The 288,358-nt window shown below is 37.5% G+C and overlaps 1 protein-coding gene and 1 pseudogene across 17 annotated transcripts; one reads left to right on the top strand and one right to left on the bottom strand.

The window, feature by feature from the left end:
- Positions 1 to 1,037: 1,037 nt before the first annotated feature.
- On the bottom strand, positions 1,038 to 156,320 carry PAM (peptidylglycine alpha-amidating monooxygenase; the record flags this gene model as incomplete). Of its 16 annotated transcripts, none has more annotated exons than XM_079703726.1 (25): positions 156,160 to 156,320; positions 155,088 to 155,208; positions 116,251 to 116,308; positions 104,264 to 104,351; positions 92,033 to 92,118; positions 90,433 to 90,516; positions 64,788 to 64,836; positions 63,365 to 63,432; positions 62,205 to 62,285; positions 61,854 to 61,930; positions 61,408 to 61,511; positions 55,207 to 55,391; positions 54,077 to 54,142; positions 41,325 to 41,645; positions 34,092 to 34,221; positions 23,626 to 23,742; positions 21,875 to 21,947; positions 20,351 to 20,561; positions 19,483 to 19,683; positions 17,407 to 17,522; positions 12,776 to 12,875; positions 10,645 to 10,698; positions 4,795 to 4,998; positions 1,854 to 1,907; positions 1,038 to 1,213 (listed from the first exon to the last, which is right to left on the bottom strand). In XM_079703726.1, exons 1-25 carry the CDS (start codon positions 156,246 to 156,248, stop codon positions 1,038 to 1,040), a joined length of 2,913 nt encoding a protein of 970 aa, XP_079559852.1. In that variant the 5' UTR covers positions 156,249 to 156,320. The 16 variants fall into 16 exon arrangements, with proteins under 16 accessions (XP_079559852.1, XP_079559851.1, XP_079559850.1 ...); XM_079703725.1 differs by having other exon boundaries at positions 1,854 to 1,910; XM_079703724.1 differs by having other exon boundaries at positions 4,795 to 4,986; positions 10,627 to 10,698.
- A 69,274-nt stretch (positions 156,321 to 225,594) lies between these two features.
- Positions 225,595 to 227,306, top strand: LOC307052162 (60 kDa heat shock protein, mitochondrial-like; annotated as a pseudogene). Its single transcript has one exon. The product of its transcript is annotated as a 60 kDa heat shock protein, mitochondrial-like (transcript).
- Positions 227,307 to 288,358: the final 61,052 nt, after the last annotated feature.

Raw genomic sequence — 288,358 nt, forward strand, 5'->3', positions numbered from 1 at the left:
GTAAAATTATTCTTTAAAAAGAAAACCATTAGTAGTAACCTATACTGATGGATTAATTTGCATATGTAATTTGAGACACAGGTTTCCTCTTAGCTATGATCACCTTTTATTAAAGTATTTACCTTCTGATTGACATACAGGCAAAAACCCTCTTTGAATTTTAAAAGAAATCCTGGTTTTACACATGTATATAAACTCTTAGGCTGGTTTTTAATTTATATCAGCTACATAATAAAATACCATCTTAATTTTAATACAATACATTTCTTTTGGTTGAAGACATTGAATAGGTTTCACTATATCTGTGGTTTGTGTAATTATTAAAAAAGTTGTATACAAACCCTGCAAATATGCAAAAATTGCAAAATACACTCTGACAGCTAATGCTCTGAAAACACTTTATTACACAAATTACATTCAGATTCTGAAAATAGTGATCTAACAGTGTAACCATCTAAAAATAAGACATCCCCGAAACACACCAACTGAGGAAGAAAATTTAAAAAAAGAATTTAAATAGAGACTTTTTTTTCTTTCCCTCGTTGCAATATAATGTTAGTGATTTTAAAAAAATAGAAGGAGATTTAGCAGCTTTGTTGTCATGTAGCACAAAGTTTCTCTTTACTGCCACAGGCTGAGAATGCTGAACAGGAAAGGCACCAAAGAAAGACACTGGCAATGGAGGTGCTATTGGGAAAATACTGTGTTCAAGCAGAGAATGGGGTTATTTACAAACTACAGAAAAGTCTCAAAAATGCAGATGAGCAAACCTTCCATCATTAAATTACTAGTGTGATGGAAGAAGAGAACTGTTTATTCTACGTTCATATAAAGACAATGGCACTGTTATGAACTTTTAGGAAACTCCTCAACTAGAACCAGAAGCCAACTAAATCAAAACGAAGTAAATAAAATGTGTACAGTCCCACACAGACTAGTACAGTTTACAATTAAATACACAAAACGCTAAACGTGCTAAAGGGAAAGGAATCTGGCATTCTTGGCAAATTTCATCAACCTAAATCAAAGCCCCGTTTTCAGGAGGAAGGTGCGGGTACAGGCAGAGGTGCTGAATACTCCTCTTCTGACTCACTTCCGTCATCATCTTTCTCCTGGTCACTTCCCTCCGTGCTAAGGCGGTCAAAGCCTTTTCGGCTATAGCCTTTCCGGCTTGCGAAGAAGTTTCCGAGGTTTAAGCCTCCACTTCCCTTTCCTGCAGAAATCGAACAATGACAGAGGATTGAGGTAACATTTGCACAAATGATTCTCAGTTTCCTTGTAAATTCTTATGGGGATGGGAAAGGGTAGATATTAGCGGGGGGAAAAAAGTGACATAGAGAGATACTTATCCTACAGTCAGAAAGATACGATTCCACAGATTCATTAAAATAAATAAGGGAAAAACCCAAAGCTCCCCAGGATTATGTGTTTCTACAGGATTACTTCAGATTCACTTTTCACCTCCTGCCTTTTCCAGGCTCTCTGGAATGGGCATCCCCTTGAGCAGCTCTTCATTTCAACGACTTTAGGAAAAGGTCATCTTCACCAAGACATGCACTGACACACTGACAGAAGTGATAGAAAATATAGTGAAGACAAATGAAGCCAGATACAAAGGCAAGAGAAGAGAATTCGATAATACAGAAGAGCAAGCTGGGAAAATGAAGCTGGAGAACCTGCACCAGAGCCACACACTTCAGTTGGTTCATGGTTTGCATTCTGGGGATGCTGTGCTGCACACAAGGAGTTTAATTTCCAGAGAGAAAATAAAAAATATCTCCCTGCTTTTTAAAAGACACGCACTTGTTGACTTTGAATCACATGTGAAGGATTCTAAAAGGTCACAGACATACCTCTAAGTCTTCCCAGAACTCTTCCCGAACTTCCCTCAAGTTTATGTTCAGAATCTGCTAGAAAAAGATGGCATATTTCAAAATGAGTCCCAGACACCTTCCTCAATCCATGGGCTGAACTTTCAACACAAAATAAGGAATTAATTCATGAATGATTAATAACAAGGTCTGGCTCTTGTCTGTATGTATTCTTAGAATTCTAAGGGAAAATAAAGGCAATATATTATTGTGATGTATACAAAGGCCAGAGCTGGGTTTGACTCCTGCCTGTGTCTCTTACGGGCTGTGCAATCTCAATAAATTACTTCTCTGAGCCTCAGTTTTCTCTTCTGAGAAAAGAGAGATCAATGACAATCTCTACCTCTCTGTAAGGTTTAGATGGGATACTGCATGTGACATGCTTGTAACAGTGCCTGGTACACACACAGTAAATGCTCAGTAAATATTAGTTACCTTTATTAGGACAAAAGTCAGTTACCAGTAATGTGTAAAAATTTGGAAGCTTATTACAGTTTTAGGAATATTGGTCTGAGGTTTTTGTCTTTCTATTAAGAACAGTAACATGTCCTGCTTGAGAAAGCTTTGGATCCATGTACACCATTACCTTTTTATATAAGACGGAAGCCAAAAAACCTGAAACCCTGAGTACTTTCAGCCATACAAGGTGACCCCAATTCCAAAATTTGGGCTCCCCAAATTCCAGCCCATCTCCATGAAGAATTGACTTTCTTTCCTTAGTTGGAGGCAGAACTCCTTATGGACTTCCTTTCTCTGTGTGCTGTGTATCTCCCTGCACTCTTTGCCCTGCTTCCAACACTCCCTTAAGGGCTATGGTCAGGGAAAGAAGGCTCAAAGTCTCTAACCAGGAGAGGGGGCAGCATCGTGGAGAAAGCTCACAGGCAGAGGACAGAGCAAAGGAAGGAGTTGGTGGGGAGAGAAATAGGCCAGAAGGGAAGAAAATCTGATGAGACCGTTAGAAAGCCAACAAATTAGACTGTAAATTCCATAAGGACGCGGGACAGTCCCTAGTCAGTATTGCATCCCCTGTGCCTAGGACAGTGTCTGATGTGGAGCTGACATGCTGTAAGGGTGTGCTGAATAAGTGCAAGGGCTTTCGTGAGGGTTATTAAAAACCCTGAGAGACTGGATAAGATCTATCAGGAACAAATGTTGAAAAAAGGTGAGAGGCTGATCTACTTGTAGAATTAAATGTATTAGACTGAACCATATGAAACTGTAGTTTTCTAAATAAAACATGATTGAACAATGGCAGTTTCATATGGTTCGACCTGGGTCCCTGTCTTCCCAACACATGCCTGTAAACTCAGTATCCCGGTAACAGTGCCACGCATGCGTGCTAACAGCAAACAGGAGACACCAAACCTTCTGGACTCCCCAGCCACTCCTCCTCCATTGTGGGTTGATTACCAACATTCCTGCTACCTGCCCCCAGGCCCCATGTGTTCCTGATACTCTGTATTTATCACTGCACTTACCACCCTCTTTTAATACCTTTATGTGTCATTTCTTTTTTATGTGTCATCTATTCTGTGAGCTCCATTTATTTATTCAGTCATTTTCCCAGTGACTATTTATCAAACCCCTAGTGCCAGGAACTCTTATTTGTGCTGGGGATATATCAGTAAACAAGTAAACATACATGATTCTTGCTCTTTTGAAGCTTCCATCTAACTCCATGAAGATAATGACTACATTTACTTATCTTTGCCTCTGCTTAACACAGTTCCATACCCATAACAAGGGCTCCATAGCAGTCCCTTTTGGGAAGAGTTAGCTGTATTTTTGCAGAGTTTTACTGACTGCAGATGAAAAGCAAAAGAAAGTCCTAGAAAAATTCCCTTTCACAAATTATTAAATTAAATCCTCTGGTTTTGTTTCTGTGTCAGGGCTTTGCCATGGGCACTGAATCCCTGCCATGGTCGCCTTGGCCTGAAATATGATCAGATGCTGTTTCTTGATCAAATGCTTCCTTCCACCCTGGTCCATGGATGCCTTCCCAAGCATAGCTGTAGCCTCCTGCCTTAGGACCTGGGGACCCAGCTAAGGGACTGTTCCTGACAGGTGAGGATCACAAGTTGGATTATTTGTTTATTTATGTGGATACCTTGAAAGGGTCCTATAATATGATAATGATTTGATAAAATACTGACACTAGTATTGGACCCTCCCTTGTTTGGTTAGGGAAGGCTGATGGCCTAAATGATGACTATTTAAAAACTATCAAATGGTTTCTTATATCAAATGGTTTCCTGAGAGCTGAGGTTTAAGACAAGTACCTTTTATGACTTCTTATGATGTTTATTACTTTATTACCAATGATTATTCCTAAAAATTATTGGTGGTATTAATTGAGCACTTACTAAGTGCCAGGTACTGTGATAAATGCTTTATGTACATTATTTCATTTAATCGTTACACAACCTTGTGAGTATTTTATCCCCACTTTATAGATGAAGTGGCTTAGAGAGATTAAGTAACTTGCCCAAGGTCATGTAGCTAGGAGCTAGAGCCAGGACTAGGGAAAAATACAACTTCTAAAAAACTGACCCAGGCATTTTGAGGTCTGGGCCTGTTTCTAACAGAAGGGATCTCCTCCTTCCTGACCCTTCAGATAATTTATACTGACTCTACTTATCTATGCAGTTTCATATGGAGACATTAAATGGGTTTAAGCCAACGCTAAAAGGCAACAATAAAGGTTATATTTTAATCTAACTATCTAAATTTTGAAGCTCCAGATATATTTTCCACTGTGATACTAACTATAGACAATATTTGGAACATAGACAATGTTGAAAAAGGTAGAGAACACAAGAAAAAAAACAACACTGAAAAACATCACAACCAAACTTTGAGGATAACCAGGCCAAACATTCTTTCGAAGGTAAGGTTCCAAGTTCAAGGGGCTCATTTTACTTGCCTCCAAAGGCCCTTGATTTTTTCCACCGAATAAATAAGGCAATGGCCAGCAGGACAACCACCGGAATAACCAGAAGGGTTGTAATGAGAATCACGGGCACTCCCGAGCCTGGCTCTTGGATCAGTTTCTGTTTCTCTTGCATCTTCTGCAATTCTGAGGAGGTGGGTTTGTTCTCCATTTTGGTTTCAACAACTGCCTCGGATTCTTCAGGGAAAGAAGAGTTTACAATATTCAACTAACTCAAAGACTCCAAAACCCTCCCACCCGCCCCTACCCAGTCAAATTAACAGCTGCTCATGAAGAACTTGTTGAGCTCAATGCATGTGGGGTTCATATTTCAATATCTGCATCTACCGAGCTGGCAATTGTGACTAGCAAATTCCCAGTGAATGATTTTTCACCTTTATATTGGGTTTCTTTGGTTCTGCTCTTTGTTCCCTCTTTTAACTATAATTCCACAAAAGATATATCCTACTTTTGCATTTTTTCAAAGTTAAAATGGACAGGCAGCATGGTGTAGGGGACAGAACTGGCATGCACGGTGGAGTCAGATGAATCTGGGCTCAAATCCCAGTTCTCCTACAATAGCCAGCGTGTGTAACTTTGGGCAAGTTACTTAAGTGACTGTGCCTTGGAAACCTCTGTATAACTGTGATGATGATAACAACCTCCTTCATGAAATTATTGAGGATAAATGTTTATCATAAAAAAGGTGCTTAATAAGTATTTGTTTCCTTGTGTCTTCAGTTTATGAACCTCTTTCATGTTCAATGAATTATTGGTACCTCACATGCATAGTTGCACATATTAATTCTAGAATTATGAAATGGAAAAAGGAACTGTGTCTTTTCCAGGTTGTTTTCTACCATTCCCAGCAAGTTGTAAGTGCACACAGATGCACTGTATGTCCATTTGTTGTTGATGAAAATAACTTACACAACTATTCTGTGATATTGGCAGATACTGGGTAGATATCAGGCCTAAAGTACTGCTTGGGAAGTTGATACAATAAAACCATATAAGCAGCTGCAGAAATCTTATTAACTACTGACTTGAAAATGAGGTTGAACCTTGAGGCATTCTTGCCCCCAAGAAGCACATATATGTGTTTGTACAAGAACCCTGTGTGTGAAGGCTGGAAGTCACAACCATGTTTGCCAAAAGGCTCACAGGTTTCTGAACTTCAACTTCTTGGTGTGCCCTCTGCCCTATGATACAGAGTGCATCATATGGCCTCATGGAAATTTTGACAAAATGGCAGGGATAAGTGGTTTAACATGATCAGGAAAATCTTTGGTTAATATTTAATATGTATGGACACAGCTTAGTAGCTTGCTGGACACTTCTCCAAGGAAGCATTTCTTAAATTACTTAAGGCATTGTAAACACAATTTATGATACACACAATTGGGAGGTCCCAGGTTTTTGCCTCAATGTTCTGAGCCAGGCTCCTTCCCGGTCTCAGTTAAATCTATGAAGCACATACTCTGTTTCAGGTATCGTTCTCATTCAATCATCACACCAAGCCTATGAGTGGGCACTATTATTATCACCATTTTACAGATGGCCTCACAGTCTTCATTTCCTTCCCTGTACTGTGATTAAGGGGAGACCAGTATTTCCCTTCCTTTATCCACTGAAGTGGGTCTTGAAACTTCAGTGGGAAAGAAGGAAGGGGATTGGTTCATAGATCTAAATGGTTAATCTTTCTAAGTCTCAGTTTCCAAGAGGAATATGAATGTGATTCTTACTCTTCCTGACCACTAGCTGTTTTGTCTTTTTCTTCACTGTTGTACAAAAGGTATACAAATTGTTCTACATTTAAGCTTGTTCTATATTTAAGCAAAAAATAACAATAAAGAGATGATAGGATTAAAAAATATAGGCCAAAGATATAGATTGGTAGTCAAGAACTTGTTGCCTTGGAAGAAGGGTTTATTTCTATTTGAAAGTGACTATAATCAGAGTAATTACATAGCACTTTCTACCTGTCATTCAGTGGTTTACCTACACCTAAGTCATTGGCTGTACCAGTTCATATCTAGTTTCATCGATAAGGCAGAGCTAGGATCGGGCTCCAATAAAAGGAAAGAAGAACTATGAAGTAGGTGACAGGCTAACAGAATCATTTTACCATTCATAGTAAGTATGCTGAGAATGAGGTAATGAACTTGCTAAGATACGCACACTGCACTTTAGAAATTCTTGATTTCCACATCCCTTCTGTATGCTGAGTGCCATCTACTAAAAATAGTTGAACTTTCTAACTTTTGGAACCAGCTGAAGTATGTTTAGATTTTAAAAGATGCTCTACATTTTAAAGAAAGAGGATAAAAAATTTTAATTTCCCAATATAAAAGAAAAAATTGCTGCTCTTCTTAGAAGCCTTTATAAGTGGAGTAAAAAGCCTAAAAAATCGTTATCATTTAAGAGACTAAGAATTCCATTCAAAGCGTAAAGAGCAATCTAAATTCTGTCACTTTTACTCTTTATCCTAAGTTCTTTAATTAAAACCCCCAGTAATTTAGAGCATCCCTGATGAAGATGGAATGGAGAAGCTCTAAGATTAGCCAGGACCTGGGGCTTCTGGAAGGTGGGGGTACCCCATGTGACATTGTGACATTCTCCTATATAAGAGGCCAGATGTATTCAATCTGCAACAAAATATGTATTCAAACAAGCTTTCTTGGAATCTCTAGAGATACTTGGAAATAAAAAGAATTTTGAAAGCTGATGTATAGGAAGCTTTTTCCTTCTTCTTTAAAGCAATGCATTTAGAAAGGGAGGCTAGGTGCACTCCCATGTGAGCTCACACACACAAGCACGTGCATGTCTCTCCCCCCTTGACAGAAGGGGAGAAGCCCAGAGATCACTTGGAGTAACTGGGACAGGAAAGGAGAGACATTCTTAATACAGCAACATAGCAATTATGACCCAGTCCCTCACAGATGGAACTGAAGGCTGTAGACGGCATACCGGCAAGTAACATGTTAGAAGACATGAAAAGTACATATAGCACCAATGAGATTACAGGCATACTTTGGAGCTATTGCAGGTTCAATCCTGGACCAACTCAATAAAGCAAATATTGCAATTAAGCGAGTCACATAAATTTTTTTGTTTGCCAGTGTATATAAAAGTTATCTTTACGTTATACTGTAGTCTATTAAGGGTGCAACAGCATTATGTCTTAAAAAACAATGTATATACTTTAATTAAAAAATAGTTTCTTGCTAAAAATGCTAACCATGATCTGAGCCTTCAGCGAGTTCATAGTAGTAACATCAAAGATGGTGATCACAGATCACCATAACAAATAATATTGAAAAAGTTTGAAATATTTCAAGAATTTCCAAAATGTGACACAGAGACACGAAGTGAGCAAATGCTGTTGGAAAACGGTGCCGACAGACTTGCTCAATGCAGGGCTGCCATAAACCTTCCATTAGTAAGAAACACAAAGTGCGTATCTGCAAAGTGCAATAAAACGAGTATTCCTGTACTCATTTTTTGGTTTGTTTGTTAAATGCAATGTGCTTCCCCTACAATGTGTTGCTCTCCATAAGGTCTAAGATGCTAACTGCTAAAAACAGAGAATTTATTTTTATTTTCTTAAGTCTGATTTGCCATCATCTTGTACGGTGGGGGTGGGGAAGGGGTGAAGGGCTATGCTTTTGGTGGGATATTGGCATATCTATTTTATCCCTAGTAACTTTATTCGAAAGTTTCAATCCCTTTCCTAAGTTTCTATCATCACAAATTCTCTCATCCCTGAAACTCCCTGAGAACACAACACTGGTTCTGAAACTCTATTACTGATCGGTTGTGTAACCTTTCACAGCGGGGATGAGTGTCATCAAAGGTTACTCGAATTTCAAAATTTACAATTACCATGTATCTACAGGGCTGTTAAATCTGGGATGGTGTTTCTCCCTCTCTTTGTAAGAGGTGGTTTAAATTAAGCTTCCAGATTTTGATAAAAGACAAACTCTTGGAGATCCAGAATGATTTATATTCCTTTTTGTAATAAGAAAATAATCTTTTAAAAAAAAGTTTAATGAGAGTCATACAGAATCAAAGAGGACTAGAACAAGTTCATTTGGGGTTGGCTATTCCTAACTATTAAAATGGAACTGTCATGACAAGGCATTTCAATTAAATTGACTATTTGAGCTGCTGAGAGGTTTCTCGACCAAACAGACTCAGTGGTGTGCAGGAGAGAGGATGTAGCCAATGGGTGAGATCAGTGTGGTTGGGCTGTTCACAGCAGGTCAACCAGTATAGTCTCAGAGTTTTGGGGGGATCTATTTAAATAGATATAGTCTGAGGCCACTTCAAAATCCCAGAGATTTCACAGTAAACTGCAACCATCTGCAACCTGTAGTTCCTAGAAGAATTTATGGTGAATGAATTGGTGGTATTGATCTCTCCTCAGCAGTACAGTAATAGTGGTTAAGAGCATAGCTTTGGTGCCAGACTGGTTTAAATTCTGGCTCTACCATTTAATATCTTAGTAGTAATTCTGATCCTCAATTTTCTCACATATGTAAAATGGGGATAATAGCAATTATCATATGGTTGGTGTAAGGATTAACCTTAATTCTCTGTATAGCCCATTTTTTGTGCTCCATAAATGATAGCTCTTATTAATAACAGTATCTTTTCCAATGTCTTTATTCCAGGGCGAATAGAACTTATCGATAACTCTTTACATAACAATAACAGAAAAACAGCAGATCAGGAACTTCTTCAATATGTGTAGTATGAATGTAGTGTCACCTGGGTAGAATCTCTACAAATGCCAAACACTTGCTATTTATTTATTTTATAATATTATCTTAGCCCTTTCAACCTTGAGCCGGCTATATTTTCTTATCTGCCTATATAAAATCCCTAAACTGCCTCTTGGTTCTGGCTTCTTTTCCTCTCTTTTCCACCTGCTTTCATGAAAAAGGAAAACACGTAAGCCTAGGCATAAGTCTTAATATCTGGGAGAATCATTTGTAAAGCAACTAAGAATTGAATCACTTTGCTACTTAAACATTAGGAACACATCTAGTGAGTTCTTAACTACACGACAATATCAAATCCCTGAAAATAGTAGAAAATGTATAAATATAAACTGATCCTAAGAAAGGGAGAAAATAATTTGACTGGGATTACAAACGAACCCAGTAGTTTTGCCAGTAGCTAAATTCCATCTCCCCATGTCTTACAATACATACCAATGATATAATACTTATTTCTATATATGAATATGCATGTATGTATGTACACATACACACAGAGTCCTTATAGGCTATAAGTCTCTTGAAGTCAGGCAGTTTCATTGCTATAGTGCCTTACACATAGATGGCCCTCAGTAAATGTTGGGGGCTGAATGGTACTAAGATTGGAGCTTAGGGAGCAGCTAATCTTTTCAGGCCCCTATATTATTAACTCTCCAAAGATATTTTTCACTCTAAAGATTAGAGCCCATTGAGGAAGGCCTTTCCCAGCATGCTGGATGTTATTTTTCTATTTGCCTGAGGTTAAAATACTTCCAAAAGTGACTGACTGACTTTTTTTCCTCTCTGAATGCCTCTGACCCACTTGTTGTAGATTTCTTACATCCCCAATCACTTTTCATCACTTGAAATCAGTGAGTTTGAGCTCATTATTACTATTCCATTTTATCAGAAAAAGCAGTGGCAGCATGCAAGTTTAAAGGCTCAAGTACATAGTAGAAGTTATAGATAATTTATCAGATTATATTTTTGGCCTGATAATTTTTAAGTGCAATCAAGAGTCATAAAAGAATTCAACACAAATAGGCTTGGGTTTCATAGTCACAAGAGGAATCTGACCAACCTTTGATTTCCTGGACCTCAATGCCAGCCTTTTTAACTGATCGATGTTCCATTTCTGTAACACAGAACAGCAAGGAGAGAGAAAATCAGAATCCCCAAAAAGAATATTTGAAAACTTAATTTGGTATTAATTTTTCTCAGTAGATAATATTTCTTTAATTCATCAAATACATTATTATATTAGAAAAGAGTTTGATACAAATCACTAATTAGGTGCCAGGTCCATGAATCCTGGATACAATCCTCCTAGGGAAAGCTGAAATAATATTTCTAAGGTCTTCATATCTAAAATGAGATTTTCCATGTGGAGTTTACAATTCTGTATTATTTCTGAAATATCAAGTAGTTCTGTTTTCATGTGGACATCTTAGACTGACTACTAGTTCTGCCATGTTTGACTATCAGTCTTCTAGTTGACAAATTGATTTGACTAGTTAAATACTACAATATAAATACACAAGACACTTGTTTAGTCTTCTATGGCAGTCTTATTGTTCCCAAGGTACTGTTTTTTCCAGATTTATTATTTGGCTGCATTCTAGACTGTGCAGAAGGCTTTTTCTCTTTCATAGCTGAATGCTGTATTGTAGTGCTTCTCAATCAGGGGATATTTCAAAACAACTTGGGAAGTCTTTCCAAAATACCCATATTATAACCCTTCTTCTTTCTATAGATCTTGAATGGGGTCTGGCCATGTGAGCTTTGAAAACCTTCTCCAGGTGACTTGGATATGCATCTCTGTTTAGTACCAGCCGCTAGGGTGGAATAATGAGCCTTAGACGGGAATCTTAACGAGTTCAAGTATCATACTCCTATCTGTAAAATGAAGATACTAGTTAGATTTCCGAAGTTTTTTCCATCTTGAAAGGTATTTATTCATTTTTTATTCTGAAAAGCCTGGGTTCACTCATGCAGTTGGGAATTATCCATCTCTCTTTGCTTTCCTGTCTGCCTATACCTTCTGGTTCTTCTTTGAGGAGGCAGGTGGTAGGAGAGGCACACTTGCAGGGGAACGTGCAGCTACTGCTGGAGGGGAAGAGTCCATGGGCACCTCTGTGCACTCAGCCCTAACTGGGTCCTTATTAAAAAACAGCAAAAATTACTCAAAGGACAATTCTGAAGACAACGGTTACCAAATTTACTTGGGCTCCAAGACCTGTACAGTATATGATTAAAGTTTTTGGACTCATGATTTTACTCTTCTTTGTTATACCTTGTATTTTTTCTTTGTTGTAATTTGCATTTTTCCTTATTATAAGTAGTATTTCTTATCTTCATCAAGTCCACAAGTCTTTATTATTTCTCTATTTAAAACTGCTATTGTAGGTCCTGATACCTCAAATTTATTATCTGTAATTCTTTTCCTTAACCTCATCTTCTCCTACTGTTTGGACCCTGCCATATTTTAAAAGCATCTCTGGACATTGAGGTTTGTGGCTTCCTAAGCATTTGGTACTGTTCAATTTAGAAAACTTAAGTTTTTAGTATGATATCGGTAGCTATGTTAGTATACTTTTTAAGAATTAGAAATAGTGCCCGAATTGCAATTAGAAGTCTCCAAACTATCTGGCCCGATCCTGATAGAGAAACTCTTCTGTCCGCAGACACACTTTTGGAGTTACATGAAAACATAGTTCAGTATTTTGCACAAGCTTTAGTCTAAAGGGAAAATGCAGAGGGCTTCCTGTTTGGGATGATATGTGTCTGACTCAGATGCTGGTCTTCCAAGATGCTCAGCAGCTACTGAGAGCTGAAGAGCCACGTGGGAAGTGATGCCTCAGTCAGGCCCTCTGCTTTGCCAGAGTCATCTCCTCCTTCTGGAACTAAGCTGGAATTAACATTGGCTTTCAATGTAACAGACATTACTTCAGGCATCAAGAATTTCCTGTGGAATATCTGTGGAAACAAGGGGATAACTGCCAGCAGAAAAAAAAAAAAAAAGTATCTTTCCGCTTTTAAAAAAGTTAATCCCTGAAATGACTACCAACAGGTCTTTTAACAACTGTCAGTCGTACCTTGATTTCCTACTCTACTCCTAGCAATAAAAAGAGGTGGACATGCAAATTTTTTGACATGTTTTTAAGCAATAAAACTGAGGGAAAATGTGGACAATAATGCTGTAAAAGTCATACTTTCAGTTGAGGTGAACTTCCACACGGTATTGGTGTGAGCGTCTCCAACATACACGGTCCCGTCTTCAGACGCAGTGATGTCATGAGGCATGTCAAAGTGCTGCCAAAACAAGAAGCACATAGTGTGGTGGTGAGCCTATACTTGAGTTCTTTATGAAAAGGCAGACAAACACAGTATAGCACACAAGAAAACCATAAGCATGTTACTCAAACCAGAGAAACAATGATTCCCATCAAAGCAACTCTAGGCCAAAAAGAGTCATCCCTTCACGCACTGGGCACTGCCTCTGCCAGACATAATTCTGTGTGCTGGGAAACACTGAGGCAGCCTCATCACTAACTTTCAAGTCTTTTAAGAAGTGAACATTTACAAGCAGATTACTTTTTTACACTCTTCATCAGTTGGTGTTCATTATTTACCTAATTATTTATATTTATAAATAATATTTTTTGCCTTCATATTTCTTCTACCTTTAGTCATTGTCAAATGTGCCTGTTTTAATTTATACAACTAAAAAGGACCAGGTCTTAATTTTTGTTATTATTCTCATCAAGCTATCATAAGCTTCCTTAAAAAGTATTTTTATATTACTGATAAGAGGAATCATTTCAAAGATTCAGGACTTTCAGATTATTTCTGAAATGCATACTAGGCGATAAGCAGTAAGGTCGGGTTTTCTACTCTGAAGCCCAGTGTTGACAATATTTTTGGTCAGCAAAGGAAACAAACTGAGTGTGCCCTTCAGTATTTCCCAGTTTTTGTACTTACTTCAGATACACTGGTGTTTTAATATGTCTTTCTTCATGACACATTTCCATACCAAATCATGCCATCTCAATCATGAGGACACAGGAGACAGGGGAGCCCTTTATGTGACTTTATCGGGGTCACCGAGTTAGTTTCTTGGAGAGCAGGCTTAAAATGTGCTGCTTCCATTTCCATCTGTCTACTGCAGATTTCAAGAGTGCCACGTGTTGGCTAGTTGGCAGGATGTGGATGATTTTCTTCATCTTTGAGGCCAGGAGGCCTGCTTGAGTGTACCATTCTCAAAAATATGATCAGTGAGTATGAATAGGAACATTATCCTGACTTATGGGCTTACCAGATAGCATCTGTCCACTTTGGTTTGCTGAGTACAAAGGGAGCTAATGAGGCAAACTCCTCTTCTTAGCCCACTGTAGGAGGGGCAGAATACATGCTTTGGAGAAACTACTGTGCTTTGAAAATCAGCAACAATTTGTCACATTGAAAAGAAAAATGAGACAGCCATGCTGAGGAGGCTCATTCCTTCAAACTATCAAATGAGCTTGACAAATGTGCAGGAGAAGGACAGAGAGCCAGAAATCAAAACACTGCCTTGCTGAAGTCTCCCAAGCCAGTCGTTAAATGTTCATCTTTATTTTGGGTTCAGCTGATAGGTGGCAACAGAATTGCATATCACAGGGAGTTCTTCCTCTATGCCCAAATATGTTTTTAGAAACTGCTTTGCAAAAGATGTGGTTGTAAAGTACTTCATATTTTCTGATGGGAAAAAATATTATAATAGGTGGAGAAACAAAGGTGAGGGGGTAATGTTTGAACTATTCATTGGTAAGGACTTTGCTTTAAATTAATCACAATATGTCATCAGTTCAAGGCTAGAATAACAATCAACCTCTATCTGTGGTTCTCAAACTGAACCAGGGAGACAGGGGTTCAGCTGGAAATATTTTGGGGCCACAGGAGTGGTTCAGGGGGAAGCTTAGTGATGGGACTTTGGGACCTCTATTCCTACTGCAATCACAGGCACTCAACTATAATCTTTTAAATGAATTATTCTACTGCTCTGTGTCATTTGAGACAAAATTATGCTGTAAGATTTAGTGTTAGGTTTTAAGACTTCAGAGTTGGACAGATTTAAAGATCTACTCTAGGCTTTGAAATCTTCTCTTGAGGTGCTTCTCCCTAACAAAATAAAAGTGATCAGAGAAAAGAATGATAACAACTTCCTGGGCATCTGGTGACATAGCCCAGGGCAATTTGCCCTCAAAACCTTATATTCTGTCTTAAAAATTCATAAGGAATTTGTGTTCTCCATATCCTATGTTTGCATTAACACAAAATAATGTTTAAACTTACTTCATATTAAGCAAAATCATTCTCTAAGAAGTTGTACCAAGTTATGTTATGGTTTAATATATCCCGTGGCCTCAATACTAAACACATTTTTGAGTCAAAAAGACCTGAGTTTAAGATCCAGGTGTGCTACTTACTGTGTAGCTTTAGATATGTAATTTCACTTGTGTGAACCTTAGGCTCAGACACTGTCAAATATTGTGATTTTAATCTCCATTGTTAAGGTTGGAGAAATAACACGAATCTGGAGTTACTATTCCCTTCTTTCTATCTTTCTTATTTATTTTATTTTTTGGTATGGAGCAGTGGGGATTATTCCTTTCCTTTTCCACATGAGCATCCGTGCAGAAGAAAGAAGACAAAAAAACGCCTGCCTGAAGGGTGTATGAAAGCCGATGACAGGGACCATAGTCTTTGCTATGATTATGGGAGCAAGAATGTGAGGGGCAACTATGTATCTTTTGCCCTCAGAACTTTTTGACATCATTTGATAGAATCATCTTCTTTATTGTCCTACTGTCTCAGCTTCCCTGCATAGAGATAAAGATGGAGATCATACATTCAGACATAAACATTCCTAAAGAATGTAATAGAAGAGGGAGAACTGAAGTATATGAGGAGATAAGTAGTGGACAGGCACGAACAGCAGCATAGACACATTATGTAAAACTTGACTTTTGACTTGCAGGAAAAATCACTTCTTACATAGGAGTCAATACACCATATTATTCCCTTCACCCAAACTTAATCTTTGTGATGATAATCTAATTAAGTGAAAATTCTGAGAGATTCATAAACCGGTTTCAGTTTACTGAGTCAACACAGAACACATTTCTATGTTTTGGTGTAATATCAAGTCTTGTTTATTGAAAGGAAAAGCAAATTTCATCTTGGAGTTAGACTCTCTTTTCAAGTTTGCTGTATTGACCCATATATTGTGACTTATTCATTGCTGAACGTCTGATGAATACTGATGTTTAGGCACAAGGCTGTCTGAAATTTTCATTCAGGGCTGCTCACATTTTTACGAGAGTACGGCTCATTTAGAATCTAGCCTCTAGCTTAGCACTTAGTGTTGATTTCTAGATGTATATTTGAATTAAAAGTTAATATCCTGATTGACATAGTTCATTATTATTAAAAGAAAAATCAAGCAAACACTGTGTTAATGCAAAGTGAAGACCTGAAAGGAAGTGAAGTATCTCACTTTCTTTATCAATAGATATGAAGAAGCTCAAAGCAGTGAAACAATGAAGATCAGATAATCAGTCAGGATGTGAAACACTACTGAGGTAAAATACCTATTATCAATGTAATGAATTTCTTTCTGAAGGGTTATTATGATTGGATATTTGATTGCTTATTGCTTTTCAGGTGAAATACTTCTACGAAAAGTCCTGTTTGTTATGTATCAATAGAAACTCCAAAAAAAAAAAATTGTACAGGAATCTTTACTTCAGATTCAGTTTGGTTCAACTTGGATCCTGTAAGTTTTGTTCAACTTCAACTGAGGGAAAGGCTGTGCCCTGTTCTGTTCACCATCGTATCCTTAGTATCTAGCATAATACCTGACACAGAGTAGGTACTTAATAAATAGCTCTAGAATGAATTTTAATAAATCCCAGACTGGCTGTCAGTGTTCTAACATTGGCATTGTAAAGTTTTTTTTTTAAGCTAGCAAATTTGGTGTCTTAGAGAATACTATAAGACTTTGAGTATGGAAATATGGTTTATCCAGTGGCTTATGACAGTTGCATTTTGATCCATTTAAGTTTTTAAAAGCTGATAAATCTTTACAAATTTTGAAAAATAACTCTTATTTGCAGCATTTTAGCTAAAATCTATGTACCACAAGCACATTCAGGCAGTGTATATGAGCATTCTGATCATTTTGGCAATCATTTTGCAAAGAAAGCAAACTTAGGAGACAGAGGGCTATGGGCACACTGCACCACAGTCACTGTGTTTGTAAAAAGCACTGTTAGAATAAACAGTGGTATACCATTGTGAGGTCAAAACTAGACTTTAATCTTTTACCTAAACCAAATCTCTAGAACTTGAATACATTCTAAGGAGTGCTATTTTCAAGTCTTGTTGCTCAGTGTAGTCACAGCATAAAAAAAGCAAACACAATTTCTGTTGAATCTAAGAGAACTATAAAATTGTAGTTTAACATATTGTGGTATCTTCTTTACTTGGATGAAACCAGGAAAAGACTTACATTTTAGATAATCTAACTAAAGTGAATTTAAACCTGCTCTTGTGTGCAAATCAACTAAGAGCCTTAGAATTGCGTACAGTGTTAATTTGCATCTGAAGAAATTCACTGAGGAATAGATAAGGACATTTATTCTAAATAAAACATAGTATACAGCACTCCCATCAACCTCGCTAAGAAAGTAATCACATGTCCTTTAAGTTTTTAAAAAATTATTCAAGTATAAATCGAATTCCAAGATTCATATTTTAGTTTTATTCTCATGAAAACTGATACATAGTTAATGTATGTGAATACCTTGCGCACTGGCTTGAAGACGTCTATAATTTCCCCACTGGAAAAGTTCATCACAAATCCTTGTACAGGTTCTTGGTCCTCAAAGTAAGGCTTCCCATTCACCGCAAAGAGCAAACCTGTGACAACATATCCAGTCAACCTTCCTTTAAAATATGGATAAGACTGGCTTTTCAATACATGTGTGTACATCACACAAACAAGAAATGTAGGGTCAACCTGGTTCCTCCAATTGGCAACAAAAGTAGAAAACAAAATACTTAGCAGATGTCTCTTTCTGAATAATAAGATAAGGAGTTAGGAGACTAACTTCCTTGTAATAGAAAAACCAGGAACTGCAAAGCTTGTTCCACTTAGGAAGCCAGTAGAAATCAGGAATACATAGATATGGAGGAGATGACATAGGTAGAGGAATAGATATATAGACATCACAGGTATTCTAAATAGGGATGGGAAGAGTCAGGTTATTTAAGGCAATCATTTTGGGGTATCAGATCTTTTAAAAAATATGTAATATCTACTATAGTTACAAGTAGAATCAAAGAAAAATATGCAAAGAAAGTGAAGTTACACTGTAGATAGAAGAATGATCCGATTTTAAACAACTAACACTTGAAAATGTGAGACGCATATTTCAGATTATCAAAGACATTTTTTCTAATTAAAAAAATTAGACCATCTTTTTATATTAACTCCATGAATACTCTTTGAAGTAAACTTATATTTCTTAGTATAGTAGTGTTTATCCAAAATAATGGAAACTGTGATGTTCTGGTTAAATAAATACTTCAGATCATTAAATATTATGTTTTAAAGAATTAAAACACTAAAATATACATAATACTAAACCAGTGTTGAAGGGTTTTTCATCTTTCTTTAAGGATTTCAGGATAGGGGTCTTTAGCACATTGTATTAAGAAAAAATCAACACTGTCAACATCAATTACTGTTGTGTAACGTTGTAGAGAGAATTCCAATTATAATACACTTTGTCTTTTGCTGAGATTCTCTTTTTAACCAGATTTCCTCTCATCTTTTCTCCTGACGTTTTCCTCCTCATATTTGATTTATTTTTTTTCATTATGAACTGGATCACCCTCTTTGTTAAGTAAATGGTCTTGCCAAATTTATTCTTTAAATATGAGGTAAAAACCAACATGAGAATTTATCTTTCATTGACAGTAATGAGTCCTTTATTACTTTCTTTTATTACTTATTCCTTAGTGAAGCCAAACTTGTTCCTATTTCAGTCACTTGAGTCCCTTTATTCCATATCCTAAATAAATTGGGGGCTGCCTCAGAAGATAGTAGCCATACACAACTTTAATAGCATAAGAAATATAAATATTATAGTGATAACCATGTAGTTAATGCAACTTTAATATAGGTATAGATATATTTACTAAATATATTGCAAAAATTGTATATAAATTCTAGAAATATATTTTCAGTTGTTCAGTATTCATGACATAAAGAAATCTTATGCTAACTTATTTTTTAATATGAATTAAATGAATCTTATTTTGTAAGTTTGGATTATTTTTCTGAGTTTCTTTAAGTCAAGAAATCTATTTTGAAAATGAGAAAAAAATTCCAGATTTCATTGATCATTTCTCCTAACATTTACACATAAGCCTCACTTACGTCACCTATTTATCTTAAAAAAACTGTCTGACACTCTTTAAAAAAATGTGAAGCAGAAGTATTTTGAATACAGGTTTTATCAACATATACCATCTGTTGATGATGTGTGAAGACATAATATTAATCATTTAATAACTAAAGCAAATGACCATAATTAAGGAAAAATAAAAATCAACGTTTGGGAACAATTTTTTAATCCATCACAAACAGTTGTTAAATCTTTTGAGTTCTTCATTATTTCCATATAAAGAACAGTGGCACTTGAGTTGAAAATGATTTACAATGCACTAACAGTTTTAAATATTTTAAGATCTGATATATGTCATCTTTAATCCCTTAATAAAAAAATTACAATAAGAGCATATTAAGGTAAGACAAACACTTTTTAAGAATAGAGTGTAGTATGAAGAAACACAAAAAATAAAGATGAGATACCTGGTATATATGAAATTGCAAATACATTTCTTCCAAATGATGCATGCTTAATCTCTCGCACAAATTCTTTGGTGTCAGTTTTAAAACACTGGATCCGACCGTTTTCCCTGTCTGCCACACATAATTGGCCCAAATGAGGTACTAGGGCCAAGCTGTGAGGAACACTGAACTGGCCTGGTTTAGGATTGCTCTCAGTAGACTCTACAGAACAAAGAAAAACCTCAGATTCACAATTTGTAAAATCACCCAAAGTTTGACTCTAAAGTTTTATAATTTTCAAAATTCATGATAGTAGGGCTTCCCTGGTGGCGCAGTGGTTGAGAGTCCGCCTGCCGATGCAGGGGACATGGGTTCGTGCCCCGGTGTGGGAGGATCCCACATGCCGTGGAGCGGCCAGGCCCGTGGGCCATGGCTGCTGAGCCTGTGAGTCGTCCGGAGCCTGTGCTCCGCAACAGGAGAGGCCACAACAGTGAGAGGCCCGCGTACCACAAAAAAAAAAAAAAAAAAAAAAAAAAAATTCATGATAGTAAACCACTAAGTATCCGGAACCAGGGGAAAAATAAGTTAAAGCAGTTAATATCTCTTACCCACAAACACATTACAGATTTTCTCCCTATTTGGACAAACTTTAAAGTTTTTGGGTAGAAGAATTCTTTTTCCTCTTATAAGACTCTCTGTGTGTGTGTGTGTGTGTGTGTGTGTGTGTGTGTGTGTGTGTGTGAACAGCCAACTGGATGCATAAGGAGGCCCTGTTTTCCTCACTCCAGGGGACAATTACATCCTAAAGAATGTGAGGGGTGGCCAATCTCTTGTTCCTAATGATGTTGGCCAATAATTATAATTAGAGATCAAGAGTCTTACTGAGTACCTTCTCCCCACTGTGTGATGAACTTTCCACTTGGTGAAAACTGCACAATCCGACTGTTGCAGTAACCATCTGATACATAGATGGTTCCTGTGTCTGGATCCACAGCCACATCAGTAGGTTGACAGAAGTGATTCTGGTCACTGCCTGGTTGCATGCTCTTTCCCAGGATTAACAGAGGGGCTTCTTTATTGTTTGCATTCAGTTTGAACACCTTTTAAAAAAAGAACAAAAGCCTTACCCACTTTGCATGGTTATAATTGACACACACCCACCTGACTAAGGCAATCAGAGTGTAAGCTTTCAGAGACTTATTTAAAAGCAGGTACTTTTCAGAACTGGATGGGACTCTAGAAATCATCTGGTCTGATTCCTTCATATGAAAAATGAGGCTTATAGAGATTAAGTGACCTGCACAAGGTCATCTAGGTCATTAGTGGTGAATGGAGACTAGTATGGACGTCCTGTTCCACCCATCCCCACACTTCCTTTTTGTCTTTCCTTAGCTAATAGTAGAATGCTCTCCAGACAATACAAGAGCAATAAATGTTTACTGAGATGATGTTTGAAGACTAGCTATGCCTTCTGAGCTCTAGTTTCTTTTCCTACTTCTTTCCCATCTACTCATTAAACAGGTATTAAACATGAGCTTATCTTTTAAGGGAAAGACATTATGATATATACCCTAATGGAAATATAACTTCCTTTAAGAAGAACAAAGATTTGCTGTTTTACATATAAACGTATATACTAGAGACTTTGGCTCAATTTATAGAAGATTAAGGTAGCTTAAGAAAAATACATAAAACACATAAAGTGATTTAAAAAAAGAACTAAGACCTGGGGACAGAGGAAAGAAAAGCAGATATGGAAAGCTAAGGAGGTTGGGAGAGCCCAAACAGTTGGTAGAGTGAAGCTTCACATCTGGCCCTAAGATTCCTGCCAGCCACACAGAGAAGGGTGACTTGATCATTTACATGTAAGTTTTTCCTAGCACTGAGTTCTAAAAGCACCATTTCAGATATGGCTGTTCCATTCTTCTGTTATAAACATTCTGGGTCACAAAGAAAGACCCAGGGGGTGGTGGTGGTGGAATGAACTGGGAGATTGGGATTGACATATATACACTCATATGTATAAAACAGATAACTAATAAGAACCTGCTGTGTAAAAAAATAAATTAAAAAAAAAAAAAAAAAAGAGACCCAGGGCTTCCCTGGTGGCACAGTGGTTGAGAGTCTGCCTGCAGATGCAGGGGACACGGGTTCGTGCCCCAGTCTGGGAAGATCCCACATGCCGCGGAGCGGCTGGGCCCGTGAGCCATGGCCGCTGAGCCTGTGCGTCCGGAGCCTGTGCTCCCCAACGGGAGAGGCCACAACAGTGAGAGGCCCGCGTACCGCAAAAACAAAAAAAAAAACAAAAAAAACAACAAACAAACAAACAAACAAAAGACCCAGACAACTCCAGAGCATTTGAAAGCATAACTTCATTAACTTCTATTTGAATAACTGCCAAATGGAAGATTACCTGATGAAGAGCCACATCTGTGACCCAATAATTTCCATCTTTATCTATACTTAAGCCATGTGGCAAGTAAAACCTGCAAAATAAAGATAATTGTCTTAGTTATATAATTACTCCCAAAGCATACATGAGAGGAAATTTTTTTGCTAATTAATTTGTAGAGGCAATATAAATTTAAAAACTGATAAATGTATACCTGTATTACTAAAGACCAAAATGAATGGTTAAATGAAAATACCCATTTTAATAGAGACCTCTTTGTGAAAAATCTTAAGTGGTATTTAACCATCTAAAGATCTATAAATGAAGCCTACGTATCAATTACAAATATTATCAAGTATGGTATATTAAATAACACAAATAACTTCAATTTGAAAGCAAGTTCTAAGATCATAAAGAAATGTGTATAAAACAAATTGTCTACAGAATTATAAATGGATTTATACGGTTTGAATAGCTTAAATAGGCTGCAAGGTAATATAATGCTGTACTGATATAAAATATTAAATATATGACTGAAAAGCTTTAAGAGTACCTACTAAAGACAGTAAAACCCAAAGAAAACAACTTCCAACAGACATGGGCTGTGATCATCTGAGCAAAGAGAAGTGGTGTGCTGGATAATCATTAGAGAAGGTTAATCTGTTTAACAAATCAATTGGAACGACCTGGGTAAGAGAACTGTAACGTGGACAGAGACTCACAGGCTTAAGGAACTTGGACAGAGTTAAAAACACATTGACAATGTCTTAATGTGATTGTGGTCAAACCTGACAATCCATAAGCTACGTTTGTCAGCTTCTAGCCTTTGCAAGGTGTTGGCATCACAGATTTTTTTTTCATGAGCCAAGAATGTAACACTCTGATCTTGACTAATAAACTGAACTAGATCTCTCTTTTGGTGACTGAATGTGAGAATGATGATTTGCTTTCAACATAGAAACCCCACTGTTGGCCAAGTTGATTTAGCAGCAGTTGCTCTGCCTTCCTCTTTAATTCCTTTCTGGAATGAGATGCTTCTGATTAATGGGTAGAGCACTGAAGAGACAGGTTCAGACACAATGAGTGGTGGGGCTGGTATATTAGAATTTGGCCCCTGACTCACCATCTTAGAATCCTATAAAAAGCTAACTATTACCATCTCCATAAGCAGCTGCATTCAAAGTGGATGGCTCCCGCCTTTCAAAGGCTTTCCCTGTGCCTAAGCAGATGGAGTAGGGTATAGCTCCTAAAGCTGCCAGGTTATAGCTGTTGTGGACACTCTGTAAGCAGGTGTCCCTTTCTTTCAATGACCATGAATATCAGCCAACTTTTTTTGGCTGCCAAATGCCATCTAGGAATAAGACCAAATAATGAGCAGCTTTCAAAGCCAAATTACCTATGCATGCTATGGAAAGCTGAAAGTGACATTTGTTTAGTCTTCACTTTGAGATGGGAAGAGAGAAGCCTTTTTTCTTAATGGTGATTGGTTGGTGAATTTGGTTATATAACTTTTCTGCTCAAGAATTCTTTTTTTTATCCTTCAGATCTAGCTGAGTAGCAAGTCACTTCATTAGCATATGTATCAATTCTCTCTGAAGCTTGACTACCTACTAGAATCACCTGGGGAGCTTTCAAACTACTATTTTGATACCTGGGCCCCCTCCCAGACTAAATCTGAATCTAATTTTTGGAAGCTTCCCAGGTGATTCTAATATTCAGTCAGGGTTTAGAACCACCTCTTTAGAAAATGAAAGACAGGTAATTTAACTCACAGATTTTTTCCACTGGACTGGAGTACTGCGGCATTATTTGGATCTATGACAAGAATAGTGTCTTCTTCAATTGGCCCGAGACCTCTTTGCTGGTAAATAAACTTACTGTCAAAAGAGCTAAAAAAAAAAAAAGCATTAGAATGGAAAATAAACCAATCAGAAACATCAGTGAACTTGAGAAATGCAGACCATTCACTTGAGATTTTAAATAGAGAAACAAGAGAAGGGCTCAGATGTGCCTGACTTCACTCTTTGCCCTTCACACTTCAGATATACCATTAGCCTGAAGAACTAGTGAATGGTCAGTGGAGCAGCAGCATGGGCAGTGCCTGGAGATGCAAGGTTTCAGACGTACCAAATACGAATTGGCACTTTCACAAGATCCCCAGGTGAGTCATATTCACATGAGACTTTGAGAAACACTACCTAGAACTCTTAAAGAAAACTAATTTTTTTCAAAGGCTCTTCAAAATGTTTTAATTGAATAGTTATTTTCTTTCAAACTACAAAAGAAGGCAAAACAACTTTTTGTGCAATGATAAGGAAAGTGTAAATGATAGCAGGAAGGATAGTGATCAAAACTATGTTTGTTATTTTACTTGCTGTAGGTACAACATGCAAATACATATTATTAGGATGTAGAACGGAATGTTCAAAATATTTTGAAAATATAAAACATAATTGATTCTTGAAACAAAAATGTGTTTAGAGACATAAAACTTTTTCCATATAACAATTTTTCTATAAGTACAAAATGGACATCTATATAATAATTAATGTAAACGCTAAAATGAATATGACAATTTCTGCTTTTTTAACTCTGTACCTTCCAGATTATAAAATATTATGAACATGTATGTTTATATATATTTTCCATTTATATTTCTATCTGAATTGTTAGTAATATCTTTCTTTAAGTTGACAGTTATCACCGACATTGTACTTATTTAAATACCTGTTTTGGAAATTATTTGGGATACATAACAAAGATAAGCTCTTCTAATGTAAGCTTATGTAAAAGAGGAAAATATACAAAGCGCCAAGAGACCAACTTATATTTTCAAAAGCAAAGAATTGATCAGCACATAGTTAAGTCATATGTGTGTGGGTGTTGGGGGGGCATAAAAATATATAATATATATATTTTGCCAGATGAATATTTCTGTAAAATAGAATTTCCCTTATAGAATCAGACAAGTCTGTGAAAAAAAACTATTAATATTTTGTAGTTCAGCTGTATAAGCAAAAGAATCTGAATAATTTTAAATATTTATGGAGAGACATTTGCAAATTTGGAAGGCGAAAGACTGCTCAAAGCTGTCATACCTCTATTGATTAGTTGGTTAGTATTACTTATGCAAAGTCCCAGTAGGAGAACAAAAATTTCAAAATTACATTCTCCTGCCATTAAAAATATACATCACAATTATTTGAGCTTCTTGACTGTCATAGTCTTTTGGGTATATTTTTCCTGAAAGATACTAATAAGTCCCTGAAGCAGTTCTTATTAATGATGCATTCAATTGAATAAAAAATATTGATTCAGCTTTCTCGACCTAAAGCTTAAGTAATATTGCTTACATATGCTATTACGTGTAGTTAAAACCACACACCAGTACCAAGAAAAAAAATACGTAAGTTAACAAAATGGAAGTAACATCACTAACAGAGCAGATTTTATAAGACAGTCATGAGATCATTATTAAATTGAAATATAAAATTTTATTAGTTTGAACCAATGTAAGAATATACAAGGTATTATTAAATCAGGAGACACTGGTAAAGAGCAAACGTGAAGTAACTCTTTCTCAGTACTATGAAACACCAGAGTTTATCCTATATCTGAAACTGTATTTTCAATGTGACTTTCTGTACTAAAAACATCATACCAATTCCCCTAGAAAACAAAGGTACTGGATTCAACCATCAATGATCTATATTTTTAACAACTTGTCTATGATACTGGATAACTTTAGTTCAGTATGTCTAAGACTCATAGTATGCTACAGTTTTATATTCATATGTAATAGGATAAAGTCTCATCATTTATCATTTCTTTTAAGGCCTAAGACATATTTCTCATTATTCAGAAACATTTCATGATTTGTAGTGGCATAATGGTAATTTAAATAATGTGAAAATTATGTTTTCTCTGACTTTAAGGAGTTAAAATTTGTTTTCCCTTTTTTTTTAAAGAAAATTTGAGATAACTGTAGATTTACATGCAGTTGCAAGAAAAAATAATACAGAGAGATTCTGTGTACACTTTACCTAGTTTCCTCCATGGTAGCATTTTGTACAACTACAGTACAATATCATAACCAGGATATTGATATTGATAAAATCCACTGATTAAACTTAGATTTCCCTTTCCATTTTGTATTTCCTAAAATTTTCATTTATTCTTGCAGTTTATTTACTTGGGCATGGAATATACTAGTACATTACTTCTCCACCCCACCCCCACCTAGGAGTTAGTAATAGGGAAAGTTACCAAGTCCTCATAATTCTTACCAAGTGCTATCCACTTGACATGCAGACAGTGTTCTGACCCACTACTGACGGCTAATAACAGTGGCAGTCCAATTACCTATTGCATATCTTGATAAAACTGGAGCCTATCAGACCTCAGCATACCTAATTCCATATCTCTTATTTGCAAAATGACAAACCATACAGGAAGCCTGACATATTTACTTGTTCATGATTTCCCCAAGCAATAGGTTGCAGCAACAGCAATTCTTTGGTCTGTCTTGTCATTCACTTAAATATTCACCATCAGTCTTAAATCTCTGGTCCTACTATTTTAGGAAATAACATTCCTACAACTTATGATGGAGAGAAAGTAGATCTCCCCACCCCCATGTTCAGGAGCATATGTTGACCTCCTCTAATTTAAATCATGTTTTTTATAGCTTCAGCTTATTTCTCCAGACACTTAAATATTTTAAAATGCAAACTCTAGTTTAAATTACTCTCTGGCAGCCATGTAAGCTCAAACTCAAGAACCTGCGATATTGAGCTTGGCTTCCAAGAAAACAAGCTATGTCAAGGAAGAAACATAAATAAACCCCGACTCACAGTCCTAATGCTAGTCAGATCGAATGAAATGTTGTAGCTGATGCGTAGGTAAGTGAAAACATCCTTTATCAATGGTACTGTTCTGCACTGCTCATGAATACAGAAAAAAATGTATCAAGTAGTTGGTATTTTGCTGTCACAAACCTAAATTGTGTGTGGGCATCTATACTCACAATCTAGAAATGTCAGATTTCTAATGGTGGGAAAAATAGCAAAATTAACTAATTTGAGGATCATACTCTTTTATTTTACTAACCATTTTTTGGTGATGTTATAATAAATTGTGAAATAGCAAATGAAAGAGCCAAAAGAAAAATAAGTAACAAAGTAAATAAGCTATAGAGTAAATAAATCAGATTTTTATAATAAAACTTTGGATACACAGAAAATATCAGATCTCTCAACTTATCAAGATTTTTTTCTTAGTATCTCATTACAATGTAACAACTAATAATATGATTTTTTTTAGTGTTTTTTTTTATTATTGTCACAAGTTACTCCCATGTCATTAGCCTGTACAGAGGGCATTTTATGTGATGCTTTAGACTAACGACTTTTCCTATGGTATTTGGCTCTATGATTATCAGTCATAGTATTACTACACTTCCCCTGTATCCATTAAGGATCTCAGTGATTAGGCAAGTTCTTGAATTTACTGATATTAGCATCATTTGGATATACTAATTTACTTCAGTAACATAAATAACAAATAATAACATTCTAGAATTCTTAGAAAGACCATAGCTTTAAGGAATTAACCACAACACAATAGGCCCAACCGTTTCACTGAAAATCTTTTGTGATACCATTTACCAGATGTCTATATGTTTAAACTGGCAGCATCAAGGGACATTCAGTCCCTCAGTGGATTGGTTGATGAGTCCTAATCCTTTCACTTGGGATCACTGGAGCCTCATGCAACTAACAGCTGGCCCCTGGCAGTTACACAGGGCAAGTAATAAAAGGAATTGATGTTTTTCTGAAATGGGAAAATCACACACACACACACACACACACACACACACACACACACACACACTCACATTAAATCTGCCAAATAAAGTAATTTATAAACTCTCTTCTAATTCAAAGAAAAGTAACGCTCTAACAGTTCACAAACAGATGTCAGATTATAGAGCTGGATACACTGTTGCTATAGCAAACTGCTTATTTAGTGTTCTAAAGCAGCTACCCTGCATTATATGCTGCAGAGAGGTCTTTATTTCAACCACATTTAACTTTTTACAGGATATAATAATACCCTGCACATTTCACATAGTGCCTGGAGCACTGCTGATTTCTGTTTGCTTCTCTGAAAAAGCACTCAGCGGAAAAGACTGAACTGTGGCCTGTGGGCTGGAATTCATCAGTTCTTTATTTTAGCAGTTTGAATCCCCCATTAATGATTTTGCACATTAGCAGCTAATCAAACAGTTTAGATAAGGCTGAAAAGAAATGCTTTGCAATATTCTCACACAAAAGAACTAGAATAGTGAGAAAATAAACTTCTGTGCCATCAATCAAAATTAAGGAAATGCAAAATAAATAATAGCAACTGAAGAGAGAAGTAAAATATAAAGTTGTAATTATATAAATTAAGAGGCTGGAGAAAGGACCATAGGTTTTCAAGTGAGAAAATAAGTGGAAATGTACCCTCAACATTAGGAAAGCAAAGACATACCATAATAAGACCAAAGACTTTAAATGGAATATAACTTAATACTATGTTAAAAACACTAACTTCTGAATATATACACATTGAAAAATTCCTATAAGGAAGAAAAAAGGTGGGAAAATAAACCAGTATGACTATTTAGTGTCCTGATGGACCTAGCACTAGAGACATCTCAAATAGGGATGAAAAGAACAAAGAACTAGGTATCACAGCACTGGGCTCTGTTCAGTCAATAAGGCCACTGGGAATGAGTCACTTAACAAAGTGCTTTTTGTTACTCAACAGAGTGAGGCACTTTTTAAAGTCTTCATTTTTTTGGACTAGGGAACAGAGTCAGGGAGTTCAAATGTCTTGATGCAGGTTTCAAAGGTAGGAGATGGTAACCAAGATTCAAACCCAGGTCTCCTGTCTTCAAAAACATGTGGTTTTCTCTTACTAGGATTGACCTCACTGGACTGGAGAATCTCCCCTCCAGTTGTCAAATTTAATTTGTAGATGTAGAAGAGATAGGAAGAATAGTTACATAGCCAAGAAGAATCAGAGAAAGTGGCATAAAACTGGAAGAAAATGGCTTGAGTCAAACTGGAAACGGCAACATGAGAGAAAAGGGTAGACTATGGAAACATTCTTTTTGTAGAACTGCTTACAATTTTCTCTCAGATGTGAAGATACTAAGGTACCACTCAGTCATTTTGAGTTCAATTTTCCAGGCCCAGTTAATTCTTAAGGTATGAAAGAATTTGCAGATACAGAAGCAGGACCTCAAGCAGATATATCTTAACTGAACTGCAGAAAACTAGGGAGGCAAATCTTGAACTAATTTTTATGAAAGTTAGAAAGCAGATAGATTTCTGAAACAATAGAACCTCACAAGGTTCCATAAAACATTGATGAAGAGGTGGTTTGTGAACAAATTATTTGGAGGGCAAGTGGGAGAAGATTCCCAGAAGACCACACCTCTAAGGACAAAACTTGCTAAACCAATCATTCAACTATGCAAATTTTATAAACAACATGTATAAAGATGTGAAAGGCAAGCTCATCAAACAGGCCTCATACCAGGCTGGAAGGGACAGCTCATTCTCGATTAATTAAGAATAAAATAATATCTGTAAATTGAAGCAGTGCTAAACCTAGTGAAGTGAAATGGAATTGGAATAAAATCCTGAATTCAGTGTTTTTAAAGCACTGCATAAGTATAAATTTCCAGTAAAAACTTCAGCACAATTTCAGGAAGTATATCTGGAGATTCTAGTAGATTACAAATTCAACACAGAGTAACAAGGCAACACAAGATATGACTGCTGAAGAAAAGTGAATAGAACCCTTTTACACTAATAGATATCTAGAATACACATCAAGGAAAGTAATTGCATTGCTGATCAGCTAACACATGAGGTATTGTGGCCACTTCTCAACCAAACACTTTAAAGGACTGAGAAACCAGAGCACCTTCAGATGAAAGTATCATGTCAGTATGAAGACTGGCTGAGGGCCTGGGGGATATTTAGTCTGGAGAAGATAAGACTTTCTTTAAATATGCAAATAACTGACACGAATAAATGGGAGTAAATTCACTTTGCATTTGGCTGTCATGAAGGTGAAGTTACAGGACACAGATGTGAGTTTAACATAATGAAGAACTTTATGACATCTAGATGAGTCCCATAACTGGAAAGTATGTCTCATATCTAGGGCATTTGTTGGCACTGAGAGTTCAAGCTCCACATGACTATGGAAGATTTTGTTTAGAGATGTCCCAGCAGGAAGCTGGAGATGAGCTTCTGGTGGACATTTGCTCTTCTGGGTGCCCAGTGTCTACTGCCCCATTTTGTGCTAATGAAACCTCAGTTTTTCTTTAGTTGACCCAACATTCTGAGCCTCACTCTCAGTCCACTTGCTTTTGATAATGTCAACTCTACTCTCACATTCCAAGAATAGAACAAAAAGTTAGGCTAAGCCAAAGAGTGGATTTCAGTCCTCTGCCCACAGTGACTGGTTTAGGATGCAAGAAATATGACCTAAAGTCAGGGAGAACACTGACAGTGTTTTAGAACACTGAAAGTCTCCATTTAAGGATCTCCTGTTGGCCTACATCAGGGAAATAGACTACCTCTTCTATAATTCTGAAACTGCAAGTGGGGAGGAAGATCAATCAGGGTCTAAGAATGGAGCCAACCAGGAGAAAATGTGTAAAATAGGTGCTGGTGGTGTCGTTTGAGCTACCATACCCTTAAAGTTTTTATTTGTACAAACTAATAAATTTCTTTTCCTAAGCTAGTTTGTGTTGGTTTTCTCCCTTATTCGTTACAGAAAGAATTCCAAGTAATACAACTTCCAAAATCCCTTCCAACTCCATGTGAAGAAATGACAAGTGGTATAATGGAAACACCTTTTAGCACCTAAAAATTAGGGATAAAACCCATGGTTTACTTAAGAGGGTATGTGATGTGAGGCCTGCACAGTAGAAACTCAGCCAAAGCTGAGATAAATAAAAGAAAGGCCAAGAAGCAAGCCTCTGACAATGGTGGTGATTTTGACAGAGACGGAGGAGCAGCTGTTACTGAGGCAAGAGCTACCCAGCTCCTGCTGGGAGGCATTTAAAGAGCTCTAGCTGCCATGCTGCCCGAGCACCAGGGCAGACAAGAGGCTCTTTAAAGTTTCATTACACCCTGCTGGTAATAGGCATTTCCTATTTTAGCTAGAAGATGCATCTTAAAGTAGCCATACTGACAGGGAAGAAAATGGAAATCAAATTGAGAAAGGGAGTTGACAGTCATCTTTCAGGAGGGTAAGTGTTTTATCATCATCATCATTATCATTATTATTACTACTACTACTATTATTATTATTTTGTTGCTATGCTTATTTAGCATGATTAAGTAGAAAAGTAAGAGTTGATCAAGGCTATCAGGTAGAAATGAAGAGTAATACTACTTATAAAGACAGTTTTTGTGATGATATCAAAAGAGCTTTGAGTACTGAGTATTAATTAGGGATTATTATTAACTCCAAGCACTGTCTGATACTTAAAGAATGATCAACTACAAAAAATTAGGGGATATAGACTACTAAGATTTGATTTAGAGCAAGCTCTAGCCTTATGGAACTTATAATTTTGTGAACATGAGAATTATCAGGATGGGAAAGATTCTGAGGAAAACTAATACAGGATTTCTCATCTTTCTATCCAAACAGTGGTAGCAACAAGAATGCAATTTCCACCCCATTTTTAATTTCCATTGTCTCTCACTAGCACATAATAAATTCTTCTGGAAAGTGCTGTCTTTTTCTTTGTATAGTCCTTGGATAGTCAATGAGGAAAAAAAAATTATGTACATTGTCTATTCTATATAATGCAACTTATACATGTAGGAAGGATGGTCATGTATGGCCGTTCAACGAGCAGGGCCCACACATCCGAATCTATTTTCCTACAAAATAACTAACAGAGTAATCCACTTCTTATTCCCTTTGTGAATAATAAAGCAGACAGTGTTAAAAGCAGAGATCTGAGTGCCAGAAGAGAACTTCCTCACAACCATGGATTGCAAAGGCTGCTAGAGGCCAACAGGAAATACAAGAGAGGCAGAAGGAAAGAGAGATAACAAATATTTTTACACCTGAAAGATAAAGAAGAAGAAGAAAGAAGAAACAGATTCAATGAGTTAAATCAGCACGCCTGCCCTGAAGAAGTCTTGCATTTTTGGCCCTTTGTCAGTGCCATTTATCGGGGTAAACACACCGGGGCTTTGGCAATGGAACTGGAATCTATTTACACATGATGCTGGTTATCTAGATGAAAGCAAGATGCCAGGAAAAAGCAGGTCTTCAGCTAGGACGGCCATATATGTCTCAGAAAATGTTCTTATGTGGCTCTTGTTTCACAGTCTTGTGTCATCTACCCCAAGCTGGCCTTTACTGATCCCCCCCCTTTTTTTCTATTAAACTATTCCAGCCTCTGCTGTTCACTTGGAATGAATATCATATTAAAATGGAAAATTGGACTTTGTCCGATTTAGCTTTAGCCAGCTGAAACAGTATCAATGGGAGAAAATGATGCTGTAATTTTCTAATCTGGTAAAATGTGGCTAGAAATCCATGCGGAAAATGTAGCAATATTCATTAAAATGAAGAATATGCTACAATGAATAGTAACAGTTTGCTTTTGAAAGCACTGGTGAAAATATCATTAGATGTTCAATAAGGACTAAGACGATGTAACAGAGATGTATGAATAGGGATGCTGAGTTCGAAGGCTTTGAACTCTGAAGTGATCTCTTTCTCAGGTTCCATTTTTGAGTGTGACAATTGGAAAGGACAATTAAACAGTAACAAAGCTATCAATCTATTTTGAAATGCTAATTGAATTCCATCTTCAACTACACAAAGAAAACTACATACATGTGTATGTGACAGAGCAGGTTTAGCCTAAGTTTAATCAGCATCTCTGAAAATGGAGGAAGAAAACAATTGAACTGTACATGTGGATCCTCAATTTTCCAAATGAAACCCTACAGTTGTACACTTGAAAGGAGAGATTCATTACGCTTAATTCATAAGATATTAAAAAATTTACCTTCATATGTAAATTTGTGATAAAACACATGAATAAATGGGTATTCATTACTCAGGAGAATTAAGATAACCTGCTAAATTTTGGAATAAGCTTTTAAAAATACAATCATGTAAATGTGCTCGTAATCCTCTAAAAGGCAGTAAGTATAACAAACTGGGTAAGTGGGCCAACTCTGGAGTCCGATGGAAAGGAACTGAAGCCTGACTTTGCCAGGCTAACTGTGAGGTCTGGGGCAGAACACTTACTTTCTCTTGGTTTCTTCACCTGTAAAACGTGAATGATGATAACAGTGCCTAAATGTTGTGAGGTAATTTATGTAAACAGAACAGTCACAGGAGCACAGTAAACACTCAATGAATGTTAGACCTTTTAACCAAAACTCCCTATAAGATGATAGTGGAAGATAGAATAAAAGGTTGGAAAGAGAAACCCAGAGGGAAAAGCGGGATATTAGTCTTAGTGTTCTTCTTAAGTCTTGTTATTCTTAAGTTTTTGGTGCTCATGAAAAATGCAAATTTGAGTAATAAAATTAATCTGTATGGAAATGTGAAGGCCAAGGTACTGACTATTTCTATAATATGGTGGCCAAGCTGCTCTAACTACAATCTCCAGAAGGCACTGTTATCATGCCAGGGAGCAGTCTGATGGAAAGGGAGAGTCCAATGGCCTTAATATGGTTCTGTACCCAGTACATGGAAATAATGAAGTGCTTTATTGTAGTCAACTAATAATTTTCTTCGTTGATCATTGATCATGATGCACTTTTTCTGAAGTCTTGAAATGCCTCAGCCATGTACTGTCTTAACTGCCTTTAATGTTACTTTCCTTAGGAATGTGAAGGTAGCTTCAAGGGGGAGAGAGCAAAATGTTAAGTAGGCAGAATCACAGACTGTTATTGCCTTCTTTCCATAAACTAGTTTGTGAAACTACCTTAATTGTTTTCAAATGCACAAGACTTTCTCTTTTCTATGTGTCACAGTCATATACTAAAAGAACAAATATGTTTTGCTCACAAAAATCAAGTTCAAAGAAAACCTTGATAGTTCTCTCACCATTATTCTTAGTTTAATGAAAAGCAATGCATGCTATTTTTATCTTCATTTACTCCTTCAAGGAAAAATTATTACTTACTTTCCATCCCAGACACGGTCACCTCTGTGGAAAATCACCAGATTATTCGTAGGGTCCAGAGCCATCCCAGACACCTGGCCTGGTAACAAGTATACTCCAGGCCAATCCAGTGCCTCTTCTACATGGAAATCTAAAAGATAATTCCATACATTTAGTGTAAAAAAGAAAGCTAGTATAACCTCATGAAGATTCACAATGATTATAAGAAGTTCATGCAGTAATGTCACTAGATGCAAAGAAAAAAAATCAAGCCATGCTCTACATAAAATATACCACAGGCACATGCCAAGGAGCCTCCTGAGCTATGAATAAAGTAAGTGACTGTGAACTTGTTTGGCGATATGCTCTTTTCCTGTTGATAAGATGCCTCGTAAAACCAGTTTATCCTTAAGTCATTAAGGGGCAAATTTGAGACTGTCTTCTTAACAAGATTCTTACTTTAAATTAGTATCTTTGAAAAATATGGCAACATGGATGGCATCATTTTAATACAAAGCTTTTAAATGTTGTAAATAAATAGTATTCTTGGGCAATAAGCCCATTTCTGTGTGTGTGTGTGTGTGTGTGTGTGTGTGTGTCTTTCTCATCTAACTTCTGTGTAAATTGTGGATGTTCAGAATACATTAGACCCTATAATAAACCATCATTGATAATACCTTGTACAAGGAACTATGTAAGATACCAATCTCATTTCACCTAACTTTAGTGTTCCTATAACAATGGGAATGGAGAGATATTCTTTCACTGCTTATATTTCACTGTTTCCTAACACGAGAAAGGAAAAAATAACAGGAACTCTATGACTGAGTGATTTACAATCACTCTCACTTCTGATCAGAATACATTTATACTTAGAGAATACCTAGGTTCAATTATTAACCCCTTTTATAAAAATGCTCATGAATAAAGAGGTACCACGTACAGAGTAGCTATATTAACTGAGGATATAAAGTTATGAAGATGCTGTGAAATCCTTTGTATCAGTGTCAATATTTCTTTCCCTCTGAAACGCTTCAACAGAGATGCTGAGAAGTAAAAAAAGCAGCAATTTGAGTCTCCTTTCTCCTTCCCATACTCTGGAGGATGTGGCAACATGCAGTGAAATCCTCAAAGATAAACATTAAAGACTGGAGGAAGAAAGGGAAACACAGGGCTTGTACAGTCAGCTTCTGAAAGCCTGAGAGCATGCTGGTGTGAGAGTAAACACTTTAAAATAATTCTCTCAACTATACAACAGGAAACAGTAACTTTTCACTCAAAATATTCTTACCTTTGCTCATTTAATTTTTTAAAACAAAAATTAATAACAGCACAATCAACAGGATGCCTGGAACAGCTGTGTCTACAACCTTTGCTGAAGCATATTCAACAAATATTCCCTAAGTGTATTGTCTATATAAGGTGTTATGTTAGATTCTGGGGACACAAAGAAATAAAGCATGGTTTTGGTCCTAGAGGGACTCATAGGATAAAATGGAAAAAAAAAACAAAACCCCAAATAACCAAAAAACAAACAAACAAACAAAAAACAGAAAGCAAATATTTATGACACAGTACAGTGCAGGAACACAGGAAAGGGCCCATAATCCTTCCTGAGGCTTGGCTGGGAGAGGGTAGGTGTTCTCACTTAAAGTTTATTGAATATAGAAGTAGGCAGAGAATATTTCAGTCAGAAAGATGGGAAGTGAGGATGATTATAACTGCAGAATGTGTTTCAAGATCTTTAAGTAATTTGTATGTCTTTAAGGATATCTGTGTATGTCAGGAGGGGGTATGAGAGTGACAGGCAGGATTAACAGACCCCAAGATCTAGTTTAGACTGGAAAATATACATTTGTAGAGCACATGAAGGTATGGATTTAACAATGAATTAATGAATGTTGTTCTGAGCTGTGGTGTCTTGATCTATACTGTGATTAATTTTGAGGTGTGCTGCAAGTACTTTATTAATAGCAGTAAAGCACAAAGCTTGGGAATAATTTACTTTTGAAATATATTAGAGCAGGTGAGAATGTCATTCTCACTCATGTGTGTTTTGCTATGTCTTCCTGAGTGGGGGAGAAGGGGGGCAGAGTAATAACTGGTGTGCCTAAATTCGCACAGCAGCGGATGTAAATGGGGCTGCTAGGATGAATAGCATTCATCAACTATCATGCTTATTATCTATCATAATAGGAGAAAAGGATGCAAATTGTGAATATAGGCGACTGGGAACCACTGAAGGTTTTCAAGCATGGGGTGACATGAAACAAACTGTGTTTCTGAAAGTGAACTCAGGAAGCAGGGTATAAGTATTATAATTAGAGATGGATGGATGGATTCCCCAAAGAAAATGTTTCAAATTATTTTAAGTTCCTTGAATCTCAGGTTGTACTTCATTCATTCTCATCTCAGTTACAGCTTGTCTTTTCGGTGGTCATTCTGTACTCATTCAGCAGCTCCTGAAGATTCTGGATGGGCTCCAAGGGAGACTTGAACCTCATAACAATATAGATATTTAGTCACTTCCATCAGCTCCTCAGAGCCCAGCACTACTACAACTAGATGGAATTTTGTGAGGGCAAGGATCATGTCTTATTCACTGTTTTGTCACTAAGTCTTGCACAGGGCCTGGCCCACTGTAATGGCCAAAAAAATGCACTAAATTGAACTCTATGCTCCAGTCTCTACTTGCTTATGTTGTCAACTAGCATTTAAACACCCTTATAATCTTTTAGTTCACTTGTACTACCTCTTTTTACCCCTAGTATTGTGCTGAAGCTACTGTGAAGAGACTAAAAAAAATGCGAATTGGCTAATTATTTTCATTAAAGACAATAAACAAATGTCAGGTTTCCTGGAACTTTTCTATTCAGTGGTCCACCAACAGGTACTGGATGCGAGGTGCTCATGAAGATTCAGAGATATTAATTCTGATAGAAATATGCAATGTCCCAAATATCAATAAATACACTATTCTGGCTTCAAATGTGGATTTCATAAAATATTGGAAATACTGTATAAAGAACCTTAATCTGGCTGTGAATAACCCTAATTATCATTGATCTTAGATTGGTAAGCACTCAAAAAGCACTGCCTAATGGGTCATTAGCCTATTTTGTCACTTATAAGAATCCCTTTCGGTTGGGAATTTTCAAGAAGAAAAAGCAGTGTAAATATCTAGAACATATTTATATACTTTTGGTAAATTTTCAAAACAGCAAAGGTGATATGTGAGGAAATATATAAGAGGGTTAACACTGTAAGAAACCTTGCTCTTTTTGTCAGTGCAAAGAAGAACTATTTTGTGCACGGCAAGAACATTCAGAGAAATTATATTAAATTATTTTTAATTTCATTTAAAAATATCATTGTACATTTATAAGATTACCCAGCCAAGACCTCAAAACTTTCAGGACCTCAAAACCTAGGTCTCTGTGTTAATTACAAATTCTAAAATAGTTAAAGGAAAACTCTTCTGTGAACACTACCTCAGTTAATTGATGTTTTTCCTTCCAGTGTCATGTTTTTCATTATTAGGCAGTTAAAGGCTGTTCTCTTTGATATGGGAACATATGTATATGTATAGGAGTCACTTTGTTATAAAGCAGAAACTAACACACCATTGTAAAGCAATTATACTCCAATAAAGATGTTAAAATCAAAAAGGCTGTTCTCTTTAAGATTAAATGATCAAGAACAAAGCAGTCATTGAGAACTAGTGCTGTATGGATATGGAATAAATACTGATGCTTTCCCAATCCCTTTTTTTTTTTGGCGGTACGCAGGCCTCTCACTGTTGTGGCCTCTCCCATTGCGGAGCACAGGCTCCGGGAGCGCAGGCTCACCGGCCATGGCTCACGGGCCCAGCCGCTGCGCGGCATGTGGGATCTTCCCGGACTGGGGCACAAACCCGTGTCTCCTGCATCGGCAGGCGGACTCTCAACCACTGTGCCACCAGGGAAGCCCCCTGCCCACCTTTATAAGAGAATCACAGAATGCTATAACAGGACTGGCTCATCCCAGGTTATTTTCTCTATTCATAAAAAAGGAAATACAGGCTTGGGCAAGACTTCAGTCATCAATAGCAAGGGTGATTATTTCCTAATCCTCAATTACAAATATTTCAAATCCTTATTAAAAATTGTATGACAAAATATATTTGGGTTCTAACTTAACATTTTCAATCATGGAAAAGTTAAAAATTTGAGTTCAGATTCCTCTTAGCTTTTATCTAAGAAGTAATTCAGTATATGACTAATGTTGTAGACTTACAGTTTTAATTTGAAAATTAAATACAAATTTCTTACATGTGACCTTGGGCAAGCCAACTCCCAGTGTCAGCTGCTCTAAATTCACATGTCAAATGATAGGATTATTTCAGAAGAATCTTTGTATTCATTATAAATAAAGGTAATTGTGCAGCCTCATATTCCACCATATATTTAGAAAAAAAGTTACTACTTTCAAAAAAAAATTAAACATTACTATTAAAATTGTATCAATAAATCACTAAGAGGATTAATGAATTACACCTTTCCAGGAAAGATTAATGTTAGTAATCAATGCTGCTTTCATATGAAATTATTAATAAGCATTTAAAAGGGCATTTTCATTTATCTGTGTACATAAGGACTAACAGACAAAGTTGAGAAAAAACATAATTTCAAACCTAGGACTTTTCCAGAAGGCAACTAGAATAAAGACTATGATTTTCTTTCTACTCTATTAATGCTGTCTCAATATAGATGTCAAACTAATGGTAGAAACCAAACTATGTTAAGTGTAAAAAGGAGTGCATTTGCCTCTCAATTTACCAGGTTGCATATTTTCACACTGTACATCATATATTACAGGAAAACATCAAGGCAGATCAATGTAAGTGATCAGCGATTTGAAGAGCCACAAACTCCCATTATGATAGAACAGTGCCAAGTCATTTTCTCAATTTATCAACTCAGAGTGCCAATTTTTGCAGCTTTCCTACACATTGCAAGAAAATTCTCTCATGGATGCTACTTAAGCTAAAATAATTAATATTTAGTTCTACTACTTTGGTATTTAAACTTTTGAAATCTTAGTCCAACTTGACATTAATGGTAGCAATTATAATCATAATTATTGTTAACATATTATAGCATTTATTAAGTGCTTTTCTTTAATTAAAGTTAGATATTAGATAGTGTTATGGTAAACAGTGAAAGAAAATTGAAAAGACTTTTAGAAATAGCTTACCTAAATATGAGTTTTGTTATTTTGCATTTAATTTTTTTAAAATTTTGAATCAGAGCAGTGAAGTAACACTAAAATAAGTCATTTCAGAAAGGAAATACATGCACATTTTCTTCCTGTAACTAGAATTTGTGCTCTATGTTTCTGTAACTCATTGCTTTATTTATTTCAGTAACATTCACCCACATACTTAAAATGAAAGGAAACTTCCTGAACCAGATCCTGGAGAAACATTTTTTTCCTGGTCACTGCCATTCTGACTGCCTTGGAAGGTATAAGGAGATTTGGCCAGTAAGTGTATTTTGAGTATTTTAAGCATTTCTTTCTCAGAAAAACTAAGTTGGTTTTAGGAATACAATTCCTTAAGTCAAACTGTGATTTCTACACTGACATTTATGATGCCTATAAATGACCATGATATTATTTCAAATCAAAGAGTAATAAAGGCAAGTCATAGATAACTAGAAACTAAATTTTTGGTGGTGAGCACACTGTAGGGTATACAGAAATAAAAATATAATGTTGTACACATGAAACATATATAATGTTATAAACCATGTTACTTCAATAAAAAATAAATACTTCAAAAAAAAAAAAAAAGACAAGCCATGGAATAAAGCATGATGCAACTCTAACACTTCATGCTTGAATAGAATTGTATTCTCACCAAAGAGGCCCCTTTCCTTTTTATATTTATGTGCTGTTTGGGTTACAATTTACTATCCTTAATATAGACATTCAGACAGACACTCCAGTCTTTCTATGAAATGGATAGGGGCATGATAAACTTCAGATTTCTAGACACCATACTCAGAGATGTCAATTCAGTTGCTCTTCAGTAGGATTCAAGAGTCTAGATTTTTCATAATCACCCTAGGTGATTCTGATGCAAGAGGGTCCAGGGACCACCTCTTGAGAAACACAGTTTTATTAGGTAAATTTAGAAGGAGCTAGAGCAGGGCTGACCCTGTTTAAATATGAAGAGGTAAAAATCTGGCTTCCATTTAACATCTCATAGAGACTATTAGGCCAGTCCTAATGGACAATGCTTGAAACTCCTGTGTTAGCAAAAGGCACTGCATCCTAATTTTTTTCAAGTATAAATAAAAATCAGTTGGGTGTTGAATAATTTATGGCTTCCTGCAAAGCTGTATTTGAAAACATCAAGCTGGCAGCCTGTGCCATTCCAGCCCACGCATGGACAGCTGCCATACATGCATATCCGTTACTTTTTTGGGGATTATCTCCACATGCTGTATTATCTGGCTTTCCACATTAGCAAGTAGCATGAAACACAATCAATATCACAGAAGCCACAACACAATTAAAGACAAAGATGAGGCATCCATAGCTTGCTAGTACAGAAACCTGAAGGGAATAAGGTATTGTCCTCTAATTACAGAAGCCAATCCTGGTTAGAAGTAAAGATAAATCTGATAGTTACTGACTTGCTGGAGGTCCCTTCAGATATAACTACTCAACTTTCCAATTAAGATAGTAATTGATAATGGAACTTAAGAAATCAAAGTCATAAAAATGGTTACATTTTACAAGTCAATTGGATGAGAATGTTGGAAGTGTAAGATTCCTCTGAGAGGAATTTAATTACCTTAAAGGAAGGTAGTGTATAACCATTTCATACACCGGGACTTTACATATCAGGCTTGAATTTTCAGTTTATTCCCATTGAACTAAATGGAGAATGTTGATTTCATAAGAATCTGTTACCCTGAATTTCATATGCCACCCTCCCCAATATGATCCAAAGATTTTGGGTCTTAGTAATTCTGGCTCATCAACTGAACAGAAATTGAATTTACGTATTGATAGTACTGGACCAAAACAAAAACTCCTCAAACAAAGGTGATATATGACAACCCAAATATGAGTCATGTTTTTTCTAATGATAAATGCTTTTCATTGATGAGCTTTCTCACCCATTAATTTTTATTCCCTTCAGATTTTGCTTATGTGGATTGTAGCGTTTCACATTTTATTCTTTAAAAGAAGCCCTAAACGCACCTCCTGTGTGTTCTGGTTCCCAGGTGCCTTCACCGGGTAGTGGCTGCTGTAATGACAAAACTCTGCTCTCTGCTGGTCTCAAAGTAGATGCTAGTCTGTGGAATTTGTGAATTCTGTCTCTGACAAGAAGAGCATTGTCTCTCTCATGTTTTGCGCTCTCTCTGGCATCAGACTGACCAAGATCCTTCTTTTGGACTACGTTTGCAATCTCAGCTACCAGGTCTGACTCTGATTCTGCCTTTTCTGTAGGATTATATTTATGCACATGAACAACATCTTCCCTTTCTCCTAGCAGCTTGGAAAGTAGTGAATAGAAATCACCTGTGAAAAAAAGAGAAGAGATAAAGGGTGGAGAGTTGATAAGATTGCAAAATTTACAAAATTTTGTGCCTTAAATGGTATCACCTCCTGATTCCTCATAATAGGTGAGAGAGAAGGTTGCTCTCAGATGTTCAAGCATGGGGAGAAAAAGATGATTTTTCCAGGAGCTAACGACACTAAATAACATCTATTAAATGCATAATAGTAGAAACAAAATAATGCGTATGTGACTGCAGGGCATGTTTTAATAAATGGTTTTCACAAGGTTAGTTTGGATTGATTTGGAAGTCAGAGTTCAACAGCTTTCTAAAATAAAATATTATCAACAGCTACATCAGAAAACAGCTATCTTCACAGGCAAACCCTTTGAAGTTGTCTTCTAAAAGCTTATTAAAGTGTAATCCACAAAAAATTAAATGTATATTTTTGAGCAGGTGCTATAAAACACAAAAAATCTTAACACCCACTTGGCAACTGGAAAACCAAAGTTTTATTATTTTGTTAACTGTATTACTGTAAGTAGCTCCAGTTGTTTATTTTAAATAAGAAACGAATAAACTCCAGAAAAATAATTTTGTGAGAAAAGAATATTTTTAAATCAGTTTCAAGCAAAAGAGATTTTAACAAACTAGTATCATTGGAATGAGACATCACTGAAATGTATTTCATGTCTTCCTGTACTAAGAAGTAAACTTGGATATGATAATATAATTCCATGAAAACAAATTATTTATAAAATATTAAAACAGATACAAAATATGACTATGGAAGGCTCCTGAAGCATTTTAATCCTCATCAGTTACACCAATGGCTTCAAATCCATTCACATCAACTGTCTGAATGGAAAATATGTATATTCTCAATGGAATCATAAATCTGCTTTTCTAACCCAAACCCAAAGGAAACCCACAGTTCTTCCTTATCTCACTCTATACTAAGTGCTGCTAATGAAACTTATGATTGTGGAGTCCTTTTGCTTAAGTTTTAATTACATTTATAGCATGATCAGATAACATTTATAAAATCTTTTTTATGACCATTAGGAAATAAAAATAACAACTGGTTTAGCCAGGATACATTCCACTAAAGAATATGTTATTAAAATATTGGTGCAAGGGGATATGAAGTCTTTCCAAAATGATGCTGAGATCCTGTCATGTTTATAATCTTGGTTTAATGATTCAAAGTAGGTTTTCAATTCTTGCCCATGAAAGCAGCTTATCCTAGGTGAGATCTTCAATCAGAAAATAATTAGCAAGTATTAGGGCCAATATCAGTAAAATGAACAAAGCAAATTACAATGCAACCAATTCTGGTAGGCCACAGTGGCATTCTGCCTTACAGAAGAGAAATTAACACATTACTGTGTAATTCTCCTGCCCCACACACTAAATATAAATAGCTTAATATGTTGTTGTGCAATGAAACATTTTATATAGAAGATGAAAACAAGATGATTTCAGGAACAGAAAAAGAACACAATTTTAAAACTTGAATCCATGACATTAGGCTAATGTTGATGGAGGAACACAGGCTTAGAACTATGCATAGTTATTGAGGTTTGTCAGTAAAAATCTAAAAGCTGTGATAAAATACCAAATACAGAGTACTCGGTTCCTTTGAAATGATCATTTACAATGATCACTGGGTTATTAATTTAGCAACGGAAGAGGCTTGTCTTCACACAAATGCACTGGCCTTGTGAGAACATAGCTTCAGAGAAGCATCTCACTTCTAGAGGTTACATGCAGGAGCCCACTAGATGGCTATCTCTTACATTCTTATACACAAACTAGAAAGGTTTCTTTTTTTTTCCTCTTCTGGTGTATGGAATACATGAAATCCCAAAATGTTAACCGTCTTTCTTAGTCATATTAAGATCCTGATTGAGGAAATCTACCTAACCTTGAGTACAATGGATGGAATAGAATATAAACAGAGGAAGTTGGGTGGTCTCTACCCCAGTTTCATTTCTCAATATTCTCTTTTTCTTTTCAGTTTATATTATAGCCATATTGGGCTTTTACTTCCTTGAATGTCAACTCTAAGAAGATGTTGCTCTTCTTCCTGGGACATTCTCTCCCTAGTAATCAACTAGTTCCTCAACCTTCAGATGCTACTTAGGCGTCACTTACATCCAAGAAGCCTGCCTTGACAATTACTGCTATGTGCACCTACAGCACTCTGCTCTTTCCTTGTATTGTTATTACCCAATGTCTGGTCTGCATTTCACACTAGTGTTCAGATCCAACCCCTGACACTTAATAGCTATTCTGTGCCTTTAAGCAAGTTACTTAACCTTTTAAAATAGATAATGACGACTACCCTTAAAAATTGTTTTGTGGATTTAAAGAAGAGAGTTAATGTAAAATGCCCAGTCCAGTGTATTTCATAAAATAGATATCACTAAATTATAGCTATTATAATTACTAACGACAAAGATATAAACTCTAGTTGCAACATGCATCCGATTCAATCTATTGTTTACCTAAAATTTAAAAAAATCAGTTTCTGTTTCGTATTGAAGTGTTGGGATTTTCATAATGGAAAAAAGCCACCTTTAAGTTTACAGCCCGCTATTTTCTCAACAAGTCATTATGGCTGCCTTTGTGATTTGCTTCCTGATTTTTGCCAAAGAAGGTTGTACCTGCACTTCTGCACTTTCTCTCTCTCCTTTTTTTTTTCTTTTTTATCAGTCTATTTTTGGAGAAAGAACTATCCCTACCCCAGTGTTCTGGATGCCAGCCCTCCCTGAGCCTTCTAAAGCCTTTCGCATCTCCTTTTTCTTTCCTTTTCTAATACAATTACTCTGCCAAAGATTTGACTCAGGCTATAAACACACTCACTTTGGGCTTATCTTGAGTGGTCATGAAGGCGAGAAGAGACCTTCCTCTGACACAGTATGTCTTTCAAGCTTTTTCATTTTCCCTCTTTCTTTAACAAGTTCCAGCACCATCTACAAGAGCTTTCTATGATAATGGAAATAGTCTATACCTGTGCTGCCAATATGACAGCTCCTAGACACATGGGACTATTGAGTATTTGTAATGTGGCCAGTAAGACTGAGAAACTTAACTTTTAAGTTTACTTACTTTTAATTCATTTATATTCAAAGTTAAATAGCCACATGCGGTTAGTATCTACCATACTGGACAGTGCGGGGTTATGTGCTGCTTCATCCTTCCTCATACCCTCTTTCTTCCTAAATCGAAGGCATTTGCTTCCACTCCCTACTTCACTCCTGTATGGCTTCTGCATGACTTGCTCAAGAGCTCCTAGTTGCCAAAGCCAACAGACTCTTCATCCTGACCTACTGGTGGCAGGTAGCACTTTTATGGTTCCTTCAGAACCTCTCTCCTTATAATATTGTTCTTTCCAGATCTTCACCTGTCATCTTGGCTTCCTCTTATTCTGCCCAACATATGGAACGTTCCTGTTTTCTGAGGTCTATTCCTGGCATACTTTTATTGTCCCTGGCTAAGGCTTCTTCCTACTAAGTGATCTCAGCCACTCACAAAGCTTAAGCTGCTACATTCAGACAAGTGACTCCAAAATCTGGAGATTTCCTAGAACCTAGAACCTAGTGGTATATAAAACTGCCATCTGGAAATTTCCACTTGGATTGAGTGTCTATTTCAATGGGATTTTGAACTCAACATGTCTAAACCTGGGCTCTTAATCTTCTCCCCATACTTTATTTTTTTTATGGTATCTCTCTCAGTGATGAAACCATGTTTCGGGACAATCAATCCAGAAAACTAGATTCATTTTTCTCTCACCAGTGAATCACAAAGTCATTTGATTCATAGATGCCCATTTGTCAACATCACCTTTTCCCTCCCTCCCACCAGTACTCACCTGAGATTCTTATCACCCCATAATTGTCATGCTGAAGGACTACCCCTTCGTCTTCAGAACAGACCCTCACCCCTGCCTTCGATGGAAAAGTCTGTCTGGAATGGTATTAAAGCTGCTCGACCTTTGTGCAACTGACTTGTGATTGAGGGTAACCTGCGTCCCCTAGATACGTCCCAGTTATGACCCCTTTTCCTCAGCTCAGTTAACCTATCTATGTGTTTCCGGGTAGTATTCTCTAATTCTATTCTGGGTCCTGCTGCTAAGCAGACCATATAATTTAATTACCAAACTGGGACACATTTGAGAAAAGAAAGGGGTGTTGTTAATATTTATACGAGGCATAAACTGGTACAATCCTGGAAAAACTGGGAGGTGTAATTACCCTACTTATTCTCGACAGAGATAACATATAAAGAAGTACTTTATAAACTACAAATGACAATAATAGTAATAGCAGCTAGTACTTTTTGAGAGCTCAGCATGACCAAGTCACTTTACTGAGTGCTTTATACGACAGAACACATTAAACCTCTGTGAAACACTTACTGTCCTCATTTTAGATGAGGAATCTAATGGCACAGTACTAAGGTGCACAGCTGGTAGCATGTTGCACTTGGATTTGAAGGAGACAGCCTGACCAAGGGATCCACCTTCTAAGTATCACTATACTGGATCCAGGTTCCCTTATCTTTTCTGTACTGGCTGTATCTCTTTCCTGTGAATTCACCTCAGACCTGTCAATCTTACTTTATTAATTTTTTTTCTTTTTTTTTTTTTTTTTGCGGTACGCGGACCTCTCACCGTTGTGGCCTCTCCCGTTGCGGAGCACAGGCTCTGGATGCGCAGGCTCAGCAGCCATGGCTCACGGGCCCAGCCGCTCTGCGGCATGTGGGGTTTTCCCAAACTGGTGCACGAACCCGTGTCCCCTGCATCGGCAGGCGGACTCTCAACCACTGCGCCACCAGGGAAGTCCCAATTTTTTTTTTCTTTTTAAAGTAACAGTCTACTGAGCTCAGGTGCCAGGTTTATGATTTAACTGAACAAGTTTCTTTTTTTGTCCTATCCTGGCTTGTCTTCTTTTTATTATAACTTATAAGACTCTAATAAATTAGTCAATACATACATATACAATAGTAATTTGCACAAAACTGGCCTAAAGAATAATGACTGGTTTCTTTTTGGCTTGAAAAAGTAGAAAAGTTTTCGATTTTCTATTCTCGTTAATAGTTTTCACTTACCACTGGCAATATACCTTACATGTATGATAAAATTCTCTAAGATGATCTAAAAAAACTTTTTTCGTACATTAAAATTATCTGAGAAGGGACAAATGGCAAGGTATAAATGTGATTTTATATAAAAATAACCCCCTCTCATTTCTTATATATTGTCATATTTCCAGTGATTAGTACTGTTCCTATTATGGCAGATACTCAATAAATGATTCTGGAATGAATACTGTGTTATAAATGGCTTCTGCATTAGTAAAGATAAAAATTTTTCCTTGATGATTTTAGGCTGCAGTGAGTTCCATTTCTTTCTTTTCCTCACTTCAAACTTTGATCCTTATCTTAAGAAATGCAGAAATGCTCTAGGTCTTTAAGTTATTTGGCTGAGTGGGTTTGGTATTTGGGAAACACTAGTGAAGTAGCAGCTAATGTGTCAGGAAAAGGAACACAGCATAACACAAGACAGTCTAAAACACTACCAACTAAACTCCAAGTTTGTTAGCTGTGTGCTTGTTAGCTATTTCATGGCTCAATGTACATTTTTCTATTTAGTTGGGATCACTCACTATTCCCTCCCACCAGCATGGAAGTTTCTCTGGTTTACTTTCAGGAATATGGTAAGATCAAACTAAACAAGATGGAAACATACCTTGAAAAAGTGCCCCATGCTTTTTTCTTTTAATAAAATGCTTTAAGATTATTGGATTAAAAAATAAGTAACCCTACTTTTAGACAGCATTAAATCTTAATTGTGGCAAGCATTTTTATTTTTAAAGTGACCAAGAGCCTCTTGGTAATCTTTCAGAATATAAACAGTCATTTCCCACACAAATCACTAGTACTTCATTACCTAAAACAAACAGCTTTTGTTACTACTTATTGCTCTGTGATTTCTATGGTACATGGAGAGTAAATAGGATATTCATTAGCAGTTTAACCACTGACAAAATATGCCAAGTAACCAAGCTAATGAGATCACAATCATGCAACAACAACTGATTAATAAGAGGATACGACAAATGAAAAGATAAAAACATTTCTTTTTAGATTTTTGTATTTTAGTTTATGAGTCAGTCATAGCTGACACTTTGCCTTCTGGTTAAAGTTGATTTGGCTTACTGACTGTTTACTTATTACTAACCCACAACATTTATCCTACTAGCCTTCGAGAAATAAAACACATGATCATGATGACCAGCTCAAGGATCATACTTTATTACTTTTTCCTCCTATAGGACTCATCTCATTGCGAAACAATCAGAAATGGGCCTTTTAACTCTTTTCTTTTTTTAAGAAAATGAGACAAATGTGAAAAAGGAGAAGTTAGGAGATAATGACTTTTGCAACTGCCATACACACTGATCTATATCAGAAAGGCCAAGCATGCGATAAATGATCATTCATATCTGCCTATTCTGTTATTAGGACACCAATTCAAAAGAGCATCCACTCAGCTTCCCAGAGCCTTGGGGGATATTTAGAGTTGTCTTTGATAGATGAGTTCAATAAATAAAGACTTGTGAGCTGCTCATAAATCATAACAAACTGAACGGAAATACAAACAAGACTTGTATCTTCTTTAAAACAGCAAAGTGGTATTGAGAATGCTTGGAATAAGCTAAGAAGATGCTACTAAAATCATTTGGACTTTATTAGGGGATGAAGGGAGTGTCCTATTTTGAACAACAAAGGAATATAAATTTTAACTACTAAGCCCATCCTGTGTTTCGCTCTTCTCATAAATGGTTTATCAACGGTTACTTTAATAAGCTTTTACAGTAGACTACTGTTGTGTTAAGTTGCAACCTTGTTCCCTTGATTCTGCTTATTTGATAAAACATGCCAATGGTAATTCATTTTTGTTAGCATAAAACCATTGTGAAATTATTCTGTTCCACAGAAGGTGTCTGAAGACCTTTAACTATCTGGGGCTATGGAGTGTTTTCCCTCTACAAATTGTATTTTTGTCATATTCCTCCTGCTTTGGGAATATAGTAGCTCATGCTGACCTTTGAGTATAAAGATTGATTATATGAGGGCATGAAGACTACAATGAGAAGAGTTTGGAGCAGACTGAATAAAACATGCTAAAGGTCCTATCTGCAGCAAAAGAAATGCTGTCCAGAGAATAATGTACAATAACAAGGACATACTCGTATTGCAGATCTGACTTTCAATTCTGCCTTGAGGTTTTTTTTTTTTTTAAATTAATTAATTAATTAGTTAATTTTTGGCTGCGTGGGGTCCTCGTTGCTGCGCACGGGCCCTTTCCAGCTGCGGCAAGCGGGGGCTACCATTCGCCGTGGTGCGCGGGCCTCTCACTGTGGTGGCCTCTCCCATTGTGGAGCACCGGCTCCAGGCATGTGGGCTTCAGCAGTTGTGGCTTGCAGGCTCTAGAGCGCAGGCTCAGTAGTTGTGGCGCACGGGCTTAGCTCCTCCGCGGCATGTGGGATCCTCCAGGACCAGGGCTCAAACCCATGTCCCCTGCTCTGGCAGGCCGATTCCCAACCACTGGCCACCAGGGAAGTCCCTGCCTTGAGTTTTTTTAAGACATAAAATCTTCCGAATACAACTGACATAAGTTTCAACAGTAGATTTATACTTTGAATTTTAAAGGAGAGAAACACCCAAATTCAGAACTCCTAAATGTAGTTGTATAGATTCATGCTTGAGGCTGGCATGCCTTTTAGTTTCAGCCCACATTCCTTGCCTAAACAATGGTGATAGAACGTTCAGGTTGTACCTTTAGTATAGTGAACATATATAAAAAATCATAATGCATAAGAAATAAAGAGAAAAAAAACATGCCTTACTTTCCTAAAAGTGCCAACCAGAACACAGAAGTAAAGGATACATTTGTGTGTGAAAAATCTGAAAAATCTCCACATATTTCTCATTCTGTATAGTCTCCTAGGATTCATTTCCTCCACCCAGAATCACTGTCTAGTTGGGTTTTATTGTTTAGCTTATTGTACTTTTTGCAAACACAGAGAATTCTTCACTTACAACATTTTCAAAGCTTGGTGACATTTCCATTTGTTTTGAATAGCCATTAGTGTTTTTCTGCATAGAAGCAGGCATAATTAACTCATTCACCTAAGCTCACCTGTAGACAAATAGGCTATTTTCAAAGCACTATGGGCAGCAATATACACATATTATGCAGTCATTAAAAATCCTGCACGCCAATAATTTTTATAGTTGGAGGAAATATCCAAGATATGGTATTTTAAAAAGAAGATACAAAAATGTGCATACATTATGATCTAAATATTTTAAAAATAATATACATATATATGTAAAATATATATTTCACACAGGGTGTACATATACACCCATATTTCTGGGGATTATGGATAATTTTTGTTTACTTCTTCATACTTTTCTATAACTTCCATATATTCTATAATGAATATGGTTAAAAAATTCTAATAAGCATTATTTTTTAAAAATCTCTGCAGATTTAATTAAAGCCTCATTAAAATGTTTTCCACTGTTGGGCTTCCCCGGTGGCACAGTGGTTAAGAATCTGCCTGCCAATGCAGGGGACATGGGTTCGAGCCCTGGTCCGGGAAGATCCCACATGTCGTGGAGCAACTAAGCCCCACAACTAAGTGCCACAACTACTGAGCCTGCGCTCTAGAGACTGCAAGCCACAACTACAGAGCCTGCGCTCTAGAACCCACAAGCCACAACTACTGAGCCTGCGAGACACAACTACTAAAGCCCATGCACCTAGAGTCCATGCTCTGCAACAACAGAAACCACTGCAATGAGAAGCCCATGCACCACAATGAAGAGTAGCCCCCCTTCGCCACAACTAGAGAAAGCCCGCGCACAGCAACAAAGACCCAATGCAGCCAAAAATAAATATATAAAATAAATAAATTTATTTAAAAAAATGTTTTCCACTGTTGCATGATCCAGGACAACCTGATAGGTAAAGATGTCCATATAATGAGGTTCCTCTGGTGTCTCCATAATTATACTTTTTGAGATAGAGTCTGAGATACATTTGCCTTCGGCCAAATTTTGTTCAAGAGGCAACAAAGGCAGACAAGGATGCTGAAGCAGGTTAGTGTGCTTGTGAGTAAGCACAGGATGGGCAATTCTACATGGATTCACACAAAACTCAGATGGCTCTTTCAAACTAGTTAACTTCTGGTCAAGGTTAATATTCTGGTGAAAATTAATAGCTAGCAATTTTAGTGATAAGAATTTCAAAGGAAATAAAACACTTATATTTCTCCTGTGGAAATAGAGTATTAGATAAACCTGTGTTAAATAGATTATTAGTTTGCTTTGTTTTTTTTTTCTCTCCATGTTGGAGGTACCTACTACTTCCTGTCCATTTGTGGCACTGCTACATTTCTTTTTTTCAGCCTATGGCATATGAGTCTTTCTCTCTCTTTTTTTTTCTTTACTACCTCAGTAAAGGTCATCCCTTCTTTCCAACACAGCATTTATGACATATCATGACTTTTATCTTCCTGTCTGCTTTGCCAATGTATTAAGACAGGAAGCAAAAAAAAAAATAGTTTGTATTATCCAGGTAGAACTTTCTCTATTATTTAGTCACTGATGGGTACAGAGCTTGCCTTTGGGTACATGTCCTCTTATGTTTTGGGTCTTTTCTTCCCTGCCCCTCAACTGTTCTATTTCCAATGGGAGTTTTATATCCTGTGTGACCAACATAGATGCTGTCTTTTAGTTTATGGCTAGTACAACTGAAATAATTCAGGGCTTTTATGTATCGGAGATTTAAAATACTGAAAGAATCAATACAACCAGGAGGAGTACTTGAACATAACTTGTTTTTGCCAGAATACCAAAATAAGGCAAAGGGTTAAGTCTGAGGGATTTCTTTAAAAATCAGCCTACATGGTGTAATTTACTTGAATAATTAGAGCCCCCCTATCATCTACTTGGTCAATTTAACACCCCAGGGAATGAATACAAATAGACATTTTGTGCAAACAAACATCTCTGAGAAGAATGGGGTACTCTCTCAGTAATGAGTAGATTTTCCCTGTGTATTGCAAGGAGATTGATCTAACTAGCAAGTCAAATAAACTATGTGTACAAATATGCATTTGGAATATTTTTATATTTCTCTTTAAATTCCAGGCTGGTGATCCCCAAAGACTAATAGAATAATAGAGAGGCTACAATGGCCATTGAAATAGCTTTTGGTGAGGTATTTGTCTTCACATAATCTAGGTGACATTCTGATGGACCTACTAATTTCAACATATGAATGCCACAGCCTATTTTCTGCAGTATGAAAATTGAGTCAGACTACTGGTTTTTTCTTCCCAAGTTAAATCACTTTACAGCATTTTTATTCATAAGTAGAATAAAATGGTAACTACAGGAAAATAATTTATGTATCCATAGAATTCTTCTCTGAAACCATTAAGACTATACTGGGTATATAGCCCAATATATCAATAAATATATAAGGGTATATTTAAGCTTCTTAATACTATATGTATATGCTACCAAACATAAAAGGATAAATGAATGGCAATATATGAAAGTGTATTAAAGGATTTGGTTTTTAGGCATACATGACACCTCCTAAAATCCTATGGTTTGAAAAGAACAGATTAAATCTAATATTTAAGGTTCCTCTGCTAATAAAACCTCTGGGTTTCTAATCCTTCCGGGGTTTCAATGTCTTTCTTGGTCAACTCAAATAACTTCAAAAGGAAAAAAGTCCAGCCTCAGTTTCCACAGAAACATTTTACTAGCTGCACCTACTAAATGGTGATCTCATTCCACACTGTACCACATATGTTGGTATTTGGAAATGTGTTCTAAGATGACTCCAATTATTTCTGGACAGTTATAGTAAACACTTAAAACTACTGTATTTAGGCTACAATTACTGACTTCCTTACAAATTATATACACAGGACTGATAAATTTAGCTATTTTAAGTCATACTCAATAGTTTAGTAGGAACCACTTAGCATAAATTATTCACTATAAAATCATCTCCCTTTTTTTGACTTAATACAAAAATAGAAACAACTTCGAGCTAAGTTTATTTTTAAGCCACTTTGTTAGAATGAGATGTTATGGAACATACTCTATATAATTTCAAAACTTTTATATTACAGTTTACCCTATTCTCCTTTCAGAATGCATTTTTTCCTTTAAAAAGTCTGAGTTTTTAATTTTGCAAATACTATTAGTGCAAGAGTAATATCTTTGACCTAGACTTAACAGAACACATTTTGAATAATTCCTATAGTGGTTTACAATACCCAAAGAGTCACAAATTTCTGCAAGTTGCTAATAGAAAAATCCTATCTATTTCCTATACACTTTATGTTGTCAATAGAAGCATGTTTGCATTAACATTAAACTAATGTTTTTAAATATATTACATCTAGGCCCAAAACGACTTGATAACATACTTCAACACCTAACACAAAGTACTATGTTCCAATTTAACTGGCAAGAAAGCAAGATTCAGGAGAATAAATTTTCAGTGCCAGCACATACAGTATATGACCTAAAACATCAAATATTACCACTTTAAATAAATAGAACAGAGGAAGAATGAAGCTTTCCTAACCCTTCAGATGGCAACTTAACACAAAACTACAAATGCATAAGATGATAATCCCGCCTACCTTAACTGAAGGCAGAGAAGAATGACTTAAAAGAGAGGTAAGATATGTTTAATTCTTTTTTTTTTTTTTTTTTTTTTTTTTTTTTTTTTTTGTGGTACGCGGGCCTCTCACTGTTGTGGCCTCTCCCGTTGCGGAGCACAGGCTCCGGATGCACAGGCTCAGCAGCCATGGCTCACGGGCCCAGCCGCTCCGCGGTATATGGGATTCTCCCAGACCGGGGCACGAACCCGTATCCCCTGCATCGGCAGGCGGACTCTCAACCACTGCGCCACCAGGGAGGCCCCTGTTTAATTCTTAATTTCTTTTTTTCTTGAACCTCAGATATAGTTATGAACACACCATACAAAACATACAAGAATTTAAATATTAAAGGACATAAGGTTTCAAAAGCAGCCCACTGATTGTTTCTAATGATTATATCTGTACTTGCACTATATATAAAAGTTACAACACTAAATAAGGTAAAACAAAGACAGAAAAATCTAATGGGACTAAATTACATTAATGCATTTTATTTTCAAAGCCAAAGTGCAACATTTGACCATTTTCTCATGAATTAGGTATTATATAAAATCAGCAATATGTAGGGTATTAGGCTGATAAAGAAAGACCTAAAATACCTCAATAACTTTAAAATTTGGTTGCCTATTTGGATAATGAATACTTTTATAGGCCTAGTTACAGAAGTAAGCATACATACCCTGTTCTAATACTTCTTCTCGTTTTGGCTGCTGTAGTGAAGAAGTCTTATCTTTATTCACTGTTTCTGTAAAGGAGCAAAAGAGCTGAGCATAAATTTGCAGTATATATTACATACTTTAAATAGTTTATTGGAAATATGCTATCAACATAAAATATTTTCAGGGTCTTGTATTTCATAAAAACAATAGTATTATGAAATGATATGGCAGAAATGCTCTAATTCACAAAAAACTCTAGCATAATTACCAAGTACCAGACTCTGACTTAATAACTGGATCAACTACCCTTTCAGTAATATATAAATGATACAGAATTTTAAAGATGCATTAATAAAACTGTTTGTATTTTTTAAAAAGTTGAATCTAGTAATATTTTTAGGATATTTTCAGAACATTTTAAGGTACATTTTATAAATATATTATGATTTTTATAAATGACCTGATTGCTATGTTAATTTCTTTTATAAAATTTCCTATAGAAAGAAATAATAAGTTCTGGCATTAAGACTGAACTTGTAATACTCAGTAAAGTCTCAGCATACTTCCTCCAATAAAAAAGTATGTGGGTTTTGCAATTTTAAACTAAAGAAGTGACAGTCAACATGACCATTTTGCAGATGAACAGTAAATTAAAGAACAATTTAGAGAATGAGACCAAAAAGACTAAGGCTAGTAATGCCTCATAAATCAAGAACTGTTCTTTGCTTGAAGACTCATTCAACAGATAACTTAGGGTATGGTCGGAGATGATAACCATTTTCATTGGCAAACTGTAGCACCCTTTAGAACATGGTGTATAAATTCATAAACTGAATAATTCATTACTGGTTATGAATGAAATGAGGAAACTAGAAACACAAATTAAATGAAGAAAGATCTACATTTATGGAATTGGTCTCAAATGAATCTGTCTCATCACTAGCTGAGAGTTTTCACTTTAACTGTTTTGATGGGGGAATGTCAGGAGGGGAGATAGAGGATAAAGAGGGAAAAGAGGGAATCAGATTATGTGTACACATGCGATTGTTTGACAGAAGGAGGATGATTTTAAACATTAATCATATAGTCAAGTGAGACACATAAGAAAATATAAAATACAAATTGGTGTTGATTTAAACACCAGTTTTACCTTTGTGATGTCCATGCATCATAACCATATCAGACTTCACAGGAATTGGAATGTTGGCCTCTGGTGGTATGGTTCTGAACAAATCCGGAGCGATATTCTGTGTACAGGTCATGAAAGAAACTGCATGCTTGGCTTCCATGTAATACATAATGTATAAGTTGCACATTTCATCACTAGATGTGCCACTGCAGGCAAGAAAAAAAAAAAAACCCCAAAAAACCCCAACCAAACAAACAAAAAAACCCATAGACATGACAAATCAGTCATTCACATAAAACACATTCTTAATGCAAGAAAAATGCAACCGGTAAATCTTCCAACAATGGATTCAAAGGTGGAAATATTGTACATTTATTTTATAGCTTTCATTAAAACCCATCACAGTTTTCAACATCAAAAGCACACTGTCAAAGGCATATTTCCACTTAATAATGGAGTATTCTTTTGCAGTCACTCCATGGATATCACCAAATACTACTGATGGTAATGGCATTTCAGTTGCAATGACATGCTTTCTTTCCTCTTCTAAATCCTTTTATTCTTTAGTCCTTCTTCTATTTGTTAAAACTCATAGATTGAGTAAGGTATTTTTCTCATGGAAAATCTTAATTATTTACTTAATAACAATAAAATTCAGAACAGTTCAACAGAAACATCATATATTAATTACAAGTTTATATAAAAGTGGCTTTTTCCACTTAACCCTTAGAGTCGGGGATCTTGGTTTTGGTAACTGCTTGTTCCTCAGGGTGAGATGAATCAAGAATCATGTGTTGATACTAAGACATCATAAACATTATCTCTTGTATCTGACTTGGCACCTTGACTTCTATAGCAGGGAAGAAAAGAATGCCTGAGGAATGATACAAAGTGAAACCAGGACTAATGCCTTCTAAGGGCTCAGACCTGAATGGGGTAGTGCCGTACAACTGAATAACTCAACGTTAAAGATAGATCTTAAAACAGCGGGGTGGTCATTTCCAAGAAAAAGTTCCAAATAATATAAATCATGCCTAATAGTTTATAGAACATGTTTTCTTCCTCCTCAATTCACATGGGTTACTATGTATTTCATTCTCTTCACTATCATTAGGAAGGAAATATTTAGGTACACCTTCACATAAACCACCTTTTATATACCAGCGTGGTTCGGAAAAGGAACATTTCCTTTTTGGTGTTAGTTCTGACAATTTTTAGCAAGCCTCTACTAATAAAAAAACAAGCTCTGAAATGGATTATTTGCCATACAGAAATACATCAGTGTTGATTTTTCCAGCAATGTCATGAGGCACTTATTTCCTCTCCATAGCAACAGTAATGACATCAGCAAGGGAAGGAAAAAAAAGAAAAATCTTTTCCAAACAGGGATGTGGTTCCTCTAAGCTCTGAAAATGTAGAGCCCGAGAAACCACAGGAATGAGCCCCTGTTATGGGAAGCTCCGTTTATGCTTTTGAAAATAATTTGTCTTCTCACTCTCTGAATATGATACCTGCCAGTGTAATTGCCTTTCCCATGAAATAAAAGCAAAGAGTGAAGTGCAATCCCAAGCAAACACCTGTTCACTACACATATCTTCATGTGTCAAAATGCCATTGCTAAGAATTACATTTTAGCAGCTTTGGAGTTGGTCAGAAAATTATGTGCTATAAAAGGAATGGCTGGTGCCAAAGTAATAAGCCAGAGCCTCCCACCATATTATCCACTCTCCCCTCATTCAAAATGAGGAAAAAGGTATAGATCAAGAGAGTGAAATGAGGGAAAAGTAATTTAAGGTGTGGCCCTGGCTTAGAAAACCTTGAATCATTGTGCAGAGAGGGAAAGCAAAATGAAACCTTCCCAAATTAATGAAAGGAAAAAAACTGAAAAAATTTGTATGGTAATAAATGAAACTTGCAATTAACCAATGGATACATCCTTCCATATTTTTTGTTTGGGAATGTCATGCCCACGTTCATCTCTAAACACATGTGATTTTGTGAAACAGCCTAACCAGCTCACTAATATAGCTCATTTAAGGTATTGACTCTATGATACAATATTGAGCTGATTAAACAATTTAAGAATCTTCACAATCACAAAGAAAATTTCATTAAACAGCTGAAGAAAAAGAAAAGAGTCATACTTTATTCCTTTCCATCTATAATTGAACTTGTAGTCAAAGTAACTCTGAGCTCCTATCTGACACAGAAACTATCATATCCTAAACAAGGTAGGATTCAAATCATTGTTAGTATCAGCAACACGGTTTGCCTGTTTTATTCCACATTCATCTTTCTTTCACCCAAAAAATCTCTGACTTTAAACCAAACTGCTTTCTATGTTCCCAAGGGAGAACTGTGATACATCTACCCTTCTTCTCCATAGAGAACAACATATGCAATTCAACTCTGTCAAGCGAATGCTTGTTAACATGAGAAAGTATGGAGGGACACTGTGTTCAGACTTCTGCGCTGGCTCTGCTGAATGGTCCTTTCAACACTACCTAATGCCAATGTCATTCCCTAAATGATGACGGCTGGCATCATCTATATCCCCCAAATTACAGTGGTGCATTTCTTTCCTCTTCATGCATAATAAGGTGCTTAAGTGAGAACTACTTCTTTTATATAGGCTAGCTTTAAATCTGACAAAGTCTGGTGAGCCTGAAAATAGTACATGCTCAATAAATATATGTTGAATGAGGAAGAAGGAATAATCTATCTTAACAGATGTTTATAATGTATTACAGCATAACCTGTTACCCCTAATACATCATACTGCTGAGTCAGGTCAATATTACAAACTCAATTTACAGCATTTCTGAAAAATATTGAGGTCTATCTGTTTATCTTTTTGAGGTCTATCTGTTATTCTATCTTTTTTCTTTTATCTATCTATCTATCTATCATCTATCAGGGTTTTTATACAAATATATCATTTCATATTATAAAGATATGTAATAGACATTTAAGAAAGTATCAAATATCGTGAAATGTATCATTTATAGAAACCCAAATATTATGGAACACCATGACTATGTTTCAGACAGTGATACTCCACTCTGGTGATTCCCTCATCCCTAGCCCCTGCCCCTTACACTCAACAGATGCTAGACTTGAAAATAACCAATAACAGTAAAAGATTAATTTTGGAAAGAAATATGAACAGATGCTAGACTTGAAAATAACCAATGACAGTAAAAGACTAATTTTAAAAGAAATATGAAAACTTTGAAGAAGTTATTTTACAAAGCTTTGAATTGTTTCTTAAGAGGTTTCATGGTGCTTTAAAACTTGTACATTAAGAGGCTATTGATCATATAACTTTATTTGCATATAATACACTTGAAATGCTGATTAAACTGTTGTGCTTGGTAACTACAAATATTTATTAGACCTGCTAATATGTATATGAAATAACTGGTCCCAAATGAAAAATATGACCAACAAATTGACCAAACTGGTAAATATTACCTACCAATTCTCAAGAATTCATTTAAAATTTTAGCATATACCCTTTTAGGCAAATTAGCTGACTTAATTAGCTTATTTGGCTGACTCAATTAAATTCTTTTTTTGTTTGTTGTTTAAACGTGACTAAACATCTGAAATGAATTTAGAGAAGCATCACGTTTAATATAAAATATGTAATGCAGTCAGGTACAAAATATTGCTTCTTGGTAGGTTAATTAGTACTATATTGTCAATATATACATTAGTGCAACTTTGCCTAAGATATATTACTCATATTTACTATTTAAAAAGAAACATAATATATCTGGATTTAAAATGTTACCATTAAGTAAATTTATTAACATAATTTGTCTTAAATTCACCTGTTTTTTAATGGTTATATTTTGAGATGAATCCCTGGTATGGAAAAATCTGTCCCTAGTTTTTTAAGGGCTTTTTATTAGTTAACTATGATTGCTCTACTTAAGCTAAGTTTTCTCCAGTCCTAAAATTTCTAGCTTAATACAGAGTTAAGCTAGGATTGGGTAGAAGAATCACTCAAGTGAAAATCTTCCTAGTAGGCCACTGATGGTACAATTTTCCAGTAAAACCTAGTTTCCAGGTGGCTGCAGAACAAGAAGGTAAAAAACTTGAAGCCCATTTTTCTTCCAGTGCTTGAAGGGGGCATCTGCTGGCCCCATATGACCTTTGGGTAAGTGGGACTTGTATTTAAGTCAGCTTCATGCTCAGGGCTCAAACCTGTGCCAGTGCGTTTGTTTGTGTATGTGGGCTGGGGGTTAGATGGGAACAGAGAAGAGAGAGAGGAGATTTACAGAGTATCATTTAATTTAAAAGACATCATAAAAATACTAGTTTTCTTTTTATACTGGTTACATTCTCAATTGTGATTCTATAGTACCCTATGGAGGTGGTATCTTTTACTTTACAAAACAGATACATTATTGTTATTACTAAAAAGCATATTAAGTGCTATAAGAATGCTTTGCATTATTATGAGGATTTAATTCATATTTAAGTTTATTCAAAATTTTCTGCTTCCTTAGTATAAATTAAATATTCAGAATATGGACTCACCCAATAAGTTAATTTCCTGTAATTTCTTTCTATTTCATTTATAATTACAAAGTGGCATTTTCTTTAGTCCACATGAGATTTACAAAAAGATAGATTGGTATAGTCATTTTAGGGTATTATTTTAAAGCAAAATGCACATTTTAAAAAAGACTAGAATTATTCTGGACTCATGAAACGGAAAGAGACCCTTAGAGATCATTTGGGCCTCTCATCCTGGTACTATAACAAGTCATTAATTTCTATGGCTGATATTGCCTCACAGAGGATACTCAAAGGATAGAATCTGGCCAAAGTTACAAGCCCTCCAAAATTGTACAGGAACCTCTAAGCAAAAATATTCTACTTATTCCACACTTAAACTTGTAAACTAGTACAAAGAATGTGTTGAAAGGGGTTTTTTTACTCCTTTGTTTGTCTATTTCAAAGGTTAATAAAATAACCAATGGCATTTGAGTAAAGTTCCAGAGGCTCTACACTTCATGTATTTAAAGATTGTTAATAAGTGAATTATTAGACTTTTCAAATCTAATTATGTCTACTTGGTCAGTCCTTTTGTTACCATTTTATGTAACTCAATAATTTTATTGCTTTACTCAAGTCTCCTTCCCAAATTTATCAGAGTCATCCAAAAGCAAAGCTGTTAAAAACTTCTTTTTTAATATAACTTGATGACTTTTTTCCATTTGTTTTATCTTTAGCCTTAAAATTGATGCTTATTAATATAAAATCCTTTTAGACTGACATAAAAAAGTCCTATCTTACCATCTCAAATGCTTTTTTTTTCTTTTACCTGCATCAGTACCTTTTCTGTTTCCCCTGACAACCAACAGCTAGTGTTGTCATCATAAGAATCATCTTCTGTGCATCTAATGCATATTTTCAGACACCTACTCTCTGTAACTTCTCTTTGATCAAAAGATAAATGGTTTAAAGCTCCATCTTCTAGGTGGCATCAGTAAATAGTTTATAACCTAGCTTAATATGGAAAGGAGGCTCCTTGGTTCTTTTCTAACAGAAAGAAATGATAAGAGACTTTATCTTTCATTTTTAATTTAGGCAAACCTTTTTTGAAACAATTCATAGTGTTTTGAAAAATTTACTTGGTGTTATAAAGTAAACTTATTTCAAAGCAGCTCAGTATTTTGAAAATTATTTAAAAATTCAACATTCTCTTATGGAAAAGGTACTGCATAGTATTATTCTCATTTGGTTTCTTATCTGGAAAACAATGAATACCTAAAAGTTTTAACAGGTAGAAAAAAATCAATGGTTCTGAGTAATTAAGGGCCACCACTATATGCAAAACCTATATAATCACCTAAATTTGAACACAGGGCAAAAGGACACTTGAGAAAAAAAATTATAATCATTATATTTTTCTTTATTAAGATGTACAGGAAGTAATACACACTCTTGTGGCAACTATAATATGTAGAGGTGTGATCCTGAAGGTCTTGAATAAGTAGGAAGAAAGGAAGCATGAAAAAGTAAGCACATGTTCTAGAGTTTATCCAAATCAATCAGTTCTAAAATCATAAAATGCTATAGTTTGTTGTAATTGTTCGTAACAGAGAAAAATGTGCCTGCCATTCATTCACAAAGATAACTGTCACCTATACTCATGCCTTGTCCTAATGAAAATCATTTTAAATAGTGGAATTTGTGAAATCATACCCAATGTGTGTGGCTTCTGTCCTTCCTTCACCAGTGAATACACATCTTGCGGCCAGTATGTCGCCGAAACTAACATCTACTGGGTGTTCTACAGGGTAGAAAGCCTGCAAAGAAGACAAATACAATGATTCATTAAAATTCTCAATAAAACCCAGAACCACATGTCTTAATAACGTGAGGCTTGGGGCACCCTGGGTAGAGAGTATGAACACACACACACACACACACACTTCACCACCCTGCTTAGACATATTAAGAGAACTGATAAGGAAACCATCAAGTTGGAAATTATAAAAAAAGAGGTTATACACAACTTAGATATACAGTAAAGGTAGATTTAGAGATGTTTAGATCCTAGAGAAACTCACAAGGGTTCTATGAGGGTTTTTTAAATTACTATCTGATTAATATTTTTTTCTCTCAAAATTGTACTAGATTCTACACACCTGTGGCAGCTGGGGGCTTTGGTGTCCAATCAGTGTCCACTGTCCATTTCTTACTCTGTATCCACTTACTACCTTACCTGTAATGAACACAAATTATCATTATATAAGGTATTAGAAAAATAAAAGGCATTATTTTTCTTATTTCAAAATAAAATATGAATATTTTCAGAACTCCAAATGCTAGGCATTTTCATGAAAACAATATGATCAAAAAACATGCAGAATTTCAAGGTATTGCACAAAATCTCTTTCACTGAAACAGATTTAAGGTCAAATATAATTTACATTTTACATTTATAGCATTAGCAAGGGCAGTGGTATATCATCTAATATGTAGTTTAAAGTTCTTACCTAAATGGTGAGTGTGAACTCTGTAGGCAAAGACATGCATTGGATACTTTTTATAATGGCATGAAATATCAGAATTCACCACTGTTAGAAATGAAAACACAGAAAAAAGTCACTATTCAACTGGAAAATGACATTATTCTTGACCAGAAGTATGTATAGAGTATTCTCAAGTAGCTAAGCATGGGGGTTTTGAGTAAACACATACTCATGTAGTCAGCAGATATTAAGCACTTATTATGTGCCAGCTACTTTACTAAGATGAGTTAAGCACCCCTTACCCTCATATTTTATTTCACTCATAAACAAAATGACTAGGCCAAATCAACAGTGAAAACGTAGGCTTAATTTGATATGTTTATCATGAAATTTACACAGTTGAAAAAGCTTAAACATTGGTTTTTATTTTTAGAACAGAAGGATTTTTGAAAAATTGATTACAGATACCTAAGATAACAAGATTGACAGTTCCTGTTGAGAAGGAAACATTTCATATACTTTTTCTTCCTTGCAGACTAACACACAGTAGCTATTCAATAAACGTCTTTTAAAATAAGCCAATGAAAAGTAATGAGATCATACTTGTCATTAACTTTAAAAGATTCCCAGTAAAAACAAATAATATTTAATATGACACTTTCACCAAAGGATAAGATACACTGATGAATAATATTATATTTATTCCAATAGCTTTTTGTAAGTTTAGGAGAAATCAGCTATTATTATCCCCATTTTACAAATGGAGAAATAAGCCCAGTAAATCTGTGTTCAAAGACTTGAGTTGCACCTGGATTTGCTGGCTTTTGATTCTGAATCTGATATTCTCTGCAGTAGTTTATGCCACAGTATGATATGAAATTTGTTTCTGGCATCAGAAGAATGGATGATTGATTTGTAAAATACTCAAGAATTATTCTTTAATTTGTATAACCCTCTACTTACCTATGGGCCTCAATTCTTAGCATAAAAACTGGAAAATAATAAACTACTGGCTTGGAATAATACAAAAACCTATTTTAACTCCAACAATAATAAAGAACTGGTGTATTTTTCAGGGACTCAAGAATATTGATCATTTTCAAGTGTTTTAAAAAATATACTGTAAATCCATTCTTAAAGATTAGGTAATGAGGTAACGGTAATTCTGAAAGATCATTACTCACCTTTCTCTCCTGCTGGTATAACAGTGTCAACAGACATCATAAGGTACATGCCAGCAATTAAAGGCTGTCTGCAGAAAACAGTAATATTTATCTCAACTATTTGCAAAGTCAAAACTATTGCCTTGGAAAAATAAGGTATACTTCAATACATTGGTCTGTAAAATATGATTCATGTGAAAATTAAAATAATATGGTAAAAGAGGAAGAATATATATTTTTTTCTGGAGAAAACTTTACTTTCTTGGGCAAATAATACACATTTTTGTGGCATAGTAAATGTGGAAGGCAGTCTCTAAGTGGCTCCTGTGATGGTTAATTGTATATATCAAGTTTGCTAGGCTGCCGTGGCCAGTTGTTTGGTCAAGCACTAATTCAGATGTTGCTGTGAAGGTATTTTTTAAGAAGCAGTTAACATTTAAAACACTGACTTTGGGTAAAGCAGATTATGGTCCACAACGTGGGTGGGTCTCTTAAGGGAAAAGACTGAGGTCCCGGGAAGAGGAAGGAATTCTGCCTCCAGACTGTCTTTGGACCCAAGATTGCAATATTGATTCCTGCCAGGATTTCCCACCTGCCAGCCTGCCTTGAATATTTCAGACTTGCCAGATCCGACAACTGTGTGGGTCTATTCCTTAAAGTAAATCTCAATTTCTCTTTCTCTTTCATTCTCTCTCTCTCATACATTCTGTTAGTTCAGTTTCTCTGGAGAACCCTGACCTATACAGCTCCCAAAGACCCACAGCTCTGACATTCATGCCCTTGTCCAATCTTCTTCCCTTGATGTGGGCTGGACCTAGTAACAAGACCCAGTACTTTGTTATTTCTAACAAACAGAATATAGCAAAAATGACTTCTTTTTTTTTCTCCATTGGATTCAGAGTATGAAGATTTGTTGTTAACTATTTTCTTCATGTATCAGGCTTATATATTATATTCAGTAACTTCTGAAATGAGGATACGAAATGACTCTCTGGCTTCCATCCTGCTCACCCTCTTGCTTTCTCCCTTGCTAGCTGTGATGGACACCAGCTGCCATGCTGTGAGCTGCCCTGTTTAGAGCCCACACGGGGAGGAAAGGAGGGAGTCCTCCAGCCCACAGCCAGCAAGGAATTGAATCCCGTCAATAGCCATATGAGTGATCTTGGAAGCGAATCCTCCTCGGTCAAGTCTCCAGATGGCTGAAACCCTGGCCGAGACTTTGACTGCAGCCTTTGTGCGAGACTGCCAGCCCTAGAACCTAGCTAAGCTGTGCGCAGATTCCTGAGCCACAGGAAAGTGAGACAATAAATATTCGTTGTTTTAAGCCACTATATTTAGAGTAATTTGTTATACAGCAATAGATAACTAGCACAGTGGATTTCCCACTTTTAAGCTCTTGAAGATCTTAAAGTTGTCACTCAGCTAGGATAACGGTAGTACTTACGGCAGGCGTGTAAGGTGTAAGGAAACACCAGAGCAGTCCTTGTGGTTATCTGAAAACACACACACAAAATACACATCTTAAATATAAAAATGTGAAAAATGGATTTCAAACTAAAAATGTTAACTTATCACAACCCAATACTACATAAAAAACCCTACATACTTCATTTGTATGGTGTTTTATAGTTTACAGAGTACTGTCATATTCATGAAATCCATTTATTTCCAATGTATCCCAGAGCAACAACAAAACTATCATTTCAAGCAGTCTGTAGTTTTTTTCTTGACTCATCAAACTGACTAGTTATCTGCTTTCCTGCAGATACACTAAATACTAGTCATAAGCTCACAGAAGAAAGCTGTGGCTTCTCTCTATGCATTACCTGTATTGTTGAAACATCCAGAAAAGTTTGTGAACTGAATGGTTTGATCCATGGGGTTCCAAACAACTAGCTTTTCTACTTTTCAAAAACTGAAGTAGTCCATAATTTGGGCTTTCAAGATATAACCATTTTTTAGAGTCTGTAATGTCTCAAATTTATGTATAGGGATCACCTTATTTGGTTTCTAAGCCTCGTTCATTCCCACCTTCTAAACAGGGATCTGATGTTCACTCTTTTTACACCCTAACTTCAGTTGAGAGCCGCTAAGTATCTGCATCTTTGCCAAGGACACTTCAGAGACCTCTTACAAATCTTCTCTCTTCTTCCTTCGTCTTCCCCAAATAGAAAGAAGGTAAAAATTTAAATTACTCATCCAAATTCTGATCTCTTTTGAAGTTGCTGATCTCTAACCACAGAGACCATGAACAGTAACTCGGACTTACTCATTCCTTCCCTTTATGTATATGTTAAATCCTTTCTATTTCACATTTTATTCTAGTAATTATAAAACTCTATATCTCAACTTTAAGAGTTGATTTTAATGTAACTATTGTGTATGTGTGTGCAAGACTGATAGATTTATATGAGAAATTAAGAAGTGAAGTATACTGGACTTCCTTGGTGGCGCACTGGTTAAGACTCTGCCTGCCAATGCAGAGGACACAGGTTCGAGCCCTGGTCCGGGAAGATCCCACATGACGCAGAGCAACTAAGCCGGGGCACCACAACTACTGAGCCTGCGCTGTAGAGCCCACGAGCCACAAGCAGCCACAAGCCTGCTTGCCTAGAGCCTGTGCTCCGCAACAAGAGAAGCCACTGCAATGAGAAGCCCATGCACTGCGACGAAGAGTAGCCCTGCTCGCCACAACTAGAGAAAGCCTGCATGCAGCAATGAAGACCCAACACAGCCAAAAATAAATAAATTAATTAATTTTTTAAAAAAGTGAAACATACTAATAAATAACAGCACATGCAATAATTCTTTCAAGAAAAATTTTTCCTTTCATCTGTAATTCTCATGAGAAAAGCAAAGGTAGCTTCACATAAAAATACATAACAACAGGTAACTAACAAGATATGCATTTTTATTTACCATAGATAAAGTTTAGAAAGAAAATATAACAAATCATGTTTAATACTTTGGTAATAAAACACAAAGGAAATGTCTCTGTATAGTATTAAGCTTGATCTTAAAAACAGTACAGAAATAAATTCAATGATAAACATTTTATATTTAATCAGTTGGATTTATTTTTGTCATTTTACAAAGGGACTTTATCCAATCTCCTAAATCAATTTCAGTGAGATTTTATTTTCATAATAATTTCACTGTTCTTTTTTTTAAAATTTCAATTGAGCTTTAAATAGATGAGGAGAAAATAATAGCAAAAAGAATAAATTACAGGTTTATCTTAATTTTTGCCTATGCTTTTAAATATAAAAGGATAACTGAGTATTTTTTAAATTTATTTAAAATTTTTTTTATTTTTGAGAACAAGTTTTCCTAAAGGTACTGATTGAGATTTAGTAAATATGCCTAGTCTGTACTACTTGCAAAATGATTAGCCATAGAATTTACCCAGAATTACCTAAATATCTCCACTGATCAAAAGAGAATAGTGGATAGGACTTCCCTGGTGGCGCAGTGGATAAGAATCCGCCTGCCAATGCAGGGGACTTGGGTTCGAGCCCTGGTCCGGGAAGATCCCACATGCCATGGAGCAACTAAGCCTGTGTGCCACAACTACTGAGCCTGCACTCTAGAGCCCGCGAGCCACAACTACTGAAGCCCGTGTGCCACAACTATTGAAGCCTGCACGCATAGAGCCCGTGCTCCGCAACAAGAGAAGCCACCGCAAGGAGCAGTCCGCGCACCACAACGAAGAGTAGCCCCCACTTGCCACAACTAGAGAAAGCCCGTGCGCAGCAATGAAGACCCAATGCAGCCAAAAATAAATAAAATAAAATAAAATGAGAATAGTGGAAAGTATACCATTAATTCATACCAAACGAATTCTAAACTCCAGAGACTCACCTAATTAGCTTGGTTGTTTTCAGAAAACATTTCTCCTGTATATAAAAAATGTCATATCTATCTTCTAAGGCTATTTTGAGAAATGGTAATCATCCATTCATTCAGTTAATATTCACTGAGCAATTGCTATACTCAGGAGCTGTTCTACACAATGGGGATTCAGTGAAAAACAGTATGTTCAAAATTCCTGCTCTCATGGTGCTTATGCTCTAACAGAAGTGGAGGAGACAGGGAAATGGGGTAGGTGGGACAGGGACAAACAAAACACCAAATACATAAACATGATAATGTCACACAGTGAACTCAACAGGATAATATGACACTGGGTAGCTTTTTTATCTACTGTGGTCCAGGAAGGATATGGTGGCCAAGAGACTGGAGACTGTCCGAGCCATGCAGAGTGTGTTAAGAGCCTGGGTTTTATTTTCTGTCTGCAAAGAAGCCATTGGAAGATTTTAAGCAATGCAGGACAGGATCATATAAGGTGTCCACCTAGCACATTACCCAGCACTTACAGATTACTCACTAATTACTTAATGTCGGATTTTGTAATTTTTTATTTTAATTAACAATACCAAGTGAGAGCTTATGTTCCCCCTACAATGTCCATCCAAGCAAAAAGTACTATGTACAATGAGAACTGTCTCTTGGTTTTACATTATATCCTTGTGTTGAAAGAATCAAGTTAATCACATTTTGATATCCAACTTGGCTGATTTTCTTTACCATGACTTAAAAAAAAAGTAAATGGGAAAAATAAATAAGTTAACACAGTTCAGGAACTATTAAATAAGTTTATCATTAAAGCTGAAATGTGTCACCAAATAAAGAGTAGCAGGAGTGTTACTAATAGTAACATGCCAGCATTTCCAGTTACAAGGCATCTTCCTGTTAATGTTCTTCATTAGAACTGTCTAAATTGAGTAGATTTTTACTCAAAGAAAAGCATGAAAATAAGTCAAAAACAAATTTTAATTTGAAGACATTTTCTAAGCACACATCAAAGTTTTCTCTAAATTAAATAATAGCAAATAACCAATTAAATAATTTCTATATAATTGTTGTCTATTTGCTTCCCTGTAGGGATTAAAAAGTGAGCCACAGTCTCACCACTCCAGTGCAAAGACAAAGTACCAGGTTTTCTTTTGATCCCACATGTTTATCAACTACATGCCATATTCTGTAAGAAAGTCAAGGATATCACACAATAATAACAAATCAGCTAAAAACTCAAGTAGTAATATGAGATGTTCAACACATTCTGGAGAAAAATATACTGAACTTCTGACTTAATGTATTATAACATAATGACTTCGGGGAAAACTGAATTTTAGAGACTCTAAGTTTTGTCTTAGAGAATGTAAATCTTATACGGGTAGAGGGCTGGTGAATATACAAAGATCCAAAGTGAAAATCTTACCTGTTTTACAAAAACCTCCGGAAATCAAAATATACAGAAGGAAAATTAGTGAAGAAATACACTTAAGAGCCACCCTAAATAGAGTTTCTTAGAGATGAAAGAATTTGTTTACATCAAACTTATCTTCTTGTCAATCTGATCCACTGAGTCAGCAAAAAATGAGGCATTCTAAAAACTGCTGTGTGTATGTGTGCCTGTGTGTATGAGTGTGTAGGTATTATGCTTTACACTTTAGATAATCATCATTATTTCTCCATGGGGTAATAGAATTACAATACTAACTGTGTGACCTGAGGAAATTCTGTTACTTAGTAATGGATAAACATTTTAACGACGATACTTTAGTTGAGCAAAATTCTAGGAGTTATCACAAAGTAAAGAAAATACTTATAAAGCATATTCATATACATTTTAGACATCATTTCAGTCAACTGCTATTTCATAGAGTTATTATTTCAAAATCAAATTTTATTATTGTAAATCATTGTGATTTCTTCTAGTTCGACTTTCTACAGTTTGACCTAAAGAGCCCATGTGTTTGCATATATACACAGTGAGAAGTCCCAGCAGGAGCAACCTGAACTCCCTCAAACAAGGCTGTCTGGAAGTCTGGAGGGCTCTCGGACCACAGCTATTCCTATAGCAAGTGGCAGCTTTGGAGAGAAGCATATTTCAGCCGAGTGTCTGGTGTGAAGATTATGACCTTTTAACTCCAACATGATCTTTACCACAGTGATGCATTATTATTTCCATAACCTGCACACTGATCTTACTTCTGGGGAACTCAGAAACTTCAGCTAGTTTTGCATATTTTACTGATGATTTCCCAGTGTGCTCTGACTTGCTTGCCCTTCTATTGTAACACAGTACTTCAGCCACAAGATAGGAAGCCTCATAAGAATTAATTCATTTCAATTCACTAGGCTATAAATGAAATCTGTCTCTTAAAATGGATGAGACTTTAAAGGTTTATTATCATAAAGAAACACATCAGTGCTTCTGCTAATATTTTACCACATAAGATGAAAAACGAAATCAGAACTGAGATAGTTAAGAAACATAGAGAAAATGAACTCAGAGTATCAAAATCATATGCTGGCTGAAAAAGCTAGTCGAAAAGACTAATTCTGTGCTAGAATAAAAGTAAACAGAAGAGAGGAGAGGAGATAGATGGGAAAATTAATGCAGAGCCGAAGACCAGAGAAATGGAATCCCACAGCTTAAATAAAGATCTGACAGCAATGAGTGAAATAACTAAAATGGCCTGAAATCACAGGATTGAATTTGTCCTAATGAAAGGTAGAACAAGAAATGAGGACTATTCTCTGATCTATATTTCAGCATAAATATTGTACATTTCCAACATACAATATGTAAGATTTGTTGGGTGGAAAGTTTGGAATTAATTTTTACATTTTCATCACACACAGTTATTTGACCATAGTGCCTTACAAGATCATGACCAGTTTCAACTAGGTGCTCAATGAGTTCCTTTGTTTAAAACGAGCAGGATCTAGAAAGTTATCTATTTAATACTTGGTAGATTAGTACTCGTGAACAATATTGATATCACTAAGAAACTCCAGTCTATAAATGAGACAATCTATAATATGTAAAGAATGTAGCACTCTATTTGGAGCATAGAAAAAATCCAACAAATATCAGTTCTTCTTCTTTTTCTTGGTAGATTCCAAAAAATTTTAGCACACGAATACTTTACTTTTAAGAAATATATTTTCATAGTTATAGGTCAGGAATTTCTTTAACTGAAGAAACTAAAGCACATCAAATTTTTCCAACTTAACAACAGGAAAAGTAAAAAGGGGGGAAACATGGGAATATTAAATGAGTAAGGAGACAGTTAAAAAAGGAATTAGAATTGAAATGGTATGTTAAAGATATTGCACAAAATAGATATTTTCAAAATGTAAATAGAAATGCTGATTCAGAAAGGTATGACCTAGGGAGATACAGAACAGAATCATCAGTGATATAGTGAAATTGTAGTAAGACATAAATATCACGGTATGGTTAAAACGAAATTCTTGGATTAGGGACAGTAGGATCTCAGAGAAGTTGATAATACATTGTTTCAAAGGCCTTCCATGACTCTTAGCAATAAAGCTCCCCTTGACCAGACTCAAGACAACCTGCTTCTTTCTGAGTTCTGTGCCAGAAGAAGTTAGTTCAACAGGATTCTGTGTTTGTAGAAAAAAGAGTGAGGCAATTTTTATATTGATATTGAAATTGTTCTTTTAATCTATGTTTATTCATTTATCCTGTACAGCTATCATTATGCAAAAATCCTGACAGCTCTTCTTTCCAAGTATCTTTATTTTATATTAGTCTTCTTCTTCAAAAACAGATTGTTCTTTCACTGTACTGGGCTATAGGTGCACTCTCTCTCCAAGGTATACTCGTGAATACTTGACTTTTAGCTATTAATGTTCTGTGTTTACAGAGGATTAAACCCAAGATATCACTGTTAAAGGGATCTTTCATGATTGCTGTTCTCTTTCAGTGAGAAATACTTTTAGCCTGATTGATTTCAAGATATGATGATGAAACTTCATTCATCAGATAGGTATCAGATGACACTGGGAGGTATATTTCATTTTATGTCATTACCGTCCATTATAATGTCATATGTATGTACTAGAAGCTTTTGTAATGGTAAAGATATTAACAGTGAAAACATTAAGAGAATCTTTTTTTTTTTTTTTGTGGTACGCGGGCCTCTCACTGTTGTGGCCTCTCCCGTTGAGGAGCACAGGCTCTGGACGCGCAGGCTCAGCAGCCATGGCTCACGGGCCCAGCCGCTCCGCGGCATGTGGGATCTTCCCGGACTGGGGCACAAACCCGTGTCCCCTGCATCGGCAGGCGGACTCTCAACCACTGCACCACCAGGGAAGCCCAAGAGAATCATTTTTAAAAAGAAATGTAAAATCAAGTCTAATAATGCCTTAGAAGCGTATCATGGCATAGGAGGGTACTGCAGTACTGTTGGTTGAGTGGTAAGACTTCTAAAGAGTAGTCTGATGATGAAAGAAACAAGTATTTATAGACACTGAATGAAACTTGAAAATAGCACTCAACCCAAATCTAATCTTGAGTAAGATGAAAACTGGATGACCGCTCGCTCCACAAGGATCTCAGTTTCTCTTTTTTGAGAAATTGCTCTCCTCTGCTTAGGCAGAGATGTATAACCACAACAAGGTATTTTATCAAATATATAGACTCATAGAATTTCAGAATTGGAAGGGACCCTGGAGATGAAGGAATTCAAATCTTGCACTTTATAGACAGGGGAAAAGAGGCTTCCGAGACTGAGTGTTGGCCAAAGCAATTCAGCTAACTGGTGACACACCTGGGTATCAAAACTAATTCTCGAATGTTAATATTTAGTAAACATTATTTACGTAAAAAAAAGAGTTCTATTTCTTAGAGACTTCCGAAGCATTTTATCTATGAAATGTCCTGAAGTTAAAATAAAGGAATTAAGCAAGAACTGATAAGTAACCAGTGGTACTTAAGGATATCCACTTGAGTAGGAAGTACATTTCTCTTAATGGGAGGTGAATGCATGGGATATGAGGTTATCCATTCCATACTATTTAGCTTGCTTTTCTAATAATAGCTTTTAGTTCCTGCCTGGATTCATAGCTAAGTAGTAAAGTAAGTATGTAGAATAATGCATGATAATAACCTATTACATCTTAGGTCCTTAGAAGTCTGTTGATCTCTCCTAATCTTTCCCTCAAGAGATACACTTCATGAGCTCATCTTGTCCTGGTTGTTTCCTGCTTCAATTAAAAAAAATAGGTTAATCATCGATCCTGAGGGAATCATGTGTTGTTATACACTACATCCCACTAACTGGAAAAGTCCTTCAGAAAGACAGTTGTAGAGTGGATTTTAATTCACTGCACTCTCCTCAGAAGATAAAGATAAAGGATAAAGCACATCCATTATCTACTATCCCACCCACAGTTTTAGATGATGGATCCTTTCCTTATGGAAGTACTGAAAAAGCATGCCTGGAACCATTGCCAAGTCTTATGAAAAACAAAGAAGTAACATCTTTAATAATAAAAATGTATTTTAGGAAATCTATGAGCAAACAGTAAACTGTATCATACCCTTCCACCCTCTCAGAGTGTTCTGACATAATTTAAGGACCATCTTCTTGACTTTCTGCCTATCTTGAATTAACAGACAATAATGAATCAAGGAGATAATACACACCAATATTTTTTTTTTTTTTTTTTTTTTTTTTTTTTTTTTGTGGTATGTGGGCCTCTCACTGTTGTGGCCTTTCCCGTTGCGGAGCACAGGCTCCGGACGCGCAGGCTCAGCGGCCATAGCTCACGGGCCCAGCCGCTCCGCGGCACGTGGGATCCTCCCAGACCGGGGCACGAACCCGCGTCCCCTGCATCGGCAGGCGGACTCTCAACCTCTGCGCCACCAGGGAAGCCCCACACCAATATTTTTTCAATAATATATGTACACAGATTTTGTAATAACTATTTGACTGTTAAGCTGGTTTGATCTTTACCTTATGGTTCTTTGTTCTGAATTAACAACATTAAATTGATGGGACAGATCAATTGATGGGACTTTGCTGAGATTAAATCATGGCTCCCAAGGTGACGAAGAATAGGAGATTACTTGGGGATTCATTTCTATAGTCAGGAAAAATTTTATAGAGTCAAAATTACTTGGAAAATCCCATAGCAGAGTGGAGAGTGAGGTCTCTTAATAGATCGAACACAGCCAGTTTTCTCGGCACTGGAGCAGATTGCTGTCAGTTTTGTCAGTTGGGCCATGTTGTTTTTAAAAAATGTTATTCCTATATAGCTGGACTGTGTTGTTATATAAGAAAGGTTATTTCTGTACATTTGAAACCCTGCAGCAGCAGAGAGATGGACACAAGCACAAGAGGCAAATAGGAAACCGCAGAGGGAATAGCAGATAAGGTTCTCGTGCTCATTCTGGGTACAGGCGCACTGAATGAAACCCTGGTTTGTTTGGTTTTTTTGCGGTATGCGGGCCTCTCACCGCTGTGGCCTCTCCCGTTGCGGAGCACAGGCTCCGGACGCGCAGGCCCAGCGGCCACGGCCCACGGGCCCAGCCGTTCCGCGGCATGTGGGATCCTCCCGGACCGGGTCACGAACCCATGTCCCCTGCATCGGCAGGCGGACTCTCAACCACTGTGCCACCAGGGAAGCCCTGAAACCCTGGATTTAATGAAGGTAAGACACAGCTCCCTTATTGTTTTTTGGTACCACTGGATTATAAATGCAGGTCCTAGAGTCACTTAACAGTACTCAGTAAAAAGATGATTCTCCAGATTAACCAGAAAATGCATATATTAAAGTGTTTTGTTAGAGTTTCCTCAAAACAAATTCTCAGTCACCAAATTTCTCCTAGAGAAATCACTGAAAACATATTTTCGTATCAGGACTCTCCAGTTACAGATACATTAATATAAAATAGTCTCCATTCAAAAAGCACTAACACCTTAAGCTGTCATGGCAAACGTGTATCTGCTTAGCAAATATAACTGAAATAGGTGCACTGTTAATACACGACACAAACTGCACAGAGGTTTTCCTGGGGGCTGCTGAAAGCTGGCTTAGCAGACAAGCCTCCATGCTAAATAAACCAGCACTACCAAAAAAAAAATCTTCAAAAAAGAATTCCTGGGCCTCCCTGGTGGCGCAGTGGTTGAGAGTCCGCCTGCCGATGCAGGGGATACGGGTTCGTGCCCCGGTCTGGGAGGATCCCATATGCCGCGGAGCGGCTGGGCCCGTGAGCCATGGCCGCTGAGCCTGCGCATCCGGAGCCTGTGCTCCGCAACGGGAGAGGCCACAACAGTGAGAGGCCCGCGTACCGCAAAAAAAAAAAAAAAAAAAAAAAAGAATTCCTTTTGAAACTATCACTGCAGTGAGTTAGCCTCTTTTGATTTTGTACTCACTGCTGTGGGACTAGAAATTACTAGCTTCCATTTGTCCTGTGGCAAGGAAGAGAAAATGCATTTTATCCATCCTGCAAGAAGATGACTTTCACAAATGATGGCCTGTGCTGTTCCCAAAAGAGATCAAATGGAAGGCAGGCAGGCAGGCTCACCAACGAGCTTTTATAATCGCTGTGTGTGTGGAGAATGTTGCAGTGGGACTAATGTCAGAGCACTTTCCTCTTTCCATCTTTTATGAATGCAAAGAAAAGAATCAATAGTGAAGCTTACGATTTATACTATTTCTTCTCTCAGAATTATGAGCCTGCTCCAGAATCATACTTCCAAAAAAGTAAAATTAAAAGACAAAACCCCACGAATCCTAGGTAAATACAGAATTTTTAAAAACGTGGCACAGGGCTTCCCTGGTGGTGCAATGGTTGAGAGTCTGCCTGCCGATGCAGGGGATGTGGGCTTGTGCCCCGGTCCAGGAGGATCCCACATGCTGCGGAGCGGCTGGGCCCGTGAGCCATGGCCACTGGGCCTGCGCTTCCGGAGCCTGTGCTCCGCAACGGGGTGGGGGGTGGGGGGGAAACGTGGCACAGAGTTTTGTTTTTTTAAAAAAATTATATTAGCACTTTAATATCCATGCTTTTCAAGGTGGAAGTGAAAGGTATTAAACACTTGACATGGTGATCACTTTTTTTTTTTTTTTTTTGCGGTACGCGGGCCTCTCACTGTTGTGGCCTCCCCCGTTGCGGAGCACAGGCTCCGGACGTGCAGGCTCCATGGCATGTGGGATCTTCCCGGACCGGGGCACAAACCCGTGTCCCCTGCATCGGCAGGCAGACTCTCAACCACTGTGCCACCAGGGAAGCCCTCTTCTTTTTTTTTTAATTTTTAAATTTTATTTATTTTTTTATACAGCAGGTTCTTAATTAGTCATCAATTTTATACACATCAGTGTACACACGTCAATCCCAATCGCCCAATTCATCACACCCCCACCCCCACCCCACTGCTGCTTTCCCCGCTTGGTGTCCATACGTTTGTTCTCTACATCTGTGTCTCAATTTCTGCCCTGCAAACCGGTTCATCTGTACCATTTTTCTAGGTTCCACATATATGCGTTAATAGAGTTTTTAAATTAATGATTGTTTTTTGAACTTTTCATTGAACTATATAATATACAGAAAATTGCACAAATCAGAAGTTACAGCTTCAGGAATTTTTAAAAACTAACACACTCCTGTAACCAGCACCCAAATCAAGACGCAAAAACCCTCCACTTGTGGCCCCTCCCCAAGGCATTAACTTTTAAATCTTTATTTTGTGTACACAGCATATTTAAACATTTGCCTTTCCAAAGGTGCTGTCTTCTGGTGCCTTTAACTAGCTTGTCTACTAGCTTCATGGGCTTTGGTCAGCAGTTTTTAAATATTATATCTGGTTACTAAGAGTTATTTTATTATTTCCCCTTTCTCTCAGTGAAAAGTCCTATCAACCACTTTTTACTTCTGCATCTGTTTTTAATATATATTCATTTTTTAATTGAAAGTCTAAATTTTATTTTGCATTCTCCCAATTATTGTCTGGTCTCCCTACTGAGGGCAGAATGTAACTGCAAAAGTCTAGGAACCACAGTAAAGGTACCAGAAGAATAAGTAATGGAATGAAAAGGAACTTTAAGAGTTTTAATCAAAGAAACTTTTAAATTCAATTTGAAATATAAAGCTAAAAATCATATTTCTCATATAAAATGCTCTATTATGAATTTTTGAATTGTCTGGAGGATATATATATATATTTTTTGCGGTGGGCCTCTCACTGTTGTGGCCTCTCCCGTTGCGGAGCACAGGATCCAGACGCGCAGGCTCAGCGGCCATGGCTCACAGGCCCAGTCGCTCTGCGGCATGTGGGGTCTTCCCGGACCAGGGAATGAACCCGTGTCCCCTGTATCGGCAGGCAGACGCTCAACCACTGCGCCACCAGGAAAGCCCGGATATTTTTTATATACATAAAAGATTTACCTTTCACCCCCTCTGGAATTCTCAACTACTTTGTGCAACAGTGTATTCTCCCTCTTGTATTTAACTTAAACCTCTAAGTGCTCATGAATGATAAACAAAGAGAGGGTAACCTAGTGGCAATAACATCCTGTTTTGTTTTGCAAACAGGAAGTTTATAGTCTGCAAAAGCGGTAATTTAATTGGAATATATGCTTTTTGAAGCTCAACCTAAGATCAGTGGCTGTATTTTCAACCCAATTATCTTCATCAGCTTAAAATACTATATCGTGTATTGATTTTGGTTCTCAATGAAAAAATAAATTCAAAGTATCTAATTTACACATAATTTTGCATGCATGTAGTCCCCGGTATTAATTAGGAAATATACTTTGAATATTATAGCTCATATATTTGACTTAGCATTAATTTTCAGTCATTCAATATGTTTACATTGTAATTGGTATGAAGATTAATAAAGTAATCTTCATAAAGCACTTGTGAGTTGAGAAGTAGTACGGAAAACACTGAAACTGCTCAGTGACCCAAATTATCTCTCAAAATTCCCTGAGACCTTAAGCAAATCTTCATAATGTAAGATAAAGGGTTTGTTTAGAAAGGTTTGCAGTTACTGCTTAGATTTTATTCTCCTTTCTGTTATTATAGGTGATACATTACACTTAAGTTGGGGAAACAAGGGTAAGGAATAATTGCAAAGAAATGGAGCTGGAAAAGTGTTGGGTAGGGGAGATATCCCTACAAGAAGACAGCCTCTGGAAAATTTTCAAAGATGGAGAAAAGAAGAATTAATATAGAATGAGAAGAAATGGGGAGCAGGATAAAGGGTTTCCAAATGGGATGAAGAGGAGAGCAATGTTTCGTTGGCAGAAAGAGGGAGGTTAGAAGGGTCTCTTCCAGGCATAAGGAAGGTTGGATTTTATTTTTCTAACAGAATTATTTTATAAATGTCATGAGATGTCATATTTGAATCGTTTTCATCAAATGTCTTTTTGGCCATGTATTTAGTGAGGGTATCTCTTGCATTTTACACGTAAGACAGCCAACTAACATAAAAAAGGAATTAATAGAAAATAGGAAATAGAATGTACAAATCCTAGCCTTTCTAATGACTTCCGTCTTTTACCGGACTTCCTAGAGCACAGTAAACAAAGGTAAACGTTCCAAAGCAATGAGGGGATTAGTGAGGGACAGGGTGTGGAAACCAGCCTGAGTATTTGTGGAGTGTGTGAAAAAATGCCTTGGATCTCCTAATTTTGATGTGAACCCATGAGCAAGTAACTTTATTTTTCCTCTTAATTTCTTTTGGTTAAAAAATAAAATATTATCTGCTATTAATTTAAATGAAAGTAATTAGTTAATGATTATGTACCCTGACCAGTTTCAAAAAAAGAGTTAATAATTATGGGTGATTAAAAAAGCATGAGCTGCAAAGGGGTAAATGAAGGTAAAGTATAAGGTTGTCTCAAAAACAACTAGAAAATAAAAGGAAAATGTGAGAAACTAAATAGTATTAGGGAAATTTTTTTTCCCTAAAAGACATCACTTAAGCTAAACATTATATTGTTCAATGTTACATTGCTCTAAAAAATACATTTTAAGGAAAAAAGAACATTCTGAATATATTCTTTAAAAAGCAATAATACTGCATGCAGTGTTTTACATATCTTTTCATAACCAAATGAATGAAAATGCAATTCCTGATACTTAATGACCATATTTAGGTATTAAAATAAACAGGTGTCCCATGGAATGAATGAGATGAATAAGGATCATTAGTCTTCCAAACTGAAGATGATTAACAAAATTGAAATGCAGGAAGCTAGAGAATCAGGGAGCTTACACTGGCAAAAGCCAAAAAATATTTTAGGATAATAGGCTTCTTTTGGATCATTTGAGAGGCATTGAATAGTCCTAAAATCATTCCCATGACTCACAACAAGCTGATTGTGTATAATGAAGGTTAGAGAAGAACATCCTATTATAATTCTTCTGAAATCAGTGGGGTTATCAAGTAACCTGGTGTAGAAATATCCCTACATAAGGGAAGTGGATTCCTTCATACATCAGAATGAAAAGGCATAAATGAGATGAGGTAAGCAACTCCAATCTTTATTCATATTTATTCTATTGTGCAAGGATAATTTCATTCCTCTTCCTTCCTAGTGGTTCAAAGGACTTTAAGAAGGACTGACTCTATTATTTGTTTTATATAGTTAGGACATGAACTTTTTTTTTTTTTTTTTTTTGCGGTACGCGGGCCTCTCACTGCTGTGGCCTCTCCCGTTGCGGAGCACAGGCTCCGGATGCGCAGGCTCAGCGGCCATGGCTCACGGGCCCAGCCGCTCCGCGGCATATGGGATCCTCCCGGACCGGGGCACGAACCCGTATCCCCTGCATCGGCAGGCGGACTCTCAACCACTGCGCCACGAGGGAGGCCCAGGACATGAACTTTGATGAACTACACATTAGAAATTCAACACAAATTAAATTCTTTTAGATTTTAATACCATTGGACTAATAGGTATACCACCTCTGGCAAGTCATTTAACCTTTCTGAGTATCGATTTCCATTTCTGTAAAATAGAGGGGCTGTGCTAGATGGTCCCTTCCAGTCACACTGCTCTCCTTCTATCACTCCAAAGATTCAGTCTCTGTGTTAAAAACAAGTGCTTTAAAAATGAATTAGTACACAACACATAAGATGTACGGTTTTTACTATTTTCAGAAGAAAAGAAAATCAAAGTCATGGTTTCGTTTTCAATAATGCCTTTTCAGCCATGTTGCAATCTTTTCCCTTTATCTGAAAAGGCCTAAGAGGCTGTGGAATTTCATGCAGGTTGAATGTTACCTTCTTGCCAATCGTATCTCTCTCCGAGCTGGTCTCATGGTCTCTGCCTTTCATTTTCTAGTCCCTGTCACCCCATATATTCCACTTAAAAATCAAAAATGTAAAAAATGGAAGGATATAACTTATTTTTGTTCATTGTTCAAAAAGGTTTATCTAGATTAAATGTCAAGAAGGAAGATTTGCACCCCTATATATGAAGAGGAGTGTGTCCAAGAAAGTCATATATGCATTGTGTCTTTTACCATAATAGTAAAATAGCATTTTAAATCCAAACACCAAATTTTGTGAAAAACTGAAGAATAAATATAAACTCTCCTTCAAATTCCTAAGTGAAATAAAAAAGTGCTAGAATAACCAGACAGTAATTAAATGCATTTTCTTCTTTCAAAGCACCCCTTTTCTTAGGAGAACTGAGATTTAATTATACTTATTTTGATAAATGCAAATTATTCTGCTCATGTCCCAAGCCCCAGGAGATTTCCCTGATACACCTGTAGTACAGGAAAAAAAAATGTAGAAGTAACTTCAATCCTCTAGGAAACTTTGCGCCTCAGTTGTCAAACTTTAGTTTGCATAAAAATCAACTGGGGGGCTTCCCTGGTGGCGCAGTGGTTGAGAGTCCGCCTGCTGATGCAGGGGACATGGGTTCGTGCCCCGGTCCGGGAAGATCCCACATGCTGCGGAGCGGCTAGGCCTGTGAGCCATGGTCGCTGAGCCTGTGTGTCCAGAGCCTGTGCTCCGCAACGGGAGAGGCCACAACAGTGAGAGCCCCGCGTACCGCAAAAAAAAAAAAAAAAAAATCAACTGGGGAGCTTGTTAAAATTTCAGAATGCTGGGCTCAGTGATGTGCTGGTAACACACAAGCTCTCTGAAAAATATATGTATGCATGTGTAAATATACATTTATTATAGTTTTACTAATATAAAATATGTGTAGGACACAATTTACAAAAAATAATAAAATAAATAATATTCTTTATCATAAATTCCATACAACCAGTTGAATTTCACAGAATTATTTCCTTAATTTTTTTTTTTTTTTTTTTTTTTTGCGGCACGCGGGCCTCTCACCGCTGTGGCCTCTCCCGTCGCGGAGCACAGGCTCCGGACGCGCAGGCTCAGTGGCCATGGCTCACGGGCCCAGCCGCTCCGCGGCATGTGGGATCCTCCTGGACCGGGGCACGAACCCGCGTCCCCTGCATCGGCAGGCGGACGCCCAACCACTGTGCCACCAGGGAAGCCCTGTTTTTTGATTGTTTTTAAACCAGATAGAAAGTTTACTTCTGACTCACATTAAAGTTCAGTCTTATAGGAGTCCAGTGAGGTGGGGCTTGATGATCTTCTAGGGATCCGTCTGTATTTTTGCTTTCTCCCCTAGAATATTGCCCTCTTCTGCAAAGCCAAAGTTGGCTTACCACCACCATGTCTAAATGAATGCCCCTTAGAAGTGGAAAGAGCTATGCCCTTAATTTTTCCTTAATTTTTCTCTAGCCAACCTATGGCTATAACTGACGAGTGAGTCGTTTGGACAAGAATGTTTGTTGATATCCTTGTTTATTGAAAAACAAAGATATATGTTGGAACTGCACTTTCTCGTCAACAAAGTGAGCAAAATCTTTGCAGTACTGGATAGTAGTTTTTGAATACTGAAAAAAATATTTCTTCAAATTTTTTGGCTATTCACAGTAATCGGCATTACTAATATTTTTTTCATTGTTTTCTTAAATCTAAACAACCAACAAAATAATTTATGAAGCACTGATTTGTAGCATTTTTCAATTTCGATGGTGTAAATTTTCCCACTACGGTTAATTTCAAGCTACCAATGTGACATTACCGAACACTGGGTTGGAAAGACACACTATTTTATAGTATTTCCACGATACAGATACAATAGACGTAAATACCCTCCAGAGCAAAGATAGTAGTAAAGTGTAGTAAAATAGTTAGAGAAGGATGACCTTTGAGTATTTATTGCCTTTATTTTTAATCAGGGCTATACTTAACAATCAGCTCACTAACTATCTGAAAATTAGCAATTGGCTCTTATGGGTCAATATGAACCAGCTCTAGTACACCACTGCCTAGCCTCTACTTTTTGTGCATTTGATTCAGTAGGTCTGGTTGGAACCAGGAATTTTCATTTTAAAAAGCACTCCAAGAAGATTCTGGCACAAGTAGTTCACAGATCAGATTTTGACTGTACGTGGACTATGTACTGTAGAGGTAATTCTATTAAGAACTTCCAGCTAATTCTAATCCTTTTAATGAAACAGTAAGAGGAGTTCCTTGGTTTAAGTAAACACTGGCAAAATGTTTTAATTGTGAAAACATCTAGTGCAGGTAAGGATATGAGGTTTGCTTATTCACTATGGATTGTAAATTGGAAAAACTGTTTCATCAGGTAATTTGGTGGAATCCGTTAAGGTTCAACACTCCATAACCCCCAAATCCCATTTGTAGTCTACCCTGCAGTAGCAATACATGGTTACCTAAAACATTTCTAATGTTAAAGTTCACCGCAGCATTGCTTGTAATAGCAAAAAACTCAGAACTTAAACGTCTTTAATGGGGAACAGGATATATAAATTATTATATATCCACACAACACAATACTAGGCAGTCATTATAAATAATGAAAAAGCTTTCCATGTGCTGCCTTAGAAATATTCCCAGAGTACTCTGTTAAACTAAAAACAACAGGAGATGCAGATCTGTGGAGAGTGTGATCTGAATTTTGTCCAAAAAAGAAAAGCAGTGCAGATATACATACATATCTGTGCTTTCTGTGTGTATATAGAAATGCTGGGATAAGCATATGAAAACCTGGCAGATGTAAATTCAGTTACCTGGGGTTGGGGTTGGTGTAGAAGGAAGATGGGATTGAAGAAGGTATATTATAGATTTTTTTTCTTTTGAATCCATACACCTTTTCTTCAATAGCTTTACTGAGTTATAATTTACATACGTTACAATTCACCCCTTTAAAGTGTACAATTCAATGGTTTTTTAGTATATTCACAGATCATATGCAACTGTCACCTCATATTATAGATTTTTAAATAGTTAGGTATTGTGAGTAACTTTGGTACTTTTCTTTTTAATGGCTTTTTGTATTTTCCACAAAATGAAAAATAAAGTTTGGGAGAGATTATTTTAATGGGAAAATATTCAGATATATCCAGAGTCCTCCAATCCTTGTTAGTATTTTAACCAATTAACTCAAGTATTAAGGAACAGGTTTCTTTGTTCCCATACCAGAACTATTTGCAATTCTGAAACCTGAAAAGCTTTGGAAGCCTAAAGTTTTTTTTCATAGTGTTTGGCAGCAAAATCTGATCTGAATGAATGTGATGCTACTTGCATCTGTCCTTATCCCTTGTGGTGTGACCATTTGAACGTTTTGCTAAAGGAATATTAGCATATTTGATTAGGGGTAGTGTCTCAGATGCCCAGAGGTGATATAATGTAATATATGATTTATGTACTTGAAAACCTTTCAAAAAGGTTTAAAGTTCTTAATTCCAAATTGCATCTGTCCCAAAGCACGTGAATAAAAGTCTGTGCCCCTACATCAAGGAATATGAGACAAATAGAAAGTGGGAGGTGGGGAAGCAAGAAAGGAGACTTGCTGCATAGCACAGGTATCTGAGCCTTGGAGAGAAAAGGGAAACTGAGGTCAAGTGAACCCTTCCTGGGACCCCAGGGCTGCTGTCCCTGGAGTTGAACTTGGAAACATTATGTGTTCCCTGGAACAAAATATCATGTTGAGAACTAAACTTCTATATGCCGGAAGGGATTAGGCTTGCTGGAATGTGTGCATGTCAGGGTCTTATTCAGAGAAGGCCAGGCTGAATGCTAGAAAGGTGCCACCTCTGTGTCCTTTAGTGTAGAGACTCAACGGCTTTCAGGCATCTCCCTGGGGGAGGGGAATCATTAATAACACCCTCCACGTTTGGAATTTCAAAGGAGATTCTTCAACATGGAAAGTAATCCAGAACACCTGAAAATACCTGGGTTTAAATACCCTGATCCATAGCATCCCTCACTTTGCAGAGGAGAGAGTAAAAGCAGGCTTGGTATATATCTCCCTGGAAAGCATGCAGGAGGAAGCTACTTCAACAGATTTAGAAAAGACAACACAGGCAGCAACAGGAAGCAATATTCCACCAGTTTCCCACTCTCTCTGTAATCAGGCATCAGGGAGTCAAGAGCACCTCTAACGATTACACTGAAGTCAGAGTAGTCTGCTTTATACTGGAATGAAATAATTTGAAGTGTAGCTGCCCTGCCACTGATCTATGCTCCACCTTGTTCAAAAATGCATTAGCAAGAGATTCTTCCCTGGCCCACAATTTCAAAGCTTTTTGCATAGCTTCCCGGCAGAGTCTTGTAAGAGGCAGACATGCAGCAGGAGTCACAGTGGGATTAGAATTCCTCCAGAGTCCTCAGTTTTCCCTTCTGCCTGCCACTGTCTCCCCTTCCCTCATGCTCACCCTACTACTCCTTCAGTGGTGGCGAGGAAGGAGCCCCTTGTGTGTGTACGTGTACAAGTGTGGAGCACGCATTTCACGAATGCATGACCTATGTCTAGTAAGACCCACCTGTCTGGAACTAAGCTATTCAGAAGCCACACCAAAACGGATCATAGCCAGGATGGAACAACACAGGAGGGCAAGAAGAAATCAAATCTGAAGGTTACCAAGTCCAAGCACTTGTGTTTCCATGATTTTATTCAAAAAGTTCCCTCTAAGGGTTTCAGTTCAGAGTCTGTTTACCCTAAATTTATAAACAAGTATATGAAATTTAGCTGCCTAGATTCCATATCATCAATTTACTACAAGGCAGAAGGATGCCTGTAGGAAATCAATCTGGCGACATGAAATCTTTTTCTAAACTAGGTGTGGTCTTGTTTGCTTCTCAACCCCCTCTCTTACTGCACAGACTGTACTGGCTCATGTAATTACAGTTACTGTTTTATTTTCAATTGCCCCCATTGGATGAAGGCAAACTTCTGTTCTTACTCATCTTTGCCTCCATGCGCTGCTCTTTTTGAATTAAAATGAGTTGAAGTGGTAGCTTGACAACAGAAGAAGTTACATAAAATAGAGAGAAGCAGATAGAAGAAGGCAACAAGCCCAGTAAGATGAAAAAACTCTATCTACTCCTAAAATTTGGAGGGAAATAATTGTGCAGTAGCTGATATCCCGAATGATATCCCAAAATTATGAAGGAAAGGGAGAAAGGGATAAGGAAGACAACTAACATTTATTGCCAGTCTGCTCTGTGTTGGGCACAGCGTTAGGTATTTAACATCTGCACCTATTTTAATTTCATGAGACGCATTATATATTTGGGAAAGATTTCTGTCCAAAATGTTTGAAGGCTATAGTACTTAGAGTGTTAAAACCTTAGCTTTCTGGAAAACTTGGCTACTGAAAATGATTTGTTCTTTAAGCGTTCTAACTAGAATTTTGTGATCTGATTTTACTAATATAACCCCAGAAATTTGGAGATGAAACCTCTTACAGCTCAGCCTTACATAATGGAGAGCCAAAAACAGGATCCCTCGGTTTCATTCATCTCATTTAGAATATAAGTATTAAACACTCACTCTAAGGAAAATGAATTGTTTAGCTGTACTCCCAGGAACATGCTAAAATGTAGGTGTACTTTGAGGGCTGTGATGAAGGAGTAGAAGCAAGCTCTGGATGTGTGTGTGTGTGTGTGTGTGTGTGTGTGTGTGTGTGTGTGTGAGATCTGTATCCTTGATAATACCTGTTAGTTTTCTTATATGCACCAAGAGCTTAAGGACAGTAAATAGTTTATAGCATGGAAATTTTGCCAACTCAAAGACAGAGATTATGCACTTGGGAAGAAATTCTTGCCTCCTTTTTAAGATATCAGCTCCAAACTTCAGTTGGTGAGTGCAAGAGTTTTCTAATTTGAGAAATGAGTTACTGTTGGAGACTAGTAAGCTAATGACAGAAACTCTGTAAAGAAGAGGCCACTTTTCTTGATTCCCCTGGGCCAAAACATCTAGAAGAAAAGTGACAAATTTCTGCAACAATCTCAGCAGAATTTTCTCTATGGAATAAAACTTTATAGAAAAAATTTGGCAATGAAAGAAAGAAAAAAGAAAGAAAGAAAGAAAGAAGGAAGGAAGGAAGAAAGAAAGAAAGAAAGAGGACCAGGTAGAATCTCTAGTTCCTGCTATTCTAATTTCCTTAAGGTCAGGAACTTGGTCTTACAGTTTATCTCTGTATAACTGAACTATGAATAATGAAAAAGTCTGTGGAGAACAGGAAACAGAGCATAACTAGGAAAAGTCCACTGGCAACGTGACAGACATAAATACAGTTCTGTGTCTAAACATAACAAGAAACTTTGACACCCTTGAAAAGTAACCAACATATTCTTTATATTATGGGCAACTATGGCAAAAGGTTGCATTTAGGGTAATTTATATCACTTTAAAGCCTTTTACGGGAACTATATGATAGTAGCTAATATCGAGTGCTTAGATAACTTTATAGGAACCATTATGATCCCATTTTATAGATGAGGAGGGCAGAGAAGTTTAGAAACTTGGTGAGGATAACAAAATTAGCAAGTGCCATTGTCAGGTCACCTGGTCTTAGAGTTTAATCATGTAACCAAATACTATGCTTATACGGGACACACATTTCTAATTGGGTTATATTCTGTTTTCCACAGAATATTAATTTATAAAAAGTTATAAAGCTTACATTTAAAAAAGAACTCAGGGCTTCCCTGGTGGCGCAGTGGCTGAGAGTCCGCCTGCCGATGCAGGGGACACGGGTTTGTGCACCGGTCCAGGAAGATCCCACATGCCGCGGAGCGGCTGGGCCCGTGAGCCATGGCCGCTGGGCCTGCACATCCGGAGCCTGTGCTCCGCAACAGGAGAGGCCACACAGTGAGAGGCCCGCGTACCACAAAAATAAATAAAATAAAATAAAAAAGAACTCATTCTGGCCTTCCAGAACGCCTTCCAGGCTCGCCCTGGCCTCCTAACACCCCAATCTTTCTTCATAAGGCTGGTAGCTTTCCCATGCACTCAAGCCTAGGACTGAAGTGAAAATCTGATCAGGTTACTGCTGATAAGCACTCTGGGTGCTTTCAGAATAAAGTCCTAACACAGATCTGTATGGTCTGGTCCCCACCTTTCAGCTTTCTTCTCCTTTCTTGCCACTTACCCCTTTGCATTTCACACTCCAGTAAGGCCAAATCACCAAGAGTTCCTTGCGGACATGAGGCTTTTCACTCCCCCATGGCCATGCACATACTTCTACTTCGTCGGGAACACGTCTTCCCCCTGCTCCCACTTATCTGCTGTCTCCTGATCACCATTCAAATCTTTGCAATGGTTTCATCTTCTAAGAAGCCTTTCCCAGACAACGTCCCACTGCCCTTCCAGGCAGACCTGTTCTGCTCCACCTCTCCACGGCCTCCATATCTGGGGTGTGTTTCTATTACTGCCTTTAGACGCACTGTTCCTGTGTTTGTCTCTCCTGCTAGAATGTACTATACTCCTTTGGGCAAGAAGATCAGTATACCCAGCACTAGCCCAGGTCTGACATTATGATTGACATGGCATTTAATAAAGTTGGTTCCTTTGAAATGACACTTTACAGTTTCACATTCTGCTCAATTTCCAAAACAAACAACAACCAAAACAAAACAAATATTTTGGGTATTCCACAGACCTATCTTTTCCTACTACTAGGCCTCCCAGTCCAAGATATAACCAGCTGGCTTCAGGTTATGTTCTCGCTGATACTTTATCACATTCCAACAAATTTGAGAAGATATTTTACCTTCACTGTTGATGCTTTATTATAGAGAAGTCCTAGGCTTCTCAACTCTCTAAAACCTTCCCTATGTGGAAAAATGCTCATACCCTTAAGCCAAACATTTTCCCACTTTTCAATAGAGTGCAGTGATTTCCTCATAGTGTTAATCTGCTTCTGATTTATAATTTATATTCTTAAAAATGTCATTAATAGTTCTAATACTGTGAAGTTCAAATCTTCTCTAACACTAAGATGATTATGTATATATATATAATATATATATAACATATCTATAATGCATTTTTAATCATTAAAAGATATGTTATAATTCCACTTCTAGGTTCATCTGGAGATAAGTGTGTGATCACAATATAGAACCTTTTTAAAGTATAAGTCACTTCTTATAGTTAGTCAGGCACATAGAGATTTACTTTAACTCTTTTTTGTCAGGAGGGTATGAGTGGGAATGCAGTGCACAAACTGGCAGGTACTGGCAGGTATTTAACATAGTGCTTATATTTGTGGAATTTAAAAACATGAAGAGAATGTTACAACATTGTAAAGGAAAAATAATCACATGATCCTGTCTCTCATGCTTATTGACTGTTTCTTTTTATTCCTTGTTCCTTATAATCCTTCAAAACATACAAGCATACATACGGTTTTATGTAGTCTGTACAAAATTTTATGATTTGCTATTTTTGTTGTTATACCATTTATTTAATTAGTCCCCTATTAAGGGACGTTTGTTAACTTTCCAGGTTTTCATATTACTAGTTAATGGTATATAAATAACTGTGGGTAGGTAGCTCATTAGAAAACAAACCAACCAAAAAATCCAACAAAACCCTTCCTTTAGTTTAGGATGAAAGCCTAGAGCAAGATTTTAATGTTTTATATAAAATGTATATAATATGATAAAGTTGCTTTCTAAAACACTGCACTAATTCACAAAGCTCCCCAAACTAGCATATTCATCTAAGCCCTGGCAGTCCTGGGTTTTATAACTCAATCTCCACTCACACCCAATTAAGTAAACGCAAAATGCTCTCCCGTTGTTTTAGTGAGATCTGATATTTTCCCGCGTGTTTACTTACTATTCTAAGCCATGTATAGTTTAAGGCACAAGATAGTATCTAATGCTACTGAAAGAATTATATGGGTGAAATTTTTTGTTTACATTTTTATTACATTATCATAAGATCTATGAATTATAGGTCCGACCTCATATGCACCTTCTTTTAGAAAAATGGTTCTCAAAAAAGTGAAAAATGAAAAATTAGTAAGAAAGTTTCTAATCAGTCTCTTATAGTAAATAATAACTATATATTTATATATTAAATATCAATACTTTTTAATTACCCCATATTAGACATAAATTATAAAATAAAATTAATTCCTCATCGGTAAGAAGTTAATTTAAATTAAATTATTACAGTAATATGTTTTAAAAACTAGCATATTATATGTATCATCCATTTCCCCTGGGGTATCAGTACTGTATCTGTTAGGAGGTACTACAAAGCTCAGAGGAATTAGGCTGAAAAGTCAAGTCTAGGGTTCTATAGAAGGATGGAGAGTAGGGGTGGGGTCCTGTATGTGTGGACACTACCAGCTACTTTAGTTGTGGTAATTGGGGAAAGCCTTCCTTGTTTCTTTGGGAAAATAATAGTCTTGTCAATGCTTTGGAAGTCAGCAGTCTTAGAATCTGCCTGTTCCCCTGAAACCAACATGGTAAATTTTTAGAGCAGATAATTTGTGTCTTTGTTTCTCAAACATGAACATTATTTATTCCTCTGTTTTCAACAAAACCTTGGCTCAGCACTACAATTAACAACTTAAGATTTTAGGTCCTGTTCCAAAAATGGAAAGCTATTTATACATAACTCAAAGCATATTTTTTATAAAATATCAGGTTTTACTTGGAAGTTAGGTTCATGAGCTGGTCCACAGGAGCTTGTTTAATCGATAATATATCTGATTGTAGTACTAATTATAATTTTTCATTATATAAATTTATTCTTTTTAAAAAAAATTTTATTGGAGTATAGTTGACATAAATTTATTCTTTCTAACGTCCTTTTCCAGAGGAAGACTGCATTTATTGTCCCAGTCCTGAATGCTGAGAACCTATGGAAACTTTCAGCATGGGGTGCTCTTAGCAAAGGCCCCAGAGGATATTTCATAGGCAGAGATGGATATGTACTTCTAAACTTAGTTGCTGGACAGAAAGCTAATGCATCTAGAGAGCAAAATGTATTAGGTTAGTTAGTAGAAAAATAGTGTTAGAGAACTCAAGAAAACATGTAGAAGTCAGCAAGACAAAGTAGAAAGGCTGAGAAGCCAAGAAGAAGACTGCTTAATATTTACACTCCTGTGAACACCAAAGTGTGAACCTGGAATGCAGTTGGAGTTTGACTAAATGCAGCAGAAGGAATAATAAGCCCAGTCTTGGTAGCCTTGGGAACAGGGCCCTTTCCTCATGTCAATGATTCTATGATAAGAAAAGGAGCACTTAAACAAAGTGCATGGTAATATGGGTAGACCAGCAAGTGTCTAGGGCAGTGTTCAGCAGCCTCTATGGAGTGGGTGGGGTCCACGCATCCGTGCAGTGGGCAACAGATGAAGTGGCAAGTGTGGATTACAGATAAACCACTGATATGAACCTGAGCATTTGAGAACTTTTTAAAATTTTTTTAAAAAGAATGAATTTATATAATGAAAAATTATAATTAGTACTACAATCAGATATATTATCAATTAAGCGTTTTGTGTTAACAAAACATGCTGACTCTCCAGTGGCTTGCTTCTAGTAATATAAATAAATTATTAGTCCCTATTCTTTCTGACAATGCTGCTAAGAAGGAATCTTTTAATAGGAGACGGTGGATAAGATAATACATTGGAAAGGAAGAGAACCCTGAAATCAGCATAAGAAAAAGCACACAGTAGGATGCATAAGAGAATATGTGCATAAGAGATTATAACTTTCAAAATAAAAGTCATTTCTTCAATAGTCTCAAATTCCAAGAGACAAGAGCAGCTGTTTACTAGTGGGCAGAGGGTGTAGTCAATTCTTCATTTTATTATATAGAAAACAGTATATATATTTTAAACAATATAGTATTGAAGTTGAGCTTAGTTCCAACATTTCAAAACTTACCTCTAAAAGCACTAATATCCCCATAGTGTACTTGTAGTACAAAGTATTTGCTTCCAGTCTCTCCTCCAACTCTGAATCCAACACCTGAAGATATTCAAGAGAAGATAAATTAATATTTTAGAAATGGAAGTTAAATAGAGCTAATCAAAGGTTGCTGATCTATGAAATCCAAAAGAAAAGAAAATAGCACATAATATATGAAATTATGTTATATGAAAATGGAAATAAACTAGACATTCAATGAAAATCTCTGATATAACCTATCATTCCTTCTCTAAGCTCTGATAGAATTCTATTCGTAGTCTCCACTTCAGAACCAGAGTGAACACTTACACTTTAAGAGGACAATTCACTCATTTTTCAAGAAACAGAACAAAACAAAACAAAACAAAATTCTGTCCCTGTTGATTACATTACAGACATACATAAACCCATTATTTCATTTTGTTTTGTATATACTCATATTCATTTTTATTTTCTGATTGAATATAGGAAACAGACTTCTTAGGACCATCTCAGGAAATTGTTTTTCTTCCCATACAAAAACAGGTATCTGCAAAAATATCATTGAAGAAACCAATTACCTACTAGATTACAATGTCAATAAAGTTTTGGAATCTGAAGGGTGCCTAAGAGTCTTACTGCTAGTACAGTTTGCTAGTAAGCTAAAAAAAAAAATCTACAGAGAAAATATTTATAGACAGAGAAAAAAATTTTTTTTAATCTTCTCTACCAATGGATCTTAAAAACATCAACAAATCTATGACAAACCTCCCTATTAGTTTCCAAACTTGTTTGATAGTGGCTGCCTGGTAAACTCTAGCGAGAACTCTGACACTCATTTGAAGTAAAGCAAAACAGAAATCAAACTATTGGGTGAAAGAGAGGCTCAAGGATGTACTGCACAATGCATGGAATATAGTCAATATTTTGTAATAACTATAAATAGAAAGCAACATTTAAAACTGTATAAAAAGATTAAAAATATTAAAAAATTTAAAAATTAGTGCAGGCATGAGTTAGGGAGGCATCACAAGATGCCATCCCTCCATCCCTAAACCACGGCAGTCCTATTCTGTTTCAGAACTATACATTCACTTTGATACTAAGAAAGATCCAGGTAATAAAGGAGAGTCCGGTAATTCACTCACACATTGGAAGCTATGGACAGTTTAGAGGTGAATTCAGAAAGCCAGCTGAGGTTTGGCATGACATTAAATACCCAGGTTCCAGGACGATTAAAAATCTGTTTGCTGAAATGGCAATTTATTTCATTCCTAGCTCTCTTGGCTCGTGAAATGCTCCTGCTGTCAAGAACCAATGTGCCTCAGGCCAAAGGTGGCTTGAGGTATACTCGTTATTTTCTAATTCTATCTAAACTGTTGTGTGAGCCAAATACTTATCAAAGAGAGGCAGAGAAAGAATAACAACCTAAATGAAACCTTTTCAATATAAAGCAGGCAATAAGGGTACTTTTTAGTGTGAAATTGCAACATAGAACATGGTCAAGAGCTGTTGGAAAGAACATATAATAAAAAGTACTTTGGAATCAAAAACTAAGCAGTTTAATATAAGGCTATCCAAGAGGCCTCAGGTATACCTTTGGGGAGTCTGGTTGGGGGAGCATTTCTTGCCCAGGCATATAGAATATTGGCTTTATCTGTACAGGTTCCTTCATCACAAAACCTGAAGAAAAAAAAGTAGCTATAAGTGAAGATTCAATTAGTAAAGTGCATAAATCTCTTCCCATGGGAGGAGTGGGGAGGGAGAGGTATTTGAAAACAAGGTAAAGAAAAGTACATCAATATACCATCATTATAGTCATATCAGCTTTAAGACTGTAAGGGACACTGGAGCAAAGAACAATTTTATATGTGAAAAAGCACCTATAAAGGGAGATTTGTTTGTTAGTTGCCTGATGTGAAACAATCCTGTGAGGTAGATATACAGTTGAATTCAATATGTCCATCCTTGGAATGCACTCTATGTAATCAGGTAGAAAAGTAAGCATTACACAAAGGGTGTGTAAACCAAAGCCAATGCAGTGGAAATTTGGAAGTGGACTAAAAGAAACATCATACGCATTTCCCATTTGAGGATTGGTGGCATTTATAGTGCCTACCCTTAGCAGGGTGAACAATACAAGTATATCCCACTCACAGGGTTCTTGTGGCTTTTTTAAAGTTTATGAATACTGGTTATGCCATTTATAAATTGTTTCAAGTCACTCAATCTTACAGAGCTTCAGTTTTCTCTCTTGTAAAACAGGGATAGTTATACTTACTTCACAGAGTTGTTCTCTAAAGTAGATGATATAGAAATGAAAGCACTTCATAAACCTCAAAGCACTATACCAGCGTTCTGCATTATTTAACAAAACATTTACTTTATCTAAAGACTCACTGTTGAGAGGCAGTGTTATATGCTCAAAGGAGCACAGGCAGAAAGACATATCTGGAGTTGAATCCCACAACCTCCCCTTAATAGCTGTGTATCTTGGACATGTATATCAGCCCTCAAAGGCCCAGTTTCTGTGTGGAAACCTCTCTGATGGGGAGTGGTGGTGGTAATACGTGTAAGGCACCCAGCACAGTAACTAGCACGTTGGTATCTATGGTAGATCCAATTTCACAAATGGTAAGCTGTCTGACTCCAAACCACACATTTTTTCCCCATTACACTATATCTCTTAGCTGGTTCTGTTATATAATTTGACTTGTTCAAAACACTGTTGGGTGACATTTTCATGTTGCTTTTATATATTTGTGTTTTGAGAAACTGGCACCAAGCAAGGTCAGAGTCAGGAGTTTAGGCAGATCTGAAAGGTCTGAGGACCGTCAAGGACAAGGACAAAAACAGCTTCTTGGCTGGGAGGTTGGCTCACACAGGAGAAAAAGTGCATTGCCCATGCCCTGGAAGGGAAGTGAAGGCCGACCGTGGCAGCTTCTGCAGGGACTCCTAACATGCTTCCTGCTTACAGCCAGAAATGGTGGGAGAGGATAGGCAATAAGTGCAGACAACAGTTATTCATCTGAATAAAGGGCCAGGAACCAGGAGGTCCCTATAACGTTCTATTTAGCAAATGCTCTAGCTTCTCTAAATCAGGCTGTAGAAAGAAATTGGGTAATGTGCAATGTAAAGCACATCAACCAGTGGTTTCTTACTGTTCACTGTCAAAAACGATATACTTATGATGCAGAATCATTAGCATGTGAGATGCGTGCATTGGAACAAATGTCTGTGACATCCTTGTGCCAAGTGTGCTAAGAAGCTTGGGCTATTGGACAGTACACAAAAGCATAATTTCCCTCCTTGGCCTCATGCTATAATAGTTTAAGAAACGAGATTGTCAGATGTGATGAACTTGGTATCTCACTGCTATGAGCTACTAAAATTTAAAGATCTTGATGGCAATTTTCATAGCTTTCGACAAAGATCATAAATATACAAGTGCTTAACAGCAATGTGATGACAGTCTTAGGTTAAACAAGATAATTGCTTCCTCTGATATGAAAGTCAATTCAGTGTATGGCTAGAAAGAACCAGAATGAAACATAACAGAGAAAACTGGTTTAGTAAAATTTTCTAAGCTACATATTTGATTATGTCATTTGCTGGCACAAATTCTTTCAAATGCTTCCCAAAAATAATACCAAAATAAAATCTAAACATTGTAGTATAACACATGAGGCTTTTATGATCTGGGCCCCTATTATATCCCCAGAAAAAAAAAAAAACTTTTCAGTCATGCCAAGTTGCTGCCAGTTTCTAACCTCTCTCTTCTCCACTGTTCTCTTTCTGGAAAACCCCTTCTCCAACTCTCTGCCTTACAACCTTGTTCTCACCTTCTCATTCAAGATTCACTTCAAGTCTTCCTCCTCAGGGACGCTTTCTCTGATGCCCGTCCCACCCAACTTGCATTCTTTAACCATAGCACACGTCCTAAGTATCAGCTTGCTTATCTCCTCTCCAACCAGACTGTGTAGACTTTGAGGTTTGGGTCATATCTTTCACCCTGTACTCCCAGCACCTACAGCCCTGCCTGGCATTTAGTAAATATTCAAGAAATGTTTGGGGAAGTTAACTTCTAAATACATTTTTTTTTTTTTTTTTGCGGTACACGGGCCTCTCACTGTTGTGGCCTCTCCTGTTGGGGAGCACAGGCTCCGGACGCGCAGGCTCAGCGGCCATGGCTCACGGGCCTAGCTGCTCCACGGCATGTGGGATCTTCCCGGACCGGGGCACAAACCCGTGTCCCCTGCATCAGCAGGCGGACTCTCAACCACTGCACCACCAGGGAAGCCCTCTAAATACATTTTTAACTTTTTATATACAGACACTTAAATAATTGAATTGGCCTAAGTTTTATTGTACTGTCAAGTATAACATTTAAAAAAGATATTAAATGACAATAAATTTGAATTATCATTTGCCTGGAATTCCATACAAATCGGCTCATACTCACTTTCACAAGACATTGCAAGTAGGTTATACTTTACAGCTGAATAAGCTCAGAGACTGTAAATAACTTTCAAAAGGTCACACAGCCAAGCCATGATTCAAAGCTCTGGCTGTCACACTCCCTATATCTCTATTCATGAGACTGACTTACAGGCAGAGACTTCATGGTATTATATGAAGATCAGCTTTGATGATTACTCTCATACCTGAACTAAGTTGCAATTCGAGTATGCAATTCTAAAATCAAATTTTAGATAAAATAAGTTCTTATTTGTGAAGAGACAATGTTTCATGCTCTCAACTGGTCTGGTAAAAGAAGAGCTCCAAAAGCAAACTCTGATTTGATTTTAAAATCCTGTTTTATAATTTTAAAAAAATTATATAAAACTCAAGGCTGAGTAAACGATGACTCACTGGAGGGACCTGGGATATTGAAACTCATTCTAAAACTTAATGAGTGAGAGGACTAAGTGAAGAGGAAAAACAAGAGGCCAAGAGAAATGAGTCCTACAATGGATAACATAAAGGAGTGGCAAAGAACATTTGGATAAACTCGCCGCATCTTTTCATTTTCAAATTTCCATTTCCCATTTTAAATGGAAACAGTGTCACATTTTCTCCACATAAAATGACCAACAGAATAAAGATAGTATTGCATATGTTGGCTTTCCAAACAGTGTCTTGTAAAAATAGTGAGAATTTTTACTATTCTTATTGAGAAAAAGAGTATTAAGGCTAGGAAGCAAAGCAACCCTTGATCAACGGCTCTTGTAATTTCAGGCCTCATCGACCAGGTTTCTCATTCTTATAATTCTAGCAGCTACTCCTAAAGGCTTGTCTAGATTAAGCCAATTAATTGTGAAAAGATTCACATAGCTCCCTAGTGGTTTCTTAGTATTCACAGCAAAAATGATGAGAATTAACATTTGAAAATAAAACTACTCTGGATTCTTGGACCTCTGCTATAGAACCTTTTCACCTCTAATCTATGGGGAAACCATTCAGATGACATGAATATTTCCAGACTATGCCAAGCTCTGAAAAGTGCTAGCCTGTCATTTTGAATTATCCAAATAGAGCATGATTGACTGTTAGAGTACTCCTCTGGTTCTATCTGTGAAAGGTTAGTTAAAACCCAAGGTTACTCAGAGAAAATCAGAACTGATAAGTCATTTCTTCTTTGGTCTGAAAAAACTTGTTTTAATAAAACTGTCATGCCCTAAAGTTAAGTCTGTACAGTCTTAAATTACAATTTTAATGCATTAAGCATCTAACAGAATCACAGGAAAATTAATCCAAAGTCAGAAAGTTTCTTTAAGAAACGCACATAAAAATCAATGGCATATGTGGAATGTCCTTACTTTTCAAAATTACATCCAGCATGAGTCAGGTATTCAAATTTCATTAACTGCTCTATAAACCCACAGAACACATTTCCCAATTCAGACAAATCCTATGTGAATTTCAATGCAATGTGTATGCATTAACATAGTAATTAGAAGGATACTTAATGGGAAAGCTAAATAGGAGAGGTGATTAAAAGGCACCAGCCTGAAAAATAGCACAATATCTAGGCATCATCCTTACTCCCCACCCTACCCCTCTCCACCAACATAGAGAGGCTCTAAAGTCCACAAGAGCAGAAGGTGTATCTGTTTTGTTCACACCAAATTCTCAGTGCCTAAGAATGCCCTTGGTACGGAGTGGATGGTTAATAAATATCTTATTAATAAATGAATAAAGAGAATAGTTACCATTTATTAAGTACTTCTATGTGCCAGGCACTGCACCAACCATATTACTGACATCCCCTCACTTACTCTTTGTGATGGTCCAATTAGGTGGGATTAGTAGCCCCATTTTATAGATGAGGAAACAGACCAATACAGATTAAATAATTTGACCAATGTTTATTGCAACTATCAAGTAGTAGAACTGAGATTTGAACCCAAGATGCTCTGATTTCAAAGTTCTGGCTCTATATTAAATGTTATAGCACTGTGCTATAACACTGCCATCCTATTTAACATAAATACTTGTCTTGTGAGAAAATAATAATGTTCAAAATTATGTAATGCTGGTTTCTGTTTAAACTCTCAAAACGGTTACAACCATGCCATTCTATTTTATTAAAGTTGACACTAGTCCACTAAGAATTGGTCAGTTGCTAAGGAACTCCTATCAACACCTCTATTACAGGCACCTAAAACTTAGACAAGGAATATGATCATTGGTGACCAGAAGTTAGAGCAAGATGCCAACTATATTTTAATGAAGATTCTTTATACCATTCAGATATGCAATATAATAATATGAATCTATTACAATATTAAAGGAGAAAAAGGAAATGGATGCAATTAATTTTCACCTAGCAGTAATTCATGTCTAAACTTTGCTGCTACACTCAAAGACACATTTTATAGTGCTTAGAACAAGGGATAGCACAGATTTTGGAGACTGTGTTACTCTTATTTATACTGACAAGGAATTTATGTATGTTAAACTTTAAAAGTTTCATGATGGCAGAAAAAACAGAGGGGATTGCAGAAGACATGCTGTGAATCTTGCTGTATAGTGTATGGATGACAGGTAGCTAGGATGTGGAGAGGGTGCATAATGGCAGTGTATGCAAATACCATTCTCAACCAAAGAATCATTATCATCATAAGGGAGGCAACAAAGCTGTAGACTTTTCTGGAAAGTGATATCACCCTAAAAAAAAAAGTCATTTAAATGAGTAATCAAGCAGGGTGTCTCACATACAGGACTCTCTCTCTCCCTCTCTCAATCTCCCTCTCTCTCTCTCTCTTTCTCTCTCTCTATTTACTTGTTTGTTTGTTTATTTATTTATATGTTTTAGCTACTTTTCTCTTTCCCCTCATCAGCATCTGTAACCCAGTGAAGACAGTGGCATTTAAAAAGACACAGCAGGGCTTCCCTGGTGGCACAATAGTTGAGAGTCCGCCTGCCGATGCAGGGGACACGGGTTCGTGCTCCGGTCCGGGAAGATCCCACATGCCGTGGAGCAACTAAGCCCGTGAGCCATGGCCGCTGAGCCTGCGCGTCCGGAGCCTGTGCTCCGCAGCGGGAGAGGCCACAACAGTGAGAGGCCCGCGTACCGCAAAAAAAAAAAAAAAAAAAAGACACAGCAGGTGGTTAATAAATAGAAACAGTTGAAAGGGATCTTAGCTAAAGCTTCATAGGATGGTAAAGCTCTATTGCTTTAGCTTGAGAATGATTCCAAGTTAGAACAGTTGGAAACAGCCTCATTTAACCAGCTGGGATTCTCTTTTCAAAAAAGATTCAACAACCTGTAGAAGTCCCCTTAGATTTGTAAACAGTAGCTGGTCATAAGCATCATTAGAAATAGTTTCCAAATCAAATATTAATTAATAAGACTGAAAACAATAATTTTAGCTCTGCATAGATTTCGTCAAAGTACAAGACGTAATACAGAAGAAGCCCATTCACTTTAATCACCCAGTATTGTGAACACACAATCTTGGGGCTTGCAGTCATAAGTTGCCTTAAGCCCTAAGTCCTCTGCTCAGCAGAATAGAAAGTGCATAAAACTATACAACCTCACCTCACAAAGAGAAAGTGCTCCAGAATTACTCCAAATGCCAAAACAATGTGTATAAACAAAACTATGATTTTCAAAGCTTGAAACTCTGAGTAGCTAACCACTCATTATTTTTAAAAAAATGATTGTTACAGTAAGAATAAAGAAAGGTATTCATTGAATAGATAAATGGATATTTCAATTTCCAAGGTCTCCTAAAATTCACCATATTTTCATGGAGAGCAGGAATAAATTTTTAATATCTAAATCACCTAGTTTTCAGCACCTCATTTCCCTACTGACTCCAAAAAGCCACAAAGAGCATCTGCTCAGTTATGGCTCATATTCAGCCAACAAATCTGGGAACTTAGAACTGCTACACCTTGACTTAAGTCTGCAAGCACAAATGGAGTCCAACAAATCGTGCTATTGCTATGCTTGCTCCAGTCCTGGTGCTATCACTTTCCCTTGGTGCCTAGTTGCAGTAATTGTCTCCTCCTTTAAAAGCCTGGGAAAGAAGGGATGAGACTTAATCTGACAGGTACTGCTGCCTTCCTGACATGGGCCAGCATAGCTGCTGCTTTTCCATCAGCTGGTCCTTATTTGCATCCTCGAGAGGTCTGTTAATTTAGAATTGAGCACCAGGCCCACTCTAACTAGAAAGGGACCACCCCACAGTATATTAAAAGGTTCACATCAATGTATGCAATTTAAATGCACATGCATATAGTTAACTAGACACATTACCAGTGTGAGCTGCTAATTTGGAACGAGACACAAAAGACTGGATGGAGTATGTGGAGAAAAAAAAACTTTAAAATTAAAATGACTAAATAATGAAAACTGCTTCATGCTGTGTCTACTATTTTCATGTGAACTTAATATAACTGTAAATATATTTTAATGAACAGTAGAAAGAGGCAATTACAAAGAGCAAAGGAGGGCAGCACAACAGTAAAACATCATCAGAATAGCTCTTTGCCGTCATATTAAAAGTGCTGCCTGAAGACAGGGGATGAATTGTAACTTCATAATTTCAGGGGAAAAAATGTTTATTACAGACACACACCTATGTGCCAACTTGCTGGCAATGAAAACAGAAAACTAAAGTGAAAACGGGGAAATCCTAGCAAACAAACAGAAAAGAGAGGAAATCTGAGCTTGACGCTTTGGTTGTCAACAACAAAAAATTAATCAATAGTGAATCTAAGAAAGAAATGGAAAATTTTATTTGAGCCAAACTGAGGTTTATAAGCTGGGAGACAGTCTCTCAGAGAGCTCTGAGAACTGTTTGGAAAAGGTCAGTATATATGTGATTTTGGTGCAGGGAGTATGTGCAATCAAGCACACATCTCAGTAGAAGGTTGCTGCTGGTCACAAGGAACAGACATCTTAGTTAATGGTTTTAATGCTTTTCTAACTATGGGAAGATGCAAGAAACTTAGTTCATAAAATTTTCTCCTGAAAATGTCTATCTGAGGGCCAGTTTTGCCAGTTTTCCCAGAGCACAAAGTGCTTCATCGTGACCTTCACCCTGAACTCCTTTCAGAGTGTACTGTAGGTCAGCAACTGCAGTGGCTAATGGCTTGACTCTTGTAGAACTGGATGGTGGGCAACATTCTCTATCCTACAATTCCTTCTCTTTCAGTCTTAATTTCGACCAAAGTTTGGGAGGCATTTCGTGACTAATTCGTCCCTTGTTGCTAGGGATGCTCATTCCCAGACCAGGCAAATATTTTGTTGATAGGCCACTCAATGTGCTATTACTGGACTGGGTCCTGTTAACAGTAGCCAAAAGCCTCTGGACCATCTGTCTTACTAAGCTGTTATGGTCCAGGATATAGTTTCCTCTTGCTGCTTTTTCCCATATCTGGAGTTACACTATTACCATCATTGATCTTATAGGACTATATATTTGGTCAATGGTTTCAAATCGCCTAATCATCATTAATTTTATCTGAGGCTCAGTCACATATTTGGTAGCATAAGAAACAATTATCTTGTAAAATAGGCAGAATACAAATAATACTGCTAGTGACGTGAGTAAGGTCATAGGTGAGGATTTAAGCTAAGGACTTACATTAGGTGTAGCCCAGCATCTCCCAGATTGTCTGACCAGTCAGTTCTGCACCAATCTCTACCGTTAAGGAAAATGATAATTGCCACTGTACATAAAGTTTACCAAACATGTCTGCGCGTACAAGGTGAGTGGTGGGTCATCGTGAGCCCTGACAGGATTGAGAAAGGAATGTTATCTTCTAAAGAAGTACACGGCTGTTGCCAGAAGAAGAAAAATTGATCTTTATGATTGACCAGATATTTCTGTCATTGGGGAGGTCTGATTAACACATAATGCAGATGCACAATGCACACTAGAGGGGAGGGAGGAGGCCAAAGGGCAGAGAAAAAATTTTATGTTTAAATTTTTCTTGTCTTGCCTTAAAATGTGAATTTTTAATCTCATCATGGTGTTAAAATATCCTCTTTGCTTTATCTTCTTTCACTAAAACACCTTTGTATTCTCAAAATGATTTCCTTAGGGTGTGAATGAGTTCTTGATATTCTTACACATCAAAAGCCACTGCTGGTATCATAACCAAAAATATATGTGAAAGTCTGAGAATGTTCATTTAAGTACTGTCAATATCATGGAGTAACTGAAGAATAGATTTGCAACTATAAAATGAGTGTGATAAAGTCCATGACTCAATGTAGAAAAATAATGCAAGGCTTTTGACACTGATAGATTTTTGTTATTAGTGTTATAATTCAGGTGGGAGGATAAGAGGTTAAGCAGTCGGAAAACATCCGCTGACTGTCTCCAGGGCTGAGCCTGAGTGGCATCGGGGGTAGGGAGTACAGGATGTTTCTGTGAAGCAACTGAAAAGTTCAGCCCATGAAATATGCTCTGAGCTCTAATGCTTTAAAGAGGCATGGATTTTGCCAAATATTGGGGGATAAAAAGCCTATCCCATTTTTAAATTGAGAATAAGGCTGGATTGTGAAAGCCAGGTCACTAGAACAGTTTCAGTTAATGTACATTTACTAGTTTGCATATTGAACAGATCCTATATATGTAGTGAAAAGATCCTATTTTTAAATGTTAGATGAACACTTTGAGCTGGTTAAAAGCATCAATTATTGTCCTTGGTGTACGGTTATAAGGTCGATTATAACTACTCTAGAGATAAACAGGGAATATATGCTGCAAGGCAGATTTTAAAAATCCATTTAAAATGACATGGGTATAGGGACTTCCCTGGTGGTCCAGCGGTAAAGAATCTGCCTTCCAATGCAGGGGACGTGGTTTTGATCCCTGGTCAGGGAACTAAGATCCCACATGCTGCAGGGCAAATAAGTCCGTGCGCCACAACTACTGAGCTCTCACCCCTCAACGAGAGAGCCCGTGTGCTGCAAACTATGGAGCCCACGCATGCTGGAACACACACGTCACAACTAGAGAGAGAAAATCCACGTGCCACAACTAGAGAGAAGCCAGCACGCCACAATGAAGAGCCCGCACCACAACGAAAGACCCTGCATGCCTCAACAAAGATCCCACATACCACAACTAAGACCTGACGCAGACAGAAAAAAAATCAAGAAAATAATTAAAGAAAATAATTTTAAAAAATAAATAAAATGACATGGGTATAATGTCATTAAGAATTCTAATTATTCAGTGATGCAACTCAATGGCAAAACACAGTGGCCTGTCTGCTTGAGGTGAGTTAACAAATGCAACTCACTCATGTCTCCAACTCCTAATAAAGATGTCTTTCCAATCTGATTCAGCATTTGTGTGCAATTTATATTCACAGAATTATGGAATTTTAGAGCACAGAGGAGTTCTATAAATGATCTAGTGTTAGTCCCTTGCTAAAATGAAAAAATCAAGGCCAGCCCACATGGGATAAATAATTTACCCATGGAATCTAGACAGTTAGCTACACGTTCACTCTATAATGCTCTTTCAAGTAATATTTTAGCAAAAAAAATACGTGCAGCAATTACTTTACTCAAAATTGCTGTTTTCACTCACATTTTTCTTTGAATTCTCTCTTTCCCCAACCTGGAAGTCTTTTGGAAATATATTTTACAAACTTAATTTCAAAACAGTATATTTAAGAATATTAATATTTTAAAGGAGGCAACATAATGTGTTTGCTCTGATATTCCCTTAACATGAGAACGGTGAATTACGCTTAGCTCATTGTACATAATTTTTCTTAACAATTAGGGCCATAATAACATTTAAGTGATGTTTTATTTTTTCACTCATTCTCTTGAACCAAGAGAATCTGCTAAAGCAGGTTTTACAAGCTTACATTCCCTCTAGCCATTTTCACTAATTCTAGTTCAAAGGTAAATATTGCTAATTTCACAAGACATATTTTTAAAACATAAGGACCAAAATGTGTGATTTGCTGAATAAGATTCAGAAAAGGCTGTCACAGAATAATCTTTTAATGCCAGCATTTTATTTACAAAAATTTACTGAAGAGCAAAAACAGGAATGTTGATATCAACGGGTATTAACTGTGATTTGCTGACTCCATTTTTATATAAACCCAGTCATGTGAGCTGGGTTCCCATGTGATACGCCCCTTTCATCAAATAACTTAAGCCTATTAACAAATGCTTTGATGGTACTTGGTCCATGGAGATTTCCACTAATCGCCCTGTGCTTTTAACACTTCCAAATACATATTACAATTGTTTATTATAAAAATGACTAGAAAGCAGTCGCTGCATGCCTTGAATCAGCCTGATGAATATTAGGATGCACAGAGGAAGGTCTATCAGTCTACATGATCATGCTGGGGCAGGACCACAGAACAGATCCCTTTCCAATGCAAAGCAGGACACTCCAGTCATTCTGGATTGTTAAATATGTAACAGTGATTCTGCCTATAGGTGCAAAATATGAGGCTTAAAACAGACGGCTATTTTCAAAGATCACTGATCTTCATGAACTACCAAAGAATAAAATGAAAGGGAAGATCTCAAGCCATAATTATGCTGTAAGCTTCTGGGGGTAGAAAATTATTTATCCTAGAACATCCCACAGCACCTGCTGCAGTTCAGGCATATAACAGGCATTTAACAGATGTTTATTGATTGTTCAAGACATGATATTAAGATTCACTGCAGTGATTAAATTCTAAAACTGCAACAGTTACTTGAATAAATGGGAGGCACTGTGGTAAAAGAGAAATAACTTTAGATTTGGAATCAAACAAACCAGTGTTCAATCCTGGTGTGACACCAACCAGCCATGTTACCTTGAGCAAGTCACTGAATCCTTGAGCTTCAGACTTCTTGCCTGTAAAGTGGGGACAATAATACCACCTTTGCAAAGACGTTAGGCTAAATTTTAATTTTCATTTTAAATGGGGTATACAGATCACCTAGCACAATGTCTGGGATAAAAGAGTACTCAGTGAACAGATCCATGGTGCTCTTTGGGTTGAATCATGAACTTAAAGAAATAAACATCAGAGTATCCATTATCTCAATTTCAATCTTTCTTCACAAGCTGTCTCCACCTTGACACATTATCTATGACAACAGACATATATTTATAAAGTCAGTGACAAAGACTGATGGCTGTGTTCCACAGCAGACTAAATAACTGTGATAATCAAACCACGACAACCATGTGATGCAAAAGAACAATATTGTTTTCTAAAAAAGACATGTTCTGCTTATTCACTAATCAGTTGTAAAATACCTGCAGAGATGCACTTTGTACTTATGAAAAACACATTTTCTCACCCATCTATGTACTATGAACCCATCCCTTACCAGTAATTTTCAGTGGACGCTGGCATATTGCATCCAAAAAGTAGCATATGATGGACAGTATCCATGCTGGCATGGGGTTTGAAGTCAACTGTTAAGAGAAAATGATACATGATCGTCAATACAAGTTATACTTCTGTGCACAAGTGTCACAAGAGACCCCAGCATTCAACATTTCAAGTAGCTGTATAACAAAGATATTTTGATGCTCTTATGACAGAATGCTCTGGTTGTATAAATTATCGTATTCCTTAAGATGAACAAGATTTGATAATTTAATTTAGTAGGATAATAAACTATTATATAACAAAAGAGAAAATAATAGGCTGAAACTACAGATATACCCACACACACATTAATGAAAGCCCCCTTTTAAAGTGATGAGAGCATTGTGTGGGTATAAAATGAAAGTTCCAGGCTACGCATTCACAATATATTTCCTTCCAGAATTCAGTAGAGTTCTGAGCACCATACAATACTGCACAACATTGCACTGAAACAGAAGCCACAGTGAGTGGTCAAAACATAAGCAAAAGGATTCAGAACACAAATTTATTATCATCTTAAAATAACAGTGGCCACTGGATTGTGATATGCAGAAACAAGTTACTAGAAAAGGAAATAAAAGTGGAAAATGTATCTTTACAAAAATACACAAGAAGAAAAATGTCCTGGATGAGTACTGTGCACTTGTTAAAGGGATACTGAAACTTACACATTGTCATTTCTCTTTTTGTCCTGATAATAGTGGTTGAAAGACATTAAAATAAACAAAAGTCAGTTCAGAGGTAGAACAAAGAAAAATCAGGGATAAGTTATATTATTTAGTATGATCAATATCGAGCATGAGTTTTCTTTACTGGTTTGGGTGTGGCTCATCCCCTTTTGTCCACATTCAAAATGCTGCCCTACCGGGCAGTTTTCAAGTCACCTTTACACATAAAAATGCTAAATAGTCTAAAATGATCTTAAGTCTTGGGTGTGTGCAAAACTGCATCTTTTAGCTCTTTTTGTCTATTTGATAAAATTAATAAAACACCTTTTATTGTTGAAATGTATATCTGAGACATATGTATTTATAAAATAAAAGATGTTCTACATCAAACTATAGCACCATGACTTGCATAGTGTGGTTGATCAGAAAACACAAGGTGCCTACTGTGAGCCATCTTGACTCCCAACTTTCATGGAAAATAAAAAGCCTTTCATTTACTGCACTGAAAATAAGAATTTAAAGCCTAAAAATCACATCTTGAGATTTTCATACTGCTATTTAAAAAACCAACAAACAGAGGTTAGCTGGAAAATGGACTTGATAAAACTTGAGGCTTTGTTTTCTGTTACCAAAGAATATAGTAAGCCTAGGAAAGTGAAGAAGACACTTTGGAAGGAAAGAAACAATTAGAAATTACAATAGTTCCCAAATCATAGAAAATGATATCATTACCAAGCCTAAATTTGTTACAAAAGAAATGGAAGAAGGATTCTACCTCCATAGGTTCACTCTCAAGTTGAGTGCGGGATTTCTTTCCCCCCTTCCAGAATCCTCCCAGGGGATCATTCCTCTAAGGAGGCAAATTGAAAAGGCCCTGAGGTGGGAGTACCTAGCCTTTGTCTTTTACTCACTTTACATTTATTTTGGTATGTGATGCAATTTGCTATCTTATATTCATTTTTATCAAATGGCTTCTATCATTCTATGGATGTCTATAACTTTTTGGTCTGATTAAATTTACCTCCCACTCTTTTTTTTTTTTTTTTAAATATATATCCTTATGCCAGCCAGCCTATGAGGGGCTGTCAAATGAGAGGCAGACTCCTCTGCCTTTTCAGAACCTATGTAGATGATCATAGGGTTCCCATCCCCCTTAGATTCTTTGATTATGGGTGGATTATATTAATAGATTTCCCATGATTGAATCATTCTGGGAGTTTTGGTAATAAACCAACATGGCCACGTGCATTTTATCAAGAATTAAACTGTTGGATGAAAAACAATGTGAGTTCGAGGTGTCAGCTAAAAATCCAGGTGTAATGATCCAGCAGAAGACTGGAATTCCATAACTCTTATTCAAGGAAGAGATCAGAGAATTACATATTTGGGAATCACTCAAAAATTGAACCCTGAAGCCATGAGGGTAAACAAAAGCACCAAAGGTGATAGTAGGAACCACAGCTAAGGCTCAGGACAGTTTTAGGGAAAGCCCTGAGCGGTCAGGGTCTGTGTAGTAGACCCTAACAGTGTTTTGGGGGTTTTTTTCTTTTTTTTTTTTTAATATTAATGTAGTGTGTGTACTGTTGTGAAACAAAGCAAAAACATTTTTGAAAGAAGAGTGGGCTACCATTAAATTTATAAAGTCAAATATTAAGCAAAAGATTCAGGTAAGGACAGAGAAGAGACCTATTGGGAGAAGAATAGATCATGAAGACAACAACATACAGTCTCTGTGGCTTTTCACTAGGAAGGAAAGCCAAAAGTTTTGCTTGGGCCCCTGCTTATGCAAGAGGATCTTCTCATTGCCCTTTGTACAGGGCAAACATTATTCAAAGTATAACTTCTCTAGCCATTTTCTGATTTTTGTCTTCTTCTTCTGACATACTATTTTAAGAACCACTTATTTGTTCCACAGTGAACTCTTAGTAGACATGTGTTTAATTTTAGTTTCTATAGTGAGAAAGAAATCAATATCTTTAAGTGGTAGTAAAAGAAAATCCCTCAAAGTTCCCTCTCATAAAAACTTATTCTCACTGACTCATACATTCCTCCAGAAACTCAAGATCTAATTTAAATGCCAAGTAAATTATTGGTATAGACTGAAAACAAACAACTAACCATCTTTTTCATCTCCTAAAGAAAGAGTATAATAAACTATTCATATAATTGTAACTGAAAGTAAAATTCATTGCAAGTTGAAATGAAAAACACGTCCAGCAAAAGAAATGTCATATCAAAATATAAATCTAAATCAAACAGTAGATGTCATAAAATAGAGCAAAGATAAAGCAGGACTTGGACAATTTCATTGAAGGGCCTGCTGCCAGTACTGGGCCGAGGTCAACTGGGAAAAGATTAGGCTGACAGGTCCATTTCCTGGGTTTGTACCACTCCTACTTATTATTCCTGGCTTTGCAAAACAAGACCCCACCCCTAGGGAATAAGAATAATGTCCACTGAGCACAGGATACACAGATAACTATGCCAGAGATTTCAACACTACACAAAATATAATATGGAAAAATATTTAAAAATCACATCTTAAATTCCCACTTCTTTCTTTTTCTCCCATCATACACCAAAAAAAATAAAGGATCCAAGGGGAAGGGAGCTAGAGGATAATAATGAAAACAACTGCATTTAAGTGTGCAATTCTGACAGGCAGAATAAACAAAGGCAGCCTTGGGATGGTGACAAACAGGCAAAGACCACAGCCTTGCAAGAATGCAAGGGTGTATTATATCCGATAAGATTAAAAGTGTCACTGACTCTTCTAACTCAATAATAAGATGACAGTTGCTTAAGTGGAAATGGTTCTTCAGCCTCAATGGGTGTTAGCAGTTCAGACGGCCTGATGGATAAGACCAGGGAAAATTTTATAGGCAGGTAAGTGCGAGTGAGTCCTGGGAACCAAATACTTTTGAAGGACTAAGACTCCAGAAATAGAGACTCAAGCACATTAATTAAAGGAAATGTGATAATACTGCAAGTGCATAGGTTGGAGGATTTCTCAAAGAATAATGTCATCTGAAATGAAAGACTTGAAAGTACATGTGTGGGTGACATATTGAGCAGAGAGATAACTAGGTCTATTTTCTGGAGTTCTAAGCAAAATTTGTTCTAACTGCATGAGCTTGTTCAGGATTTATGGCCTCTTTTAGCTAACATCAGACTACAATCAGGGCCATAAAATTTTCTAAAAATGTGACCTAGGAGAGAATTTCATTTAGCACTTGGCTTTCTCTGCATTTTTCCCTTCCAAGTGGATATCCAGGTCTGCATGTCAAATTTTGATGTATCTGCCAGACCTAGGACGTGGAAATATTTCAAAGAACTCACATAGCCAAGTGGAGGAATATGCAATTTAGGAGATATCTATGTACACATATAACCAACCCCAAAATACCACTGGAAATGGGAGGAACACCCTTTTTAGCCAAAGGAAGGCAGTAAAGAAATACTACAGACCATGGATAATTAACCTATCGAATAAAAAAGAACTGACTTGCAAATGCAAGTTTGAATCTTCAAAACTTAGGCATTCCTGAATTGTTACTTATATGTATCATCAGAGAAAACTGTTAACTTTCTTTTTTCCTCTTAGTGGAATAATATTACACACAGTAAACAGCTTATTTCATATACTGTGGATATTTTTACATGTTATTAAACATTTTTTGTCAATGATACTTTTCAGCTAGTGCTGTGCACTAGAATTATCCTATGGAGTTTGTTAAAAATACAAGTGCTCAGGGTCAATCCTAGATCAGTCCTGCCCCTTCCCCCATCAATATCTTTTTTTTTTCTTTTTTTTGTGGTACGCGGGCCTCTCACTCTTGTGGCCTCCCCCGTTGCGGAGCACAGGCTCCGGACGCGCAGGCTCAGCGGCCATGGCTCATGGGCCCAGCCGCTCCGCGGCATGTGGGATCTTCCCGGACCGGGGCACGAACCCGTGTCCCCTGCATCGGCAGGCGGACTCTCAACCACTGCGCCACCAGGGAAGCCCCCCCATCAATATCTTATTTGAATCTCCAAAAGTTGTTCCAGGCAAGTGTCTCTTTGCAAAATTTCAAAGGTGAATCACCGGTGATTCTGACAACAGTCAACATTTTCAGTGGCAGTGGCTAAATATATTCTATTACGTGAGCATATGCAGAGTTTACTCATCTTAATTAACTTGGGTTGTAAAGCTCTTTTAAAGGTACAGAGTAAACAGTAAAAACAAGGTTTCTTTTAAAACGAATTTATAAATGTTTCTGAAGGCAAAAATTAGTTGATTCTTTAGAATTGTTTTATTAAAAGAGATCATTGGAAATCTACATTACATCAGGCAGTTTTAGCTGTATCACCTAAAATCGTTTTAGGGCTGAGGTCTGAAGCAAACATACAAATGGAACCCCTGGTGAGTATGTTCATGTCTGTGATAGAGTCCGTTTTCTAATAATCCTAGTGCTTTCAAGTCATTTTCAATATTGAGAAAATAGAGAGGTGTAAGGTTCAAGAAACAATAATGTAAAAGAGTTGTCATAATTTAAAAAAAAATTATCAGTTCCCCAATCTTAATATCACTCCCATAAACATTTCTTTATTTCCAAAAAATAAAGATTATACTTCAGAAACCATTCATAGGAACTGAAGATAATGCTCTAAATTGCAATTTAAGTGTAGGCTATGATCAACCTTAATGTTCATAATCTTGCAGTTGGGCGAGAAAAGTTCAGACAAATGTAAAGCTCACAGCAGCGTAGTGAAAACCCACAGCATGTTGAAAACCCACAGCAATGGCATATTATATTACTTTCTGCCGGCTTTCTGCAAACCATAAAGCAATTCTACACTAAAATAAAGACCTCTGCTTGAACATTTTTAATCAGAAAGTTTAATAGAAAAGTTGTCGTTAGCCCTCGCTAGCTTGGACAGCGATATACAATTCAGAAAGAATCCTTAACGTGGTTTATGAGGACTTTAAGCTGCTGTTGCCAAATTAACCAAGAAATAAGACACCCAAACAAGGCTATAAATTGAACGCAAATTTCAAGTGAAATAATCCTTACCGCTGAATAAAGGAATTTCAGCACAAAAGGAATTAAACTTCTAGATGAAATACCTTTTAAAAAGAAACTTTCTGGTATATGTCAGAACCAACTAACAGTCAATACATAGACTTTACCAGCCAGACTATGCAAGATAAAATAGCATAAGCTTCATTAAGCCCTGTTTTTGTAATGTCATCTCTGTAATATCCCCCTATTAATTTCCCACAGAATCAAATCCACATTCCCCTCTTGCCTTTCCAGAATATCACAGCAGTTTCCGATCCCGCTACATTTCCAACAAGACAACCTCCAACATACACTCTGTGCTCTCACTGGCTGCCCTTCTCACCTAGTAACCATAACCACTAACGTTTACTGAGGGCTTACCCTGTGCATGGCTCATTTACTGCTCCCAGCAACCCTATGAGTCTGGTTCTTTCCCCCTCAAACAGGTGAGCCAGAGTAACAACCGCCCGTGGCCACGCAGCCAGCAAGTGGCGAGGCTCACGTGTGTGCTCAGTATGCTCCTTCTGTGCTCATATGGTTGGCAGCTGGAATATTCTCCTCCTTCTGCAGATCCAAATAGACCGTCTTCCCAGACCCAGATCAAACACTGCCATCTCTCTCATGAAATTTTCTCTGACTAAAACAGTTCACACTGGTCTTTTTAGAGTTGGCCACTGAAATTGTCCCCACCGAAACAGCTGAAATGGATACTTCGGAATGACTGTCAAAATGCCAAGAACCCCTAGACACTGAAGCACGTTTTACACATCAAACCTGATCCAACCCTGGGCTTTAGGAATTGGCCATTTTCTGGGGAGTGGGGAGGAGTGGCATTTTGACATTACTGCATTAAAACAGCTTTGTCAACATGTCAGTTACTTTTTGGGGACCTCTAGATGCATTGAATTGGAGACATTCTTAAGTCTCAGCTTCATAAAATATAATGAAATGGTCCCTACCCCTCCTCTCTTTTTTATTACCTGACAAAACTCTGGGGGCTTGTGGGGGGCTGTCATGTTGGAAATGTGGGTATTTGGGTGACCAAAGGATAGAGGACATTTAAGAAATATGCTGAGACAGCGTGTATAGCAACAGCTTCTCCTTCTTGATTATGACCAAGCAAATGAAGTTTTAGCCACTCATCAGAGACCTCCAGTACAGTGTATCTTATTTGTGCTATTTCAGCTCTCTCCAAGTAGCTTTCACTAAAAAACTAGAATAGCCTCTGAGTATGGCTGCTGGGAGGTATCCAACGGTCATGTGGAAGTCAGAGACTAAATTATTCATGTTGGAGAAAATCCTAGGTGAAGAGAGAAGTATATGTAGTCAATTAATTGGAAGCAGAAAGGTGACAGAATGATTGCATTGGGATGGGGACTCACACACACAAACACACACACACACCCTTCTATTTACTGCTGTCAAAGCCATAAAATGTGCATAAATGAGCACTGAACCCTGCCAGACCTTGGTCTTTACAGTCATACTATGTAGCTGACCCATAAGCATGATCAAAATTAGATTGCCTCTGTAGTTTTTGAAGTATCCCAACATCACCTTAACGTGTGCTTTGTTTAAGACAGGTCACATTTGGAAATATTCAAGTCTAACTGTACAGTTCTGCAGTATGAATTGTTTCACATTCAACAGAGAAGCCCAAGAAAATGAAAAGCAATGAATCATTAGATTAATTTTCATCTATTTCTAAATTCAATGCTTCTGTCTGATTTGTATAGTGCCATTTGATAGATAGGGACCTGCCATCATTCACTAAGGAAAAGACACATTAATTTACTGGTCATCCATGTCAGGGAAAGCAAGTGGATGAAGATGACAGTCAAATTTCTTGGCTGAGTGGGCTGCTGTCAGAGCCAATTCTTCTGAGTGTCTATAAAACACCTTTCAGACAGCAACACAGTTCGGTGGTCAAATGTAGATTTTATCATACCCTCACCCATTCCAGTTCTGTGGTTCTTTATTAAAACAACAAACAAAAGCAGTGCTCTAGGGAAAGCTATAATTTTGTTCAGAAGATGAAAATTATACTTATCTTTATTATAGTATTTTCTCAAACACCTACTTTAATTCATATTTAATAATTCAATGCTAACATATAAACACATCAAGCATGTTGGACAGGCTTATATGTATATACTACAGGCATATGCACATGAAATTCCATGATAATTGTGATGGTATCTTCTCAAAATTAAGAAATATGTTTATTTAAATGAGTTACATAATTAGTCACACAAATGTAAAAATTATAAATTACTCAAATGCAATTTTGGCTTTTACCACCATCAAGAGAGTTTGTTTTAGTCCTAATAAGCAGTCTGCCTTTTGTAATTTTCTTCAGAAATTTGAAAAGCAAAAGACGAAAGTCCTTTTTATATGTTGTAACATTTGTATTCTTGTCTTCTAGAATTCTGCCAGGCTGTGATTTCCTTGAATTTGTATCATACTACATCTCCACTGCCTAGCCCAATAACTGGCACACAGTAGAATTTTAAAAGTTTGCTAAACTATTTACAATAGCCAGGCCATGGAAGCAACCTAAATGTCCATCGACAGATGAATGGATAAAGAAGATGCGGCACACATATACAGTGGAATATTACTCAGCCATAACAACAAATGTAGTTGAGTTATTTGTAGTGAGGTGGATGGACCTAGAGTCTATCATACAGAGTGAAGTAAGTCAGAAAGAGAAAAACATATACCACATGTTAACACATATATATGGAATCTAAGAAAAAAAAAAGAAAAGAAACAATGGTATTGATGAACTTAGTGGCAGGGCAGGAATAAAGACGTAGATGTAGAGAATGTACTTGAGGGCACGGGGTGGTGGGGGGAAGCTGGGGCGAAGTGAGAGTAGCATTGAGATATACACACTACCAAATGTGAAACAGCTAGTGGGAAGCAGCTGTATAGCACAGGGAGATCAGCTTGGTGCTTTGTGACCACCTAGAGGGGTGGGATAGGGAGGGTGGGAGGGAGACACAAGAGGGAGGGGATATGGGGATATATGTATACATATGGCTGATTCACTCTGTTGTACAACAGAAACTAACACAGTACTGTGAAGCAATTATACTCCAATAAAGATGTATTAAAAATTTTTTTTAAGTTTGCTGAATTTATGAACAAGTGCCTTTCTTAAAAAACAATTATTCCGTTATATTCAAATGAGTATAATTTAAGACAAAAGAGTAAATTGTCTACTATTCAATATGTTGCCTTATAAAATGGCCAAACAAAACACTTTTTTAGGGTCCACTCATGTATAAGCAAGCAATTACTGAGTCCCTACCATATCCTGTGGCACATATCCTGCTGGCATTCAAAAATTTTAAGGGCACAGATAATGAAAACAGAAGATATAAAATGATAAGTATCTTAAGAAAAAAAATGAACAAAGTTTTATAGGTGTTTACAAGTCTTCATTTTTAACCATATTTAATCTTATGATAAGGCACCCTGAGAACCAGAATTTCAGACAACGCACAAAAAAGCCAAAATTTCATTCATGGAAAAGCCTTGGTTACCCCACAACTAAAACGTTCACTTTGGGAATTGGGATAAGCTATGTATAATCACCCTCCCAACATAAAACCTGTATATTCAAGCCCTTTGCCTTCTGCAAATGTTTAAATCTTCATGTGTATTGGGTTTTATTTCATAAGATGGTTTGAGTTTTATTTTACTTTTTGGCAGAACTGACCAGACTGTTCCCAGTAGGGAATGAAGGTAAGGGAATGAAAGAATAATTGTTTTTAATGTGAGGAAGACAGAGATGTGCGATTGCTGTATTTCAGCTCCTTCTATCCATCTGATAACTTCTTCCCTTTATCCCCTGTATCACTATCCCCACACCTAAATCTGTTATGATTTAAATGGCATACATGTAGGGGGCACATATATAGTAAAAACTTCTTAACCTCTCTGACCTTCTGTTTCTTTTTCTCTAAAATGGCTTAAATACGCTTAGTTTTCTGTATCTTAGCGTCTGGCAAGTCCTCAGTAAACGATGGCTGGTGGTGGGCTGATTATAGGAACAAGCATTCCTATAATAGGACAAACTATTGTCCTAGCACCTGATTAAATCACAGACACAGATGTTCCTGTCTCTGCTTCTCAGTATAAAATAGGACAACCTACAGTGCTGTCCTACGAATTAATGAGATTATACATGCAGATTTTTCCTTACTTATTCCCTTATATAAATCATTGTTGGTACTTCTCTTTGGTTTTCAATTTTCCAGTTCTATTTTGCCTACACCTAAACTTCTGTGGTTGCTGAATTATGTAAACAATGGTAACCACAAATCTCTTGGGGGTAGTATATTAAAGGACTAACACTGAAAATGAAATAATCATGTTTTGAACAGGTGACAAAATGTTTAGTATTCATGCAATCCTCCCAGCAATAAAGTAAAGAAGAAATACTGAAAATAGTTAGAATTATTCTTATAAGATCCTTTAAGGACCTTAGAACTGGAAACAGTTTAATCTTAGATGAGAGTTGCCTAAGAAAAATGGACAAATGTTTAACACCTGGTTGTAATATAGCCCTTTATGTGTTTCCTGTGAATATTTTTCTTGACTGAATATATTGACTTGTCCTTTCAATTTTAAGTTATGTGAAAGTAAACACATTTATATTAGGAGAGCAATAACACATTCCAGGATATATATTTATAGGCCTTAGAGTCACCAGCTCTGAAATCATTTACTACCACTACCTCCAGAAACAAGCCAGTAACCTATTAATGTGAGACCTTGTAATACTGCTCTGAAACACGACTACCATATTTACACAGGTGTGTAGAGGGGCCTTCTCTTCAAAACAGGAGGAAGAAAGTCTACTCCTGAACTTGGACAAAGAAAATATAAAATTAGTAAAGAAAAACTTCAGGTACAGTTCCTTTTTATTAGTAAACATTATTTTCTCCTAAGCTATCGAATATGTGGACATGAAACTGAGGAAAGCTTTACTGTTAATATTTTAATTATGAATTTATATCCTAAATCACTTTTGGTGTTACTCAAAGCATGACAATTAGGAACTTAAATTATTTTTCTCCCTTTAAAGTTAAAGTTCAGGATCTGGAAGCACCATACTTCCTAACTTTTTTCCTGGTAATATTCAATTGTTACATAAAGGAACATCACTCAGGCAATGTTCAACTTCCCAAGGTCTGACTTATTTTTAGGAGTTAACTATGGAGCAAATTTTGTTTAGAGTGTTGATACAGGTTGTATTTTCTGTTGTGATTGTCACCAAAGTGTGTGAAAAAAATGGATGCACATTGTTCTGGCTTTGAAGATCTATAATGTATTTTCCTATGGGGAACACCTCATGAAAGTTCATCCTCAGATGGCCCCAAGGCTACTGTACACATTTTACAATTCACATAATAGCCATTTCAGACAGTCCACTTGAAGATTAGTTTCAAGGGAACAAAGTACAACTCTCATTACCATCACTTTCTCTCCAAAATCAACGTCTCAAAGTGGAAAAACAAGGGACGGGGGCAAATCCATGAATAATTTGCCAATCACATGTCTTCCCTAAACAGTTAAATGTCTGTCATAAGGGATGTTTAAATTAAAACCACCTAGATGAAAACAGATGGCGCTTTGTCACATTTTCTATCTGATTTAAAGGCTCAGCTGGGGAAGGAGCTGTCATTTAAGAGCCCTCTTATTCTATAATATAGACAACAGGACTGAGGTTCCTCCCTCCCTCCCTCTCTCTTTCCCTTCTTTCCTTCTCTCATTCACTCCTACTTTCATTCCTTCCTATCCATCTACTTGTCTGACAGGTAAAATCTTACATTCCCCAATGCTGATTCTGAGTGCAGTCGATTTATAGCATGAACCAGCAGGTATATAAAGAGTCTGTTGAGTGGAGCGGAATTAAGCATCCAGCCACAGACAGAAAGCCAATACTCTACAAATGGGACCACATGGCATTGGGAGCCATCGACATCTGCATGCAACTCCTTAACTACTATTACTCATAAGTTTCTCCAGATACAGTTTGTAAGCTTGTCTCTCAGTGGCTCACCGGTTTGTTTCTGCATTAGGCATTATAAATGCATTTTTAGAAACTGACAGTAAAAGATTAATATGCTCATAACCATCAAAGAGAACCTTTCACTGATTTCCAATAGCTGCCCTTCCTTCAACTGCCCACCCCTCCACACCATCCAATTAGTACTTACTCACGAAGGCTTCCTCATCCATTGGCAAATGCACTGACATGCAGAAGTACGTATCAGACTATGAAAGAAAGATACAAAATATGAATTAAACTGCTGCTAGTAAAGAAGAAATAACTTGTAAAAGCATGGGCTCTATGACTGAAAAAGAACTGCTGGTCCAGTGAGGTGAAGTCTGCCACATGCTGGGTGCCAGGTTAATGGAAGGGCTAAGCCTAGAACTTAGGTTCCCTAAACATTTTTCTATGTTTCTTTCCTAAACAACGTCAAATCCTATTTATAAAGCCAATTATCATGAGTAATATTTCTAGTACTGTCACAGTTAAAAGGCAACATTTTAAATGCTTCTATATAAAGTAAAACAATTCAATGCATTTGACTTTAAAATGGTAGGAGTTCGTTTTGACCATCTTTATTATTTGCATAATTAAATATTTAATTTCTTGAATCACTTTACAACTTCCCAAAATATTAATTAAAAAGATACAATGGGGACTTCCCTGGTGGCGCAATGGTTAAGAATCTGCCTGCCAATGCAGGGGACATGAGTTCTATCCCTGGTCCAGGAAGATCTCACATGCCATGGAGCAACTAAGTCCATGTGCCGCAACTACTGACCCTGTGCTCTAGAGCCAGTGAGCCACAACTACTGAGCCCGTGTGCCATAACTACTGAAGCCCACGCGCCTAGAGCCCGTGCTCCACAACAAGAGAAGCCACCGCAATGAGAAGCCAGTGCACCGCAATGAAGGATAGACCCCGCTCGCCACGACTAGAGAAAGCCCACGCGCAGCAATGAAGATGTAATGCAGCCAAAAAAATTAACTAATTAAAAAAAGATACAATGAATAAAAGTTGGTTTTAAAATATATTATATTTGGTTGTTCTCCCTTTATTATTTTTTAAAGATTTTTTTTGATGTGGACCTTTTTTTTTTAAAGTCTTTATTGAATTTGTTACAATATTGCTTTTGCTTTATATTTTGGTTTTCTGGCCCTGAGCCCTGAGGCATGTAGGAACTAAGCTCCCTGACCACGGACCAAACCCATATCCCCTGCACTGGAAAGCAAAGTCTTAACCACTGGACCCCCAGGGAAGTCCTTGCTTTCCCTTACTTTAAAATTTTTATGTAGTGCATTGAAGAAATCAACATTAACTCATTATTCTTTCTTTTCCAGTTATTAGTCTCTTATCTAAATTGCCATTTTCTACTATCAAATACACTAACATCAAGAATTTTTAGTGATAAAAATTGCAAACTAAGGAGAATGGGCATCTGTTGATCTGTGTATTACACTTCCTTAATGGAAATCCATATGTAGTGAAGTATGTGCTATGATTTATAATATATCCAATACAAATAGAGACTAAACTCATTTAATAATTCATACTTCATGGATTATTACTGCACAGTGGTGGAATCAAGAGACTCCACAAACATGGATAGAGATAATCTGGGTTTCTCTAAACCTACTGGTCAGCACCAAAAATTGTGAAATTTGTACTTCTTTTTTCATTTCTGTGTTAGCTAGGAAGCAAGGAGATTCAAATACACATCAAAGAAGTATCTTAAAATTTAAAAAATTACAGAAATATGATTCAGTCTTTATTACTACCTTTATATATACCATTTCTTCTACTGGAACAAATTGTTTCATTTCTTAAAAGGCTTTATAATTATTTAGATTCACTCTTATTTTGATAAGGAGGAAACAGGCTGGGAAATGTTGAAGGTTGCACAGCAAGAAGGTTAAGCCACATAAATGCTGGAGATGTGACCTCTGTATCCAAAACCCAATATATTGGGTTTGGAAATATATTGGCAAAATACTGCTTAAAGATCTTACCATCATGTACAAGATTGCTCATAAATATTTTTCCAACCTTTGAATTACTAACGTTATAAAACAGACTTACTCTGTTGTAATAGAAATAAGAAATTCAAGATTCCCTTCTAGTTGAACATCCTGAGCTACGAGTAATTCGGGACTGAAAGATATTTAGTGGCAGACTATAGCTGCTGCTGCTACTAATACTACTTCTAGCCAACAGTTATTGAATTCTTATTATGAGCCAGCCATGGTTCTCAATGTTATATAGGTATTGTATCATTTAATAACAAAAACAATCCAATATAGACCCAACAGTATCCATAGATACTATTATTAACTCCTTTAAAGACAGTAAGAGTAAAAATTAGCATTTGTTGAGAGCTTACTATGTGTAAGCACTGCTCTAAGTGTTGTACATGTATTAACTCCTTTAATATTTAAAACACATTCCCATGACACAGGTACTATTATTATCCCCATTTTATAGATGAGGAAACTGAGGCAAACCAAGATTAAGTAGTTTTACTATTCATTCTGGCCAAAACCTGGTAATAGGTGGATAGGGTTCTGAACCCATCTTAGTGCAGTTACTTTAGAAAGCTGGCAATTGTAAATCTTTTCTCTGCCTCTTTGAGTTGTAAATCTTCTATCCAGAACTGTCTTCTCACATCAAGGAGATAGTTCTCAGCCAATGGATGTCCTGCTCTAACTTACATCACTGCCTCCTGTCATAAAGATAGGAGAAGTTTGTTTTTCCTCTGGATAACTGCCAATCAACAAACCCAGATGGCCTAGTCACATGGACTAACCCCTCCAATCCCCCTCAGTACCTTTCCCTTAGCACAGCTCAGGCTTTAAAATAAGGTCTCCTGCTTTTTTTTTCCAGCAAAGTTGAATTCAGTTCATGCTGGAGCTCCTTCCTTATTTGCAATAGTTTTTATTGAAAAAAATCTGTCCTTCCCACTTTAACTAGTGACCACCTGCACTAACAAGTGTAGGAGCTGGGATCTGAACACAGGCAGTCTGCCTAATGCAGCACAGATCACTCAAAGCAATATGAACAATTAATGACTTAGAAGCAAATATGAAACAAAAGTAAATTTAAAGTAGCTAAGCATATATTTAAAACAAGAAATGATCCAAAGGAGCCAAAGGTTGCAATGAAATGCAAACCAAACAAGTTCTTTTAAATTTGTACTTATAATTTTGGGGTTTTATTTTATCTTTGATTTTATTATAAGCCACCTCAAGTTATTTTTGGAATAGAGAAGTTATGGGCATAAATAGGTATGCCAAATTCAACAAGTTTGTTCTTTTGATTAAAAAAAACCTAAGCACAATAATGGTTACATACACAGAATAAAGAAAACTACTTTTTATACTCAGAATTTTACCAGAACCGTATTATAATTCTTTTTTTTTTTTTTTTTTTTACAATTCTTGCTCTTATCATCAGCTGCATAATTTTAAATGGCAGAACAACTTGGGAATGTCTTTCTTCTATAGATTTATATTTCTTGGCTTATAACTTCTCTAATGATAAGAATGTGTTCAGATTTCAAATGTTTCGGTCCTATTCTGTTAAAGCCAGTTTAAAAAAAAAAGAGAAGAGATGACATAGATCCTCCACAGAATAAAGAGTATCCTACAAAATTATTTTTGGAGAGTCTATATTAGACATTGCATCAGTGGTCTACCATGCACCATCATACTCTAAGATTTTACTTATGCCCCACTTTCAAGATAAAGAATAATTCTGTTAGAAAAAAAGAAGGTAAAACTCTTCTTTTTAAAAAATGAGCACATTAAAAAATACAGTGTGTATCAGATCAATAATTCGCCTTCAGCTGAAAGGTCTGAAGACCACAGTGCAATAGAACAAAGAATAGCAAAAAGTAATTTATTCTTTCTCTGCAACTATAAAAGGTATCAGTGATTTTGTTCTCAAGTATTCTGGTACCATAGTTTGGTTTCTAGAATTAAGTTGAAAGCTCAACTTCTTTGGAAAGAAGATATGTTCCTAAGGTCATTTACATGGTTCGATGGGAAAAGCCAAATCTCCAAGGTCTGCCTCCCTTAAGCGGGCTGAGTAGAAGTAAGCACACTTTTGTGTTACTTCATTTTCTTCTCACAATTATGCTGTGAGTAGGTCTAATAGGCACTGCAACTGTTTTATAGAAATGCAAACTTTCACAGAAAGGTTACTGATCCACGTAAGGCCAAGTAGTTAGTGTCAGAACTAGGATTAAAAATCTTCAGGTTTAAAAAATAAACAAATGGGACCTAATGAAACTGAAAAGCTTTTGCACAGCAAAGGAAACCATAAACAAGATGAAAAGACAACCCTCAGAATGGGAGAAAATACTTGCAAATGAAGCAACTGACAAAGGATTAATCCCCAAAATATACGAGCAGCTCATGCAGCTCAATATCAAGAAAACAAACAACCAATCCAAAAATGGGCAGAAGACCTAAATAGACATTTCTCCAAAGAAGACATACAGATTGCCAACAAACACATGAAAAGATGCTCAACATCACTAATTATCAGAGAAATGCAAATCAAAACCACAATGAGGTATCACCTCACACCGGTCAGAATGGCCATCATCAAAAAATCTATAAACAATAAATGCTGGAGAGGGTGTGGAGAAAAGGGAACCCTCTTGCACTGTTGGTGGGAATGTAAATTGATAAAGCCACTATGGAGAACAGTATTGAGGTTCCTTAAAAAACTAAAAATAGAACTACCATATGACCCAGCAATCCCACTACTGGGCATATACCCTGAGAAAACCATAATTCAAAAAGAGTCATGTACCAAAATGTTCATTGCAGCTCTATTTACAATAGCCAGGACATGGAAGCAACCTAAGTGTCCATCGACAGATGAGTGGATAAAGAAGACGAGGCATATATATACAATGGAATATTACTCAGGCATAAAAAGAAACGAAATTGAGCTATCTGTAATGAGGTGGATGGACCTAGAGTCTGTCATACAGAGTGAAGTAAGTCAGAAAGAGAAAAACAAATACCGTATGCTAACACACATATATGGGATCTAAAAAAAACCTGATGAACCTAGTGGCTGGGCAGGAATAAAGACGCAGACTTCTCTATGCAGACATAGAGAACGGACTTGAGGACACAGAGCGGGAAGGGGAAGCTGGGACGAAGTGAGAGAGTAGCGTTGACATATACACTACCAAACGTAAAACAGATAGCTAGTGGGAAGCTGCTGCATAGCACAGGGAGATCAACTCGATGCTTTGTGATGACCTAGAGGGGTGGGATAGGGAGGGTGGGAGGGAAGCTCAAGAGGGAGGGGATATGGGGATATATGTATACATATAGCTGATTCACTTTGTTGTACAGCAGAAACTACCACAACATTGTAAAGCAATTATACTCCAATAAAGATGTAAAAAAAAAAAAAAAGTCAAGTTTATGCCTTCCAGATGATTAGAAATAATTACGTATCTTTCTTGCCACTTTCTTGCCATTAAGTTTTAATCCAGTTAAACTGTGATTCTGGCGAGTCTTTCAACCTTCGTACCTCTGTTTTTTTAACTATGAGACTAAGTCCTATACTTTAAATAAAATTTAAGACTCTTCATAAGTAAATGAATAACTTTTTTTATAAGATACGTAATTTGTTCAAGAATGGAGTAGGCAATGCCTTTGCCAAACTATTATAAGCTCATTACAGCATGGGGAGAAAAAGATTATTTAGGTGATTACAAAATACTGTTTTATCAGTACAGGTTAATTTCTATAGCAGGTCACCAAGAATGGACAGTACTTTTAATTCCATACTGTAAGTAGCAGTCAGTTTAAGAATTTAAGACTATACTAACATGTAATCACACAGTTAACTACAACCAACTCTTTGATGAGAAACTTTTTTTTTTAATTAGCTGTCAAACATGGAAGAACTTTAAATGCATATTTTAAAAAATGTATTTATTTATTTATGGCTGTGTTGGGTCTTCGTTTCTGTGCATGGGCTTTCTCTAGTTGTGGCAAGCGGGAGCCACTCTTCATCGTGGTGCGCAAGCCTCTCAGTATCGTGGCCTCTGTTGTTGCGGAGCACAGGCTCCAGACGTGCAGGCTCAGTAGTTGTGGCTCACGGGACCAGTTGCTCCGCGGCATGTGGGATCTTCCCAGACCAGGGCTCGAACCTGTGTCCCCTGCACTGGCAGGCAGATTCTCAACCACTGCGCCACCAGGGAAGCCCAGAGAAACTTTTTTTTTTTTTTTTTTTTTGCGGCACACGGGCCTCTCACTGTTGTGGCCTCTCCCATTGCAGAGCACAGGCTCCGGACGCACAGGCTCAGCGGCCATGGCTCACGGGCCCAGCCACTCCGCGGCATGTGGGATCTTCCCGGGCTGGAGCACGAACCCGTGTCCCCTGCATCGGCAGGCGGACTCTCAACCACTGCGCCACCAGGGAAGCCCGAGAAACTTTTTTTTTTAAAGCAAACCCTTGTGAGGCAACAACATTAAGAAAATTGGGGGCTTCCCTGGTGGCACAGTGGTAGAGAGTCCGCCTGCCAATGCAGGGGACACAGGTTCGTGCCCCGGTCCGGGAAGAACCCACATGCTGCGGAGCGGCTGGGCCTGTGAGCCATTAAAAAAAAAAAAAAAAAAGAAAATTGGAACAATACATCTCTTAAAGTAATAAAATCATTACATCACTGATATAAATAACCGACTGTGTTTTTCTTTTCTTCAGGATGAACACCAAGAACACTATTTAACAATATCCTGATTAGGTAAATATGATCCCACAACCTCTATCATTCAACAATCAAAAAAATTCAACTGATTTAAACATACGATCAGTACTTAGCATATAATACCCTGTAAAAGCGAGAACATTTACCGTGCCTTCTAACTTCATTCTAGAAGCTTCCCATCATAATTATTTATCATGGTAACATCACGAGGTAGGTATTATAGACACTACTTTAAAGATGGAAAAACTGAAGTTCAAGAAGGTAAGTAACTTGTGATTAAAAAAAAATTCTCAAAACTGATGAAATGGAATTTGAACCCAGTTCACTAAAGCAGTTCTCTTTCCACTATAGAAAGACAGCTATTTGTTTTTCACATCTCTCTAATATTTGAAAAGAAAATGTCAGTTCTTAGACACAATTTTAATTGTTTATTTGATTAATGGGATAAATAAAGGAATCAAAGGCATAAAATTTAACAAGAAGTTTTAGTCCAAGTCCTCTAAATTTTCAAGGGCACCTGAGAACATTTCATGACAGCTTGTTGACAAACTGCAGTGAACCAGACTAGAGACACAGCTACTTAATTTGGTCATCATTTTGTTTCTGCAAGGTAAAGCAATTTGAAAACGTACACATAATTCAGATCAATGTTTCTCTCTAACACTCTCTAACATTCTGAAGACACAAATACAGCACCTAATTGCCCATTATAATAGGTTCTTCATTTGAACACACTGTCCTAGAAAGGATGCTTCTATAATTCAACCTAAACTGCCAGGGCAATCTTTCACAATTTTCCATATATCATCATCATGAATCTTCTTTTTCTCTCTGTGGGAAGAACACCGTATCTGAGCTTGGTGCCAGGCGACTGTCTGTAAAATACTGCAGATAAAAACTGCTAACATAAGGCTCAGATGTACAAAAAGGGAGAAATAATGTGAATCTACATAGCCATGTCTCTCCTTGCTATCTCTTACGGCACATCAGCCAAATCTGAATTAAGAGGGATATGATATTGCTGATGCCTCTTTACTGCTGCTTACTGGAAACTATCCAAGAAAAGCACATTTTCCTGACAAAAGAAGATAGTGTGGTAAAAATGAAAAAAACTCACTTATTACTAAAGAACTCCTATTATATTCTATTATTACCCATTTTAAGCCGAGTTCTCATGTAGACAATAGTGTTCAGTAATACTCTGCTTACATTATTTAAGAAAAAAGTGTTCTTTATTTTGATTTAGTCATTTGTGAGACAGAGATGCAGTGGATTTTATGGAACAAGTAGTTAATAAAATTGAATCCTTATTTAAATTAATATGGGACAGACAAAACCATCTATATACTATTACACATGAAAACTGTTCACATAAAACCAGTAGTTTTTGTTTTGGGAAACCAGAGGTACCATTCAGATTCTAGTATTGAGCACTATGATTAGATCCTGGCTGGATAATATCCTCACTGCCCTTTTATTGTTCAGGCTTAAAGAGTCCCTGCAGACTACCTTTCTTAAGGAGACTATACAATGTGGTGACACAAACAGATGTAGAAACAGACAACACAATCCAGTTTTACCTGAATATGGCCCTTTTGCTTGTATCTGTGGCTATCTGCAAGTTGGTTGTTCTCTGTAAATAGGCCATAACCCATAGAAATGTTATATTGTGTATTAGGTCTCTGGTAACTTTTCTCAGTCATCCTTTGTTAAATAGCCAAAGCAGGGCAACCATCTCATGGTGGCAATAGTGACTTTGTGCCTTAGAGTAGTTACCCAAAAAGTAGGTAGTAACCTTTCTCCTAACCCAGACCATGCAGTTTAAATCTGATCTAGACAAACCACAAAGGATCCATCAAGCCCTACATTTTCACACAGTACCACTTAGGGTTCAAATAACTTGAATTCTGCAAAGAAGTAGAGAAAACCTCAGGGACTGACAGTAGTACTGCCAGACCAAGAAGAGAAAAGTACAGAAAGTGATCAGGTCTCTTTGACAAGAATTTTGGTTACTGGAGGAAGGAAGCATTTGGAAAATTACTTTTCAAAGTTTTCTTTTAACTGATCCAGATAGATAATAGAATCAAATTGCTATTTCCCAAAGTAATTTTAATACATGCATAGTAATTTATACTCATTCAGTGGTGTTTGTACTTTCAACATTTTCCTAGAATAAAAGGAAGCTAGGGCAAAAGAAAACTATACCAAAGCATGCACGATTTTTTGCAGTGAAAAATTCAGGTTTAAAAAATCTATCTATCGGGCTTCCCTGGTGGCGCAGTGGTTGAGAGTCCGCCTGCCGATGCAGGGGACACGGGTTCGTGCCCCGGGCCGGGAAGATCTCACATGCCGCGGAGCGGGTAGGCCCGTGAGCCACGGCCGCTGAGCCTGCGCGTCCGGAGCCTGTGCTCCTCAACGGGAGAGGCCACAACAGGGAGAGGCCCGCCCACCACACACACACACACAAAATCTACCTCTCTTACACCAGAATTTAAAGGCACTTAATTACAGATAAAATTCCTTAAACTGTCACTTTTGGATGTAGTCTGTTCTAATTTTCCTTTTCCTATTGTCTTTCTCTTACCATATAAATAAAAGATATGTTGCCTATTTATATTTATTAGGCTCTGGCAGAATAATTAGATCTTATGTTAAACCATTCCTAACCAACTAAAAAAGAGAGTGTTTTCCAAAATGCTCTACTCTGTTCCTTACCATTAAACTACACTCCATCCTCACCAACTTTTCAGATGTTTATCCCAACCTACAAAGTAATCTTGTTGTAATAATGTCTGCTAGCATCCTAAGCATTTAGAACAATATCTGGCGCATACTGAAAGCTCTATAAATATTTGTTGAATTTTGCATGTACCTTCCTCTTTTGCTGGCAATAAACTCACAGTTTAAGAAAGGCCTAACTGAAACCTGTATTATAGATGCCACCTAATTAGGGTTTTATACAGCATCACTTTTTCATATGAAGTTTATCCTTCAGTTGATTCATCCCAGAATCCCATTTGCATTTTTAAACTATAATCACACTGGGCTGATGATGACAAGATTCTCAATGCCAAGTAGTTCAAATGAAAGGTACTTTCCTGGCAAGAGCTTTTCTTTGGGAATTACAAATCTGTGCAAGCAAATGATGAAGGAAAAAATATTGTGGTGAGGGAACATCTGACTTAGAGCTCTCACACACTTTCATTTAAGAGGAAACAAAAAGGAGCATATTAATAATGGTCTATAATTAATCGCTTATGCACAACAGGTGGTGACAATGGCAGGTTCTTCCTTGGCTTCCTGGTTATAGGGGGAGTTACATGAGGGGAAACTACTGTTCTGAACAGGGGTTGCTGTTGACCTACACCACTCATCTTCCCCAAACTTAAGCCAGTGGTTTATGCTTTTCATAAGTTTCCCTTAATATGAAAGCAGTCAATTTTCTGAACCTTTTGCTAACATTAACTGCTCCACCCATGTTTCTCTCCTTTAGCACAGATGATTGGAAACTGACTCTATCCAACCTGTCTGGAGATGCTGTCGAACAAAAAAAGCCTCCACAGGGCTTCCCTGGTGGCGCAGTGGTTGAGAGTCCGCCTGCCAATGCAGGGGGTGTGGGTTCGTGCCCCGGTCCGGGGGGATCCCACGTGCCGTGGGGCGGCTGGGCCCGTGGGCCATGGCCGCTGGGCCTGTGCGTCCAGGGCCTGTGCTCCACGGCGGGAGAGGCCGTAGCAGTGAGAGGCCCGCGTACCGCAAAAAAAAAAAAAAAAAAAGCCTCCACAATCACTACCCCCAAACATCATATTTCTTGCTAACTGGCTACATTTGATTTGGGGAAAAAATAGCATTGTGGAAGAGAAGCTCTAGACTTGAATGGGTCTGTCAGCTCATTTATTGATTGAGTTGTATTCTATTCTCTTAAAGTTTAAAATGAACCATCCAATACCAAAGTGGTATACACAATTTCTGTTCTTTCTGGGCCTGTTCTCATATATCTTGCCATAGTTATCCCATTAATACTTGCCTACCTTTAAATCTCTTTTAATGCCTATGTAGAAATCCATTCTTCCTTCCATCTACTCATGCATCCAAGAAACATATATGTTAAGCAACTCCCAGGAACCAGACACTGTGCTAAACTCATAAAACTGAGCAGAAGTACACATGGTCTCAGTCCTCACAGAGTTAGAGGCTACTAGCATAACAAATAATCACACAAATAAGTATTAAATGTTTTCTGTTTTAAATGATACATGGGAGAAGTACAGGTTACCACAAGAGCCAGTAATTCAAAGGAAATGATCTTCAGTGAAGGGAGTTGGCAATTGTTTTAGGCATAGGAAATAGCATTTTCAAAGGCCCTGTAATTGGAGAGAGCTAGGTGTGATTGAGAAAAAGACCAGTACATACAGAAAGGGGGAACATGTTTTAAATTAGACTGGAAAAGTAGATGTGGCACACAATGAAGGACTTCATTTATAGTCCATGTTAAGGACTTTGGTTGTTATGTTTTTCATGAGAACAACAGAAAGCCAATGAAAACTTTTTGTAGGAAACTGACATGGAGGCTAGAATTAATTAGATGAGGCCAATAAAAAGTCACGTAGCTGTTCAGAAAAGTGATGATAGTAGCTTGAAAATGAGTGATGGTGGTAGAGAAGGAAAAAAGAGGACAGATTCTGGAGACATTTAAAAGATAAAATAGACATGACTTGGGAGTGGATTTGAATAGAAGGTAAGGCAGCAGTGCTGAGGATGATTCCTAGATTTCTGGTTTGCATAGCTGAATATATTCATGGTAGCATTCACTGAGACATAAAACACAAGAGGAGGGCTTCCCTGGTGGCGCAGTGATTGAGAGTCTGCCTGCCGATGCAGGGGACACGGGTTCGCGCCCTGGTCTGGGAAGATCCCACATGCCGTGGAGCGGCTGGGCCCGTGAACCATGGCTGCTGATCCTGCGCGTCCGGAGCCTGTGCTCCGTAACACAAGAGGACCAGATTTGAAGATGATGAATTTGTCACTGGACATATTAAGTTTAAGAAGCCTTTGAAAAACCTACATGAAAATATCAAATGAGCAGCTGGGTCAAACAGAGTCTGAAGGAAAGGTTGGCCAAGAGATATAAATTCATGTCACATGAAAGTTGGGCAGTGGGTATGGAAGAGGCTGCTTTGTGAGAGTAGAGAGTAAAACAGAAAAGAGAAAGGCCAGAGTTGTGAAGCAGTCAGCCAAAGAGAGAGCAGCCAGAGAGTTTACAGAAAAAAACCACAAAAGTGTTACATCATAGAAGCCTAAAGAAGAGAATGTTTCAAGGAGGGAGCAGCTGACAATGTCACTAATCAAAATCCATATGTTAACAGTGTTCTACTGGGGATGGCACTGTAAACACTACCATCTGGGCATCGACTTTCTTGTGTGTTAGTATTCCTGATTTATTTAAGGAGCCCAGTTCTTCCCTGCTGCTCCCCCTTAAGGACTATGACCGTGGAGACTCTGGCCTCACGACCCAAGCCTTCTCATAGCTCCAGCCACACTCACTATCCGAGTTACTCACAGCCCCTCTAGAGCTGACCTCTACACTGCCTCCCAGTAAAGGAATGCCTGCAGCAACAGTATACAGCAGAGTCACCACAGACTTCTCCCACCAGCTCTTCAGTGACGGTCACAGAGCATAGGGTGACTTGGGAAATAGGAAAGAAGAACACCAACAGAAAAAACAAAGATTTAGAAGGCTGATGAAAAAAGATGGGCCAATAAGTCAGTTTTTAAAATTCCAAATATTCAAAATAAAACAATATAAGGAAAAAGTATTTGAAGAAATACTGGTATTATATAAGCTCCAACAGAGTATACTGCCACCACGCAGTGAATCTCTGTGACGGCCTGCCAATTTCCAATCTAGGAAACTACTCGTGTTCTATAGACTAGTGGTGTCAACACAAACCCAAGAGTCTGAATGCCTGAGGTACCCTTTTAGCACAAACTGATTTAATTTCTTACAATGTATTAAGAACTAAAGAGGTGATGTACTATAAAAGTACATATTTTTCACATAGAGTTAGAAAAGAGCAAATATTACAATATTAAAATAAGCAACTTTCAGTAACAATCCAACAGACCTTAGCATAACTGTATAAATGCTATGAGTTCTGGGCAAGGCTTCCAGCTTTCAGGCATTATATATTTGTAAGGAGACTAATATTTTGAAAATATTGAACTGTTGTATTCACACTCCTCTTCCAAATAAATCACACTTGGTTCCCTAACAGCCATTCTGTTATCATGGCCCCAAGAAAGGAGGCAGGGCTAACGCTAGCTAAGAAAGAGAGGAAACATGACATAGTGGAATACCCTTAAAGGAAGGAGGCAGAAATTAATGAAAGTCTCTGGCCAAGGGGAAATTAATTTCATAGTCACTGATGAGGTGCCAGAGTTAACACCAATAAAGGGAACAAAGCCCATAGGCCCCATTCATTTGGGATCTCTTCCACTGTCCAAGGCCATTCATAGATCACCCCTTTGTGTACACCCAGATATTATCATGATGAATAAAAAAGGGAGGAGGTGGGGAAACAGCTTAATCAAAAGCTGAGCTGACTGTCTTGAACCCAAAGAGAGTGGGATTCCTTCAATAGATACTTTTAAGGCTTTCTTCTCTTGCTACCCAGAGGGTCAGGGGTTTAAGAAGGTAAGTTAGATCGGTTTTAAAAATTAAAATCCTATTTTCTTTGCATACTTGAAGAATAGTGTGTGAATTGTGACTCTGCTACATACATAAGCAAAGAACAATTTATAAATTAATGTATTACTTGTATTTTTACTTTTTGTTATGCATTGATAACTGGCATTAGCAAAGTATACCACTGACTGATAGGTTTCTTGTAGAAGAAAAGATGTAAAATATGCAAATAATCTTGTAAAGCTAAAATATTTTTATGTACTCCTGGCACCTATTAGCAGAATTTTCGATCTGAAAGATGATTAATTTTTTATTTTATTGCTGGTGGCACTTAAAATTGGTACAAAGATTTTTAAGAAAGCAATATGGAAATGCATAGTTAGGAGGAAACCCTTTTTTCCTTAGAGTGGATTGAGTATACAGTCATCAGGACATATCACAAAGACCACAGTAAATCATATATATGCCATCTCAGTCATATGCAGGAGGTCTAAGAAAATGTTAATCATCACTAAGAATAAATCTGCAAATTACAGAAGACCAACTCAAAATGGCCTAAGCAAACAGAGATGAGGCTTTCACGTAATTAGAAGCCCAGAAGTAGGACAGATCCAAGAATGGTTATTTCATCCAGAAATTCAACAACATCATCAAGGACCTAGGTTCTTTCCATCTTCCAGCCTTGTCATATTCAATATATTGCCTTTTATCTGTAGAATTCTTTCTTCATGATCACAAGATGGTCGCAGCAGCTTCCAGCATCATATTCTCACAAAGCAATTCCTAAAGGCCAGCAGTGGGAAAGTCTCTTCCTTAAGTTCCTTTTCAAAAGCAAAACTTTCCCAGAAGCACTTCACCTCCAACAGAATTCCCTTCACATATAAATGGCCAGAACTGTGTCACATGCCCATCTCTAAACCAATCACTAGCAAGGGACATTTTCTGGGCAAGGGAAGGCCAATGCTGGATCAAAAGTGGGGTTCTGTTAGCAAGAAAGAAAGGGAGGAGATGTATGTGGGGTAGGCAACCAATATGTCCTGACAAGCACATTTTCGAAAGCAAAAATAAAACACTTCATAATTCTAAATTTAACCAGAGGTCAATAATCTTTGGGCAACTTGGTCCATCTCCATGTATTAATCTTCAATGTTCAGAATTTTTGGAACCTTGTCTTCCTGTCTAATAAAATAACTATGTCAATTCTATATTTTCAGTTAGACATTTTCTGCATCTGTAGATGCAGATCTCTTAATTAGATGCTACAATACACTTAGACATAGGGATCAAGAATGGATAAAATGCCAATTCCCAGTTCAGCAAGCCTGACAATCTTGAGGGAAATAAGACATAGAAAGCCAATTTAATTCTAAATTAAATAAAGGCAACTGTGCCTTCTAAAAACCAAACTTTTTTCTTCAAAATAACAGGTACAACAGGCATAGGGTACTTATGTTGAATGATGAAGTCATATATTTAAACATAACGATCAAGGGGGAAGTCATTCTGCTTCTGTCCACCTCCCTCACAGCAATTCCGTTACCTATTCATTTCCCTTAGACTTCCAACTCATAAAGAAAACACTACAACAGATTTGAATCCTTTGACTTGAACTTCTAACAGGAACTATAAGATCAAATATAAAAATATTCTTTGGAATGTTCTTTGCTTTTCCTTTTCACTTCATAAACATCTCTGTTTCAACATTAGGCAATTACAACAAAGCTCCTTGTTCGCTAGTCTGTCTCTTGCTATTGGACTATGTTTTAAGGGCTGAAACCTTGACATTCTTGTTTGTATTCCCAAAGACCACTGGGTATGCAGTGAATGTTGGTTGAATTAGTTCATTGAATTTTGTTATGCTACATGACTAAGAACCTTTCATAAAAGACCTATTCCTACAAAAATAGCTCCAGAGCATTGAGTCATTTTTTCCTTTAAGGATTTTATATATGCTTTTCTGAAAGGCTATCAAACCAAATTTATCCCACTGTAATTTTCCAACTTCCATTAAAAGACAATATTAATAATTCAAGAAGAGGAATGATGCTACAAAGGTTGACTTCTCTTTGTACCGAAACTCCCAAGGGTGAATACTTGTCATAAAGTTAATGGAGTTATTATTATAATGAACCAAATAGCTGTAGAAACTGCAAATGTTCATTTTCCAAATATGTTTTTACTTGTCATCAGTTCATTTTACATTATAAACATAAACACAGCAGTTCAGTGCATCCTTCTTTAAGTCAGCTTGGAAACGTCCTAACACTAAAAGAAAAAGTAAATTCAATGCTTTACAATTAAAATCAACTTTATTTTCTTAAATTTTCTCAGACTCACACACACACACACACACACACACACACAAACATGCAGCATGATAAGTACAATAAAACTAAATAATCCTAAATGATCATCATTATATAATTAGGTTTGTATAGTCAGTGGCCCTTAGTTGGTGTTAAAGGAAAACTTAACTTTTTATATCCAGCAGTTTATAGAATATAAACTGTACAAACAATATAAACTGAATTTAAGAGTGATCAAATAGTTTACAGGGGAACCCTTCTTTTTACAGAAATATAGACAAATTCAGGAGGAATGACAGAATTAGAATACTCATGATATACAACTTCTAATGAAACTAGGCAATGATAAATATCCATGGCTGCTAAAACCAATAGATGAAAAGTTGATAGGAAACTTTATAATGGATTAATCAATCTCACAGTTCCTAATGTAATAAGATTAACATCATAAGAAGAAAGATAATCACACATTAGATGTTTCCTGTTGGTACTATATAACATCACCTTTGAAATATTCTTGCCAAAAACCCTAACCTAAATCTGATCAAGCCTGTAGACGTTCCACTACAGGCAAACAAAGGTCAGAGGGACATGTTAAATTATATTCTAATGATGCAATCAGCAAATCCTAGAATGCAGAAAACTCCTTAGGACAAATATCACAAAGGAAAAAAATGAGACAAAGGGAATCTCAAGATTATTATTTTTTTTTGAATTTTTGAATTTTATTTATTTTTTTATACAGCAGGTTCTTATTAGTTAGCCATTTTACACATATTAGTGTATATATGTCAGTCCTAATCTCCCAATTCATCACACCGCCACCACTCACCCATCACTTTCCCCCCTTGGTGTCCATACGTTTGTTCTCTACATCTGTGTCTATTTCTGCCCTGCAAACCGGTTCATCTGTACCATTTTTCTAAGTTCCACATATATGCATTAATATGTTTGTTTTTCTCTTTCTGACTTACTTCACTCTGTATGACAGTCTCTAGATCCATCCATGTCTCAACAAATGACTCAATTTCATTCCTTTTTATGGCTGAGTAATATTCCATTGTATATATGTACCACATCTCCTTTATCCATTCGTCTGTTGATGGGCATTTAGGTTGCTTCCATGACCTGGTTATTGTAAATAGAGCTGCAATGAACATTGGAGTGTATGTGTCTTTTTGAATTATGGTTTTCTCTTGGTATCTGCCCAGTAGTGGGATTGCTGGGTCATATGGTAATTCTATTTTTAGTTCTTTAAGGAACCTCCATACTGTTCTCCATAGTGGCTGTATCGATTTACATTCCCACCTACAGTGCAAGAGGGTTCCCTTTTCTCCACACCTCTCCAGCATTTATTGTTTGTAGATTTTCTGATGATGCCCATTCTAACTGGTATGAGGTGATACCTCATTGTAATTTTGATTTGCATTTCTCTAATAATTAGGGATGTTGAGCAGCTTTTCATGTGCTTCTTGGCCATCTGTATGTCTTCTTTGGAGAAATGTCTATCTAGGTCTTCTGCCCATTTTTGGATTGGGTTGTTTGTTTCTTTAATATTGAGCTGTATGAGCTGCTTATATATTTTGGAGATTAATCCTTTGTCCCTTGATTCATTTGTAAATATTTTCTCCCATTCTGAGGGCTGTCTTTTCATTTTTTTTTTTTTTTTTTGCAGTACGTGGGCCTCTCACTGTTGTGGCCTCTCCCGTTGTGGAGCACAGGCTCCAGACGCGCAGGCTCAGCAGCCATGGCTCACGGGACCAGCCGCTCCGCAGCATGTGGGATCTTCCCGGTCCGGGGCACGAACCCGCATCCCCTGCATTCGCAGGCGCACTCTCAACCACTGCGCCACCAGGGAAGCCCTGTCTTTTCATCTTGTTTGTAGTTTCCTTTGCTTTGCAAAAGCTTTTAAATTTCATTAGGTCTCATTTGTTTATTTTTGTTTTTATTTCCCTTACTCTAGGAGGTGGATCAAAAAAGATATTGCTGTGATTTATGTCAAAGAGTGTTCTTCCTATGTTTTCCTCTAAGAGTTTTATAGTGTCTGGTCTTACATTTAGTTCTCTAATCCATTTTGAGTTTATTTTTGTGTATGGTGTTAGGGATCAAGATTCTTAAAAGAGACATATCAGTAAGATTTACCGTGTGGACTACATTTGGATCCTGATGCAAATAAACCAACATTTTAAAATATAACAATCAGAGAAATTTGACACTGCTATTTGATGATATAATGGTAATAATGGTGATTGTGGTTGTATTTAAAAATAAAGTACTTATCTTTTGAAAATATATAACAAAGTACTATGAAATGAAATGAAATGATGTCTGGTAGACACCTCAAAATAATTCAGTGTGTGTGTGTTGGGGAGGAATCAAGTAGAGGAATGAATATAGATAAAACATGAATGTTGATAATCACTGATGGGTACATGGGGGCTCATTATACAAGCTCTTCAATTTTGTGTATATTAGAAGTCTTCCATTAAAACGTTTAAAACTAAAAAAATACAGTTTGTTCCCAAGAATCTTTGATACCAATCTACCAACCCATTAATGTAACAGCCAACAAACTGAACAACAAATATACATTGATTCTATATATATTTTGCTCCTGGGACATAAGATTAGATAGGAAAAGTCCCCTTCCTTCAGAAACTTTAGAATCTAATAACGGAAACAAAGCCCACCACTAGGAAATAGTGAAGTGTTAAGCTTTGCGTTAAGGGCTGGGACAGTGATAGGAGTTCAGAGAAGGGAGAGATCCAAACGGATGACCTGGTTCCAGATAGGACCTGTCAGCATTCAGGGGAAGAAGGCCACTTCGCTGGGCCTAATATTCAGAGCGTCTTCTCTCCTAGCAAGTTTAAGCAGAAAGAGAGAAATACAGACAGGATTGAAAAAAGACCACACTTATCTTACAACTTTTAACTTGTGTCCAGATTTCACCACTTGTAATGCACAGACTTAAAATATTTTACAAATCCTGTAATTTTATTGTGAATGACGATATATATGGCACTGCATCATTTCTAAAACGTAAGCATTAATTTGCTGTGTTTAATATTTAAAATATGTCAAGATTCCCTTAGGAAACAGAAGGTACAAACAAAGGTGGCAATTGAGGAGCATTTAACCAAAGAACCAAGGACATAGCTGTTGGCTAGGTTAAGAGAAGCATGTAAGGGATGTTGAAACACCCTAGGGATTTATAAAGTAGCAAGCTGTTACCACTCAAAGATATATGAGTCAAGAAGAGAAAGAGTTATCAAACCCAGAAATTGTTACAGCCATAGATGACAGTAGCTATGACATAGGGAGAGAACCCAAATCACTGTCAACTTGCTGCTCAACAGAGAAGAAACCAAGGAAATAAATAACCTGATCTCATTCTGCTGCTTTCCAGCCTTCTGCCAGTTCCTCCCACTGACTACAGTCAACTAGAAGCCAGAGAGCAAGGGAGCCTACTGACGGCACCCATAAAGGTCAGTCTCCTGGAGCCTGGAGTAGGCTGGAGTGGAAAGTACATCAGGAGAGGCCAACGGAGGACAGCCAGCATGTAGTATCCATACCTGCTTTTATATTCCTGCTTTGGCATTTCTTAATATTTAAAAAAAAAGGATCAAATGGAAGCTCAAAAACAAAAGGAGACCGCCTGGAGGGGTGGGATAGGGAGGGTGGGAGGGAGGGAGACGCAAGAGGGAAGGGATGTGGGAACAGATGTATATGTATGACTGATTCACTTTGTTGTAAAGCAGAAACTCATAAAAAATAAAAATAAAAAAAAGGAAGTGACTGAGGCTTCTCTTAGCATCTGAGAGGCCCTGAAGAGAGAAGCTGAGTCTCTACAAAGGGGAAGACCTCAGACAAACAAAGGTAATAAGAAGACCTGAGCTGAAAAATTAGTCTGAACAAAACCCAGAAATGGGAGTAAGTGTGGCAGAAGGAGAGATAAGGAGGTGAGTGGACAAACAGGCACAAAGGTAACATTTTAGGGAGTTCTAAGAAAGGAAGTTGGATAAAGTTGAATTAAGCCAGATAATAAAAGAGCTTGGGTGATGAGGGGTATTTAGATTTGATCTGTTTATATGTGATGTTGGTCACTGTGAGTGAGTGAGATGTGGTGCATGAAACTATGAGTGCAGTCTTTTAGGAAGAACACCTTGATGGAACTGAGGATGAGCAATGAGGATACAATGGGAGGGGGAAGGCAGTGGAGTCTGGAACCAAACCAGAAGATGCTGCTATCAAATTGGGTTAAGTCTGTAACAGGAGAGTAGCAGTGGAAGTCCACACATTTACCCAGCCATTTGTCCCATAGTCTGTCTATCCCACAAATGTATACTGAGCCTACTATTAGCTGACCCTGGACTAGACAGGGAGGACACAATGGTGAGCAAAGACAGATGTGTTTCCTGCTCTCACACAGTCTGCAGTCTGATGAGGAAATAAAGGTATGAATGGAGTAATGACATAAGCAAATGTAAAATCGCAGTTGTGAAAGGTATTCTGGAAAAGAGGCATGAGGTGCTATGACAGCTATGACAGCTCTCTGAAAGGTGGGAGTGGGGAGTGGAGTAGGAAAGATGGGGGAATGCGAGATGGTCAGGAATAGGTTCTCTGAGAGAATGATGCTTAGGTTGACATTTGAAAGCTGGGAAGGCATTACCCAGGGGAAACAGGGAGGGAAGAGCAAGCACAGCAAGGACAGGGAAGGGCAAAGACTCTGGACAGGAAGAAGAGGCAGCACAGGGAATGAAGAAAACCAGTGTCACTGGGACAGAGCGGAAAAGGCACAAATCTGGAAGACATCTCAAAGGAAGAAATAAAAAGAATTGTAGATACCTAGAATACAGACCATTACGGAGGTAAAACAATCGAATGCGGTTCCAACCATTTTAAGCTAGGAGATGAGATATTTAATCAATCCGTATTTGCCGGTGTGCTCTGTGCCTTGACCAAAGAACACAACCAATTCTTAACCAATATTTATTAGGTAAGGAATTGGGAATATAGCCTTAACTAGACAGACAACCTTTATTATATCATATGGGTCATCACCCAACTTGCTTTCCTACATGTCCCCAAGAGCAGAAGAAATAGCTAGGCATAGACTCCAGGAAGATCTATTAATCAACAAATATTCACTGGGTACCTTCCATGTGCAAGACATGATATAAAATATTGTGAAAACAATATCTTGTCTGAAGGACAGGTATGAGCTGGCTTCTTTTAAATATAGATTATGATGTTTGTTTGCTCAGCATGAGCATAAACTGATAAAAATATGCACAAAGATGAATAAGATGCAGTCATTGGTTTCAGAGACACTTTAGCGGAAGAGATTTAAAACAAGAGAATGAATCACTGTAAGTGACAATACAATAGGTTTATAAGAGTGGTGTAAATTTTTATGGCAATAGATCAGATCACTCTGAGGAAATCAGTTAGGTTCATGGGGAAAGGAACACAGATTCTGTAACTTAATGGGGTATGATTTCAATAGGTGAAGATGCAGGGTAAAGAAATTATAATAAGCAGAAAGAATAACATCAGGGGGTTCAAAGGTATCTATCTACCTGTAGGAATAATAAACAGGCTAAGTGTGGTAGAAAATGGGGAATTCAGAAAAAAAGCAATGCAGGGAATAAAAAGTAAAGTGGCATAGATGGGGACCAGAGTGCAGAGAATTTAGAAACCAGAATATGGACTAGGAAATGTATTTGGTCAGAATAAGGAGTTGCTGAAGATTTCTGAGTTGGAGAACAGCATTATCAGGGATGATTAAGAAAATTATACGGAATGAAAAACAGCATAACATAACGGTTTAAAAGCACAGGGTCTGGAGCCAGTCTTGCCTGAGTTAGAGTCCAGACTCTCCCACAGCTAAGACTTGCAATAAAGATGAACAAACTACTGATAAACGCAATGTCATGGATGAATCTCAAAAGCATCATGTTAAGTGAAAGAAGCCAGACACCAAAGACTATATACTGTTGTGATTACATCTATATGTAAATCTATAAAAGGCTAAACTAGTGACGGAAAGACCAGCAGTTGCCAGGGGATAAGGGATAGGGATAGGGATGGGGATGGGGAAAAGCATGGGAGCAGGGAGAATGAAGGGGCACGAGGGAACGTTTTGGGGTGATGGAAATGTTCTTTATCATGTCTTGGTGGCAGTTACACAGCTGCATATTATTTGCCCGCATTCATCAAATTGTATACTTAAAATTTGTGAATTTGGGCCTCCCTGGTGGTGCAGTGGTTGAGAGTCCGCCTGCCGATGCAGGGGATACGGGTTCGTGCCCCGGTCTGGGAGGATCCCATATGCCGCAGAGCGGCTGGGCCCGTGAGCCATGGCCGCTGAGCTTGCGCATCCGGAGCCTGTGCTCCGCAACAGGAGAGGCCACAACAGTGAGAGGCCCGCATACCGCAAAAAAAAAAAAAAATTTGTGAATTTTTATTTTTAAGTAAATTATATCTTAAATATGCCAATAGAAATGAAAATATCATGCAAGAGGAAAAAGTTAGGTAGCAGTTAAATTAAAAACATTGAACTTCAGAATACTTCTTCTGTATGAAGAGCACGGTAGCAGGGGACTCCTAAGTTATGATCAATGTGGAGACACAAAAATACCACAGTCACTGGTGTATACGTGTGCATTGTGTGTGTGAGGGCACGCGCATGCTTGGAACTATTGAGGAGGGGCAGGAAACATTCATTTTTTAAAAAAATATTTAGTTAGTTAGTTAGTTAGTTGCTCCGGGTCTTAGTTGCAGCAGGTGGGCTCCTTAGTTGTGGCATGCAAACTCTTAGTTGCAGCAGGCATGTGGGATCTAGTTCCCTGACCAGGGATCAAACCCAGGCTCCCTGCATTGGGAGGGGCGAGTCTTAACCACTGCACCACCAGGGAAGTCCCAGAAGTATTCTTGATATGAAGATAATATCCGTCCCTTCTAAAAAGAATTTATTCAATTAATCTTTATTGGACACAGCACTGTTTTTAGGCCCAGGGAACAGAATAATGAACAAAACAGACCAGCCTTTCCTCATAAGGAACTTGACAGTATATCTCAAGAATGATAGAGGTGGAGATGATGTTTCAATGAAGAGGCATGAAATGGAGATTTGTTCCTGTAGTGATTAATACTCAGATGGAATTCAGGCTTCACCCCAGGCCCACAAAAGTAATACTGTAAATAATGGCTGGCTAACAAGGCTATCTTATTCACTGCATTACACAATAGGTTAGGTATGTTATGGTGACTGCTGTACGCTGGTGTTACAATGGTGACATAAGATTATTTTATAAAACATTTAATTATGTTTAAAACCATTTTATAAAATGGTCTGGCAGACATATTTAGAAAATGAAGAGTTGGAAAAATCATTTCAATCTTGTTTATATTTCAATATTTGAGCAAAATTACTATAGAATTTTTATATATCCCTGAATTAATACTAATATACATGCAATAATATTTTTGGATTTCACTAGTAGGTTTGAATATACTTAGAAGAAAAAATTCATTCTTAGTCAATGAGTTCCTGAACTGACTACAATAAAGATTCGAGATCATTCTTTTTTTTTTTTAAGATCACTCTTAATTTAATTAATGTCCTCCTTCATAATATAGTGATTCACAGGTTTGCAAATCTCTATTCTCTATAAAGTTCTTAGCCACCATAAATAGGTTTTAGAGGTTTTATTTTAAAAATGCAAGGAAACGATCTTGGACTCATATATTTGTCAGCTTTTTTTGGACAACTGACTTTTTTTATCTTGGGGAATACATGTTGTGGAAAGAAGGAATGTGGGGAAATAAATGACATGCAGTCTCACAATAAACTTGGAGTCTTCCAATAGCAGCAGACTTGGAAGCATTAAAAGAATGCTAGATTTGGCTTTTATTTGCTTCAGTGGCACTTCAAATCTCTTTGGCTATTGTAGAAGGTTTTCAGATCATCACAAACCAAAGTGAAAAGGGAATATTGTGGGCAGTAACTGTATGAAATACCTTATTTATTTCAAATGACTCCTGCCACAATTGATTGAAGGACTAAAGACTCCTTATGCCTAAGAGCTGTGGGCTTCTAGACTCAAGCTTACTGTGCTGATTAAATAAACTCTAGGCAGGAGATTGAACAGTATATGCCTCTGGCAGAGTCAAAGAATTCACGTTGAGCAAGATAAATTTTTTACTCTCAACTCTGAGCTATTCAGGGAAGGAACTTGATTTCCTCACCCCTGAGCACAGTTTTCTCCATTTTGTATTATGGAGCAGTTATGACTGCAGAAAAAACCATACAGAGACTATCTGTTAACTTCTAAACTTGTTTGACCTCACTACAGTCACCTCTTTAATATCTGCATTTACCCAGACTACCAATCTATCTTCTTTCTTACATCTACTGTGTCTACCCTCAAAGTCTGAGGCAAGGGTCTTCCCTGGTGGCTCCGTGGTTAAGAATCCACCTGCCAATGCAGGGGACACGGGTTCGATCCCCGGTCCGGAAATATCCCACATGCCATGGAGCAACTAAGTCCGTGTACCACAACTACTGAGCCTGTGCTCTAGAGCCCACGAGCCACAACTACTGAGCCCACGTGCCACAACTACTGAAGCCCACGCGCCTAGAACCTGTGCTCTGCAACAAGAGAAGCCACTGCAATGAGTTGCCCGTGCACCGCCAAGAAGAGTAGCCCCCGCGCAGCAACATAGACCCAACGCAGCCAAAAATAAATACAAAGTCTGAGGCAAGTAGATGAAACCACAACAGTAAAATATCTGTGAATACTACCTTAGTGTTTATGAAAAATACATTAAGGAGATGAAGTTAATATTTTAACATGTCCAAAATAGGAAAGCTAAATATTATAACTAAAAATATCAATTGTAGAAATAGTAAACAGAGAATCTGCATCTTCATAGCAAAATGATCACTCAGCTGGAAGCAAATGATTTAACCATAGTTCAGTACAGCTTACCACAAAATGAAAATTTTTTACTTCCACAAATAGTGAAGACTGAAATATTTTAGTGGTATTTTTCTGCCTGTATTTAATTTGATGTCACTTTTGTTAAGAGTTTGTTGTTCTGTTTTGGATTCTATTTCCAACTTAAAACATTAAAAAATAATCTATTATAAAGCATTAGCTTTTTCAGTCTTATATAAAATTACTAAATAAGGGTGTTAAAGTGTTAACTGTGTGCACCTCTGAGATCTATGAAAGGAAATATTCTAATCTCGCAGAAACATCATTTGTGCTTTATAAATCGATGTTGCCATGGTAAATGTTTTCATTTAATACTGGATTAGCTGAGGTGGGAGGATGACACGGTGTATAGTGACAATGTACTCCCTATATTTATATACTTTCCTCTTCAAAAATGCTCTAAGGTTTGTTGGATGGGGTGACTTCTGCATGCTAAGACAGAGCCATGCCTTTAGTGTGTACATCAGATTTGTCCCTTTATACAAGATTGAGTAGATTACATTATCTGTGAAAGGCAATCGGTGCCTGGAAAGAGTGTGTTCTGCACTTTTGCTTAAAGAATGCAACATTCGGGCCTCCCTGGTGGCGCAGTGGTTGAGAGTCCGCCTGCCGATGCAGGGGATACGGGTTCGTGCCCCGGTCTGGGAGGATCCCATATGCCGCGGAGCGGCTGGGCCCGTGAGCCATGGCCGCTGAGCCTGCGCGTCCGGAGCCTGTGCTCCGCAACGGGAGAGGCCACAACAGTGAGAGGCCCGCGTACCGCAAAAAAAAAAAAAAAAAAAAAAAAAGAATGCAACATTCATGTGGAGTGGCTCCAAATGCTCCTCTTAAATAGGGTTATTGAAATACTAATTCAGACTACATAAATCCAGAAATAAGTGAAACAAAGAGGATTTTTCTGGTGGCTAATAAGTGCAAAGAGAATCACTTTTGTTGCCAGTGTGGAAGGATATGCATGGTTGCCTTCCACAAATACCTTCAGACCGACTATAATAGAAGAATGACCCCCCTACAAATCTGGCTTTATTTGTTTCTAAACGTGTACCAAATTTCCTAAATTCTTTCATTAACCAGGATCTTTTTTTGTTGTTGTTGTTACGCGGGCCTCTCACTGTTGTGGCCTCTCCCGTTGCGGAGCACAGGCTCCGGACACGCAGGCTCAGCGGCCATGGCCCAGCCGCTCCGCGGCATGTGGGATCTTCGCGGACCGGGGCAAGAACCCGTGTCCCCTGTATTGGCAGGCGGACTCTCAACCACTGCGCCACCAGGGAAGCCCAACCAGGCTCTCTTAATAGTACTGTTGCAAAGCAGAGGAATAGGAATTAAAAATTTATCAATTAGAGGCATTGTGTGGAAAACCCCTCTAGAGATTTCTAGAACATTAGGGGTTTATATCAGGAAGGTAGAAGATCCTTTTTGTTGGTATTCTTTTTGTTAGTGATATTGTTTATTTCTTTCTTTGTTAATTTTTAACAATTATAAAATAATAGATGATATTTTTTAATGATAAAACAACTTGGATATATACTAAAAGTCTGTTGTCATCCTCCTTCATTGCTGCCTCTCCAAGGGAACCAGCATTTACAGCTTAAAGTGCCTCTTTCCAACTTTCTCCATGCTTGTACAAAAATGTATATCCAAATAGACACACATATATAGAAATTTTGTTAGTATTTATTTTTATTAAGATGGGGTCACACTCTGCACATGACTGCAGTTTGCTTCTCTCACTTAATACACAACAATACTTCTAAGGCAAGGTACACAGACCTATCGTAGTTTTTCACTCATTGCATAATATTTTATAGAATGATCTCCCACAATTTTAAACAAATGAATATTTTTACTTTAAAAGATAATTCCAGATAACTTTATTAAAAAGCTTGTGGCAATGTTTCCTCCACCAACAATGTATGAGCCTGCCCATGTCTTTTCATCCTTAAAAGCTCTATTATAGCTCTTTTTAAATTTTTGCCATGTTAATGGGTTAAAAAAATATATCTTATTTTTTCTTTAGTTTTAATTTTTATGATTATTAACAGGGTTGAACTTTTTTCCATTCTGTTAATTTAACATTAATATCCTTCATTTGCTTTTCTTTTAGGTTGCTTGTCTTCTCAGTAGTCTGTACGACCTCTTTTTATATTTGGCATATTAGCCTTTTTTCTGTCATATATGTTTTTTTACTCATTCTCAGTCTATTCTTAGTTAAACAACTCTTATCTTTAAAAGTGTGTGTGTGTGTGTGTGTGTGTGTGTATGTAATCCTTTTACCTTTCTAGTTTCTTCTATAGTTAGTGGCCTGTTCAGTTTTTTAAAGACCTTTTTAGGTCAATTTGGATAGCTAAGTATTTTCTAGAAAATCACCATTTCCTCAAGATTATAAAAGTTACCAACAGATGGGACTTCCCTGGTGGCACAGTGGTTAAGAATCCACCTGCCAATGCAGGGGACACAGGTTCGATCACTGGTCTGGGAAGATCCCACATGCCACGGAGCAACTAAGCCCACGAGCCACAACTACTGAAGCCTGCACGCCTAGAGCCCGGGCTACACAACAAGAGAAGCCACCGCAATGAGATGCCCGCGCCCCGCAACGAAGAGTAGCCACTGCTCACTGCAACTAGAGAAAGCCCGCACACAGCAACGAAGACCCAATGCAGCCAAAAATGAATAAATAAATAAATTTATTAAAAAAAATTTACCAACAGAGGTGCACATAATGGTATCTAAAATGTTTTCTTTATACTTTCTAATAATAATATATAATTATTGCACTTTTTAATCTTTAGTTAGGCTTGCCATGAGCTTATCCATTTTAATGGCTATTCAAAGAAATGATTTATTTCATTTATATTAGTATTTGACCTACTTTATAAATTTCAGCTCTTATCTTTATTAATTCTTCCTTTTCACTGATTTGATTGTTATCTTCCTCTTTTTTTTTTTTTTGTCGGTATGCGGGCCTCTCACTGTTGTGGCCTCTCCCGTTGCGGAGCACAGGCTCTGGACGCGCAGGCTCAGAGGCCATGGCTCACGGGCCCAGCCGCTACGCGGCATGTGGGATCTTCCCGGACCGGGGCACGAACCTGTGTCCCCTGCATCGGCAGGCGGACTCTCAACATCTGCGCCACCACGGAAGCCCTATCTTCCTCATTTTTAAGTTGAATTATCTATATAATTTTACTTTCATTCTACTTTTTCATTATAAAAGAATTTAAGGCTATCAGTTTTTCTCTGAGTACTGCTTTAGCTGGGTCTCATGGGTTTTGTTATAAAGTATTTGCCTTGCCGTTACTCTCTAGATAATTTATAATTTCAGTTTTTATTTTTCTCCTTGTTTCATGGGTTGTATAGAATAATGGTCCTTAATTTCTAAGTAGCAAAGTTTTCCGTGGCATCTCTTAATAGTCTATTTCTAGTTTTATTGGATTATCATCAGAGAGTAAGAGCTATAAAACTCTAACTATTGTAGTAAGCTGACGTTTCTTAATGTCTAGCTATGTGATTTTTAAAAAATATTTTATATACATTCAAAAATGTATATTCTCTTTCTAAAATGTAAAATTTTATGTCTACATATATATTAAATTACATTTACTGTATGTTAAAAATATTAAATTATTCTGTTGACTGAAATATTCAAGTTCTTTACACATTTCCTTTTTGGAGTCTATTTGATATACCAAATATCCCTCTATAATTGTATTACAACCAACTTCACCCTTTTTGTTTTACATGTTTCACAGTGATGGTTTTGGTGCCTAAAGGTATATAACTGTTCTCTTAGTAAACTGTACCTACTAGATTCTTTTAAAGACAAAATGATAAAAGTTGAGGTTCTGATTATGTCATCTGTTTATAGCACTATTTCTAGAATGGTGCCCTTTATAGGGATTCTATATTGCTTCTGTTTTATGTTTTTTTGGCTGCAAGGCATGTGGGATCTCAGCTCCCGACCATGGATCAAACCCATACCCCCTGCTTTGGAAGGCGAAGTCTTAACCATTGGACCACCAGGGAAGCCCCTTTATAGGGATTCGAAATGTTTGTTTCCAAATCTCTCTCTCTATCCATGAACTACATTCTTCAAATCCTACTGCCTCCACAAAGATTTTCCTAATGAAGAAAGAGAGAAATGCAGAGTCTAATCTGCTTGTATAATGTGCTTTAGAAAATTATGATTGTGGTCCTGACCAAAGTATTGTTGCAATCACCCTCTTCATGCTCAACTTGATCCTTTCTAATTCTTTATTTCAACTATTCTAAGGTATTTATAATACCTTGGTGCCTTGCATTAGTTACTTGATAACATGCCTTAACTTATCCATTGTAATGTACTTTAGGGCAAAAATAATAATAACTAATTATTTCCTGAGTGGTATTGGGCTTTACACATATTAACCCCCTTACCTACAGTCCTATCAGGTAAGAACTATTATTATCCCCATTTTACAGATAAGGAAACTGAAGCTCATTAAGGGTTAAATATCTTGCCTAAGATCTTGCAGCCAGCAAGCTGCAGAACTAGAGTTCTGATTTGTCTTTTCCCCATAATGACTTATAACAGAAATAATGGATGAGAGACAAAGGAGTAGAAAAAGATTGCAGGAAAAATGAAGAACTTTGGAGGTCGCTATAAAGTCTTTGGTTTTAAATGTGAGGGGTATGAAACGTTCTTAAAGGGTATTCGTAGAACGGTGATGTGATCTGATTTCTGTTTTAACAGGATCCCTGTGGCTGCAGTATAGAGCACAGACTCTAGGGATATAAGACTGAAAGGCAGATCAGTTGGGAGAGCTATTGTAATAATCCAGGAAAGATGATGGTGCATGGGCCAGAGTGGGAAAGATGGGTGTGGTGACAAAGGGCTGGATTCTGGATATATTTGGAAGGTAGAACCAGTAAGATTTTCTGGCATATCGTTTTATGGGGTGTGAGAAAGAAGAGCCAAGAAAGACGCCAGTCTATTTGGCCTAGAGAAACTATAACACAGGAATTGTCATTTACCGAGATGGAGAAGTATGAAATACAATATTTCAAATGAGAACTCTTGTTTATGACCATTTACTTATGAAAACTGAATAGGTAACTAAGGAACAAAGACCATAGTGCTATTAGCCATACATTGGTATTTTTATTCTCTATGTTCTATAAGTCAGAAGACACAGTTCATGAGATGTCAAAGGTTAAGTCCATTTATTAGCCTAAATGGCATATGCAGTGGTTTCGATCAGGGATCAAGAAACAACAGCCCATGGGTGGCTGCCTGTTTTAGTAAGTAAAGTTTTTTATTGGAACATAGCCAAGCTATTCATTTCCATATTGTCTAAGGCTGCTTTCTAGCTACAGCAGTTACAACCGGGACCTTATGGCTGACTGGCAAGCCAAAAATATTTACTATCTGACACTTTAAGAAATAATTTTCTAATCTCTGGCTTAGAGTTATACAGGAATAATTCAAAACTGTGTTAAAATAAATTGAATTAGGTTGATCGCAATATGTCTTTTTTTTTTTTTTTTTTTGGCTGTACGCGGGCCTCTCACTGTTGTGGCCTCTCCTGTTGCGGAGCACAAGCTCCGGATGCGCAGGCTCAGTAGCCATGGCTCACGGGCCCAGCCGCTCTGCGGCACGTGGGATCCTCGCGGACCGGGGCACGAACCCGCGTCCCTTGCATCGGCAGGCGGACTCTCAACCACTGCACCACCAGGGAAGCCCTGATCGCAATATGTCTTTTAACAGCCAGGTGATCAGGAATATTTTATCAGAATTCAGATTAGTAGCATTTCTTTCTGAAGAGACATTAGAAAATATTTTTTAAAAGTTATTGAACAGGGCTTCCCTGGTAGCGCAGTGGTTGAGAGTCCACCTGCCGATGCAGGGGACACGGGTTCGTGCCCCGGTCCGGGAAGATCCCACATGCCGCGGAGCAGCTGGGCCCGTGAGCCATGGCCGCTGAGCCTGCGCGTCCAGAGCCTGTGCTCCACAACGGGAAAGGCCACAACAGTGAGAGGCCTGCGTACTGCAAAAAAAAAACAAAAAAAAAAAGTTATTGAACAATTTAGGATGGAGCCAGTAATTTATATTTTGTCTTTTTAACTAAAGGAAGTTTTTATTTTACAATATATGTGTAATAAAAAAAGTCTATAATAGTAACATTTTCTGGGAAACACATAGGCCATTAATAGATTGGCAGCACAGAATTATGAAATAAGCTTGCATCTCAGATTCAAATAAATCTGTATTTAAATCCTTGTTCTTCAATTTACTGGCTATTTGGCTATGGATTTATAGCTTATTTAATCTCCCTTAGTTTCAATTTCTCATACAAAAAAAACTGGAATGATAGTACCTTGAACACAAAGTTTTTATGAGAATTAATGAGCCAGTGCTTGTAAAGTGCCTAATATAGTAGCATGACATAATGAGCACTGAATAAATGTTTTCTCCTTTAAAAAATTTACCAGAAAAAAAGAAAACAAAAAGGACTCTAAATCTTATTGAGAAAACAGGTGACCATCAGGGGGTCTCTTACACTGTAGTTACTTTTTCTAATATCCTCTTTAGGTATCGTGTTAATTCAAAAATATCAAACATTAATTGAAAATAAAAGTCTCCTTTTTATTTCTCATTTTTAATAAAGAAAGGAAAAAATGGTCAATGTATATTTGCAGCTGTGAAATCAGATATATGACACGTTTACATTATTCTCACAGTGGCAAACATTGTTAATAGTCCAACCATATGTTCCCTAAGTGGACATTAAATAGGTTTTAGTAAAAATAAAGGTGAAGCATCATAATTTAAACTTAACAATTAGCAATGAGCTACATGAAACTTTAATTTGCCATTTACAAGATCCATTTAACATTTTTGTATTCTATTTATTTGTCTAGCTGGGCCTTGCTGTTAAAACAAGGGGTGAATTATACAAATAAATACAACTTAAGAATTTGACATGTAGCATCCTAAATGATACCAATCCTGAACGTTCAAAAGAGAAAGTGGAAAAAACAATTTAATGTGATGCAGCTAAGTAAACAAAAAAGGGCCTGGTAACCGCCCTTTCTAATAATCACAAAATTCTCTTTGCTATTAGCTTCTCCACTGGTAAAATAGATAATATTATGTCCTCAGTTTGGGGAAGGGAAAGGGTATAGCATTTTAATCTCTTTTGTTGCTCTTTTACCAAATCTTGGAATTTTATACACTTTGCCTAAGTCTTCCTAAATAAAAAGCAAATACTAGTCCAGAATTTGGATATTTCTTGATTTCCCTTCTTCAATAACAAGATTACCATGCTCTTTCTATTTTTTCATAAAGGGAGAAAAAACTAAGAACAGAGGAAAAAGAAACACTAAAAGCCATAAGTCATGTTCATTTTAAGACAATGACTTAATGGAACCAGTTTTCACTCATAGTCTATTTTTTCCTGCAACAGAAACGCACTGGTGCAGGACTCGCTACTGGAGCCACCACTTCTGTCTTTCACACTCTTGGCATCACAAATCTTAATATTCTCCAGACAGCTTCTCGCAGTCAAATCCCATTAGCCATGTTTGTTCAAGTGTACAGATTGAATCAGAAGAGGTGTAGGGGCAGACAGGCCAGAGGACTAGAGAAGGTAAGAAGGAACTGATTGCTAATCACACTTAAGAGGTGGTCAGGGAATCCACGGGGGTTGCAAGTTCAAGCTCTGGAGTAAGGTGGGGATAGCCCCTGGCATTTTCCAGCAATCACCCAGCTGCTTTAGGAAGAGCTCGGATCCATTCTCTACAATGAGTATAACAGATAACCTACGGCTGATGCCCAGAAGGCTGAGGTTAATTTTCTCCTTTTGTGTAATGAGGCTTAAGCGGAAAGTCAAGCTGGCCTGTGAGGGGAAATGGAGAAATGGAAGTGTGGGGTGTCTCCCTTCCTTTAATTTTTGTGTCCAAAAGAAAAAAGAGTTTTTATTTTTTAAAAATGCAAATATTATTACATACTAATAACTAGAGAGGAGACAAGTAAATTACAAACCCCGAAGAACTGAAAATTATTCCAGGAAAGCCTCACTTTTCTGGGCTCCTTTCTAATTTTGTCCTGAATTTTAAACACTAACTAGGGACACTTTTTTTTTTCCCCATAATGATTGAATAAAAAATGTATAGATTTGGAACTTCCCTGGTGGTGCAGTGGTTGGGAGTCTGCCTGACAGTGCAGGGGACAAGGGTTCGATCCTTGGTCCAGGAAGATCCCATATGCTGCAGAGCAACTAAGCCCATGTGCCACAACTACTGAGCCTGTGCTCTTTAGAGCCCGTGAGCCACAACTGCTGAGCCTGCGTGCTGCGACTGCTGAGGCCCGCATGCCTGGAGCCCGTGCTCCACAACAGAAGAGGCCACCACAGTGAGAAGCCCACACACCGCAGCAAAGAGTAGCCCCCGCTCGCCACAACTACAGAAAGCCCATGTGCAGCAACGAAGACCCAACGCAACCAAAAATAAATAAATAAAATTGATTCTTAAAAAAAAAATATATATATATATATATATATTTAACATGTTACAATATCCCCCAGATCAGCCATAAGGCAAACTTCTGTATAACTAAGTGACTTTACATGAAAAAGTTTAATCAGCATTCTGAACATAAAATGAAAGCAACACAACAATTCTGCATTTACCTTGTGTATTACCTCTTTGATAAGCATATATTCTGAGGAAATGCTGTTTATAAGTGATGTTATGATAATAGCTTGATATTTTAAAACTGATTTCTTAAACTAGTGCAGTAAGAAAAGCCTGTGAAAGCTGGGTTCTCATTATGTGGTTGTACATGCCTTGTGGAGGTAAGCGGACTTTCTCCCTTCTTCTGTTAGAAAACGAAAAAGTTAAAATATATTAGTAAACATTTTCTAATGGTTCTTCATTGGGGAGAAAAAAGCAAAGGGAAGCTCTTGAGAAAATTTTGTAGGGAGTATTTTGTTCATTCTGGTTTTATTTCAACAACTACATTCTTTCACCATTATTTTAAAATAAGTGACAACTTAAGGCTCTAATTTCAAGTTTTTCAACTTGTTGCTCTGGGGTGTCTGATCTTTAAACTCAGAATTGTTCTATTTTCTTTCATTCCTGGTGATAGATATTTGTACTTAGGAACACAGAGGAAGACTGCTTTCTGATTTTAAAGCATGATCTGTGACTCTTCAAAAGATAAAGAATGAGACCATAATTTGCAAGAGGTTCAGAAAGGAAACAGTATTCCTTCATAGTTCTCAAATCACTCCCAAAATAAGGGAAGAAAATGGCAGCCTAACACATCCTAATGGAAAGAAATTCAATTATTACATGGTTTCAAGTTATTAGGTTCAAGAGAAAATATTTAATTTTTGTAAAATTATAATTTTTACAAATTAGTTTACATTTGTGAATCCTTAAACCAAGACTGCAGAGGACCTATGTGGCACAAATAACAATTAAATAAAATGCTATGTAAACACAGAATTTGAAAGGGCTTGCACTAGATAAGAGTAATTTTTTAATAAGGTCAATGTACAAAGTTCTCAGCAAAGTGAGGAAATCTAGGCTGATTTCAAATAAATATAGAAAAAAATTAATGTTTCATACTTATGAAATTCCTTTTGATAACTTCTTTTCTAGGCATAAAAGATATATAAGAACTTTGAGAAGAACATACATCCATTCTCAGTGTTCATTCTCTGATCATAAGGGCTATTTTTAATGGAAATTACTTAAGAATAAGCACACTGAAAGATTTACTTCCTTGCTTACTTTCCCCAGGTTTCTTTTACCCCGGTTCATACTTCCTATTTTTCTTCATTGGCCACCTTTCCTCTCCTTATTATGATGTCTTACCTTCTCCATGAAGTAATTACTGAAAGTAAAGGGCTGGCAATTTCCTTCTCATCTTAAGGCTCTTTCACATTTCCCTCAACACAGAAAATAACAATGAATTCATATTTTATAAGAACTTAGCACATACAGGGCAACTGAACAATGCCACTGGTATTACCTTGCTCAGTCCTCAGAAGAACCCTGGGTACGTACTATTATTAGTCTGTCTACAGATAAAGGAGCAGGACCAGCTAGTTAAGAAAATTCCTGAGTTGACACTACAAAAGCTGGGACAAAAATGCTGTCAGCCTGGTTCCAAAACCTACATTCTAGCCCACTAGATTTGGCTGATATTGAGACAATGTACTTTATGTAAAATCACTGTAATTATGTCTTATTTATTTTATTTTATAATCAAACCCCCATGGGATAGTTAACACATCAAATTGATGATATCACCTTACAATGACTATGAGCTGGCAGTTTATCAAATTATTTTGTTGTTGATATGAGAGCTGGTGACAGCAAAAACCCACAGGGGCCCTTGGTTAGAAAGAAAATCAAATGAGGAAGAAAAAGTGCTAAAAGAAAGAGTCTCAAAATATCACCACTTCAAGGCTCTGGATTTGAAGCCAGTGCCATCAGACACCAGATTCTACTTACTTTACCTCTATTCTAGGCTACTTAAAAGCTGCTTACGCTTCTCCCTAATCTTCCCAAAGCCTGAAAAACACTGATTAACAAGAAATTTATTAAAGAGGATGGAAATTATTTTTTTAAATTTCAAGTCAGAAGACAAAGAGTGAGCTCACTTTGAATATAAAATGGACATTGCAATAGATAATAAACTACTTTCCCTAGGCTCTCCGAAGCTGGTTTAATGGGAGCAATTTTTTAAAAGGCTGCTTTGAAGTCTATGGTATGGCTGAATGGACCGCATCTCAGAGGTCTGACATGACTGGATACTCTTTGGTAAGACACCAATCTAGATCTGTATTCCATCAACAAAATTAGTTAGCTGTACTATCTGAATTATAGCTAAGGTTCTTTCCACCTCTACTCTACATCTGCTTGTTTCGCTATCTAAGCCTACCTAACAATCTCAAGTTCCCCAAGGAAAACACTTAAATCAGATTCACTGATGCATCATTCATTATTGCCAAACTTAAGATTTACTTTATGAAAAAAAAATCTGTTGAGTGAATATATCTCTTTAACCAACTTGGTCTGCCTCAATTAACAACTCAAGTTCTGAGTCCTCAGTTCCTTCTTTCCTTAACCTTTGTTGCTCTTCTTGATCTTCTGCCATTAAAAAAAATACATTTTAACTTCTCAAGGCCCTTCCTTGTTTCTATGCTTTCCTTATATGATTTTTTAAATGTTCTGGTCTTCATATTATAGTTATTCTTGATTTCTTTTTCCTTTTTCTTTTTGTTGTTGCTCTTTATCAGTTTCTCCATGTTTTTTGGCCAACTGTTCTTAGTCCCTTCCATCGTTTATTTCTGTCCTTTAATAGTTGTTCTTTCTTTCCTTGCCTTCTTAGCTCCTTTCCTCTTAAGGATCTGTATTAAACTTAGTTTCATCTGCATTTTAAGAAAAGAATACTTTCTTCACCTAAAGTATTCACACTATCACAGTTCTGGATCTTCCGCACTAAGAACACAGAGTTTAGGAGGAAAGCGTTTCTGGGGTTTCTGTATCCATCTCTTCCTGGGTACACTCAACAGGAGTAATAATTACCACTTCTCATGAAGGTTTATTAGGTATATGACCTATATGTCAGCCGGATCAAGTCAGTAAATACTTGTGGCATGTGGTCAATAGAAAGTGGTGGGGAAAGTGGAAGAAACATTCAACAACCAGTTCTGAGCTGACCAGACAGAACAAGGGAATCACTTACCCAGTTAGGCAGCTTCAGTTACAAGTCAAAGAAAACCCAACTTAGTCTGGTTGAAACAAGAAAGGCTAACATAAAGGAAAACTGCCTAAGTAGCAACGTCAGCAAGAACCTCTATTCTTTCAGTCTCTCTGCATTGCCGTCTATGGTATTAGTTTTGTTCTAGACATGGCTCCTCTCATGAACTCAGCAGACCCTAGGACTACATGCCCTTTGCTCACATGCAACAAAAACATGCGTTCCCAGCAAAAGATTTGATTGGACTGGTCTAGGTCACACACCTTCTTCTCAACCAGTCACTGTGGAAGGAGAAGTGGAATGCAGTGATTTGCTAATCCTAGTCTATGCACTCCACCTCTGGATCCTGGGTAGACAGCTCCAGGAACCACACGGTTTCAGAAAAGCAGCAATAAGGAACTGTATTCTGGTAAGGCAACCAGCAAATGTCCACTGCATGAGGCAAAGCTGAATGCAGCTAGTGCAAAATGACAAGCTGTAATTTACTTATTAATATATGTTCTTTTTTCTACAGTTATTTTGCTAATTATAAGATTACAAAAAAATGAGTTAACACATTTTACTTTATGAAAATAGAGTTCCTTTTCATTCTTTTATAATCAATTCCTTTAGGACTCTTTCTGAGAATGTTCACCCCAACACAGTTACCTATTATTAATAGTATTAAATAATTTAAATGTTTTTACTGTAAAATAATGAGAAGAAGAAATACAATAATAACAAACTACAACAAATGATTATTTGAGAAAATAATGATATTCTTGTAGGAAAAGAGTGCTTAAAGACTAATTAGTCAATTTTTTTTTTTAATATTTATTTATTTGGTTGTGCCGGGTCTTAGTTGCAACAGGCGGGCTCCTTAGTTGTGGCACGCAAACTCTTAGTTGTGGCATGCATGTGGGATCTAGTTCCCTGACCAGGGATCAAGCCCAGGCCCCCTGCACCACCAGGGAAGTCCCATGAATATTTTTAAAAAGTAATATAATGCCACTTATTTATTTATTTATTTATTTATTTATTTGCGGTACGTGGGCCTCTCACTGTTGTGGCCTCTCCCGTTGCTGAGCACAGGCTTCGGATGCGCAGGCTCAGCGGCCATGGCTCACAGGCCCAGCCGCTCCGCAGCATGTGGGTTCTTCCCAGACCGGGGCACGAACCCGTGTCCCTTGCATCAGCAGGAGGACTCTCAACCACTGCGCCACCAGGGAAGCCCAATATAACGCCACTTTAAACAAATATACAGGAAAAATAACTTTTAAAAGTGAGAAGAGAAAGAAGAATCACATTTCATAAGTGAGCAACTATCACTGTTCTCTCCTATTCCCAATCTCATTGTATCTCTTTTTACTAAGTACTAAATAAAGACGTTATAAAATTAAAGGCCAGGACACTAATAACTAAACATACAGAAAAGTAATTTGCCTGGTCATTTGTGGATGGGCAGGGGTGAGGAGGTGAGGGCCAATTTGACAACAGTAGTTATTTATAGATACTTAGACCATACACGGGTATTGTATTCACATAAATGCATGTCAATCCTTAGTCCTTCAAAAAGACCACGTGTATTTTCTTAGAGCTTCCGAATGTCAATTTCAAAAGAATTCTCCCCAATACTGTAGAATACCTTTATTTTCTCAGTACTTTAAAATAGAAGAAAGAAAAGAAAACTAGAATGTTATCTGCAACAATGAGTCATCAGCCACTGCAGCTCTACAACACCCAGGTCTTCCCCTGTCTCTGCAGCCCTTCAAAAGAGGAAGACTATCTTTTAATGACGCAATTAAATCACTGCACTGCCTGGCTGAAAAGCATAATTAATTCTGGCCTTTTTATGCTTAATGAAACACCTTGCTCACATGACAGCAGTGGGTTTGAGCTTCTTGTGTATACCTAAAATAGGGAAAGCCCTAGCAACAACCCAGTTCTACTCAAAATGCTGTGTAAGTCACGGTGGTATGAATTCTGCTACTACTTCAAAATATATCTCTTATGACAAGCAAATCACGCTAAAGAAAACTCACAATCAACCACCTGCATGAATAGTTTTTTTAAAACTTTTAAAAGTGTGGAATGTTTTATTTTTCAAATTCTTGGCAGTAAACACATGCTTTTATTTCTCAACTTGTGGCTGCGATAGAAGGGTATTTAAACAACCTAATCTCTTAGAGGCAGCTGCTCAATATCATTTCCCTTTATTAGAATAATTTTTCATATTTTAATATACATTTACATGCTGCATTACGAAGGCTATTACTTCACTGAGAATTTCAAAACAAAATTTCAAGGTTACATTTCAAAACACAAATAATATGGGTAAACTTTTTAGAAAGAAATTTAACTGAAAGATTTACCTTAAAAAATTTACTCCTCTTTATAATATTCACTTATTCTAGCCCTATTTGAGGAGTCTTGAAAGCAAATGCCTACTTTTCAAACACGTTACTACTGCTGTAAATGCAGTTTCTTTGCTTTAATTATAGATTGTACACAGAACATGTGAATAATGAAATAAGAATTCCTCTCACCTGTTTGGGTGTAACCCCAGGCATGCGAATATCCAATGCAAAATCTGATGAATCAACAGGAATTACTGGTCTGGTGGTACCAAGACATTCATTGGAAAATGATCTGGTAGTTTCTTTAAACCTGAAAAAAGCAGACAATTTCAATATCCTTGAACATAATGGTATCTTACCTGGACGTGAGAAAGGGAAAAAAAAAAGGAATTCTATGACTTTAAAGATTGTTGATTTAGACCCAATGAAAAGATGTAATAACCACATAACATTCTATAATATTCTCAGAACTGCATTGTATAGTTCAAGAACAATATATACCCAACTTGAGAGCAAAGTATAATCAAAGCAACCTAGCAGCCTACATTTAAAACTTAATTCAATAAAAATTTGTCAAATATACATTTGATTCTAGTTAATGAAAGTACAGTATAAATAAATTATAATTATCACAGCCTATCAATCCTCTAATGGCAGAAATATTAACTACAAGCCAGTAAGTGACTATTTTATGAATGTCCAGTATTACTAGTCAGCAACAAAAAGCCAACAGTAATATTGCTAGGAGGTGGAGTTTTATGGGGGTGGGGGGAAGATTGCGATTGAATTACAAATGTACAGGTGCATAAATATTTAACATAGTAATTACGAGGAGCGTGTATACAGCTCAATGTTTTCTCGTGAGCTATTACAGTCCATGATCTGCTTCTCCCCACCAGTTACCTACCTTTATATTTTATTCTTCGGGCTGTTATAAACAAGAAGGCATTCAACTCTAAACGACTATATTGTAGTTTCTGAAATATCTCCCCAAGAGGGAGTGATTAGTATTGGAAATCACAACTTCTAAGTGGAGTTTTGAAAGCCAGTGCAGCTTGGCTACAAAACAGTGGGCTTTTTCTGCAAGGGGGACTTTTACAAGAAGTTATTGTGCTAAAATTCCAAGTGATTTCAGCAAAGTTAATCAACCATGTATATTTCTCCAACACTCTGGTTCATAAGTGATTACATTTTTCAGGAGCATGCACAGAAACCATCCAAACAACATTTCGCCTGTTTAAAAACAAAAACAAACACCCACCTCTTAAAGACAGAAAGTGGGCTTCTGAAACCCAAACAGCTGCTTTGAAAAACAAGGAGAAGAACTAGCAGTCTACGAAAGCCAGCCATGGCCACGCCGCTTCGGCCCCGCCGGGAGGACCCGGCAGCGCAGCGCTGGGCTGGGGCCGGCGGTCGGGCAGCAGCGCCGCCAGCAGCCGCTACTTCATGGCCGGGGAGCGGCGGGCGTCCGGCGACGGCCACACACCATCTGCCTGCGAGAGCTGCGAGGTGTCTGGATCAAAAGCCGCAGGCAGAACCCCGTGGGAAGGCGGTACTTTTGTCAGGTCCGCAAGCGGAAGCTCTCCTCCCTTCAGAGCTGCTTTCTGCCCTGGTGCTGGGGCTAGACGTGAGTGTTCCTTATCACTCGGGGATGACAGGGACTGTGAGGGATATCACACAAACCCGCGTCAGTCATCATTCAGAAGCTGCAAAAATAGAAGCAGATAATGGATGACTAACACGTTACAGCCTTTGTGCTCAGCAAATCCCAGCTGAGTTTCTTCAATACATTAGTAGTTTCACAAGCTTGAGCCCAAGCCTGGTGAAAATGCTGGTCTGTTGATCTCCCTCCCCCAAGACCAGCCCCCAAGATTTCAAACACCCCCCATAGCCCCTGTTCTGCCTTTTCCTCTTTCCTCCTCCCTCACACCCACTCTCTCCTTTTCTCTTCTACTTCTTTCCCCCTTTTACCTCACATCCAACCCAGGCTCCGGATTTCTTCTCCTTACTTCCTATGTCACTCCCTTCTATTATCAAAAATGCACTTAATACCTCTGCTGAATGTAAACAAAGATACTCACACAAATGATAGGCTAAGGCACAAGAAAAGGAAAAAAAGAAACTAAGGCTCAGGCAAAGCACCTGGATACAACAGTAATCAGAAAGAAAAAGACTTTGAGAACAAAGGCATGTTTACATATATGCATCACAGAGCTATAGATCCAAGGAGAAAGATACCCTCTGCCAAGAATGATCACCACAGAAGTAATTGCTGAAGTTCTCAGAATTTAAAACTTTAAAACAAATCAAAAATCTACAGCTAACACAATATATGAAATGTAAGCACCTACTAAAAATTCCTGCATCTAATATACAAAGTAATAATTCCTTACTCATAAGGCATGCCTCCCAAAAGATATTCTTTCCTGAATAAGGTCTGGAAACTTACAATGCAATACAATTAGAAGCAGTAAGGAGAATCTCAGCTGGCTCCCACATGAATTTTATATACAAAGGATATGATCAAAACCTTTACATTAATATAAATGACAGGCCATACGGAACTAATGAAACATCTCAACATTTTGTCAAGAGGACTCAACTAGGCTAAAATTTAAAATATGTGTGTTTAGACTTTACTCTTGTTCTGAATATATTTCAGACTATGTATCAAGTATGTACATTTTAGCAAGGTATTATTTTAAAATGTATCATTCACAATATAAAAATACATTCAAAGGAAAAGATGTCTTAAAGTTCTATTTTAATCACTAATTATAAACATGATTTGGTGAATCACAAATAAATCCATCGGCCAGATGAATAACAGTAAGAAGCAAAAATCAGTAAGATCATTAGAAGTGCTCCACAATAATAAGTTAGCCTCTAAATCATCCTCTGGAAATCACAAGATACTGAAGCTAATCTAAACAAAACAAAACAAACAAAAAATCAAACAAACACTAAGCTAAAACAAACAAAAAAGCATGACCTAAACTTTAAATCAGAAGAGTTCATGGTCATTGCTTTCTAGAAGAAACATACCTTACACCAAATACAAATAAAACATGATTGAATATCCAACCTATACAAGGATGCTTGAGGCTCACCAGCTACCAAGGACCACAGTTAATTTACACAAGCAATGACATTTTTAAAAGACTGATGATATTTGTTTGAACTTTCTCTTTGGCTTGCTATGTGAGCTTTCAGAACAAAATCCTTTAGTTTTGTCTGAATCCTGTGGGTAAAGGAAAGAAGTTATGGGGGAAGAGAAACAACTGGCCTGAAGGCTATGCTATTGCTTTTGTTTACAACAAAATATAATCCTGTAAAATGACAATGCTTAACATTCCCTGAAGTTCTTCTTTTTCTTTAAATATATTTGAAGAAGGGATTATATTTTATTATTTCATGCAGAACAGGATTCAAGGACAGTCCTTCTTCTAGTTGGCAGGGAGATTTGGTATTACACAAACACTTGAAAACAAATTTAGTATTAAAATTCTCTAACAGGAACACATCCCTGAGTACTAGTCTTTGAAAAAAATTCCACTTATCCCTCTGATTGATTTTATTACCTTTGATGTCCCTGAACCGCCCACTAAAAGAAAAGGGAACTGAAGTTGTGGGGAAAAGCAAAAGTTGCTATTTGCACCCATGAACAGAACAAAAGGTCTTATAGAAATGAAAAAAAATCATGTCTAATCATTTCATTTGTTATTTTACAATGAGTGATAATTGTGGAATAAATGTGTGTGTGTATGTATGTGTATATATATATATATATATATATATATATAAAATTCAAATCTTAGTATTCTTGTTTAGGATAAAAAAATTCAACATAGATTTCCTTGAGATAATTCAGAAAAACATACTTAATTTCATATTTTGTACAAAATATAATATATTTTGGAATTTTATAAAATGAATAAAAGTAAAAGAGAATGTAGTCTATTAAGGGAGATCCTCATCTTCTCACAAGTAATATAAGGTATGTTTAGAATGTACTATTCCTGTGAGAGTACTATAAAAGGGACTCAGGGAATTTTGAGGAAGGAAAGATCATTTCAATCTTCAAGAGGAGGGTAAGAAAAAAGAGAGAGGTAAAGCAGTCTTCAGTAGAAGAGGTGGTTCTGAGCAAGAGCCTGAGTGTGGTTGGGTTTCCACTGTGAGAGACGGAGAGTGTGTATTCCAAGTGCAGGGCACCGGAGCCCAAATGGGGAGCAGAGGATGTTGGAAAAACAAGTAATAGAGGTTCTGCCTCAGGCTTCCCTGGTGGCACAGTGGTTGAGAGTCCGCCTGCCGATGCAGGGAACACGGGTTCGTGCCCCGGTCCGGGAAGATCCCACATGCCGCGGAGCAGCTAGGCCCGTGAGCCATGGCTGCTGAGCCTGCGCGTCCGGAGCCTGTGCTCTGCAACGGGAGAGGCCACAGCAGTGAGAGGCCCGCGTACCGCAAAAAAAAACAAAAAAAAAGGTTCTGCCTCCTAGACTCAAGCTGCAGACCCAGATTTACTATTTTATTTGTAATACAAAGCAAATATTCCGTTTACACATTATAAATAAATTGTTAGTAAAAATGATGTATGGTTTATACCTGTACAAATATTAATTCCAGGAGCAGTACTATTATGTAGTAAGTACAGCCTAGTACAGAGGACCATAAAACTCATTTGGCTTTTACAAAGTGAGCAGTCCATTCTTTTCCATTTTTATTTGAAAAAAGAAAAAAACCCAAAAAGATAGTTTAAATTTGTAATTGATCAAAGAATCAAATAAATATATTGGCCATTCACTTACTGATTCATTTATCAACAAGAAAGAACCATTATAACATTGAGGCTGACAGCTTGTAAACTGAAGAAAAACTTCCTGGACTCCTGGCTCCACCGTTGACTAGCCCTGTGAAACTGGCAAGTACTTAGCCTCTCTTTGCCTCAATTTCCTCATCTGCAAAATGAAAATAATCCTACCACCTATCTCATAGGCTTGTTAGAAGGAATAAATGAACTCATATCCTTAGAACAACGCCAGACACATAATGTTTGCTATTACTGTTGCTGCAACAAATATTTACTGAATGCCTAGGACTATCTTAATGTTGGGAATGGTGATGATCAAGACAGATAAAGTTTCCACTCTTATAGAGATTACTTTCTAGTGGGGGAAAAAACAAATGAAAATAATGACCAAATTATTGATTTCATTTTCTTTCAAGGAGATTTTATGTGGTTTCCTACAATGACTTATGATTAAACTGATTAAAGGATGCATATCCATTCACTTAGAAATTCAACTCTAGGAATTTATTCTTGGGCAAAAATAGAACAAGGGCACAAATATGTTTATGAGGATATTTACTAACATTGTTTATAATAACAGATAACTGGATGTTTATAATAGCAAAGAACTGGAATCAATTTAAATGCCATCAATAAGAGATAGGTAAAATTTGGGGGGTGGTACCATACATCCCTTAAAAAAGGACAGGTGGATCTATTTTTATAGGCAAGGTCATATTCCATGACACATTGTTTTCTTTTTACATAATTTAAAAAAATGTTTAAACAATCTCAAACTTGTAGAAATGTTGCAAGTACAGTACAAAAAACTTTTTTTCTTTAACCATTTGAGAGTTGACCTGATGTCTCATTACCCCTGAATTCTTTAGTGTGTAATTCCTAAAGTATATCTACTATATAACCACAATACAATCATTAAAATAAAAATATTCACATTGACACATTACTATCATCTAATCCTCAGTCTCCAAACTTTGCCAGCTGTCCCAATAGTATCACTTATAGCTAAAGAATCAAGTTCAGAATGGACAATTGCATGTAAAGTTGTCAAGTCTCTATTTAGTCTCCTTCACTCCACGACAGTTTCTGTCTTTAACTTTTATGCCCTTGACTCTATTGAAGATTGCAGGCCAGTTATTTTGCAGAATGCCTCTCAGTTAGTGTTTGTTTTCTGCTTATTAGGACTAGATTCAGGTTGTGCATCTCTAGCAGGAATATCACAGAAGTGACGCTGTGTTCTTTTCACTGCACTATATTAGTTGCCCATAGCTGCATATAAAATTGCTCCAAAACTTAATAGTTGAAAACAATAAACATTCTCTTGCATAGTTTCTGTGCATCGGGTAAAGAAGTAGCTTAGCTGGGTGATTCTCTCATGAGGTTTCAAGCAAGATGTTGGCAATGGCTGCAGTCATCTGAAGGCTTGACTGGGGCTGAAGAATTTGCTTGCATGATGGCTTACTCACAAGGCTGGCAAGTTAGTGCTGGCTGTTGGCAAAAACAACATCTCCTCACTATGTGGCCCTCTCTCTAGGGCTGCTTGAATGTCTTTACAACATGACAGCTGGCTTCTCCCAAAGTAAGCAAAATTTTTTGGGACTAAGCATCAGAAGTCACATACCATTACTTCTATAATATGCTATCCATTACACAAGTCGGCCAAACTCAGCACGGATGAAGACTACCCCAGGGCATGAATACTAGGAGATGAAAAGCTGGCTACCACAGCATCTTATTAGGTGGCTTGCAATTTCGATTTGTCCCACTACTGATGATGTTAACTTTGATCATATAATTAAGGTGACATCTTCCAGGCTTTTCCATAGTAAAGTTACCATTTTTCCCTTTTTAAGTAATATTTTTTGGTGGAAAGGTTATTTATTGACTTATAAATATTCCATTTCTCATCAAACTTTCATTTTATTCATTTATTTATTATATCATAATGGACGCAAAGTTTCTTATTTTATTCAGTGGGTTTTAATCTGTTACTAACTTTATTTACTTCACTTACTTTGATGCTCAAAGTATCTCAGTTGTGACTCCTTTAAGCTAGCTTTTGTGTCCTTTTGACATGTCCCATCATCCTCTGAGCACTTCCTTGCTTTCTGTGCCCTCTCTCATCTGGGCTCAAAACCCTCCACCAGGCCTTGCTTCTTGTGTTTTTCATTCCACTTGGCCTTTGCTGACACTTTACACTGGGCTGCCTACACACATGGATGCCCTCCTCACCCTGCTTGGGCCATGACATCCCATGCCAGGCCACCCGTCCTGAACGCCTACCTTGCTCTGCCCCACATAACAGCTCTAGGACTGAATTTTTCAGGAAGAGAAAAGAAAGACATTAACTTAAAAAAATCAAGTTATAGAACAGTATACACATGTATTTAAAATTCTGAAGTAATATAACTCAATTAGATTTCCAATGGTCTTCAATGGGAATAGGTTAAAAAAAAAAACAGAGGGGGGGATGTTCACTGTCCATTTACATGCTTTTGCAGTCTTTTAACGTTCACAAGCTTATATTACTTTTGTAGCCAGAAGAAAATAGGGATATTTATACACATACATATTTATATTTAAAATACTGAATGTGATTACACAGATTTCAATTTATGTGTTAATTTCTATCTGAGTTTAGGTTGTGTTTGGAAATATAACTAACTCTCCTTCTTTTCCTTGGCAAGAACTTTACAAACTAAATTTTATGGTAGTTATAGCTGTAATGCAGAGTTCCTCAAGCTCAGTACTAGCAACATTTTGAGCTGAATAATTCTCTGTTGCAGAGGACTGTCTTGTTCCTTACAAGATGCCTAGCAGCATCTGTGGACTCTACCCACTAGATTCCAGTTGCACCCCCTGCAGTGCGACAACCAAAAGTGTCTCCAGACGTTGCCAAATACCTTCTAGAAGGTCAAATCAAAAATCGCCCTTGTTGAAAAACACTGTTGTAATATGTATATGTAATATGTAATATGGTTCATTAAGATAAAGCTTAATTTAAATAAAATGATATAATTACACCTGAATCATTGTAAATCAATTATACTTCAATATTTTTAGGTGATATAATTCCTTCAAATACATATAATGAGATACAAATGGATTTTTTTATAAATTTATTTTTATTTATATTATTTATTTTTTTGGCTGCTTCGGGTCTTCGTTGCTGCATGCGGGCTTCAGTAGTTGTAGCTCGTAGGCTGTAGAGCGCAGGCTCAGTAGTTGTGGTGCACAGGCTTAGTTGCTCCGTGGCATGTGGGATCTTCCCAGACGAGGGCTCGAACCTGTGTTCCCTGCACTGGCAGGCTGCGCCACAAGGGAAGTCTCTATAGATTGACTTTTAAAAGTGCTTGTAGGGACTTCCCTGGTGGTGCAGTGGTTGAGAATCCGCCTGTCAAGGCAGGGGACTCGGGTTCGAGCCCTGGTCCAGGAAGATCCCACATGCCACAGAGCAACTAAGCCCGTGTGCCACAACTACTGAGCCTGCGCTCTAGAGCCTGCTCACCACAACTACTGATCCCACATGCTGTAACTACTGAAGCCCATGCACCTAGAGCCTGTGCTCCGCAACAAGAGAAGCCACCGCAATGAGTTGCCCGTGCACCGCCAAGAAGAGCAGCCCCCGCTCGCCACAACTAGAGAAAGCCCACACGCAGCAACAAAGACCCAACACAACCAAAAAAATAAATAAAATTTAAAAAAGATTCCACATTAAAAATAAATAAATAAATGAATGAATAAAAAGTGCTCGCAAATATGGAACTTCTAAAGAATGGGAAAAGAATATTCATAACAGCAAGTAACATTTATCGACTTATACGCCAGATGTTGACCTTATGCGTTATTATCTCACTGAATTCCTATGACTCTTAAGTACCAGTTATTATTCCCATTTTATAGATAACAGATCTAAAGCTTACGAAAATTAATTAACTTGCTCTGGTTACACAACAGTAGAGTAGGGATTTAAATCCTGGCTTGCAGCCTCCAGAATCTATCCTCTTAACGCATATTCTTCAACATAAAACAAACTCTCTACATTCTTAGGGGATGTTTTCTTCAAGTTCAACAAAAAGCAAATCCTCTGAATATCATTTTATCGTGAAGTAACAACAGCCAATGTTATCGAGCAATTACTATATGCCAGGCACTGTACTAATAAGCACTATATATAGATTAGCTCATCTGAATCCTTACAGCAACTTTATGAAATTTGTACCATTATCATTCCCACTTTACTGAAGTTAAAACTGGACACACAGAGTATTGGTAACTTGCCCACGGAACACAGCCAAAATATAAACACAGGCAATCTGATGTCACAGTTAAAGCCCATACCTGCTCAGCAATAAATGTAACCTCGTCTCTTTTTTCATTCATATATTAGGAAGCATTAACACTTCCTCTACAACCTTACAAACATAACTCATTTAGCTAACTCAGAAAGAACAAATTGAAGATCTATAACAAGGGTCTAAATCTAGTCCCCAAAGTAGATTTTGTTTGGCTTGCAAGAACTTTTCCTAACTCTTCCCTTGAATTTGAATTCTGAGTAAACATTTCAAAATGAAAAGATTTCACATAAAAAGTGTCTCTTGAAGAGTTGTAAAAAATCTGGCATCACTGGACCCATATCTCCACATGGGAACAATTAGTCCCCTCTGCTCCCTATGTATTCCCAGATCCTGAGGCCAAGGGTACTTGTTTTAACTGACACTCAACACTGAGGTGCAGTTTTGTCTGTCCAATTGTTTTGTTGTCGTTTTTTTACATCTGGCCAGTTTTTCTCATTAACATTACTAGCTATACCCTAAAGTCATTTGTGTTGTGACCCCAGAGGTGCACCCTTTATGTAAGAAGGTAAACTTCACCCTACACATAGCATAGCGTTTGCCACACTCAGATATACTAAGGTGCTACTTCTTTTCTTTCCTTTTCTCTTCTTTCCTTTCCTTTCCTTTTCTTCCTTTCTTTGTTTTTTAAGTCTCTCTTTTAGCAAGGCACACGAAATTGAATGGCATTTTCTGCACATGGGTTTGTTTGGGATTCATCTCTTCTAACAGGTAGTCAATTTGAAGTATTCTTCCCTTGTAAGTCAAAATTGGCTAGGTACCTATTAGAATATATAATGTTAAAAAATCTCAGGGGTACCATTCAGCATATGATTCTACTGCAATAAGAACTTGCCAACGGTAACAAATTTTATTTATTTATTTTTTTGGTTGCCATGATCCGTACCAGATGGCCTTTAAATATGTCCATTAGTCATCAAATTGCTCAGTCCTGTAAATATTTCTGTGGGGGAAAAAACAAGAGACATTATTCTTAATTAAGTTTCTCAACTTTGACTAATTCAAATGGTACTTCATAACACATGAATCAAAATTCAGTGCTAGCATACTTTAATGTAAGATAAAACAGATCCCTGTGTTCCAATCAGCACACATCCTTTTGTTCTAAGGATGCACTGGAAGTTCTCAAGAGACTGTGCACTGCACAGGAGAGCATTAACCATTACTGATGATGTCAGAGAGGTAGAACGGCTCCTTTGCATGTGACTCATTTGCCTACCAGTATCTTTTTTTTTTACTTATAAACGTGACAAAGAATTCAGTTTCATAAGTAGAGCACAAAACACTTCTGCAGCTATAGCTGCCTTCTCCTTTAAATATTCTTGTTGAGTTGGGGGCGCAGGCCATGAGCCTGGTCCTGCAGTCATTTAGCAAGGTGGGGATTTCTGTCCTAACTTATGGAGCAAGTCAGACATGAGGGCCTGAATTTATAGGCTATCTCCATAATATGCCAATTCAAAAATTAATAAACTCTCTTCTTCCTCTTCAGTGAAGTTTTTGAGGAACTGGTTTGAAACTAATATCCAAGACTTGACTAAATTTCAAAAGTTTGTGTTTTTTTAATAAAGTATGAATCACTGGCTGATTTTAGTACTGAAAGATCTTTCCATTACCTTTGTAATGCTTCCTTTGTGGGTCTGTGCATTATTATTTTCTGCTGTTTTCAAGAGGAAGTTGTTATTGAATGAAGGATGGAAGGGTGCCACATTTAAGAGCAAATATTCAATGCCAGGCACTGGGCTTGGATGGATGTGGTCAGAAGGCGGGGATCTGCCTTTCCTTCCGTCTTTCTTGCAACTAATCAACATATTTTTTAATGAGATGTCCTCTTTTGTAGGGATTTTTTTTTTCCTGTTTATACTTCCACATCCTTAGGCGGAGTTATTCCCAAAGCATTTCAATACATATTTTGTTAAATGCCTCCCTATGACTTCAGAGGCAGGAGTTATTAACTACACATGAACGTGGCTCAAATCCAGAACATGCAGTTACAAAATAAATATCCTCTTTCTTGATAAGTAAAATCTACAGGAAATGTCTAGATTTTCACTCCAAAATTACACTGAACTTTATCTTTTGTGTCGTGTGTTGTTCACATAGAAGCATTTTCTCCCATAGCAGAATCAAATTTTCAAGTGATTCTTATGTTTTCCATTTCAAATGTTCAAATACTTACAGTAAAATGCCCATAAACATACCCCTTGCTATAATAAAAGTTTTGGTATCCTTGTCTTTAAGCCTCTCAGCTGTATAATTAGAGTACTTAAAGTGGAATCTACAATCATATAATGTTATTGTATAATTGAAAAACTTATGGGAAATTTTCCTAAAGATCATGAAAGAATGTTAAAACATTCTCTCGTTTATATAATTCTGTTCAACTGAGTTTACAGTAACCTAGAGGGCTCCTATAAAATATATACTATACACTGCCCCCTCAATCTATCTCAACTATATAATTTGAAAGCCATTAACAAAAGAAACACAGTTGCTTAAAACCATTTTAAAGTTTTTTATTTTGGGGTATACAAGCTATAATAAAATACAGCTTAATCATAACAAGACTATTTGAATTTTTAAATATGCAATTCAGCATTGAAAGAAGTACGATGTACTGAGTAGCTTATATTCAAATATTTTAACTTCTCATCTATAATAATAACAGTTTTCTTTGATCAGTGTCCCCAAACTCCCCATGAACTATCAATTCAGAGCTTCATAATTTTCTTCTGGCTCAAAAGGATCAAAGCATTCTTATGTTTGCTAGAAGTCTTTGATACTGCTGCACAAACAGGTGGTGAATTTATTTCATAGTTATTAAACTGTTTCTTGCTGTCTTGAGCTTAGGAAGAAGTGGTTTATTTTAACAAGGTGCTTACAGACTGGCTTTCCCTTCTACAGTTTTTAATCTTCTTTACAAGGTTTCCCACAGTGATGTGCACTACATGCTGGAAATGAAATAAGAGTTGAAAAAAAGATGAGGGCCATGCTCCACTGGGTGTGAAAGAACACACTGGATGCCGTCCCCATCGTATCACTCCAAGGAAGTGAGGCCCAAGCATGCCTAGTCGATCTTGCTCACCTTCTATCTCCATTACTGAAGTTATATGACCTAACCTTGAGTGTCATCATTAAAAAAAAGTTGAATTTTTAATAACAATTATCATTGAAGAGTTAGGGGGAAAAAGCATTGAAACCCCCCAATTTAAACACTCTTTCTAACATTAAAAGTAAGAGCAAAAACAGTAATTCTATACATGATACAAAGGATCATGAGAGATTATTACAAGCAACTCTATGCCAATAAAATGGACAACCTGGAAAAAAATGGACAAATTCTTACAAAATCACAACCTTCCAAGACTGAACCAGGAAGAAATAGAAAATATAAACAGGCCAATCACAAGCACTGAAATTCAAACTGTGATTAAAAATCTTCCAACAAACAAAACCCAGGACTAGATGGCTTCACAGGCGACTTCTATCAAACATTTGGAGAAGAGCTAACACCTATCCTTCTCAAACTCTTCCAAAATACAGCAGAGAGAGGAACACCCCCAAATTCATTCTATGAGGCCACCATCACCCTGATACCAAAACCAGACAAAGACGTCACAGAAAAAGAAAACTACAGGCCAATATCACTGATGAACACAGATGCAAAAATCCTCAACAAAATACTAGCAACAGAACCCAACAGCACATTAAACAGATCATACACCATGATCAAGTGGAGTTTATCCAAGGAATGCGAGGATTCTTCAATATACGCAAATCAATCCATGTGATACACCATATTAACAAATTGAAGGATAAAAACCAAACGATAAGCTCAATACATGTAGAAAAAGCTTTTGACAAAATTCAACACCCATTTATGATAAAATCCCTCCAGAAAATAGGCATAGAAGGAACTTACCTCAACATAATAAAGGCCATATATGACAACCCACAGCCAACATCATTCTCGATAGTGAAAAACTGAAACCATTTCCTCTAAGATCAGGAACAAGACAAGGTTGCTCACTCTCACCACTATTATTCAACACAGTTTTGGAACTTTTAGCCACAGCAATCAGAGAAGAAAAAGAAAAAAAAGGAATCCAAATCAGAAAAGAAGAAGTAAAACTGTCACTGTTTGCAGATGACATGATACTATACGTAGAGAATTCTAAACATTCCACCAGAAAACTACTAGAAATAATCAATGAATTTGGTACAGTAGCGGGACACAAAATTAATGCACAGAACTCTCTTGCATTCCTAACACTAATGATGAAAAATCTGAAAGAGAAATTAAGGAAACACTCCCATTTACCATTGCAATAAAAAGAATAAAATACCTAGGAACAAACCTACCTAAGGAGACAAAAGACCTGTATGCAGAAAACTATAAGACACTGATGAAAGAAATTAAAGATGATACCAACAGATAGAGAGATATACCATGTTCTTGGATTGGAAGAATCCACACTGTGAAAATGACACTACTACCTAAAGCAATCTACAGATTCAACGCAATCCCTATCAAACTACCACTGGCATTTTTCACAGAACTAGAACAACAAATTTCACAATTTGTATGGAAACACAAAAGACCCCAAATAGCCAAAGCAACCTTGAGAAAGAAAAACGGAGCTGGAGGAATCAGGCTCCCGGACTTTAGACTATGCTACAAAGCTACAGTAATTAAGACAGTATGATACTGGCACAAAAACAGAAATATAGATCAATGGAACAGGATAGAAAGCCCAGAGATAAACCCTCACCACCTATGGTCAACTAATCTATGACAAAGGAGGCAAGGATATAAAATGGAGAAAAGACAGTCTCTTCAATAAGTGGTACTGGGAAAACTGGACAGCTACATGTAAAAGAATGAAATTAGAACACTCCCTAACACCATACACAAAAATAAACTCAAAATGGATTAAAGACCTAAATGTAAGGCCAGACACTATCAAACTCTTAAGAGGAAAACATAGGCAGAACACTCTATGACATAAATCACAGCAAGATCCTTTTTGACCAACCTCCTAGAGAAAAGGAAATAAAAAGAAAAATAAACAAATGGGACCTAATGAAACTTAAAAGCATTTGCACAGCAAAGGAAACCATAAACAAGATGAAAAACAACCCTCAGAATGGGAGAAAATATTTGCAAACTAATCAAGGGACAAAGGATTAATCTCCAAAATATACAAGCAGCTCATGCAGCTCAATATCAAAAAAGCAAACAACCCAATCCAAAAATGGACAGAAGACCTAAATAGACATTTCTCCAAAGAATATATACAGATTGCCAACAAACACAAGAAAGGATGCTCAACATCACTCATCATTAGAGAAATGCAAATCAAAACTACAATGAGGTACCAACCTCACACTGGTCAGAATGGCCATCATCAAAAAGTCTACAAACAATAAATGCTGGAGAGGGTGTGGAGAAAAGGGAACCCTCTTGCACTGTTGGTGGGAATGTAAATTGATACAGCCACTATGGAGAACAGTATGGAGGTTCCTTAAAAAACTGAAAATAGAACTCCCACATGACCCAGCAATCCCACTACTGGGCATATACCCTGAGAAAACCATAATTCAAAAAGAGTCACGTACCACAATGTTAATTGCCGCACTATTTACAATAGCCAGGTCATGGAAACAACCTAATGTCCATCGACAGATGAATGGACAAAGAAGATGTGGCAAATATATACAATGGAATATTACTCAGCCATAAAAGGAACGAAATTGAGTCATTTGTAGTGAGGTGAATGGACCTAGAGTCTGTCATACAGAGTGAAGTAAGTCAGAAAGAGAAAAACAAATACCATATGCTAACACATATATATGGAATCTGAAAAGAAAAAGAAAAATGGTTCTGAGGAAACTAGGGGCAGGACAGGAATAAAGACACAGACATAAAGAATGGAACTGAGGACACGGGGTGGGGGGGAAGGGTAAGCTGGGACAAAGTGAGAGAGTGGCATGGACATATATACACAACCAAATATAAAATAGATAGCTAGTGGGAAGCAACTGCATAGCACAGGGAGACCAGCTCGGTGCTTTGTGACCACCTAGAGGGGTGGGATAGGGAGGGTTGGAGGGAGACGCAAGAGGGAGGGGATATGGGGATATATGTATATGTATAGCTGATTCACTCTGTTATACAGCAGAAACTAACACAACAATGTAAAGCAATTATACTCCAATAAAGATGTTTAAAAAAATACAGTAAAAAATACAATAAAAAAACAGTAATTCTGTCATTCAGCAAAAATAGAACTAAAATCTTAACCTATATCATTTGAAATATGTGCCACTAATCAGGAATAACAATTTATGTTTCAAGGGAATTACCACTGTTACGTCAAGATTATTAGGAAATATTTACTAGGAAACGGCACTGACAGTATTTTATGTCATGGCTCAAGTTTGTGTTGCACGACTTAAGGAAACTATATAGAGGCAGATTTGTAGAACCAACAGCCCAAAGAAATTAGCAGTGGAGGTAAATAACACACATTCATATTCCAAAAGCAGTTAGACATTTTCTTAGAACAAATATAAAATGGTAGACCCAACTAGGTGCTTGGGATTTAAATAAGACAAACAGATTCTTATTAGTAATACTTGCCTATCTCTTTATAGGAGTATTGACAAGAAATGTAACTTATTGTTGTTAAAGCATTTTAAAGATGAAATGTGCTATATGACCACTAAGTACCCCACAAGGACTAACTGCTAAATGAGAAATCAGTCTTACTACTCTTTACTTGATTCTACTGAATTTTAATATTTATTCCTAAATAGAGGAATTATGTGAATTACCTTATTGGAAGATGATTCTTTTGAAAAGCATTTTTTTTAGTTTTTGAAATGGAATTTTTAAAGTCAGTATATATGCATTAATTTTACTTTTTAAAAAGTTTTGCTTCCCATTATGATGAATTTCTATTATCCTAAGACTAAGTCTCTCAAACAGTGAAGAAGTCATGCAGATACCAAAACCTGGATCATTATACAAGTAACTCATGGCAATGTGTAAAATTCTATTGATAAAGCAAACAATGTACTTTCAGTCCAGTAATTCCACCAAAAGATTGTTACCTCTTTTGAAATGACATATTCCTAAAGATTTGGTAAAAATAGAAACGAAACAGAAAAATAGGACCTTAAGCCTTTAAATATACTATTCATAAAAGTACAAAAGGTGTAGATTTAGTAGTGATTATTTATTGTTACTTAAAAATACATCAAGGTCAACATCAAACCTTTTAAAATTCCTTTAACAAAATAAAACTATAAAATAATCAGTGGTTCCTATAACAGCCCCGAGGTATATCAGAATATCCTTAAAAGAAGCTGGCCATTTTATCTTTCAATATGATTTTCAGGGAAATTTATGTCTCTATCAATGCATTCAAAATTAATGGCCCATGCTTGACCAGCTGGTGATTTCCACTATCATAGTGGCCGGCAGATGACTGCTTCGTTGATTCAGGGATGGATACCAACTGGGAAGGCAGCTTCTAGATTGGTCACCCTGGCTTACATCTAGCAAAATACTGTACTGATTACTGCTCTTTTGGCATGGTGGAAATTGTATTCTATTTCATGATTTCTTCATCAATGATTAAAGAAAAGATAAGTTGAATGGCAGAGATGAAAGAATGATATTGTTAAATATGAGTGGAGTTATTCAAACATAATAGAAAAATATGCTTTAAATTATTTGATCAATTAAGTTAAGGTTAAAAAAATAAGGTAAAACTTCTTCCTCCATAAATAATAATATAGCACTAATATATGCTGTCTTTGTTTTAAGTAGGCCACAGATTTGTTTTAAGATATTTTAAAAAATACTATTAACCATTTCATTCTGATTTAGCTGAATTAACATTTTAAGATGGCCTACTTTATTTCTTGTTCCTGAAACTTTGTAATTATCTCCTTCTCTTTTTATAAAATATCAAAAATTTTCTTGCTACCAAAGAGGTCAACATCTTTTATCAGTAAGTTTTATCTTAACAAAATGCTAATTTTCAAATCAGAAAAATAAATTGATTAAGCAGTATTGATTTGTCAAAGAGAATAAAACTGTGATAAAATTTCCCTTTCATTTTGATATTTAAATCACTATCAGTATTACATTATAATGAGATAAAGGTTCATTAAGGCAGCCTTTGTTATGTAAAAACACAACACACTAGAGGGGAAATTCTTTATTGAGTTACAATTATCCTCCAAGGTATATAGCAAATGAGATATCATTAAAATATTTTAGTTTAATTATGCAATGTGTTCCAATACATAATCAAAATACATATGCACACAACCTAAGCATTTTACTCACTTCTGAAACCTGAATTTTTCTCCTAATGAGAAAGTCAACTTTAATAAAATTATAGAAAAATTCTAAGGAGAAGCAATCACACATTTATGCACATAAAACAGTATTTCCTAAACTAACTGGAGAGGGCATCTGATTACTGAGCAGAATTCTCCCCACACATACAGTTTCAGTTTCTCTCAATCCTACATTCCTATTGCTCCACACCAATCCAATCAGTACATTATTCTGCTTTCTGCTTTCCCCCAAATGAAACCTGATATTTTGAGTTCCCTGTCCCCTCACACTTTCCCCACAAATTAATTTATTTGAATCTGAGACCTAATGGTAGTCAATGGTTACTCCTGCTTTTCTTTCTACCCGTACATTTCTTTTTTCTCTATTCTTCCTATCAAAATTTCCCAAGAGTATAATTTGTGTAGGGCACTGTATCTGCTGTAACAGAGACACACCTCAGTTGCCCACAGCTGGGTGGCACAGGAGTACTGTGCACCCAATGGCCATGTGACTTCCTTTAACCAATGAAAGGGGGACAGAAGTGAATTGTGTCAATCCAAGCTGACGTTTCAAAAGCCATTGCTAGTTCACCACACTCAGTTTTCCTGTTTCCTTTTAAGTTACCCGTGTGTCTTCTACTCAGTCAGTGACTGGTGATGTTCAAAGAGAGACTACTTCCATCAGCCTGAATCCAAACACTCCCTGAGGAAGGCAGAAGGCAAAAGAAGGAACAGTCCCCCTCACAGGGACTTGAATTTAGAAACTGTCCAAAGATGTACATGAAAAGACAATGTTAAAGCAGAAGAACTAGATAACTCTAATGGGCAAATTTAATTACTTCCCAGCTACTCAGCGGGATGGAGGGTTATGAAGTTTATACGAGTTACAGAGAAAAAAGGTTGTGAATTTCAATATACACTCTCATGCCTACACCTACCCAAGGCATTATGTTTGTGAAAGCCTCATATTCATCTCCACTTAGAAAAACAGCTCCTTTTTCTTTTTTTTTTAAAATCCAGTGACAGTGGAGCATCATCCTACCTGTTCCAACATGACATACTCAGTAAATATTAAGCAAATGCAGGGGAGCAAGGGATGCAAAGAAATACATCACACAGTTCTCCAGGGTCTCACAGTAAAGTTTAAGAAAAACTATACATACCAAATTTGGATATACATAAAGTTTTAGAAAAAGAAACTAAACTTTTTAAAAAGAATTTTTAAATCAAAGTACTGTAGTATGTACACATAGTTAAAAGTCAAATAGTGCTAAGATCCTACAATGAAAACAGCAGTCTTTGCCCAACTACCACAAGACCTACTCATCACATGTAACACTTTGGCACTCTTTTAGCAGACTATTCTGGTATTTACCTTCATTTTTCCAAATGTGTTGATGTTCTCATTCACCAATTCACAGATCTATTCATTATCGATTGACTTCCTACTTTCGAAGATGAGAACTAAGTCTCTTACAGCCCCCTTTCCAATCCCACCAGCTTCCCAAAAGACACACCACAATTTTTAGTAAAATCAATATTTAAATTGTTAAAGCTATATAAACACTGTTTTCCACTGAACCAAGTAACTGTCTTATGATTGTTAACTTTCTTGTATACCTTTTTGTTTTTATGGAGTTCAGGAACTAGAGCATGGTTCCTGAACCATGTGTGGAATATCTTTATTTTAGCATCATCCTTCATTGTGTTTGGCTGAATATAGATATACAAGATGAAAATCACTTCTAAGAATTTAAAAGGTATTACTCCTCTATCTTCTTTCTTATAATCCTGTTGTTGAGAATTCAGGTACCACTCTGATTTTTCATACTTTATTACTAATCTCTCTCAATACCTCCCCAGCCTGGAAGCTTTAAAATATTTCTCTTTAGCTTTCTGTTCTGAATTTTTACTGATGTTCCCTAATATGAGTCTTTTCTCATTCATTCTCCTGGGCACTGCTCATTCAACTTGCTAGGTCATTTTAATATAAAGACTTATGAACTACTATGTTGATAAATATTCTTAAATATTTCTTTGATAATTTATTTTCTTCAATAATCTGTGTTTTTTTTTTTATGAACTTTTTCTACTTTCTAGTTTCAACCTTTTCCATTTTCTCTTCCTTTCTACACTGTTTGTTCCAGCTGAGTTCCTTTTTTTTTTTTTTTTTTAATTCTCTCTTTCAAGTTAGACATTTCCATAAGTCCCCCATCAACCTGGGGGTTTTCAATTCTCTAGAGAAGAGTCACCCATATTCTGAAAGGGTGAAGTATGCTGCTAACGTTCAGGGAGCAGGGCAGGGAGAGGGGGCCAGAGGAGACTCCCACATTATCCCCCGATTTTAGCGCCACACAGCATCCCTACTTTCCATGGCACTGGTATCACCAAGGCTTGAAGCTTTCATGTGGTTTTCGAAGCCGAACAGCTTGATTCTCATGGGTCTTTCCTCTCTAGGGCACTTATATGAAACAGCTCCTGCTGTACTAAGTCTGTTATCAGTCCTCTACTTTCCGCTTTCCGAAGATATATTAATCTCTTACTCACTGTGGAATCTCTCCTTTATCTTTGCAAGTTTATAACTTTTAAAATTATTTTACCATCCTTTTTAGAGGGATTTGGGGAGGTCTAGAGCTAAAATCATGTACCCAATCTGCCACATTGAACCTGAAGTCCCAGAAATACAATTTTAAAGTGGATTATCTGGAGATTATCTAGTCCAATTTCCTCATTTGATAGCTGAGGAAAGAAACAAAGGTAGGTTAAATGCTCTGCTCAAAGTTCCTTCTCCAATTTCAGAGCAGAACCAGGGGTAACATGTCTCCTGTCTATCAGTTCAATGTTTCGTTGACTCCTTTCTAAGGAGTCTTTCTAAGACTTTCGTTGACGTCTTTCTAAGAAAAGCATTTTGTTGGCCTTCTGGATGAGAGACAAGAAATACACCACTGAACCATCCATGAATAACATAATTAAAGAGAAAACTAATAACCAGGGAAGTATACACTGAATGTTGTGTGTCAGAAAGAATAAGCAACACACGTTGAGAGAAGGGAAGATCCCTGAGGGTTAGGATGATTTCAAAAGGCTCCATGAAGCAGCTGAGATTTGTATTTGATCTTGCGGCAGAAACTCCAGGTAAGGGGCGACTAAGGGCAGTGTGTTGGCAGAGGATCTATACTGGGAGCAGTGAGGGACTGGTGCCTCACAGACTTTCACCAAGGCTGCTTTCATGAAAGGTAGAAACATCTCCTGCAATGAGTCCCTTTCCCACCCCGTGTTCTGACAAGCACCCAGGACATGCAAAACACCAGAATCACTGCTTGCTCTTCTGGACTCTGTCCATCGGTACAAGTGAATAAGATTATGTTGACTCTTACTCTCTGAAGTTTGTATTGAAGAATCAATGGATAGTTTTTCATTTTTTATTATAGTTACATTACCTGATAGCCATTTTCAGACTATTCAACCTGAAATTTATGACTCAGCTTCAATATTTCTAGGTATGACACTGTGTTTAAGGACTCAAACAGTAATTATAGGACAAAAATAGGACTAGATGAGGTAGAATTTTTAAAATTCAACTGAAAGGCAGCCAAAACATCCACAATTTGGCACTTTTCTTTCTATGTCATATGCCAAAAGAAAGCAGAAAGCAGGAATAAACACTTTTTAACAATCAATAAAAGTTTAAAATAATGTATTCAATACTTCTCTCTCTTAGGAAAATAACATTTAATTCTAAATAGTAAGACAGTAGTAAAACGCAGCATCACTTATTTTTGTTGTTGGTATTTCAAGGCAGTTTTCATAGCTAAAATATCACTAAACCTCCACTGCTTCCTGACCTTGGCATATACACTGTCTCTTTCAATGGAAAAGGGCTAGTTTCTACTTAATTTCATCAACTTAAGTATAAAGGTGTAACTGGATTTTTCACAATAAAACAATGCTTTCAATTAATGAGGCATAAACAAACAAAAAGCACTTACTCTTTGGGAAAACATTTCCATACACTTTCAATTTTTTTGCTTATCTAATTCCATTGAAATTATAGGAATATTTAGGGATTTTAAATATGTGTGCTTTAACCATTTGTTCAGAATTGCAGTGGGGGGACTTCCCTGGTGGCGCAGTGGTTAAGAATCCACCTGCCAATGCAGGGGACATGGGTTCGATCCCTAGTCCAGGAAGATCCTACATGCCATGGAGCAACTAAGCCCGTGCGCCACAACTATTGAAGCCCGTGTGCCTAGAGCCCGTGCTCCACAACCAGAGAAGCCACCGCAATGAGAAGCCCATGCACCGCAATGAAGAGTAGCCCCTGTTACCTAGAATACAATTAGACTGTACTTTGATGAAACTATAATTTAATTGAGAGGAAGAAAGAGATAGATTTTTCACATCCCTTTAGATTTAGTAATAGCAGTAGACCTGAGTATCCTATAACTGCATTCACTAGTGGTCAAGAAACATTCTTGAATTTGCTCTTGAAGCAAGCTAATTCAAGTCTATGTATCATGTCCAAGCTTGCTCTGACACAGAATTTTCCACCACTCACTCTGATTACAAGCATTTAAAGGAGAACAACAAAACCTATTCTTGTCCTCTTAAACCTCAAAGGGATTCTGGGAGGACAAAGGAAGACAACAACCATGAAAGAGCTCTGCACATTTTACTTTAAAAAACTTACTCCCATGAGGATCAATCATAAGGAGAGAAACTGCTCTAAAAAGACCAATATACTCTAGCATCAATCTTGCAGTATCAAAATCTGGTCTGTGTCCACCCGCTGAGCTACTCCAGCACTTTTAAAAGGTCAAAAAGCAAACTAGGAGATAGGAATATCTTGGAGGCTGTTTTCGAAGCAAAATTAGACTAGGTAAGCAAAATCAAAAGCTTGCTTAGCCCAAGAATCCTCTGACTATAGATCTTATATCAATGCTTGAGTCCAGACCTACTCAGTCAAAAACTGATGGGAACGGTACAAGGAATGTATGATTTTAAAGTTCTTCAGGTTAAGAACCTCTGCTCTCCAGGTCATTGTTCTTACTGAAGCCTATCTGCTCAGGTCTAGATGGGTCAGGTCAGAGGCAAAATCAGGAAGCTGTTTCCAGCAGAAAGTCTTCGGGATTTAGGTCACTTTGGGTCTTCCGAAATCTGAGTTTAATTCCTGCAACCCCATAACACAATGTTGTTCAAATTCTAGAATCATCCAGACCTTAAAATGCAGATTCCAGGGTCCACATTTAGTGGACACATTTAGATTCCAATTCAGTAACTTTGGTGAAGGCCCTGGAATACGTATTTTCTATTGCAGGTTGGATGAAGATCAACTTAAAAAACGATGGCCTAGGAGTTTTGATCACTCTGCAACAGGCAGAGCATTCCAGGGTTTTGCAGAAGTCTGATCATCATCTTAAATTTGATGCATAATGATCCATTCTAGTGACCAGATCCCCAAACCAACAGGATCTCCTCAAGGCCATTTGGGACCAAAGTATAACTACTATTCCCAGATACCTCTCCCTCCTTGATCTTCCTTCACGGGGTCTTCATTTTCTTGTGCCAACCACATCTACACTGATCTACAACACAGGGTGTATGTACTGAAGAACCATTTCATTTGCACTCATCTAGGATTCTGTATCTTGTTTCTAAATGTGGTATCTGGATGAGAATAAAAGGCTCAGAGGCTACCATGAGGGCATAGGTGGGGTTTTGATGTATAAGGGAAACGAGATATAGCCGGATAGTGTTCCAGTCACAGTCCTCTGCCCCCACTCCCATCCCCTTCCAACAATGATACACTAAAATCTCTCAATGTTAGTGGCTGCGAATGAAAGAGCAATATGACAAGAGAAGGCCTCCTGAGCACACGGTAAGTGTATTTCAGTTCTCCCTGACCCCTCCTTAGTCCAGACCACAGTATGTTCAAGGATGCATAGGGCCTTTACAACCATCTCCTTGGCAAGAGCAGAAGCTTCATATGGCCTAAAAGGAACATGAAATGTCAGGGGTGTCCCACCTTGCACAATTAGAAAAAAACCCCACTATTTGTTTTGCACAACTTTGCTCACTTTCCGTGCAATATGTTTGTTCCCAGAAGGCAGAAAACTCTTCTATTAGTTGAGTGATAATAAGGTGAACTTGGATAATTACCTAACCATCTAAAAATGTTAAAAACAAATCAACGTATATCCAAATTTAAGTTATGATAGCTGATAAACATAGAAGATGCAGACAATTGACAAAAGACTTGTTAATTAGAAGCTAATTTATATATGTCTACTCTGAATCCAATAATTTTTTTTCTGGAAAATAATATGTTCATTAATGACTTTCATTTGATAAAAATGTGTTCAAATTTCTATCCAAAACCAAAACTATTTTAAGGTGAAGAAAACTGTTTCTGAAACTAAATGACTGAAAATAGAACCAAAAAGAATTCTTATGCATAAAAGTGCTAAATGTCTTTAGTGTAGCATCTACACCATCAATGAACTACACAAATAGCACTAATTTTCACAAAGGTGTACAGTGCTAATTCTCAGCTTTGGGAGTTGGTGAAGACATCACACATTTGTGCTCAAGAACAATGCCTCTAAAATGTAATAATGGCCTCTGTCTTCTTACCATCTTAAGGTTCCTGCTGCTAGTTATTACTAGGCCTGGTTTTCTTGACTATTTCTGTTATCACAACAGTTCAACAAGAGTAACTGGCTTTTTGGTACTTTGTCAAAATCCTTTGACGTATTGCCAGTGCCATCTGTACAAAAAGCGTCCTTGGCAAAACAAATAAGCTATAGACTAGGAACAAAATGGTCAGTACAATAATCTACTTATATGTTAGTCTTGATAGTAATTAACTGGTTGCTGGCCAACTGTGGCTGACTAATTCAATTACCTGCCTGATGATAATGAAGGTGGTATATCCTTACTTCTCCCCTCACCTTCACCTTCATTATCAATGCCCTGCCTTCAAAACATATCTATGCACACAATGTGGACCTGTTAAATTTGTTATGTTCCATGGTCCATGACTACAAGTCTAACCACCACGAAGTACTTCAAAACATAAGCCCTAGCTTATAAGAGGGATTTAATAACAGCATGTGCTTGGATCAGACACTCATCAATCACCATTTCCAGAAAAGTAAACAGTGGCACACACTCACTGTGCATCAACAGCTACCAAATGTATATACAATGGGCAACGTCAACAATATCTCCTAAGAGCCCTGGGGTCCCTTCCAGCTAAGATCCATGATTTTGATTCTGTGGCTCCAGGCAAACAGTTAAAGCTCTAGAAATTTATATCTCTGCCATGGTCATAACATATAAATCAGACAAAAGGACTGGAAGACTTTTTATTACAGCATAATAATGGCTCTCATTTCTTGAGCACGGACCATGTGGTGATGTTCTGCTTCTTCCTTTTTCACTGCTATATCCCTAGCATCCAGAACAACGTCAAACAGATAGCAGGTGCTCAGAAATATTTGTTGAATGAATGAATGGATGGGTGGATGGATGACTGCTTTATTGCCTGACAACATCCTATCACTTAGGTTTTATTATTACCCTTATCATCTAAATGAGAAAACTGATGCATGTATGGTTAACTGACATGTCCCAGGTTACTTAGCTATTAAAAGAAAAAGCCAGGGTTTGAAACCACATTTTATAGGACCAAGTTCTATAAAATGCCAGAGTCTGCCCACTAAACCCACCACATGCACCACTTGTCACAGTGATAGGCCAGCAGAGGGGACTCCTCTCCTCCCTTTCCCAAACGAAAGCTCTTGTTCCTACTGCTCTGAATCACCAGGACACTTTATTTGCACTTCCCTTAGGGGTCTGGTCAATTCCTTCTTTATTTTATTGAAAGGAAGGAGAACTACCATTTATTAATTACCCATTGAGTTCCAAGCACCATGTGGGTACCTTATTCATACCTTGTCATGATCTACTGGCTAGGCATTTTGTTTTATCTCCCATTTCACTTCATGAATGAAGAAAATGAGAGTAAAATCTTTTGTCAGTATTTCCCAAACTTGCCCAATAATAATCTGGGGCGGGGGCTGCTTAAAATAGTAGCAGGCCCTATTCCAAATCTTTTGACTCAGAATGTTCCAGAAAGGAGCCTGGATTTGTCTGACTCCCAAGCTAAGGGTTAACCCTTTAGGGAAGGACCCATGTGTTTGGCATCTTTGTCCCCTTCACTGTACATACGAGGCCCCAAAAGTGTCTCATCTTTCTAAAACGCAACAGTTTATAAGGTACATTCACATGATTCCCCAAAATAATCATAAGAAGCAAGCATAACAGATCTCAATATCCTCCTCTTATAGATGGGAAAAGTAAAGAAAAATCAAGATCTATGGTTCCTGGTTAAAAGAAAAAAAAGAGGGAGAAAAAAAGAAGGTTATGTGGAGAGAGAAAGATAGATGATGATTCAAAAAAATTTACCCAGTTCTTCTTCTCTTCGGGTATAGCTTTCTTTTGATACCCCCAGCAGGAAATCACTCTATATATTCTGCAAATCCCAGCATGAAGCAAGAGGTTTGTCAAGAGGATCATGCAGGCTATTTGGAATAGGCCTCTCAAAAATAGTATTTTTCGGGCTTCCCTGGTGGCGCAGTGGTTGAGAGTCCACCTGCCAGTGCAGGGGATATGGGTTCATGCCCCGGTCTGGGAAGATCCCACATGCCGCGGAGCGGCTGGACCCGTGAGCCATGGCCACTGAGCCTGCACATCCAGAGCCTGTGCTCCACAATGGGAGAGGCCACAACAGTGAGAGGCCCACGTACCGCAAAAAAAAAAAAAAGTATTTTTCATTGGTAATAATCAATAAAAGCTTCACCATATTCTTATTCTCCCTATTACAGAACTGGTATTCTCTAAGAAATTCTCAAAATAGGGCATCATGAGAGAATTTACAGGATGTGGTATGTATTTAAAGAAAAAAACTCTGTAATTCTCTGACCAATTTCAGCTTTGAGTTTCTTTAGGATTTCCACTTAAATAAGTTTTCCTAGAAAAATTTTTCCCCTTATCATCTAAAGCACTCTCACTGGTATAGTCTTAGGAAGTAGTTTAGAGAGCTGAATGATATTAACCTAAATGTAATTTTACTATCTTTAGCTCACTCAAGTAGATAAATTTTCACAGCACAAGGGGCAAAAAATCCAATTTCCTTTTAAATTTTATTGCAAGTTTCCCCCAAATAAACAAAGAATTGAGCACCTTGCACCAACCAAAAAGGAAAAAAAAGATTTTATAATAATCCCAGTGACAGCATGCCCATTCCAAAAAGTGAACTTGCTCTTCTTATTTGGCAAGGAAACCCTGAGAGGGAAAACAGCCCTAGAATTTGGAGAAGGGTTTCCTAATATGAAGTGAGATGCTGTGCCCTAAAATCTGAGAACCTTACACCCTTTGAGTGAAGGTTAAGTAAAACTGTGTTTAGGAGCTCAGTAAAGTGGGACTTGGGAGAAAAAGGATCATCTACCTCTGAGTGATGGAATCAGAGCAACAAAACCAAACACAACCTTTCACCCTTGAAAGATGTGCCCCATGTTAAGGTGGGACCCCACTCCCCAGCCATAGATAATTGGCCACTTGACTTAACGGTGCCAATCCTAATCTCTCCCCCTGGGAATTTGAAATTGGGAAAATGAGAAGATAGCTGAGTTGAAATTCACATAGAATTAGAGCCAAACTGACATAGGGTAAGTCCAAGCAAAGCCAGGAACAAGCTGAAATGACAAAAGGGTAGAGAAGCTAAAACATCACTTTGCAAATGAAAAGAATGGAGCAGACACAGAGAGAAGTGATAGAAACCAGGCATCACCACATGAGCAAGCTTGGTTCCTGACTGTCCTCTTCTTTCCCCAAAGTCCTAGCTACATTTTACTGACCTATTTGGGAACGTCCATGGAGTGGCCTGCTCTGTCGTTTATATAAACGTTTTTATTTGCGATAATTTGAGTGGGTTCCTATGCCCTGAACCAAACAGCTTTGACTAAGACAGGCAGCTTCATGGAAGAAGTGACATCTGAGCTAAATATCAGGTGTTCACCAGGTGGCCAATGGAGAGAAAGCATCCCAACCAGAGGAAACAGCTTATAGGTCAATCTTGAGGAAGGAGAAAGCAAGTTGAGTTCTAAGGACTACAAGTACAGCCAGGAACACTGGAAGAGGGAGGGGCAGGAATGAGGCTGAAGAGAAAGGCAGGAGCCAATGCACAAAGGACCTGTAATCCATGCCAAGGTATTTAGCCTTTATCCTGTAGCTGATAGGATCAGAGGTGTATTGTAGGAGATCATTCTGGCTGTGATGTGGAGGCTGAATGCAGGAGGCTGGGGGCAAGACTGGAGGCAGGAGGCCAGTAAGAAAGTGAGCTTCTCAAGGAGAGATTTGTGTGTCATTAGTTCCACCATCAGAGACTATTCAAAGGGAAGAAAAAAAACAAAAACAGCAACAACTTGGTCCTAAGAAGCAAGTCAGCACAACACCCTGTGAAACGAGAGCTTTGCAGCTTGGCCAATGGCAGAGTTGTACATCATTCCACCTTTCATGCCTGATGGTTTAAAGAAGCAATGACAGCCTAAGGGCTTGTTGACCCATGAGCAAACCCACCAGAATATGTGACCCAGAACATGATAAAATACAGATCACAAAAGCAGCTCACACTGGGAAATACCACACAATTTCACACTTCATTTCCCCAGTTCGCATACTCATTTATTAATTTCCCATCATAACATAAAGCCATATCAAGCTTTAGTTACTTCAGGAAACATGGCACCTTTCATAAAGCCTGATAAAAGCATTAATAATTAAAGGATGACTTTGAAGGAAGGGCATCGAAACGTCTCTGGCACAATGTTTTTGTTCTATTCAGAAATACAAAAGGGAAACCTGCATACCCCTGAATAAATGGAAGCTGTGGATGTTCTGATCTTAATTAGTTCAGATAACAGGACAAATCAAATCCCCAAATACTTAAATGGATGGAAATGGAGCTGTCAGGCCTGATGACAGTGTAGGCTGTGGTCACAATAAACTTCCTACCTTATCAGTAATTTCTCTTACACATGAATGAAGAAAGTAGACATCGCATGCACGACAAACAGCTGTTATAATTGCAACTGACTGCAAAGCACCACTTTAACTTTTTATACTTTGACTCTAGTTTTTCTCTTTCCACTCAAAATGCCTGTCAACTGTCTTCACTTATGGATGAGATTGGCAGGCTTAAGCTACACTCCGACAATGGATTCCTCCCTCTCTCATTCCATTTGCTGTTGGAGTGCAGGATCCTAACCACATCTGAAATGCTGTTTGTTGTAAGGCATTCTTTTAGTTACAAACAGCTATGTTAGAAGTCCCTTTCATCCTTGCTGCTCAGTGAGTGGTCCACGGATCACAGCTTTAGCATCACCTGGGAGCTTATTAGAAACAGGCAGTCTCAGGCCCCATCCAAGACTGACTGAATTAGAATCTGCATCTTATCAAAATCTCCCGGTGGTCTTGTGATGATGAGAGGCACTGCCAGATATTTTTGGAAAACACAGTTGAGAAGAGTTTGACTAGAACCTAAGATCTGATCTCAATTTTCTTTGCTAGTCTGGAGAAGTGGCTTCTAAAGCCTGCATGTAAAAATTACTGCCATTTACCTTGAGTGGGACCTTCTAGGAAGATGGCAAGTGCTGTGCAAATACAGACAAGCCTTAAAGTCAGAGAGACCTGAGTTCAAACCTAAGCTCTGCTACTCATAGGCTGTGGGACTCCGGGCAAGTTACCTAAACACACTGTTGAGTCTTTTGTCCCTTTTCACTTAGTTGAGAAAAAAACATTAGGTTTTTGTTTGCTATTGTTCCTTTTTTTTTTTAAGATCACTGTAGACTCACTTATACAGAGTTCCCATATACCCTTCACCCAGTTTCCCCTGATGGTAACATCTTGCAAAACTCTAATATAATAGTACAACAAGGAAATATGTTCTCCCTCTCTTATAAGTTTGTCATTTCAAGCATGTTATAAAAGCAGGATCTTATAGTGGGTAATCTTCTAGACTGGCTTTTCACTTAGCATAATTCCCTTGGGATCCATCCAAGGTGTTTCATGTATCAATAGTTCATTCTTTTGTACTGCTGAGTCTTATTTCATAGTATAGATGTACTACAGTTTGTATAACTATTCACCTTTTGAAGGACATTTACATTGTTTCCAGTTTTAGGCTTCCACAAATAATGCTGCTATGAGTAAGCATGTACAGGTTTTTGTGTGAACATAGATTCCTATTTCTCTGGGATAAATGCTCAAGAATGTAATAACAGGGTCACATGATAATTTTGTGAAAATGTCCTACTCTTTCCCAAAGTGACTACACCACTTTACATTCCCACTAGCAATGTAAGAGTGATCCAGTTCTCCACATCCCTGCCAATATTTGATGTTATCACTAATTTTTAATTTTAGCCAGTGTGATAGGTATGTAGTATATTCTCATTGTGCTTTTAATTTGCATTTCCCAAGTGGGTAGTGATGTTGAGCATCTTTTCATGTGCTTATTTGCCATCTATCTTTTCAGTGAAATGTCCATTCACATCTTTTTTCCATTCTCTAATTGGATTGCTTGTTTTAACCACAATTTTGTGAGCCTTTGTGAATTTGAGAGCTCATCAGATAATATGGTTTGCAGATATTTTCTTCCAGTATGTAGCATGTCTTTACATCTTCTTCACAGGGAGTTTTGTGGAGCAAAGTTTTTAGATTTGATGAGGTCTAATTTATCCATTTTTCCTTTTATGGATCGTGATTTTAATGTCAAGTCTAAGAACGTTTTGCCTAGTCCTGAAGATTTTCTCATTTTCCCCTAAGTTTTAGAGTTTTATGTCTTACATTTAACTCTGTGATACATTTTGAGTTAATTTTTGTATAAGCTGTGAGGTTTAGGTTTTTGTTTTTATTTTATTGCTTTTGAATGCCCATTTGCTTGGACCATTCATTTTGAGATGCACCCTAACTTAACAGTAACTTTGCAAAGAGAAAAAATCAAGTCATCACACTAATTGTACATATTAAATATAAGAAACCACAGTTCTAGAAACTGGAACCACCTAAAACCTAGTATCACTGTGCATATACAATGGAGAAATTATGTCTGGCTCAGAGTCTGACTCATAAAAGTCATTCAATAAGACTGTGCATTAATTGTTTGCTTTTTCTCACATTTGTAATTGTTTTGACTTAATAATGATTAAATCATTACATTGTTGTTGTTGCCTTAAAATAACATAGCAATACTTGGAGTAAATTGTGGCAGACCACATCACACAACACTCCACATCAATCCCATTTACTGAAAGTAACTTCTTTTAACAAATTTACATGTGTTCTTTAGTCTCTTTCAATGCATTTACATATATGTGAATATACATATACATAAATTTAGGTTGTATTTTGTGAAATCAAATGATCAATATTTTACCCTCTGTGTTTTTCTCCCATTTTTAAGTCCTTCCTCCACACTGAGGTGAGTTGAATGATGACTTAATTTTTGCCAGTAATTTTTTAATCCATCAGGAATATATTTTTGTGTATTGCATGCAATAGGAGTCAAGTTTTATTTTTCACAAATAATTACCCAATTTGGGGTATGACTGAATGAAATCTTATCTAAACAGTCTTGACACATGCTATGTACCTATATAAATTTAAGCATATTTTCCAGGTGTTTATTCTTTTTCATTGACTTAACTATCATTTTTATTGTCAGATTTTAACTTTAGATATCTGACAGTTCAAGTTCTACTTGTCTTATTTGTTAATATTTTGTTAGATACTATTATTTCTGCTTATTTTTCAAGACAAATTAATAAATCTATATTTTCAAGTTCAAAAAAACAGTGCGAGTTTCTGATTATGAGCAAATTTATAAATACTTTTAGGACATGCTCTACATTTTTGCAACTGTTCATTTACACTCCTTAGTAAAGTTATGAAAAGCAGATTAAGAAAAATGGTTGAGAACATTCTCTAAACTTACTTTAAGCATTAAAATTCTCTTTTAACCTTTAAAGCGCTTTAAGTTTTTACGTACACACAACAAAACTGACACAGTCTTCAAAGGACAGAAGAACCATGGACTGTGCATGTTCTGATAAGTACTTAGTTCTGATTAAAAAAAAGAAAAGAGGAAATAATGATCCTTATGCTACAACGTGGAGAAACAACACTGTGTATGTGTGTGTGTGTGTTTGCAGGAGTTTGAGGGTGAGCAGGTGGAGAGAGTAGAAAAAGCAAGGCTTGCTTCTGGGCCCTAGAATATATAAATAAACAGTATGTTATTACTCCAAGTGCAGAGGACAACTGTCATAATAAATGCAAATTGAAACCATTTAATCTGGGAAAAAGAGATCATATAAACCCAGTAATTATGCTGAGTACAATTTGTTAGCATGAGTTGCCCAAAAGAATTAGGTAATTTCACTCTAAATTACTTAATTTTAATGAAGCTTATTGTGTGTTATTTCTTATTTCTATCCTAGTTTGTTTACTATTCACTATGACAAAATTGTCTTAAAAAAAAAACAGCTCAATGACAGACACTATTCCTATACTGAAAGGGACAAGGTAAAATCAAGTAAAGAATACGTTTCTTCTAACTTTCCAACAATTAAACTAGTTTAATTAAGTGAAAATGTGCTCCTGTAACGAAGAAAACTAGCCTTATAATATCCCTTTCCCCCTACCACCTTCATCACAACAATCTAATTTTTAGTTGGTCATAATGCTGTTCAATTAAAGGACAACATGACCCAGCCTCAACTGCAGATGGGTAAAGCCATGTGGCAAAGTTTGGTTGTGTGCCCCATTTTTGCCCCTTCTTCACTTTTGCTGGTTAAAAGGGGCATATGCTGACTGGAGGCTCAACAGCTGTACTGGACCAAAAGGACAGGGGTTATAGTGTAAAGATAAAAGGATGCTGAGCCAGAAGGAGTCTGGGTCCTTGATGAATATAAGGAAAAGCTATACCACCTTATCTCCAAAATTCTTTCGTTTGTGATAGCAATTAAGTTCTATCTTATTCAAGATATTTCACGTTTTGTTATATGCCACTGAGCCCAATCCCAAATTACATAGCACTACTGCTGCCCAGTAAGGTCAAAGACTGTGGGACCCAATGTATTAAACTACTCTTATACAGAAATTTCTTCTTAAGTTTTCATTGTTATAAAGATTCGCTATGTCCAAGTCAATACATTTTAATCTTATGTCAAAAATTTCCAGCAAAATAGACAATTATTTTCTCTAGACTTTGTTTTATCCATCAATATCAACACTTCTGAATACAAACAAAGAATATACAGTCATCCCTCAGAATCCAGGGGGGATTGGTTCAAGACCCCATGGATACCAATGTATACATCCACTACATTTTCTGTTGATCTATATTTTTTCATTAATTTATGAGATCTTTACTCTTTCATTTAGAATCCTGTCTTCAAATGTTATCATGCAAGTTCATATAAAATCTTCCAATATATTGACCCAAATAATAACACTTCTCAACTATGCCATAATATGTAGAGTTGTTTCCTTAAAAATATTGCCATAAACCAATTTTTTCCATATTTTTGTGGTTATTATTTAATGTCAAACTCTCTCCTAAAAACTTTCATCCTTTAATCCTGCTGTTTTACTTCCAAATCTATGAAATAGAAAGGTACTATAGACAGAAAGTATATGTCCCCCCCAAAATTCATATGTTTAAATCCTAATCCCCAATGTGATGGTATTTGGAGGTGGGGTCTCGGGTAGACAATTAAGTCTTGAGAGCAGAGCCCTCATGAATGAGATTAGTGTTCTAATAAAGGAGGCACTAGACAGCTCCCTCACTCCTTCCTCCATGTGAGGATGAATGTGAAGATGACCATCTATGAATCAAGAAGTAGGTTCTCACTACTGGAACCTTGATCTTGGACTTCTTGCCTCCAGAACTGTGAGAAACACATATTTGTTTATAAGCCATACAATCAATGGTATTCTGTTAAAGCAGCCCAAATGGATTAACACAAGAGTATTATGATCAATTTTCTTATACTATTCTGCATTTATTCTGGAGGTTCTCATTCCCCACTCCCATCTATAAATTAAAAGAAATCTGTATTAATTACACTTACAGTTGCACAAAAATTAAGAAGGACATTAAATCTATATCAAAAATGTCTCTTGTCCTTTAGCAATTCCTTTTTGGAGCCAAAAGAGTTGATGAAGTGTTTGTGGATGTTTTTGACAGACAGAAACGAGGCTGTTATGATCACTTAAAATAGTTAAAAGATACTTATATTCGAGATTCACCTTCCTTTTTAAGTTTCAGTTTTAGTATTTGGTTTAGGATGCTACATCTAAGAAAGTGGATTCATTTGTCTAGTTACAGATAAGGGTGGCTGTGAGACTATGGAAGGGAGAAAAGTAATAAGAAGTGGGGAGGGAGTACACCAATCATTTATTTTATAAATATTCATTTGTTCAATAAATAATTTATAGGGGTTTAAAATATATCACTGGCAAAATACATAAAGATCCTGGCCCTCATGAAGCTTATATTCCAGCAGGAAAATGGACAATAAACATACCTAAGTCAATAACATAGTATGTTAAAAGGTGATAATCATCATGGAAAAAATAAAAAGGGAAGAAGAGTAATGGAGAGATGGACAGCTGGGTGAGGTGTGGGGTAAGTTGCAAGCCTATAAGGGGGACATTTGACTAAGACTCATAGGTAGTTAGGGAATGAGCATAGTGGGTATCTGTAGACGTCTCCAGGTAGATAAAAGAGTTGGAGCTAAGCAGCTACAAGGAGGCGAATGCAGTTGAACTAAGAAGGGGGAGCAGATCGGGCAGGTAATGGAGAATGGATTGTAGATACTTGTAGGTCACTCACTGTAGTATCTTTGGTTTGTTCCCTGAGTCAAATGGAGAGTCACCCCAGAGTCTGGGAAGAATGGCATGATTGGGTTAATATTTTAAAAAGATCACTTTGCATGAGGGAGGGGATGTGGGAACAGATGTATATGTATGACTGATTCACTTTGTTATAAAGCAGAAACTAATAAAAAAAAAAAAAAAGATCACTTTGGCTCCTTTATTGAGAATGGACCTGGGGGAAGGGAAGGGAAAGGGTTTATACCCTTCCTGCTTAGACAAGGAAATTATATGATATTGTTGTTTTCTGCTGTAATCCCGGTGGTCCAATCAGGGTGGGTGAGATAACAAGTGGTTGAAACCTGGATATATTTTGAAGGTAGAGACAGGATATCCTAATGGATTGTGTACGAGATGTGAGAGAATTTAACTACAGAAGACCTCACCCAGGAAAAGCAAAGGAGAAACAAGAAACAAACAGATGGGGTTGTAAGACATCCAGGGAGAGAACTAGGAAAGAATATTGATTAGTTTTTGTTCTTCACCCCAGGTAGTGATGACAAAACCCATGACCCTTTCACATGTTAAAGAACATACCCTAACAAGAAAACGGAGTACTCCACTCAGAGATGCCTCTGAAGCCAGACAAGTTGTTTCAAGATTGATATACAGTAGAGTGAATCCACTTGGTTTTCTTTTCAAAATGTAAAGAAGAGGAGTAGGCAAAAAAAAATACAGTAATAAAATACAGCGCAAACCTTGAAGATGGATATCATCCAGTGTTACTGGCTGAAGATATTTTTGTGAAGCGATATTTTTCACAATAGCATCTATGTTTTATAGGTCAAAATAAAGAAGACCTGTTCTGTCTTACACCATATTTAATGTCCTCTGTGTCTTGGAATGCCAAAATGTCTCTCTTTGTGAATTGTCACCTCTGGCTGATGACAGCTTTATCCTGATAGCAATGATTATTAAACAGATCTGCAACAGAGCCATAGAAGTGAACAAGGAGGTCAAGGGAGAATGAAAACAAAGAACGAAGTAGAAGAGGTATAATATTAAATCTTACAGGAGAAGTACTTATTACCCTATAAATTTAATAAATACATGTATTTAAAGGCAATGTTTTTTTTTTCTCTTTTTAGAAAAATATACGTAGACTTGCATGTGGCTAATTTACTTTTTTTCCTTCCTTTTTTCTTTCTGTTCCCGTAATCTAATCATGATTGTTATACTTTGCCAACAGCTCTCCTGGGGAAATAAGTTAAAAAATAAAACAAAACTGCAAAAGCCAGCACCCATCTGCTCTTTCATCCCTAGCACCATTTTGATGATGTTTATAATTCCTTTTACAGTAATAAAGTATCTGCTCAGTGATTAATAATTCAAAATATAGTAAAAGAAAACCAAACAAATGGCTCAATGTAAGAAAGCAGAATAAGAAATAAGTTTGAACACAATGTAGTATGTGAAAATGAAGAAAAGCAACATGTTTTATGGGCAGAGCAACTGAGTTGTATATTTAAAAATCTAGTATCTAGTCAAGGATGGCAGTGGACATTTTTTCCTTCTGAAAAACCTGATTATATTACTGTTACATCATTTGTCTGATGTCTTATTAATTGAAAATTGCCTTCTAGTATCTGCCTTCTACCCTGCTATTTCAACTACTGATTGTAGTTCTACTGGATTTGTGATATCATCATGAAAGATGGATACAATTGGTCTCAATCCAAGACTCTCTTCTCAACCCCATCCACTCAAACCTCTTTAACTTTTCATGTTAAGCCTCTGCATTTTAAAGATGGAAAGAAGGATGCTCTCTGCAGCTTATCCACCAAATGCATCAACTGACACAATTATCTAACTGATCCACTTTTACTTTCAGCCACTAAATGCATTTCAAAAGAACCAGGAATGGAAATATTTCTTGCCTCTTCAGGCTTTCTATGGAGTTTAACTCTTTCCAATAACAAATCTCTGAAAGTGTGTGTGTGTGTGGGGGGGGGAGGAAACAATGATTCTACATGGAATCCTTGAGTGTAAACTGAAAAACAACTGGAGCTAGTTTTGATAGAAAGTGAATGAAATTCACTTATAACAATCATAATTAGATTACGGGAACAGAAAGAAAAAAGGAAGGAAAAAAAGTAAATTAGTCCCCGGAGAGGACTTCGGGGATACTAGCAATGTTCTGTTTCTTGACCTGGGTGGTGGTTCCATAGGAGTTTGTAGCTATTCTTTAAACTGTCTATGCTCTATGCGTCTGTATGTATGATATATATCACAATAAAAAGTGATATTTCAAGGATTATTCCAGACCTCTGATTCTGTATTTATTACATGCTAGTCAATCCATCACTGTCAACTTTCCATATTAAAGAATATTTAAAGGTGAAAAACCAGAAACTCTTCCATCTTAATCAAGACTTTTAATCAAGAATTAAGGACATTCATGATATATGTGTTATCACTAATGGATTAGAATAGGAAGCAGAGGCTGCAATTCTGCCCTCTCCTCACTATTTTCTTCTTATTATTTACTGATCATGGACAGAAACTCATTATGAAACAACCATTCCCTTTGAAGTCACAATAAAATAAAAGCAAAGGAAAACCAGACATTTACCTCGGGAGTACAATTACAATGATGCTATGCTTCTCTTTTAAATAATAAGAATTATTATTCAACCCAACTCTTAGGAACTTAAGTAAGTTTCTCTGCGACATATGAAGAAAACAGAAGTTAGGAAATTATTAAATCATATTCATATATTTTTCTCTTTTCTTTATTACATTCAGCTGAATTTAACTTTTTTACTATCTAGTAATTGACATTTTAGAAAGAACAATATAAAAATCATCTTTAAATGTAGCTATTTTCACAAAAAACAAACTTAGGCATTTGTGTTGTTTATTCTTCCCCCTTTGGGGGAGTAATTCATGTCCAAAGAACATAATGGCCAGCCTTTAAGACTGGTATGACTAAAAATGGTGAAATCACATACAGACATAAAAAGACTTTACCAGAAGTAGTGGGAAAATGCCATGTTGTTTAAAGGCAATGACTGCTAATCTGTAAACTGATGATACTCATGTACTTTTTTTTAAACTAATGAAAAAAGACTGCAAACAGTTTTAAAACTGTAAGAATGAACTCACTGTGATTAATTTCTTTCCATTTAGAAGTGGGCAAACAAGGCAACTAAATATTCAAAATGTAATTTTCTTTTTAAATGTTGCTTTAAAATGTTTCAAAAATTTTCCTTGAAAAGTATAAATATCTATGCTGATTCCTGTAAATGCATGATGACATCATCCACATAAAATATTTCTTTAGGTCATGGCATTTTTCTCAGCATTACATTATAATTTAAGGTAAGCCACATAATTGATTGCATTATAATGAATCACACAGATCTTCAAACGACTTATCTAATTTCACTTTGCAGTCTAAAAGTGCATATATAATCATGCTGTTTTCTACATGTCTCTAATGTTTCTTCTGATTAACTCTAAATGTGGTTCAGCATCCTGCTCTCTTCGGTTGAGAAAAATATAAATAGCAAAAGAGAGGAAACTAGTTATTAAGGTACCGTTTACATTTTACTTAATTGACAAGAATACATTAAGTTACTTGAATTAACCCCTTACATTTTATGTTCTCATTTAATCACTTAGATATTAGAAAGGAGAGAAGTATATATGTGGGTTGAAGTTATCATAAGGGCAAGCAGTATAAGATTAAACAATTTATTAATTTGGTTAAAAAATACAATACTCTCTGAAAGTTACTTGTTTCAGACACTGTGTTAGCCTGTGGAAAAACAAAGATGAATAGAAATGATGCTTACCTGGGGACTTCCCTGGTGACACAGTGGTTAAGACTCCATGCTCCCAATGCAGGGGGCCCAGGTTCGATCCCTGGTCAGGGAACTAGATCTCACATGCATGCTGCAACTAAGAGTTTGGCCACAACTAAGGAGCCCTCAAGCCGCAACTAAGGAGCCCACTGCCACAACTAAGACCCAGCGCAACCAAATAAAGAAAGAAATATTAAAAAAAAAAAAAAGAAAAAAGAAATGATGCTTACCTGGCTTTTAATGGGGCAAGTGGGGATGGCATTTTGGAAAGGAATGGAAGACAAATATTGCAAGGCAACGTGAGAAGGCCTATAATATTTATAGAAGCAAATTCAACATGTTGTGTGGTACTGAGGGATGAAGCAAGGGGCTGGTGGAAGAAGAGGAAAACCTTCTAAAATACATCATAATTAGTGAATTCTTATAGGGAGTAAGAAAGTGAAGGCCTATAAAGGAAGGACAGTCCATCTGTATCTCCCGCATATCCCTGGAGAGGGAGAAGAGGTATGGCGTGCCATTGGCTTCAACTCTGGGTACATGGAAAGCTGTGAATGCAGCCAGGCTATTATGAGTCTGTGGGCTAGAGTGAAGGCAACAAGGGCACAAGAAGGAAAAAACAGCTTGCTCTTTCTTATCATTCAGGATTCAGCTTCCCTGTGGGGTGAGTGGCCTTCCCTCCCCCCCACCCCGGCCTTCCCTCCCCACCCAGTACAGTATCACACTGCTCTGTCACTACTCCCTGCCTTGGCCTATTCATAGTGAACATTATCCCTTGTTTAAATTGTTCATTGTTCACCCTCCTCACAAGACGGTAAGTTTCCAGAGAGCAGGGAGCTGTATTTCTAGCCCCTAGAATAATGCCTGGCATACAGTAGGCACTTGATAATAGACTGGAGGAATTAAATCAGCAAGAAAAGAGAAAGGAAAAGGATACAGGAGGACATGAAGAGTGGTCCACATAAAAAATGGACAGGAAAGGAGAATAATAACAATAAACCACTGTCTCAAATGTTCCCCATGGCACCAATCCCCTCAGCTGCCCCAGAAAACATTCCCTACCAAAAACTTCAAAAAAAAAACACTTTGAAGCCACCATGCCTGCCACATATTCTACATATTGCAAAAGCTTGTCAGGTTGAAAGCCAGAACATCAATTGCTTTTTACATATATTGCTATTTCAACTGAAAAGTGAAAAAAATACATCCTTAATGGGGAATATTATAATTGAGAGCTCATTCAAATAAGTAGGTTTTTCAACATAAACTATTAATCTGTTCAATAATCATATCTGTTAGAAAGTAATGGAATACTATTGTGTGAACCACAAGTTCAAATTCCTATCCTGACTGAGCACTTAAATTTTTTTCACAAACATCACTATATTAATCTGCCTTTTTTGCATTTACTGCTGTTATATTCAAAAATTCAATCTCTTAGACAAATGGTAATTCAAGAACACAATTCAAGTGATATATTATTCCTTTTGACTACAAACGTATATTTGCCCATTCAGTTTTTCTTTTTCATTCAAATTTTGCAACAGCTGTTACATGATATATTTCTGAATACAAAATACACACTCTGCTTTCTCAACTACTATAAGATATAGGAATTTCTACAACCTCTCATCTTCTCTGAAACACTTAAAATATATTATAAATTTAAATTAAATCACACAGAAAAGTTATTTATGCTACTTTCTTTGACTTAACTTGAATATGTTAATTGTATTCAACGTATTTTGCAGGTTAAAAGTAAAATGTCACGAGCCTCATTATTTAAATTCCACATAAGAAAACCATCTTTGCTGAAATATTTTGACATATACAAGGAAACACTGTACCTAGTGTTACTGATCAGCAAAAATTAAATATCTTTTGGTATTATAATTCCCTCAACATTTGGGGGATTCTTCCAGTTTTGGTACACTTTTTTTCTATTCCATCTTTAGATATGTGAATCCTATAAAGAGATAAGATGAAATTAAAAGGAAAAAATTATGAATGCTCTTGTTTATAAAGAATCCCCTTTGGGCTTCCCTGGTGGCGCAGTGGTTGAGAGTCCGCCTGCCGATGCAGGGGATACGGGTTCATGCCCTGGTCCGGGAAGGTCCCACATGCCGCGGAGCGGCTGGGCCCGTGAGCCATGGCCGCTGAGCCTGCGCATCCGGAGCCTGTGCTCCCCAACGGGAGAGGCCACAACAGTGAGAGGCCCGCGTACCGCAAAAAAAAAAAAAAAAAAAAAAAAAGAATCCCCTTTGAACAATTTACAGATTCAATTCCAATAACAATGAAGTTTTTTTAGCTTGACAACTCAGCGACCACCAAAGACAGAGACCACCACAATGCTCATTACTCTTTAATGAGTTGGCAGCTGAGTAAATTTCTTTAAGTGTACCCAAGACCCATCCTCCGGGAAGAGACGATTATTGGTCACTGCTTAGTTTGTATGTTTTTACTGAAGCTAATATGCACACCACCGAAGAGAAGGGGCCAGCTGTGTGACCCTGACATGTCTTATAAACCTGGAAACTGTGATCCATTAAACAGGCCATTGTGAGGGCTAGATGTGGCAATACATATAAGAATGGCTTGAAAACTGTAAAATGCCATATATATGCAAGATTCATATTACTACCAGTAATGGCTAAAAAAAAAAGTGAAGTCATTGATTTCTCTCTTTCCCTTCTATGGAAGATTTGAACCACAGGGGAAAAAAAACAGACTGAAAAATAAACCCAAATGGTCCCTTGCACCAGTGTCTGTATACAATACACACAGCAGTAAATGCACAGTGAGTAAATAGATACCATCTTCTCATGCCTGGGTTATTGTAATTGCCTCCTAACTCATCTCCCTGCTTTTGCCCTTGCCACCTTATAATCTGTTCTCAATACACAGCAATCATAGCAAGCATTTGAAGCTAAAGCAGTCCGTATCACTTCTCTGCCTAACACCTCCTGCAGCTTCTCATTTGGGTCAGAGTAAAAAAAAGTGAGAGTCCTTTCACTGGCACGCAAGGCCCTACAAAACCAGCCTCTTAGGCCCCTACCCCACTCTGGCCCCTTGCTGTTCTTTACACAGCACGTTCCCACTTCAGGGTCTCCGTACTTGCTGCTTCCTCTGCCTAGAATATTCTCGCTCCTTGTAGCCAAGTGGTTTCCTCTCTTATCACCTTCAGTCTCTGTTCAATTGTCACCTTCTCTGTGAGGTCTTCATTGACCTCCACATTTCAAATTGCAACCTCCCTGTGCTCCTAGCCTCCCCCACCTCCCTTTACTACTCCAAAATACTTAGTCTCATTACAGTATTTTAGTAACAGTGTTTAATCTCTGACTATAAGCTCTACCCGAGCAGGGATTTTTGTATATTTCCTTCACCATTATACCTCCAATAGCTAGCTCAGGACATAGCAGGACATCAGTAAATATTTGTTAAATTAATAGATACGCAACTTTCACATCATAAATATATGTGAGCCACCTGTAAACTACTACAATATTATAGCAAACTTTATTAAACTCAGGTTCAAGCCAAATGTTCCAAAAAGAAGGGGAAAAGATTATACAAATAATGCAGAAAGAAAATGAGATTTTTCTCTTTTTAAAAATCATCACAAAGCAAAAACACCAAATCATGCCTAGTGAATCAATAAACTGATTAAACTCAGAAGAGTTCCAACATATTCATAAAATCTTTCATTTAACCAAATACTCAATGTAAAATTAAAGAACACATTTCAAGTCCATCTTTGACGAAAATTTTCAAAAACGAAAATGAGAACCATTTAATGTTGAACACATTCAATAATTAAATTAATTATATATGCCTTTGATTCTCCTCTACATGGAATCAGAATTGTCACTAAAACAAGTAGGAGATACCAGTACCTCTGCATTTTGGTCCCACAAACACATAAACACATAAAAATAAAATTTGTATTTTGGCCATTCTATTATAACAGCTTATTGGACAATCACAGATAGCTCAATGTAGGATCTGTTGCCAGAAAACATGGGTCTCTGGGGGACAGGGGTAGGATGCCACCTTGGTAGTTCTGAGCTCCACTCATCAGAATGTGAGGAAGCCAAGCCTCTAGCTGCCTTTCAAGTATTGATGGCAAATGAATTAAATACTTAAAACAAAAAAACTAATTTCTTCTAGGAAATCAAAATCTTGCAAACAAGATCTGGCAAAATTATGATTTTTACAGTAGCTGTTTCAGGATTAAGCTCATTGAATCCTGGTGTCAAACATACTTTTATGCCATTTTATTTCAATGGCCACATCAAAACAGAAAAATAGAGCTGTCATTCATACGATGTTTGATCCCAACAATGCGTTCATTCCCTTTCCCAATATCCTGTAGCACTGATGATCTTTATAAAACAAGCTTTTGTACTTTATTTCTTGTATGTCCATATTATTTCTACACAAGAGCTCCTTGAGGGTAGAAATCCTCAATTAATAAATACTTAATTTGACAAGGATGAATCTCTGTTTATAATATCATCAAAGAAAAACAAGCTAAAATGTTTATAAATAATGGGAAGCAAATCTGTAGGCACTGGCAGGATATAACGAGTGGGGCCTCTACATTCCTCCAACCAATAGCTGGTAAACAGGACTTCTGGAAAAGATATGATCCCTACAAAATTTGCCTTTAGAGTCCTCAGCTTCTCCTTTATTCACCTTCTCTCCCTCTTCTATAGTTCAATGCATTGATTGCCATTTTGTTGTCACACTAATTGACATTTTCAGGTATTGACTAAAAATGAAGCAAGTTGCTCAATTTTTTCATAGACTTTTCTTTTAATCTTTCTAATAATACAGTTGATGAGACAGTATTACTTTCATTTTACAGATGAGGAAACAGTGGTCTAAGTGAAGTTATGTAACTTTAACTTGTTCAGTGACATGATGTCTCAAAGAAAAGGCTTAATCTCAGAACTGACTCAAAGCCTATGTTCCTAGTTCCTTACCTGTTCTGTCTCCTGTTTGTCTAGAGTTGGTTATGTGCCCAGTTGTGCAGTTTATACACTTTCATGTGAATGAGCTTCCCATGACTTATCGCTGCAACCGGTTCTTGCAAGGAAGCTGGTATCTAATTACAGAATAAAGGGCAGTATATAAGAATAAAAGAAAATGGGGATAATATTTGGAAAAAAGAGAACATGCAAGCCCCTGAAAATACACTGGACTAGCTTGGCCTTGTCCTAGGTGTGAGCATGGGTTAGTGTTGGGCCTGCATTGAGAGGATGCTAGCTCCAATAATATTTTAGTATTCTTGTTAGAAAAGAATTACTGTGTATCCCCCAAATAATTAACACAGCGATAGACACAAAGTAAAACTCAAATGCCAGGACACAGAAAAGTTTGGAAAGTTGTGATCGTGGCTAAATTTGATCATTTCCCAATTTTTCAAGCTACAAAAAACCACAAAAGAAGTAGAGGGAACAGCCTGAGACCATCTTTAAAGCCTGGGTTTCAATGGAATGTAGGACTTCGGTACCTCTGGTTACTAAGGTGATAAGATGAAAACATAGAGCATGTCACAGGAAAAGCAAGTGGTTGGAGGAAGGTGAAGTGTGTATGACAGGGAGAAAGAGAGAGTTCTAATTAAAAAATGATAATACCATAACAGAATGCCAAGAAATTCATTTAGCATCTTAACAAACTTTAAAAATTGTACAACATGAGCACAGCAGTTTTTTCTAGTAAATACTAGTAAATACTGTATGGAAAAAGAGTTATTATTGTTAGATATTTACTGTGTGCCAACAATGTTATCCAGGGAAATAACACAAACTACACCCACAGGGCTTAAAAATGGTATGAAATACAGTTGAATTATTCAGAACATCACAATACAAACAATTACTCTTAGCTGTTGATAAATATATTTCTACTCCACACACATATATGTGCATGTTTTGGCAATTATAGGCATACCTTGTTTTATTGTGGTTAGCAAATAATTTTTTACGAATTGAAAGTCTGTGGCAACCCTGCATCCAGCAAGTCTATCAGCACCATTTTTCCAACAGCGTTTGCTTACTTCGTGTCTCTGTGTCACATTTCAATAATTCTTGCAATATCTCAAACTTTTTCATTATTAATTATTATATTTGTTATGATGATCTATGACCAGTGATCTTTAACTTACTATTGCAAAAATATTACGACTCACTGACGAATCAGATGATGGCTAGCATATTTTAGCAATAAAGTATTTTTTAATTAAGTATGTACATTTTTTAGACATAATGCTATTGCACACTTAACAGACTACAGTAAAGTATAAACATATCTTTTGTATGCACTGGGAAATAAAAAAATTCGTGTGACTCCATTGATTGTGATATTCACTTTACTGTGGTGGTCTGGAACTGAATCTGCAGTATCTTTGAGGTATGCCTGTACTTATAAATAATTCAAGCTAATTTCCCAAAGATTTAATCCATGTTGAAATGTGTCCTTTAAAAAGCTGATGGCACACTTTGTAAAAAAGAGCTTAGTAACGAAGGGTCATGCTTAAAAAGATGTGCATATGAAACTACATTTTTCTTTCTCACATTATTGCTGCATTTTCAAAACTGAATAATAAGCATGATATTTTTAACAAGATAATTTTCACTTCCTTTGCATATAATAAAAATGTCAGAATCTTAACTTTTCATGCCTACACGATGGATTACAAGGTTATAAAAATGTATTCAAAATAAAGGTTTTCATGAGGTTTATAATAAAATGACTAGGAGAAATGAAAATGAGATTAGAAGCCAAAAGAACTGGGTTCTAGTCCAGACTCTACTTCAAACTAGTTATGTGACCTTGATCTAATTGAAGAATATCAAACCTATGGCTTCCAACAGCCCAAATCCCAGAGCTGACATGGAAGTTGAAACTTATCCATCCCTGGGCTAGTAAGTTAACTGCTGTGAACTCTGTATTCTGAACTATAAATCAAGAGAGTTGGCTTCTGAGGTACTGTGCAACCCTAAGACTCTCAGATACCCAAAAAGCCAGAGTCAGAGATCTAACATCTGTTAAAAGCACTGTTCCTACTAAATCTGTGAGACTCCTTTAACCACACACCCCCATCTTTTTCAAAGCAAAAATGCTTAATTTGACATGTACTGTAATATTCTTAATTAACAGAAGAAGAATACCATTCAGTAATACAGACTACATAACAGGGGAAATAGACACGGGCCACATTCTTGGCAACCTAGGTGTTTGATGGTGTCAAATAATCAGTTAGAATGTTAACTGACTAAGATGATTTAAATGCTCCTTATTATGTGAATCTGATTTCTAGTATTATCAAATCTCCTGTAAAGACCTCTACCACTCAAGCTTAACGATCAGGACTTTCTAGGGTATCTTCAATTCAGGAATTTCAGGTAATAGGAGAGTCACGGAGAAGAAGAGACAAGTAGTTACGAGTCTGTATCTAAAAATACCCGGAAAAAGTCAATAAAGCATAATAAAGGTGGCCCAAGAACACATTTCAGTGCTGATGCTAACGTACCACACCTTGTATAAAGTACTGAGGTTCAGTACAGTGACAAATTAAGCCACAAGCCAGCAGATACTGCAGTTCTTCAACAGAAAGATCTAGCCAAATGCTAAAAACTATCTCACTCTAAAGACTTCAACCTTCCTGTAGTAAAAGACAAAGAAAGAATGCATAACAAGATTATATTACTCTGGGTTTCCCTGGTGGCGCAGTGGTTGAGAGTCCACCTGCCGATGCAGGGGACACGGGTTCGTGTCCCGGTCCGGGAAGATCCCACATGCCGCGGAGCGGCTGGGCCCGTGAGCCAGGGCCGCTGAGCCTGCGTGTCCGGAGACTGTGCCCTGCAATGGGAGAGGCCACAACAGTGAGAGGCCCGCATACCACAAAAAAAAAAAAAGGATTATATTACTCTTACATGAGAAAACAGGGATGTAGATATAAATAGTTCTGGGCAGGGGTAATATTCAAAACATTTAACAACTGGTACTACATGCGTACTGATCAGTCAGAATGAATGCCAGGGCTTCCCTGGTGGCGCAGTGGTTAAGAATCTGCCTGCCAATGCAGGGAACACGGGTTCGAGCCCTGGTCCAGGAAGATCCCACATGCTGCGGAGCAACTAAGCCTGTGTGCCACAACTACTGAGCCTGTGCTCTAGAGCCCATGAGCCACAACTACTGAGCCCACTAGCCACAACTACTGAAGCTTGGGCGCCTAGAGCCCGTGTTCCACAACAAGAAAAGCCACTGCAATGAGAAGCCCGCACACCGCAACGAAGAGTAGCCTCAGCTCGCCGCAACTAGAGAAATCCCGCACGCAGCAACAAAGACCCAGTGCAGCCAAAAATAAATAAATTAATTAGTTAAATTAAAAAAAAAAATGAATGAATGCCAGCCACACAACTATGACAGTCACACCAGTGCATGCCAGCTAGATCTAAGCCCTGGTTACAGATAGAAATATTTACCTAATAGATTGAAAGAAATTTATGTATATTGTTAGATTAGTTTAATATTGACCTAGTATAATGCCAGAGCTCAGAAAGAGGGACTAATCAATCCTTTCCAGATTCTGAGATTTCTAAAGGTAATACACACATGAACAATCTGTATACATTTGAATAAAGATAGGTATATTCAGAATTATTTCTCACAAGTACAATTTTCTAAAAACAAAAAACTCCTATCTGCTACTTTTTGGCTCTTTAATTTAAAGACTACATATTAAAGATCCAAAAGGGGGCAGCTGTTTATATGAATATATTCTGAAATATATGTCCAAAATTTAGCTACTTTACTTATTAATTATAATCATTTAAAGATTAGTTTTTTGTGTTTTTTTTTTAATGAAATACAGAAACATCAGCCTAAATTGGAGTACATGGAAGATGTTTTGTACATATGAATCTTAGCTAAATTTGGAGTACCCAAGCTCTATCACAAGGATCTCATCTTCACATTACTAATAACTTACCTTTACTGAGTGCTTAGCATGTGCTAAGGTCTTTGAATTGTTACATATCGTTGAGTCTTTAAAATAACTCTGTGAGGTATGAACTTCTCATTTGTAAATGCAGTTGACTTAGTCATATATTTATATTTTAAGCCTAGGTTGAGGGCCGCATCTACATTGGAGATTACATAGCTTCATTCACCTTTTTTTTTCTTTTAAATAAAAAGCAAACAAAGAAATGACCAACAACCAAACAATCAAGGCCACAGCTGAAGTCAGCATGTATTCAGCTCCAAACCCAACCATTTGCATTTCCGTTTCCATTTACCACGAACTAGGGAACAAAATTTACTGAGCGCTTTCCATATGCCAGACATTGTTAGATACGATTCAATCTCATGTAACCCTCACTACCACGCTAAGACGGGTATCTCTAGCCCCATTTAAAGATGAGAAAACCGAAGCTCAGAGAGGCTAAGTAATTTACACTAGGTAGTCAGAGAGCAGGTAGTAAATCAGGCCTCTGATACTGAAGTCAGTGTTCCCCAGGTTGTACTCCGTGGTTTCTACAGCACAGACACAACCGATATTCAAAGTCATGACCAGATGCCATCAAGACAAGGTAAATGCAGAGTCAATAAAATACATCCAAGAAGTAAGGGAAATAAATAGAACATTTTAGAAAAAAATTGAGAACAGTTTCAAAAGAAAAAATTAAAATTAGTATGACATAAAGTTTTACTATACAATAAACTTTGTTTTTTAAATCTGAATTATTCAGTGTAGTCTGAGTGGTTTTTATATTAAATTCATAGTGACCTTCAAAAGATACTGTAATTTATATTTTATATTCCATTGGAATCCTAGCTATAGAAAAGTGTGCTTCATGAAAACAAACTTGGGATATTTCAAATTTATAGACATTTTCTAAAAGTAATAATATTTATTTAAAATGTTCATTATTCATATTAGGATATAATTTAAAATAAAAGGGAAAAAGAATTATGGAATATGATCAGGAATGTGTCATAAAACAAGTTTACTAATACTTTAACTTCTTTTATTTTCCAAGGATCATAATGTCTCAACATACCTATATTATCATCCCAGGGATTAACAGCTGGCTTGTTGAAAGAGGATAGAAAAGAGAAGAATAGAATGGTTCTTGACTTTTATTCCTTTTGTAATGAATTCCAACCAAACAAACTGCCTCAGAATATTTTAAATTATCAAATGATATACTTAAACTGAAAATATTTCTTAGCTACTTTTAAAAGTAGTAAAAATTAGGGACATTAAAAGGAAAATTTTTCATGACTGGTTTAGAAAAGCATCTATATGTCACTGTCTTCTTAAATTCAGGTTACTCATCACATTCCTTCAATACCAACATCAAAGAAAAAAGATGAGGAGCAACTCATTTTAAGTATCTCAAGACAGAATACTTTCTGTTAAAGTCCTTGAATTTCCTAATCCAGCAGAGGGAAAGAGGTCTGAGGTCTGTGTTTTCCATTCCAAGAGTGTCAGTTACATTGTAAAACCTGTCAAGGAGCATAGGATTACTAGCTAGAACATTTAGAAACAAATTTGTATCCTTAAAGATTGCAGTCCCAACAGAATGCTAATCCCATTACCTCAGGTAAAAGGCTTGAGGTTGACTCGTTAAATGGATTGTAAGTGGTAGGCAATCACTGGTGCATCTCAAATATGTTCTCTGGAGAGGGCACATAGCATAGAGGGCATAGTGCCCTCAAAGGTTTTTTTCCTCTCAAAATTAAAAAAAATATTAAAAACTTACACTTATAGAATCATATAAGCTCCTCTTGTTTTATACCAAATCCACCAACAAAACAATTTCAATTATTAATTATGGTAAACTATAAACAATGAGAGGATCCTGGACATCCATTCCTTCTTAGTCTCTTATATCAGAAAGCTAAAACAATACATATAGAGGGACATTATTTGTTTAGGAAGGAAATTTCTCATTCTACATACAAACTTAGCTTAAAAGTTATTCTAATTTACAGGAAAGTGTGCAGTACCAAGTTTTCAAGTAAAAATACCTACCGGGATAGACTTTAAATAACTTTAAACAAAATTTTATGTCATTATATAGATTATAATAAATACATTCACAGAGATTTAGTAAAAATAATAGTGATAACAGCAACTAACATTTTTTGAGCTTGTACTCTGTAACAATCAATTTGGAAACATTGTATACTTATCCTCATTTTAAGTTGTAGAAAATAAGGCTTTATTGGATTAGGTAATTTATCCAAAACTACAATGCCAGAAAGTGGTAGAGTCAGAATTCAAACCCAGGTTTTACAATGCACAAATAACTTGCATAAACAATCTCATATATGGCTCATAATACTGTAATGCTAGAAAGTAGTATTATTCTCATATGTACTCTTATTACCTGTGGTGAAACTGAGACTCAAAGAGGTTCCATGACTTGGCCAAGTTCACAGAGCCTGTTCTCCTGGAGCTTGAACTCCAGGCCAGTGCCTCATAAGTAAACATTAAATGGTCTTTCCAGCACAGAATGCTGACATTAAAATCTGGTATTCGACATGTGATCTCATACACAGGCAAACAGTAAATGGTCAGGTTCTTATGAAGATTGCTGTTGATTCTCTTCTGAGTCTGTTCTCCTGAACTATTAATAATATATTTGATTTGGATAATATTTAATTTCCCACCCAAAGCATAGATCTAAAACTTGCAATATTGAAGGAAAGATGACTTTATTAGAGAATCTGATGGGTGCATATGTATTTATAATTCTTATATCTTCTTCTTGGATTGATCCATTCATCATTATGTAGTGTTCCACCTTGTCTCTTGTAACATTCTTTACTTTAAAGTCTATTTTATCTGATATGAGTATTGCTACCCCAGCTTTCTTTTGATTTCCATTTGCATAGGATATCTTTTTCCATCCCCTCACTTTCAGTCTGTATGTGTCCCTAGGTCTGAGGTCAGTCCCTTGTAGACAGCATATAGATGGGTCTTATTTTTGTATCCATTCAGCGAGCCTGTGTCTTTTGGTTGGAGCATTTAATCCATGCCCGTTTAAGGTAATTATCAATATGTATGTTCCTATGACCATTTTCTTAATTGTTATGGCTTTGTTTTTGTAGGTCCTTTTCTTCTCTTGTGTTTTCCACTTAGAGAAGGTCCTTTGGCATTTGTTGTAGAGCTGGTTTGGTGGTGCTGAATTCTCTTAGCTTTTGCTTGTCTGTAAAGCTTTTGATTTCTCCGTCGAGTCTGCCAGGTAGAGTAATCTTGGTTGTAAGTTCTTCCTTTTCATCACTTTAAATATATCATGCCACTCCCTTCTGGCTTGTAGAGTTTCTGCTGAGAAATCAGCTGCTAACCTTAAGGGAGTTCCCTTGTATGTCATTTGTCATTTTTCCCTTGTTGCTTTTAATAATTTTTCTTTGTCTTTAATTTTTGTCAATTTGATTAATATGTGTCTCGACGTGTTTCTCCTTGGGTTTATCTTGTCTGGGACTCTCTGCACTTCCTGGACTTGGGTGGCTATTTCCTTTCCCATGTTAGGGAAGTTTTCGACTATAATCTCTTCAAATATTTTCTCTGGTCCTTTCTCTCTCTCTCCTCCTTCTGGGACCCCTATAATGCGAATGCTGTTACGTTTAATGTTGTCCCAGAGGTCTCTTAGGCTGTTTTCATTTCTTTTCATGCTTTTTTCTTTATTCTGTTATGCGGCAGTGAATTCCACCATTCTGTCTTCCAGGTCAATTATCCATTCTTCTGCCTCAGTTATTCTGCTACTGATTTCTTCTAGTGTAGTTTTCACTTCAGTTATTGTATTGTTCAGCTCTGTTTGTTTTTTAATTCTTCTAGGTGTTTGTTCTTTAATTCTTCTAGGTCTTTGTTAAACATTTCTTGCATCTTCTCCATCTTTGCCTCCATTCTTTTTCTGAGGTCCCGGATCATCTTCACTATCATTATTCTGAATTCTTTTTCTGGATGGTTGCCTGTCTCCACTTCATTTAGTTGTTTTTCTGGGGTTTTATCTTGTTCCTTCATCTGGTACATAGCCCTCTGCCTTTTCATCTTGTCTATCTTTCTGTGAATGTAGTTTTTGTTCCACAGGCTGCAGGACTGTAGTTCTTCTTGCTCCTGCTGTCTGCCCCAATACTTCATTTTTTAAGATGAGCATTATTCCAACTTCTTAGGTCTGTTCCCTTTCCTTCAATCTTTCCATCTTGTTTAACGGAAGACATTTTATTATAATGCATTTTAATTATATTATTTTCTAATACTGGTGTCATCTAACACAGCAGATCATGCATTGCCAATCACTTTTTTTACTTTTTGACAGGATATAACAAAAGCACCAGTTTCAAGCAATATCACTCTTAATTTGTTATTTGTACCTATGGATAAGTTAGTTGACCACCAGGGTGAAAGGAGGCAGTAAAATAATAGTTTAAGATTTTAAACAAAGAATTTTAAATAAGAAAGAACAAAGGAAACGTTTTAATGAGCAGTCAAAAGTATACTAACACATTTCACTACAGGAAAAGGATAAAAATGTAGGTGAATGTTTAATCGATTAAACAGAAAAACATGTAGCATGCTGAAGCACAAATAAATAGTGAAATAAACTCAACAGTTCTGTGTAGCTAATATTTATGAAGTGTTAACTATGTGCCAGGAACTGTCTAGATGTGTAAGCTTCACACAGTAACTGTCAGATTTAAAAAAGAAAGAAACTAAGGGGGGTCATTTAAAGAAATAGCAGCAGCTAATTTAAAAAAAAAGGGGGGGGGAAGGATTAAAAAAAATGTGATGTAATTTTAAAAAGACAAGGAAAAAGAAAAACCACATAGTCTCAAAAACATTTCATGAAACAACAATACTTAAGGGAAGCTAAATAATAGTTTACACATACACAAAGTCAGTGTCTGATACTGGGCTATCTTAGGCCACCTTCCTAACGCAGCACCTCTCCAGAATTTTTAGCCCTTATGTATCAGTATATTGGTGTTTTCTGTTGTTGTTTCTTTTTGCTTTGCTTTGTATTTGAGATGAAATGCACACCTTAAGTGTACAATTTAATGAGTAACCACCATATCAGTGAGCAACTTCTACTCTAATCAATCTCCACACACTCATGGGCAACCTCTATTCTTATTTCTTTCACCATATATAAGTTTTTCCCTATATTTAACTTCTTACACACATTTCTCATGTCTGCTCAGATAGACTACAAGCTCCTTATCATCACAAACATTTTTTCAGAGTTCGTAGGGACTCTAGAACTTTTAACGCAGCTCCCTCGTATTACCCACAAGGAAATAAAGAACCAGAGAAAGTTAGTGTAAAACCTGGGACTGGTTCAAGGGAACACTCCCTCAGGCCTGTGCACCCTCAGGCCTGGGCACTTTCTATCGTATTTGAAGTAGGAGATTCACTTTTGCACATCCCATTCAATACCTAGTCCAGGTGTTCAGAAATCCCTTTTAATTGGAAAAAAAAATTAATGAAGTGAAACTCCTGTCCCACTCAGGAATACTTTGCCTCACCTTGTTTCTCAGTTGCCCATCAGCCTTTAAAATGGACATAGGTGGAGGAGCATTGACTGGGATGAGGTGGAGAGAACTGATGGGTAAGCCTGGCAGGAGGGAGTCTGCGTACCACCAAAGGTAGCTGTGTGCCTGAGCATAAACAGCCTCTTCTGACTGTTAATTGCCCTTCTCAGTCCCTCTTTTTAGTTTAATGTCTCACCTGAGGCTGTCTTCTCAGCTTCCACTGCCCCTTCCTTGGGATTAATCCAGAGGGGGTGGGGATGGGGAGGACATTTACTCTTTACACACAGGGCAGTTCTAGGAGCTGGGTGGGTTTAAATGGCACTAGAATACAGTCATCTGGAGTCAGTCTGTCTGGAGTAATCCCAATCCCTCTACTGAATTAGCTGGGTTATTTTAGGTAGTTTCCTCATTTGCAAAATGAGGTGAGAATGAAATGAGAAAGTACTTTGAAAAGTGTCAGACACACATTAAGTACTCAATAAATGTTGGTTGTTATCATCCAAATGACATTGGATAAAGCTCTCTGGAGATCCATATTATATATTAATGTTATATATCCATAATAAGATGGGTGTTTACAAATGTAAACTACATAGAAAACGTCGACACAATAAAACTGGCACAGAAAGAAGAAACAGGTTGGGAAAGAAGAGTGAAAGTTAGAGCAGGGAAACCTAAGTGAATGAGTGTATGTAGTTCAGGTGGTCGGGGGCTCCTCTTAATTTGGGAACTCCCTTCTCTGAACTTCTGCAGCACCTCGTTTAGTACATATCCTAGTCTGTTGCATCAAAATTACTCATATCCTTCCCCCCATGAGAATGTAGACTTCTCAGGATAAATGTTTACCAAATAAACTAAAATGCATTTTAAATAAAATTAAAACTTTTTTCTTCCTTCCCAACCTCACTCTTTACCTTGAAAAATTCCAAGCCTGAAGAGAGGTGATTATATATTCAAACAAAATGAGAAGCTAATTCAAAGTTTATCTTTAAAGGTTTCTGGTAATAGGAGATGATAAATTTCTATATATTCATAATTATTTTCCTTCTTTTCTGTTGATTCACCTCTAAAACTCATCTTATTTTTCACTCCAAGTGGAGTGATAAGCTTTACAAATTAATCTTAAAATTCTTGCCAAAGTCCCAAGTCACTCTTGCCCTTTCCCATAAGTGCGTTTCCACAGGAACCATAAGCAATGAGTGTATTCCAGGGTTCTTCAGAATGTTTTTCAATCTAATTCCTTTATTCTTTGTTCTAACATTCTGGGAGCAATAGTTTAATTCATTCAATTTCCCCCGTAAGTACTACATAGCATGTTTTTCATCTTGGCAATCATAATTATGTATCCATTTGGACAGCAAAGTTTTCCATTGTTTAATTATATATAGAATTCATGTTATTATGCATAATACATGTGTATTCTTTAAAAATCTAGGCTATATGTTTGCACAAGTATACATTTCAAAATACATTTCTAGGACAATAAAATAATTATCTTTTACTTCTTGTTCAAAAGCCATTCTTTCTGTGCTTCCAATGTCTTGAATTTATGTTTTTCTACATAATAATCAACCCACATTCACTTATCTTCATCAAAATTGGATGAACCAGGCTTCCCTGGTGGTGCAGTGGTTAAGAATCCACCTGCCAATGCAGGGGACATGGGTTCAAGCCCTGGTCTGGGAAAATTCCACATGCCGCAGAGCAACTAAGCCCGTGCACCACAACTACTGAAGCCCGTGTGCCTAGAGCCCATGATCCGCAACAAGAGAAGCCACCGGAATGAGAAGCCTGCACACCGCAAGGAAGACTAGCCCCTGCTCGCCCCAACTAGTGAAAGCCCATGTGCAGCAACAAAGACCCAACTCAGTCATAAATAAATAAATAAATAAACAAACAACCACACAAAAAATTGGGTGAACTTAAATTTCTATCCAATTCTTACCCTGATATTTAAATAAAGAAGTACCATCTATCATAATCTATTTCTAACAGTTACAAATATACAAAAACTTTAAAATTAGTGTATTCTATACTATTTGTATTGGGTTTAGGAGATAGCATAATATTTTTATTTGTAACTAATACTTGCACTGAGGTTCAAAACACAGGACCCTGATTTGAAATAATCTCTAACAACCTCACTAAAAACAAAATGCCCCATCAGCTAAATTTGTTTAGAAACTTTAACTTTTTAAGATGTAGTGATTTTATGTTATACTCTAAATATTTTAATCAGAGAAAGGGAATAGTGGATTTCAAAAAAAATTATTAATGAATATTTCATTAAGCTGCAAACCAACTTCATGAAACCCTTATATATATGTAATTTTTCATAAATCATTTGATGGCTTCAGCAAGAGGAATATCCTCTATTTTAACTGGCTCATGAAATGATCAGGAAACTCAGCTGCAACCACTCTAAGTCAACTGAAGGCAGATGGTGCCGATGTGTTCAGCTGAAAGAAGTGTTGATCACAAAGTATCTGCCAATCAAACACTTGGGAAAGAAATGAGCGCCATCTGTGTTTTAATTACTACAGCAAAACCATCCAGTGTAACTGCCAGAGCTGCACATTTTCATAAGAGTACAAGAGACATAACACGTACTTTCTTTCATAAATGAAAGTAGAAATTGCCATATACAGTACTGGCCAGATAAACAAAACCAAACAAGAGTACTGTCAATTTAGAATAAAATCTAGTGACAATATGAATATCCTCTCAAAAATATTATTTTACCGCAGCTCTACATTTTCTACTCTTTCTCTAAGGCAATTCTAGTATATGAAAGAATTATACACATAAAAGTGAAGATGTGAGATTTGAAAATTAAAATATTATTCAAATGTTTTGGACACCTAAGAGTAATCCCACTAAAATTTAATAGAGTGAGAAAATTTACAAATTTATAAATATACAAATTTACATTATATTTTTATGATCGCATAGTATATATTATGTTTGTTAATATATTCTTATATTCATATTATTATAAAAATTTATTTTATTAAAAGAAGTACAGAACTTTCAGAACTTTTCTAGCAAGGGACACCCTGTTCCATCTTTTCTCAAATGATATCAGGTTGTTTCACTGTTGTTCTATTTTGTTTTTCTGTTTGCTATTGTTCTCATAAATGAATTTATTCTGGGACTCACCTTATTTCATCACTGTGTAAACAGAAAATGTAAGCATACAAATATAACTTAAAGTTGTCACTTCTACCGTGGAGGTTTCAGGAGCTCTTTACAACTGGGACGTGCAAACAAGCAGAAAGGAAAAGAGAGGGTGGGATTAAAGGGAAAGAGCTCTCCTTTGTCTTTCCACTCTCTCACCAGCACCAAATATTTGGCATTTAGGATTAGAAAGTAAGTTCAGAGATTCACACCAGTCTCAAAGTTTCAGTTACCTTTTGAAATTTGAGAAGAGGTATGAGCATACACAAATATTGACAATGTAAAGATTTCTAAACCCTAAATGTGCATCATAACAAAATAAATTCATTCTTTCAATAAGCATTTATCAAGTGCTTATTATATGTTGAGAGTTGGACCACAAAGGTGAATAAAGAGGTCCCTGCCCTAAAGGATCTCAGAGTCTCACTAGGTGGCCATCCCCTTAAGTAACTGAACATAAAACAAGATCACACATATAAGATGTATGAACAAGGTGCATGACTGGTGCCAAAACAAGGGAAGAATTAATCTTGTTGGGATTTGGGGGGACTTTCAAAGGGATTAGTGGGCTTTCACTAGGACAAATAAGGCAAAGGGGAAGAACATACCAGACAGGAGGTAGCATGTAGAAAGGCAGGCATGCTTAATAGTTCATAATGCTTCTTCATGCCTACTTATCTCTTGGGAATGGTGATCTACAGTGTCAAATGCTACCAAGAGATGTGGTCTGAAAAGGCCATATTACGTTTAGCCATCTGATAGTTATTGGTGACTTTTTAAAGAATAGTTTTAGGTTTGAAGCAGGTTGAAACGAGTGAATGAGAAGTGAAGAAGTGGGCAGCAGTTTGAATGAGTGAGAAGTCAAGAAGTAGGTAGCAGTTTGGCAGTGGAAAGAAGAGAGGAGAGAGGAGAAGGGTGGGCGGGGGAGTAGGAGGGGGAAGGGAAGGGAGAGATGGAAGGGGAGCAAGAAGAGGGACTTGAAGAGAGAAGGGAGAGGGGAGGCAGATGGGTATCTTGAAAAGGAGACAGGGTGGAAAAAGGTTTTAAGATTTAAGCATTTTGAAGCTCATACAGATACAGAGAAGAGACTGGTGGTTGCCAGAGGCATGAAGTGGGAGGTAGGCAGAATGCGTGTAGTGTGTCAAAAAAAGGTGTAAACTTCCAGTTACAAAATAAATAAGTCACGGGGATGTAATGTACAACATATGACTATAGTTAATAATATTGGATTGCATATTTGAAAGTTGCTAAGAGAGTAGATCTTAAAAGTCCTCATCACAAGAAAAAACATTTTTTGTAACTATGTATGGTGAGGGATGTTAACTGGACTTACTGTGGTGATCACTTTGCAATATATACAAATATTGATATCATTATGCTGTACATCTGAAACTGATATAAAGTTATATGTAAATTATACCTCAATTAAAAAAAAAAGATTTGAGCATGTTGACAAGTGACAGAAATGGCCACTCAGTGACACTGTGTAGAAGTTTCATTTATTTATTTATGTATTTATTTATTTTTTATTTATTTTTTTTTTTGCAGTACGCGGGCCTCTCACTGTTGTGGCCTCTCCCGTTGTGGAGCACAGGCTCCCGAAGCGCAGGCTCAGCGTCCATGGCTCACGGGCCCAGCCACTCCACGGCATGTGGGATCTTCCCGGACCAGGGCACGAACCCGTGTCCCCTGCATCCGCAGGCAGACTCTCAACCACTGCGCCACCAGGGAAGCCCCTCATTTATTTTTATAATTAATTGAAGAATTATATTTTTATATTGAATAATCAGAAAAGTTTATATAATCATATAGAAAATGTTTATCTTTTTCTAAAATAATTCAGTTGGGTTTTTTTCTTATTCAAATTATCCCCCATACTTAATGCTACCCACTTTCTCATTATTTTAATTCTCATTTGCATCCCCAGAATAAGTAGTGACAAGACAGTTACCAACCTTTTCATAGCATTAGTAAAAAGATTTGGTCTTGCCTTGAGTCAATTTTCACATTTACTATGGAATTCAGATATCAATTCATTATCAGACTCCCATAAGCATAGATAATTCAGAATTGACTGTATTAAGATAAACACTTTCAAAATGTTCTAAAAAACACAAAACTTTAGAAATAGGTCACAGATCACCATTATAACCTTAAAATTACCATCATTTTAAAATTATTAGAACCTTGATCCTCAATTAAATGCTACCTCTCCACCTGCAAAGGATTACTAGGTAACCAATCTAATATTGACAGTGAAACTTTTCAATAACTGGTATACTTTCTTTTCCCTTTTTTATTTTTTTATTTTTATTTTTATTTATTTTTTTATTTTTATTTTTTTGTGGTACACAGGCCTCTCACTGTCGTGGCCTCTCCCGCTGCGGAGCACAGGCTCCGGACGCGCAGGCCCACCGGCCATGGCTCACGGGCCCAGCCGCTCCGCGGCATGTGGGATCCTCCCAGACCGGGGCACGAACCCATGTCCCCTGCATCGGCAGGCGGACTCTCAGCCACTGCGCCACCAGGGAAGCCCCTTTTCCCTTTTTTAAACTTAAATTTTTATAAGACTAGAAGCCACGTTACCCAATACCTTTTCCCTGCTCTAAAAAATCATGATTTCTTAAATAAAATGTGTTCTCTATATAACATTATTTATTAGACCAAATTACTAAATATGGAATAGAAGAAAATACATTATATTCTTTGTTATATTGTTACGTTAAAGATTCTTCCCCACCCACAAGTAAATGTATATGATGATAGATCTATAATTGCAGCCAATATTCCAATTAGATAAAATGGTGGGGAGGCAACTATAATCCATTACAGCAGTGGATGAAATTTTCAGAAAATAATAGATTCTTTACACAGGGGGAAAGAGAAAATTTTAAATTAAAAGTAAAAAAGAAGGGCTTCCCTGGTGGCGCAGTGGTTGAGAGTCCGCCTGCCGAGGCAGGGGACACGGGTTCGTGCCCCGGTCCGGGAAGATCCCGCATGCTGCGGAGCAGCTGGGCCCGTGAGCCATGGCCGCTGAGCCTGCGCGTCCGGAGCCCGTGCTCCGCAACGGGAGAGGCCACAGCAGTGAGAGGCCCGCGTACCGCAAAAAAAAAAAAAAAAAAAAAAAAAAAAAAGTAAAAAAGAAGCATTTGGGGAAATGACAGGTAAGTGAAAATAAATTCTCTGACGTTCATAAATCTTTGAAACTAAAAAATGACTCAAAGCTACCAAAAATCAACCCAAGTAAACTATTTTATATTTCACTGAAAACAATATGGAAATTTCACACAAGGCTTTATGATTTGCTATATAGATACTCTATCCCACCAGTTGTTCAGGCCAAAAAATTCTGTCATTCTTAGTCCTCTCCTCCTTTCATACTCCAATCTTTCAGCAATTCCTCTCCACTCTACCTTCAAAATATATTCAGAACCTGATCTCTTATTTCCATTGCTACCCTGGTTCCCATCATCTCTTGACAAGATCATCACAGTTCCTCCCAACTCATCTCCCCATTTCCATTCTTGGCTCCTAGTGTCTAGTTTCAAAAGAACAGACAAGGTGAGACTTGTGAAAGGCAAGAGACCGTGTTTCCCCCATGCTCAAACCTCCCAGTGGTTTCTCCTCTTTAGGACCTACAGGCCTTGTACAATCTGGTCCTTGTTACCTGTCTGACCAAATCTCTGGCTACTCTCATCATCATTCAGCCCACTCCAGACACAGAGACCTCCTGGTTGTTACTCATGTCTGGCACTCTCCTGCTCCAAGGCCTGTGCCCTTGCTCTTCCTTATGACTGAGAAGCTCCTCCTGCAGCCCTCTGCTTGGCTTGCTCTTTCATCCATCACCTCCTTTAGATCTTTGTTTAATTACAACCCTCTCAGTGAGTCATTCTCTGACCACCCAAACTAAAACTGCAAACCCAACCACAAACACCTCATTACCCCTTCCCGAATTATTTTTCTACCTAGGGCTAACCATCCTGTAACAATCAGTATATTTTAATTATTTGTTTATTCTCAGTCTTCTTTCACAAGAACGTAAACTCCATGAAGGCAGGAATTTTTGTTCGTAACAATAGCACTTGACAAACAGTTGATTCACAATAAATATTTGTTGGATGAATCAAATCAGACAGTTCAGGGTGCAGACAGTTGGTAACAATACATAAATCTCTTCATTTCCTGTACAGTGGTTAAAAGTTTAGCCTGATTAAATTTTATGAGTGTTCTTTACAACTTATGCTTTAGGTGAAAAATCCCATAACAAGCTATCTCTAAGGTATAGTCATGACTTTAAATGAAGACCTGGCACTAATAATCAAAAATAAGAGAGAATGTCAATGGTAATGTTAATAATTTGAGTCTATCCTTAAACAACCAGAAGAAATTGATAAGATTATCCCTGATACCCACAAACACTGGCCAAACATTCAAAGCACCTTTATGTAAGGCTCCTTGATGTCAGTACAGAAAGCTTTTGAACAGGCAAGGACATGGCAGACTTCAGTTTTTAAAGACTATATGAAGTCAGAAAACAAAATATCAAAACCAAAATAATGTATAATGTAGTCTCTGACATTCTTTGCAAACATGACTGAAATAATTCAGTTTGAGTCCCACTGGCTGCTCCAATCATGCCAATCCTAATTAGCAGCAAGCAAGCAAATACTCCAAGGTTTTGAGCTGAGCAATTAAAACAACATTGTCTGAGAGGACCTTCAAGATGGCGAAGGAGTCCTTCACGATGGTGAAGGAGTCCTTCACGATGGTGAAGGAGTAAGACGTGGAGATCACCTTCCCACAAATACATCAAAAATACATCTACATGTGGAACAACGCCTACAGAACACCTCCTGAATGCTGGCAGAAGACCTCAGACTTCCCAAAAGGCAAGAAATTCCCCACGTACCTGGGTAGGGCAAAAGGAAAAAAGAAAAAACAGAGACAAAAGAATAGGGATGGGACCTGCACCAGTGGGAGGGAGCTGTGAAGGAGGAAAAGTTTCCACACACTAGGAAGTCCCTTCACTGGTGGAGACTGCGGGTGGTGGAGGGGGGAAGCTTCGGAGCCGCGGAGGAGAGCGCAGCGACAGGGGTGCAGACGGCAAAGTGGAGAGATTCCCGCACAGAGGACCGGTACCAACCAGCACTCAACAGCCTGAGAGGCTTGTCTGCTCACCTGCCGGGGCGGGTGGGTGCTGGGCGCTGAGGTGCAGGCTTCAGAGGTCAGACCGCAGGGAGAGGAATGGGATTGGCTGCATGAACACAGCCTGAAGGGGGGCTAGTGTGCCACAGCTAGCTGGGAGGGAGTCCAGGAAAAAGTCTGGACCTGCCTAAAAGGCAAGAGACCAGTGTTTCGGGGGGCACAAGGAGAGGGTATTCCTTCCCTGTTTGCCCACAGAAGGCAGAGCACCACCTAAATGAGCTCCAGAGATGGGCGTGAGCCGTGGCTATCAGCTCAGACCCCAGAGATGGGCGTGAAATGCTAATGCTGCTGCTTCTGCCACCAAGAACCCTGTGTGCAGGCACAGGTCACTATCCACACGCCCTCAACCCGGAAGCCTGTGCAGCCCGCCACTGCAAGGGTACTGTGATCCAGGGACAACTTCCCCAGGAGAACACATGGCGCGGCTCAGGCTGTTGAAACGTCACGCCGACCTCTGCCACTGCAGGTTCGCCCTACATTCCAACTATAACTATCGTACGCCTCCCTCCCACTGGCATGAGTGAGCAAGAGCCCCCTAATCAACCGCTGCTTTAACCCACTCCTATCTGAGTGGGGAACAGATGCCTGAGGGCGACCTACATGCAGAGGTGGAGCCAAACCAAAGCTGAACCCCAGGAGCAGTGCGAACAAAGAAGAGAAAGGGAAATCTCTCCCAGCAGCCTCAGGAGCAGTGGATTAAATCTCCACAGTCAACTTGATGTACCCTGCATCTGTGGAATACCTGAGTACACAACAAATCATCCCAAAACTGAGGCGGTGGACTTTGGGAGCAACTGTAGACTTGGGGTTTGCTTTCTGCATCTAATTTGTTTCTAGTTTTATGTTTATCTTAGTTTAGTATTTAGAGCTTATTATCATTGGTAGATTTGTTTATTGCTTTGGTTGCTCTCTTCCTCTTATATATATATATATTTTTTTCTTTTCCTTTTTCTCTTTTTGTGAGTGTTTATGTGTATGCTTCTTTGTGTGATTTTGTCTGCATAGGTTTGCTTTTACCCTTTGTCCTAGGGTTCTGTCTGTCCGTTTTCTTTTTTTAGTATAGTTATTATGCTTGTTATCATTGGTGGATTTGTTTACTGGTTTGGTTACACTATTCTTTCTATTTTAATTACCTTTTTATTTTTTTACTTTAATAATTAAACATTTTTTTATTTTAATAATTTTATTCATTTATTTACTTTTACTTTCTTTTTTCTTTTCTCCCTTTTCTTCTGAGCCATGTGGCTGACTGGGTCTTGGTGCTCCGGCCAGGTGTCAACCTTGAGCCTCTGTGGTGGGAGAGCCAAGTTCAGGACATTGTTACACCAGAGACCTCCCAGCCCCTCATAATATCACTCGGCGAGAGCTCTCCGAGATATCTCCATCTCAACGTTAAGACCCAACTCCACTCAACGACCAGCAAGCTCCAGTGCTAGATGCCTCCTGCCAAACAACTAGCAAGACAGGAACACAACTGCACTCATTAAGAGAGAGGCTGCCTAAAATCATACTAAGTTCACAGACACCCCAAAACACCACATCAGATGTGGTCCTGCCCACCAGAAAGACAATATCCAGCCTCATCAACCAGAAAACAGGCACAAGTCCCCTCCACCAGGAAGCCTACACAACCCACTGAACTAACCTTACCCACTGGGACAAACATCAAAAACAACAGGAACTATGAACCTGCAGCTTGTGAAAAGGAGACCCCAAACACTGTAAGTTAAGCAAAATGAGAAGACAGAGAAATACACAGCAGATGAAGGAGCAAGGTAAAAACCCACCAGAACAAACAAATGAAGAGGAAATAGGCAACTACCTGAAAAACAATTCACAGTAATGATAGCAAAGATGATCCAAAATCTTGGAAATACAATGGAGAAAATACAAGAAACATTTAACAAGGACCTAGAAGAACTAAAGAGCAAACAAACAATGATGAACAACACAAAAAAAGAAATTAAAAATTCTGTAGAAGGAATCAATAGCAGAATAACAGGCAGAAGAATGGATAAGTGACCTGGAAGATAAAATAGTGGAAATAACTACCACAGAGCAGAATAAAGAAGAAAGAATGAAAAGAATTGAAGTCAGCCTCAGAGACCTCTGACACAACATTAAATGCACCAACATTCAAATTATAGGGGTCCCAGAAGAAGAGAAAAAGAAAGGGACTGAGAAAATATTTGAAGAGATTATAGTTGAAAACTTCCCTAATATGGAAAAGGAAATAGTTAATCAAGTCCAGGAAGCACAGAGAGTCCCATACCGGAAAAATCCAAGGAGAAACAGGCCAAGACACATATTAATCAAACTATCAAAAACTAAATCCAAAGAAAAAATATTAAAGGTAGCAAGGGAAAAGCAACAAAAAACATACAAGGGAATCCCCATAAGGTTAACAGCTGATCTTTCAGCAGAAACTCTGGAAGCCAGAAGGGAGCGGCAGGACATATTTAAAGTGATGAAAGGGGAAAAACCTACAACCAAGATTACTCTACCCAGCAAGGATCTCATTCAGATTCGACAGAGAAATTAAAACCTTTACAGACAAGCAAAAGCTAAGAGAATTCAGCACCACCAAACCAGCTTTACAAGAAATCCTAAAGGAACTTCTCTAGGCAGGAAACACAAGAGAAGAAAAAGACCTAAAATAACAAACCCAAAACAATTAAGAAAATGGTAATAGGAACATACATATCAATAATTACCTTAGGGCTTCCCTGGTGGCGCAGTGGTTGAGAGTCCGCCTGCCGATGCAGGGGACACGGGTTCGTGCCCTGGTCTGGGAAGATCCCACATACCGCGGAGCGGCTGGGCCCGTGAGCCATGGCTGCTGGGCCTGCGCGTCCAGAGCCTGTGCTCTGCAACGGGAGAGGCCACAACAGTGAGAGGCCCGCGTATCGCAAAAAAAAAAAATAAATAAATAATTACCTTAAATGTAAATGGATTAAATGCTCCAACCAAAAGACACAGACTGGCTGAAAGGATACAAAAACAAGACCCGTATATATGCTGTCTATGAGAGACCCACTTCAGACCAAGGGACACATACAGACTGAAAGTGAGGGGATGGAAAAAGATATTCCGTGCAAATGGAAATCAAAAGAAAGCTGGAGTAGTAATTCTCATATCAGACAAAATAGACTTTAAATGAAAGACTATTACAAGAGACAAAGAAGGACACTACATAATGATCAAGGGATCAATCCAAGAAGAAGATATAACAATTCTAAATATTTATGCACCCAACATAGGAGCACCTCAATACATAAAGCAAATGCTAACAGCCATAAAGGGGAAATTGACAGTAACACAAAATAGTAGGAGGCTTGAACACCCCACTTTCACCAATGAACACATCATCCAAAATGAAAATAAATAAGGAAACACAAGCTTTAAATGACACATTAAACAAGATGGACTTAATTGATATTTATAGGACATTCTATCCAAAAACAACAGAATACACTTTCTTCTCAAGAGCTCATGCAACATTCTCCAGGATAGATCATACCTACGGTCACAAATCAAGCCTCGGTAAATTTAAGAAAATTGAAATGGTATCAAGTATCTTTTCTGACCACAATGCTGTAAGACTAGATATCAATTATGGGGAAAAAACCTGTAAAAAATACAGACACAAGGAGGCTAAACAATGCACTACTAAATAACCAAGAGATCACTGAAGAAATCAAAGGGGAAATCAAAAAATACCTAGAAACAAATGACAATGAAAACACAATGACCCAAAATCTATGGGATGCAGCAAAAGCATCTAAGAGGGAAGTTTATAGCAATACAATCCTACCTCAAGAAACAAGAAAAATCTCAAACAACCTAAACTTACACCTAAAGCATTTAGAGATAGAAGAATAAAAAAACCCCAATGTTAGCAAAAGGAAAGAAATCATAAAGATAATAGCAGAAATACTTGAAAAAGAAATGAAGGAAACAATAGCAAAAATCAATAAAACTAAAAGCTGGTTCTGTGAGGACATAAAATTGATAAACCATTAGCCAGACTCATCAAGAAAAAATGGGAAAAGTATCAAATCAACAGAATTAGAAATGAAAAAGGAGAAATAACAACTGACACTGCAGAAACACAAAGTATCATGAGAGATTACTACAAGCAACTGTATGCCAATAAAATGGAAAACCTGGAAGAAATAGACAAATTCTTACAAAAGCAAAACTTTCCAAGACTGAACCAGGAAGAAATAGAAAATATAAACAGACCAATCACAAGCACTGAAATTGAGACTGTGATTAAAAATCTTCCAACAAACACAAGCCCAGGACCAGATGGCTTCACAGATGAATTCTATCAAACATTTAGAGAAGAGCTAACACCTATCCTTCTCAAACTCTTCCAAAATAGAGCAGAGGGAGGAACACTCCCAAACTCATTCTAAGAGGACACCATCACCCTGATACCAAAACCAGACAAAGATGTCACAAAAAAAGAAAACTACAGGCCAATATCACTGATGAACATACATGCAAAAATCCTCAACAAAATACTAGCAAACAGAATCCAACAGCTCATTAAACAGATCATACACTATGAACAAGTGGGGTTTATCCCAGCAATGGAAGGATTCTTCAATATACACAAATCAATCAACGTGATACACCATATTAACAAACTGAAGAATGAAAACCATACGATCGTCTCAATAGATGCAGAAAAAGCTTTCAACAAAATTCAACGCCTGTTTATGATAAAAACCCTCTAGAAAGTAGGCATAGAGGGAACTTACCTCAACATAATAAGGGCCTTATATGACAAACCCACAGCCAACATCATTCTCAATGGTGAAAAACTGAAACCATTTCCACTAAGATCAGGAACAAGACAGGGTTGCCCACTCTCACCACTATTACTCAACACAGTTTTGGAAGTTTTAGTCACAGCAATAAGAGAAGAAAGAGAAATAAAAGGAATCCAAATCAGAAAAGAAGAAGTAAAACTGTCACTGTTTGCAGATGACATGATACGTAGAGAATCCTAAAGATGCTAACAGAAAACTACTAGAGCTAATCAAGGAATTTGGTAAAGTAGCAGGATACAAAATTAATGCACAGAAACCTCTTGCATTCCTACACACCAATGATGAAAAATCTGAAAGAGAAATTAAGGAAACACTCCCATTTACCACTGCAACAAAAAGAATAAAATACCTAGGAATAAACCTACCTAAGGAGACAAAAGACCTGTATGCAGAAAACTATAAGACAACTGATGAAAGAAATTAAAGATGATACCAACAGATGGAGAGAGATACCATGTTCTTAGATTGGAAGAATCAACATTGTGAAAATGACTATACTACCCAAAGCAATCTACAGGTTCAATGCAATCCCTATCAAACTACCACTGGCATTTTTCACAGAACTAGAACAAAAAATTTCACAATTTGTATGGAAACACAAAAGACCCTGAATAGCCAAAGCAATCTTGAGAAAGAAAAATGGAGCTGGAAGAATTAGGGTCCCTGACTTCAGACTATACTACAAAGCTACAGTAATCAAGACAGTATGGCAGTGGCAGTAAAACAGAAATATATATCAATGTAACAGGATAGAAAGCCCAGAGATAAACGCACACACATATGGTCACCATGTCTTTGATAAAGGGGGCAAGAATATACAATGGAGAAAAGACAGCCTCTTCAATAAGTGGTGCTGGGAAAGTTGGACAGCTACATATAAAAGACGGAAATTAGAACAGTTCCTAACACCATACACAAAAATACACTCAAAATGATTAAAGACCTAAATGTAAAGCCAGACTCTATCAAACTCTTAAAGGAAAACATAGGCAGAACACTCTATGACATAAATCACAGAAAGATCCTTTTTGTCCCACCTCCTAGAGAATGGGAAATAAAAACAAAAATAAACAAATGGGACCTAATGAAACTTAAAAGTTTTTGTACAGCAAAAGAAACCATAAATAAGACGAAAAGACAACCCTCAGAATGGGAAAAAATAGTTGCAAATGAAGCAACTGACAAAGCATTAATCTCCAAAATACGCAAGCAGCTCATGCAGCTCAATATCAAAAAAACAAACAACGCAATCCAAAAATGGGCAGATGGCCTAAACAGACATTTCTCCAAAGAATATATACAGATTGCCAACAAACACATGAAAGGATACTCAACATCACTATCATTAGAGAAATGCAAAGCAAAACCACAATAAGGTATCACCTCACACCAGTCCAAATGGCCATCATCAAAAAATCTACAAACAATAAGTGCTGGAGAAGGTGTGGAGAAAACGGAACCCTCCTGCACTGCTGGTGGGAATGTAAATTGATACGGCCACTATGGAGAACAGTATGGAGGTTCCTTAAAAAACTAAAAATAGAACTACCATATGACCCAGCAATCCCACTACTGGGCATATACCCTGAGAAAACCATAATTCAAAGAGTCATGTACCACAATGTTCATTGCAGCACTCTTTACAATAGCCAGGACATGGAAGCAACCTAAGTGTCCATCGATAGATGAATGGATAAAGAAGATGTGGCACATATATACAATGGAATATTACTCAGCCAAAAAAGAAACGAAATTGAGTTATTTGCAGTGAGGTGGATGGACCTACAGTCTGTCATACAGAGTGAAGTAAGTCAGAAAGAGAAAACAAATACTGTATGCTAACACATATATATGGAATCAAGAAAAAAAGTGGTTCTGAAGAACCTAGGGGCAGGACAGGAATAAAGATGCAGACATAGACAATGGACTTGAGGACACGGGGAGAGGGAAGGGTAAGCTGGGACAAAGTGAGAGATTGGCATGAACATATATACATCTACCAAATGTAAAACAGATAGCTAGTGGGGAGCAACCGCATAGCACAGGGAGATCAGCTCGGTGCTTTGTGACCACCTAGAGGGGTGGGATAGGGAGGGTGGGAGGGAGACGCAAGGGGGAGGGGATATGGGGAGATATATATATATATACGTATAGCTGACTCAGTTTGTTATACAGCAGAAACTAATGCACCACTGTAAAGCAATTACAGCCCAGTAAAGATGTTAAAAAAAAAGCATCATCCTATAGAAATATAATGTGAACCACACATATAATTTTTTTTTTTTTTTGCGGCCTCTCACTGTTGTGGCCTCTCCCGTTGTGGAGCACAGGCTCCGGACGCGCAGGCTCAGCGGCCATGGCTCACGGGCCTAGCTGCTCTGCGCCATGTGGGATCCTCCCAGACCGGGGCACGAACCCGTGTCCCCTGCATCGGCAGGCGGACTCTCAACCACTGTGCCACCAGGGAAGCCCTCACACATATAATTTTTAATTTGCTGATAGTCACATTTAAAAAAGTAGAAAGACAAAGATGAAGTCCATTGTTAAAGTATATCTTATTTAGTCCAATAAAAGAAAGTATTTCAACAACTAATCAATACAAAAAATTATTAATAAGATTTTTTTTCAAACTAAGTCTTTGAAATGTGTATTTTACTTTTTATGGCCCATCTTAGTTTGGACTGGCCACGTTTAAGTGCTCAACAGCTACTTGTGGTTTGTAAGTACCATGTTGGGATAGTGCAGAACTAGAATCATGAAGTGTTTTTTTCTTTCTTTTTTGTAACAAGGATATGAAATGAAATGGGGATATTAGTCATAGTTCATATTTTAATAGTAAGTCATGGAAGGCAATGCAATGTTCACAAAAAAGGTCAGTTAGTAAATGATGGTACAACCAAGTAGCTACTAAAAGCTAGGTTTCCAAAGAATATACAAGGGTGTATAAAACATGTTCATAGTAAAGGGGGTGAGGTAGATTTAGAGAAAGAAAACAGTGCACACAATATTATCTCATGAGAGGTAGTTAGAAATAAACATACATACCCACGTGAGCCTGGAAAGGCATATCCCAAAATGTTAACATTGATTATCTGTGGGATAACTGATATAGGAAAGACTAGATTTGACACAAGGGAATCATGAGGAGTTTGGGACACATTATATTTAAGATACCTATTAGATATCCCAAGTGGAAATATGTTGTCTAGAGTTCAAGAGAGAGGTTCAGATGAGAAATGTAAATTTGGAAACTGTCAGTGTATTACAGAACTTAAAACCAAGAAAGAAACTGCATGAGTTGCAAACTCTCGCAAAGAGAGTGAGTTTCAACAGAGAAGAAAACAGGACCAGGGACTTCATCTTAGAATATGCCAACTTTTAGAGTCAGGAAGATGATGGAGAACCGGCAGACTGGGAAGAATAGCAAACTAAGTTGAATCAAAACCAGAAGATGCAGTGCTTGAAGGAGTAGAGAAAGACCACCTGCTTCAAATAATAACTACAAGCCCAGTCAGGGAGGACTGAGAACTGACCCTGGTTTTGACCTGAAAGCCACTCGTGATCCTGACTGAAGCAGTTTTGGTGGAGAGTTGGGTTCTAAAAGGAGTGGATTCAGAGAGATTAAGAGGAAATGAACTGCACAGAACATGCATGCACTTCACCCGAGCAGTTTTGCTGTGAAGGGGGACAAAAATAGGGGTATTTGTATCAGTCTGCCATCATATTCCTTGTGTTCTCATCCCTCCCACTGTAATGTAGGTTCCTGGAGGCAGGGAACGCTTTAATTCTCTGAGCCCAGTATTACTTTTGGGGCAAAAAAAAAAATCTGTGTCCATCAGTAACACAGCAATTTTACACAGGCTATGGCTGAGGTGAACTACTGGATCACCATGAGAGTTAATTCATGATTCAGATCATCAATAGGAGGAACCTTCAACTCAGGGTAAACACCTCTGAAAAGTAACTGCAATCTGATAATTACTGGCTGCCAGGGAGGCAAAGCATAAATTTCTTTGTAACTCAGTGAAAGCTTTCATCAGGAATGATCTTTTTCTTTTTGGCAAATCCCAAGTTTAAAAACCACTAAACCCTACATTTCTTTGTCATCACTGCAAAGATGAAAAAACCCCAATTATTGAAACTTCAGGCAGATAACTAACTAGTGAAATATCTATATAACACAAAAGACCATAGATTGAAAACCAAATCAATACAGGGGTTGTTACAATGAAAAATACACTGACTAGAAAAATCAGTTATTCTTCAAATTTTCAACATTCTACTAAGTCTGGACAAACTTCAAACTATTGTTTCTGCACAATCAGTCTTTCAACAACAGTTCAACCTAACTGGAAAAATCATCACAGAGGTAACATGTTAGAAGGTAATTCTAGATAATTATCAAGTTCAATATATTTGAATCTTGGCATAAGAACATCTTCCTCTTTAAGATTTATTTAGAAAACACAGGTTGTTTCTAAATAGAATGTAGGGACTTATTTCAAAAACTTAGCCCCCCGCCGACTGCTGTGTGCGACCTGCGCTCTGTCCCTCACTCGCTGCCAATGGCCTGTCTCGTCGCTCACTAACCGTGCCGCTGCCCCAGAAATGCTTCGATTGCCGCAGTCCTTCGCCAGATTAGGCCAGTGTCCAGGGCACTGGCTCCTCATCTCACTCGGGCTTATGCCAAAGATGTAAAATTTGGTGCAGATGCCCGAGCCTTAATGCTTCAAGGTATAGACCTTTTAGCTGATGTTGTAGCCGTTACTATGGGGCCAAAGGGAAAGACGGTGATTATTGAACAGAGTTGGGGAAGTCCCAAAGTGACAAAAGATGGTGTGACTGTTGCGAAGTCCGTTGACTTAAAAGATAAATATAAAAATATTGGTGCGAAACTCGTTCAAGATGTTGCCAATAACACAAACGAAGAGGCTGGGGATGGCACCACTACTGCTACTGTACTGGCACGCTCCATTGCCAAGGAAGGCTTCGAGAAGATTATCAAAGGTGCTAATCCAGTGGAAATCAGGAGAGGTGTGATGTTAGCTGTTGATGCTGTAATTGCTGAACTTAAGAAGCAGTCTAAACCTGTGACAACCCCGGAAGAGATCGCCCAGGTTGCTACGATTTCTGCAAATGGAGACAAAGAAATCGGCAACATCATTTCTGATGCGATGAAAAAGGTTGGAAGAAAGGGCGTTATCACAGTAAAGGATGGAAAAACACTGAATGATGAATTAGAAATTATTGAAGGCATGAAGTTTGATAGAGGGTATATCTCTCCATACTTTATTAATACATCAAAAGGTCAGAAATGTGAATTCCAAGATGCCTATGCTCTGTTAAGTCAAAAGAAAATTTCTAGTGTCCAGTCCATTGTTCCTGCTCTTGAAATTGCCAATAAGCCCTTGGTCATAATTGCTGAAGATGTTGATGGAGAAGCTCTAAGTACACTCGTTTTGAATAGGCTGAAAGTTGGTCTTCAGGTTGTAGCAGTTAAAGCTCCAGGTTTTGGTGACAATAGAAAGAACCAGCTTAAAGACATGGCTATTGCTACTGGTGGTGCAGTATTTGGAGAAGAAGGACTAACTCTAAATCTTGAAGATGTTCAGCCTCATGACTTAGGAAAAGTTGGAGAGGTCATTGTGACCAAAGATGATGCCATGCTCTTGAAAGGAAAAGGTGATAAGGCTCAAATTGAAAAGCGTATTCAAGAAATCATCGAGCAGTTAGATATTACAACTAGTAAATATGAAAAGGAAAAATTGAATGAACGTCTGGCAAAACTCTCAGATGGTGTTGCTGTGCTAAAGGTTGGTGGGACAAGTGATGTTGAAGTGAATGAAAAGAAAGACAGAGTTACAGATGCCCTTAATGCTACACGAGCTGCTGTTGAAGAAGGCATTGTTTTGGGAGGGGGCTGTGCCCTGCTTCGGTGCCTTCCAGCCTTAGATTCAATAACTCCAGCTAATGAAGATCAAAAAATTGGTATAGAAATTATTTTAGAAACACTCAAAATTCCTGCAATGACCATTGCTAAGAATGCAGGTGTCGAAGGATCATTGATAGTTGAGAAAATTTTGCAAAGTTCTTCGGAAGTTGGTTATGATGCTATGCTTGGAGAATTTGTGACTGTGGTGGAAAAAGGAATCATCGATCCAACTAAGGTTGTAAGAACTGCATTACCGGATGCTGCTGGAGTGGCCTCTCTGTTAACTACAGCAGAAGTTGTAGTCACAGAAATTCCTAAAGAAGAGAAGGATCCTGGAATGGGCAGAATGGGTGGGATGGGAGGTGGGATGGGAGGTGGCATGTTCTAATTCCTAGAATAGGGCTTTACCGTCATTCATGAGCTGTGAGAGGAAGCGCGAGGCGGCGTTCTTCACCAATAATTTTGAGAGGTCAGTTGAAGGAGGTGACTGAAGAAGAGGCTGGCTGAGGTTTCAGAAAATCACTATAACCGTCAGTTACTGGTTTCAGTTGACAACATAGAATGGTTTACTGCTGTCATTGTCCATGCCTACAGATAATTTATTTTGTATTTTTGAATAAAGACATTTATACATTCCTGGTAAATGAGTATAAGAGCCATGCACCAATGTACTGCTTTCAACTTAAATCACTGAGGCATTTTTACTACTATTCTGTTAAAATCAGGATTTTAGTGATTGCCACCAACAGATGAGAAGTTAAGAAGCAGCCTTTCTGTGGAGAGTAAGAATAATTGTGTACAGAGTAGAGCAATATCCAATTATGTGACAACCTTTGTGTAATAAAAATTGTTTAAAGTTAAAAAAAAAAACAACTTAGCCCCCTAGGTTGAGAAATGATGGCCAGAGAATTGACAGGATAGTGAAATAATTGCAGTGATGTCAAAGAAATGTAAAGTTCTGAGGTTTATAAACTTAGATTTTAATTAGTTGAGAAGGTTAGACTGGTAACTCAGTGCAGAAGCTTCTATGTGTACATATGGCAATCTATTTTGCTCACCATAAAATGTCTGATAAGACACAAAATAATTCTGTTGATGCTGCTTGTTTACTTGGTCCTATTGACCTAACAAGACTCCACTTTCCCAACATAATCTCAGTGCTCTGTTTCAGCTCTCCTTTTCCTGGCTTACAGATTCTAACTTCAGCGTCTTCTCTCCATAACCAACCATGTCCCTTCCCTCTCTGCCCACTCTATCCTTTAATTTTACCAACCTCCTACCCGTCACAAGGAAATACTGATAACTGTACAAACAAAGGACTGCAGTGGAAGAAAATGAGGGGCAGAACCCTCACTGTGTAGCATGATCCTTCATACTCAGTAGGGGCTCAAGAATCAGGATTTGGGTTGCTTAAAATAAATATTATAGACAGGCTAACGGAATATGGAAACAAGAGTAAAGAGCAGGACTAGGACATGACTCGTTCACTGTAAAGTAATTCTGTGTGTGTGAGTGTGTGTGAGCTGCATGTGTCGGTGTGTATGAAAAAGAGAAAAAGACATTCTATGATATAACACAAGAAAAAGATATGTGTTTTAAAGTCAGGCAAATGGGACGAAGAGAGGTGGGGGGATAAAAAGCTTAGCAAGATAACAATAGGTCCGCCATCAAGTAAAGATATCAGTTCATATACACTTTTAGAAAAAATTTACTTTTTAGTAAAATGCAAATAAAATGAATTTATCAAATCCCAACTAGGCAAACTGGAATTTGCCACTTGGCAAAAACTACCATGAAAATAAAACAATAATAATTATTAAGTAATAAGGAAGTTATTCTTAATATATAAGTTATTCTCTTTTAGCTGAACCTCCTTGATATTTGAGGTCACGTTGTCCTTTGATTAATTCTGCATTGTGCTTAGTGCACCATCATGCACGTGAGGGCATTCAATAGTAATTACTGAGATTGCATTTTGATTGAAGAGGACAAGACTGACCTTTGCCAATAAGGAAAACAATGCCACCTGCCTCCTGTCATACTCTAATATTCCAACTGGTAAGTCATATTCCTCTAAATTAGTGATATGTATTTGTTATTGGAAGGTTTGAATTTGTAAAATTCTTTGGGCTGGTGAGCTCATTCTCATACTTATGAATCCTGAAGGCTGCCTGACGGTCTCCCATTGCCTCCCCTCTTTTGCACCCTTCATGGAGAAAAGGCATCTATCTCTCAGCATGGCTGTGGCTAAAACCCAGGAACCAACCCCCTGCCCCCAGCACAGGCTTACCTTTTGCAAAGTCCTCTAGGACAGACAGTAAGCACCAGGCATGGGGGTACAGTTCTTACTAAACCTCCCCACCTCCTGACTAGTCCTACGCTGCAGTGGCCACAGCAACATATCCCACCACCACGCAGAAGACGGCAAGCATCAGTCCCCTTGTCTTTGTGCCCTTTCACGTACTGCTGCTCAAACTTTCTTCTTTCTACTTGCCCCAGCCCACAGATTTTGCGTGCAAAACCGATACCCTTTATTTCCATTAATCCTCACTCCAAAGCTGACTATCCTAGAGGAGTTAATGAAAAAATTGGTCCAGTTATAGAACCTCATGTCCATAGCAGAAATTGGCAGAAATAGGGGCATTCCACAAATTAAAATAACAGAATTTTCTTCGTAAATAATTCCAATAATTGCTTTTCTTTTTGCAAGTATGACCCAAAGATGGAAGTCAAACTAAAGCAATAAAAAAAGTAAAGAAAAGCAAGTGAATGCAACGTCAGTGAGGAAAATGAGTAGAGTTTATGCTACTGTGATCTGCAAAGCCTTTGGAGCAGGAAAGACAGGATAACTTCCTAGATCCATCACTTACTTGCTGATTGCCTTTACTCCTGTTACTGGGAAAATCCCCCTAGACATAAAACCCTGAGCTAGTTTTCAAAACAGGCAATGAGAAATCATAACAATCTTTCAAGTTTCTGATTCTGAAGTCTCCTTCCATCTCATCCACCACCCACTGACCAAATACAATTCAGAACTTCAAAACTCTCATCTCCATTAGTTCCTTTATCTCTGATTTGCTTCAAAGATAAACTTTAAAGATAATTTTAACAAAGTTAAAGCATCAGTAAAGCAACTGAGCCAGTTCAAAGTGATTTAAAGATTAAACAGTCTCTTTTATCACAGAGAAGGCAGCTGCTCTGTGGGTTCTTTTTTTTTTTTTTTTTCCTTCAACAAAACAGAGAGATTTCATCTCTATTCTCTCTAATTTACCATAGCTGGGAAAATTCAGTATTAAATTGAATATTCTGTATACATTTTTAAAAATGTTTAAAGGTGTTTGGATTTTATTTATTTATATTTTGCCTTTTATTTATTTATATCATTTATCAAATTGTGTAACTCACTGATTTTAATTTTTAAGTTCATTGTCAAATAACAGTTTTCCTTTAATGATATTTTGATTGACAAATCCCATGACAGCATAAATTCAGATTTCACTTTTATACAGAATCCTAAGGTTGTTTTACTCTCTACGACCAAAGAGAATCAATGTCAAAATGATTACCTCTTGCAAAGAAATGTATGGTGTTCCACAAGCCCTTTTCTTCCAAATAAGGGCCTTAATGTACTGTTTAGTCTTCCTCCAGAAAATTATTCCAAAACTAAAAAGGAATACTTGCAGGAAAACAGTCGGTTTTCTTTCCATCTCCTTTCCTTGAGAGAACCACAGCAAAATGTAATTTTAGGCTTCCTGTCCCAAAGTAATATGCCTGAGCACTTTCTCCTCTGCATCTTTTACCATTCATGTTTAGCAAACAAGGTTTAAAAACTACTACTAGATATAAATTATCTTATGCTTAGTACAGATGGATACATGTGCCATGAATTGGCTTAAACTTAAGATAAATACAGGATGTAAACAATAAGAGCAACTATTTTTGCAGCTGTTGGCCTCAATCTAGCATTATTGATTGTGGTAATAGATTGTGCCTTTCCTAGGAAACCGTGCAAGGCATACCTACCAGGCTCATGTGCTGAGTCCTGTGACTCATATGGCTTAATGCCATATCAATGAACGACAGTGTTATTCAAAACTCAGGGTTACTAGATCTCACATTTTGGTCTCTAGTGGCCTTGCTATTACCCTTCGGCTTCTAAAGAAACCCAGGCTCATCCACATAGGAGTTAGCTAATGGAATTTTCGCAATCCCAAATCAGCTTTGTTTAATTAACTTCATCTGATGTGAGCCTCTCACTAAAAATATTAAGCTGAGAATAGTGTCACTTTGTAAGACTCACATCTTTACCTCAGAGTTCTGAACATTTGAGTTGGTGAAACATTTCTTTCTAATATGATTTTCCCTCATTAATTATCTTGAGGCATTTTAATATCCTTAGGGATGACTGCATCCACTGAATTAGGTCAAGATTTCGTGGTCTCTGTTGGCAATCACGAGTTTAAGTTATAGTTATCAGTAAAAATATCTGATTTGTGAATTTAATGTTGATATAATCAGCCATATATTTTGCAGTCTCTGAGTGGGGCAGAATTATGGTCCCCAAAGATGTCCACATCCTAACCCCCCCACCCTGTGAATATGTTACCCTACATGAGAGAGGATTTTGCAGATGTGATTAAGGATAAGGATCTTGTTCTAAAATGGGCTGATTATCCTAGGTTATCCAGTGGGCCGCATCTAATCACATGAGTCCCTTAAAACAGGGGTCCCCAACCCTCCCCCCGCCCCCCATACCGGTAACAGTACCAGTCTGTGGCCTGTTAGGACCCAGGCCGCAGAGCAGGAGGTGAGCTGCAGGTGAGCGAGCAAAGCTTCATCTGTATTTACAGCTGCTCCCCATCACTCGTATTACCACCTGAGCTCTGCCTCCTGTCAGATCAGCGGCGGCATTAGATTCTCATAGGAGCGTGAACCCTACTGTGAACTGCGCATGTAAGGGATCTAGGTTGCGCGCTCCTTGTGAGAATCTAATGCCTGATGATCTGAGGTGGAGCTGAGGAGGTGATGCTAGCGGTGGGGAGCGGCTGCAAATGCAGATTATCATTAGCAGAGAGGTTTGACTACACAGAGAGCATAACAAATCAATTGCTTGCAGACTCCTATCAAAACCCTATCAGTGAGGGGCAGGTTAAAACAAGCTCAGGGCTCCCACCCATTCTGCATTATGGTGAGTTGTATAATTATTTCATTATATATTACAATGTAATAATGATAGAAATAAAGCGCACAATAAATGTAATGAGCTTGAATCATCCTGAAACCATCCCCCCTCTCCGGTCCATGGAAAAATTGTCTTCCACGAAACCAGTCCCTGGTACCAAAAACGTTGGGGACCGCTGCCTTTAAAATGAAGGTTGCTTCCCAGCCTTGAAGAACCAGAGAGATGGCCTCATGAGGATTCGGTCTGTACTTGCTAGCTGTTAAGGTAAAGGAGGGTGGCCATGAGCCAAGGAATGCAGGTGACCCCTAGAAGCTGGAAAACACAAACAAATGGATTCTCCCCTAGAGCCTCCAGAAGGGGATACAGCCCTGACACCTTGATTTTCTAGTCCATTGAGACCTGTGTCAGACTTCTAACCAACAGAGCTCTAAGATAACAAATTTTATTCACCAAGTTTGCAGTAATTTGTTACCGCAACAAAAGAAAAATAATACACTTTCCTAGTTTTTATACTGTTTCATCACTCCTTTTTTGGGAGAAAGTAAAAGCTGACTAGGAAAAAGGGCTCTACTCTAACTGGGGCATGTGGGGTCACATAAATGAAAACCAGCCTGTTCGACTGTAGGCATCTAGGTCCCAGCCCTGGCTCTGCCATTAAACGAACACAGACAACTGGGCTAAGCATTTAACCAAGCCCTCACAGCTTGAGCTTCTTTCCTCTCACTGGACAAAATGTTCATTTCCAGGTCCATGTTCTCTATTACAGCTTCCTCTAATTCTTCTGGATACTGGTTTTATTTGTCTTTCTAGTAAAAGCCAAAATGATCCTTTTTCTGCCATGTTTCATTGTCTCACACTGGTAAAGTCTACAGACCTGGCATTTCCATATTTCAGCAGGAGCAAGTTTAAGTATTTATAAAACTTAAAACATTCTTATTAGGACATAAAAATAAAATGAAAACTCTCCTAAAGCAATTTTTAAAATCACCCTGCCTAAAACTGCTAGGAACCACTTCCTGCCTGAAGCATGAAGGAAACTGTAATCTTTATAGTACACTCTGTATAAACTGCTACTTGTATTGGTTAAGTCAGCAGGAGGAGATATACATGGATATCTTAAGGGTTCAAAACTTCAGAAGTATTTTTCTTATTACAAAGAGTTACCTACTCAATAGAGTACATTATATTACCCAAAACATTAATACAACAAAGAGCAAAAACCTGATGTAACATAGCCTAGAATATAATATAGTCTTCTTTCCAACACAAACATATGAAAAGTGTTTCAATAAAAAGGTTTTAAAAAGAATGGAAACAGTTTATATTGAGTTAATTTCTTTAACATTTAATCTACCGTAATCTAAACTAGGTGGTATCATAATTTCTCTCTATTTTTCAGGTAATTTTTTTAATTAACTAGCAAATTTTCAAACACATAAAGCAGGATTAAGTATTCAAAACAGTAAAGAAATTAAAAGTCAAAGCATTTTAGCATATTTTAGGGTAGAAAGGAATTCATTCATAAATAAGCATTTATGATATTCAAGATAAGACAGATATCCTTTATGTGAAAGTAACTAAAATTTTAACCTTTTTTTACACTCTCTCACAACTATGTTTTTCACTGATTCTTTAAAGAAAGGTGAATGAAGAACATTATCAGTCCACTAACATAATATTGCACAAAAACAAAGCAAAGGTAGAGAGCAGGGTACATTCCAGAAGACTCCAAAAATACAAGAAAGAAAATGCCAGTTTTAATCAGTCTCTCTAGAAATGGACAGTCTAGACCATTTACTGACCTCTAAAAAGAGCCATCTGTCTACCTCCTACATACAATAAAGGTTCAGCTACATAAAGAACTGGGAGAGTCCCCATCCTACCTACTCCCCTCTTCTTCATTCTCCTGCAAAGCTATCCATTAATTATTTAGAAACTGCCTTTACCTACCACCTCCATTTAAACACAGTATTACGTTCTTCACAGAGTATACTGAAATAGTCCCTTGGGAATAAGGAAGAGAAAATAAATGCACAACTAACACTGTCATATGGACAGAACTCTCGGAATGGAGAGAGTTCAGACATATGCAGTAGAGAGAAACCTGTGTGTCTCATCACTTAGTGTTTATTGATAGGGCACATTGTGGTAGAAAACTTGAAACAGAAAACTAACTTTTCAAGGGAAATATTCATTCATGGCTCTTCTATTTGAATGTTGTAAATGGTTCTACAATATTCTTTTCATAAAGCTGAACACAGCTGGCTTATCCTTAAGGAGCATGGGTATGTGTTAAAGGAGAACTTTTATGAAGCACTGATATCATTTGTCACAATAATAGAAGCATTATTTTTATTATCAAATTGGGAGATTTTTGAAAAGCATTAAAAGTATGAAATTAGTATGAAATGATGGTTATCAATATACTTTAAACTTCATATAGCCCCTTGTAACTAAATCTTTGTTTTAACAATTTAAGTTTTAATTTCCCTAACATGCAAATTCTCAATGTAACTTGGCCCTTCTTTCTAAAAATATCTTCCCATAACCTCTTAGACCTTTTAAATGTTAATACTGTTTAAAACTGGATAAAATAGACAAAGTATCAATAAAAAATACATAATTCACACTCTTAGAAAACTGCATTTGTGCTGTGACACCTGTCAAAATATTTTAAGGAATTGGTATATTTCAAATCATTTGAAATAAAAAGCTTTACTGTGTTTGCTATTGCTGCTTACCAGGGAGAGTAGCCAGCATTACATTGTACACCCACAGTTATTTATATCAGCCCACCCCATGTATGTGCACATACAGATGCACACAAACACATACACACACTTTAAGTACAAACTGTAAGTCTGTTCTAGGTAATTGGCTGAAATGCTCCCATATACTATGTTTTCAGTCAGTAGTATACCATAGAAAGCAAGAAACCATTCATTCACCTGAAAGAGAAAAATAGAGGCATTTGGTAATTCTCCGATATGCAAAACAGGGCACTTACCTTCCATTTCTAGGGATGTCTGAAATAAAACTGGAAACCGAGCAACGGGTGAGGGGCTTTATTGCGGGGTGAATCATCCCCAGTAGATGCTCTGAACAACCCCTGTATGCATACTGACATCATCAGGAGAGACTTGGAGGCAGAGGATACTATGGTAACCAAGCAATGTGCTGGGAGACAGAAGCCTTTAATTGCTTTAACAACTTCCTGGGGCTCGAGCGACCAGGCTTGGATTTACTAAGTAGGAAATGAAGGTTGTCACAGAAGCAGCGAGTGAGACACAGAGCAAGGGGACTCAATGAATTCTGAATCTATTCACCGCAATGTGACTTTTTAATGACAACTGTCATTACATGATTCCATTAGCAATATTCTTCTCACAGCTGAAGCTCTGACGAAGTCACAGGTCAATAAATAATGCACCCAGGTAGCAACAGTATAAGTATTCATAGATGGTTTTCTCACATAACAAGCATTAATATTATTACATTACAAACATCCTTTTCCTTGAGGGTGAATACTTGATTCCCTTTGAAAAGAAAGCTCACATCTGTGCCTTCGGAGGTCAGAGTACTGATAACAATGAAAACTGATGCTCTGCGTTTACTTCTCCAGGAGACGGCATCTGCCCATTCCATTTATCTCCGAGCTCCAGTAAATCCCCACCAATACATCACTTATCCAGAAAACACCCCCAAGCCAAATGCCCAATTATGACACCCAGATAAAATCAGAAGAAATTTACCATCTTACTGCTCCAGTCTTCCTGATTAAGTCTTCTATCACAGGCAGAATTACTTCTACTTCTAACAACTCCCAAAACTATACATAATTTAAATCTTCCCTTTGAACTATTTGTCCTCCCGTGCATCTGGCACCCCATTCACAAGAACACAACCCCTCTTAAAAATACCAGGTTTAAAGTAACTGCTTAAAATAACAACGTTTCAACATCAAACTGAGTCTATAATGATATATCATGCTTATTTGATCAGATGCGATGTTTTAGTAAGTATGTAATTTATCATCTGTACTATAAAAACTATTGTTTTCTTCTCTATATTGGATTGACACGTTTTTAAACAATACCATGATCTAATTTTTTCTACTGTAGTAGAATACTGTAACTGCAAGAATAATCAAGTAACTTGGCAGATCCTCTTTAAGATACTCATAACACAATAAAAAATGAAGGTTGTCATTCTGTACTGTATACTCCAAGCTACTACAAAGGAATTATTATTATCTCTATTTCAATTCAGATGAAGCTAAGCCTGCCTTTTAATGTTTCCCTTGTGAGTAAATACCATACAAATGTATGGCAATAATACTGCTTACAAAAATAGTAAAATGGAATACCACAGCACCGATTTACAGTCTGGAAAAATACAGAGAATTTTATCCTAATTGACAAGTTGGACTTTTTGCTACCATAGAGGTTGGGGAGAATTCTGAAAATAGAATAGTAAGGTCAGCTCTCATGAAAAACATAATAATTCAGTTTTCCTCAATTTAGGTAAAGTGAAAAGGCTTTCTAACAAAATGGAATTACTCCTATCCTTTCACTTGTTTTTTCTGAGATACCGAGTCTGAGAAGCAAAACATGCAAAGTTTACCATGAAATTCATGAAAATAGTGTGTATATACATATATAGTGTATATATAGATGTATGTGTGTATATTTGTGTGTATATATATGTATGTGTGTGTGCGTGTGTATATGTATATATATATATATATGTATATATATATATACATATATTAGGTTAGCCAAAAAGTTCGTTCACATTTTTCTGTAAGATCACATGGAAAAACCTGAGCAAAATTTTTGGCCAACCCTCCTATATATATGATTCACACACACCTCTATATATATATATATATATATATGATTCAAATTTTAAAATAAATGCATTTATTTATTTGAAAATGCCCAAAAGATATACACCCAACTTCTGAGAGTGGTTACTTCTGGCAGTTCCAATTATAGACTGAGAGAGTCCTCCAATTTTTATATTACATAATTTTAAACTTTTAAAAGTTTTTCTAAATACCATGGATATGAATTACTACTGTAATTCAAAATATGAAAATTCATCTAAATGTGTTCTGAACTTGCAATCCTGATTTACTTGCTCTCAGAGAAGACCAATGACAGCTTCAGTGGACTAGATCCTAACATACTAGCCAGACTATTTCAAGGTTGTTTCAAACAACTCTTACTGGGAGATGATCCACCTGTCTAAACAAAACTAGATTGGGAAAGGTAAATAAAGGTTATCTGGACAGCATGCACACAAAAGAGAACAGGTGTATCGACTACTCCAGAGATGGGATGGTCATAAAGTAAGAGTGCAACAGTAAAGCTTGTTTGCTAGGGTTTTTTTTTTAATATATATAAATTTTATTTATTTATTTATTTATTGGCTGTGTTGGGTCTTCGTTGCTGTGTGCGGGCTTTCTCTAGTTGGGGTGAGCGGGGGCTACTCTTTGTTGCGGTACGCGGGCTTCTCATTGTCGTGGCTTCTTTTGCTGCGGAGCACGGGCTCTAGGTGTGTAGGCTTCAGTAGTTGTGGCACATGGGCTCAGTAGTTGTGGCTTGCAGGCTCTAGAGCTCAGGCTCAGTAGTTGTGGTGCACGGGCTTAGTTGCTCCGTGGCATGTGGAATCTTCCCGGGCCAGGGCTCAAACCTGTGTCCCTTGCATTGGCAGGCAGATTCTTAACCACTGAGCCACCAGGGAAGCCCCCTGCTAGGGTCTTTTTTTTAAAAGGTAGAGTTTAGAAAAGAGTCTCTCCAAGCCCCTCACTTGCTGAATGCTGAGGCTAAGCAGGATGCCCTAGGTCACCAGCTCCTGTGCTGCAGCACTCAGCCACTGGGCTGCCTGCTAACCAAAAATTACTTTTGAGTGTTCTTGAATTTGATCTTAATATTGTAATTGTTTTTTAAAATTGTCTATGTTAATCAATATGATCTTTTCATTGCACTGGTTCTTCTTATAAATATGTAATTTAATTGAATATTCTATACATCATTAAAAAAATAGCCTATCCAAAAATAAGACCAAACCAAAAGATGTCCGCCCACTACAGAAGGCTGAAGGGAATATGCAAGACCACCAGCAGGAATAGAAATCAAGTGTCAGTGAGACAAATGGCCCCAGGTGGCCAGATTTTGTGTCCTGTTAAAGATGCTTGCTTTAGGGAAAAGGGGCCTCGTATCTCCAACGTTCATTCCCTAAATCCCGGCTTTATTTGGTTTTTATTCTCCTCTTACGCTACAAAAACAGCTTAATGTGTCACGTTCTCATGAGTGTTCTATTTCCTCTTGCCACTCCACTAAATCTCTTGATCAATGCAATCTCATTCCCACCTTCTTAGGGAAGATGATAAACTCTTTCTTAAATGATAACTACCTCCTTTACTTGGATTCCCAAGGATAGCACAGAGAAACCCTGTGAAGCACACACCCACATTAGGCCACTCACAGCACAGAGCTGGGAGCTGGGACAAAGTACCGCATAACAGCACTAGCTCCACCAAGCTCTGACATATTCTTTCTGGATAACTGTATACCCCCTTTTATCTGTCCTAAATGTCAGAAAATCCACTTCTTATTTCCCAATGGATCTTAAGGCTTCACAGACATCCAAACAATATTATAATATCTCAGACTGAAAGACAACAAAAGTTAGAAGGTAAAATACTCTTTCACAGGAAACAAAGACACAGCAAAGAAATCACCCCTTGACTGTCGAAAGTATTATAAATCTCATCTACAAACCACCTTAATCATTAAATTGAAGTTTAGGGTTCAATGAGACTCTGAGCTTAACTTATTTCTTCAACTAAATTCATGTTGGCAAGTGCCAATTCAAAAGCAAATGTAGGCAATATTTGGCCAGAATTTCTAAAGCCTTGACTAGTCAGCTACAGTGCCCCCTCCTAGAAACCACCTTTCTGATAAGGCAAAAAAACCTCCGTTCTATTTTTTTTTTTTTTTTTAGGTAAGAAGTGGATTTATTTAGAGCAACACACTCCACAGACAGAGGGTGGGCCATCGCAGAAGGTGAGAAAGGCACCAGGATATGGTGTTGTCAGGTTTTATAGTGGTGGGTAATTTTACAAGCTATTGAGCGGGAGGAGTATTCCAGCTATTTCAGGAAGGGGTGGGGATTTCAAAACTCCCTCAATTCTAACCCAGCTTTGCCTTATGATTTACGTTGAACTTCCTCTTAGCCCAGAGAAGCAACATTCTTGGCTCCTCTGGTCTTAATACAACACTTTTCCTAATTCCAACTAAAGATAGTATAAGGACTGAAAAATGACAGTGTATATGGGATTTTATTATTAGCATATGAGCTTAAATTCGTTAACTAAAACAATTCATACTGATTTAATGAAAAAGTATCACACTAACATCCAATGGCAAAAGGGTTCTAACTCTCCATCACTGGCCAAACCCACTGGGTGGCCAAATTTCACAGATGTATCTTCTCTTTGTTCCAGCCCCACAGTTGCCCCTCTAGCTTAGATCTTCTCTATCAGTCATCTCATAACACTCTGGTCCATGGTCTTCCTGACTTCAGTGTCCCACCTCTTTAATCATTCTTTGTATCACTTTGTCCTTAATGAGTCTTCACAAATCATGGCCTTGACCAGATTACCACAAAACTCAAAATCCTAAAAAGCTCCTCCTGTGCACCACTGAATAAAGTGCAGAGTTCACAGCTTCCATGTGAACGCATCTTTGCCAACCTTACCTCCAGGCACCTTCAGCTACAGCCAATTAGACAATCTGATACACTAATATGTCCCCATACCTTTCCTCCTCTAAGCCTTTGCTCTTACTGTCTCTTCTTCCTGGAATCCCACACCTACCTCCTCATTCCACACCCGCGCACACACTCCTCCTGTGTCTCCTCCCTGGCAGCCCAAATCCTACCGTCCTTCAAGATCTACCTCCTCCATCGGGGACTGGTTCCACCCCAGAAATTCTACAGTATTTTCCACCTGGCTAACTGCATTTAAAACATTCTACTACCTAGTTATTATCTTGCATCTTATTTCCCTCTCCCTTCAATCTTCTGAAAAGTAGAGGCAAAGCCTATATTTGCCTCCTATTCTCAATACAACACCTATGATTTGCCTTTGGCATTCACTTGATAAATATTTATTGAATAGATAAACAAAAAATGTATTATGTCCTAATTTGTTTCATTTTCCAAAGTGATTTTTTGATTTTCCAAAGATTAAATTATTTTACTTAATCTCTGAAACAACCTAGTGCGGTAGGGTAAGGTAGAAATTGGAATTTCACCTTTAGAAATGAAAATAAAAAACAGAGTCTCAAAATGATGCAATGATTTCTCTTGAACCACATAGCTTCTAGGTCCTCTGGTTCCCCAATAGGCTCCTCACCTGGACATCTACTGCTTCTGATGACAGCCGGAAAGGAGGTGCTTTCATATGCCCTCACAACAAATCCACTGTTTCTGAAGAATTAAGGCCAGAATGGCCTTAATTTTTCTTCCTTACCAGTGACCCATGGCAGAGTCATTCACATCACCATAATATTCTCAAGGCAACTCCTGAGGCTTGGGAGAAACATTTCTTACTGCCTGTTTCTCCTCCCTATATCTAGCTACAAGTCTACCTTCTCAAAGGGAAAAAAAAAAAAAAAGTGTCTTATCTCATGATTCAGCTATTCTGGGCAAATCCTTGACTTTTCTAAACATCAGATCCTCATTTTCTAAAAGAGAAGAACACTAGTACTACCTCATACGGTAGTTATGAAGATAAAGATAATGCATAAAGTACTGACACATCAAAAGCTCTCAATTAAAAAGTTATTACAATTAATAATAATGAACAAAACCACAGAGAATCAAATTATACCACCTTCTTTGAAAGACTTCATTTGTATTCCAGTACAGTCTATAATTGGGTGATGAGGAAACAAAAATTGGCCAAGTAAGAGCTTGAATAATTAAGTGGGGACCTTAGTTTTTTTGTTGTTCAAAATGAGGGTGTTGATCTTTTCCAGTCTAACATAATATGTGCTAGGAAAGCATTCTAAGGCAATGCTTTTGTTTCTCCCACACAAATATCTGCCCTCTTCTGCAACCAAGCCCATCAGAGTGCCCGATGTATGAGTACTTTTCTTAGTCCCTGTAATAGACTGAAATTATTCAAAGTTTTATCCTTAAAGAATTTAAACTTTGCTTTCATCTAAACATTCAGGATCTTTATACTACCACTGAATTCACCCATGAGTCAATTAACTTTAATGTTTTCCCAAAACTAAACAATGATTATAAAACCTTCAATGTTTTGAATCTAAAAGTCAAAGGAATTATAGATGATGGCTTACTCTAATACCAAGAACTTATTTCAACATTTCATGATTCTAATTTTGATTATAATTCCCAAAGGAAGCACTGGATTAAGTTCTAATGTAGTTTCTCTAAAGAAGCCAGTTTAAGATAAGTTCCCATTTTAGTCTCTCAATTAGTGGAACTTTAAAATACCTTTTCCCTGGGATACAAATAAAGAACTTTGCTGAAAATGTAGAACATTTGTATGAATCCAAACACAGATATTGTTTTCATGAAATAAAAGGAAGCATAAGAGGGGTTAAAGATGATGCCTGCAGCCTAAGAAGACCAACTGAGCTGAAAGGGTCTGACAGCAGGATGTGGGTTATAATGCCTCTGAATGAAATCCTTTTGTGTGAGGGTCTCACAAAGGGCATCCAGGCAGGACTGTGTGTGTGTTTGGATTTAAATTAATCAACCAGTCAGTTCCACAATGCTAAGATTCCTCCTGTTTAACAGATTAAGGCAGGTTTACTGGCAGTTCCCAAATGATGTCAATAGCTTCTAAAAGGTCAAATGCAGCAACGCACACCAAATATCCTAGAATAAAGAGCACCAATAACTCTTCCCTCTATAATCTGCTAGGTGTGACTTATTAAATGCAGTGGATTATCCCATTTTAATCAGCTGTCCTGGTATAAATTTTCTTTTTTTCTCTTTCCCCAAAAAGCTGAAATACATTTATACATCTTAATGATATACATTGCAAGACTGCCTGTTTTATTCTATAGTATATCTAGTTAAAACAATATAAATAGCCCAGCTTCACCACCGCATCTTGCAAGGGGGTTGGGTGATGGGGCAGAAAGGCACAGAGGTGGAACTATTTTTGTCAATAGGAGCCAAGTACGACCAAAGCATTATCTGTGTTGTTAGTACAAACTCACAAAGAGAAAGTTATAGCTGCAACCACTGCCAAGTAAAAAATGCTCAAAAAACAGCATGTATATAAAAAGGAAGGACCCTGGCCAGGTGGAAGATTCCATATGGGTTCAAACTCATGGATTCTAGCCCTTTGGGATCTTCTTTAAAATCTCGTGTTTCACTGTTTTTCCCAAGCAGTAAAGGATTGAATGCATTCTTGTAAAATACTAATCATGCGTGTCTTGGGCACTGAGTCGAAAAGGAAAAGGGAAGAGAAGATAAGCCAAGGATACTAGAGTATAAGGTGATCAGGACCAGCTCTTGTCTGACAATGCTGTAGAAACATTAACCGCTGCCCCTGGGACTCAAAGGAAGCTCCAAGAACCAACACAGCCCCCTGCCTCCCACTGACGTTCCTGACCTTCAACTAAGGAAAGGAAGGCATTGTGGCATAGGTTATTAGAGCACAGCATTGAGTCTAAATCCCAGCTCTGCCACCTCTAATCCCTGTGATCTTGGGCAAGCTACTTAAACTCCCTGATCATCACTTCTCTCAACTATAAAACTAAGGAAAGAATAATCATACCTCTGAATGTTGTTCAGAGCACTCCTGTGAGCCAGGCACAGTTTCAGGTATCAGGAATACAGTGTTGAGTAAACCATACAAGGCCACTGATCTCAAGGAGCTTGCATTCTGGGTTGGGAGATAAAATAATAAACAATTAAATGAATAACATTATTTTATATATATGAGAAAAGGCTCTGAAGAAACACATCATAGGATGACAAGATAAAAAACTGACTAGATGGAAGAATGACAGAGTTGTCAGAGAGAAACCTCAGTCTCAGTAGAAATGGCATTTGAACAAGGAGAAGGAGCAAGATGCATAAAATAAAAGGACAGAGTCTTCCAGGCATAGCGATCAGCAAGAACAAAGGTCCCAAGACAGAAATGAGCTCAGGATGTTCAAGGAACATGAGGAAGCCCAGTGTAACTGAAGGACAGTGAACAGTGAGCAGTAAGTGTAGACACCTATTAGACAGTTAACTGGAGTCAAGTAATAAGGTAATTCATGAACGGAGCTTGGGGTACAGAGCTGGAAATATAAATGTGGGAGTAACTTAATACAATTTTCTGTAAAGCACCCACCACAGTGCCTGAACATTATGATTATGGATAACCAATCTCTCCATTCCCACTTTTCCAAATAAGTAAATTGATATTTGCATTAGGGAGACTGTCAGCAAAATAGAAAAAAAGAAGGAAGACAGGTAGCATTGGATTCGCTCAGGGAAAACAAAGACGTTTTATGCTGAGTGCCAACTTCTACAAAATAGTAGGAGCTTCCTGCTGTTCTGAGTTGAGCAGGATTCTGAGGCCAGCTATGGCCTGTGTAACAATGTGTCTCATTACTTGCAAAATATATAAATGTAACAGATTTCCAAGGCTTTGGAATTGGCAGTTCTTGTTCACTATAGGTTTAAAAAATTTTTAATTTTGGTAATTATTTCTCAGAATAATAATATGAATTAGATACCATCACTATCCCTATTTTACAGTTAAGAAATTTGAGGCTCAGAGAGAATAACTTATTTGCCCAAAGTGGCCAGCCTTCCAACAGTTAAAACTGTGAACCAAATTTGGGTGTCTCTAACTCCTAAGACTATATTCCTACCTACTGTCACATACATGTGTAATTCTGCTAAATACGTTCCTTATTTGCATTCCCCCAACTGCACTTTAAGGGTCTTCCCAATGGGGCCTGGCTCCAGGATGGAATATCTTGTACTGTCATCACTCTAGCTCTGGCATGTTCTTTGGTTTCTAAATTCTCATGTCTCATTCGGAAGGAAGCATCCAGGCACAATTCTTTCCTGTATTGATGTTGGTGGAAAACATCTTATTCGTTAAAATGCCAAACCCTATTTGATTTAGTGATTAGGTCATCTTATAAGCAAGCTGAGAATTTTAGCGATGTCAGAATTCCAAATTATTTTAGCAATCACCTACCTATTATTCATCACCTATCCTATTTTTCAGCTGATAGGCGTCTCATCTAGCTGTATTTAAAAACACACACATAGGGACTTCCCTGGTGACACACTGGTTAAGAATCCACCTGCCAATGCAGGGGACACGGGTTCGATCCCTGGTCCGGGAAGATCCCACATGCCGTGGAGCAACTAAGCCCGTGCGCCACAACTACTGAGCCTGCTCTCTAGAGCGCACGAGCCACAACTACTGAGCCCATGTGCTGCAACAACTGAACCCGCGCGCCTAGAGCCTGTGCTCTGCAACAAGAGAAACCACCGCAATGAGAAGCCCGCGCACCACAACAAAGAGTAGCCCCCGCTCGTCACAACTAGAGAAAGCCCGTGCGCAGCAATGAAGACCCAATGCAGCCAAATAATAATAATATTAATTAATTAATAAAAAACACTATCAAATTAAGTCAGTGCCACTGTTGTTATTGTTACCTCACCCACACAACAACATATTCATATACTTTGACTAAAAAATAGGAATATTTTGGAGGTTAGTCCTAAGGAATAGGAATTTTATTTTTAAGGATTGCAAGGCAATAAGAAGTAAAAACTCTTGTACAGCTTACAGACTTACCACAACATAGGCAGAAAAGCCAAAATATATTTAACCCTGAATTGCTTTGTCCTTTCCCTCCACCCCATGCTTTCTTTCCCTCCCATCTATTTTCTACGAGAGGGCCTCATAACAGGAGAAAAGTATGCCATATACTACCTTGATTTGATTCCAGCAAACTAACCAGAATTTGAATTTTTATTAGCAAGAGCCATAGGCAAGAGCAATAATACGCTATACCTATCAGAGTGTTTAGTTTTATTCATGAACCCATGCTGGGTTAAGAAAAAAAGAAGAAAAGCTAACTTCAAAGCATTATTGAAAGATGGTTAACTCTCTAGCCACAAATGAGAATCACAAGCTACTTTGATGTGTGAGAATTTTTAGTGCCTAAATTTAAAGAAAGGACATCTATGATACAAGTTTAACCATTTAAAAAATTCCAATAATATACTTCTTTTGCATCTCGATAAACCAGTAATTACCTAAGGGAATAAATAAATTAGAACTCAGCCTCAGAAATTAAGCCTTAAATGCAAAGCATACAAACAATATTCCTCCTTCATCATATGGTTCAGTGGCTAAATGCCAGCTCTAATATGTTCAGTGCGGGAAATATAACTCTTCATATTGTCATTTTCTCACAGTCATCTCTCCACAAGGACTTTGAGCATTAACCAAGCTGCACACACATCTTCACCTCAAAAATTCAACTAAGTATAAATCGGAGCATTATTCAATGCATAAACTATGTGGCACATGACTGCAAAGACTGTGACTGCACAAAAATTTGTGCCAATACTTAATTTGAAACTAACCTTGACAATGATCTAAAATCGCTAACCTTCGAACCCTAACCAATCTCTGTCATTTATATAGTGCATGCCATGGTCTATTTTCACACGACATTTGAGAATTATTATTCGGTATGTATAATTCTTAAAGGTTGTATGAAAATAGGCCATGGAATATACTGTATAAGTTTCAAAAGAAAATGGAAATTACTAAGGAGAAAAGTGAGTGGATTAAAATGTGTGATTTTTCATAACAATGGTCCAAAGATATGGGAAAGGTGGAAAGTTGACACCACGTACTTTATATGGCTTTTAACTTATAAATATATTAGATGTGATATTGTTTATTAAAATACTTGTATTTACCAATCTGAATATATTTAAACAGTCTTCAAACCTAAATGCTGGAACATCACAATTTTCTCTTCTCTCTCTTACCAAACTGACATGTCTCCATCAATAACTACTTGGAAAAATATTCAAGGCAATCTCAAAAAGAATTATTGTGCTTCATTATGCAAAACAAAAACGCAGCTTTTAAAAAGTACTCTGTCTGACATTCAGTTCTGTATGCTGCTACAGCAGGTCAAAAGCCATTAGCCACCTACTGAAAATACATACTAGGAAACAGTATGTCCTTCAAAATTATTTCACATACAGTATTCTCAAAGTAAAATGGGTGAGGTTATATTCTAAATGTTTAAAAATGTGATGCCTCAAAAAGAAATATACTCACCAAGTCAGAAATTAATTTGAACATAGATTTAATAATGGTCATATAATTTAGAACACTCACATTAGATAAACAAAGTACTGTGTCTGCTATGAGAGAAATGAATACATAAAATAACCAACCATCTCAACATTATATGGCTATTATTCTCTCCTTTTCCAATAAAAGTAACAGACTCAATATGATTCCTCGGATACTTAGGACATTCTCACTATTCAACAGTCTTCTGGGGACTGACCCAACAGTCCTCTTGTATCTTTAAGACATTCTACAAATCTATTTGGGCAGAAGAAGCAAAACAGGAGCCCCTGTGCTACTGGACATTAAAAAGAATTCACAAGTCTATCTTATTTAACATTTTGAAACTTGGCAATGAAGTCTATGGTTTTCTATAATTTTTCCACTAATAGATTCTATTAGCAATTATTAGCTAATTGGCCACTTGGCACTTTGTACAACCAGGTACAGAACTAAGTGCTTGACACATCTTAATGCATTTAATCCTCATAACAACTTTATGATGTAGATAATATCCTATTGCCATCTTACAAGTAAGGAAACCAAGGCACCAAGAGGTTAAGTAATTTGCTCATAGTTATACAGATAGCAGGTGGCTACTTTTCAATGAGGGAAACATAGTTTATAGAATGTGAGGTCCCAAATAGGATGAGGAAACCAAGGGAATGAAACTGAAAAAGGCAAAAGTACAAGGGGAGTCAATGACAGGATGGAGAAATGCTTTCTCTTTCACTATTTTCTCTAATCTTAGCTGGCTGACTATGGTGCTTAATAAACAAAAATAAAAAGGTAACATAATCGTAACCCAGTTTTCAAGAGCAAAGATGACTCCTACTTAAAAACTAGGAAGCTCAAATTTTCTTGCCTTACTTAAAAGATGGATCTCTGCTGTGTGGAACTGCAAATACCCAATCTCACTGCCCAAGCTCTGAGATAACATCTGGTGGATAAATACACATTTTGGTGCCATGTCAGATTCATATTCACAGGCTGTAGGGGCAGAGATGGGTCTATAAGAGCCCTAGACTATTCACCTATAAACCTGGTTCCTAACATGGATCCAGGGCAACCCCTGATGACTGACCTCCTGAAGGGTCAATGGGGTAACAGATGATTAGTGCTAGAGGTTCCACCTCTCATGGACTTCAGCCAATCTAAACCTGTTTATAGAAATCTTGAACTGGCTCCCCAATATAGTGCTACTGTCTCTTCCAGGGGCCCTATTCCAAAATCTATCATCAGATCACAGGAGTTTTTTGTTGACACCATTGGGTACTTGGATTTTGTTTGATTATTTAATAAAAAGACATTTCTCCCTTAAAAACAATATTGCAGGCCTCTAAATCTCCAAGTATAAATTAAACAAAATAACTCCTGGTTAATAAAATATGAATTCAAACAAAATGCTTCTGTTGAAATGGAGTATCTAAAATATTTCAGGAAAAAATTCACTAATCCCGCTGATAATAAGATTGGAAAAGATTTCCTTTTCCACACCCAACCCAAAGGAAATTGAATCCCTGCTTTAACTGGAGACTGTTGCTATTTGTCTTATGAGTAAAGGCCAAATTATGCATATTTTTGGGACTTCGGTCAAGAATCAAGGTCAGTCACCAGATTTTCTCCCATATCAACAACATAGCGGCAGCATGAATACAGATGTTCCTTATCCCTTTCACCATGATTTTTCAAACTCAGTTTTCCCTCTCAGAGCAGCTAAGATTTCTTCGTTTGTCAAAAGGATAGCCATTAAGAAAATCACTTAGCTAATAAACAAGGAAATTAGCTAGCAGGCCTGATACAAAACAGATAGTAGCAACATTAACAGCAATCTGTACACACAAAGTAAGGCAGCAAGAGTGGCTCTGATCTTTTAAACTGCAAGTGGTACTCAAAAAACTGAGTGCCACTAGTACTAGGGGTCAGACAGCAGTTGTAAACTTTTCTCCTTGTCTCACTTGGTTCCCCCAACCATCTCAATTAGTTTTGAGTTTTATCGAAGTATGTGAAGAGAAAGAAAGCAGCAGAAAGAAAGCAGCAGAAAAGAGGAAACAGGGTAAGTATCTGCGCAGGATAACTCTTCTCCCACTCCAACCACTTTTCTGTATCTTCTTTTGTCAATGTTTGAAGGAACCAGCTAAACACTCGTTTAATTTTGAGAAAAGCTACATAACCTAATAAAACAACACAATGGAAATAGGACTTGTGAATCCCATGAAGGATGGTGCCAGATTTTGAAGCACATGATTATCAAGCAAAAAGATAAGGGCAGGGGCTTCCCTGGTGGCGCAGTGGTTGAGACTCCGCCTACTGATGCAGGGGACACGGGTTCGTGCCCCGATCCGGGAGGATCCCACATGCCGCGGAGCGGCTGGGCCCGTGAGCCATGGCCGCTGAGCGTGTGCGTCCGGAGCCTGTGCTCCGCAACGGGAGAGGCCACATCAGTCAGAGGCCCGTGTACCGCAAAAAAAAAAAAAAAAAAAAGATAAGGGCAGAATGTTTATATTTACATTTTACATGATCAATAGATACATATTTTTAAAGCTAACAATCTTTAATTTTTTTTTGCTTTTATTAACTTGTATACAATTGGGTTTCTATCCCCTACAGTAACTGATTATGGAATAAACAGTTGAAGAGTAAAAAAATATTATACACTCAATTTCGTGGTGGGGAAGTTGTAAATTTTACTAAATTTCATATTTCATCAAAATGTCTTCAGTTCTCTACAAAAATTAAACTTTTCCTAAAAGTCTACATTGATATCTTCTCTCTGATTCTAAAATAGGAAGCTTCCCTGATTTAATCACTTCTTACAAAATGCTTGAAATGCTTTATTCAACCCTGGGTTTAATAATTCCTCCCTTCAGTTCGTCAGAAATGTATCTAAATCAGTAAGAATCTACTTCTGCCAATTCATTCCAGGAAAACATTCATTTCCACCTGCCCAAATCACACCTCCGCTCCAGGCTGACCCACCCTGACCTTCACTGAGATGATGTCTTGCCTCCCCCTCTCACCTCCATGTTACCCGGTCGTCATAAGGCTGCATGACTCTCAATACACCAGAAATAGAAGAAAACCAGTAACAGTAATTCATGTTTAAATGATCATTTAAATTAGCTTTACAAAATAGAGTCTCAAGTGGTAACTAGCCAAAGATAAATAAACCACTTCATGTACATTCTAAATATGGGGATATATATATATATATATATATATATATATGTATAGCTGATTCACTTTGTTACAAAGCAGAAACTAACACACCATTGTAAAGCAATTATACTCCAATAAAGATGTTTAAAAAAAAAAAGGAAACCAAAAAATAAATAAAATAAAAAATAAATAAAAATGGGGAAAAAATTCAGAAGTATTAAATAAGTAATGAATTTTAGTTAAAGTTCCCCTAGAGATCAGTGAGTATATGAATATTTTTAATGAATTTTAAAAAAGAAAGAAATTGGGGCTTCCCTGGTGGCGCAGTGGTTGAGAGTCCACCTGCCGATGCAGGGGACACGGGTTCGTGCCCCGGTCTGGAAAGATCCCACATGCCGCGGAGCGGCTGGGCCTGTGAGCCATGGCCGTTGAGCCTGCGCGTCCGAAGCCTGTGCCCCGCAACGGGGAGAGGCCACAACAGTGAGAGGCCCGCGTACCGCAAAAAAAAAAAAAAAGAAAGAAATGGGCCTTTAATTTGTTAAGGCAGAAATTCTCAGGTAAATATAATACAACACATTCAATATGTTTCACATATTGCTGAATTTTTAAGTTTTAAGTTCAAAATGTAAAAATCATCTGCTCTAACTCTAATCACTTTACAAAATTGATTAATTTTGTATATAAATCTAGGATAAAAGTGTTCCTATAATTACTTAAATCATTTAATATTTTCAAAATTCTTTTAAAATCTTTTACTAGTTCAGTTTTTTAAATGAGGAAGGATATTACTACATCACTTAAATAAAATGAGCTTTAAAATAAAACCACTATGATTATAAAAATAATAATAATAAATAAAACCACTACTTATGTACTTAATATATTGAAGTATATTAATATATATGTATATAACATACTTAAAATACTGCACTAACCAACTTTTTAAAAGATTTTCCAATAGCTTCACAATTTTTTAAATTTCCATTTACAAAAAGCTTTTGATTTAAGCATTAAAATCAGAAACACCTAGACACTTTATATATATTTAAATATGTATCTGTGTTTTTTCTAGGAATTTTAAAAGCAAAGAAGCACGTGTTCTAGAAAAAATTCACAAGTTCAGGTAAGTTATCTTAAATAATTTTAAGAGGAAGGAAGGAAAAATAGGTCTAAGACATTATTTTAGTGTAGAAAGAAAAAAATGTATGTATTCTGTTCCTGTGAGGACCAAGACTCCTAACCGACCATGATGCCAAAGGGGAGATTTTTTTTTAGAGAAAAAAAAAATTATCTCCATGTTACTTGATTAAAGCTAAACTCCACTTGGCAGAACTCTTTATCTGCTACTGGAGACTTCTGTGTTACCTTTTTTTTTCTAAGATGGCTAAAGAAAGCACATTTCCTGCTCACAATCAAACTGTCAGCCAGTACGAGATTACCATAAGCCTCAAAAACTGTGAACCTGTATTCTGATTTACAAGAAGAATGAACCAATGGTAATTACATGTTACAAATTCTTCACTTGACAAAATTATGGTTTGTAGAGCTCCTTTAGATAGGGAGCACCTCGAGTGTATTTAGAAGAGATTTCAGATTACTAAATTTGCCATAAAATTATGTTAGTATACTGCCCCCTTCCAACTCTTCATAATGCCAGTCAATGGCAAATGGGTGACCATGTATCATATTGTTTTTGAAAGCTTATGCAAGCCAAGAGATCTTAATAATCAATTGTTTGGTAAACAGATAGAAAGGCTTGTGCATTTGTCAGGTGTTTTTTATACGAATACATTCATTTCCTGGAACTTGGTAAATGCTTGAAAGTAACCTTATAGTCTCTTCACATGCCTTTTATCACTATTGAATTGGAGAGCAATTTATGACAATAAAGATTTCATTTACCTTTAATGTTTTTCTCAATGATTTTGGCATTACTTGTGCCACCTCCCATATGTTTTAACATATACACAAACCCACATATATACACACATCAATGTTAACTTTGATATATCTGAGGTGAATTTCCTAAATTCCATAATACTATGTGTAAATATAAATTATAACTCCAAAACAGCAAATGGTTGTAATCTTCATTCATGGAAAAAAGGGCCAGAGAGTTGCTCAAATACTTTGCTGTAAGAAATACTCAATAATCAATTTATTATTATCTTCCTCATTAGGATGGGGAAAACTTCTCTCAATGTTTGCATATTGCTCAGTAAAAATGTCAACTGCTGTTGCATTTCAGCAATACTTGGTTTAATGGAGCACACCCAAATGGAAATGTTCACTACAGCTACACTTTCCTTCAAGAAATGCCTAGCATATCCTAGATAAAACCCTAGAGACAAGTTATCCCAAGCTATCTGGTTACGTATCATAAAACTGAATGCTTTACAACTAATTGACAGGGTAAGTTTTTCTCACCTGAGCTTGGAGGAAGGTAATTTACCTTATCTATCTTGTATTCAGAAACAAACTCCAAATAGAGTTAAGTAATCTATCTGAAAGGTTTCTGTTGGTTTTTTTGTTTGTTTTTTTCCTTGGTAATACTTGGCAAAATGTTGAAAACAGAAAAATCCACTGGGAAAAAAGTAGTTGCAAAAGAAACTACATACAGCCAGGTTAATGTCTTTAACACATAAATACATGTCACAAATAAAAAAAAGGAACACATCAGATTAACCATGACGTGGAGAAATACATATGCTAAAAATCATATACAAATGCTCATCACCAATGCAAATTAAAATAAATGATTACAATTCTCCACTTATCAAATTGGTGTTAACAAAAACCCTAATTCTGGGATGGGCAATGGGTGTTCTGATACAGACCACTAGAAGAGTATAAACCTGCACAGTCTTTCTGTGCAGGACAATTTGACACATATATATCAAACGCCTTTGAAAATGTTCATATCTTTTTACTTAATTTTTATCCTAGGGATTTATTCTTAAAAAATAGAGATAGGGAAAAGATTAATCTAAAAGTATTTTCATCATAGTGTCACTTATAATAGCAAAAAAAGAAGAATATTCTAAAATCCTAGTAATAGAGGATTGGTGCAGGCATAAAATCAAAGGAAATACAGCTACTTAGAAGGCAGCTGTGAAAGAATATTTAGGGATATGATAAAAGTTACTATTTAATGCTCAGTGAAAAAATATGCAGGCTATAAAATAATCATTACAATCCTAATTTTATGGCTCCCAGTTTTGTGTCTCTGTTTGTTAATGTGTGTGCACATATGCATGGACAGACAGTAGAACTGCTGACACGCAAACAAATGGTATCAGTGCCTATCTCTGCGTGGTAAAATAATGGGTTTTTTTTTTTTTTTTTTTTTGGCTGCGCCACATGGCTTGTGGAACCTCAGTTCCTCGACCAGGGATTGAACCCGGGCCACAGCAGCGAAAGCCCAGAATCCTAACCATTGGACCACCAGGGAACTCCCAATAATGGGTAATTTTAAAAATACGACGGAGCTTTTATTTTTGCACTAGCCAATATTCCATAATGAACAAATATAATTCAAGAAACAATGGGGTGGGGATGTCTTCCCTGGTGGCGCAGTGGTTGAGAGTCCGCCTGCTGATGCAGGGGAGGCGGGTTCGTGCCCCGGTCCGGGAGGATCCCACGTGCTGCGGAGCGGCTGGGCCCGAGAGCCATGGCCGCTGAGCCTGCGCGTCCGGAGCCTGTGCTCCGCAGCGGGAGGGGCCACAGCGGTGAGAGGCCCGCCTACCGCAAAAAAAAACCAAAAAAAAGAAAAGAAACAATGGGGGGAAAACATAGTTACTCACAAAAATAAAACTGTATAACCTCTTTTACAAGTGATACTCAGTTTCTGATAACTAGAATAACACTGTTCAGAATAATGAAAATAATGTTCCTATAAGAGGCTTAAAATGGACTCTGTCCACAGAAATGAAGAGAGTGGCATCACTTCTCCGCCTGGCAAAAGCAGCCATCTGAAGCAGCGTTAGGTAACCTAATACCACGCTGTTTAGATAGGTTTTCCACCCCACCACTTGGATCCCAGGATAAGAGTCAAATTATCCTCATAAGAACCAGAGGGTTAGATGAAGAAGCTACTGTCTGGGACTTCCCTGGCGGTCCAGTGGTTAAGACTCATTGCTTCCAACGCAGGGGGGCGTGTGTTCGATCCCTGGTCAAGGCACTAAGATCCCACATGCCGTGGGGTGCAACCAAAAAGATAAATAAATATAAATAAAATATTAAAAAAAAAGAAGCTACTGTCTTAGTAAAATAAGCACGAAGATGGCCATGAGATCCACCATGATCTTTGTACAGCTATAAAATGGGGATAATAGCACTAGTTATCCTAGAGGTAGTCTTTCAGGCAAATAACTGCTCATTTCTTGAGATAACATCAATATTGTTTTTATATCAACAACAAAAATTCGTGGCATATTTTATAATAACTAAGATACATTAGTTCCCATAATCTAGTATATCTATACTACATATTTGATTGCCTGTATTTTAAAGGTTATATTTGCTACCTGTTCACTGAGCTTATAAGTAAGCTTAACGAGTTACAGTTAAGCTGATTATTTTGCACACGATGCTATAACTATAATTTCCTGAATAAACAAATATCAATCGACAAATATTTATTGAGCATCTTCCACGCTCCAAGAGTTATGTCAAGTACTAAAAGACAATATTTTTAAATATGGGCAAATCATTCCCCAGATCATATACAAGATAAGGAAAATATGCTTTTCCCAAATTTAGTCTAATGATGACTACTGAATATTTATGAATATGAATAGTTAGCTAACCCTTATATTTATCTCATTAGTTTGTTTTCTAACTGGAAGCATTTTTATTACTTTATATTACCATTTTAGTAAGTTTTGTTTTCTTTAGTGCAGTAAAATATACATAACATAAATGTACCTTTTTAACCATTTTTAGGTGTACAGTTCAGTTGCATTAAATACATTCACACTGTTATGCAACCATCACCACCACCCATCTTCAGAACTTTTTCATCTTCTAAAACTAAAACTCTGTACCCATTAAACAACTTTCCCCATCCTCCACCCCACCCACCCACCCTTGGCAACCACCATTTTATTTTCTATCTTTATGAAGTTGACCACTCCAGGTACCTCGTGTAAGTGGGATCATGCAATATTTGTCCTTTTGTGTCTGGCTTATTTCGCTTAGCACAATGTCTTCAAGATTCATCCATGTTGTAGCATGTGTCAGAATTTCATTCCTTTTTAATACTAAGTAATATTTCATTGTCTGTATATACCACACTTTGTTATCCATTCAACCGTCGATGGACATTTGGGTTATTTACACCTTTTAGCTTTTGTGAATATCGCTGCTATGAAAATTGGTGTACAAATACCCATTCAAGTACTTGCTTCCAAATTGTTTGAGAATATACCCAGAGGTGAAACTGCTACATAAGTTTTGCTTTTAAAAGTACCAACTTTCAATAAACGTGTTTCTTGAGTTTTTAAAAATCAGTATCATCAGTCTCTAGACTGAATTTTTAGCAGCAAAACAGCTATTTTATTTCCTTTCATTGTATGCTTCAAAGGCCCAAGTTAAAAATAAAAATACTTTTCATACCTATGACTTGAAGGTGAATCTCCCAATAATTCCAGTGTTAGCCAACTTCCCTCTAGCAAAGCGCATCGCCCTTCAGTAATGTCGTCTATAAATATTCTTCCTGTTTCCCCACACCTTCTAGTCTCTGCCCTTGAGTGTCAACCATCAGGGCACTTAACCACCAAACCATTATGTTCTTGTAGCTGATATGTTCCCCTCCAACTATTAACACATTCTTATCTCACACATCCTGATTAACACATACTTGTTTTAATAATATCACCACAATGCTCTCAGTTTTTCTGTTAAACTAATAGTTACTTAATTGGAAGAATTCCAGCCAAATGAAATAAAACAAAGCTGTATGTTTCAGATAAAATTATGAGCCTCTCTCAACACAATATCTGATTTCATACCATCATAAAAACCAGACGTAACACAGCCCATAATACAGATATTATCATCTGTTAGTTGTATTACAGAAGAATTCCACCTTATTTTTAAAAATTCATATGAAGGATTCCACTCACACTACTATATGAGTAGTTTTTTTAAAGTATGTAAATATCAATAAGGCATTTCATTGCTGTTGTGAGTAGAGAAATCATCTAGAGATGCAAAGCCACCATTTTTGAATCCCTAACTGTGAATTACTGACCACTTGAAAAGAGAAATGTAGTTCCTATCAAAAATAAAAAGTTATTATGCCTTGCATGCAATCCATAACTTTATGACACCAGTGGCATGATGAAGTTATTAAAGTTTTTCTGACAAAGTAAAGACCATAATAACTCACTGCCACCTTCATCAAAGCTGGTGAGTTATGGAGTATATGAAGGGTAATTACCCTTTAAGTAAAGTATGTGGGCGGTTTCTTATTATAAATTTTTATCTTTAATACATAAATTTCCACATTTTGTTAACAATTTAAAGTAGGCTGAATTATGTGATTAAATTATAAAAGAAAATTACTTCGTATCTGTTCATTTCTCATCTAAGACATCAAACATGATTTCTGTTACTAGGGCCCAGTGATTTGTTTGAAGTCAATCAGAGCTGTGGAAGTACAAATTAACTGAAATAGGACTTCCCTCAAGTATTTTTTTAAATTTTTTATTTTATAGTGGAGTATAGCTGATTAACAATGTTGTGATAGTTTCAGGTGCACAGCAAACCCTCAAGTATTTTTATAGTGAGAAAGAGCAAATGATTTTTCACAGATGTGATATAATTTTAGTTCTTAAACCAAAAGCTAATGTATCTATTTTGCCTACTGCCGATGATAGTAGCAACTATCTATATATAGTTATATATATATCTATATATAGTTGAAATGTCTATATATATGTATCATTTAATAAATCCTGATTTATGCACTTACTATACATACTAAATCATGACTTAGAGAACTCCAATTTCTTAGATGGGGAGCTACAAATAGATACTGGAAATACCCAGTATTTCTGAGAATATCCAATATTAGTATTTATCTATGTAAAGCCCGACATTTGCATTCATTCACTAAGGTATCCACACCTCTAAAATTGCTACTGGCCCCCATCCATATCATGAAATATGGATTTCCTTGATGAGAGTTGCACAATAGTTTCCTTCCAGGAGAAAAGCTGATTGGGGTCTTGTCAGGGCCGATGTTAGACACCTGTACCATAAAGTGGCATATTTTCCATATCTTTTTCTGACCCTAGGAAGTTTGTCCCAACTGTGGACCATTCCCAGAACACAAGAACTCCAAGTAGCACAGGAGAGTGTTAGATATATTTAGAACCTGCCTGGACATATGCCCAAGTTACAAGAGTTCTGTGGATCTGACAGGGCCTAGACATAGTATCCTGAATTACATCTATCCCTCTGCTGCCAGTTCCCAACCCCTATTGAAATAGGTTGAAAAATGTGGATTGGGATAAGTAAAATGTTAAAGATGAAGCATTTCTCCTTGGCCTTTACACCAGCATAATGATTTCTAAGCTAAGGGAAGATTTTAAATGAAATTCAGATCATTATAATTCAAGAGTGGTGAGGAACAGCCTTAATTTACAAATCTCAGATGCTTCCAGAGGCACTGCCTTCTTCTCACTGTACTGTAAGGGTCAAATGTATCCTGTGGGAATTACCATTGTTATTACTAATTATAATCACACATTGCTTGGCAGCTTTCCTTTATATAATTTTTGATGCAGAAACTGTTACGATATATTCTTGACCTTTACACTATGCATCAAAAGAGTAGTAATTTACTTATTCCTGTTCAGAGTAAATTATTGACTTGCTACTGACTATGCTCAGAATGAGGATTAATGAAACACGATTTAAAATCATAAAGAATTTGGAGCCCAGTTCCTCCTAACCCTCAACTTTGAGCCAAAAATCTAGAACGTGTCTAAATTAAAATGTACATTTTAATTTCTATATGTTTAGAAATTTCTATATGTTTTTGGTACATATCTACATTTTCTCCATGAATGATTCAGAATTTAATTCCTAGAAATCTGCTGGTTTGTAATCTTTCCCTTCAATGTTCAGAAGTTCATAAAGCTGACAAAAATAACATAAGAAAGACGCAGAAACTATCAATAGCAACGATTTAGAAAATAAGACTAAGTAGAGACTGAGAAAAATTGTTTCCAATATTAATAAGAGCTTACATTTACAGATTACTAACTAAATGCTAACCACTTTTCAAAGTACTTTTACAGGTATTTACTCATTCAATGCTTACAAAAAACCCTGTAACATGGGTAATATCAAGTTAGCCATTTTGTAGATGAGGAAACCAAAGCACATGGAGTTTAAGTAACGTGTCCCAAGTCAGACCTCCTCTAAATGAATGGAACTCAGCTGGCTCCAGAACCGACAGGCTTAATCATGACACAAAAACTCCCTCCTTTAACAGCTGCAGTGAGAGATTTATTCTGTTTTTTTCCATTTCAATTCTTTCTCTGAAAATGAATGTGTTTGGTGTACACTTGACACAAGAATGTAAAGTAAGTTTATAAAAAGTAACTTTTCTTTTATTATAATTTTGCTAACGTATTCTACAGATTCTATTAATTACTACAAATAACCTCATATAAATGATCCAAATATAAGAGATTATAGACTTTAAAATTCATCATCTTTGGCTCAATCTGAAATGAAGTGGACATGTTTAAAAATAAATTATTTAGTGCATATATAACCATTAGAATGAATGGTTTTAAAATGTAAATACCATAGTGAGAATTCCCAATGCCATACCCCCATCTCCATTTGCTTTCAAAGTTCTAGAACCAAATTTTCAACGAGGCAAGACATCTCCTGAATGCTTTAGGGCACCTCATGTTCAATACTTTTATCACTTCCCCAAGCTTACACTTTCTAAAGATATTCCTGTCTTATTTAATAACATGGCTTAATCCACTCAGAAAGAAACTTATACTTTCTTTGACCAAGTTCTCTCCTTCAACCTCAATGCAATCATTCAATCACAAAATTCCACCAATTCTGTCTCTGAAATATCTCCTGATCTATCACCTCCCTTCATTCCTCTATTCACTGCTCTAGTTCTTAGCCCCATCTTCCCACATCCACAATCCTATAAAGATAGCAGCTTCTAACAGGTTGCCTTGTCCTCTGGTTTGTTCCTTAAGTTCCCCACATATCTAGCAGAATTATCTTTTAAAACACAATTTTTTAGAAGCTTTTAACAGTTTCCAGTTGTTTATCACAAAGGTTCCAAACTTTAAAGCATGTTAGGGTTTGTTAAAAGAAACACAGATTGCTGGGGGGATATCTCCAACTTTCCAATTCAACAGGACTGGGAGGGGGCCCAAGAATGGGCATTTCCTACAAGTTCCTAAGTGGTGCTAATGCTACTGAGCCAGAGAACACACTTTAGCTTCTCAACTGATGTTGTGCATTAAAATTACTTGGGGAAGTTGTATAAAATACCCTGCCACACCCCAAACCAATTATCAATACATACAGGCACAGGTTTGGTTTTTTCTTTTCAGTCCTCCAGGTAATTCTGGTTTGCAGACAGTATTATATACTTGAAATTTGCTAAGAGGGTAGGTAAGTGTTCTCACCACACATGAAAAATGGTAACCAAATGTGGTGACAGATATGTTAATTAACTTGACTGTGGTAATGATTTCACAATGTATACATACAGGAAAACATCAAGTTATAGACCTTAAATATACAATTTTTATTTGTCAATTATACCTCAATAAAGCTGAAATAAAGCCAAATTTAACCAGGTGTCCTCTATTTTCATTTCCTAAATCTGGCAGGCCTACCCACATTTTCAATTCAAACTGGGCCCTACAAAATGTGTAACCAATCCTGATCATGACAACAGATTTAAATATTCATTTCATAAGGCAAATGGATGAACTGAGTAATAAATGTCATCGGCTAAGATTGTACTGAATGAAAAACTTTCTTGCTTTTTATTTGAGCATCATCCTTTCCTGCCCTCACACCCCCCCACACAAACACACCCTGATGTACAACTTTCCTGCCAAGTCTCCATCTGCAAGAAGGTGTAAAAACGGTACTGCCAACTAGGAAATAAAAACTTGAAAATGGAGACCCACTAGAGTTTCAGATACAACCAAACAATATGATGAGAATAACAGAAAGAAAGAAAACTTTAAAAAGAAACATTTTTCACAAGAGCACAATTTCTTAAAAATAAGAGTTAAGTGGAAAAAAGAAGCCAATGTGTTGCCTGTGCCAGTATCACCAGTAAAATATAAAATTAGAGACAGAAAGCAAGCGCTGGGAATACAGAACTTAATTGATTCTGCCTTTTCTCCTACCTGAAACTTAAAAACCTAATATTGACTTTGGAAATATTTCTAAACCCTGTGATGCTATTTTCATTTTTAAAAATTATGTGTGAAAGGTTTGCATCCACTTCTCAATAAATATAGATGTTTTTCCTTCAAGTGTCTTGCTAAAATAAGGGCTGGATTTTTTTTCTTTCTTCTTTATAGCTTTCAATCATATATATTATTTGTGTCTACTTCAAACTCATTGTGCAATAAAGGATTTCAAAATCTTCTCTCCTTCCTCAGGGGGAATAACGAAAGGTAAAACAAACAAGGAAAATGACTTTATATAATCCTTTCATTTCAGATCCTGGTTCCTTGCTATGAACTTCATGCCAGAGGTTCTGCTTTACTGTGCTTCAGATATGTACAAGATGAAAGAAGCTCTTATATCCATAAGGAGCAAGTTCACCTTTGGTATAAACGGTGGAGAAAAGTGAAGAATGATTTAATCTTTGAAGAAAATATAATGTGCTCTGAAAGTGTTCAGGTTTGAAATTCTCCAAATGTTTAGCTCTTAAGAATGTCAACTTCACAAGAAAGCTAAAACAGCAATCTGTCCTTCATCAGTTCAATGCTTAAGGCTTAAAGCAAGTAGACTAGAGCAGACTAGGTAGTAGACAAGAGCATGGACATGGGCAACAGACTGCATGGCTTCAGAGCCCAGCTCAGCCACTTATGAACTCTATGACCTTGAGCAAGTTTCTTAGACTCTTGGTACCTCGTTCACATAAGGTGGATGATAATAACAGCGTCTATTTATACAGTTGTTGTCAGCATTAAAAGGTACAGTTCGTAGCAATGCCTAGTCCACCAAAGCACCACAAAAGTATTGTTATTACATTAGTATTAAAAACATTTCTGGGTTCAATTTATGAATGCAAGACCCACTATATAATAGCTACCCATCTCACTTATTTTTCCTGGCATACATAATGGAGACCAAGATTTTAAAGAAAACTGTTATTTTGTCTTTTATTTCCTACCGAGAGTCGGTGCTTGCAGAAAGCTAAAACTGTTTTACAAATACAGCCTGGTTGAGAGGCATCGTAATGTACGGGGAGGTGCCCAAGACATGGATTAAAGTCCTGGTTCACAATTAAGCTGTGACTGCTCTTCAGCATTTACTGCTTTTCTCATCTGTAAAATGAGAAGGGACCCATTGAATTTCTAATATTTCTTGCACACCTAGAATTCTGATTTTGTAACCTTTAACATTAATGTCAAACTTGTCAAAAAGGAATTTGGTGAACTCCTACTTTGTAAGTATAAAACGGTCTTCCCGGGGCAGTTTTTCTTGAAATTTTCATTCCCTATGCTCTCATACTACAAAATTTACCATCCTATGCTGTACACACTTCCCACCCCTCCAAAGCCAGGCAGTAAAATAATTCCAATGTTAAATGGCCAGAAAAACAAGAATGAAGAATTAGCAAAAGCGTCCATTACTAGCAGAGCCTGGCAGAAAAATGAATAATACCTATTAGTGTGGTATTCAATGTTTTATGCATATTAATGAATATTACAGTATCCTAAATTCACATTTTTGGAGCTGGTAAAGACCTCAGAGTAGTGTTTCCCAATCTGGGCAAGTTTACCCCCCAGGAGACATGTGGTAATGTCTGGAGTCATTTTTGGCTATCACAACTAGGTGAGTGCACCGGCACCAAATGAGTAGAAGCCAGGGATGCTGCTAAACATCCTCCACTGACTGCAAAGGACAGACCCCACAATAAAGAATTCCCTGATTCAAAATGTTTGAAGTGCTGATGTTGAGAATGAAGCACTGTACCACATTCTACTCAACTTTCAAACATCCCATGAACCACACAGGTGATAAACTTGTTTATGATTACCTAAGCCTAGAATCTAATTCCATTTTGCATACAAACACAGAGAATTTTTTGCACAGCTTTAAAACTTCTATGTTTAGAAATGAAACTGTGTAAATCAAGAGAAGATGGTTATTTTGTTTGATTTGGAACTTCTCCAAGAGTTGCTCATCATTCTGGAAAAACAGCATAACCAACACCACCACCATTCACAGTATTTGAGTGGCCAATGCAACAAAAATCAATCAGCATTTGTAGCCTTCACATACACTGTTATTCTACGTATAGGCACAAGCTTCTGAATAATTCATCATGTCTTCCCATGTAATCATAACTAAACATTTACATATTAGAACACATATTTTATTGTAAAGTACTTGATTTGTATTGCTCTTTTATGTTACACTTAGAGATTTTATATATAAATATTTTTTTAAATTATGCATGTAGGCAGGTTATATTATATATGAATTTCATTTCATGGTAGTAAAGAGGGTACTACAAAACATATGCTATAAAAAAGAGGCACTGGATCCAACAGAGTTGGGAATCTTTGCTTTACAGATTACTTCATTCAATTCCTTCACTTTATGGAAGTCAAGCTGGAGGCCCAGAGAGGAGCCCAGGGTCTTCTGGTGGCAGGTTCAGGGGGTTTCCACAACAGGTCATTCTCTTCTATTCTGATCTTAGATCCATGATGTCAATACATCTGAGTTCTAGGGACTGCTCCATTCAAGTTCACACAAAATATTCCCTCCAAACACACAAACCTGACCTGCACAGCATCAACATACAAAATATTACCATGGGAACCATGACAAGGGCAAACTGAGGAAACTGTCATCGCCAACCCATAGGAAAGCTAAGCTTCATTCATTGGGTTGTTTGTCTATGCAATTTTCCATGTAAAAACAAAATGAAGAAAAATGAGAATGACTCATTTCAGAGGTTTCTAATTTGGCAAGATTAAATTACCACAGGTCTAGAATTTCCTCTGGAACAAAATGCCACAGACCAGGCTTTTGAAGGAAACAAAAACAACAATCTACTTGAGCAGTCCCATAACTCACTGTACCCATTCATATGGGGTCCAGTTTTCATTTCACTCTAAATGCCCGGGAGACCAAATGCCTGTTTTGATTACTCTGACTCCTTAATATGATTTTTGGTAATATAACAATCTCCTTCCTGAAACCTTAATTTTCCCTCTTGTTTACTTGTGATGCAAACATTAACTGAGTGTTTCTTGTTTAAAACACTGTACAGAATGCTCTAGGGAATTATAAAGTAGAGGACAAACTGTCTGCCTTTGACAACGTTACCACCTAAAAAAGGAGACAACAAATATAAACATATAAACACAAGTAGAGGGTAAAATCAAGGAGATGTCAGAAGGGCAATATGCAAGTATTAAAGGGGAAGACAAATCAAATCTTAAAAAACAACAACAAAACCCATGCGGGAAGCTGAGTAGCTGAAAGGCAATCTTCCAAGTCTTCTTTTTAATTTTCTGTGATGCAGGTTCTCTCCTTTGAACTTGTTCTATCTAGTGGGGGATCCAAGAGGTACTCCTGGATACTTCATCACATCTTCTTGTGTAATTGTAACTAAGCATTTACATAATGAAATATTATTTTGTTATAAACTCCTTGATTTGTATTGCCCTTCTATATTACAGTGGGGTATATACATAATATATGTTTAAAAATATATTTTTTTATATTTGTATTAAATATTATGTATATGTATATATATTTAAGCGGATACCCAGTCTGCTTCCCCCAAGATGGCATGACGCCGTTCAAATGTTAAGTCACAATTAACACAGTTCTGCCTGCAGAATAAATGACTGCAGGTCTTTCAAGGTCAGATAAAAATTTGGCAGATGACCTTGCATTTACAGCACCACACTAATCTAGTAAAACAGCTTTTCTCCTTCTCTTTTATTTTCATCTCTAAAAATGGAGAAAGATAACTTCAATTACCTCTATTTTGTAAGGGAAATAAAATAAGAGGTTAAACCAACACCCTCTCCATTTCTCAGAGAAAATAAAGAGACCTCCACATGGTAAACAGGGCCCTGGGAATGAACAGCAACACCCTTGTTCCTCACATATTCAAATATAAATCTCTTACCTCTCAGCTGAAAAGCTATCTTCTTAACGTGCATTTTACCCACAGATTTCTTCTGGGAAGAAAAAGCCAAATTTGGGCTAATTTTTAAATTCTCTAGTAGAATCAAATTTCTCACCCTTACTCACACACTTAAGTCAGTATTTTCAGAAACCCTCACTTAAAGACTTGATTTTTGTCCAACTAACGTTTTATTCATTCAACTAAAATTTATAGAACATTTGCTATGTTCCAGGCACTGTTCTAAAAATCCCAGCCCAATGAAGCTTCGATTCTAGTAGGAACAAGCAATAAAGGGAAAATTTTTAAAGTAAATTATATAATACGTTAGACAATAACAAGTTCTATGGGGGAAAAATGAGAGCAGGGTAAAGGGATCAAGAATTAGAGGTGAAGGTTTACTAATTTAAATAGAGTAGTCAAGGTAGGTCTCTGAAAAAGTAACTTGAACAGTCTCCAATTTATACAAAATTCCCTTTCTCTCTAGATTAATAAGTCAATTAACATGTTGCTTCATTTTTTCCATTTTCATATTACTATCGTTATTGTTACATTTCGATTTTGAAAAAGATCCATTTCAATTAGGTTGATGCTCCACATAAAGAAAAAGACTTTACAATATAAGCAACCCTTCACGCTCCCCCCCCAAAAATTTTCTACATACCCACAAAAACAAAATAGAAAATATGAGGGAGGAAGAGGGAAACAGTGCCCATACACAAAATTTTTTAAATAAATAAACACACAAATAAAGCAAACAAACAAATATAACCCTCATAAGAAATGTGTGGGATACAAAGAAAAACAGCAAAATTTTTGCTGAGAACTATAAATGCAGTTATGCACCAAGGGGAAATACATATTGTTACCCAGTATGAGAAGACTAGATACTGTAAAAATGTTATTTCTCCCAAAAATTATTGCTAAGTTTAATGCCGCTCCATTAAAAATATCAAGGTAGAGTAGAATAATACTAATGTAGCTGAACTGTGGTTCTTAAACATGGACACATATAAGACACCATCATGGAGTTTTCTTGGAATACACATGCCTGTGTCCCACCTTAGACTTACTAACCTGTAATTTGCAAAGATTACGTATATTTTGCCAAAGCTTCCCAGATAATTCTGATACACAACACTAGTCAAGAATAAATGATCAGGAATACTAAATGTAAGGAAAGTTAACTAAAAGAAAAAGGATAGGAAGTACAACTTACCAGTCATTACAAAAATAAGATCAGGGCCTCCCTGGTGGCGCAGTGGTTGAGAGTCCGCCTGCCGATGCAGGGGATACGGGTTCGTGCCCCGGTCTGGGAGGATCCCATATACCGCGGAGCGGCTGGGCCCGTGAGCCATGGCTGCTGAGCCTGTGCATCCGGAGCCTGTGCTCCGCAACGGGAGAGGCCACAACAGTGAGAGGCCCGCGTACCACAAAAAAAAAAAAAAAAAAAAAAAAAAAAAAAGATCAATGCAGTAGTTGAAGAATAGACAGATACCTCAATGCAGAAGAATAAACTTATAAACTTTCCAGGAAGGCTCTTTATTCACATATGATAAAAGTCACAGACCAATGGGGAAGAAATAGGCTGTTGTCTAAATTGTTTTAAGAAAAGTGGGGAGGGGATCAAACTTCAATTATACTTCCCACTACAAAGACCTACACACACACACACACACACACACACACAGACTCACACAACCGGGTGTATGAAAAACTAAGTGGGATGGAGGGTCAAAGATACAGGCCTTAAAGAAATGACTGAAAAAGAAAAAAATAAGAAAATTAGGTCATTTTTACCAGATCACTTAAAAGGAAGAAAAAGGGGCAACAGACAAGGGCCCACAAATTAGATTAGAATACAAATGGTGAGTAAACAGATGAGAGATTACAAAACAGTAAGCAGAGTATGATTCTATTCTATATTATCAACTCACCGATTTGTAAGGATATATACTCATATGTTAACAGTAATTGACTCTGATTTTTTTCCCTCTTAGTTTATGTTCAGTTTCTTAATGTCATGCAATGAATTTGTATCACATTTTAATTTTTTTAAATGGTAATTTTTTCAAAGCTATTTAATTTGTTCACTGATTTTTTTTTCATATAATGGCAATTTTGGCACATAATAAGGTAGGCTTAAATTCTTCACGTGTTTTTAAGTATTTTGTTCATCTTAAAAAGTGTTTTCCGCTAATTATTGCTTTGCTATTTCTTATTAATTTTCAGCCTGCTGAAAATTCCTGCTCTAACAGATCATAATTTTTTTAAGCTGGAATAACTAAATGTCCAACCATAATAGTAAGTTATGACAACTGAGTACTCAATGAAAAGGTCATATTGGGGCAAACCAAATTTCTACGATGGAGGATAACTGAGTTTCACACAGAGGGGACCTGGTAAATAGCTGTTCAATAAATGAGCCAGAATAGGACTGTCGATCAGCTTAAGAGTCCTACCATAAGAGATTAGCAGGAACAACCTGAAAGTCCAACAACAGAATTCTTTTTTTTTTTTTTGGTTTTTTGCAGTACGTGGCCTCTCACTGTTGTGGCCTCTCCCGTTGTGGAGCACAGGCTCCGGACGCACAGGCTCAGCGGCCATGGCTCACGGGCCCAGCTGCTCCGTGGCATGTGGGATCTTCCCGGACTGGGGCACGAACCCGTGTCCCCTGCATCGGCAGGCGGACTCTCAACCACTGCGCCACCAGGGAAGCCCACAACAGAATTCTTGCAACATTTTTTTCCTACAAAATGTATGCATGCTCTTTAAGATAAATCCAAAGCTACAAAACATAAAGGACATTTACCGTCCGATCAGATTACAGACTAGATTTAAAACATTTCTATTTGACCCAGAATTAGCAAGATATTTTTAAAAAGGAAAAAATGTTTGCAAAAAGTTCTAAGTGACATTATGTTAAGTGAAATAAGCCAGTTACCAAAAGACAAATACTGTCTGATTCCATTTATATGAGGTATCTAAAGTAGTCAAATTCATAGAAACATAAAGTAGAATAGTAGTTACCAGGGGCAGTGGGAGGAGGAAGTGAGAAGCTGTTGTCTACTGGGTAAGATTTTCAGTTTCGCAAGATTAAGAAGTTTGGGAGATCTGTTGTATTATCACTACTGAACTATACACTTAGAAAAGGTTAAGATGGTAAGCTTTGTGACATGTTTTTTACTACAACTAAAAGTAGATACAAATTCTTAAAGTAAAATAAAATGCTTCATATTACACCAAATTACCAATACTAAAGACCAGAGCATGGCGTCATATAGACAGTCTTGTTTTAAATTTTTTTTTTTCAGGCCAAAGTCCATTCAACTAAATTATTTAGAGTCTCATAAAAGTGGCATTTAAATCAGCGGGGAATAAATAATTATTCAATTAATGATGCTGAACTAACTTGTAAAATCTATGTAGAATATATACATTTAGAAACTTATGGGGCTTCCCTGGTGGCGCAGTGGTTGAGAGTCCGCCTGCCGATGCAGGGGACACGGGTTCGTGCCCCGGTCTGGGAAGATTCCACATGCCGCGGAGCGGCTGGGCCCGTGAGCCATGGCCGCTGAGCCTGTGCTCCGGAGCCTGTGCTCCGCAAGGGGAGAGGCCACAACAGTGAGAGGCCCGCCTACCGCAAAAAAAAAAAAAAAAAAAAAAAAAAAAAAAAAAAGAAACTTATGACTTACATAAAATTTAATTTCAGAATTAAAGATTTGAAATTATAAAATGTGAAATAAAATGACTAGACTAAAAATATAGGTAAACAATATCTAACCTTTGACTGAGAATATTTTTATAAAAATAAAAATGAAAATAAATGTATTGAACTTACCTTCAATAACTGAAATAACTGAAATAATTACCTTCAATAACTGAAATACATAAAAATGAAAGATCTTATCTTTTAAAAAAAAAAAAAACCGAAAAACCCACCACTACAAAACCAGAAGGCAAAAAGCAGAAAAAAAAATAATCTGCAAAATAGCTGGCACTGGGTTGATAACCTTAATATACAAATATTGTGTCAATATATAAAGAACAAATAATAGATATAAATGTAGAATTCACAAAAGAATAAAAAATTTTTAAATGGCCAATGAGCACATGAAAAACTCTATAACCTCAACAGTAATTATAGAAATAGTAAGAGCAAAAGCTACAGACTACTTCTCTGTGTTACACATTATACATCCAGTCTTTCATTTCATCTCCTGCAAATGTTTGAGGTACAAAGAAAAAATTTCCCCTATTTTCCAGTTGAGAAAACTGAGTCAAAAATAGGTCACATTCCAGTCTCACTTCAGAGTTACTGTGTTAATCACCACACCAAAACGCCTCCATAAACAAAAGGGAAAAAAAGATCCCCTCTCTACTCTATCAAATGGCATCTAGGGCAGACTTCCATAAACAGGTTCTCAAGTCAAATGCCCTGCTGTTGTTTTTATTCATCCTTCAAGCTAAGAATGAATGGTTTTCACATTTTTTAATTGCTGGGAAAAAATTAAAAGAAGAATAATATTTTGTGACACATGAAAATTGTATGAAGTTTAAATTTCAATGTCCATAAATAAAGTTTTATATATTGTCTATGGCTGCTTTCGTGCTGTAACAAGAGGGCTAAGTAGTTGCTACAGAGACTGTATATGGCCTGCAAAGCCTAAAATATTTACCCTACTGGCACTTTATAGGAAATGTTGTCTGATTCCTGATGTGGGATGTGGTAAACTGGGCTCTCTTCTACATGCTGACTGTAAATGGCAATCAAATACAATACAAAGCAAGAACTTCATAGCTTCATACTTGTTAACCCAGCAGTTTATCACAAAGAAATGTAAAATTCACAGAAATTTTAATGTAAAACATATTGCTGCAGCAAGATGAACCCAGGAAGTCTGATTCTACACCGTAAGCTCAGGGCCAAGACCAGGGTGAAGTCTACACTTAAACACTGACACCAAAAGGAATAAAACAGCTTTTCATGTTTTATCAAGTAACACCCATTAAAACTGGTATTCCTGAAGTTCTATTACTCTGAACTATCAAACTACACCTTAAAATGATTACTACCAAGTTATGTACCATATTTATTTTAAAAGTCTTTTTTTTAGGTTGAACCATATGAAACTACAGATATTCAAAGGTTTATAATACATTAATATCATGAAACCAAAAGGCAGATGCAGATTAAACAAAATCCATCCTGAGTATGGATGAGCCCAAAATTGAGTTTACTTTCAGGAAAATGACATATCTGTCACGTAAATTAATGTAACTACTTGAATTTTTATTGGTTGTATAGTTTTGTTGGCATTTAATTTGTAAATTTGCATTCTTTTATAACGACATAAGTGCTATAAACTGACATTTATTCTGCATTGGAATGTACTTATGTAACATTATGACAAACATAATTAAGTCAAACTGGAAGTAAGTGAGGATGTTTTCCTTGGAAAAGGAGCTACGTATTTCCAAATTTGAGGACACTGTGTGTATCTCGTGAACTTCATAAGCATCCTAGCTGATAATTTTGAGAAAAAATAAATCAATCTATTTCTGCTCTATCTTATAAACTTGGTGTTGATGGGCAACTGCAGTGCACAACCATCAGGATGAGGGGGATGGCAAGAGAAAGACCATTTTCACAAGCCTTCACATTCAAAACAAAGCGCTTCACCTCTGTGTCTCAGTTTTCTCTTCTGTAAAACAGGGATAATGGTTTACACTGCAGGGTTATAGAAAGCAACAGAGGTACTCTAGGTAAAGTACATAACGTATAATAATAAATATGCCGGTCTTCCCTGGTGGCGCAGTGGTTGAGAATCCGCCTGCCGATGCAGGGGACACGGGTTCGTGCCCCGGTCTGGGAAGATCCCACATGCCGCGGAGCGGCTAGGTCCGTGAGCCATGGCCGCTGAGCCTGCGCGCCCGGAGCCTGTGCTCCGCAACGGGAGAGGCCACAACAGTGAGAGGCCCGCGTACAGCAAAAAAATAATAATAATAAAAAAATATATTAAAAAAATAAATATACCTAATATTTACTGAGCAGTTAACCATGTAGCAGGCATTTTGTATGCATTTTTTATGCATATAACATTTTATACACATCACCTCAAAGAATAATTAGAACCACCACACTCCATGAAAATCCCTTGTTTTAAAGAAGATAAAGCCAAGGCACTGAGACAGTCAGTCATTTGCCCAAGGTCACATAGCTAGTAAGAGGCAGAGCCAAGACCTGCCCGTAATGTCTAACACTAGGAAGCTGGTTTTCTTCTCCTCCATACAACACTACCTCAATAAATGGAAGCAATTATTATGATATTGCTGTCCACAAGTTTACCAGAATGAGAACACATCAACGTTTCTTCTTTGAAACCCAGCCACAGACCTTCTAGTGCACTGCAGCCTCTGAGGAGTATCTGAGCCACTCAGGTCATAAAACTTTTGGGAATGTTATTTTCCAATTGGTGTTAGGCTTCTCTCTATAAAATCTGGGGCATACAGTGTAACTTTCTTTTTCAAAGGCTTCAAAATTCTAGCTGACAGCAGTATAAACATCAATTTCCTCTTCTCAGGATGCTAAAGGGTCCCTCCCCCAAGTCTTTCCTCCCTTTGTGTTCCTTAGCTGAAAACTCTAGACTAAGCCACTAGGCATAAGTACACAGTGCTCGTGGGAAGGAGCCAGAAACATCGTCACCAGCAAGTATGCTGTATAGATGAAAAACTGCTTGGTTAACATTACACAGTGGTAAGACTAAACCCCAGAAAGGCTATGCTTTAAAAGATAAAACTGTTTTCTTCTTAACTTCTATGTTTCTCCTGCTTAGAATGGAGCAAAAATGACAAAGATTTTCAATTTCATTCCCAACTGGCAAATGGATTTATTAAATGAGTATTATAATTGAATGATAATTTTTAGAAATGGGCAAAATAGTTATTAGGTGATATAGCTCCCAACCACCCTCACACCTTACACCCTGGAATCAAGCATACGCTGTACTGAAAAATAAAGGTTTTAAATTGCTACATGGCCTAACTTTTTTGGAGAAAATCTAAAATAGCCACCAGCAATTTATAACTCCCAAAAAGTTTAACCAAAGCCCTGTAACTTTTTTTCCACCTGCATAGCCGCAACCTTTAAATGGGTGCACTGTACAAAATACTTTATTACATGGACCTGCTAAAATATTAGGTTTAAAAACAAATGGAAACCCCTTTAAGAACCAATGCAAGTGTTAGTGCATTGGTGGGAAAAAAACATGAGAGAGACACTACTAATGCCATTTTTCAGAGAGAGTATTTGGGAAAATTATTAACTACTATTAAAATGTGGTTAGGGGGCTTCCTTGGTGGCGCAGTGGTTGAGAGTCCGCCTGCCGATGCTGGAGACACGGGTTCGTGCCCCGGTCTGGGAAGATCCCACATGCCGCGGAGCGGCTGGGCCCGTGAGCCATGGCCACTGAGCCTGCGCGTCCGGAGCCTGTGCTCCACAACGGGAGAGGCCACAACAGTGAGAGGCCCGCGTACCGCAAAAAAAATAAATAAATAAAATGTGGTTAGGTATGAATCAGAGTGAACAATATTAATAGCAGTAAATGATACAAATAAACATATTTATAAAACAGAAATAGACTCACAGACATAGAAAACTTATGGTTACCAAAGCAGAAATGGGGGGAGGGACAGATTAGAAGTTTGGAATTAACAGATACATACTACTATATATAAAATAAACAACAAGGACCAACTGAATAGCATGGGGAACTGTACTCAATATCTTGTAATAACCTATAATGGAAAAGAATCTGAAAAAGAATATAACACTTTGCTACACACCTGAAACTAACACAACACTGTAAATCAACTATACTTCAATAAAAAAAAATTAATAGCAGTAATAGCAGTCATTGCCAACACAGCAGTCGTAGCAGTAATAGGGGTGGGAAGAAGCAGTAGACTGAGTGCTTGCTATGTGCCAGACTCCATTCTAAGTGCATTACATGATCATCTCATTTATTCCCAGGTGACACAGACCCCTAAGGCAGAGTCTGTGGATTCAAATCTTTGCCCCACTACTTAATACCCATGTGACCTTGGGCAAATTACTTTACCTCATTTTCCCTATTTGTAAATGGAGATAACAGAAGTTACCTCACAGGGATGCTGTGAGAATCATATACGTTAAAAATATGTGACATGCTTAGAACAGTGTCTGGGCCATAATAAATACCATAAGGGCCAGTTTACTATTATTATTATTTGGTTTCAGAGATGAAGAAACTGAGGCATACAGAGGGTAAGTCACTTCTCCAAAGTCACACAGCTGGTAAATGTCAGACCTGGGGTTTGACCCCAAGGCTGTCTGACTCTCAAGTCCATACACTTAACCACTTCAAAAAAGTCCCTATAGTTTTCAAGTATATATATATTTTTATATTCGTATCTCAGGAAAATGTGTAGGGAATTCACCAAATAGGGTAAATGGTATCACTGAGGTTATGACTGTCCTGGAACCTAGTAGCTAATAAGCACCCCCAGGGTCCAACACCTCCACCGGATGCTGACATTACACAAAACACCAGATGGTCCCAGGTGTGGCCTGAAGTTCATGTTTTAGGGAGAAAGAACATACATATAAATATTTTAACTTGGAACAACAATGAAAGATTGCAAAACCCAAAACAGCAAAAAGAACATTTAAAATGGTCAGAAACAAGGTCTTTCCAGACTCCAGGAATAAATACACTTTTAAAATGTCCTGCCCTAAGCCTCCCCCCACCTCACTACCTCGCCCTTCAGCCCATGAAATTTTCTATCTGATACACTCTCTCTTCAACACATTTCTTGGTTGTTATTATCACTCCAATAACTATTCTCACCTTCTGGTATTTATGTTTTGGAGGGAAAATATTTGTCAAAAAACTTTACTTAAGAACAAGGAAGAATCAAACTTGCAGATGATGATGATTAAGTAGCAATAAATTTAATCTCCTGTCCATTATTTTATCCTTTTCATATAACTCTTTCACTCTTTTATAGTTTCAGAAAGAAGGTATCCTGTTAGATTTGGAAGAGTAAGATCAAAATATTTTTTTCTCCAGGTAATACCTACTTGATAAGACACCAAGAAGAAATTTATTTCTATAATAACACTGAAACCTGGAATTCATTGTCTTTGACTTTAAATTGTTTTTTCACAAAAAAATTATAAGCAGAAATAACAATTTATGGCTGTTTTTTTTCCTTTAGTGAAAATCTCAATGCAGCAATAATAATGAAGTAAATTAATGGAAGTGCAACAATTAAAAACCTTCTCTATCATGTAGTTTTTTGGAATATGGGAGCTGTACTCTTCTGGTTGACAAAAAAAAATAGCCACTTTTTAGGTAAAGGTCAAGTATTCAATTTCTATTCACTGAGTCTGAATGACTTCCTACAATAAGCTTGTCAGATGTGATCTATGTGCCAGACTGTTAAGAAACAAAAAATGGTTAAACTTTTAAATTGGTCAGCCAGGTACACAGGAAAATACCACCACACCAGCTTCAGGTGCCTTCCTCAATGTCCCTAAAGCAAAGGCTGTCCTAAATGACAATAAGAGAGCATATGAAGATTAACACAGGTTCACCAAATAAAATGTAACATCATAATGTCAAATCTGATAAAACTCCACTAGGGATACACTTAGGTATTCGCCAACATCAACTGGTAACAATGTATCAAACTCTCCCCAGCACTATCAAAAAATAACAAAACAAAACAACAGTAACAAAAAAAAAACTGATGAGAAAAAAATACATCAGTGAGATTTTTAAGTCTAAGAGAGGAATGAGTTTTATCAAGGAGGCTGGGGCACCAGATAGGAGAAGAACAACAGACCCTTCTGGGCGTTTAGCAGAGAAGGGTCAGTTTGTCATAGGACCACATGTGGCCTTCCAGAAAGTCAAAGAGAAGCATGCTGGGCCAAAAAAAAAAAAAAAAATCAATTGAAGCAATAAAATTTTTCACACAAAAAAGTTCACATAAAGATTATATGAATAAGCACATGCACTGCATATTTTTTCCATTCACATCAGTACAAGAACTGAATGTACTACTACAATTTGGAAGAAAAGTTACTGGGTTCTTTTGTTCCTTCTCTTGGCTGGCCCTCTATGTTCTAATTTAAATCAATTTGAAATTAACAGGACTTGCAGAACTCTGAAATAAGTATTTATGAATGTTCAGATTTCACACACATTTTTTACCAAGTATTTCATTTATTTTGCCCTACATCATACAGGAAACTAGCTCTTCCATACCTAATTCATCTCTGTGAGTCATTCTAGTAATACAGAGCTAATTCACCAAGTTTGTGATTTCCCTTTCTTGTATGGGTATTGAATCATGTTACTATGGGTTGAATTCTGTTGTGTAAAAAGATTAGTTAAAGTCTTAATTTCTAGTACCTGTGAACGTGACCTTATTTGGAAATAGGGTTTATGGAGATGATCAAGTTAAGATTAGGTCACAAGGGTGGCCTACAATCCAATGACTGTGCCCTTATAAAAACAGGAAACATGAACACAGTGACATAGAAGAAAGGCAATGTGAAGACACAGGAGAGTTCCATTTACAAGCCAAGGAATGCCTGGAGCTACCAGAAGCCAAGAGAGAGCAAGAAAACAGATTCTCCCTCACAGCCCTCAGAAGGAACCAGCCCTGCCAATACGTTTATCTCAGAGCCTCCAGAGCTATGAGACAATAAATTTCTGTTGTTTAAGCCACCTAGTTTGTGGCATTTTGTTACAGCAGCCCTAGGAGACTAATACACATGCCATGGATTGAGTTGTCCCCAGCTTGCAGTGTGGCTGGAAGCTCGAGACACCTCACAGAGCTCCTGCAGCACACATAATTCCACGCTGGTGGGAACTGGTGTGAAAAACCTGCAATTTAGATGAGGATATGAAATACGCCCATCTAAAATATTAAAAATTGTCTTGCATGTATTTAAAACACATTTTCCATGTTTTACTTCATCTGCTCCTTACAACCACACTGGGGAAGAAACAGGGGATTGGACAGGGAAACTGAACCTCCATCAGGTGAATGCTCTGGCCAATGTCATATATACACATAGCAGAGCTGGTAGTGGTGCCAATATTTTTCTAGGAAGAAAGAATATGATCATAAATATCTTAATTTGAAACAATGGTGGCACTTTTAAGCAGTGCATTTTCAAGTGACACAAGGAAGGAAGAAAAAAATGACATCACACAGACTGAGTAGGCTGAGGGGCTCAGTGATCCAGGTAAGGTGGAATAAATCAGAAGAAACTAGTAGAAAAGGTTAACACTTCACTTGTGAACCTGGTCTTGAAGGAAGAGATGGAAACAGACTAATAGGAAGGAAAGAGGCATCATGGTAAATAAATGTAACACCAAGGAGAAAAACAATAAATTATGTGGAAGGTCTAAACAAACACTGGAGGAGGGCCTTCAACTGTCTAACTGAGAAGTCCAGAGAGGGAATGGGAAGTGGGCTTAAAGTAGGACAGGAGCCCTCCCACCGAGCTGACTGAAGGGTCATCATTGACAGGATGGACATGCAAATATCACCATCAGGTTTTTAGCAAGGTGTGAAGAGGAAGCTGTTCCAATAGCAGTGTTAAAAACAGGTTAGGGGCCAAGCAACCTGGGATTGTGTGGCTTATGACTGAAGAGAATATAATGAGCCTATTAAGATGTTTTAAGTTTCAAGTATTGGCAAGGCATCCTCGACATCTGTCTTTCTTCCCTCCTCTCATATTTCATACATATTGACCTCCTTGGTATTCTTGGAAGGTGAGGGGTCCCTGTTCCAGCCCCAAGACCTTGTACTTGTTGTTCCCTCTGCGTGGTAGACGATTTTTTGCATGGTTAGCTCCCCTACTTTATTTGGGTCTTTGCTGAAATGCCACCTCTTCAAAAACGTCTTTCTTGACCACCCTATATGAGGACTCTCCTCTGTCATTCTCCATTCCCTTGTATAGCTTCATTTTTCTTTATAGGACTTATTGTTATCTGAAATAATATTTATTTTTTATTTCCTATTAGCTGTCATTCCCATTAATATGTAAACTCCGTGAGTACAGGGATCTTGTATATCTTAGTTATAGCTGTATTCCTAGAGCTTGGCACAGAGTTTGGCATAAAGTTTAAAACTCACTAAATATTTGTTGAATAAATAAAAAATAATCCCATCTTATTCCTAAGTATAATTGATGTTATCCCCTAAAATACTTTTTAATCTATTTTCACTGCCACTTTCCAATATACACAGCGGGCTTAGTACATCCTGTCATTCTACTTGGATTAATGCAGAAGCCGCCTAACATCTCCCCACTGCCAACCTGGGCCCCTCTCCAATTCATTCCCCTACAGATGATCTTACCCACACACAAATCTCATGGGGTCACCAGCCCCTACTTAAAACACTCTCCACGGTCCTTAGGATAAAGAACAAATTCTTGACTGGCCCCAGCCTAGGTGTCCAGCCTCATCTCATTCCATTCTCCCCTGAATTCTCCTCAGTTACTTGATCTCACTCTGTTCCTTTCTGTTGCAGGGCCTCTGCACAAACTTCCCTCTGCTGTGGGGAACGCCCTTCCTCCCACTCTCTCTCACATTCTCCTACTCATGCTTCCGCTATCAAGCAAGTGTCACTTCCCTGGGTTGCTGTTATACAAGCCCACAAAAGTATTGCTCTATTCAGAGCATTTATCTCTGTTTGTAAGTATGTAATTGTTCATTGCTGTGCTTTTTAAAAAACTGATTAATGATTGTCTTTATCTTGGACTCTTCACTCCATGATAGCACAGACCATGAATGTTTTGCTCACTCTCAAATTTCTAGGGTCAAGAATAGTGCTTAGAACATGGCTTGGCATTGAATAAATATTTGTTGAATAAGTGAAAGAAGGTACCCTATTAGGAACCAAAAAGCTAGAAGTCAATATCAAATACACAGATATAAAAACGTTCCACAAAGACTGAAGTAAAGCCAAAGACAAAGATATTAGTGAAAATCTGTAATAGGATGACAAGCTGCTGTTAAAAACAGGAGAGAGGCAAAGCCTAGGGCAATGCAAACTTTGAAATGGCAGTGACTATATACTGGAAAAGAATAGGAACAAGACAATCTGTTTCATTAAGGAACTAGAACCAGTTCAAACAATTTGCTAAAACTACATAGTTATGACTTAGGTAATGACAGTAACTAGGTGAAAGGTTACATTTACATATCCTATTAACAACTCCTTGACTCATCAGTCTCTCTGGAAACATTTAACTATGCAAAGAAACCATTCAAACTTTCCTTCTGGGCATTTTCCTTTATAAAAATTTCCCCCAGAGTCCTTAGTCCCCTAGAAAATGTTTTAAAGACATTTCACTGTGGTCGATTAGGCATACAGTAATAGCTAAGTGAGGCAAGGGCCATGGAGGAAATGGCTTATAATAGAAAGAACCTACTTTGCTCCTGATTAAAATCACTCATGTGCAAGTTGAGAAATGTACATCCTAAAAAGTTCTCAGCACCACAGGAAATCATGGGTTAAAGGACAAGGCCTAATTTGTGACCCTCAGTGTTACTGTTTTAATCACCTAACACTAGAACCCATATAATTCTAAATTCTCTGGGGAGAAGAAAGAGCTTATCAGTTTATTTTTATTTCCTTATTTCAGGCCTATTTTAAAATAAGATGTGATAATGACGTGCATGAAAAGCAATCTGGTATCATTTCCTTTCATTTGAACCCATAAGTGACTCATGCAATAAACAGCAAGTCTCCTGCGTTTGTTTCAACTGTACACTCCAGTTTTACTGGAGCTAGTTTTCCAAAGATGATTTACCACACCCGGTCTGAGAAGGGACAGCATGAAACTGGTGAAATTCTGATCTTCAGAAATACAACAGACAATGATTATTTCTAATTTCATGCTGTCTGCATGAAGAGAAGGGAGGCTCAAGGAAATGCAAGCCTGAAGCACGAGTTAGGAACTGTGGCAAACCAAACAGAAAGAGAAAAATGAAAGCACAGTGAACAACTGATGTTACCACATTTAGGGGGCCGAGGAGGGCAGAATGTAGGGGGGGACAACCAAGCTTTTCCATCCCTACAGAAATAAGATATTTTTAATTCACAATTTAAAAAATAAGACATTTAGGGCTTCCCTGGTGGCGCAGTGGTTGAGAGTCCGCTTGACGATGCAGGGGACACGGTTCGTGCCCCGGTCTGGGAAGATCCCACATGCCGCGGAGCGGCTGGGCCCGTGAGCCATGGCCGCTGAGCCTACGCGTCTGGAGCCTGTGCTTCGCAACGGGAGAGGCCACAACAGTGAGAGGCCCGCGTACCGCAAAATAAATAAATAAATAAAATAAAAAATAAGATATTTAGCAAAGTATAATAGCATTAAAACACTAAATGGAGTAAAACCTCACTGACTGAGACATTTATGTAAGGGACTCTACATTGGTACAAACCCTAATAGCACCTGACCTTGGGTCTCCCAAAAGTTACTGAAACTTGAGAAGGATTATCTGTGAAAATAAGGGTTTGTTGATGCAATTAGTATCGTAAACAAGAGGTAAACGTGGGCTTCCCTGGTGGCACAGTGGTTAAGAATCCGCCTGCCAATGCAGGGGACACAGGTTCGAGCCCTGGTCTGGGAAGATCCCACATGCCGCGGGGCAGCTAAGTCCGTGCACCATAACTACTGAGCCTACGCTCTAGAACCCGTGAGCCAAAACTACTGAGCCTGCGTGCCACAACTACTGAAGCCCACGCGCCTATAGCCTGTGCTCCGCAACAAGAGAAGCCACCGTAGTGAGAAGCCCGCGCACCGCAACGAAGAGTAGCCCCGCTCGCCGCAACTAGAGAAAGCCCGCGCGCAGCAACAAAGACACAACCAATGCAGCCAAAGATAAATAATAAAATAATTTTTTTAAAAAGGAGGTAAATGTATAACCCACATAAGTTTTCTTTAAACACTCTAATAAAAGCCTCCAGTTACATGCAAACAATCATCATTCTACTTCAAAATTAACATATCTCTTTATAAAAACTTTCTTCAAAACAGTTCTACAAAGTAACAGGCTTGGCAGGTTCTGGGTTATGTATGTAAGCACTTAAAACTAATAAGTTCAATCTTTAAAATATTCTAAAACTTAGATTTTTAAAAATATGAATGTTTTCATATAAGTAAAATTTTACCACACTACAAATAGGTACTATTTTGAAGCAATTTCTTCCAGCATAGGTAAATGAAATTTGTAATATCTGAAATTTTTGAAAAGGCATTTTTACCCATGGAAGTAGCAGGTGGTAGTATGATTCTTCTATAAGGGCCTCTGTGTTTATTATTTAACATTTCTACCACTGTCCTTTGTTTTGCTTATGTTGTAATGACAGGACTAGCAGTCAACTGCACACTCAATGCAGGTAAACAACTGTCCTTCGCGGCTGCAGCAGCTGTTGGCTGGGCTGACAGAAATACAGAATGACAGAAAGAACACTGTGCTTTCACTTTCCAGTACTTGTGGTCCATGCCCTCCTCAAAATGAGCTTCCCCCAATGGATAGGGAAGCAGGGATCTACTGCTCTTATTGTTTCTTGGCATCCTCCCCCATCTCTGCTGTGCCACTTCAGGTTGTGCTTTACAGTACTACTGTGTTTTGCTGGGTTTGGAGTTTGTTTTTTGGTTTTTCTTTTGACTCCAGTTCCTTCTTTTCTTGAGGCCGTCCTCTTAAACTCCCTGAGCAAGAGCCATGTGGAAATCTTGTTCCTGTCCTCCATCCTTTATGTGACTGCAGGCAGCACAGCTGGGTTGCAGCAGGCGCTGCCTGGGTGCTGTTGGACTGGCTGTGTTGCAGAACCTCGCTGCAAATGTGCCAATCTTGTCCTTCTATGTTAAGCATGGCTAGTAGATGAAGCTGAAGACAGTGCTCAGAAGTTCAAGCTCCTTTGAGCACAGATCCCTATCTCACGGTCACACATGATTTTGAAGAATGCCATATATCTGGAGAACTTACGTTGCCACATGGCTCCAGTCTGCCCAGTCTCCAAGTTGACATTGCAGATAATTCTCTACTTTTTTTTTTCCCCAGCAGGTGTGAACTAAATACTGTACTAGCTATTCAAACTGAAATATTTCCTTTGTATGAAAGAACCCCGATGAACCTAACACAAAAACAAGCATCATGTATGCTGTCATAATCACCAACTTCTGCCTCTACTCATCCAAGAAGACAAACAATCTGAAGCTTTAAACCAACAACATCCAACAGAACTTTCGGCGATGATGGAAATGTTCTGTGTCTGCTCTACCCACTATAGTAGCCACCTGCCACATGTGGCTATTAAGCATTTGAAATGTGGCTAGTGTGACTGAGGAAGTAACATTTTTTATTTTAATTAATTGAACAAATCTAAACAATGTGGCTAGTGGCTAAACTGGTGGCTAGTGCTAACAAATAAGCACACCACAGTTTCATGGATGCCTACACAAGGAATGAGATTCCTAGGTAAGAGACAAAGGATTACATTACTCACAGAAAAAGCAGTAGCAGGAGTATTAGCATAGCATACCTACACACTAAATGATCTGCATTAGAGAAGTGGACCCCTGAGCTTAGAGTACCAAATCTTTTACAATGGACAGTAAACCTACCTGCCCTTTGCTCCATAGAGAAAGGCTACCTCTATCTTCCATAGCTATCTGCTATATAAAAGTCCTTGAAAAGATAGTCTGGAATGAAGAGTCAGTGCCTCTGCTCACAAGACATGCAGAAACATGAGTGACTAATGGAGAATTATCTCCCAACAGTGGAAGTTCAAACACATGTCTGAAATCTACCCATCTCTCTCCATCCTGCTTGAATACCCTGTTTCCAGACATATTTATTTCTTTCTAGGACCATTGCAATAGCTTCCTAAATGGTTATCACTATAGCCTCTTCCCAGGCATTTTCCATACAGTAGCCAGAATGTATCAATACCTTGTAAACACAAATCTAAGCATGCCACTCTTGTTTTAGTCTTTGATGTCATCCGTTGCTCTTAGGATCAAGCCAACCCTCCTTGGCAAGTGCCACAAGGCCCTGAATGATGTGGCTCTGCCCCTACCTGTGGGCTCTTCCCTTGCCTCTTCTTCTAAGATGCATTCCTTTAGCCACACTAAACTTCTTTCATTTCCTAAAATACAGGTCATAAAGTAGTGGCCCTGGGTTGAATACCAGCTACAAAATGCATCTGGTTTTTGGCCCACACAATAGTTTTTAAAACATTTGGGCCATTTCACATGTATGGAATATGAATTTTAAGCTCCTCTTTAAAAAAATCAGGGCATCTGGCAGCACTTGGCCTGCATCACAAGCTGACAACGCTTGACTGGAGCTGAGTATCTACTGTTCCCTTTAGACAAAGCCTGGGTTCTCCAGGTGCCACACCTCTCTCTCCAGCTCTCACTTATTTATTCTTTTACATTATCTACCTGAGTTCCATTCTAAGCATTGCGCTGTTCCCCTTGGTCTGGAACACTCTTCAGTCCTCCAACTTCTTCAGTTGCTAACTATCACTCATTCTTCAGGTCTTAGTGTATTCATGGGAAGTCTTCCCTGAGCACCACCAACCCCAGTTAGGATGTGACGCACAGTATGACACCATCCCATCCTACCTTCTGTGGTTCTCTGCATTACTCCACACACAAATCACATAAGATTATAATTTTCTGTTTACAAATCTATATCCCTCCCCAGACTTTTAGACCATAAGAGAGTGACTACGACCATCTTGTATCCCACTGTATGCCACTGCCTAGGAAAAGGCCCAACATAGTAGGAGCTCAATAAACACTTGTTAAATAAATTAACAAAGCCATTGGGAATGGCTAATTCAAAATATTGAGAATGGTGCTGTATTTATATTTTTATGCACTTATTTATTTTAAAACTTTGGACCTTTGCATTGTCATCCCGCTCCCCTCAGAAAACTGAAATAACTATTTGAGCTTCAGGTATGCACTAAGTAACAGGCAATGTGCTAAGCACTTCACATCAATTAGTTCATTTAATCCTTACAACCGTCCTTTGAGCTAAGTACTTCCTTTATTCCCACTCTGCAGATGAGGAAACTGAGAACTCAGGAGGTTAAGTAACTTACCCAGGGTTACACGACTAGTAAATGCCTGTCAGGACTCAAACTCATGCCCATCAGAACCCAAAGCCAAAATTCTTAACCATACACAATTTATAAATGTGAGATTTTTAATGTGCCCTGGATGATAAGAGACCACACAGGGTAAGGAGAAACCAGAGAACTATTTTCAGGCAATTGAAATTATAGTTCTACTCCTGCCACTAGCTGTTCAACCTTGGATAAGATGAAGGTCTTATTCTCTACATCAGTACAGTAAATTGTAGGAGATAAAATGATGGAAACTTCTCTCATGAGACTTGAGAGCACAGGACACCACTACCAACTTTATGCAGAGCCCTTCTTTTCAGCTATTTGCATGTGATTTTCACAATTAGCTTTTACTGGCTAAAGGAGTTAAAGGGGAAAAGAAAGTTCTTACACACACAAGAAGCTTTCTGGCTCGATATTCATGACTATTACACCAAACCACACAGTTCCAAGGCAGTGACACAATCTTTAATCTCATTTCACAAGTAAGAAAACAAAGGTACTGAGCAATAAGGCCAAGTGTAAAGTTAACTTCATATCCCTCAGGCTGTCCCGAAACCTGACTAGCCTCACTGTGTGAGTTGAATCCAAGCTCTCAAAGCCAAATACTGGTGGTATGTTAAGCCTATGAAATTCTACACATACCCTGCAGATGGATGAATTCTTCCTAGAAGCAGGAAAAGAATCAGAAATGTCACTGAGTCACACCAAATACAACCTAGTCTGGTCAATCTTTTCCTTGTGGGATTCCTGCCCATTCTTTGTACCAAGCCAAACTTTTTAAAGTGGTTTTCTTAAAAAAAAAGTCTCACTAAGAATCTTGTAACTTTTTAAGCCAAATTTCCAGAATCAATCCAGGGCCCACCAGGCCATTAAGTGTTCAAGTTTCAGCTTATTCCATCTCTGTATTTTTTCTAGGCATTATGGTATAATTTCCTTTCTCAAGGAGTTGAGAAAAAATTGTATATGGACACCATAAATTGACTTATTGACTAAAGTTAGTATTGAAATTTCTATAGCTTTTAACATTTGATTACTACATCATACATACATGGATGCTCTTCTGAACTTTCATTCTAAAAATACAGAATTCATTTTATTTCCATGTATGCCTCCCATTTGATGATGTAGAAGCACTTGAAGTTTTATTTCAGAAAACATTAGCTTATCTAAACTTATTTTTTTCCAATCTATTAAGTATATTCACCAAACAGTGATCTTAAAGGGCCTTCAGTAATGTATTCTTGACATCATTTTACTTGCCATATGTAGTTGTTAGAATAAATGATATTTATATAAAAATATGAAATAAAAATATTAGTCTCTAAGTTAGATTGGAAGTCCCTCTAGGGCAAGGAACATATTCTATCTCTCTCTTTAAAAGCACATAGCACAGGGCCTCCCTGGTGGCGCAGTGGTTGAGAGTCCGCCTGCCGATGCCAGGGGATACGGGTTCGTGCCCCGGTCCGGGAGGGTCCCATATGCCGCGGAGCGGCTGGGCCCGTGAGCCATGGCCGCTGAGCCTGCGCGTCCGGAGCCTGTGCTCCGCAACGGGAGAGGCCACAACAGTGAGAGGCCCGCGTACCGCAAAAAAAAAAAAAAAAAAAAAAAAAAAAAGCACATAGCACAATGCACTGCACAATACAGCAACTCATGAAATGCCTATTAAATCATGAATTCATGAAAGACAGGCCATAGCTATTTAACTTCAAGTCTAAAGCTGACTTTCTTAGGCCATTTACTTATTTTCTTCATAAAGTGATAAGAGTGGTGCTAACAATGCTTCTTGTGCCTGTGATTTTAAACTGAAAATTTACAAATGATAGGGCACAAGTAATTTGAGCTAAATATCTGAACTTACTTTACTAAAATATAAGTCTACTTCCTGAACTGTTTAAATTAAAAGCAAATTTAAATTTGCACTTAAGATGGAAAAGAGGTTTTAAAGATTGGCAAATATCTGAAGCAAGCACAGTTCTTATTTCCAAAGACTTGTGCCAATAACGATCTTCTGCTATTTGAAATCCTATGACCACAGAAATATGTAAGGTCCTAGCTTTGTACATTGATTGGGTTGGGTGGGGAAGAGAGGATTTCAATTCTGAACACTAATTATCAGATCCAGAAACACGAGTTTTTACCCTAACAAAGCTATTGGCCAAATCACCTAGAGAGACATAATTACATCTCAGCTGAAGGACCTGGACTCTGACGATTAGAAAGAACACAGGACCTGCCATCAGGCACCTTCGTAAGACCAGAGACCAGTGGCTCCAAATCAAGTAACACACCTAAGTGATCCCACTGGGACGACCCTCTGCGGCGGGCAAAGCAGACCCGCGTTTTACAGAACAGAACATAGGGTGTCCAAAGGGTCGCGACCAAGGCCACACAGATTGGAATGTGACTGAAAGCAGGCTTAAATCCCTATTTTCCAAGTATCCGAGTGGTGGTTACTTTCCATCCCGCCTCTGCGATCACCCAGCGTATTATACTCCACGGCAGGAAGGACCGCCTAGCTGGGCCAGGACTCGGGAGAAGAGGAGAGGGAATTGCCAGCGCTTCCCGGCACTCGCCGATATTCAGGCACCTTGGGTCGCTGCTCGGCTCCAGCCCAGCTCTACCCTCGCAGCAGCCCCCGCTGCGACCCGAAACTAGTCTCGGAGGCGGGCCTGGGAACCGGGGAGCCTTTCTCACTGGCAAGGAGAGTTCTCCAAGTTGGGGGCAGAAAGGCCGAATGAACAATTTTATCCACAGGGTGAGGGCGCCAGGAGGAGTGCGAAGGTGAGGAGGACGGGAGGGTGACCCCTTACCAACTGACCTCGGCTGTGGTGGTGCTGAAGGGTGGTCAGAGAGGGGCTCTGGGAGTGCGAGGCTCAGTGCCCGAGACCCTCCCCGGCCGCGCCGCCGGATCCCCCGCGAACCCAGCAGCCAGGGAGGAAACCAACGACCGCCTCGGGCGCGGGGAAGCGGAGGGAGCTGAGACAGCAGGATCTCCGTCCCCGCCCAGCATCTGCCCAACTTCCCGAGCCCCCTTCAGCGCTCCCACCCCCGCCCTTGCCCTGCCCGCCGGCCGGCAGCGGACACGGCGGCGGCGGCACCAACCTGCGCGGCTGCAAGCACAGTCCGAGACGGAAGCGGGAGCCTGCGGACGGCAGAGCGGCGGGCGCGGCGGGCGGAGTTAGTTGGGAGGCTCTGGCCCCCTGGGCGGGGACAGGCCGAGCACGCGGCGGCCGCGACGGCGTCTGGAGCTCCCTCCTGGAGAACGCGGGGCCCAGCCGCGTCCGCCGCTCGCCCTCAGCTCCGGGGTACAGCTCCCAGTCCCTCCCCCGGGGCGGCTCCGCGACTCCCGGCCGCCCCCGAGCCCGCCCCGTGCTCGACGCCTCCGCTCCGCCCCTGCCCCCTCGCGCGCCCGGGCCGCGGGGTTTGGGAATGAGGTCCCCGCAGAGTCAGCTCCAGGTCGCGCGCAGCGTCCCGGGCTTTCCCTGCGGGGGTCGCCGTCCTGCGTGTTAGGACGAGCGGGCAGGAGGTGGCCAAGAGCTGGAACTCTCGCCTGGGGAAGGGGGTCAAGGCCCGTCCTGAAAGTCTCCTTTTGCTCCGCCCGAGTCCCGAGTCCCTAAAAGCAGCCCTGCGAGGTGGCCACGCCGGCTGCCCGGAGAGAGGCCGAGGAAAATGTCGGACTCTGTCTCCGCCCAGCGCGGGGCTGGGAGGACTTTTCCCGAGAGAATCGAGGACCCCCTCCCTCCCGTTCCCGCCCAGGGTTAGGGACTCCGGCAAAGGAAGTATGCAGAACCGGCAAACGGGGCACCGGGGCTGAACCTGTGGAAAAAGTGCAATTTCTTTCGCATGCACACGCCTGCCGGTCGCTGGATTCAGGCCACCTCGCTCAGGTCTTCGCAGTGCTTCCGTGCCCGCACCACAGGCCTGGCGCGGGGAACCCCCTTTCCTAGCTTGGTTTCCCACCTCTACACATCTCTTTTTTCGAAACCCTTTTCATCCCGTAGTGCGCCCAACGCGCACACTCTGACCGCTTCTCCCCTAAACTGCAGGCAGGGAACCCAGAAATCAACCCCCTCCCCGCCTCACCCCGAAGTAGGACAAAACTGGAAGCCAGGGATCTGGGATGTTCCAGTCGGAAGGGTTTCTACCCAAGTGGCTTGGTGCTGTGCATTACTGACCTCACACAAATTGATACGCCTTTAATTCAAGGGCAGGTGTTTGCCAGTGCCTTTACCTCCCCGAAGGAAACCTGTAGAGTGCGTTCACCGCGCCTTTTCCTTCCCAGCACCAGCCGCTCATCATCTTCCAAAGTCCTATCCTCCTTTCCCCAAACCTCTCCCATCCAGGTTCCCGGCACAGATCCCCAGCGCAGTGAGCTCTGGTCTTTCCAGGCACTTTCTCCTTCTGGGGCCCTCGGGTTGGGGGATGGAGGAGGACCAGACCTGGAGGAGGGATCTCGAAGAAGGTGAGGTAGAAGCCAGTGGAAGGCGAGGAAGGAAAGTGAGAACCAACTAAGAGGGTGAGAGGCTGCATGAAGGAGGCAAAGCTCTCCAGCCATCGGGGAACCCCCAGGAAGAAAATCCATTTCTCTATAGGGAAAACACCGATGCCTGTAGTGGATAGATTGCAAAATCTGGACCGCCTCCCAAAAGAATTCTCAGCGAGTGGTGGTGAGTCAAGGATAAACTTCAGGACTCAGAGCAGGCCTTCACCCGCCCCACTTCCCAAATTCCAGAGAAGGCTGATGACGTCAAGCTCTTGGCCAGTGATAAGAAATCCATCCTGTAAATGATGGTCGCTGGCAAGATGCAAGGAAACAGAGCTGAGTCAGTTTACAGCTTGTTGGGCTCTTCTTTTGTTTAGACATCCCATAAGACTCTTATTCCTCCCCCCTGGCCTGCGTTATTAACTAAAGCAAGCAGTTGGGACCCTCCCTTAAATAAGAAGCCACTCTTTGTGGGAAGGGAAGGAAATGGGGACGGACAGGAGTCCTATGGCTGTGGTGGTGGTGATTTTTAAGATCAATTCTGTGCATTTTTATATCAAGATAATTTTCCTGTTCAGTGGGCGACCACATTCTTACCTTAAAATGTAGGAGAACGGCTGGGATGACACATCCAACGTTACCTAATGGCAGCCTTCTCTCACACCCTTAAGGTCCTGGTGGGCACAGCGACAGCTTCAGCTGCGCTGACAGCCAATGTGCCTGAGGAAGCCACCGCCAAGCCTGGATGTCAGACATTACAGCCTTAGGGAGTACCAGTCTGTGTGCAGTCCAGCCACTGAAGGCTCAAGCTTAGCACGTACTTAGTGACGCCAGCCACCCCTACCACTTTGCATTCACAGGTAAGGAGAAGACTCCTTTCTTCTGGCCTCAGGGCTCCACCTCACCTGAGGTTGGCTGTGCACTCTGGAACTGTCATTACAAAACCAGTCCTTAGTGTCCCAGTTTTTCTTTTGTAAAGACTACTTCCAATTTAATTGTAAAATCTCCTTTCCCTCCCTTATTTCCTCTAGTGCACAAAAGGCTAAGCCGTTGAAAGTTCAAGAGGCTAGAAGAGACCTGCCTGAACAAAGTTTCTCTTTCTCTTCTCACTAGAAGAAAAATCATCTCTGAAATGAAACCTTATTAAACTTACATCCTTTCTGAATATGGTAATCCCTCTGTATCTATTAGTTATTTTAATTTTATATTCATGATAGAATCTTATTGCAAGAAGTATCTAGTCAGCTGATGGGGATAAAGAGCCCAGTTTCCCCTGGGAAAAATTCTGGTAGGAAAAAAAAAAGAGAAGAAAAAATTGAGAGAGTTCATTTACAGGCAGCAGAATTGGTCTCAGGCAGTGTTAACAGTAGGTGCAGAAGGACATTCATCCATAAACCTCCCCTTTTCTCAGTTTCCCTTCACAGCAGCCTTGTTCACCTAACACTGCCAATTCTCCAAGCCAGTCCACCTCACACAAAAGTGTCAGAGTCTTCAGATGCTGTTGCCTACTAGATTTTGTCTTGGAAAAGAGTGGCATTTTGAGCACAAGTAACAGATTAAAGGAAGCTCCGTGGAGAATCTTCCTTTCTCGTACTCCTTATCTTTAGACTTTTCTGGTA

This window comes from Hyperoodon ampullatus (assembly GCF_949752795.1).
Source record: "Hyperoodon ampullatus genome assembly, chromosome: 4".
NCBI lineage: Eukaryota > Metazoa > Chordata > Mammalia > Artiodactyla > Ziphiidae > Hyperoodon > Hyperoodon ampullatus.